Raw genomic sequence first — 206,746 nt, forward strand, 5'->3', positions numbered from 1 at the left:
TCATCACTGGATGAGAAGACTACATACTACACTTGGTGACATCACGTATGTACAATATATACGATATAAAGATAGTTTAAAGTAAATTCAAAATGTTATTTTTCACTTTTCTTTATAGCGTAGCTAATGAAGGAGCATCTGACCTACCTTTTTCAAAAAGCATGAGGAATAATGATTATGACGATTAACCCTAACTAGGCAGGGGGGGGGGGGGGAGGGGGGCCTCCGAGGCCCACCCCCCCCCCCCTCGACGTTTCGCGCGATGTATCGCTATCGCGAGAAGCTATCGCCGCGACGTTTCATGACTTTTTTCTTTCGAGTCTCCCGCATCTTTTGACACCAAATTTGCGATGCCCGGATGCGCGGTTCCGAAGTTGCGCATAAATATGCACGTGCATGTCAGACCAAAAATTGCTCAAAAACGTGAATTTGTGTACAATTTCAATGCAAACTGTGTTTACAGGCAAATTTCATAAAAGCATGATTATTTTGGGGGTTTATTTATTAAAATCAATTAATAACGCATTTTCTTGTTCGGAACAATGTCACGGACAAATTTCATCGAAAAAACAATGAAAAACATAAAGTCGAAAAAACAACGAAATACATAAGAAATTCAAAAAACAATAAAATACTTAGGAAATTTTTTCTGATTGTGCAATTTTTTTCTCTTACATTTGCTAAGGACACTAAAAAGAATGTTTACACCAAAAACGTGCCTGTTTTGAGCTTTACTTAGTGATTTATACCAAATTGTCTGATTTCATGCATCATTATGCATAAATTAGCATAATTTAGTGTAAATGAACATTTTTGAAAAATTAACTTCACGGTACTTTAGATTACATCATAGGCAATGCGTGTGCCAATTTTCGTCGCGGTCGACGGCCAAGATCCGGAGGGCCCCCCCGGCTCTATCATCTACCTAAATAGCCCGGCCTAGTTAGGGTTAAAATATGCCACTATATAAGTCGAGGGAATGCGTAATTTTCATGAAAAGAAAAGAACGAAATTTGTTGAACTCTCATAATTTTTCAACGGATCGTCCGATTTTCCTCAATTTTAGCTGATGTACTCGACTAATATTGCTGCATTCACTCAATAGACATGTATATTGGGGTGCCATTCCCCCTTTGTACATACATGATATGCTAATAGGTTTGGAAACACCCACATCACCGTTGTTTGAATCCAATAAGCAGATAAGAATATCACTCAGATGCCTCACTCCTGCTATCTTATGTTAAAAAGTTGAACTTACCTGACATTTTTGCATATTTGATTTGTTTGTAATGTTTTGTATATTGCTTGATATTGGATGACGGAATATGAAACCAACATTTATATTGGAACTGGTTCCTCCAGTGACTCTAGAAAGAGATATGCGAACCCAGCGATCAGCAACAGCTTTCGCAACACAAACCATCTCGGAGCTGGTGTGTTTAATGTGAAAGGTGACCACGTTTGAGACTTATTTCCACGTCCAGAGGGGAGATTGACGGTCCATTGAAGCGGACACTGGCTGCACACGACGATCTGGGGCCCGTTTCATAAAACTTGTTATCAGCGACAACTGCCACATTTCTATGACAAATTTGCTCTCAGCCAATCAGATGCAAGGATTTCAGTAGCTTGTCACATCTATGACAACTATGACAGTTTTATGAAAAGGGCCCCAGGACAAGAAATACAAAGCCAGTGAAAATAAATGTGAAGCCGTGTCGGCAAGCAGCATGGTTATCTGGTTTATGACATACTATACACTGAAGACTTGGTGTTGCGTACAGTTAACGACTTGTGTAGCGACTTACGTGATTGTAGCAAAAGCCGATCAGGTGACGGATTTCGGCCGGTTGTCATGGTAATTACCACCATTTTAAGTCCATTATGCAATGGGCATTCGTTGTCCTGAAAAAAGGGGAGAAACCCGTTTTTTCTTGAGTGTTTTTTCTTCTTCATCTTTCCTTTTTTTGAGCATGTTTCTATACCGCGGCTTTGAGGAGGGCGTGAAGTTTTCGGAAATCGAAGAGGGAACATCGTTGAAAGCGTCGCGTTTTATTCACCGTTTCTTACAAAACAAGGGCCTGTTAGATATCTGCGCAGAGGGTTTACATAATACATTGTAGTATGTAAGGAAAGTGCCACTTCACAGAAATCTATAACGTTTTATTGACATACCTCTTTATGGTCCTGATTGTATTGGTATGTATGTATTAATATCCAATTTTATACTTTTATTGCGTATAGAAATGAACTAGTTTTTATGCATGCATTAATGTAAAGACGGTGGTGGGAATTAGACCTAGTCTTTTAAAGCCACATGTTATGTTATATTTGACGTTACGGGAGCCTTGACCTGAGATCAAAATAAGGGTCAACTTGTAGGCCCCATGTGACAAAACCCGTACTTTGCAATTTTGATATACTATCTTACCTTTTACCTTGCTTCGCTTTGCTCAAGGCAAACATGTATAGGATCTAGGCCTATATACATGTATCTTAAAGAAAAAAAAGTATGGCGCATAACTTTGATAAGAATTCAAGGTGACATCTTATCTTCCCAATGCATACAAATTTACTTGCGTAGTTTAGGAAATAACCGTAGGCCCTATACATAATATCACGGTTTATATTGCGCGTGAAAGTACGTCCACGACACGTCCATTATTTTTGTGGCGGTAAAGGGTATCATCGTATGCACATTGGTTTACTGTACACATGCGCCAGTTGGCGATTTGATGTTGATATCAGTATACAGGGGTTCAATGAACTTCACGAATGCCCAGCTAGCTTGCCTTTGTTACAGTCGCTTCAGAGACGGGTGTACTTTTCTCTACTTCCCTACTTCAGCAAACGAATGGCATTTCTCCACTTAGCCATTCCCTTTCCACATTTCACCTAGATCATGCCTTGATCAATTGGAATAACGGCATGAATGGAATTTAATCAGCGTCAAATTCTCTGCCCAGGAAAGAAGAATGAGTGTGCAGGGAAATCCTTATGCACCGACTGGAATGTCTCCAATTTAGCGATGCATTGTCCCATTAACCAAACCTCATTCTCTTTTACTCGGAGACGCAGATCTGAATCATTCTAACAGGTTTCGAATCAAGCTCGCTATAGCTCAGTTCTGTCTTCCGTTGTCGTATTGAACCTGCGCGTGTATAGCGTTATGAACGGCAGCGAGGTATTCGTCATGTTGGTTTTGCCTTCGACACTGTTGTTCCAGCACGATGCTGTGTTCCCACTGTCGTGAGATCCGCTACGCATGTCACGACTGGCCACTATAGAAGGTGGTCGTGGAATATTTGTTTATGTGTATCACAATCTGCGCCACTGTTTAAACCGTTGTCTGAATCGTGGAGTAATTGTGGTGATCGTATCGGATCTTGAGGTCAGTTGTGGCAATCGCGATGATCGTACAAAAGTTTTGGACGGTTCAAAAATTGTCTACGATCATCGCGATAACCACGAATGACATCAAGATCTGATAAGATTTTTACGATAACCATTATTACTCCACGATTCCGACCATGATTTAATCGTGGCGCAAATTGTGATAAGCACAAACAAAAATTCCACAAGCAGCCACTAAGGCCAAGCGTGGAGTGCGCAGCCAGTCACACGACACTGGAAACCCAGGTTACCGAATGTTGGAAAGCAAAACTCCATCATCAGTTGGATCTAGGTAAAGCGCTATCCATCGCAGAGCAGTAGATGCTAATACGAGTATAGGAAGAGACAAATGTGAACAATTAGAAAAGCGCAGGAGGAGGTGGAAAAAAAAAGAAAAAGGAAGCACTATAAGAAGAAAGGAGATGACAAGCAGAAGAAAAGCAACGGAGAGAAGCGGAAGAAAGGAGAGGATGCTGCAAAGAAAACCTTAGGTTTCACTATCGAGATGGGATCCAGGTAAAGCGTTCTCCAAGGCACTTAATGCTAAAACAAGAACGGAAACAGAAGACAAATGTGAACAATAAGAAAAGCGGAGGAGGAGATGGGGGAAAAAGAGTTAGATCCCTACGAAGAAGGAAAAAAAGCAACAGAAGAAAGAGATGAGAGTTTTAGTGAGAAGTTTAAGTGAGGTGCTTGCGTAGGTGAAAGACTGAAACAAACAGGGAAATGGGTTAAAGGTGAATGAGAAAGAACAAGATGAAGACAAGTTCACAAACTGTAGAAGTTCGAAGGAAAAAAAAACCTCAGTAAGAGAGGGGATACTATACTGTTTTAAACATGAGATGAATTACTTACAATGCGGAGATATTTTCTCTATGCGTGACCAGAAGGAATTTGAAGTCCTCTTTCCCCCTTACTACATCTCTGCTGTACCGAATTTCCATTTTGGTCATGTTGGTGGTGGTTTCACCTGTCGCAAAAGCTGATACCGGGGCCCCAAACTCGTTCCCTACATCGTCCTGCCCCAGATATGGACCAGCACGGAGACCGAAGGTCGGGGATCCTTTCCTAATCCCCTCCGCCGATTCCACCCCTTCTCAAATTGACGTCAGTCCTACATCATCCTTATCCAACTAGGCGATCTCGGAGCAAATCAAAGGAGAATCGGGTCGAACCATCTTGGTGCTGTAGGTGAGCTTCCAGAAAAAAAAAATTCAATCCATTATTTTCTTGATTACCTCCGCGGAATCAGGTTGCAACCTCTTCTCCTGTGCATGCTGACCCGTCACAATTAGACGTGGGAAATTGTCAGCCATGCACGCGTGTTGATGACGGCAGGTTGTATTTTGGTGGTAAGGGAGCAAACGATGAAGACAACTAAACATGATCCACCTGTATGTATATATTATCATGGCGCCATTTCATATCACTATGCATGAAGCGAATCTTTGTGTATTGGTCCTCCTACACTTTTTAAGATGGCTTTATGTTTCCTTCCGGTAAAGTTAGAAACTTTTCTTTGGCAAATCGTCGTGTTTATGTATACATGGATTGTGGTTTCGGATATTCGCGGATTAGGTAAAATAAGGGGGGGGGGGGCTTCTCCCATAGATCTTCAGCGGGCAAGCGTGTTAAAGAATTTCATCTGTACTTTTTTTAGAAGATTTTTAACGAATAAAGAAAACAACCCCACTTAATCCTGAGACAACTGGAAGATGCCCTTAACCTTAAAAAGAAGAGAAATTTGACAGAAAGCTTAGTACTGGAAGTAAAATTGCAGTTTGGGGGAAGGGTCACTTCTTCAAAGTTAAACCAAAGACATCTTCAAACTTATGTCACTTGTGAAAGACGTTTGGGATGCTTGCCAAATAAGGTTACCACTTTCTTTCAATCATCGACTCTTACAGTTATCTTCACCCAGACTAAACATTCATCAATTTGCAATAATGTAAACATTGACACAATTCTTCTGTGTTTTATTCGGTTGCTATAAGGGGGAAGAGCTCAGCATTATATGGCACATAATTAAAACGTAAAGTTCATTTGAAATCAAGTCGCTTCGAGGAGCTCTTTTGCTTCGTGATAAGGTGCAAAAACATCTTTGAAATAAGCCTCATGGATCTTGCCGTATTTGTTAGGAATTGCTCCTATACAGTAATAACAAGTAATCCATATTTGCTATTTTCTTTTGAAATACAGAGTTCTTGTATTACTTCAAATACGACACCAAACCGTAAAAGCGCTTTCATAATATCAGAAATAAGAAACAGCTTCTACATGTTCCGGCAGAAGTTCATTAACGGTTTGTGCAATTAAATTCAGCTTCCAGCTTTCAAAAAATTGTCCATTTATACAGAAAGAAGACCAAAATAGACATTTGTGATGAAAGACTAGTCTTTTGGCAAAACGCCTACGGTTATTGCTATCTTTGCTAAAGCCGGCTCGTCGAGCAAATTACCATAATCAATGCAAGACCAACATCCCGTCGAGCTCGTATTACCCACTCCTTGTGAAAAGGGGGGAAATATCAGCTTACCTCTTCGCGCGTTTTTTTAGCTCCCGTCGTCTGATCTTGCCAAGTTTGCCGCGCCACACAGAATTCCCTGAATGATAACAGTGCTGGTAAGATTGATTGTCAGTATCCCCCGATGGCGCTTATCTGTCCGTCTGTCATTTTCTCCCCGTCGTAGGAGGCATGGTTTTCGTTTCCAGTTCGCTTTGATCGGTATGGCACGCGCAAATGACACTCACATCTTAAATGTCTGCTCCCGTGGGGAATGTGTGATTGTATTGCAGCCAAAAGTGAGATTCTAGGACAGCAACACTGAGATTTGTGCTTTGACTGTCATCAATTACATTCTTTATTCACACCATACCTTCCGTCTTATTGACCCCCGTACTCGAACTCCGCGTTCCGCTGCTTGGCACAGACGTGTCAATTCTAGGGAATTGTACGTTTAGTTTTAGCTGGAAATCAGCATACTAGTACTATCTTTATTTTGTGTACTCGCGAGAAATGGCATAATGTCGATACATCATATTGTGACCATTGGTTGAGATTGTTGTTTCTGAATTTCAAAAATCTAACTATGCGTACCCAATTATTTTCAACAAAGACTGCAGTGAGGTTTATCCTTAGATTAGAGGAGATGTGAAGTATAGTGAATGTTGACCTTTCATTTTGTCTGTGTCTGTCGATACCAACTCCAATGCCACCAAAGCGTTCAAAGACCTCTAGGTACGGTCGGGAATGACCCCGAACTCGTCAATAATTTATTGACGAGATGGTAAATCTATCAGAATTGAATCCATCACGAAGCAAGGTTTGCTCGCGAGACATTATCCCCTATCTCGCACAGCTCATCAGACAGGGCTCCAGAAAAAGAGGGCATCTCAACGGCGACTAGCATGTTGTCTGGCAGGATCGTAGGGACGCGAAGCGTCCGATTTATACGGCCCAGCCAGATGACGCGTTTTGTGATACGACGGTATCCCCTCGGGGTGCTAGGCTGAATACTTCTCCAGAAAGTCTCTGCAAAAGACCTTTCCATCTTCTTATTGCTTTATAAAAACTTTTGTATCTGTCTGACAGGTGGTCCGCACGTACACCAGGACGAGCCTTTTGTTGTTGTTGACGAGACATATCGTCTTTGATATTTCTTATGCCATAATCTCTGAAAGATCCTTTCCTAAGTTATAAATCTAGGCCTACAGATGTTAATACTGCAAATTATCAACTTGTATATCAAACCCCATTCCTTTTCAATGACCTGACATTATTTGTTTCGTTTGTTTGTCAGTAATGTAATATATAGAATTTGTATTAAGACGTTTAATCCCCTCGGAATCATACGCTGGAGGAGCAGATGCAACTTTCACAGCTAGAGAAACAGAACTGTAGAAGGAAATCAATTCGGAATCACACAATGTTTGTAATGAAAATAATAAACAAAAACTCGATCCTTTTATTATTCTCAGACCATTAATCCTTTGCCTCATACACTTTTATATGTAGATAGAATCAGTTCGGACCTTTAGAATTATGAAGAAGATATTTTAACCCTTTCTGTGTCGATGAATCTAAATGTGCACAAATTTTACACACATACCGATGAACAGAAAATACACGTTGAATACGTAAGGTTAAAGACTTATTTTCATGTAGCGCTTTGAAAGAAAACGTCTGAGGAATAGAGGCGAAGAACCGACAAAAATTAACAAGGTAATATGGTCCTCCTCCTTTATTATAACAAGGCGAAGAAGACAGATCATATTAGATTGACACGAAGTTTACATCTACCGTAGATCTCTTCCGTGGCAGATTCATGAAGCAAAATTTTGTCCTGGATAAGCAGACATTGAATAGGATAATCATGTCCTTTCTCTACACTACTTTAGACCTATTCAGGGTTCGACACTAAAATTTTTCTTTAGTGGCTTATTTAAGCCAGTGGAATCTTTACTTGAAGGAATTTGAAATTTCATTTTGAATTTTACATGCCCAATCGGGCGATCAAAAGGTTTCTTTTTTTTAATCTAGCCTGACATCATTTCTTAGTACATGGCCCCGGGCCATCGCTTATGTCTAGCCATATATGAATATACATGCATATAATATCTTCCACGGAAGGCCGATATGATCTACGGTAGATGTGAACTCTGTACGTCAAAGTATGATCTGTCTTTTATAGACATTTGTGTACATATACATGTATATATATATATATATATATATATATATATATATATATATATATGTATATATGTATATATATATATATATATATATATATACATATATATGCGTGTGTGTGTGTGTGGTTCTACATGTCATAAACCCAGAATTACGGTCTCCACAGTATCACACTTTCTCGGTCAATGTCATGCGTATTCTGATATAGAACAGAATTTTGTCCCCTTTGAATCGTTGTATTTTCAGGATCTTTTCCGCAAAACTTGCTGACGGCAGAGTCAATGTGTAAATTTACATCTTAGAAATAATTTTATCGCTGGCATTGATAATTGTTCATATCAGTGTCATTAAATAAACATATAGAAATATATAGGCATCGAGCACATTGAGCAAAATAACAGCTTTGAAAACATTCTGAAAATGTCCCATACAGAGCAGACCAAACGCACAAATTCATTTACTACTTCTTTTTTTTTTACTTCTACACTTCGATATCAATTTTGTATATAGGGATTTCCTCCTCAAGGTTACAATCATTAATTACTTTTGTCTTTATTACGAAATGCAGAGATAAGGTAATCAACTGTACGTCGCAGTGTAACAGAAAACCCACAGTCATTGTTATAAATTTTGAAACCATTCTTTTCTAGGTCAATACAACATTCCGCAGTTTATCCTTTTAATAATCCTGAGCTTAGTGTGTATTACTTTGCATGGGCACGGGAAACCCAATCCACCTAATTGTACATGATGTAGAATATGACATTTAAATCTTTAGCTCTCACCTAGGGCCCGTTTCATAAAACTTGTCATCAGTGACAACTGCCACATTTCTATGACAAATTTCCTCTCAGCCAATCAGATGCAAGGATTTCAGTAGCTTGTCACATCTATAATAACTTTTCACTGATGACAAGTTTTATGAAACGTGCCCCAGATTGATTTTAATTCATATAGATTTTATGTTTGAATATATTCAGAAAGAAAGAAATCACTGATGATGCAAACTCGAATAAGTCCTGCGGTTGATTTTCTTTCTTTCTTTTCATTCTTTCGTTCTCTCTTTTTAAGACGTCGAATCGATAGTTCCTTTCCAGTAGGCCTACATGATGCCAAATTCAAATGGTCCTCTGTGATCTGAATGGTGTTATAAGTAAACTTCTAATGGAGATATATATGGTGTCAGATTCCGTCAAGAGTAACTTGACTTTGTGAGGCGATGAAGACAATACTGCAACCATAATCTCCTTTGCTCTATTGAGTAGCCTGCATGACTCGAATCATTCGATTTTGTTTTGCTTTGTCTTGTTTTCTTGTTGTTTTTTAATTGTGTGCGTGTGAATCTGTAATAGGGTGTCTTTTTTAGTATCTGCTATAGTGATATCTTTCGTCGTGTCAGAAATAAAAGCTTGAACATTTTTCGTTAAAATATTGTGACTTTTGCCCTACATTGGCAATCCCGTCTCGGTGGATGATACCATTTCCTCGCCAACGGTATTTTGCCTTCGACTCACACGGCATTAACGTATCACGTTGCGTCTGTGACACCAGACTAAAATTTTTCCCGAAGTGATGCAAAGGGGGAGTTATATCATAAAGTCAGCAACAACAAAAAATCTTAAAACAGAAATATGATAGAGAATGATGCCACTGCACATTGAAGTTCCACCCACACACCAACGCACCCACATTTTATCCTTCTTGTGGGAATTCAAAGATGTACGCAAAGTGAAAAAAAAAAGTAGCTTGGGAGAGAGAATTGAACGAGAGAAGAGATTAAATGGTGATAAAGGATAGTGAGTGGGAAATAAATGAGGAGAAAGAGAAGAAGTTGAAGACGAAGGTGATGATAAGGGGGAAGGAAGGGGTCTGGAAGAAAGAAGAGTCAAGCCGAAGAAGAAGAAGTGGAGGGGGAGGAGATTAAAAGATGTGTATCATGGTCATTTAAAAAAAATTGATGGTAGAGACAGAATTTGATCGAAAATAAATGTCGTGATTGTTTGAAGGGGTCTACTGCTGTGAATACTACTACTACTACTACTACTACTACTACTACTACTACCGCTACCTCTCATTCCCGCGGTACCTCTTGATGGTTTGTTGAATTTCACGTTCATTTTTTAATCCGTTGCCAAAAAAAGGTACATGATGTGTCTCATACCCATTATGGGGATATCTCGGACCGGGAAATGTTAAATAGCGCAGTCAGATGTGTGCGAAATTGCATCGACTGTTGATACTGGTAGGAACGTCTTGCACTCATCTTGTTTGCAACAGCTTGAGTTATTTGGATTTTTTTTTTGGGGGGGGGGGTGTCAGCATTAAGCCATCTCATAGCTCATCCACATATTATTTTGCAGTAGTTGTGTCTATAATGTCTGTGCATACGCTCTTGCGAAATCACTTACCGAAGTGCCATTTCATTTCATTTAAAGAGAAAGTAATTTCATTCTGTCGCAGTCTGTTGTGTGTGTGAGGTATTTTTTTACATGAAATGACACTTATTGTCGTCTTGTCGTGTTATGTTCTTTGATTCGGTCTCTTTTCTCTTTTTCTTATAATTCTTTATATCGGGGGTCTTCTTTAACCGAATGTTCCTTATTGCGAAACACACAAATTTCGAATACCTAAATATTGGATAATCAAAAAATAGGGTTTATTAAGCAGAATATTCGTGCCATTACTCCGAAGGTTCGTAATTCTGAAAATGAACACAAGGTGCGTACTATAACGAACCTTCGGAATTTCGAACTTTATTTCGTTGTCGGATCAGCAAACCTTCGGAATAGCGTACCTTATTTCGTTTTAGGATTTAAAGAACCTTCGGAATAACGAACTGTAACCTTTACTTTCCACTGGTCATTCCCTTTTCGGCCAATTGGAGCTATAGTGTAAAGATGCCGTGGAACTTTGATTTCTCTGGTCGGGTATTGACCTATCATGTAAAGATATTGATGCCATGGCGTGTGGACGGAAAAGAAGCGACGCAACTTTTGAAACACGGTTCCATGAAACGTCTTAATTTCCGCAACAAAGGGCATCAAAGTATATATTTATCATGTAAAAGTTAAACGTTTTCAAGAAAATCACATTCAAAATTTCATCTGTATTCTGGTAAAGATCAACACTGAACGGAATGACAATGATTATGTTCAAGCGTCGTTGCAACTGTACGTATTTGGTTTATTGCAGTGCTGTGTCAGATCTACGTTTTAGTGAAAAAGGAAAGAATATCACTATATAGGTGTTGTTGGTTTTTTGTTTATTTGTTAGTTGGTTTGTTTGTTTTTTGGTGTGTGTGTGTGTTTGTTTTAATTGTTTGTTTGTTTGTTTGTTTGTTTTTGGGTGTGTGGTGTTTTTTTTTTACAGGATTATTTTGGTACTCACTCAAGTCCATTGCGAACCGGCGTATTATTTAGCGTCAATCTTATTTTCCTCCGAATCATCAATGGATAGCACCGTATTTAGGCACCTGCCACATGCTTTTTTTTTCCTTTTTTCTTTTTTTTTTGGGGGGGGGGTCAGATTACAATAAATCTCCTACCTCACAATGAGATTAGTGGAAACCTAGGCCACAGGAGAGTGCAGTGTTTCGAGGTTGAACGAACTCAAGGCCAGAAGGAGGGTCCGGCGAGACGATCGGCGGCATTTGATGCATTGCGTGCTCGTTATGTTCTCGCCGGCGGCGGCTGTCAACCGCATGCCCTTCACGCGCGTGTCTACACGAGCGCACGACTCGGCGGAAAGGAAGGGATAGGCGGTATAGTGCAGTATTTCGTCCTCAAGGAGAAAGCTTAAAGATCAGGTTGGTGATGTTATTTCCTAGTCCAAAATATTTCTTTTTGTTTTATGGAAATGTCATAGATTTAACGCAACACATCTCTGAGTTTGAATTTGGATAGATATTGCTTCCTACATTACTAAAGTCTTTATGAGCACTATCCCATAAAGATGCACTCTCTTCTGGCACGAAAAGGCTGTAGCCAACGACAAATTTTTGATTCGTCGTACTGAGCAGAAAAGTGCTGTATGTTATAATTATGAATGCATCTTTGTAGATAGTGGGATGGCCCGAGGTAAGCTCGTCTTGATGTTCACGTGCTTATCTTTTATTCACCGATAGATAGCATGCATAAATGAGTCACACAATAAAGAGACGTGGCTGTAATGCTATACATTGACTTTAGCGTTTTGAATTTCATATCTTAAGGAGATCGTAAGTTGCCTAAAGCCATCCACTGAGTTATCAGTCAAAGGAACAGATAGAAACAGACCATTATTATGGATGTCGTTTAACATCGCCCCACTGGGATGCAATCAAGGACGCGAAACATCGGGACACACCTGTAGGGACCTGTTACATGCAGAAATACGTCCAATCTCTGTATAAGCCGCTGCTGGCAAACAATTAGGAAACGACCATTTGTGAGCATTAGTTGTCTCGATATTTGCAATTATCGTAAATTTCGCTGACTTTAAGCCATACGTTGGAAAAAGCGTCCATCCAATCGTAAGCGAGGCAGTGAAAGAAATGTTCGAGGCAAAAGTCGCTGATGCATAATCTATGTCAGAGATAGAAATACGTGAGTACAAATAATGTCTGAGGTATTAATCTTGTGATACATCATTACACCTGTGCGTATCAAAAACGTACGTAATAAAGGGCAGTGCCCCGAATGAAAGTTATAAGAAACATTTAGATGCTATGAATTTAATGAATATCTATCACGTTGGTTATTATACACTTCCTGTGAATGACGACCAGTGATGTATCTACCTTTTGCATTTTAGCATTCTGACATTTTCGCCTGTGATAGGTCTGGTCACTTCATGGTCTATCTTTTCTGTTTGATACATCGGACATTTTTTCTGTTACATCGTCTTTTAATACAATCCACTCTCTATACCTTGGTAAGCCCATTCATCTCTCCTTCCTTTGCCCTTTTCCCTGTCCACTTCAGTCCCTTCCTGTTGTGCCTCCCACGCTTATTTATTTCTTCTATTTTTTAGAAGAGATCTGCCTTGTGTTTGTTTGTTTGTTGGTATGGGTTTTTTTGTGTGTGTGGCCTAGTTTTGCTTTTTTGCTTTTTTTAGGAGACAGCAAACTACAAGCCCTACTTTATAGCAATCCCCTCCATGTCCAATAACTTTGACTCAGTATTTGACACACATCGCACAACATTTACTGTATTTCAGTTCACAGTATTTTCCTTGATTGCATCGTTAATACTGTTTTCTGTGCCATTATGTCTATTTGACTATTTTTTTTCTCAATCATAATTTTGTTGGAAAGCGAAATGAAATACAATGAATGAAATTACATTTTGCTTGGCGCTTCGCAAACATCCTCACATGCATTTAGTTCTGCATGGTCTGCATGGTGTGCAATCACTTAAGCCTAGAACACAATATTTCATATCAAATATAACATTCATCCAATGATTATTTATTCCTGTTGCGAAAAGAAACACACGTTCTCTTCATGAGTCACTTCGGCACATTGAAGTGGTAATATCGAACGTCATTATTGCGAACCATTTTTGCAAACATTACGAGGTTCGCGAAAACCGAGAATCTCTACTCTCCTTTCAAAGGTCAAACCTGGTTGAAACAATTAAAATGGCAATTGCTTGAAACCTTCGTGTCTGTCCAAACCTGATTGGCCATAGTCTGTAAAACGAGGAATTTTCGCGTGCACTTTAATTTCGCGAATTTCGCGAGCGAAATTAAAATGCACGCGAAAGCTTTTGTATACACTACATGCATTGAATGCCAGTAGCAATTCGCGAATATATCATGCCACGAAAAAGGCTGTCGGCTCCAATTCGCGAAAATTTCATGCCGCGAATATATCATGTTTTACAGTACTCGATTCTTAGTGCAGAATACTACCGTAACCGAAGGAGGGCGCCCTTATTACTGACCCCTCCCCCTCCACTTTTCGCTTTCCTGCGTGTATAGGGGCCTACGTCAGACGCGTCGCTCAACGGCAGATCAAATTAGTTCAAGTATGTCGCAAGACGAAGGGCTGCATTATGAGAGCGATCTCGACCTGTCGGCACCGCCTCACGGGAATTTGATACGATTTACAGATAATGACCCTAATCCCGGATTCCCGTTTGAATATTTCCCGGACTAAATGAAAATAAATATGTCATGTGCGTTCCAAAGACATTACGCTTAATTGTTTACGAGGATTATGCACGGGTATTTTGAAGCGAGGTAATGCATCGGAGGCAGTTGTTTCCTTACTCTCATAATTATATGAAATATGGGTCTTGTATCGGGACTTGTAACAATAAACAAGATGAAGGAAGATAATCACAGCCACAAAATGATCTCATGAAGAAAAGGTCAAGAGCAAGAGAAAGACATGCGTCTTTCGTTATTCACTTGGAATGTTATGATAACTGTGCCACATGCTACTTCATAGCAAAATGAGTGAGATCCAAAAGAGGTGAAATTTCAGAATAATAATGTGATTGGGAGATTGATGATTGATGATGATGATGATGATGATGATGATGATGTATGTATGTGTGTGTGTGTGTGTGTGTGTGCGTGTGTGTGCGTGTGTGTGTGTGTGTGTGTGTGTGTGTGTGTGACCGTGACCTTGCTACTGCTACCTCATTTTGCCTCTTTGCTTTGGATTCTCTGCATTCACAGGCATCAGGGCCTAATCAGGGACAGGGTTTTCTTCGTGAAACGAGTTTGAGTTGTATCTTCTTGACTCACTGACATTAATATATATTTTTTCTTTATATCTTTAATGAGAAGTGTCGGTCCCAGTTTTTCAGTTTATCCATCCCTCTGGAGGTTAGCCACTTTCCGCAGGTTTGGTTAGAGCAAAATCATGCTGTAGTTGACTGTGGTCTGTGATACTGTATACTGTTTCGATATCAGCTCTGCTGCAGTACAATGTGTTCAGGACCCTGTTTCATAAAGCTGTTCGTAAAGTTACGAACGACTTACGAGCGACTGGTAATCAGTTCTGACGTGCTATACTTATCAGAATTTCCATAATTCAGCACAAGAACTGATCACCAGTCGCTCGTAAGTCTTTCGTAACTTTACGAACAGCTTTATGAAACACCCCCTGGTATGTATTCGTTTTAGCAGGGGTATCTCGTCGGGGGAACCGCCCTGCAGATATCAATGTGCAGCTTCTCTCCTTTTCAACTACAGTATTCTACAGTGTGATAAGACGTCACACATGAATTTGTAAGCTGTTCAATAAAAGAAAAAAATTGACGACCAAAATCTATTCAAATATGATGCAAGTATAAACCTGGCGAAAGAAAATATCATGAAGTAAATGCATGGGTAGTCGTCAAAGAGATTTTGGTAGTCGTAGATTCCCGTCGTTGCCTTTATGTTGCGACACTGTCCACTAAATCTCATTTACCGTATAAAGTGGGGCAACAGACCGGGATAAGAATATACCTATTTTGCCTCATTAAAGATACCGAATAGATTTTATTCATAATATAAAAATAGTCTTTTTTCGAACATGTTTCGTCGTAAAACTGTCAGCCATTAATAATCAATCGCGCTTCCTATAAATATCTCATGCGCATTATGAGCGGTGTGTGTAACGTGGGTGTGAGTGTGCGCGTACACATGAGAGTCGTGAAGACTTTTTGGAGGATTGGAGGGAAGGAGGGTATTCAGTATAGTTTGTTAACATGTAGTCATGAACTGTTGCACAATAAGCCTCGTCTTTCAGCAGATCTTAATCTTTTTGTTCATCATATTCTCATTTCATAAGGTTACCCATATACACCTATGAATATTTAGAAGTCGGTGTTATGCAACCTATGTTTGATCCAGGGGAAGTATTTAAGGATAAAGTACGATTAACGGTAAGATTGTCATAAGAATTACAAGCGAAAAGAATGTATGCTTGGTGATCGCAGTATGCTTGATGATTTGACACTAGTCCCTTAGAAGAGGTTTCATCTATTAAATTCTTAGGCGTTTGTGTTGATAATAAGTTATCATGGAAGTGTCACATAAACAATATTTGTAATGTAATTGCACGTAACATAGGAATAATGAATAGATTGAAATATTATCTTCCTTCTTCGGCTTTGATTACGCTTTATTCAAGTTTGGTATTGCCGTACTTGAATTACGGAATTCTTGCTTGGGGGAATACCTATTCGACATTGTTAGACAAACTTTTTCTTCTGCAAAAGATGGCGCTCAGAATCGTTTTTAACCTTCATATCCGAGCACATACTGACAAGCTTTTCCTTGAACACAAAATTCTGAAAATAAAAGAGTTGTACTTGTTTCAACTTGGTCAATTTATGTTTAATTACAACTGCAACCATCTACCCAAAGTATTTTATTCTTTATTTCACTGTAACAGCCACGTACATAATTATCCCACGAGACAATCTAAAGAATTTCATCTTCCCTTAGTGAGAACTGTACACACTCAAAATACATTTGTTTATACCGGACCCAGATTTTGGAATAGCTTAGATAATGATCTAAAAGAATCTGTGAAGTTAATTACATTTAAGTATAAACTAAAAAAAAATATTTGTTTTCTAAATATACCAGTTAATTCTGTTCAATGAAAAAACCCGTCATGTTTCACTTTTCCTTGAGATTTTGTAGTGTGTCCACAGACCTTTTCCATCCCTCTCCTTTTCCCTCTCCTTTTCCTTCTCTATTCTTCCGTGCTCCTTTTTCCTCGTTCTTCGTTGTCCAGTATCTGTCTGAGTGCATTTCCTCAAATTCTGTTATTTCTGTGTATTGTGTTATTGTTGTTGTTGTCGTCGTTATGTTTTCTGTGGCCGATTGCATATCTTCCTTTCCGTTTAATTTTCCTGGCACACCTGGCCCCATAGTGTCTGTGCCACAAATAGTTTATACGTTTGCATTTTAAAATCCTAGTATTGTTCATAGTATCAGCATCATGTCAATGAGTAAAATGTACAATAGTATATAGAAGAATTTAAAATGAATATGTCTTATTGGTATAACAAATTGGTGCTGTTGTTGTTTTGTTCCAGTGTTCCACGTCTTACAAGCTTGGCTTTTTTAGTGGAACACTGTTTTCCATCATTGTGATTATTTACTATTTTTGTTGCCATGGCAAAGTGCATTGTTTCCTTTTTACGACATCATTCGTGTATAATATACTTTATATTGTATTGAAAAAATCCTTTATCAGACGAGTGTAAGAGAAATTAAAAAAATTGTATCACTTTGGATTATGTCAACTTTTTCTTTTCTTTTCTTTGTGATGATGGAAATAAGTAAACTATTGAATATATATTATATCCCTCATGATAACATATCATTTAGTCATGATAGGAATGACCATTAGGCTAAACCTGAGAGAAAAAAAAATACCGTTAGAGGTCAGCGTATTTGCCAAAACAGCTTTTCGTTTTGTTTTCTTTTCGTTTTCTTCGCTTCCAAGACACTCAGATATTCTTCCCTTTCATTTGTCATTGAATGTCTATATCGCTTTTTAGATTAGCTTCTCACCATAAAGTTGTCGCTTTTTGTGGCGTGAAATATGTTGCGTGACGCTTCCCACGAGATTGTTTTGGGTCCAGCTAGGACGCTTCGGAGCTTAATCATGGAGCATTGCTATAGAGAAATAATTGATGGCTATGCCACTCTTTCGACTCGGCCAAATAAACAACTGTCTCTACCTAAACACTAGGATATTACCCATGAGATGATATCAAAGTGAGAAAGGAGGATGTAAGGCTTAGAATGGGGGTGGGGTGGAGGGAATGGAGCGAAACGGAGGGAAGTGGGGTGGGGCGGAGTGGAATGGGGCGGGGTAGAGGGAATGGGAGTGAGGCGTATGAATTGGTAGCTTGGTGGGAGAAATGGGAGTGGGCTGCTTTATAGAGGGATTGAGAGTGAGGGGAGGGAATAGGGTAGGGTGGAGGGAATGGGGGCAGGGTAGAGGGAGTGGTGGTAGGCAAGGGGGATATAATGCGCGGGATTGGGGTGAGGGGAAAGGAATGGGGTGGGGGGAATATAGGGGTTGAGAGGAGGGGAGGAGGATGGGGAGGAGGGAACGGGGCGGAGAGGAGGGAAGGGATGGAGTGGAGGGAATGATGGGGGTTGAGCGGATGAAATGGGGCGGGGTGGAGGAAATATGTTAAGCGGAGAAAATGGGGGCAGTTTTGAGGGAAATAGGAGTGAAGTGGAGGAATTCACTGGAGCGGGATGGAGGGAATAGGGTGGGGTGAGGAGAATTAAAATGGGGTGTATGGTAAAGGGAATGTCGTCGGGTTGAGGGAATGGGAATGAGGCTGAGGAAATGTAGTGGGAGGGGATTGAGGGAATGGGGTGGGGTGAAGGAAATGTGGGCGAGATGGAGGTCGGAGATCGTCGGGAGAGCTTTGGATAGCCTCGTCTGGTCATCGCCCGCGAAATCGTTAAGCAGTGGATATCTGATTTATGTCACTATTGCTTCAGAATATACACAAACTCCGAGGGTCCGAAGTTGTAAATAACGTGACGTAGATGGAAGACGAATTTCTTTATTTGCGTCATTATCACAATTTGATTGTGGTTAGATTGAGCTGTATACAATAATTTGGAGTGAAATCCAATTTATGTGTCATGTTCTTGATTAGCTCCAGTATCTGTGTCATTATTATGACGAAGCATGTTTGGATGACCTTTAGTTAATTATTAGCGTCCATCATTCATATTTCTCTCCAGACAATTATCTCGACATAATAAATGTTTGCATTTTTATCTTGTTTATGCTACTATCGTTATCATATTTTTGTATATGAATGTAACTCAAGTGAGCAGGCTGTGAATTTTATACTTACTGTCTTGCTTATCTTTTTTTTTTATGGTGTTCGGTGTGAAACCTGAGCGTTGCCCAAACGCTTCTAAGAACTGACATCAATTTCAAATATGAGTTCCATGTAACCAAATATGACAACCCATCAGGTAGCTCGATACTTTATTCATGGAGAAAACGCAAGGTTCATTATCAACTTTTTCATTGTTTTTTTTCTCTCTCCATTTTCACTCGCACACACACAAAAAAAATCGTTCCTATTTTAGCAAGAATAGTATCCGCTATTCATGAACTCACGATTTCGACGGGATCCATTCTTCAGAGTCAACGAAGTCATTACGGCACAGCAAAAGACCCAGCGTTATATCGTAACATTTTCACCGTATCACCCTAAATATCAGATGTCCTATCATTATTTTGTTCCGATACCTAAGGCGGCTTCCTGACGCATTAACCCCTTGAGTACTTTATTCATCAAACATGACATTCAACACGGCTCACGTCCTAACTGTCGACTAGGGCGATAAACCACATGGAGTATAGTGAACGGGATGCACTCTCTTCCTGGTACGCTACAGGTTAAAGGCAGCAGTCCACATTCTTATTCTGATATGGAAGTGTATTACGTATTTTTGTTATTTCATGTAGGTAAATATTTATTGTCAGGTAAACATATAGAATTCATGTCAACTTCCCCAGTCATACTTTCGTGTGGGAGTGACCTTTTTTTTTTCTCTCTCTCTCTCTCTCTTTCACGGCAACTAAAAGAAGTTCAAGAAATCGAGATGGTTGCAACGAAATTAAGGGTTTACTCTGTTCTCATTTTCAAATGCTGATCTGATTGTCACTTTGATTTCTATACTTGCCTCACTGGTTGTACGACAAATTCATTTGTGGAGATGAATTCTTGTGTGGGAGTGAAAAGATGTCTGTAAGAGGCTTTCTTCAGGCAGGACATCCATGTTTGATTTTGATAGACATGTGATATTCTAAGACTTGTTTGAACGTACTTTATAAGCGGTATCGTGATTGGGCAGTTAGTATTTCATGAGTGTATTTTTCACATCCGTGGAGCTTTGTAAGCGAGTGCTATGCATTGATTTTTTTTCAAGGTCATCGTGATGATGTCCTTTAATCAGTTGTGAAAAGATACCGAACTAACTGTCCGATCAAAATCTCACACGATTGTGGAGTCCGTATAATGTGTACTGGCTAATATAGAACAATATCTCGTGGTATCGAATGTGTGTGCAAGGCGAGTGTGTATACTTCCATTACAGAATATTGTATGTTAAGTCATAACAATGAAGAAATAAGGCAAACTCGGGGTCTTTTTTTTAGAATAATTTAATCATGTGTCATTTTGTAACCAAGAATGTAAACTCTATTTTCGTCTACTTCAAACCGAAATTAGGCTAAACGCATCCATAATTGTACTGTTTTACGAACATGACATATAATGATTTCCGCGTTAAAACACCTTAGAAAATAGGCAAAATATCTTCATCTTGCTCACAGTATTATTACGCACGACTCCGTCCACGGTACCAGGAGTAATATATGCAGCAATTATATTGTATTTAATTCAGCAATCGCTTTAAGTGTTTATATAAACATGTATAAATCTTACAGATGTTAACCTCAACGGCACATTGCTCTCCCGGATCGTCTTACTCTCGCACAACTAGGAATATTGTTAAAGAACATTTCTTCGGCATTATTTTTGTCCGTCATCCTTAATATCAAGGGACACGATTTCTTCTTCCCTTGGGTAAACTGTTATTTCAGCAAGAAATGTTTTCAAATGAAACAATGTGCGTTATTGTTGTGTCTCCCTTTAGCACATTATCTATATAAGAATGCATTTTGGGTATCTTATGAAAAACAGCATACAGCTTCACATCTTTCAGATCCCGCAGACCTCCGAAGGTGAAGAAAGGGGAATCCATTAAACCCCGCCCGCTATCATGCAAAGGATTGGCAGTGCCTAGGTAATGTTACCACAACCTAGAAGAGAAAGAATATCCATTTACTTTATATGTTTTACACAATTGGTTGCACTATTGAGGGATGGTAAATTTTTACTGCATTGAATCCAGCGAAAAAACGTGGAAACAACGTAGTGAAATTATCATATTATATTCATGTTAATAATATCATGATACTAGTTTCAAATATCGGTATTGATGATATATCACTTATATTGTCATTATCATTGAATTATCATCATTGTTATTAAATCATCATCATTATCATCATTATACATGCAATCTATTTCTGTTATCTTTGTGCGACACCATAATTGCGACAAATCATTACTCTTCATGAGCTTGTCAGCAAACGTGTGTTGCCCGAAACGGCCCACACAAGGTATCTCCATGCACACTCATCTATCATACCTCTTCTGAGATGTAGCCATGTGTTCTGTATGACAAGAGAAAGGACGGTACTTCCTCGACAGATAAAAATAAAAGTCACCAACAGACCCGACCGTGACCAGTGTATTCATAAGGACATGGCGGTTTGAACCAGCTTATAACATATCTCTTACTTGGCACATTATTTTGCCTCAGGGATGAGAAACATTTCCATTTAGCTTGAGAGAAATGTCAAAGTATGGTTGACGAAGTTCTTGGCATTTAAGAATAGTGCACTGTGGGAGAAGGTAAAGGGAAATTAGAGGGGAAAAATCCCGCAACGCTACCAACAAGAAGTAGAGGAGAGCTTTTTGGATTACGATATTGGCTGATTCATTCAGTAGCTGTACGCCACAGAGAATTGCGACTCTTCCAATCGTTTGGACTTGTCATGTTTACCCATATAGATCTCCGCGTATAGATTCGGGCGAAACTGACACGTGAACGCCAGTAATCATAGTATCTGTGCGATGGCTCCTGGTCGGAGTGACACAACCTCGTGTGGTATTTAGCAACCACTCGATTTACACGAGGGATCGCTGTGCATTTGGGGAAATGTAAAACTGCCCGCGTGAATGGAAACGCACGATCATGGACGGGTTACTGAATATATTGGCCTCAAAAAGACATGGTTCATTAAAACATCAGAGCTTCAGAAAGAGTTTGTGTGAGAAGCCAGAGAGAAACTGTATTACGCATACACACATACAACATGTTGGCAAAGAAGATACTTTTTCTGTCTTTAAAACAAAGAAGTATGCTTTTAGAAGGGATATCGGACCATCTACTGCTCTATTAATTTCGGCTATTATGATATGATATCATGAATATTTATTAGCGCGCCATGCTAAGATCATATTGTTATAGTATCTGTGGCTAGGTAGGTTGATAAAATCCGGTTTCTTGTATCGGAAGGAGGTTATACGGAATGGATATTTACTCATTTTCAAATCAAATAATCAACATAGAGAAGTGACATTTTTTAACAATCTGCACTGATTAATTAGTACAACGTCTTTGCTTTCACATCTTAAAAAAGGAAAAAACACAGTTCACAACATTCAGGAAATGAAAATGAAATAAGTAAGTGAATTCGATAAACATTCGATGAAATGTCCAGAATGCTTTTATAAACCAACAATCAGTATTACCGCATGATTAAAGCTACAGAATGATAAGAAAATGGCTTTGTATACCAGTAGTCTTCAAACCGAAGGCGCAAAACGTAAACATCATTCATATGATATTTGCATATTCATGAGTCATGACTAGTAAACCATCTCTATCTCTTGGTACATACTCATCACACTACGATAATTACGTAAATCTACCGCTATTGCGTCGTTCACACTCACATTCATCTTTGAAAAATACTTTCTGTTTTGATGCAGTCTGCATACAACATTCTATAGCGGCCTCTACTTGACACCAACCTGCCATAAATAGCTCTGTATTAAAGGAAATCTACAAGTACAAGATTGGTTTACTTCGACAATGAGTTACATCAGAGCATGTACAACAAACATTTAGTGGTATTTTACAAGAAAGACTATTGTAACAAATCTATATACATCCAACATTTAGTCCGCGATACCTCAAAATAGCTCAGTAGAATATACTTGCTGGGCTCATAGCAAAAGCGTTTCAGGAAAGGAAAATGCGCAATTTTATTTTGTAAGCCATCTGTGACTGTGTGTATAAATATAATATTGTGTCATATCTATGATAAACATCAATATGCTCATAAAAACACTAATCTTAGCGTAGATCGTGCTACTTCAAAAACACGGAGAGTTTGTCAATTCAACTGAGAGTAAGATAAGTGAGCTTAACCAATTTCGCTTGACAACAAACACCAGGTCATTTTATCATGAGGTAATCTTTCTTTGCCTAAGCTTTCCAAGTATTGCGTACAATAGTCACAACTGACGCATATTGAATCTCACCGAAGACTTTATAGTTGTATACTTGTCCTAAAGCAAGACACAGGGATTCGAAATTAGGTGTATGTGTGCGGTAACTAATAATATTGAATCAAATCGCGGATCTTGGTTGGAATAAATGTTTTATATATGAGTTGCTACATAAATTTGATACAACTGGCATTAGGAATGGTGGACAATATTTTCTGCAGTCGGATTTATAGATCATTAAATGATATAGACAAAATTTTTGTCTTTGTGTCAGTCACCATGTACAAGACCCTTAATATGATAAGTTACAACTCTCATTTTCAATAGCAAATTTGATAAATATCACTTAGGCCTACCTGCAATTTTTTGTCATTTATCACTGGCAACAAAAAGCATATCACACTGTAAACGCTTGCTGTATTATACGTAAAATTGCTGTTTAAGAGAAGATTGAGCACTAATGAGTATGACTGGAAGTAATTGGGATAAATTGTTTCGACTTTTTCCACAAAGTCGACTAATATTTCTTGTGCTGAATTCACAAACGTGTATACACAGTACGTTGTTTGAGTTATCGGAAAAAAACAGAAACAAGGATTTGAATATCAGTAATTCCTTTTCAATATCTTTCTAATGCACATCTTCGCTCATCTACGCTCCATTTTGTAGTACTTTTTAGACAAATAAGCAAATTCAGTGTATGTTTGCACATAGCTCCGAGCAATATCTCACAGTTCTCTGTTTAAATGCGTACAAATGATCAGTTTTATTGCAGTATGTCATACACGTTTGTGCAATATGTCATTGCAGTGTTCTTGAAATGAAATTGATCAGTCCAGTCCAAGTCAGTATAATCAATTGAACTGCAACTTAAAACTTACAATACGCATAAAACCGAACACATTGTCAATCCCAATCTGTCGAATATACAGTCAGTTGCAGCCGAACATGTAAAACAATTTCTATCCTATCAGCATACAGACCCCAAAGTTAGTCGCACGAATGTTTGAGGAGTGGAGTCATGGTGACGAAACGACGGCTGGAGACCAGGACTACGCTTCGCTGAAGACGGCTCACTTATACGAATTTCCGCTGAGCTAGTATTTACAGAAGAAGTGCTTAGACAATGGAACTCGTGTTTGAGCCAGTATCAAGGAGACACAACACATCAACAAAGTTCTTTACAGTACTACACTTGGACAGCTTTGAAGTAAGTTGCTATTATCGCGAGTCCCATAATTCCGTTCCACACAGAACGTCCCAGTCACTGGCATCGGGGGGAAAGGCCTACTTACACGTGATAGCTCCATTTGGAATACACGATGAAACATGTCCATTTTGAAGACGAATGGATACATAAACACACTTAACAGACGATCCTTTGGTTCTGCTAGTCTTTTTTTTTCCGTAATAAGAGTATCTATGTTTCGTTTATATAAAAAGAAAAACTCAAATCTTTCCGAGGATGGAAGAAGGAGGTTCACGGCGTGCCATCACAAGTTCGTGGGTCTGTTGGTGTCGCGACTCGATGCGAGCGAGATCTCGTCGTGCGCTATGGAATGCCGACTGCTATTCGAGCGGTGGTTGTTTAGTTGTGTGATGGGGAGAGTCGTGACGAAAGCTTGCTCGCACAACTCCGCTATCTCCTATACAAGGTTGGAGAAGGGCACGGTGGAAAAAAAAGAAAAATTACGCAATCATACTTTGATCTGGCGTAAGTTATGCTTATCACTTGTCAAACATATGGCTGACTTAATCCATGTGGGTCCTTTGTCGCCCTTTTTCTTTTCTGACATGAAAACATGATCCCGTTGTGCTCATAATGATGGAAAACGATCATTAGCAAATTATTATTCAAACAAACGCTGATTGACATTTCGTTCTGATACACTGCCTAGCAGGTATAGTGGCACGAGAAATCTCTGTGATCGACCATATCGCCGTTCCAATATAATTTTACATTTCAGACAAATTTGAAATATTATTAGTCAGATCATTATCGCGTTGAAAAAGAAAATAAAATGATAGCGTTAAAACGAAAAAAAAAAGAACAATGCACGAATGATACAAAACAGCGACGTTCATACTGACACATGACACAATGGCTGCAGTCATTCTATTCGCTCCTAACATCGTCAACTAATGGCTTAAAAAATACACGCAAACACATGAAGCGTTCCATAGATATTGAAATGACGCTCATAACTCGTAACAAGTTGAATGATCATCTCGTGCATAACAAGGCTAAGTTGCATGCCTGCGTCAATGACATGGTGTCAGTTGGAGTCATTCGATGTTGTTTGTATGAAATCAAACGAGAAATTCTTTTACAAAATTAACACATCCAATAAACTTTGCACGCTGATAGTGGTACTAATAGGCCCGAATTCACGAAGGTGGTACAATTGAAACCATGGTTTAAACCATGGACAAAAACCATGCAGCGCCAAGTGTCGCACGGAATATTTCGTTACGAAATTTGTCATTTCGTCTACAAAATGACCGTTTCGTTAACGAAGTTATCATTTCGTGGACGAAATGTTCATTTAGTTACAAAATGTTGTAATTTCGTTACAAAATAATCATTTCATCGACGAAATTACTGATTTCGTAATGAAATATTCCATGCGACACTTGGCGCTCCATGGTTTTTGTCCATGGTTTAAACCATGGTTTCATTGATTGTACCACCTTCGTGAATTCGGGCCTTTTTGTGTCCAATAGATGAAAACACTGCGCATCTCAACGTGACACCATGTCGTTATCATAAAAGAGCTAAAGCTAGCGATAAATGATGCATTAGCTGAGGCAAAAAAAAAATAAGACAAAACAAAACAAAACTGCGATTTAACCAAGCAATCTCCCACGTAACGAAGCAAATCACTGTTGCGATGAAACGATTGCAAAGATAATTATCGTGCAAAGCAGAGCGTTGTTTCATCGGGATAGGTGTCTGTGCCATCAATACCTAAATCCTAGTTACACATGGATAATGTTGTTCATTACATTCAATACTAAAGAACCATTCACAAGGAGCCACGGTGACTGAAATGCTAAACCCTAAAACCCTAATATCTGGATTTTTAGGAACGATAGTCATCTTTTATCTCTAATTTTCAGCATTTTTCTTGTGAGGAATAGACATCTGATTCTAACACTTTGTTCATTAGGACGTAAAAATTAGATATTGTGCAAGGAAACTTTAAAAAGCACTTTTATGAATCTTAAGACAAAGTAGAATATCATGTTTCAGTACACTTCTAGGAGGCGATAGGATGATACGCCAATAACAAAATGTTTTTAACCGCTCGTCTTCTTTGCCTAAAAGCTTTATCAATGAATGCCAACACGTTTGTCTGTACGTCCGCCTATTTACCTTTGCTTCTATACTTCTTTAATGTCAGTATGAGTAATCACATTATCATCCTGAACTGAGGAGGTTGGACTGTAATGGCTGACATCAATTTGAAGTCATGTTATCTTGGCCAAGGCTGTGACATAATTACTTAAATACTCTGTATCTTAGCTAACTTTCTCAAATCTACAGTCATTTTTTACGGTGTATACCGTCTCTCTCACAATTTTACTATTATACTGGCTTTACACAATCGTCCTTCCATTATTTCTACTTCTGTTTGAAAAAAATCGGGGAATTCTTCCTATGTTTCAAAGTTTTGCTATGCTAAGACCAACCTGCTAGAATCAAAGGGAGAAAGAAAAAAAACTTAACGCAGAATGCAACATCCGGTTAAATTGTATGATATCCCTTTATGTCTTCTTTACGTAATTCACTCTGCTGTCATTCCAACGTTGAAAAAGATGGTAAATGAAATTTTGCATTTGTACTGTCACATCAAAAATCTAACGAGAAAATTCATTTGGTGACCAATTGATTTTACAAATTGCCTTGTTATTTGGCTGAAAGGACTATAATAGGTAAAGATCATAGTGGTCCATATAGGATGACTAAAAATACTTAATCTCTAAAAACAAAGACGTGGCTGAAACAGACCACTTTTGTTCATATTTAATTAACCTAATACCTGCAGAGGGAAGACGTTGTACACCTCTTTAAAGTTTTTGGTTTAATCTACATTTTTCTTCTGCTCTTCTATTTTTACAGCTTTAATATCATATCTATAACATGCGTATACACATCTCATACCTGTGTCTTTCTACAGTTACACACAAACACACACACACACCCACACACACACACACACACACACACACACACAAACGCACACACACGAGCACATACGTACGTATGTGCCTACTATTTTGTATTCACATTAGATATACAATATGCAAACATGAACCGCAAATCTTCAATGCTATCAGATTTTATCAATCAATGTTTTTCTGTTAATTCAACTTCACGTTGTTTGTTGTTTTGACGGCAGTTACTGTATACCTACTTTGAACAGCGTCACCATCTTGTCCAGAAAATAAAAAAGGATGATTCGTTTTCCTTCACTGCAAGAGCGATCAAAAGGAGACCTTTGCCATCTTGATAATCAAGGCATCACCCCAGTTGTGAGAAAGAGGAAAATTTAAGTTTTTCTTCTTTTTTTTTTCTTAGCGGCAGTCTTTTTCCTTTATTTTGTTAACCTTGGAGAAATTGTCCAATATCTACATATCTTCCCATATTTTCTTCATTCTAATTTTAAAAAAAAATCAAATTTCTACAATCTAGAATCAGAAGACTCTAAGCAAAGTATGGAGTTTTGTGGCTTAGTGGGTAGGACCACAGACTGTCCATCACAAGGTCTGTGGTTCAAATCCCCTTCTTACGGTCGTTGGGGCCACTTAGCAGTAAAATCTGGATACCCTTCTTATCTTGGTTATAATCATAACCACACCCTCGACCTACCGGTGTAACTAGATTAAAAAGATAATTTAGGCCTGATAAGGGAGCAAGATAATCATATTCATTTTATTCTTGGCCAGGGTCTATAGACTCATGTTTTGTCGTTTGATTTTTTTTCACACTTCCACAACAACAATCCTAAACGTTTCCCTACTGGCATATCTGTCTCTATGGGTGTGTTCAGATGGTGTATCTGTGTTTTGTGGTCATAGGTAAGATTAAATTAAGTGTTTAGATTCAGATCCTCCGTGTAGGTAGATCCCTCGGTGAAATGAGCTTATGACAGATAAATGGGCGCAATAACAATTGGTGTCCTTTGACAAAAGGTTAATAAAAAATTATGATGAATCAAATCCGGAATTACAGTGCTTAGCTTTGATCCTACGCTTCAGCATACAATATAATACACGTGACAAATCAAAAACTTTTTTTTTTGCTCTTGATAAATCAAACTTGTTATTTCGAGGTATTCAAGCCATTTCCGCACATTCCCTCGCCCCAGAAAACTTAATCCTGTCATTTTGACCTTGATCAGATTCGGCCTATACTCCATTAAGCTTTTACCGGTACACCAGTCATTATTCTAATCTTGTGTAATTCTTCAAATGGCCCGGCCTTGTTTTGGGCGACAACCACTTGGCTTCGTCCAATTGATGTTGTGAGACCGGATACAAGTTGCCAAATAGCTAATAATATCTTTTGATTTCACTCAACCCGAATCAGTATTAGATAATATACATCAGGCTCATATGATCACCATTACATCTGCTTCTACCGCAATCATTTAATGATTCAGACATATTAATATGTGCCCCTTTCCATATAGATAGACTAAATTAAACTGGGTCTGGCCTGTAATAAAAATGTTTTTATATTTCTTTGATATGCCCTATCGGAGCGGTAGTTTTCATCTACAACAATTTAAAAAATGTCATCAACAGAGGAACGTTATGAGTTCTTATTACTATACAAACTTTATTCTTCATGGATATTAGCACAGCAGACTCCTTTCCCAATACTTTTGGCACTTAGCTTCATTATTTCCACTATCCTTTCAGTTATGGTCTTTTGCAAATGAATGAATGAAATGAATGACGATAAACATTTGGGTGACTGATTCATGTTTTGCAGGGAAGTGGGGCGTTTTCCGGTTTCCAATTTGATGCCATTTAGCTCGTCCGTCAGCAATTATAGGAATATGGCTAAGAGAAATATGATTCATCAATTCACTTTCCTCGATTAATTAGTTCAATTGATGATGCCCGTACATGCAAGCACCCCCCACAACACACACACCACATGCGTTTGAATACATACACACTTGCATTTTCATCTTTTTACATTCTCCGTCTCTGTCTCTGACTTCTTTTTACCGTTTTTTGTTCTTTTCTGCTCAGCTTAATCATATGTATCTGAAGAGTTCAAGTGGCCGTTCTCATTTCAAAACTCTCTCCCTCTCTTTCTCTATGTTTTTTATCTTGTGTTACATTTGATGCCGTGTCCTCTGTGACTTTAAATCTAGACCATGGCAATAAAACCCCTTTCATTCTGAAAATTGCCTTTAAGAACCTGGCGCATGCATGGGTTGCGCACTCACGGTCTTTTGGTAATAGAGAATCATGTTTGGGACGAGTTAATCGCATATTTTTAAATGCAAGCCTCAAGAAGAAAAGTTTGAGTATGGGACATTAGTCACGTGTTGCATGGTATAATACAGTTTTACCTCTTTTTTTTATTCATCACCCATCAGAATACTATGCGATTCTAGCACTCCATAGACCCATCAGACATGTCAGAGTCGAGTTGTCAATGGCTTAAATATTATGTGACACGTGGTCATGTTTCATTACGCTGTGATTTTATAAAAGTTGATATGATAACTGTCTTGTATCAATATGTCCTGTTTTATTTTTCAGTGGATTTCGATCTGACATGCAAAGTCCATTATAGAATGATGTGATAGAAGCTCCCTTTGCCGCATCTTATATGTTTACTGTATTGCAGCTTTCTAATGAAAGAACCCTTCTGTCACGCGATGGTAAATAGACAAACTTACATTTACAATAATTATCAATGGCTATGATATAATATGAAAATGGTGTTCGGCAATTGTTTTCTTCGTCTATTTTGCCTTTATGAATCAATATTGAATATATCATTTTAGATAAACATATTATAACAAGGTCATATATGAATATGTGAAAGACAAGACACAAAATAATGATCGACCTGAAAAAAGATAACTGTTAATGCACTGCGCACGTAATTCAATCCTTCTAACTACACTTAATAGTTCTCGTACTCTCACACAGACATGCACGCATATACAAACCCGCAAAATATTCATACGAAATCATCATTTTCATCATCATCAAAATTCATCATCATTATCATCATTATCATCATCATTCCATTCAATGTAAATACCATGATTACTAGTGTTCACATTATATATATATATATATATATATATATATATATATATATATATATATATAAAAGATAGCTACTGTGAGAAAGGAAGATGGAAATAGAAAAAGAGAGAAAGAGAGAGAGAGAATGAAAGAGAGAGGTGACGCATGAAACTTCAGACGGTATAATCAATCCCTTATGATCTCTGACGTATATGCAGCATATGAATCATATAGTACATATCTACACCTATACATGAAACATCATAATATATAATAATCATACTGCCACAAAAATGAACATGCACTGCTTCAGGTGCACATACAAATACGCGCATCCGACATGCATACACACATAAACATACCCACACACATAAAGTACGGCATGTGTATTAAGCACATGTCACTTTTCATCACTAATTCGCAACTTCCCAATTCTTATTGCTATTTTTACCGCCACCTTCGCAATTGCAGTCACCTTCTCACAACCATTATACCATTAACTTTATAGATATCGTGCTGTTGCAAGGGGATGTAAGGCCGTCTGCGTGACAGCCCTGTGTTACGTCACAACTAATTCACATCGACATGAATGCTCCAGAATCATCCTCTCTTCACAGCATGATCTACTTTAAACTAACATCGAGCTTTAGATCAGCGACGCAAATGCTGAGACGACGGTATAATGGACAAAAATTGTGTTCTGTACATGCGCGAGACAGCTGTCTCCATTATCCAATCAGGAGGAGGCGTCGTCTTAGCGTTCGCGTCGCAGAATTAAAGCTTGCTATATATTGATATAATTGAGGACGCTGTAGATCCATAGCCACAGAAAATATTGAATCCAAGAGAGAAATAGCTTGATTACATAATTACTCGGAAAAAGTGAGGATGCTAATGGCTATAAAATTGTATGACTTTTAGAATGGCATTGATGGCCCATGAAGTGGGAATTTTGCGAGAGAAAAAATGAATTGGTCTGAAGGGGATGAAGAAATAAATGAAGGCACTAGGCAAACAAATCGGAATGGCACAAGAACAGACACTTGCATCTCAGTATAGCAAGCTCGAGATTGAGCGAACTAGGCCATGTCACAAACTGTGTCTACTTTCAGTGCATCGTAGTGGAAATAATGAGTGCATGCATAATTAAGCGGCCACAGGTGAAAAAACTGACAGAAAAAACGGTTACATCGCTGCAAGCAACAGAATATACGGAAGCCAACTACAAAGCGAAACGAAATTTAACAAACACGGATGACTTAATGAATATATGCTGCAACTTACAACAACAGTATTTCGTGAAAATTATATTTTAAGTTATTTCATAAGTACAATGATATTAATAGTTGACAAAGATGGTGCGATGTGACACTATTGCTCTTTCTTGAAAACAAAAGACAACACTATGTGGCAGCTACTTTCTATTGATGATGAAGAGAATATACACAACGACTATAAAGAAGGGCTTCCCGAGTGAGTGCTCGGAGATATCCTTCCTGCTCTACCAAGTAATGAAAAAGAAAGCTGAAATGTAATTTATCATTTATGCGAATCACACTTGTTTGCCAATTGTTCATGTAATCAAAGCGTTAATAATGCTGTCAAAGTAATCTACTCGCGAGGAAATAGGGCAGAAAAATCTCGCGTTTACCACCCCCCCCCCCCGAAAGAAAAACATTCCTTAAAAGAACCTTCTTTAAAATGTTTTATGTTTTGGCCAATACTTTGCCTCTTAAGAGAACAATGAATATAAAGATCAGGCGCAGTTTACACTCACAATTGGCAAACATGTGAGAATGGGTGAGAAATTAGATAAATGCAAAGAAAAAAGCGTGTGCAGTGTGGTGAACATGGTTCTGCGAGTGCAAAGTGCTGGACAAGATACTGCAAAGACGGCTGGTGCTGGAAGAAGCTACATAAATGTTGGAATAAAAAGACAAGCGGTGAAAGACCGGACGGAATCCTTGTGGTCCTACAAGAGCGGTGGAACTACGCACATCGCCACAAAATAGAAAACGGCTGCGACTGCTCGCAGCTGTGCATGGTGACAAGCGAATGATCCTCTCTAGCAACGTAAAATAGATTTGCTAGCAATGTCTCTCGCTTTTTTCGGTTTGGTTTAAATGTTTGCTTTGTGTTGTCTGCTGTGCATTTTGTACCTACATTGCGATGAGAGATTCGTGTGCCATTCCGTTGTGTTGCGTGTACCAAGCTACCTGGTTGCCAATCGAGAGGTCGGGCTAGGACCTTTAGTGTCCCCCGCTGGTTTGCATGGAACAAGCTACGGTAGTGTGTGAAAAAGAATGGCGGCATGCAAAGCAGTGAAATCAAGGCGTATGTCATCTACGGACTGGTACTCATTCGACCCATTCCTCGATCAAAGAAAAGAACCATGAAGACAAAATAACGGAAGGATGAAGGGAAAATATTTACACGAAATGTGGGTCGTGTTTGTGAGATGATTAGTGATGATTATTGCCGACTATTGTGAAGTGCGATGGAACGAGCCTGCTTTCATCCAGGGAAGATGTTGAAGTGTTGTGTTTGCTCGCATTCTGGACTAGTCCCACATGTGCAACACAGTGTGTTGTGTTTTGGATGTAATGACCGTGAAATTAGTCGTCCATCAAGAACAAAAGTTCAATAAAGGCCTACATAAACACAAAGACAGTTGAAGATGAAGCGATTATGAGAAACTTGAATGACTGAAACAGAGACAAGCGAACAAATTATACAAGATGAAATAGATCTATGAATACAATACATTACAGGAACGATATAAATCTAGACTTATGGCTGAAATATCACATATCACTGTCCGGAAACATTGGTTTGTGTTATTGTACCTAATTAATAATCTTGCGGCTAACATATTTCAGATATCTTTGTAGCATCAATGAATCTCATAGGGTATAGTTTAAAAGCGGGACGAGAATTTAAAACAAGTCGTGAAGAAGTTGTCTAAAGGCCATACGGTATCATAATCTTTGTGAAATAATTACGTCACATTTTCTTGAGGAAACGCATCGAGAGTAATGTCAAAATATAGAATTGCACAAGCTATAATCCATATCTTTTGTTTAATTTCTTCTTCACTCTGCTTTAACTTCAAATTAAACAATTATTCTAGACATTTTGAATAAAGTTTTATTCTTATATTAAACGTACACCAAGGAATGTTCTACGATTCATAACATACAGAATAAACAACGTTAAAAGCAAGAAGTTTTGGGAATTTATAACGTAAAACATGTTACGCAAACAGTCATGAAACGTGATTTGAATAATACATGGGTGAAACATTGTAGAACTGTGAATAAAACTCAAGTAATAAAGCCCCCCAAAAAGACAGAATAAAAATTCATTACTGAAATCGGTAGAAACATGTTTACACAACAATGTAAAATGACTGGAGATATTCAAAATGCATGTAAAATGACATCGCTGGGAAAATGAACGGGAGTTGAAGAATAATAGCCTTACCTCGTATGTCTTCTGTGCTCCATTCTCGTTGCTGGCAACATTCTGGAATTTCGCTTCTTTGTAGTATTTCCTCTTCTTTAGAAAATAAAGCACCACGACGTCGCACATCACCGTCGCCTGCATGGGAATGATACGAGTTGAACAAAAATCTACAGTGTATTTAGCAATACGATCAAAACTTGATAAAAAATAACAAGTCGATGGTCCATGATAGGTCCACCTTTAATGGTTGTTGTGAGCTTGGAGTTTGTGAACTTGAGGTAACTATACTTATGAAGAGATACAGTGTACGCAAGCCAGTGTGCAATGTATAACCCATCCATGCCCTGAAGTTAACAAACCTTCTATTGTCGGGTTTTGTGTCTCTATGGTTTTCATCGTAACCATCTTGGCTTAGTTTGGGATATGTGAACGCGTTTGCAGGATGTATAAGGTTCATCACTCCTTCCCTGTAACCTTTCCAGTACATACTATCATCAAACACCTTTGATATTTACAACCAGTCTCACACAGTTCGATTACAACTTCATCGTGTCAGATAGAAAATGAAAACAAACAACAAACAAACAAGCAAAAACATCCAGCTCTGTTTATCCAAGCAAACTCAGATTGATAAAAGATGCACACACACACACACACACACACACACACACACACACACACACACACACACACACACAAAGAAATTGGCAGTTTTTGCAGACAGCAGCCACGAGTGGACTGACGCGGCCCGACAAAGTGCATCGCGAGAAAGGTGCCGCCTCCAATGCCGCAGACCTGTTAATCACAGTGGAAGAGGAAATGCACCTGCTGATGTTTTCAATAAGACATCGCGAGTGCATGCACGTGACTCACTGTTACATAGGATAGCACCAACTTGAGAACACACCTGTCTCTCATATATTGATGTATGTTTTATTTTTGTCATAAAACACACAAGTTGATTAACGCCCCTTTAGTATCATGCACCATTACACAGTATAATGGTGCTTAATAGCGTTTTCATCTGCCTCTGTTGCTACATCTCACATGTGTATCATTTGGGACGGGCCGAATGTTCAATTTGTTATGTTTCAATTATTCAATTTACACAGCAAGTCGCATCGATTCTTATGTGCTTTTAACCTGCACACGCACGCACGCACGCACGCACGCACACACACACACACACACACGCACATGCACACACACACATTACATTATAATACTATCTAATGATTGCGTGTAACAATGTTATAACAATGTGTTAGTGCGTGAAGATTCGGTTCAATTATTATCATGATAATCCTAGTGGGCGCATTTCATGAAGCGTTCGGTCAGATGTTTTTTTTTTCTGACAAACTGTTACAAGCTACTGAAATCCTTGCATTTGATTGGATGAGAGCAAGATTGTCCGACAAATACAAAACGTTTCATGAAATATCCCCGGACGTTTCTTTCAGCTCCTCGCTCACGTTTTCTTTCTCTTGTTCAAGCGTCAGTTGACGTTTCAATCTCTGAGAAAAACACTTGCCGTTCTCCCCTGTTCAAGAGTTTATAACAATGATGTTTACACAAAAAATTGAATTCAAAGCAAGCATGTCACATAAGGCAGAATGACAGCTGATTAATTTTGTGATGAGCGCGATTGAATTGTAATTGCAATCGAGCCTACGAACATGTCAACATCAGATGGATCATAAAACCTCTTAGCTCTATCAATGAGCTCGACTTGCCTTCACCTGCTCCAGGGCAAACATTAGCTCCCATTTTTGTGCGACAGGTTCTTTAATCCGCTCCTTTAGGGAAGAATGAAGACGTCAGCAACATCCAAAACCACCTCCTACGGTCGTTTCAAAGAGAAAGACCCTCAAAGCATACCATCCATCATCGAAGATGGAGCAGGATGATTCCATGAGGCATGGAAGATAGACTAATGAAGGCATATACGTTCTCTGGCTCAGCCCTGATACCGGTGATGCTAGGACGACCAAAAGGCGTTCGTCGCTTGGTAATTGCATGATTTCATTTTCCCCATTTAGGATGTAGAATAACCTCTTCCTGTGCAATTTGATCGCCTCGCTTGAAAACTAATCGTGTGCCCCATGTGTGTTTTCCCAGAGCAACAATGGCTAGTACATCATTAAAGCACTTCTTCTCAGTTTGAGTGTTCTTTTGCTCCGTATTGAACTGAAGGTTCGTGATGACGTGATGACAATATCTACCTCATCCCCAGGCCATGAACAAGAGAAATGTCAGGTAATCTGAGACAACCTCCCATCCAAGTTTCAGACAATGCCATTGACATCGGCATAGTTAGCAAACAAAGTTTACCAGTTTCCTACATTGCTCATGCTACTATACTGCGCCTCACAATATCTGACTAGAATATTGCCATTTTAGTAGTAGTAGTAGCGTTATGCTGCCATAACGTCATCGATCAGGTATATTTGCATCACGAGCTTGAAGACATTTCAAAGAACGAACATACTGGTTAAAAGGAGACATACTGTCGTGAAATACTAATTTGAAATAGACAGGTGCCTACCAAATACACGTAGATTGCATTAAAATCTCATGTCTTGAGAGAAATTTTACACCACATTAATGTCGAGTAATCGTTGTATTTCTGCGAGCAAACTATATTCTATATGCCGTTCTTCGCTCATTAATCGCCTGCAGGGGCGGATCCATGAATTCCGTAAAGAGGGGGCGCCTTTACAAAATTAAAGGGGGGCGCTCGCACCCCTCCCCCATTTTTTCCTTTTTATTTCTTTTGTTTCAACAAAAAATAAAGGGGGGCGGGGCGTGCGCCGGTTGCGGTCTTCCCTGGATCCGCCACTGCGTCTGCATGTCATCCAACTTCAATGATTTCACCCACCCTTTTCATGCATTACACTCGTTGAGATAAAAACATGGGTCATTGTGCTTACATTAGAACTGGCAGATACGTACATTACGTGTGTGAATGTGTGTCAGTGTGTGTGTGCGCGCGCGTGTACTGTATAATCTAAGTATGGCTCCATTTTCAAGGGAGAATACTAGACTACTCGAGAAACGGAATGAGGGCATATCGTTGGAACTCATAAATTAGTCCGGTACCACAGATTCCATGCCAATCAGGGAATACTTCCGCTCATCAGAACTTGCTTATCTTGTCATAACTACTGATTGCCCTTAGGGGAAGAATTGATTTACCACCAGCTGCTTGCAAGGAAAACCAAATCTTTGGGGGAAAAAAACCAAGGGCTTAAACACTCACAAAGTTTAACTTCACTTCGAGAAACTTTTGCGCACATGTACATGTAATATCAAGTCAAGCGTGAGAAGTTTGCATATGATCTTCTAGGTGTAATTCAAGAAATAAAAGAGCAGCTTCTCAAAATAATTAGCGAGACTCGAAAGTCTAGTAACCGAAGACAGGAAACACGGGAATCCCTTGTCAAACAGACGATCCGACACGGGGTGGATTTCACGGTTCTGACTAGGGGATGAGACGGGGGTAAAAACGTGAACTGGATTCCCGCCAAGAACAACGAGGTTAATGGAATCTCCGCTGGACCAGTTCCCTGATTCTCCGGTATAGAGAAAAGCGATGAGAAAAGTTGGAGGCAACCCCAAGAGAATAGCCATGTAGGTCGACCGCATCTTGGAAGTTCATTTAAGAATGTTTGCCATTGGCTGTTTGACATTGCATTGTACCTGAAATTTTATGACATGCACATGCAACTGTACTCCGTTTGCGAAATATAAGCATTGTAATTGATGACGTCGAAGAATATTTATTTGCCTGGATGAATACTTTAAGATATACAGTATGGATCCACAATGAATAACATCTCTCGCGTAATATTTTCCCATCAATAATGACTACCCCAAAAATACGGCAAGGATAAAAACTTCATGTATGTCGGAAGCTGTGTCACAAACTAACACTGCTCTAACATAAGATATTCTTCTGATTTGTTCTTCATTTCAAAACAAAGCGGGTAAATGTCATTACGTGATTAGCGCAATATGTACGTGTAATTTTTAATTCCAACCATGCATGTATGCATAACCTTATCGCAGACTTTATAAAATTGACAGTTAGTCAGCTATCCTCCGATGTAGCATGTTTTTTTATCATGCTATAACTTTCCACATGTTGAACTTGTTCGCCTTCGTGTGCATTTTTTTAAATTTTGGTCAAAGCAAACAATGTGAGTGCCATATCTTCTTCTTTTTTTGTTCTTTTGCATCTTATGTGTTTGTAATTGACACTCTAAAATGACTAAATTGATATCGATGACATATACCATGTTCAATTAACTAAGCTCAAAATACCTCGGGGATGTATAAGTGCTCTAAAACATCGAGACAAGAAAGAAAGCATATCAAATATCCAGAGAGGAAGTTTGAAGAGATAAAAAAGGAACAATATACTTTGCAAGATGCCAAATCAACTTTATTCATTAATGATGAGGACTGATTCTCATGAGAAATTCTCGGTTCGGTTGGTGTAAATAGTTGCATCTCTCTTGTGCGAGCTATTTTGTTATAAAGCCTTGTTATTCTGAAAATCTTACCTAAGGACAGAAATCTAATAATCTACGTTTAACGTCGCAGGATAGAAATGAATTTCGACCGCATTTCTCATCAGCAATATTGATTAGACAAACAAGAAAATGAAACCGCATCTGCGTCTTTGTGTTCTGTTATGATTCGACAACAGGTAAGTAATCGTTACCTTCCTAATGCTGGATGACAGAGTTGGGGGCTGCAAGTTTCAGGACAAACAAAGTACAATGTGCATAATGTATAGGCTGAATTTTTCAACTCAAGAGCAAATGATTATCCATGCAATAACATCTGAGCAAAGCAATACCTGCCCCTCCCCCCCCCGAAAAAAGGGAGAATGATAAGCTATAACATATATATATTTCGACGAGTTATTACATTATTTCTGCCACAGTTTTCAGCATTTACAGCAGAATCATAACGACATCAAAGCAATTTGGGACACAATGCTCTCTCACGTGGTCAAGTTTGAAAAGGCATGCGTGGAACCGTATCAGCATTGGCACTATTTGCTCTATCCTTTCTCGGAAGCGAGCAGATTTAATTCGGCATGAAACCTTGCTCTCTCTCTCTCTCGTTCATCTTCGCCTCCAAAGGGCATCAGTGATTAGGTGCGGATTAGATCGCTATCTCGAAACCTGATGAGCGTCTACATCAAATTTGACAGTTTAGAACTCGAGAGCTATCGCCAGTGACTTGCCGAGGCAATAACGGAGTCCCCAAGATGTACTTCGACGATTTCATAGAGACGGGTGAACACTATTAAGGACATGGTCTTTTGTCTGCCACTTATTGAAGCAGAAATTCATCGAACACACTCCGTCAGTGTCAGCGCATTTATCACCTTCATAAAGACGTTGGGAAAGGGCGCCTCATTTACTATTGTGCCTTAGAAAAATTGGAGTGGGCGTGGGCGAGGAAGTCTAACAAATCATGGACTTCCGTTTGCTAATGTTTCCTTGCATCTTATTCATGTACTTGTCCATTTTCTTCCTTTACAAATTCGGTATTTATGCGAATGATACCACATAATGTCGGAACCTTACTGAAAAATTCTAGTGCAGACTTAACATGACAAACATGATATCATAGTTTTCTGTACCACAACAGGATTCTGCAGAATTCAATTACATGAATTTCATTGCGCACGGTCCCTGCATTGAGCGTTATCGATCAATTTACACCAGCCCATCGTGTCTTCATGTCACATGAGCGAACATTTACCTTCCGTATTTGCACTTGTTGGCTTGTATTTCTGCGACTCGTGATGAACGTCGTCGTCTGTTCGAGTTGGGTAGAGGTTTCGCGCCCTTTCCTGAAGCGGCAATTTCATTGCGCGTCATCATTTTCAAGAATATAATAATGATCGGCAAACCAAAAATACGGCTCAAATATTGTCAATACCCCCGCTCTGAAAGAGGAAAACGTGTTGGTGCTCGAATGTAATGAATCGATAGGGTGCGGACACTACTTTGAAATTGAATTAGAGGATCTGATATTGGGAGATCATCCCCGCAAAAGAGGTATTTTGTGTTAAAGAAATTCAATCATTTTGCTCAACACATTTCTTTCTACAAAACAGCCCCCTTTCATAATCCTTTCTTATAGAGAAAGGCCAGACTCTATTTCTAAGTTTAACAAAAAAAAAATATTCTCAGAACACATTCTTTTTTAAATCTAACAGAATCTCCTTTTGCGTGATGACTCTGAAATACAACTGTACAATATTTAGTGCAAGGACTGAGGTGATGGTTTGCAGTAAGGATTGGCTGATAGTGGATGGCAGTAAATGGCGTCAGATACCACGTGACCTGAGGTCGTAACTTCCAGCCTGGAGGCAGCCACTTTACTTTGGGATCAATCTGTTCGTTAAGCTTGTGAATTCCCAAATCCACCTGTTATTTGACACTCGTGACGTTTCGTCGGAACACACACGGGAGGGAAAAACTATCCACGAATGGGACGCGGGAAAAGTGGGTATCGGCTTTCGCTTCCCGCAAAGCTAGCTTTGATGAAATCGATCTGGGAGAACTATTACCGACCGAAGGCGGCGGGGAATCGTTCGAGCGAATCTTCCGAAGATCACTTGACTAATGGTTTACACTGCGGGTTATAAATAGGACGGCATGTGCTCATCCTGTATGGCATTGATCTTTGATGCAAATCTCTTGGGTCAAATCAATATACATCAGGTTACTTAGACTTGTCATATATATATATATATATATATATATATATATATATATATATATGTGTGTGTGTGTGTGTGTGTGTGTGTGTGTGTGTGTGTGTGCGTGTGTGCGTGTGTGCGTGTGCGTGTGCGTAGGTGTGTGCGTGTGTGTATGTGTAAAGAGAGAAAGAGAGATACTGACAGAGAGAAAGAGAAAAAAAGATGGCAAGATAAGCGTTGTGAAAAGGTGAATGTGATAGGTTATGGTAGTCACAGCGATCATTAGATTTAGTTTAACGATAGAGTTCCTGTTAACATTTGACCGACGAATACAGGGTAATTTGATTCAATCAAACTTTATCAAAATGGTAGTTAGAGAATGTATAACACCTGAAAATGGCTATTCTGTTCGTATGGGGTTGTCTTTTTTTCTGAGGCGCCACCTAAAACGGGACCACATTACGACGTATTATGATATACGGTGGTGACACACAGCAACTATAGCGCGTGCATGTGTGTGTGTGCGAGTGCATTGATTCAGGCCGCAGGGAACTGGCGTCTAATGGCACATATATCACGTGACTTCTCTGAATGGATGGCTTTTAAACCATGTGGGAGCACCCGAGAAGCGTGGGTATGAGGTGAAGGATGTGGTCTGAAGAAACTCGCCGGTATACGCTGGGGCTAAAGGAGGGGGAGAATCGAAAAGCATGGTCATCAGATTAAATCAATACTCACACATTTAGTTAAAGGCTAAATACATTCTCGGGCTTGCCCGCATGGACATTTTAAGGGAGCTGCGACGGACGTGAAACCATCTAAGTATTACTTTCGTGTCTAGAATCTCCACTGGAAAAGAAAACTAATCAAGTCCAGTTTGCAGACAACCTTTTAGTTTTCTATAATTTGTTTTGTTTTGTTTTGCGTATGGTCATGTACTACCGTCTAAACCCATTTTGATGATATCGACAACAAGCGATACTCATGCCAACAAAAGCAAGCAATTTTGTAAACCCGTTAGAGCGAGTTAAGCTTGGCCTGTGCTGTTTGTATGTAGTGTCGACTTTATCTCTTTCATGTTAATTTGGTGAGATGCTGTTAGCACACAGCGAGAGAGAAAGAGAGAGAGAGAGAGAGAGAGGGAGAGATGGGGGAAGAAAACAGACAGCATCAACACTCACTCTACTGGTATCTGCATGGAGCCTTCCCTCACCATTCTCAATTATTGCGAATTCTAATATCTTAAACTGTGGGCATTTTTGACAGACACTGCAGTCTATCCCAGTAATTTATCTAGAGGTCAGATCAAGTGCGTCAAATAGGAGGATACTAGATTGTGTTTACGAGTGTATAGCTTAAAGGATTTGTTTATTTTCAACAACAGTCTCCACCTCCAGACAAGGACATCGCTAAAGATCGCAGTCTAAGTTGAAACGCGTGCATGGCGTCACAAGAAATTGAGCTCAAATTGCTTCTTCCTCCAAACTTTTCCCTCGGGATGTATAACTTGCGCAAAATTTTAGTCTTATCGTAATAGGACTGGGGATACTGGCATTCATTTCCTTAATTCATACATTCATTTTCTGCAAAAAAAAATCGTACGTTTCTATCATTGGAAACGGAAAGAACAATGAAATGAATGAAATATCATAATTCATGAAAATTATATGCCCTGCGAAATGTTGGTTTTGATGTATCAAGACGGACTATTAGTCATGCCCTGGGTTTGTTTGTATACAAGCAGTGACGTCAACAGCGATCTCTGTATTTCGCAGAAAACCCACAAACGGCGTCTTTTTACTGTATGTCGTTCGCCAAACCATCATTGCATTATTAGGCCTAATTTCAGAGGTAAGCGAGTGCGCCCGAGGCAGCTTCGATGCAGATGGTAATCTGACATTTTAGCAGCCGCATGGTTTCCCCGTCCACTGGTCATATCACCGTCAGTCGAGATCACGAGGGTCAAACCCTGGGCTACCCAGAATAATGACGACAAAGAGAGGGAGGCGGGGGAGGGGAATCCGAGGATGCGAATCCAGAAGTTCAAGATGCACCTTGATGTGAGAGGTGCATTCGGAAGTTGATAATGTTTATTTTGATCATACATTGTTATTTTTTCCGATGATTTTATGAATTCATAATTCTTCCTTCTTTTGCTCTTCCCTCGTTCGTTCGTTCGCATTTATTCAGCCTCTCAACTCAATCAAAATAAAAGTACATTGTTGTGAAAATTCCAAACAAAATATAACTAAATGACAAAAGAGCAACACAAAAGTGCTGTCTATACTATAACATAATCATTATTAAACATTTATGTTTGCATAATATATACAAAAAGGCAGTACATTTGATTATGTAATAAGTTGATAATTCAACTAATTTCACTAAAAAGGAATAAAGAGAAAACGGAAAACACAATAACTTATCACCTGCAGCAAGTTATAACGCATTCGACGTCTTTAGCTTCTGTGAAACCCCACTCGAAGTAATCATGCAAGAATACCAATGTATCACAATATCAATGCGATAAGAAATTTGTATGTTTTACATGGTATACTCTTACTTAGCATTCATTATCCACTTATGAATGTGGTCGTCTGAAAGACGTACATTTTAGAGAATCATATATTTTCTCGTGAATATAAAACCAGCGTGCGAGCTACGGCGTTGACCTTAAACCACAGAGCAGGAGTTAAACTATACACGTATAACGAATTGTTGTTCAATGATATAAGAATTAGATACATGTCATAATTATCTTCCTATTCATTTTATTGAAGGTCAACTTCATTGTGAAATATAATTTGCTGCTAAACATTGGTATTTAAAACACCTCACTCCAAAAGAATTCTTACAATGAATAGTGGTATCATGGAGATAAAACTTAATTATGGTCGAAACTTATATGTATGTATATATACAAATATATATATATATATATATATATATATATATATATATATCCCTAGTTGGCACCTTAGGGAGACATATTGGGGGGAAGTGTCTTCATTAGGGAGACAACTGGTCATTAAGGAGACAATTTTCGTGTCTCCATTGCGTAAATTGCCATTGAACATGTATTTTAAAATTTGCATATAAAACAAATGGAAATGTCTTCCAAATGACCCATCTCGGAGTATATATATATATATATATATATATATATATATATATACTAAATATAATATACTATAAGTGTAAGTAGATATAAATACTGAAATAAATAATTTGTCATTTAGTGTGAACTTCATTGTACTATATTTACGAGTGATGATATTCATGGCACAACGAGTGTTCATTACCTGCGGCGAATCATCAGATAGGACACTGATAAGCCAGAAAAGCAAATAAGCTTATATCACATGGATATCAGAGGACCCAAGAGCATTCGTATGAATCCACCTTGCATTTGCGGAAAATGGCAGGAGAGTAGCTGCTTTATACCTCATCGGAAAGTTATATCGAGTACGGAAACCGCTGGTGGGCTAATCACACACTTTAGCAGGAAAAGGTGGGGGGGGGAAGCAGACATGCGCACACATACACAGACGGACAGGCAGACAGACACACACACATAATATACAATTACTCACACACTTAAGAATTACACACTTAAGAATATCCTTTTAGTCGGTAGAACTTATATGACTTCAGTGATAGTGATTTCACCAACTAACGAAAGCAGTATAGTATGAACGCAAGATTATGATAGACAATCTATTTTTGCACGAAACGCATATTCAAAGACTAAATGATTAGACGTGTGCAATCATGATGTAAACGGGAATCAGAAAAATAGTTTTGTCTCTGCCGTGAAACACTTACACTAAACATTCTACGTCATTCTCATCTGAAGATACAAAATTAATTTTGATATCCCATGACAAACGCTTTTCATGCATCATGTAGGCCTACATGGAGCTACTTTTTCTCTTCACTAAAACAGATTTTCGTCCATAGTACAAACTCGTTGGAACTCACATGCTTGAAACCTGCGTGCGATGTAGTGAAAATATATACCAGAATAAGCAGGAGTTGTTCAGTCACTCCTTTGCGTACATTAATAACCCGCCTTTCATCTTGCTCTGATTCATTTATTGTCTACAGTAGCTATGAAATAAGCAAAAAATCGCTTCCCATAGAATCGCATCCCCTATCTGATTGAGACTAGATGCTACAAAATATGAATACACAATGAGTTTGTATGAGAAACAAACATGAATCCTCTCCCCAAAAACACCAACAACAGAATACTCGATGATTCAAAAGAATCCAAACAACAATGGAAGCTTAGTTTTGTAGTCAATGAGAATCTAGACATTATTTCAGCAAAACGCTCCTGGTTCGAACCCAGATGTGCCACAAAGATGTAGGGCTCACAATGTCCCCATTTACTCGTGTGTATAACATCGTGTGTCCGCCAATACTGGGGTAATAATAACACCAGTTATATACAGTGTTGTGTAAGAGCAGTGTAAATGATCCCACAGAAGAGGCTATCGTAAATGGGGTCTTTTTCGCCATATTTTTGCTTTCGTTGTTAATTGTTGAGGGAGAAAATTGAGAATGAGTGTGCGATGGAAGACCACAGCACTACTCTCTATACTGTCAAACAAAATATAATGCAAGGGGGAAATGCATCTCTATTTCAGGGAAGAATAATAGCTTCATCCATGATATCATTGTTTTCGCAAAACGTTTCATGGATACCCAACCTTCTCTGAGAGATGCTATAAAAGATATCGGTTCGGACAACTTAAACAATTGCTGATAGCAGCTGCAGCTTTTTCCTTTCTCTCTTAATCACATTTGGTGACCTGACAAGCGAAAAAGAATGCTCAAGGGTAGAGGGAGACTTTGGAAGATATTATTTCCTGGGGCGACCATGGGGTGGTCTTCTCCGACGCTGCAATGGAGCCACTGAAAAGACCTGCTGCATATTAGATCGGGGTATGTTAATGTAGAGTGGCTATTTCCCATTTGCTTTGCTTTCCCTTTTCTCATTCAGAAAAATAACTATTAAGGCTGGATCATTACCTGTTATGATAGTATGTATTGTGTGTGGTATATCGTTTTGAATGTAGGTGTTTTTGTGATATCAAATTATAGGGATCAATATGGAAAAAAAGAAGTCTCTGAAAAGATGAAAATATCAAACAAGATCGAAATGTATAATTCTAAGGATGAGTGACGGAAGAAATTCGTGCAAAATTTCGATTGAGATTATTTTACTATTCTAAATGTTCCATTCAGACAGGGGTATAATATACAGACACAAATCAGGAATACTGCACGCGGATACCCACAGCACACACACACAAACACATAAACAAACACACACACATACAAAGTAAACAAAACACACAAACCCAGCAGTCAACTGTATTCCGCAAAGGGGAGAATGCGTTGTTATGTCCTTGACATCAATATTGATTATTAGCCCTAAATCACTTCTGTGTTGACCTCACTAAAAGGGGCCAGTCTTACAGGGAAGGGATTTAGAGGGAGTGTCCGGCGATCATACTGGTCGGGGGGAAAAGCGCGTTTCCAGTCATCACCATTTCAGCGCATATCGTCCCCGCCTCGGCGTCGGCGATAACCTTTAGAATTGCCCGAAAACAAGCCTGAATGATAGACTTCATGAACGAAAGTGACGCATGGCGCTGCACCTCTCAATTTCAGCCCAAACATCCCGCTTCTTAAGACCGCATCCAATACAACCAGTAATTGTCATACAGAGAAACACACGACAATAAGCGAGAGCATAAAAAAAAAGAAGAAGAAGAAGAAAAAAGGCGGACGCTGCGAAATACAGGAGGCGCCTCGGGCTCGGATCCAATGTTTGCCGAAGCGACGAACCAAACTCTTCTATCACTCTCTTCGGAGTACAACCCTGTTTGAGTAATAGGCAATTATTACTGTGCTTTTTATCATTCCTGTCAGGCGATGGCAACAGATCTCCGGTTGTTGTCGTTGTTGTTTTTGTTTGTTTGTTTTTTTGCATGTGAATGTGTTCGGCAGTTACGTCAAACGACAAATTCTGACATTGTCTTGGACGCAAGAGGACTGCGCTATACCTTATACATAATACATACATGACATTTCTAGATAGGAATTTGTCTTGCTCATTTTTCTAGCGGATGTTTTTCTCCATTTTCATGAAAGTTTGAAGAAAAGTAGCTTTTATGTAATGTTGAACTCTCTCTCTCTCGCTATAGCAACTTTAAAAGGACACAAGCTAACGTTCATGTTTTCACGATAATGCTCCTCTTTACAATCTTATAGTTTAAGAAGCCTTCATGTCAAAGGATATTGCAAAGATAACGGACGCAACATAATTATGCATCATATTCCCTCACGCGGTCTTCGTTAGTGCCTATTGCGTAACTCTCCAGTGATTTCTTTAAATGCAACAAAACTGTCATACTGGTTAACATAGTTCTTCTCGAGTATTACTTGAGTATCTGCGTAATGTGTTAGTATAAGGAAAATGTGTTGCCATGGTAACCACTCACCTATGTATTTAAATAGACCATTTAAGGTATGAAGGTTAAATTCGGTGTATTTGGTATTAACGTCATTGCCCTCATGATATCACCTACTCTAAAGCAACACTCGGGACAGGGATATAAATCGTCTTCACTGATAATTTTAATTATCTGTGTGTTTTTTTTTCTCTGCCCACGTTTCACTACTGCTCCGCAGTTATTATATAACACCTAGTTAATTCCAAGGTCTGTAAGTCACAGACTTGAGTATTGTATCACAGTGCTTACATTACATTCCAGTGTATTCCACTGCATTTGTACCCTCCAGACATTCATCAATTTTAGCGAGTGGCGGCAGTTCCTTGTATGTCGAGTGTGTATATAGTTTATATTCATAGCTTCTACTCCTACCATTATGTAACATGTATTCCTTGTTTCGCTTATTTTTTTCGTGTGTTTGTCTAGTATTGTATTGTGAGTTCAAAATGTCGATGCGCCGCTCTCTTGCATTCCGTATATCACTTACATTTCTGCCCCTGCTTCTTCTGCACTTCTCTCTGGGTCTTTGCCTCGTACACTTGAATGTACCTTTGTTCTTACCACCAGCGGATGTTGTAATCCCATTTATTTATGATGGATAGTACGACTCAGGTTGTGAATTTTCCTTATCACTCTCTAAACAATGACGATTTTTTTGATATGTTTAATCATGGCTCGGTATCTCATGCAATGAATGAATCCGACAGTAAATGTTTCCACGCAAATTATGATTTTAATTCTCATATTAGAAGTGTAGCTTTTGGTGGAGATAATAATGAACAATATCTTAGTTCTGAATATTTTACAATTAATCAATTCAAAGCTCTAACTGAATTATCTCAAAGTTTTTCCTTGATGCAACTCAATATAAGGAGTTTGAATCGTAATTTCGATAATTTTTGCTGTTTTATGAATGACATTCATAAATCATCTTTCTCTGTAATTGGACTGAGCGAAACATGGATCAGTCCGACTTCTATCCCTACGTTCTCTCTTCCCGGTTATGACTTCATAGAAAACAGTCGTCAGCACAAGAAAGGCGGAGGAGTTGCCCTATACGTAAAGAAAGACCTTGATTACATTATTCACAGTGGATTGAACTGCATGAGTGAAGCTGTAGAATCACTCTTTATTGAAGTTAACGTGCCTTGTTCTAGGAATATACTTGTAGTAGTCATTTATCGACCCCCTAATTCTGAGATGCAAGGTTTTCTTAGTTATTTGCAATCATTACTGCAAAGTCCACTTTTCAACAATAAAGATTGTTATATCATGGGAGATTTTAACATAGATTTATCTAAGTTTCAGACATTAAACTCAGCTCAGAATTTATTAGATATTATGATGTCCTCATCCTTTTTACCCCTTATAACAAAGCCAACTCGAGTAACTGATCACTCAGCAACTCTAATTGACAACATATTTTGCAATATTAACCCCTTACCCTTTTCTGGCATTGTTTTATCAGATTTGTCCGACCATTACCCCATATTTACCCACATTCCTTATAATCGCAAACGTAATCTGAATTCCTCTGCAATGTATCTTCGAAAGATTACCCCCGATAATGTAGCTAGGTTGCAAAATGGCCTTAATGAAGTAGATTGGTCTGAGGTATATGATGCTGAGGACCCAAATAATGCTTATGATTTATTCATGAGAAAATTGAATTCACTTTTAGACGAGCATGTTCCTTTAGTTAAGAAAAATAATAGCAATTATAAAAGATCCCCGAGACTTCCGTGGATATCGAAGTCTTTGCTGCGGTCAATTAACCGAAAAAATAATTTGTATTATGCCGATAAAATTAAACACACTGAGGAATCTCGTCATAAATATATTTCATATAAGAATGTTCTCACTCAAATTTTGCGTTGTGCAAAGCGAAAATATTTCAGTGACCAGATATATTATTTTAAACATGATATCCAAAATACTTGGAAAGTTATTGATTCTGCCATTAATAGAAACAAACCAACATCCCGTATTACTACAATCAAACATAATGATCTTATTATTGTTGACCCCAGGTCTATAGCTGATGTTTTCAATCAATATTTTTCACAAATAGGAAATAGTTTTGCTAGAAAGATTCCCAAGTCCCAAAAGTTATTTGTCGATTTTTTACATACGCCCAATTCTAGCTCCTGTTTTTTTGCTCCCACTCACCGGAATGAACTAATTGATATAGTTCAGAATTTAAAGAGTAAAAAAAGTGTTGGTTATGATAATATTGATAATGTTCTTTTAAAACACATTATAAACTGCATTGTGGATCCTTTGGTTCATGTGTTTAATTTGTCTTTAAGTAATGGTGTTGTCCCCGAGGAAATGAAAGTATCTAAGGTTATTCCAATTTTTAAGAAAGGGGATAGGGAAGACATCAGTAATTATAGACCAATATCTTTGTTATCCATTATCTCTAAATTATTAGAAAAAGTTGTACATTTTAGACTCTTGGATTTTCTCAATAAGCACAAGATTATTTCAAATAATCAATTTGGTTTCCGGCAACAACACAACACATCCCATGTAGTTCTCACTTTCCTAGACAAAGTCTCCAAAGCCATTGATAATTATCATCATACTATAGGTGTGTTCCTGGACTTCTCCAAGGCCTTCGATACCATTGACCACAAAATACTCCTTTACAAATTATCTCATTATGGTATTCGTGGCATGGCCTTGGAGTGGTTCAGGAGTTACCTTACCAATCGCAAACAATTTGTTTATATTAGTGGTCACAAATCTGCTATGCATGATATCACTTGTGGTGTACCGCAAGGAAGTTTACTTGGACCACTTTTATTTGTGGTTTACATCAATGATATCATAAATTCATCAAGTATTCTTTCCTTTTTATTATTTGCTGATGATACAAATGTGTTCCTTTCTAGCTCTGATCCAGTGTATTTGATCGATACTATGAACATCGAGATAAAAAAGTTACTTTATTGGACTAGAGCTAACAAATTGTCAATTAATCTTCAAAAAACTAAATGTATGCTTTTCAGTAATTCTTTAGAAAAGTTATCTCAGAATATTTATTTAGACAATATAGCCATTGAAGAAGTTTCCTCAATTAAATTTTTAGGTTTGACTCTTGATAATAAGCTCACCTGGAATTTGCATATCGATTCAATTTGCCGCACAATTTCTAGAAATGTGGGTGTTATCAATAAAGTTAAATTCTATTTTCCGAAAAATGTTTTGTTAATGTTATATTCATCTTTGATCTTACCCTATCTGAACTATGGCATTCTCGCCTGGGGTAACACTTACTCCTCATATTTAGAAAGAATATTATTATTGCAGAAAAAAGCTCTTCGTATCATTTGTAGAGAATCGTGGAGATGTCATACTAATGACTTGTTTCATCAAAATAATATTTTAAAAATTAAGGACTTATATTGTTTGAATTTAGGTCAGTTTATGTACAAATTAATAAATCACTCCCTTCCTTTGGTGTTTGACTCTATGTTTATCCAAAATAAAACTGTACATTCATACCCCACTAGACAAACCAATGAATTCCATTTACCACTGTTTAGGACAATTTTTGCAAAGTCTATATTCTCCTTCGCTGGACCTAAACTCTGGAATTCCCTTGACAGCAGTATAAAAGAATCTCTAAATTTCAACACTTTTACTTTAAAATTAAAGAAAATGCTTATTAATTCTTATATTACTGGGGATTTGCATTCTGAAAGCTCCTAACTGATTTTTCTTGCTGCTAACGCCTTTATTTTGTTTACTTTATTTCATAACCATTATGTTATATCATTCATATGAAAACAACTTCCTGTGTCCTGCATCGACCCCCAATACTTTCCTCCTTTGCCCTTCCCTCTGTCTTCCTGTCCCTTTCTATCTCCTTTTTATCCTTTCCACGTGTATGTAAGAGAGCTGCTTTGTTACTGTGTTATATGTGTGTGCGTTTGAGTGCGTACTCGTTTTGTGTTCTGGTTCCCGTGAATTATGTTAAAATGTCTCGTGTATTACTATTATAAAGCGACTCCGAGGGGACTGCATTCTACAAGCTTGGCTTTTTAGCAGTCCCCTCCATTTCCGACCTCTTCTTTGTTATGATTCAGTCACATTTTGTCCTTGTACTTCTTCTACCAAAATATGTTTTTTGTTTCATGTAAACAAATGACGTGTATTTAAATTTCATTTGGACATGTAAAAGTTACTTTGTACTGACTTTGTGTATATGCAATGTCATATCATATGGTTTGGCCGGAAATGAAATAAAAAATGAAATGAAATGAAATGAAACGCTACCGTGATGAAATAATCAAAATTGAATCATGCTGTAGATTTAAAACAAGCAAAGCAAAAATTGTCTCACTTCCTTTTCAACACTTTCAAATAGTGCTCACGAAATTATTATATGATTTCGTCGTTAACTGATTTTTGTTATTCACCAGAACTAAATATGAGAAATGTTCTTCATGCTGCAAGCAAACTATGATTTAATGCGTTACCCATATTATAATATTCCAACAGCCCCTTCATTGTAGATATTTAAGAAACGTATGCGACAACACCAATCTCTCTTTTTTATATAACATTACACCCACTGCACTGGCTATGTAGATAGATACCATAGTATTACTTGCTTTTATGTTTGTTTGTTCTTTTCCATGTCCTTTTATGTTTTTATGTACTTACAAAACAATAGTTTGTTAACTGTGCAATATTTATCTTCGCTTTGTTTTTGTTTTTGATTGTGCACACTCATCGTAATGTATATTGACGCAGGGCTCCCTTGTAAAGCAGGCCTCTGTGGCTTGAATGGGACTAAAGTGCTTTTGAAGAGGACGGGATACACTTAATAGCCCTAATGCACCGATTACATTTTAATGACGCATGAATCCAAACACTTTTGTGGGTTTAGGAATAAGGTATTAACATGCCGTAAATGACAGAGGAGCGACAAGGGTGAAAAAGAGGGAGGGGCGTGGAGGAAAAAAAAAGTATGGTACTGGTTAACGAACAAACGAAGTTGCATAAGCTGCACTCGAGACTCATTCGATCCCTCACCTTTCCCATCCCCCACGCCCCCCCCCCCTCCCTCCTCCTCCTCTCTCTCACACACATACTCACTCTATCTTTATCTATTCCTCCGGTTCGATATTCACGTTTGTGCCTTTTAAAAGCAAACTGTGATCTCTACATGGGACATCTTGGGATTGCGTCGTATTTGCTATGAGGACGTGAAATTTGGAGAGCGTTGCGCATTGGAGTGGTCCTGCGCATACAGCGATGCAGTGTCGATGCTAGAGTCGTGGGTGGATGCCACCCTGAGAAGTCAATAAAACGTGGAATGATTGGGAGATAAGGGAGAATTTGCAAGAAAGGGAGAGCGAGGGAGAGAAAGAGAGATAGATTGGAGATTCTTTTAACGTTTAAGACAGTCTTGTTGGTATATATTTATGTATAAAAAGAGATTTTTGCATATGCCGTCACAAACATGCGACCAAATCCGTCGCAATTCCGCGTTCTTTATAAGACTCATCGCAAGATTTTCATTCTCCCTAAAATTCTTAGATGTTTGTCCTTCTTCACTCTGATATTTTTTTCTGCTCTTTTATGTAAAACATTTGTATAATACCGTCGTATGAAACTTTACCGATTTAGACAATAAGTCTCTCTTGAAATCACACTCCCCATTACAATTTACGAACTCATTGCACTGTTGCTCCCTTTCCTGCACAATAATACATTCATTCACTTCCAGTGACTGGGCCAAGAGTGATTATGAATTTGCGCAGAGCGAATGGGAAAAAAAAATGGCACTCCATGTAGCCTGAAGAAAAAAAAGATACTTCCTGTAACATGTTCAATCGCAGGATCGGACTACATCTCGTTGATACATGTCACGGCGCCGAGAGGGGAGTTCCCCCGACACACGGTGCGTCTCACGTGGCTCGAGGCCTATTTATCAAAAGCTGTTAGTTGAACAAACATGACTTCATTTCCCATCCCGGGAGAACGATATAGAAAACCTTCGCTTATCAAATATTGTCGGAGAAAAAAAGAAGAAAATAGCCATACTGGCAAATGGACGAACCTGCCTAAATTCACAATGTGAATTGGACACAAACAGCATCGGGCAGCGCGTTTCCCCCTTAAACTACTTTCTTTTCCAGTGGGGATAACAATAGGAAGCATAGTATAGAAGCATGAGTATATCCAAAAGGCACACCGACGTAAGAACACAAAGGAGAACATTAACGTCAGTGAATAAGAAGAGCGAGAGGGTGACAGTTTGACTTAGAAACTTTGCTTGGTAGATTTCACTGTATCAACTGCTAATATTGGTCTGACTTGATTTTTCGGTGAATCAGTAGTACGATCGATTTGTGTCAGCACCATCTCTGCTATAGACTACTTTATCACAATTTCTTTGTCATCACATCCGTAAGAATTTGGTAGGAATTTATGAGAATAATTTGATAGTTGTGATATGTATTATTGAATGGTGTGTCTGTCATATAGCAAACTCAAAGGCATTGGTTTTTTTTTACCTACAATTAATCGTCTAACTTTCCTTTAGCATGCTAACATGCTATCTATCATTAATGATCGTTTGAATGTCACTATTGATTAACATCATACATGAAATTATATCAACAAATTAAATCAACATTCCCAGTGAAAATTTGAGTTCTCGTCTTATTTCCTAACAGGACATCATGCTGCACGCAATAATTGTTGCTAAAAGAGTTAAAAAAAGGGGGGGTGGGGTAAGTAGCCAGACCAGTTCGGTGTTACCAGCGCACATAATATCAGCCTAAAGCAACGAATACTCGATGATTAACTATGAGTCCGTGCCAGAAAGTGCTTTGACTCTTTGAATATCCATGATGTCAAAGCCCCCTTTAGTGAGCACGAAGCATGTTTCGTTTCAGACTGTCCTGTAAAGTGTATACACGGAATTCATATGTTAAACCAATGTATACAATGGTCTTGATGGACCATTTATGTGTCACTATGTTCACGGATCCAGGAAAAAATGCTGCTCCTTCCGTGCAACAATATCAATTCTCCGAACATCATACGTCTTGGATTCCCTTTGTTTTCGAACATGATAAATTTTAGTCTATCTTTGTACTGAACTCGGACGTTGACCGATCGGTTCTGAAAGTGTGTGAAACTACGAGGAGCTCAATAAATGTTCCATCACGAACATAAGATAGTCAAACGGTCACGTCTCCCTCTGCATGATAATTCAAAAGAATGTGTTGGCGTGCACGAGAATTGTATTTGAAGGCAAATTCAGAACGGCGAGTCCCGCAATTTCTCGCGCTACAAATCGTGCCCGATATAGCGGTCGCGACTTTATTTGATTGTTTTCGACAGCCGTCGTATATGCGAAATATTTCACAGAGATTATTGCATTTCTAGGCGGCGGGGAGGCATCGTGATCTCTGTGGGACTTTGCTGTCAAGGTTTCGACGTGTGTCACAAAGAAGGAAACGTATTCTCCATGACTACAAGAAAAAAAAGTGACGAGACGTGGCGACAATTTGACACTAGTTGCTTGTTGTCCCCACAGTTTTTCCTTCGAAAGAAAAGTCTTATTATAATTATACTTGCCCCTTCTTGCTATCTATAAATTACTTATAATATGCTCCTTATGAGAATGCCAAGTCAGTTCTTCCTCTTTTCACCTCAACGTGTTTCTTTTTTTCCGTCGATTTTTCCCATTTGTGCATAATCACAAGAAACATTATCACCTTAGTCGTCTGAAGTTACTTTTGTTTTCATTTTCTGTGAGTAAACGTTTGTGCTCTCTTTTCACAGTTTCTCATTTTCCCGTTTATGTCTCAACGGAAGCTTTTTCAATTATGTTTGCAAAATTGTAACGATTTCATAAGACCCCTTCAAATAAGAAAGGAGCTATCGAAACCTAATTTTGTAAATTGCAAAAAAAAAAGAAATATACTGCTTTTTTTAAGATTTACAAAACACCTCATAGCGTATATCTCACCCTCTCCGTCACCTATGGCCAATCAATCATAATACTTTTCACTTTTTCGTGACAATACGAGTATAATGTAGTTCGCACCACAGCAGTTTTCCGCACATAGAATATAAGAAATTGTTTTTGAAGCATGTACAAGAAATGCCTCTTTGATCAAATATTGACTTTCGCAATCTCACTGACAAAGAAAAAACTTCCTGTGTGCTATTCACACGTGCAACGCTCTTTTCATGCTCAGCATAGGAAATGACCGCTGCACGTTTTGCCTTATTACCCAGATCTGATTTCAATGATTTACTAAGCAATACGACTGGCTACAGTTTTTCTTCTCAAGTATTCTTCATGCTATAGTCGATTAATCTTGCATTGTCCAGCGCGCATTTTCCGCATCTAAATACCCCAGGTACCCCCATCCGCTCGTAACCTTTGATTCCTTAGGTGATGACTAAATTACCCTGAGCGATGAGTCTGTACGCTGGTATTTGATTAGACTCCGACATTCGAGCCGTTTTCTCCTTTAAACTGGAGATATTAATCCTCTTACCTATCTAGCAAGTCATAATTAATCCACGACGTACGGGTGTCGCGCTGACAAACGGGGATAGCAGACACGAGAGGCTTGATAAATGTAATTACAGGGCGCCATCACTCATTGGGGCTGGTCAAGTATTTTTTGGTCTCTCACCCTTGTGTGTTGAAAGAAGGAACTGCAACATTGTATAGGTTTTTTACAGCCTTGTGTCACTTTTCGCGATTTTTTTTTATCCTTGAGGAAGCATCAAAAGGCTTGGACAGCCTGATTTCATCCTGATATGCTCAGGCGCTGCACTAGAGAATGACACGGTCTGGACCCCCACTCCGAACTCGAACATCGCCGGCCACACACAAGGGGGTTTCAGATCTCCCTTGATGCAGCTCACGTGACCAGCACTTCAAAGAAACAAATAAACTATGCTTACCATCTAATCAGAGACATGAGTGATCCGTGTTAAACAACAGCTTTAAGGAGCTGATCTAGACATGGATGAAATCCCTTTTTTATCCCCCTAGCTGTATACAGCTCGTGATGCTAATCGACCCCACTTTGCGGAGGAATGCTCAAATGGGCGCTACTGACAGATCTTGCACCCTCCCACATCACGTGATCAGCAGCGAACTCTCCGTGACACGGCCACTATTCTCTTCCATTCTCGTCTATATTTCTCCTTCGTGTCGGAAGGAAAGACCCTCATACTGGCTGACATCTTGCACTCGCCTTAGACACCACTGATGTAAAACTGGCTAGCCGATAACGGGATGATAAGGTTACAGTTCGTTGTTCCGAAGGTTCGCTAGTCCGAAAATGAATGAAGGTTCGTCATTCTTATAAAGTTCATTAATTCAAAAATTAATGAAAAAGGGTTCGTTGATAGGGAATGTTCGTTAGTATCCACCTTATTTCATTATCGGATACACAAACATTCGGTATAACGCCACAAATGTTCGAATTAACGAACCGTATTTCATTTTCGCACCAACGATCATTTAGGAATTGGAAATCTGTGTATTTTGGAATAACGAACATTAAGATTTACGAACCTTCGGAATAATGAACCTTCGAAATAAAGAATATCTCCCAATTATCGTGGTGACAGGGCTCCTTGGGGGTGAACAGTGTAAACACGAAAGAGACTACTCTTGAGAAAGCATTCTTAATTACCCTTTGCTTGGCTATTCCCCTAACATTTTGTCCCAGAAACATTGAAATTCCGCACTAAGTCTGTCATAGGGTAAGCAAAGTATGCGCTTCAGGATTCGCAAGAGATATAATTAAGTCGAAAAGTATTCTTTGATTTATTTTGCAGCAGTTCACTTCATCTAACATAGTATACCACAAGATGTACAAAATCTACATAAATTCTGTGACAAATGACCATAATTACACGATTTAGAGATTCATTCTGAAAACTGAAATAGAAACAGGATATTGATCCTAATAATAGAAGAGAAAGCACATATTTACCATTCATCGTCTATGTGTGTACTTCAATAAGCTTAAATGGGATATTGCATGTCAGTGTCAGAAGAACTTCATAATGTGACCATCCGAAATAGAAGAAAGTACTTATCATAAATAAAGATGGTATATTCTGAAGTACATGTATCTGTATTTGTACACAATAGATGAGTATTGTATTATGATATAGAGAAAGGTTGCAGGCGAATGAAAGAGTGAGGAATACTGCTACATTGTCCTATATTGCTACTATAGAGTCCACAGAATGAATAAGTAATATTATAAAAACAATAATTGAAAAGTATTCAACATCAATATTGTAAGATCAATAAATGAAATTGAATATGTCAATTAGATTAAATCATAGACATTGCCTATGAAGCATTTCAAAAAATTCTCGTTTTCATTAAATTGAAAGATGGTGTTGTGCTTGTTTTTATAAAATCAAGTATCTGGATAGCGATGTCTTATCTTCTTGTGAGCTAAAACAGTTTTAGGATTTGCTAGTGTATATTGTGGTAAGAACTTGCATTTTCATTAAAAAAAGGTCCTCAATTTGTAAATCTATAATCCAATGGATACAAGGCACTTTTACGCTTTGAACTTTCTTTCGCTGCAAAACAAACAAACAAAACCGCAACTGGGAAATATCGCCTTCTATCAAACCACTAACACGCTTGCACACAAGCCTCTATGTCAGTCAAATGGAAAATTTCATTGGTAGGAAGTTCAAGACTTAAGTGCGATATGTCTGGCCTTGGAAACTGCAACGATAAAATATATTGTCACCTTATGTTCGACTGAATCTTAGGTGTAGAAATTAACCCACAAACCAAACGTATAGTATTCTGATTCTTTGACTTTGTCTCCGTCTCTCTGTGAATAAGCACTGCCCTACCCCTCCCCCTTTTTTCTAAGAGACTTCAATACTCGAACACCATGGGAGTGATTTGAATCTAGAATATCACTCAGGCGAAATATTCATTTTGAGTGATAGCGTCCCACATCCAATCCACTTGCTATCTTCAATCAACCTTTCTTGCGGGCTCTCAGTGGGTGTTTCGAATACCACAAACCATTATGGTGCCATGCAGCAGCGCAACAATGTATAAGATTATGTGAATAATTTCGGGAGAAATATTGAATTCTGGATCAATCTACGCCTTTCCAAAGGGGACGTTTGGGGAAATTTCAAGTAAATTGCTCCTCCCCGTGTTAGTGAACGTATGACGTCATTGCGCTGTTATTTCACAGTAGACCCATCTTTCATATGTCATCACAGTTTTTACGGAGGGGGGGGGGGTTCAGCGGATTTACATCGAATCATAATAAAGTAATCAAATTTAACACCAAATTTCCGTATTTTGCCCCGTGAGAAATGAAAACATGTTTTTGAATTTTCGCACTCTCCCTTTTCATTGCTTATAGGCGTCCTTCGCAGCTTCAAGAAAAGATAGTAACGTTACAACTATGACTCGAATTATGTGAATCCTTTGATTGGCAAGTTGTCAAGTTAGGATGTTAAAAGGTTCCCTTGCATTTGTGAGGCACAGCCAGCCCATTTCCAATGGAGGGTATACTCCTGAAGATGCAGTAAAATCTACATTTTATCAACAAGTTTCAGAATACTTGTGCTCTCTCCCACCATCAGGTTAGATAAACAGAGAGCCAGATGGGAAAGAGACGTGCCTTGCAATCCGCCATGAAATTTGGAGAAAACATTGAGAAGACAAGGCCGCCGGAGTCGTATTTAAAACGACTGGTGTAGAAATTCGGCTATTTATACATGACAATTGTGTGTTATACCCGGATTTAATTCGGCAACGCCATGATTTTCCGGAGGGCGCACTGGCTGTTCCACGCGAGGTCTGTCTTTAGGAGCAAGTCCTTCCACAGAGAAAACGCGTACTTCTCCACATAATCATCTGGTTTGGAATCCAATTTGATATTTCGTTATAACTTTCTGTCAAATCGTCTTAATGATGCCCTATCGATACAGGATTTCTTACGTTAACCAGATATTTCAAAGTGTGTAGTCCAGCGTTATCGCCACTAATCCTATTTTTTCAAGGTGAACTAATGTATAATAGAACGATAACTGCCTTACAAGAGCGAGAATGTATAGAAAACGATGTCCGTTAAATCCCAATCTGACTTATTATCTGTATACACTGCTTCATATTTTCAGATATTTTATGATACATTCTATGCTTATGCAGTCAATCCATAATGTGTATATTATTTTTAGCCTTTTGTATTTTGCGTTGTTTTGATGTAATCTGCATCAATTTGATTGTACATTGTACTCCATTGTATTCGTATGCGTGGATACATTTAAAAATCAGTCTTTTTCGGAAATTACTTTCTACCCTGTGAATGGAAATATAAATAAAAGCAGAAGAAATGTCTACATTCCTTGGTTGCTACGTCACATATTACAAAAGATCCCTTCAGATGTATTAAAAAGAGAAATATACTGTAAATCCTTCAGCAAAGCATGAAAAATGTCTGCTCGTTCTTCATTCACTTTCTTATTTGCTCATGTCAAGAGGAGATTAATTACATGAATTTTTACCTTCCAACCAAGCACACCCTGCCAATGAATAACTAAATTACCGGCTAATAACAAACACAGAGATGCCCGGTGGCGCCTTATAAAGCCAAGTTAATATTGATATGCCTTCGAGAGGCATTTAAACGGCAGTTTATAATAACCACTTAAAGCGCCTTGAAGGAGCCTACCCTCTCACGCTAGCTAGTCCCGTCTAAGAGCACACTAAAAATCCTCTAAGATGACAAATCTAATCGGAAACGGGTGCGTCAGGCTGCGGACCAGCCTGTCATGTGGAATGGCCAAGACAGGTGAAAGTAGTCTTCAGGCCACTTGCTGTCATTTGGATACAACTCACCCAGGGAGGGGGTCGCCCCTGCACAAAACCTTTAATGTCATCCTTTTGAAAGGTATACAATTGGAAGTATTATGGCAATGATGGGATGGTCATTGTCTCTGATGTGCCGCTATATCATCTCTTCCATAGTCCCTCCCGTACTGGTATGTGCTGTAAACGGGACTGCTTATAGTACCTTCAATACACCTGGGCCCTGTTTCATAAAGCTGTTTGTACAGCAACGCATGATTTTACAAACGACTGGAATATGAAGCGCCAATATGTGTGCCCTTTTAACCATTACTTTCTAACACAATACGACTGTATATGTCAATATTTCATTTACACTGAGGCAAAAAAATATACTTTCAACTAAAAACATGTGTTAATGTAAGAAAGACCATTATCATCTGCAAGTTTCAACTTTATCTACTGAAATTGACAGTAATTAGAAAACCCACATTACTTGCCCTATTTAAGTCGTTCGTAAAGTCGTGCGTAACTTTACGAACAGCTCTATGAAACAGGACCCTAGAGATTCTGCTGTCAAAATGGGAGAAGATTCTATAAACCTTGGCAATTTCGGAACTTTGAATTGGCGCTTTGAATTGACAGCAATGGAGCTTGTAACGTTTTCTGAACACATACAAATAAAAAAAAGTAATCCCTTTCTCGATCTTGATCTCGATCTCGATCTCTCGAAATGTGTTGATTTTTTGAATGATTCCATTAATAGCGTGTGTTGAAAAGTTTCCAATCTCTACGTTAAAGTGCTTGATTTTGGAGAAAAAAAAATAAAGACATCATTCAACACGTTGATGTAAAAACTTTGTCTCCGTACATTGAATCGTGCCTTATTCATCTGCCTTCAGATGTATTCATCATACCCATTCGAAAATGCTTCCAAGATATGATGGGTAGTGTGTTGTTCTATACCAAATTAGGATGGAATTACCTTTGAAATAAGTGAATAAGTTAAAGTTCACATTTAACTTTGAACTCTGAGCGCCACGTCGGTCGTCATTTGCTTCAAAATATTCCTTTCATGTTTTGCAAGCATTCTTGCAGGTATAGTGAAAGACATTATTTTTTGTGTGTGAAAACGCGAGCGCGCAGCATAAAACATTGGATGGACACATGGATCACACTCCATACATACACAATGAGACGAAGACATGCGCAGACAACCAAGTTGGACACGTTAACACTTACACCTACACACAAAATGTACACACATGAGAACGTGTTCGCACGGTTTCACACAAGGACACTACGAAAAATACACGGACTCACTCTTGCGAATGCCATGACCTAGTAAAGGATACCGTCACGAGAGCTTTGCTTTTGAGTGTGTAATGTTACTGTACATGTGCTTGTCAAAGTATGTAACGGTACATGTACATTTTATCTGGAGAACATAATAATCAACGAACCAGAAGCAAGGATTTCGATGCGTAGTGGCAATGCGCAATGAGAGCAGATGCAGTACTCTTGAACAATAACGAGTGTAGGCCTCACTGTTCGTTATATGACACAAACACCAGACATATCAAGGCATATTACTTACTCGATTGTGAGTAAACATTAGAGCAAAATGATGAGGTACATTTGGTATGAAATGTCACAGATCTTAATTTGTCACTTACCAAGGATAGAAGTGCTACTCCGGATGCGAAGTTGAGCATGAGCGGCACGATGTCGAATTTTCCCGCCACTCCGGTAATCTTGACTTGAAAGAGGATCCCGTAGGCTTTAGTCAGGTCTCGGTACTCCGTGCCGTTGAGTCTGTAGAATTTCCCAAATCTGGGAAAAGTGAAACCTGATTCATTGGCTATTAGTGACGTAACTCGGTCCACACGTATCGAGCTTATAGTCAGCTTTTGCAAGCATTAGCCATGGTGATGTTAATATGCAATTCAAAGTGTGGTTTTTTTCTTTCTGGTAAGCAAACGCATTCCACGCCTTGCGTCCATGTTTGCCGACATTGAACAAAATGCTGGACATGCAGTCATGCTTAGCATTGCTTGATTCTTTTCGGAAGTATCGCCATTAGATCAATCAAAAGCCAATCAGGTGATTTGTGTTCAAAACAAAAAATTAAGCACAGACAATTTCTTTCGCATGATTATCTTTTTTCCCAAAATACAACACCACGGTGAGCAAGCCAATACGTGTGCATTACGTCACTACAGCCACAATATTCTATGTGATAACATTATTGATAAGTATCATTTTGTGTGCTATCATCGTCACGAAATACACGTGTCCACACGAGTAGAGAAAGGAACCTGGAAAACATTCTAGATGAAACAAAAAGACAGTGATTAGATACATTCAAACATGGAAGAACAAGAAAAGGAGTGTGTTCTAAAAGAAACAGCATTCCGGTGAATACACATTCTTCGACTAAGTTGAACACAAACATTTTGCAAGATAGAATAACACGGAAGAAAGAAAAAATGTGATTGTCTATTGTGCAGGCCAAACGTGCGCATGTCATGGGTTAGGATTTAACCTGTGTCTGCCCAGTTTAAGAGTATACTGGCGTCATTCATTACAATCATGGCAGGTTCACAACCTCTCAAAAAAGAAAAGAAATAAAAAACACTAGCTAAATATCTCGTGAAACCTTTTTTGTTTAATAGGATATATTATTTCCAGTCATAGGTGCTGAATTATGGTGACCGCTCCTTGCATGTTTAACAAACAAAAAAGCGCGATCGATGATACATTAGACCTCTTATGATAATGCATGGAGTTGTCTAATCAAAAGAAATTCAGTATGTACTCTCGCTTGTAAGGAAAAGTTTTGTTAGATTTCGTGAGAAAGAAAATCTGTAAGCAATGTCATAAGATGTCTCGCGCATAAAAAAAGAAAAAGAATAAAGAGAGCGAGAGAGTGACAGGGACAGAAAGAGGAATAAATCATGCATATTCCAAATGAAACACAAGCTAATTGGGGGCGCCCTTTTATCCCATGACTCCATTTTTGGGGGTATATTTATCCTTGACAAACACTTTAAAAATTCGATACTGGTATGTAGTATCATGGTTTGCTTGATATGCTGAGATCTGAGAGTGAAATGAGGGTAGAGGGAGGGCGAAGGGGGTTCGTCCATCTATAAAAAATGTGAATTTGCAATTGACATAGGGGCACTACCTGGCTTGTTTCCCGCCGTCAAAGATGTATCCAAACGGACCTTGGAACGCATCACTGTTTGGGGAATGATTTTTACAAGGCAATATTTAACAGTGTTTGGATAATATTATTGCGGATTGGTTTGGGAAATGGGCGCGTAAAACTATCACCAAAAACTATTACATAAATGGGTGGGGGAAAAGGAAAAACTCTACATTCGAATTTCGATTCCAAATCAAATGTACCCATTTGTATAATTTAAGTCCTATTCTGCTGCTCTTCAATAAGATTTATTGAGGCGTGGATAGGTTTTCAGTGCATCAAGCGTAGTATATGAATAAAAACACTGTTTTTATCCCTGAAATGCATTCAAATACACGGTGAGCCGAAAGTGGCTACAGCTCTGCAGATAGTACCGTCAAACATTGTTATATATTGCCTCATCAGTTAGAAGCGTACATCATATTATTATAGTATGTATATATCAATACTACCGTTCATGAAACAGCGGTGAGAGAAGAATATATTCGTACAGCTGCAAGGCTGCGGCAGAGTAATGTATCTAGTTCTCATTATTCACAGCAACAACATTTACGTTTGGATTTCCTATATCCATGCCGAGCTGAGTTTGAGTTTGAACCTCACAGTAGATGCAATACCAGGTACTTTTTTTTTGTGCACTATATAATGAAATAGATTTCTTTGGGCACTGAGTCCTATCGAAACATCAGTTTCAGTCAATTTTGAATAAAATGTAAAGTATACTGAAAGACACAAGACCATACATGAATAATGTTCACCTTATTTTAAGATAACAATTAAAATGTATATATAAATCGTGACAACGCAATAAGAAAGGTTCATGCATTTTCGTTTCTTTCTTAGTCATTCAACCGAAGTTGAATCAATCAAAGATGAAAAGGCTTGTTAGGACGTTGTCACTCGATAATGAAAACGCTTGCAGTAAAGTTAGGATGATAATGAAAGTGCTGATACTAACGAAGCAAGAGCATTGAATTTTCCAACGTATTGCCTATCAAACTTAAAATAAAGTTATAATGATACTTTAATATCCCTATAAGTCGGTGTATTGAAACAGACATTACTAGAAGGCACTTTTAGAATAAATCAGATTGATAACCACTTATGCAACATAAGAGCTTAATGAAGCTGAGAATAAAAATTAAAAATCGGTTTCTTAAGACTTCAGTATATATTCAAACTGATAATGACAAAGAGTAACTTGTGTTATCGATGTTAATATCTTTATTGTGTTAGCATGCCATGTCTTATTTCCTACTAGTTGTTAGAATAATTATAAACATTTCATTCACGAGCTTGGAATTGCTAGTGTTTAGCCTCTGTCCTGGGTTTAAGATATGAAATGTCGCAAAGTGCTTGGACAAAGAAAAAAATCAAATGAAAGAACACAAGGCTGAAAGCGTACTTGGACAAAGACCAGGAAATAGACAAAATAGGGGGGAAGATGGAACATACATTTTTTTTGGTTTAGTTTTTCACCCAATTAATGTGAAAACAAAATTGTGGTTAGGCTTCCCACACCAGACATTAGTCAAAGATAACAATATGATCACAATATGCCGGTACCACTCCACAGATGCACTGACTCACAGCACACAACGCAACGTCCGTACGGGATCGACTGAATTACACATATTTTTATCTCAGTATCTTCTCTTACATCCATTGCCATGTGATGAATAAAAAACCCATGAAGACAACTAATATGATTCTGGTTGACTCTAGAATGCATATACAGGCTGTTGCTGATCTTAATCACATAATTATGAGCTATTGTTCACATGACTTTAGATTTTGAATCACCTGATATTTCACATGGCAATGCCTGTGGCGAAGTCTTCTTAGCAACTCGAGAACTGGCGGACACAATATCTTATAAAGGCTTGCAAAGATAATGGCAACAGTTTTCATCTAAAAGCCCTCATCTCCTCACTTTCTCTCAGTCGCTCACACTCCTTCCAACCTCCTAAAAAAGAGGAACATGTAAATATCATATTACCTGAAATTAAAGCCGCCAGCGATCTTGGCGTTTTGTTCGTCGGCTCGTACAAAGCGGTAATTGGGTAAACAGAGACTGTAGCTGAGGTCCAGGTTACAGTTCCATTGAATGTCGATCGTTATTACCCCGCCCTGAAGATGAGCGGAGAAAAAGAGATCAAGTGTGAAGAGAGTGGTAAAGAAGGTTACATGGAAGACATTTCTCGCCCGCAGGAGGAGGAGGGGGAGGGGAGGGACGGGGGGGGGGGGGAAGGGGATTATGGGATGAGGAGGGATACCCCTTATTGCAAATCGGGGCTCCAGGCAGTGAGCGAGGGGAGAATCTGACAGGCGATATTCTGAGGGGAGGTGACGGGATGTTGAGAGATCGAAGGAGAGATGAAGGTAACAGGGAACGCAAGACATCATTAAAATCAGGAGTAGATATGGAAGCACTATATGAACATAATACAAGAAGCCGAATTTGTGACTTCACAGAAGTGTGGCGACGATTAGAGTTGTACGAAAGATCTAGTTTACGACTGATTTTTGCTTTGTTTGTTTTCATTCATTTCAGTCATCGTAAAAATAACAACAAAATAATGACAAATATTTAGATATGTACATTCAAGCATAAACAATGAGGTAAACTAGTACTTATAAAAGTCAAATACATATCAAATATAATTAGGACATCATTCATCAATCAATAAATAAACTGCCAAGCAGAGAAAAGTACATATATATATATATATATATATATATATATATATATATTATATATATATATATATATATATATATATATATATATATATATATATATATATATATATATAATATATATTATGACCGATGTGTTGGCTCAGTGAGTAGAGCGGCTGCCCTCACAATCGGGAGGTCGTGGGTTCAAACCCCGGCCGCGTCATACCAAAAGACGTTAAAAGATGGGAGTTGCTGCTACCTTGTTTGCCGTTCAACAGTTGAAAAGATTAGAGCAACGTCGATCTGGCGCTGCTCAGTGGCTGCCGGGCCCACGATCAATTGGGCATAAAGAATTTCCATTCTCGAACAGTAAAATTTGGAGTTTATATCCAATTATTATTATTATTATTATTATTATTATTATTATTATTATTATTATTATATATATATGTGTGTGTGTGTGTGTGTGTGTGTGTGTGTGTGTGTGTGTGTGTGTGTGGGCATGATCTTAAACACAGGACAGAAGAAAAAGATTGCTTCCGCGCTAAGCACATCACGAGCCAGACGGCAATATATTATGTGCCGTTATGTAAAGTCAGCCAATGACAAATATCGTACAAATCATATTTTTATCATCATTATTCTATGAACATGACGGGGTTGGTCAAAAGATTCAGGAAATTATAATCTTTCAGGAAACTTGTCAAGGAACGAATTGCACTTCTTCTTTCAACAAAAGAGAAGACACAGGCATGTGGTTGAAATACTTTGGCCAAGGATTCAAGAACAAGAACAGCAAACAACCTTGTTAACATAGAAAGCACAAATTAGCGAAAAGCTCAGCCACGCAATGGTTTTGATAAACAATGCCAATCCATGTGACTCCGTGACAGCTTCGGCGATTTACATTAGGAGCTTTTCATTCTTCCGCTTCCATATTGTTCCTGGCGATCACGTGACAATATCTCTCATGAGATCTCGCTCAGGCATCTTCAAGTTGGCGCCATATTTTGTGTCAGCAGATTAGAGGCCGAGAATCACTTACGGTTCATTCTGCGTTTATCAATAATGGCCACGCAGAAAAAAAAAAGTTGCCTTTCGAAACGGGATTTTTTTTTCTTACAACAAGTGGCGCCTGTATGCATGATAACAATTTATCAGGTTCAAGGTTAGATATAAATGGTCTATTGAAAACATTACAATACGGCGCAAAACATTTATGGTTTGTTTTCAGGATAGTAACCTGTAACAATTAAATATTAAAAAAAAGACAGACAGAGCAAATGATAAGATGATTGCAGCTAACTCACTTTAATCGCCATCTGTGAAAACGTCTGCCCAGCTTCTTCCAATATTGTCCCTAACCTGAAGATTGGACACAGAGGGTCGGTCTTGCGATTATACCGACACGAGCGGAGATACATCTTGTCCGCCGTGTCCAGTATATTTCTCCTAAGGTGAGGAATACAGGAGAAAATATCAGACTGTTTGTTTATAACAGCATGATGATTATAATGGCTTTATTTTGCATGGATAGCCTTTCGGGTGTTACCATGCTGTTACTCTTTTCTCGAGAACACAAAATATTTTCAAATACGATGAGGAGATATTGTAATTTTATGTAATTGATGTTGTGGCCAGGACACTTCCGGTCAAGGTAAGGGATTCCGTGGCGAGCAGCAATCCTCAGATTATAACGCTGGTTTCTGGACACACGAAAGTCACTTTAAATCATGTTTGCATTGATACTAAGTTTGACCTGAGAATATTCCATGCACATACAACCATGTGCAACAGATACAAGAATGGTAGAATAATTGTAACTCATACTTTTCTTTGTAACTACCATACTCACTTTTCAAATCTGAATTTTGGAAATGTTATTGAATTCTTGATGAGCACTGTAAAGTTCTCCGCCTCCTCCAGGATTGCTGCTTTCGATCTGTAAGAAATAAAAAGAGATGATAGTAAAAATGATATGCGTAAATGTGATGATCGGTTGCTGTTATGTTGCAAAAAAAAAATAATAATAACTTCTGAGTAGTATCTATAGACGAGCTAACAAATTATGCCATGTGTGCAGATTTATCACAATAAAAAAATAATTACAGTAGGATAGGGAACAGATATTATTACAATTTTACGAATCATTGATTGATGACCCTTCAAGATCTAATCGGCATGTTACACATGTAGAACTAACAGTGAACGCAGTCAAGATATGTATAAACTTGCAATTATAGATTTCGATCAAAAAAGGAAACGAAAACTCCCCTTGCAATAAGAAAAAAAAGTTTTAGCTGTTCTGCACAGCTAGTAAAACCGTGGTTTTCATTCTTTTCTTTTTTTGGGTCGCTGTGTTAAATAAAAACAATTTGGTTAGAAATCTAAGTCGCACATCCTGTTATAGAATCTTTTATATATGTCACCTAAACCAAGATGGCGTCTGTCTCGTCAAAAACAACAACAAAAAACCCCTCCGTCTCCGCACATTGGTGCGAAGATCCCGGGAGAATTCGATAAATCCGGCCTTCACGTGAGATTGGAGGGAGTAGAAAGCATCTCTTGAAATTGGATTCATTCTGAAAATAACATGTGGACAGTATAGCCATTCAAAAAGAGTACAGAATTCCACCCTGCAGGTGGATCGAGGTATAATGCTTTGATTCTTGCTTCTAAAAACAGGCCATCGCCTCGACACACCCTTTTTAGTGCTCTAAACAATTGATGAATTCAATTAAAATGACATTCAGAGATGCAAGTCTCGAGAGAATACTCTGCAATGGATATAATTCAAATGCTAAACATTTTCAAAAACAACGCAAAGTCTCTATACAATGACTATTTTCTTGAGGGACTGTATACTGTATAAGATGTTATTCTCGCGTACATATATATTTGCGAATGAGGAGGCCACAGACATTTTCGCGAGATATTGTTTTTGCGAATTGACACCGACGCACTTTTCGCCGAGCGCATGGCGGTATTTCGCGTGTTGTTAAATTGGCGAAAATTAGACCCTCGCGCAAATAATATACAAATGATGCACAGGACAGAGTGGATCGGTGAGAATTTGATGCGCGAGTTTAACTTTGGAACTGTTTAAACCCACGAGCGCAGCGAGTGGGTTTTAGACTGTTCCAAAGTTAAACGAGAGCATCCATTTCTCACCGATCCACGAAATTGGCATGTGCATCATTAATTTTGTGTTATGAAATGGGCCCATAAATTCATGAAATACAACCATTTTCCCCATCATGCGTCCGGTACACCTTCAACAATATACAAGACTTGAGCCATGCGTTCGGATTTTACCGGGCGCATGGCTCAGTGTGGATCAGAAAAAAAATCAAAGCATAACATTTTGACCAATCAGATTGCAGAGATTCTAAAGCCCATTTTATAACAGCTTATACAGTATTAAGTGTTATACACTTAACAGTGAATGCAGGCAGCACAATGATATGGTGCGCACTTTTAAATACTTTTGTTATCGGTCATTTATGTCATCATTATGATAAAAATGGCAAACATATATATTGGTAAACAAAAGTATAACTCGCCATGTCGAATGGCAATTTGATACCATCCCCCGGGAGAGTGGTGCTAAATCCATCGCTGACTTACGTCAACCCATGCACCATCTTTGAAATATCTATAATCCGTATCACACTCTCCATTAACCACACATCTAAAAGGCTCTGATTCAGAAATGCACTGATAATCAACACCTTCCTTTTAGTAGACACATCAGAACCTGACATTTCTCTTTCACATAATCATCTGTATTCAACAATTTTAAAGACACAGTGAAGTGCAGGGAGCTTGTGACGATAATATGTGCATAAGCATTTATCATGTAAATTTTGAGAGTATGTTAGTTGGTGTGGCGATCTAGTTGTAGATCACACATGCACATGAACGCCTTGGCCGAATTCACGAAGGTGGTACAATTGAAACCATGGTTTAAACCATGGACAATTTGTATGGAGCGCCAAGTGTCGCATGGCCTATTTCGTTACGAAATCAGTAATTTCGTCGACGAATCATTTCGTAACGAAATGACAACATTTCGTCGACAAACTGATCATCTTGTTAACGACATGAACATTTCATCAACGAAATGGTCATTTCGTCGACGAAATGACTGATTTCGTTAGGAAATAGGCCATGCGACACTTGGCGCTCCATACAAATTGTCCATGGTTTAAACCATGGTTTCAATTGCACCACCTTCGTGAATTCGGGCCTTTGTGTCACATTGTGATCTCAATCAGTCAGCGATTCTATTTCAACGAGTTACTTCAACGTCCCATGTCACCTTGTGGCATGATTTAATATTTAATCCAAATGAGTAACTAAACTGATTATTGAGTGGAAAAGCAGTATTTATTTCCTTTATTTTTTGTGTGCTCATTTATCAGACTTTTTATTCATTCTTCTAGCCTTGAATATCTCAAAGAAAGATTCGTATAGTTCTTGTCTGCTGTCTCTGGCTTTGTATAATGTGTTTTGCTTCAGGCAAATTTATTTTTGTATTCTTATCTTGTTGATAAAGAAATAAAGAATAAACACCTATACGACTCGCTATACGACTTCATTATTTTTTTTTCTTTCGCTGTCAGAACAGTTTCATCAATGCTAAGTTCATCATTTACAGTACCAATGATGTCTTGAGACTATTGTGACCATGAAAAATATAAGGAGACTGCAGCGCATCACGAGTCTCAACGATGGTGATGCCAAATATATTTTATATCCCACCTCTCAAGGGCGAGACGGAGATCTAAACAGCTTGTTTTGAAAATAGTCATGGTCATGAGCGCGTGTTTTCTCTTTTCATTTCCCAGTGTTTGCTTTCATCATTATGCTGTAGGTTGTTACGTAACAATGCCGTCTCTAACTCTATCACAAGGACATCATTTCTCGTGGACTGCTAGTAACGAAAGAAAAGGAAAACATATCGATTTGTGCGATGTCTTGATAAAGGCCTGCTTCGGATGTGACTGTAGTGTCAATATTGGACAGAGCAAACGCTCGAAGACACGAAACTAATTGAAAAGATGTCCGGCAGAATGACCTCATTACTATACCGAAGAATTGTGTGGGAAAACAACCAATTCAGCATTCAGAGACCTGGCTGCTAGTGATAGCTCACAACATAAGAAAATGGGAAAAAATAAATATAATATATCATATTCAATGTTCTTCTTGAGGAAAAAATGTAAAAATCCTGTTAAAGTGGAAAGGGGCACAGAACATAAGTGATATTCATTTTCTTGAAGCAACACAGCCCGCTTGAACATGAACTTCACAGTTGATGGAACTACTTAAAATAGCATTCACAGCTTTGCTTCATCTGGTTTGAAAGTATAACACTGTGAGGTTGCTAGGTCAGAGTGGCATTAAAGCAATCCATTTATGATGCACAGAATGATGTCCCAAGAGGACACTTTAATATCACGTGACACAAGATAACCACCAATAGGTCGATATGACAGAAAGACTCGTAGGTATTTTAAACTAGCCCGTCGGGTACGAATTTATACAATCTTGGAACGGTCCATCTAACTGGGGGCGCTTTGCAATGTAAGAGATTTATTCCACTGTCTCATGTCAGCGAAACACTGAAGCACAGTATCAAAAATGGGCTCGCAGCATAAAACTTTCCTCGGAATCTATGACCGCTCCTCGGACCGCTCGTACTTGTGCTCTGCCATGTTAACAACATAGCACGTACTTCTAAACTAGAGGAGTATGACTTATAGTTTGACATTTCGGCACGGGTAACTTCATAACAGTATGCCACCATATCGTTTGCACAGCACACACATACACACACGCTCGCACACACACACACGCTCGCACACACACACACGCTCGCACACACACACACGCTCGCACACACACACACACACACACACACACACAAACATACTCACACACACCTTTGCATTGCTGAACGAGCTCGTGATAGAGAAAAACAGAAGCGATTTTTTTTCTGCTGTGCTTGTCGTAATGTACTCATGGGGGGGGGGGGGGGGTGTTCGAACCTCCTAAACCAAGGAAGACAAAAAGGAGGGCATTGAAAGCGACGCGTTCATGACGGCAGAGTTTGAAATTGCATCAGAGTAACTTGAGGATGTTTCTTTCAAACAGGTCGAGCTTATTGGATGCCCGCCCGAACTCTATGCAAAATCATGGAACTATTCTCGACGAAATGACGATTGTATTTGTCACGAATTTTGGGTGGGAAAGCTATCCCTCCTCCTCAAGCCCTCCTGTCTCTCGCACAATGCCAAGGGAAGAGAATTTGCCTGCCTCTCCCGCCAAAAAAAAAAAAAAGAAAAAAGATTCGGGAGGGCAAACTTGGGACAAGAGGCTAGCAGATTAGTTTGCGCTATTCGACAGGAATGACTGAATGCAGCTTTGGGAGAATGGTCTGGCTTATTGCTTTGCCATGGCAACGGAAAAACGAATCAGCAGATGCGGGAAGGGAGAGTATCATTATAAGTATCCGTACAGTGTCGGAGGTTGTGGCCGTGTAATGAAGAATGTGACGATGAAATCTGCTGTCCGTAGGAAGACAGACCATAGGTTGGAACTCCATGTACTCACACAGTCTTTGTTCAGCAAACAACGTTATTTCGTTCTCGTTTATTTGTCGGCAAGTTTGGTTTCCATGTTTTTCTCTTTCTTGAATTGCGAATATGACTGCATAGATAAAGATATGGCAAGGGCGGAGCCACTTTCTAACAATAAAAGAAATTGATTATTTTTTTTCGTGGCGAAAAACTATCACAACTACTCTTAAGTTGAATCAATCTGCGCCGACAATGTTTAACTTGGATGTAGTTTACACATCTTCTAATTTCTTTGTAATTGATATATCACATGATTAGTATCCACGGCAACACGACTTTTGATAGATGAAACATTTCTCCTTTAAAAAAAAAAAAAGTGTTTCAGAATAGTGCCGTTCGAAATTCGACTATACTGTCATCTATTTTGATAGCGGAATAGCGGAAATCATCTAGACGAAAACTTTGTTTTAGAAAATTGCAATTTCTTCCCAAGTATCTTAAATATAAACTGAGATACCAAAAAACAAACAAACTAAATAAATAAGGGAAATGGGAAAAAATGGCATAATTCTTGCATGAATCATCGTGAAGTGAATTGAATCTCATGTCATGAAAGGTTTGGAAATAATGCCAGACAGAAATGTCTTTGCCAATGATCAGATGGTGCTTTGATTTGGATGTTTGTCCCCCGTATCTTCTCAGGCAGATTCCTTGGTTGGTTGGCCCTCGAATGGGGCAGGCAGATAGGTGCACTGGAAAGCCAATCACGTGCCCATTCAGCGATCACTTTGAAACTTGAGCGTCATCGCGGGCCAAATATTGCCCGCCCTGCACTAGAGATTGACTGGGAATTAATCTCATCATTTGGTTCACTTTGTCCAGATATCAATATAATATTGCAGACAAGAAACATATTTGCGCAGGGAGCGTACTGAAGATGACAGTTAAATGTTTTACTTGTCGTTGTTTTTAATCTTATGAAGAGGTTTATTGTCTTAAGGTTGGATGCGGTTTTTAATGTCCATCACAATTTCTTTGAATATGTTAAATGGATGTTGGAGAGAAAGACAGAGAAGGAACATACAGCGAATGACTTTCTTCTCCAGCTGTCTACGTAAGCGTTGCAATGTGGTGACCTTCAAATAGTACACTTTGCATTATCTGCCGCCAAAATATGAAACGAGGCTTATTGAAATAATTGCGCATCGCCAGCCCTGGAGTATGGCGATCAAAAGGCAGGTTCTGTTTTGGGGGGTTAACCTTGTGACGATAGCTCGTAGACGGCCCTCAAAAGAAGTATTGAAAAAGAATTGGCGGGGACGGAGTGAATTCACTGTAGAAGAGATTATGGATGCTGCGATAAGCCTTTCCATGCATTTCCCAAAATTTGCAGAGGTTGCGAACTTGATGGCATAACCAGTCCGAAACACAAATAAAATTGCGCGAGAGGCTGGACGCGTGAATAGGGACATGAATTTGCTCTTTGTTAGTTTCTGCCAGCCAGTCACTATATAGCCGGAAATGTATGAGAATGTTTTGGCCATTCTCCAGTCGCTCCTGAACGAAAGGTGTTGATTGGACCGAATAAATCTAAAGAAATGAAATGCTTTAGTGAATGAATCTGAGTGATTAATTGGAGATGCAATGGGCAGTGAAAGCAGATTACGAGGAGAAACATGGGGCGGCATTCGCCTAGCGGAAGTCGGCCTTGCTACAACAAACATGCAGTCTCCTCCAAGCGATAACTCGACGCTGTGACTTGGTCAAGTCGCCCCTAAAAGGCTCCTCGATCGTTAAGTGGCGATTTCTGCTCGAGTCGAGGAATTTATTGCTTCACCGACGCCCTGAGAGCATGTGACGGATTAAGAGAGTGAGACGTAAGGTGGCGAGAGATTGGTCACTCGAACCAAGGAGTTATCACTGATAACACCTTGCTCAACACCTTGCTCAAAACAGGGGGAAAAAGGAGGTGCGGCGCTGCCTCCTTTACCCTGGCTAGGACAGGAGAATTGTACATCGAAATAGAATGATGAAATAAAAATTAAAGGATTGTCATAGACCAGGTTGTACAAAAACATACATCCCTTTAAGGATCTCCAAAGTGTGGCTTTCATTCACATGGGAGTAATGATGAATGTGACCAGAACGTAGGGCTACGCAGTTAGATGTCTTTTATCTGACAATTACTGTCTAAAGGACAGCAACTTTGGCGGTTAAGTGTAACAACTAATATGGGATGTGATTGTTTGACATACTGCTGTGACAAGAAGAATACATTTTGTGTCCAGACAAATTTGACATTTCCTTCACACATGCAAAAAGACGAAGTACGAAAAATGTAATGTGTTTCTTGGAGCAGAATGCATTATGTCTGCTGACGTTGAAAAATGGATCCCTCCCGGGATGGCTGAAAGGTCAGGCAATAAACTTAATTACAATTTTCTACCGTAGAACACGATTCACTTCGAACCTTCGCTCTAAACAAACCGTTCATTATTAAACCGACTGGCCACGTTCCCCTCCCTCTTCCCCTCACCGACCGGTTTCCTGCCTCGCGCTCGCTCGATATCGTCAACCTCCCGAAAGCTCCGATGTCGGCCGATTTCCATTCATCCCATGCGCATTAGTACCGGTATTATCTTGTCCATTCTATTCCAAATCACCGCGAGCCATCCCCGTACGCTGAGGAGGTCGACCTCTCCCTTAATGTAACTAACTGCTAAATATCCAAATTTAGTCCAAAGTATATGGAGTACTCAGAAAAGTGGAATTCTTTGTCGGATATTTTGAGCCGGTGATCCATTCCGCAAGAAGAAATCGTATCCGCGACGTTGGAAAAAACAGGAAATAACCCAGTCTCGTGAAACTGTTTCTATCTGTGACCACACTGTGTGCATTCATCAAGATTTTTTTTTTAAGTTTGTGGCATGAAAGAACAAAACATTAGAGGTGTGTCTGAAATTATGCAAGAGGAATGGTAGCATGACATACAATCACTTCTTGCTATCATTGCATAAGCCTAAGGGTGTAAACATGACCATGTGTGAATAATTAAGCGAACCTATAGAGTAGACCTTTCTGTGAAGTTAAACTTTCACGAATATGGGCGTGTGGGCCTGTAATAGAAAACGTTTGTGGGTAGAAGCTTTTTTTGATCTGAATTCTCCTGCACTACTAATAAAGATGAAATATTCTTCCTATTTTCACATTAGTGTAGCTTTCATCAGCAGACATATAGTATAAATCGAGAAAGCAGATAATGAAAACAGCAGTGCTTCTAATCAAGACCTTTGTCCCGAAAGACACAGCAGAACGGTTTCCAACTTCACAAAACATGTAGTTCACTCTTGTGGTGAAACTATTTCGCATTCCCTCTGGCCTCAATTAGTGTAAGTGCCGTTCTATTGGAAATCACCAAATTTGCCCTGAAAGTGAGCGCAATTGTCAAAAACAGAGACAATACTTGCATCTTTTTTTTTTCATATGATTCGCGTAAATGTCCAAGATATTAGCTCGTGGGTATAAAAAATGAGACAAGTTCACAGTATGATCTTGAAAGATGAGTCCAGTGAATTTAGCTGAGGGTTGGTAGAACTCTACGGCACGTCATTTATTGTGCTGTCGATTCCACAATCCTGATGAGTGACAGTTTTTATCTCATTGGGGAGACTGAATGTCCAGTTCACCGGACGACGTGTTTCATAATGTTATATAGTCTTAATCCGTGACAAGAAAGCTGAAATGCGGCGTATGAGGCGTTTTCATGCGTTGTAACGCCATTTGATGAAGCAAAGGTTTGAAAAGAGATTGCCGAGGGTGCTGGTGCAACCAGAAATACGCAATTCGTGTTCGACTGTAGAAATCAATTAGCCCATGATGCAAGGCTATGTTTGACTACGCTTTGCTTACTTTTGTTTGGAAATTATCGCTTAGTTTTATTAAAATAACCCGAGAAGGAAATGGAAAATAGGATTTCGGCAGATGCTAGGATCTGGATTTGGTGATAATGATATTGAAGCAACTTGCTGATGTTGATATCATTTACATGCGCCTAAATCATGCATATATCAATTCTGCTCATAAATCCTACTGTATGTGATCTCTTCCGAATCATTCTAACGTGAAATCCTTCATTGACAGGCGGCACATGAATTAATTTGCTCACGAACGTTTGAAAATCCTGTTCATAACGAATTGTGAAGACAAGTGCTAATTGATGTAAGTTCCAAATGTGGTGGTTTTGACATCATCAAGACGTCAGCGTGATTTAGAGTGTATACACGGAGCCAACGCCGGTATGTGCACAAGTCTGGTTGGGTAAAATATTGAGACTGCAACATCGTGATGTTTATCATCCTAATGTTAGAAGATGTCAGTCTGTCCGCGGTTGCTTCCTATGTCCCTAGGCCAAGGTTTGTTGTTCTTTCATCATCACCATAATCATTCATCATATAGCATCTCTTGGGGGTTGCCATGAGATAAACAACATACCCTAACGACCAAAGATGCATTCATCAAACTCAAGCGCCTGTAGCTTCGCATCAAAGTAGCCATGCATTTCATTTTCGATATCAACTTTTCGGAGGCCATGAAGAAGATAACTTCATGTTCTAATTTATTGCACGTGCTGCCGTATAATAAACAAAATACTTGAAAAAGGAAGCTGATGTTATAAGTGTTGTGGTCCCCTTCGAGTGTCTCAAACATTGATCTGAAGTTTGTAATTTTGTGCGGCGTTATGACCGAACGCGATATGAGTAATGCTATCCTATAAAATGATAAAAATGGTTTTTATCACGGAAAATATTAGAAGATCATTGATTGGCATTCGTCGGAGTCTATTTTCGTGTAGGATATATAAGCCGTATGTAGTAATGACGGAGAATCCATATTCTATCCGTGTTCATTTTGACAAGCAAAACTTTCGGGACTTTCGGGACATAGATCTCCATCAAAAGATAAGAAAGCCGAACCATCAACATGAATAAGGGCTGATGTGGTTGGTGGCGCGGTTGATGGTTTTCAATGTAAATGTTCGCATTTTTTAAGAAGGCATTTTCAGGTGTTTTTTTTTAATTCTTTTAAATTTAACTGCGTTTGCTACGTCTGACGTTATTTCGCCAAACCTCGAGATAATTTCAAGATTTTCAGTACAGATTCAGACATTATTAGATGTTTAAAGGCAAGTGAATATCGCGTTAGGTACTGCCTTTAGATATCGGCCAGTACTCAACTTGTACTTCGTCAGTCAGTTGGTACACCTATGGAGTTGAATTTCAATCTTTCGCTCTAACCTGTCATTCCTACGCGTTGTACTCATCAGCACGACAAGCAGAATGCAAGGTATCAACTGCTATACGGATGGACAATTCGAGGATGCATTTCATACATGTTGTAGCACTGGCGACATTTTCAAGGCACACAGGGGGACTACTTACAGTGGTTGAATGTCCACTTCCACGGGGCACCACGCCCGGACTTCACACACCGTCGTTGGTTGAGCGTCTTCCGGGTTGGTTGTATTCACACACCTGCCGGTCTTGATTCCTATTGAAAACATACCAGAAAAATACCGCCATTTGATATAGCCATAACGGACTCCTTGGTTTCAATTTCATGACATCAACTGAAATAATTGATTCTCGCTGAAAAGTGACTACAGCACAGAGAGAGAGAGAGAGAGAGAGGGAGAAGAGGAGGAGGAAGAGGAAAACGTGCATTAAATATTCTATAAGTTATATATAACATGACATTGTGTGTGCATAAAATCATTTCAATCATTAACAATGTTAATGGATGTCCTTCTTCCTTCTTAGTTTTGCTGGTGTTGTTGGTGTTGTTATGTCACAAATATAATTGATAGTAAGATATCGATCTTATCAAAATGCGCCAATCACGAGTAAGCGGTGTAATCAGCAGAGGCTGAAAAATTATAGTCATCTGCATATCAAGAGATGAAATCTCTTTGTCTGCATTATAAAAGCGACGTTACGCGCACGTCCACGTGCGCTCTGAGCGCGTAGCGTTACATAAATGCCGATCACGCGTCTCCACCGGCATTTGGGTTCCGTCGATCAAGTTGGCCTACACTGCATTAATGTGCAAGTCTGGCTGAGGGAAAACTTCCGCATCCGCAAAAATCAGAATTCCTTCTCTTTTGCAAACCTCACAATTATTTTCCTCCATTTTCTTTTCTCTCGCCTGAAGAAACTGGAAGTCGAAGAAAGGACGACTAAAATGAAGAATGAACCCATATTTCTTTTCATGCCTAAGCACTCTTTATTTGCAATTAAATGCAATCTAAAATCTCATCAACTCAGTACTTGTCTAGCAAAACGCCGTCGTCATTATGAAAAGGGGGTGACGATGCAAATGCGTGAGAATAATTGAGGTGACCGATTGACGTTTTCTAGCTCCCTCAGTGGTAAACACCGGGGATTCATGACTGCAGTGTTAGAGGTGATAAGATGTACGTATTTCGCTGAGGCCTACCATAGTTGGAAATCTTGATAAGATTTCGTGCGTGTGTGTTATTTTTTTTTTATCTTATTTATTTCATTTTATTTTTTTGTTCAGACAGTAATGATATCGATGTGGAGGCGAGGAGTGTTCGGGTGCATTTTGATTTCGCGAATTTCGCGAGAGCCAAGATTCGCGAAATTAAAATGCACATGAAAGTTCTTGTCTACAATATATGCATTGAATGCCAGTGGCAATTTGCGAAAATTTAGTGTCGCGAAAAAGGCCATCGGCTCCAATTCGCGAAAATTTCATTCCGCGAATATATCATGTTTTACGGTGCGCAGATAGAGACACAGTAATAGAATTAAGTAATGGGTAAGTGTGAACATATGTTTGTATGTGCTTGTAGATGCTTGTTCATACCTGACCAGTTTTTCGGGAGAAAGAGCGAGGAGGGATGACGTGAAATTAATGGTCAAGTGTATAGGCCTACAATATGATCAGCATTTGTATCGAAGGAATTTAAAACAAATAAATTGTTACTTTTTTTACGGTTCTCCAAACGAAACTGACAATGTTTTGCTCACTTTGAATACAATATTTCTGTCATGTCTGTGGCACAGTAAAGAGAGCGTATGATAAAATTACACTTGAATTATTCTTATCGATATTTTTTCAACTATAGGCAACAGTGACGAGGACATTTTCGTAAAAAACGCTATAGAGAGTGACACCTGATTTCCTATAAAGTCAAAACTGATCTCTTGATTTATACAGTTTGAATATGATTTATAAAACTGTCATCCTCCCTCATCTTGATTATGGAGATGTTGTATGGCAGTCAGCTTCTAAAAGTTATCTTCTTTCTTGGTAAAAATTTCAAAATAGCGCTGGCAGAACTATTTTGAAGGTTAATCCATTTTCCCACGTTTTCAATCAACATGTTCACGAAAAATTAATGTGGAAATCTTTGGAATGCCGTCATAGAAAACATTTATGTATCATGGTATATAAAATATTGAATAATTCTACTCTAAATTATTTGACTGAAAACATCAAATCCAATTATGCACTACGGTCGAATCAAAATTTGAATTTACCCAAACCTAAAACAAATAGCTGCAAAAGAACATCTTTCCTTAAAGGGCTGTTTCATATTATAACATATACCGATTGAATTAAGAAATGGTACAACTTAGAGATCTTTTAAAATATTACTTAATTATTATTTCGAACAATTTACCCATGATTTGTTTTTTTTAATATTTATTATGAATATGACTATTTTCAAACCATGAATATAACCCTGGAATATCGTTCAGTGTATTTTTTTGTTTTTGTTTTTGCTTTTTAAGTGTTGTTTTAGCTTTTGTTTCTGTTTCTGTTTCCTGTTAAGATTAATGTATGTATTTTTTTTTGGGGGGGGGGTTATTGGCAAACTGTACTTTAAGGACCCCAAGGAAGAACAGTCTTATTCTGAAAATATCACTGAATTTGGGCTATTCTCCGTATTTTACTTTGATGTACATAATTTTGATATGTTTTTATATGTGCCTTTCTATACATGATCTGGAAATAAATACAAACAAACAAACAAACAAATAATGTAACAAAATTCATCTCTATGAAAACACTCATCTTATCCAATTATGTCGGCTCCTTCAAGACGTGAAAGAATACTCTACTCGAAAATGAGGACATCGGCAAGTTACATCCTATACCACAGAAGGTCAGGCATATCAGAGGCTTGCGTACAATCGACAAGAGGGTTAAAAACATGCTTCACCTAAGCTCTGAAAGTACAAAGTGGGATTTTCCTCTCGAATTCAATATTATTCGAGTTACGGCCGGAAATGGGTGGAAAGTGAGCTCGGTCACAGACATACACGATGTGGAAGTAACAGCACATGAATCGAGCAATCACTGAGGCAATTCGGCCACAATTCAAACCGCCCAAGATGGGACACGTATCGAACTTGTTTTCATGAACAGTCGTAATGAGACCGCCCTTATGGCTTGGCGCGAGTTTGGACGAATGTCGTGCCGTACCGCGCAATGACTACCTCGTTTGTTTCGTCGTCTGCTCGCTAAACATCCATCACGGGGTGGACAATTGACGCACTTCATCTATTTAACAACCAGAGTAAATAAAGTCCAGATGTGGTTTTATTGGCTGCCCAGGAAATAGGAAACGGACTCGAATGTAAACAAGAGGAGAAATCAGCCTAGCAAATTACATGACTTTAGTTACACAGTTGTGATAAAAACAAACTTTCCAAGGTCTTGAACGATGCCCTGGTGTTGAAGAAAGAGGTTAAATGGCTTGTTGGTTTGTTAGTCATGACATTTAGGGGGTTTTCCTTATTCTTTTGATGGAGGTTACCAACCACCATACTTATCGTCTACATTGTTAGGGAATTTCGCAGGACACGACTTCATTAAAACCGGTGTGATTGATTTTAATTATAAACAAGACAACGTTATATTGTTTGTGAGTGTGTGACTGTATATGGTGCTGGTATTTTAACATAACAATACAAGTACACTAACCGGAGTAATTGTAGTTTGCGTTAATAGCAACACAGTGTCATGCAGCTATTTCTGTCTACAAGCTATAATCAAATGACTTGTGTGATTTCTTCTAAACGATTATCTTTCCGTAACGTCACAAAAAAATGTAAATCCTGCAACGTACTTTCGGGAATACGGACTATCGTGTTCTACATAAAGAGATGTCAACATTAGAATTGTCAACTCCACAATGGAATGGCTTAACAATCGTGTTGTGATTGAAAGAAATGTTAAGCTATCATTGCTTGGAATCTGTCATTTTTACTCTGGATACCTAATTGAGTGCTCTGTCAACTATGCACGTACATGTATTTCTGAGAAATAATTTCTCTCCGAATCCGTTAATAAATTGGTATAAAGAATTTAATGTTCCTCTAAATCATCCATTATACAATGCTGCAAACCTTTGCACTCTTTAGAGGCTTCCTTTGGCATATTTCACCGTTCAATTCTTGAAAATTTATCAAATACAATGGTGTTCATATATAGTACAAATTTAGTTTGTTTAATAATAGTTGAAGTAGTTCTTTCTTTTGCTTCTTCTATAGCAATTTCACCAAGCACCAATACGTCCGGATGTCGAGCTGCCCAGAAACACGACACGACTCGACACGGCACGACACGGCACGACAAAGTTTCGTCAAGTCAGTAATCGAATATAGTGGGGTGGCTTAGTGACAAATATACTGATAATCGTGACACGCCGGACAAAAGTGTCATTTTTTCCTCAGACATTGGTATATATATGAGGATCAAAATTAGGGGGTGCTCCAAGAAATCCGCTAACAGAAAAAATGAGAAAATGCCCTTAATTTGTACATAACAATAATGTCTGAATTCAAAGACTATACACAGGGCATTCGCCAGGTTTCTGTACAATGCAATGCAATGTACATGGTTGCTAGTCTTAAAATTCAGACCCATAATACGACATATTATGTGCATGTTTACAGTAATACACCATTTTTACTGGTTTTCCTATGGTAACAGGTGGTTAGTCTGTGTTGCAGACCTGAGGGAGGTGTGTTGGAATAGTCCAGTTTTCTTAAGCACCTTTTCATTGAATAATTTCATATAATTTCTGGTAAAGGATTTTTTTAGTACTGTCTACCTCCTGTAGAGAAATGGCAAAGAGTGACATGTGACTCTGGCTCAGATACTTTAAATCTTGGGCAATGACTGAGCCAGGTGTAGGACTATGTCACAGTTCATTTTTTCTCCCAGAACTACTAGTTTACCAGTAGAAGAGCTGCATATTCCATTGAGAACTTAAGGTTTTGGGTATTGCCCTACATATTTCCTAACAAATTTAACCCGTTTCCTCCAAGATTGTGTGAATTCCATAGGTTTAGCGCAGGGATTACCTGGTTCCCGTAAGCAATTTTTATAGTCCGCACCTCCCCTCTTTATATGTTTCTTATTTCTTATGGGGGTTATTCAAATGTTTAAAAAAGTTAAAAGTCTGCTTTCATAGATAAAGTTGAATTTAGACAATTTGAATATTTTTAAAGATATATTGATATTTGTAATTTCACTCATAAAGACTTAAAGCGGTTTGAATATTTTTGGTCTGATAGCTATGTATAGACATGTTATTAAAAAGTAAAAGCAATGTTTGATTGGTTCACATTATCCAAAGAGGGTGGGATGTAGTTGGCTGGTGAACAAAGTCTATGGGGAAGTTTAAAAAGTTGATAGAAATAAAACAAAATCGGCATAGAGCAGAATCTAAATCACAATATGATATGACAAAATTCCCGACCCCAAAGGCGGTTGATTCTATGATGCTTTATGTCAAAATACATTCCACCCAAAAATACATGTGATTGATAGGAGGAAAAAGTATAGCACATTAAAAACAATATAGTTCAACTAACCCCATTAGTCCAGCAGCATAATGAAATGATTGTTAAGTTTTATCGCCTTGTCAATTGAAGATGATGTTACATAATGACAATTATCAAAGTCAGGTAGATCTACTAGTATATCAAGAAACCAAAAAGAAGGGGTGGGGTGGGGAGAGAAGAATGAAGTAAGTTATTAGTATCTGTAGTTTTGGTTTTCAGTATATTCATTTTAATTTCCTTAATTTCCGTTAGGTCATCATGGATTGGAGCATTTGTGTACTAGTAATCTGCCAGGAACAAACACAAGAAAAACTTAAAGGTCCTATATATACACTTTTGGGAGAGTGACTTGAAAAAAATGTTCAGGATATCACATTTTATGCATAATATGTGTAGGTCTGGGGGCATTTCATGAAGCATTTTGTCCGACAAGTTGTCGGACAAATTTGCTCTCTGCCAATCAGATGCAAGGATTTCTGTAGTTTGTAACAGTTTGTCAGAAAAATATCTGACCAAACTGCTTCATGAAATGCCCCCCTGTTGTATCACAAGACATCCTACCATATACAGTTTTTGCAATCAAAGCAAACATATAAAGAGATATCAGTATTTTTCTCATTAAAGCATAAATGCGGACGGTTTAGTCTGGAAACATGTTATCATAGAAATATTGTTCACATTTTGTGTTATTAACAATACTTAACATTGATTATACAGATTCATTTTTTTTTTTTTACAGAGGTTCTTTCTATCCGTAACTCACACTTAAGAATAATTTTCAAGCACTAATTTTGGGTTTTTGCCTTTAATTATCCACAAAAAGGAGGACTCAATGCATAAAAGGTGTATGCTTTATTTTTGGAAAATGTTGAGGAGATCAGGAAAATAATATATATTGATGTAGATTTTGGACCTGAAGGAGCAGTTGAAGCATTTTTAAGAAACAATGCCTTGTGGCATCGTTCTTATCATCAAAAATTAATAATGACAAACTCAAATGAAAATTGGAGGGGGGAAGAAAAGATGAACATAATGACATGAGACAGCTTGGTAAAGATTAAACGCTAAAATAGACAATGCAGCCTCTTTTCTCAGTTCATACTTATCCAGAGTGTGTGCTTTCTTTCCAGTACCGGTATTATTATTTAGATAGGTTAGGGGAATCCCTTTGAATTGTGTGATACATCATTTTAAAGCTTACAGTCTGCTCTTTCAGAATCTGTCCTTAAAGGACAAGTCCACCTTCATGCGCACGTGGATTCAGTGAATACAACAATATTAGTAGGACACATCACAGAAAGCTTGGAAAAAATCGTACAATCCGTTCAAAAGTTATGATTTTTTAAGGTATCTGCACAGTCGCGGCTGGATGAAAAGACTACCACAGTGTATGATGTCACATGCGCACATTCTAAGGAAAATGAAATGAGAATTTCACAAAACCATACTTTTTGAATAAAGTTCACATAGTTTCTTTGACTTGCTAGTGACGTATGTCAAGGGTAATATTATTCCCCCTGCCTTCTGAAAGAGAAGTCGAGTATCCTTTTGTAAGCGAAAATAATTTATGTTGAATTTTCTTTATTCATTCTTTATATCGTTGTACACATGTGATATTACAAGGTATAGTAGTCTTCTCATCCAGCCTCGACTGCATGAGCAGAAACTTCAAAAATTCATAACTTTAGAACGGATTGTCCAATTTTCCTCAAACTCTCACTGATGTGTTCTACTATTGTTGCTGCATTCACTCAACCCACATGCTATAAAGGTGACAAATCTTTGTCTGGCGACTTTTTTGTTGATCAATAATACCAACCCTGATGGAAATCTCTTCAAATTCATAAGTTCTGAAGTCTCCTTTAAGTTTAACCAAAATCTATATATGTAGTTGCCATGGCAACATACCACTTAACACTAATGAAAAGTATTTCAAACCTCTATACATCCCGTTGATCAGTTGTACCTATTCAAATGGAATCTCTTCCAAACTGGAAAATAGCCTCCTGTAACTAACTTCAATTAAAAACCCTAGTTTTGGGTTGCCATGGCAACGCACAAATCAACAATTATATTTGACCCCTGGTTTATACTCTTGGTACCTTCTATACAACGTTCATATCAAATTTTGTGAAAATTGAATCTTCCTACCTGGAGAAATAAACAAAAACATGATTTTTAGAAAAAGTTCATTGACCTTTGACCTTTGACCTTTGGAAATTTCACCCCAAATTCAATCAAAATATTTTACTTGTTCTCAATATTCTTCCTGCCAAGTTTTATCCAGATTGGATATTCCTGACCTGAGAAATAGCCAAAAAACCTATTTCACAAATAAAGGTCATTGACCTTTGACCTCTAACCTCCTTCCCAGCATCAATTTTCTTGGAGCACCCTATTTTTTGAGAAGGTACATCATGAAGTACCTTTGGTGAAAAAATCATGCTTTTGTCCGCCGTGTCACGATAATTTCACTAAGCCACCCCACTAATACGTCTGAAGCTGTTTTCTTGCCAGACTCGGTTCCTATACCTTCCACGAATTGTGCCAAGGTTGAATACCACAGTTCCCAACGTCAATCCCGTCATTGTCTGGCATCGCAATTAGAGAGGCGTTTTTGTGAAAAATTGACGCCATTTGAGTACTTAGCACACTTTAGCGTATTGCAATTTGAATAGACTTTGTGTGGGTGTCTGACGTTTTGAGGGCAGGAAGGTGCTTAGTGGCAAAGAGAGAGATCGATAGAGAGAAAATGAGAAAGAATGAGATTTCTAGTATGGAAACGGCGAAATAGGAGGGATACTAAGTAAAAAAGTGAGGGAGAAATAAACCTGTGTATGTGCAACCAAATAATAGTAGTGGTGGGTAAGGCCCAACACAATGAATATGAAACGTGTTTTTATGTAATCTTATTTTATTCTATTTCTGCATTATTCACAGAGTAATTCTAACGTCACAAAGACTTTTCCAAAAACAATTAGGTACACATGACACAAAAAATGCACCTACCAATCATAGAGTAAAATAGATATATTGTACAATAACAATGGGTAAATCATTAATTATACAATTTAATGATAATGAATGACTGAATTTGGTGACGGACTCTGAAAAGAATGCACTATGGTAAACTTGACATTGCAAATCTTTTCATACTATTAAAATTCATTGCCGGGGTGAGTAGAAAATGCATCAGTGCAGGTGTAAGGTAGGATGCGTGTGTGAAAGTGCAGGTTTTCGATAGCGGATTAATTGTGTAGATTTGTATGCATATAAATCCTGTGTTTGTAAACGTGCATAATGAGTGTACTGCATATGCTTGTGAGTGTAGGTTGATGTGCATGTGTACATGTATGTTGCGAGACCTTGAGATAAATGGCGCACATTCAGTCGTACGACAAAGGGATGATGCCCCTGGAGATAAATGATAATGTGCTGCAATCTTTCACCATCGCACGAAGCTGATAATAGTCTCGACAAGCAACAGGATCTCGTCTAAACACGCTTTATACATGTTGACAATGAGGGCGCACTTACGTCCTGCTTATAGTTCCATTATAATTGAAACAGAACTTTCATACACCAGCGAATACCTACCTGGAATCGGTATAAGCTTAATGAGGTCAGGACGAAGCGGAAAATTAAAGTGCGCGCAGTCTTAATGAGGTCAGGACGAAACGGAAAATTAAAGTGCGCGCAGTGCGCACGGCGTGCGCATGCATTTTACTGCATTGTGAATGGCTGAAAGCCTACGACCAGTCGTAGAAATTCAACATGTCAAATCTCTACGACTGGCGCTAAGACCCAGTCGTACGACTAGAAAATGGCAAGACTGTGACGTCACACTTCTAGTCTTGAGGTCTTAAGACCGGTTAATCGGGGCAAAATCGTGTAGTGTGCAGCGGGCTTTAGAGGCTCCAACAATTCTTGTATGAATTGTGATTAGCTCTGTATATCACAACCATTGCACGTATTTAACGACGAATATGACGCACTCAATAAAAACTAATTAATCACATACTGTATGATGATTACTTAAGTTATTTCATTTCGGGGGGGGGGGGATATTCGAGATTCCTGTAAACAACCGATCAATCATGCTACAATTATCTTCTCTGTAAGGTTATTCGTTTCATATCAAGCAGGAAATTCCAAACGATGAATCTAGATTTCGGTAACGAATCAAATATTTCGGTAACGAACCAAATCACTCTCCAAAATCTTAAAGCTAACAGACAGTTTTGTGAGAAAAGCATTCAAAAGAAAAAAAAAGGAATTTCTTATTTTCTTTGGGGGGTGGGTTACGTTTTATATCGTGAAATCAACATTGTTGCCACTGAGGAATTCTTGTTATATAACTACCACAGAATGTTCCACCTAGCTAAAAGGACCATAGATAATCCGAGATTATTTTGATGTCTAGAGAATTCTGGCAGTCTCTCGTTTTGTTTTAATCTACAAGCGATTTAGTTTTTTTATTCCGGCATGCAAGCCAGCTCACTTTGTACTTCATACATTCATAATCTCTGTGATTGAATCCATGGTCAGTAAAAAAAAAAAGGGACGCTGTTAATCTCTGATTTCAAGACATCATCTAGGGGTTGTTTTTTTTTTCTTGCTGTTGTTCCCTTCATCCGAACCGATTCTAGGCGATCTTCTTCCGTCGCAATACATTCTAAAAGGCTTTAGGCTCACCAGGGAAATTAACCTAATCGATGCGATTTACTTTAGACGATCATTCCGTCCGCGTCGGCCGCTTTAGTCGTCAGTGAAGCTTTAACATTACAAGTGACGAGGGCGTAGACTCTCCCTTATTAATTTCGCTCCATGCGCATCGCTTGATTGAACGTTTGAGCGTCGCGTAAGAAATTTTGTGACGGGCGTGTGAGGAAGGAAGTGACGTTATTGATTAGATAATAAACATCTTTTGTCATTCGCGGCAACGCTTCACGAGACGCCATACACAAATCACAATAGCATAGCACGATTGGAAAGATAAAGGATCTCTTCCGCTTTCTTAGTACTCTCTCAGCCGCAACTGCGTTTGAATGTAGTGCCACTAGGCAGGTATAAACACACGCACACACACTTACACGCAAATATACACAGACACAGTGAGGAAAATGGTCCATCGCCATTAAAAGATGAACTATGCTTAAATAATTTTTATGCGTTGTACACTTTCTCGGAGGCATGCCCCTAAATTGCGATAATGACTTGCATGGTTGAATTCTTTCTCAAAAGCGCTAGAGGATTTCTGAAGAGAAAGGTAAGAGGTTTTAGCTTGTAAGAACCATTGTTTCGAACTTCCATTGCAATTGATTGTGCACGAAAGTGGAGAAGGTCGCATACCATGTGCTTTGCTGTGAGTTCATCATACTAAATGCTCATTGGACACGCATTGAGTGTTTACATTTCAAGTTGTCTGTGCCGTTTGTATTGTAAATGTCAGCGTGCATATTTGCAGTTCATGAAATGAGAAATCGCCATAAAACAAGATAGAGAGAGGGAGTATGAAATATGTGTGGGCTACTCTGTAAATGTTTACAGTTGTGTTGTACGCGATAAGTTCATATTTTGCAATTAAATTCCTTACACAATGTAACAATAATCAAGTACTTAAATGTTCTTCTACCTACGAAGAATAAAGTTCTCGAACCATCTACAAGGCACACCAGTCCATGCGAAATAAACGCTCGACTTTAGGGAGGAGGCTCTGCGGTCAAACCCTGTGTAAGAAGTATGCAGCATCCGTTAGGATTTCACACAGTCTTAGTTCGCTGACATGGTTTTTAATATTGTATTAGACATGACATATTTTATCGCTACACACCATTTCGAATTTGCATGGCACTCCTTCCGAGTATTCGCCTTATACCGTCCATCCCACCGCGGCTCTCTGAGTAAGGTGCGAATAGGGATTATACACCAAGAAGTATATAATAACGCTCGATCACGAATGACAGTCATGAAACAGGGTTTTTATTTTTGGTAGCTTTCTTATTTTTGTATGTCTTATTAAAACCAATTCAAATGGACAAGATTTACGTGTGATTTTAAGTGACTGGGACATAACATGGCAAAATTAACAACAGCCAAAAAAGGGGGAAAACTTATTAAACGTTTGGTCAGCACAAGCTGATTCATACTTTAATTCGGCATGGTTTCTTTTTTTTTTTCTCATGGTGAACGAAACATAACCAGAAATGTCAGTGGTCATTTATATCTTCACCGGCTTTCCTTCGCATATCAAGTTGTGTGTCTTCTTTTTTTTTTCAGATGAATGACGATTATTAACAGCAAACAATACACCTAAGCACAAAATAGCAATGCGATCAATTTAAACAAGTCACTTGATTTGTTGATTCTTGTAAATAATCAAAATTAAGAAAAAATGTTGTAAGTAATGTTGTCCTATCACAAAGTTCTTTCGCCTTTAATCTCACCGCGAGAAGAAAAAAAAATAGATGCTGCTTCCCCGTGAGTGTCTTTAAGGCTACCATAGATTCAACAAGCATCGCAAGACTGCTAATGTCATCCAAGCCGAATCGAAGAGCACTTAAGACTCTGAAAGGTAACTCGCTTTTCTGAGATCGACAGTTTGCTACCCCGTATCTCGATTACGAAACATCCTTGAATCGCATTACCATATTTTGGACCAAAACATATTGACAGAGAAGGGGGAAAGGAGAGCCACTATACCGGGGGCCTTGTTTGCTTGCTGGGGATACTCGAGTCAGACCGGTACTTGTTTCAGCGGGTTGCTGGCCTAACAGCGGGACGGTTTCTGAGTAAATATTCTCAGTGAGCGGAGGACCTAATCACGACGTGGGATGGAAGTCTGGGCGTTCAATCGGCCGTGTCGTGGAGGAGGAGGGTGCGAGACAAAATTGCGCAGAGACAAGAGCGGGAGTCATGTTTTATCAAAAGTGCTGTGGAGGGGGGGGGGGGGGGAGTGGGCAAAAACATTCATATTGCTCATGATATAGGATAGAAATAAAGTGTTTTCAACCTGCAGTGGAGCACTTTGAATGTGGATTCTTGAGTTATAATCTTGCAAAAATTGTACCAAATGGAATGGAAGCGTCGACCACCCTGATGACGATTATATTTTCATGTAAGAAATGACGAGATTATGATTAAGTTATATAATTGTTATCATTTTCTACTTACCGAACAGTTCCACAGCACAAGTGAGGTCCCAGGTAAAAAAAAATATTTTCTACTTCTTCTTCTTTCCAAGAAGGGTTGCTTTTACCAAACAGATCTTACTGGAAGTAGTTTCGAGAAATTTCGTTCCCCATAAAGCTATAGATATAGGCAACTGCCATGACTGCGTTAGATTTAACACCATGCACATGTATACCGTTTTTCCCAAGATATGTCTATTGAACGTATTGCACACTTCGACCAAAAGCACATTGATTAAGTTTTGTTGATATTCTTGTAATTGAGAAGGGCATGGTATTTATACTGGTATTATATTGGCAAATTAATCAACATTCTAAAGTTACCACAAGAAAAAAGTAGAAGAAAAGGGAGAGTCCTTGTTACCTGAAAGCATTTTTCAATTAGGTTCTACTGAAGGTTTACGTCTTTTAAGCTGTCGTACTCTCGCATGAATATATTGCATATGTGTATACATGTATGTGTGTGTGTTGTGTAAGCTTCAATACAGCGGCACTGATGCCTACTTTGTTTATCTAGTGTACGTGTTCTCTATATGTCTCTATGTACGGACATTGATCCATGTTCGTGTGATACGTCGTCCCAATGTGCTGCGTCCCTGGATACATCAAGCAATCTTATCCATCCAGGGGAACTCGGTAAACATTGATGGATTATGACTTCTGCTTCACGCTGATTGAAATTCCTCACATTTCATAACCAGCGAAACCACCCTGTTTATTGCGCTGTCTATACATCAAGCCGCCTCTTTTAAAGACCTATACTATGTGAAAATCTAGATAAAACCAGTTTTGACGGGCAATCTGTACACAATTGTACACAAGCGTTCTCCATTCTCCATTCTCCATAGCCTGGTATACACATACTCCCATAGATTATTGGGTGATATTCGTTGTTTCAAAGTTTCTTTAATCCGAAAATGAAATAGGGATCATTATTCGGAAGATTTCGTTAATCCGAAACACACAAATTCCGTATCCTATAGATGTACGTTAATCCGTTACTTCGTTACTTCGAAAGTAGTCGAATATGAAATAAGGTTCGTTATTCTGAAGGGTCTTTAATCCGAAAATTGAAATTAAAGTCGTTATTCCGAAAGGTTGTTGATAAGAAAATGATTTTAAAAAAAGATGAGATGCGTGCTAACGAGCCTTCGAATTACTACCCTTTTGAATAACGGACTGTTGCCAGATTATCAGTTGATATACTTTAAAGGTACTGTTTACCATTGGGAGCAGTGATTTAAGAAGTGTTCGAGTTATCACGTTTGATGCTCAGTTGTATCACAAAACACTCTACGGCATGGAAATTTCGCAATAAAGCCTAAAAGATAAGGAGATCTCACTATTTTTATCAATGAACCACAACGTAGACGGTTTAGAAACAATTTTATGATTTATATGTTCCCATTTTGTATATTTAACAATACTTAACATTGATTATATTGATTAACATTTTTACATTGGTGGTTTCTATCACCAATTCACATTTTAGAACTATTTTGAAGCACAAAAGCTGGGATTTTGTTTCGTCTGCAAATGGCAAATAATGCCTTTAAGTATAAAGATTATCCGATTTCCTATAACACACTTGAACATGATTCTTCCTGTTAGCCACCTTTCTTTCGGTCTGTGAGGGTCACACGTTGGGAAGACAGAAATTCTGACCAAGATATACCGAGGTGATTTTTTTATTTCGACGGCTCTGATTTAAAAGGGGGGCATAATGAGAACGGCTTTGACGTTCTTTCATGTCACCCCCATCAGCTCTCTCTTTGAAAAGCGACGAGCATTTTCATTTCCGGTTGACTCTTGGGCGAGGTCGTAAACATGACCTACAAACCTGCCTGCTTTGCAGCTTCTAAAAGGAATATATCGAGGGAACAATCAGTGTGATAGTTATGTGCAGCTTGGGCTCGTCACGATGTTGCAAAGGTTGAGAGTGAATAAGACGCTTTCACGTCTCGGTATATATTAAAGGGGAAATCCAGTCCAATAGTCTGATTTAAAAAAAAAAAAGTAATATCTTACGAGTTCAACAGTAAAAATTTGACTGAAATCGGATGAAAAATAAGGAAGTTGAAATTAAGGAAGTAATTTCGATGAAAGTTGTACCGTTGAACTCGTAATATTTTACTCTTTCTTATCAGACAAACTATAGTGTGGACTGGATTTCCCCTTTAAAAACTAAACCAGGGAGTTCCATCTACGATCAATCTACATTCCATCCTGACTACCGAATGACCATCGCGATCTCGTGAAGTTGAACAAAACGTGTCTGTCTGTCTGTCTGTCACAGCGTTGACGAGTAAAATGAGCAGAAAATGGTGTTTGCACAGTCTGAAACAATCACAGAAACTGGTAATGACGTCTCAAAATTCATTCCCGCCTCAGGTTCTTATAAGTGCACATGCAGGCTTTGAACTATGGCAGTAAATACACATTATGCGCGATGTTCAGCGGTTTTTCGGACAGTGACTTGAATCTAAAAGAGAACTGCAGTTACTCATGAGAAGAATTTTCATGTGAAGCGTTTACTCATGAGAAGAATTTTCATGTGAAGCGTAGATTTTACTGATGGAGCAATTCCCTATTCACATTTGCACATTTGAAAGCCACAGTATGATTTAATTTGAAATCATTCATTTTTGTCCCTTTCATTTCTGTCTTCTGAGTTTTCTGACATCGCGCGAATCACATTCATACCATGAAAAGGACACCTCACTATCTGTAGGCAGGAGCATGCTCATTGCATATACGGTGTGACGTCATTATAAAATGGACTGAGTGTTATTTTTGAATGTGAAATGGGGCATGATGCACCATGGCGACCCTGATTCAGCAGCACGCCTCCTAGACAAACACGCTGTCGCATCCCATTCCCTCTTTACGGAGGCAGTCGTGTCTGCCTACAGACTTAATGATGTAACTGGAAACATGCCTAGATCACATCAGACCATTGCACGCTGTCAGGCTGGCTTGGGAGCCTGATTAAGTACCTCAAAGCGAAAGGCGCTGAGCAGGCAAACTTTTTTTTTGAAAAGTTAAGAAAAGAACCGAAGATGACAGAAGACAGCCAAAGACAGGATATCGATACACTGAACCCCCCCCCCCCCCCCCCCATCACCGCTTGTACTATATAACACGCAGTGAGTTTGAGTATTTAGGTACAGGGAAAACGAGCAATATCAAAATATACACTCCCAAAATACAACAATTAAAAAAGATGAAATAAGGCGTGATGTATTTCTTTCTTTTTTTTGACGAATGGATTACCATAGATATTGAGACAACAGAAAGGATATTCCAACCTATTACACCGCGGAATGCTTCTATCACTGCATAATTTGATAATGTTGTACCCAGGGTAGCCTCTTCAGTGTTTGTACTGTCCGAGCAGAGGGACATGGACATCCCAGCATCGCAAGGTACCCGTCTATGCACGCCTGGGTCAAGAGGGACATCGTGAATAGGCAAAGCGTATATAAGCACTTGACAGGAAGAGATCTCGGCAAAGTAATATTATCTTCAGATGTCGTCAGCCGACCTGTTGACAGACAAGGCCTTCATATATATATATAGGTCTATAACTTGAATTAAAGAGCAGAAGTTCTAGCGCCATAACTTTTATATCTATATGATATGTTTTATTATATGCATACATAAAAAACATGAAAGATGTAGTCCCACGTACAATGACGTACTATCATGTGTACACGTTGGACAATATCGTTGATTTATACCATAAAGAATTCACCCCGAGTTAATTGGCGCGTTATTTGTAACAATCTGCCCCTTTACTTAAATTGACATAAAACAGATGCTCTTATGTTACACTGCTGTATTCATTTCCTCTTACTTGCCTTCTGTTCTTGTCACCCAAGCCGATGGTTACCATTGCAACATTTTTTTTTTAACGGATTACCTTTTTTAATGCTATTGTGGACGTCTCGTATGTCATTCTTTTTTCTTTTTTTTGGGGGGGGGGGGGCTGATTTCATACCTTGACATTTATCGACGGGTTATACGTACTTCTTGATGCTACCACATACTTTATTGTAATAGAAAATGATCAAAATGGAACACTTTGAATGTGACCTTTTCACGCTGAAAGTGAGTCGAGGCCGTGGATCATTACCAGCTCATCTTCCTTGTATATAGGAGGTTGAGGGAGAGATCATTTTATGGTGGGGTCACTTTTCAATTTACAAGTTTTACTCAATGCCAAACAAAAGACGCAAGCGGTTCATTAATCCATGGTTAAGCCCAGACTTTCACAAAATTAGGTGACCCCAATAGCGGAGAACAGAACGGATATTGGAAACTTTCCACGGATCAGGCAGCCCGCGATTGTTTACCCATACTAATAGCTAAAACGAAAAGGGGGCAGGTAGTGATTGGACCAAACTCCTGGAATTCGAGCGAAAATTAAGAAGTGCCACTTTATCCTACAGGCGTGATTCGATCAAACTGCAGTCCAAAGTGATAATATCCCCGTAAAGACACTTTCACTTTAAAAACCAATATGGCGACAAATTTTTGATCACAACGAAGTTGCCCCAACTTCCGCCGCTGCATACTGCTGGCAATGGCGGCTGACTGATGGGAGCGAGTCGGGCAGGTCGGCATGACCATTGGCTTGTTTGTCCGCCACTTCGTGTTCGTTATCTCACTAACACTCCGTAATGGACACAGCCAACCTCGGCAGAAGGTCGGTTGTAACCTGAGTGTATCGAACGATATTATTTATTTTCAGTCGATTCAGTTGGGTAGAAACATCTCGATTCGTCTGTTACTAGTAGTTTACTACTATCTTAATCGGGAATTGGTTTACCCACTCCAGACAGCAAGTTGCCGCCAATCCAAAAATGAAAAAAAAAAATCGATTGGTTTTTTTTTTCTATTTTCGCAGCAGACTACATGATTGTGACAAGTGCTTCCCACATTTCGCGGTGATGTATCGTTCACTTTGTGACCGATAATATAGCTATCGTTTCTGTTAGTCTTCTCGAACAGTCGTCAACGATTTGGCGACGCATTTTCTCAGATCACGCCTCATTATCAAAATATCAAAATGTTGCATTGGTAAAGTATTAAAATTTTTAGCAATCTCTACTCTTACTATAGGACATTCATATAAAATTGATATTATATCTAAATCAGAATTTGAATTTCTGATAGAGTGAAGGTGTAAAGTACTTCCTACAGACACCCATTTGTATAAAGACTTGAATGATCGATCCCCTCGTTAACAATTGTGCAAAAGAAATTCCCACGTTTTGTGTTTCTTGACAATTAGCTTCACCTGGGCAAGGTTGACGGCTCGTGGTAAATGTTCGAACTTGCAAAGCTAGAATGATTACGGACAAGAAGACATGTCTTTCCGTGAACACTTAACCTGCAAAAAATAGGTTGTGCTCGGTTTACTCGAGGCAGATAGGCATTGAGATCAATAAAGAGGCAGAAATGTGGGGGGAAAAAAAGAAAACTATGGTGACATTCAGCAAAGTTTATGAAACGATGTGCGAGTGGTATTATTGATATGTTAACGACAAAAGCTACGAAAAATCGTGTCATTCAAATTCTTTAATTTAATTTTATTTTGAAAGGCATCCTCTAAAAACCCCAATACTATCACACGATAAACTATCATATCATCTGAATGAATGTCTAACGATGAAGAAGATTAGAATACATAGTATGAAAATTGAGCTATATACTCGATTTGTAAACTTAATGATTATTGGTCAGGCTAAAGAATTTTCTTAAATGTATTTCATAAATGAAATGCCCATGATGTTGTGCCTACTCTAGGAATATTTATTAGTATAACAAAACAGTTTTATCTGTGTTTATTGTCTGAAAGTGCGTTTATTCTTTATGCGCTTAGTGTAACCTTGGAATCAATATTTGTAGGAACTGGTGGCTTAAATATCCTCAAATCCGCTTGGCAAGATTGAAAATGTAAAATCCTCTTTTTGGTAGTCAGCAGTTGCTCTCCTATGCGTATTTCATTCAAATTTGGCGCCCGTGCTGACTTGGACATGCACGAGTGTTCAGTTTGCGAAGCAATATTCAACACTCTGATATATAAGAACGTTCCATCAGCACGTTTAACAAGCCTTGAACTTCTTGTAACCACGTGACTATTAGGAATTTACGCGTCGGGGTGATGGAAAATCGATGCAGGCAAGTGTGACTCTAATCAAATCGATTCGTCGAGGAGAAAGGGTGCGGGTGGAGATGAATTCAAACCAGAGGGCGCGGGGTGGGGGGGGGGGGGGATCAAACGAGAGATTCCGAACATGCGCATTACGTGCTTCTACGAAGGTTAAAATGTTAATTCAATAGATAAAAAAAAAATTTACGTATGGACTTTATTTTCTTGAAATTATAGATGTAATGTAACTCAGCATCCAATGAAGTTTCAAATGATACATCCGTATGCAATAGCGTTTATAGCCTCTAATCCTACGATCATTCAACAAAATATAAAAATATGTGCCATGAACATTACTTTCTAAATACCTATCAAACTTATTGTGCAGCGAAAATTTTTGAAATCAGAAACAAGAGAAAAATGCTGAGGTAAATCTAAGTCAAATTATTTCATTTTATTTCCTGATAATACATGAATTATTTGGTTATCAATTTCTGACATAATTTTTTGACAGCCATGCTGTTAGTACTTCATTCTACAGTCATCCAATTAAACAGGCAATGTTACATGATACGGCTATTGATCTTAATGTACAGCGCGCCACAGTCATTATTTTAATTGATTGAATTGACATTCAATTGTGCTGCAAGATAGCAAGCTCAAGTTCTCTCAAAAACGGACGCACCAACATAAGAAATTAAAACTTTTGATAGATTTTCTAAACAGGTTGCTAAACGAATTGATATTTTCTAAGAGGATAGTGCGATGTTGTTTAGATTCATTTCACAGTAATTGCTGCAACTGCGCAAATCCCACAGGTGAAACAGTAGTATCCAATGTATAGATATCATTGTTGTGAGATTGCCAAAATAGATTAGATTTCCAAAGGTTATTAACAATGTCATCACCATCTGACTCTGATTGAATATTCCATTAGAATCTCGCAAGGGAAAAGCTGTGCGGCGGAATAAACGATAACAATGAAACTAAAAAACTTTTTTTTTTTGCTTAGGCGAAATCTTATTGTTTCTGATATTGATAAACGTTATCATGAATATTTGTCTTTCGCTTTTACGTACAATTAGGTGGCTGAAACACTGAAAGCGCAAACTGATACTTTAATGTAAACCAGGTATGACGACGATGATAGTGATGAATACTAAAGTTGAAACATGACTGGAAAAGTATGATGTCGTGCCTGTGATTTTCGTGCTGGTGCTGGTGTAAGTGCTGGTGTTGGTGCTGGTGCTGGTGTTGGTGTTGGTGTTGGTAGTATAATCAATACTTGGCACCTGCGATAATCCCGAACTTGAAATAACTCTGTTTTGTAAACAGGTTGACATTAACTTCATGATGCTAACAGGTGTTTGGATTGTTGTTGAATGTCATCTGCGGTACCGACGCTATTTTATCGTTGGCGTTCGTGAGTTTTGTGGTTCATTCTTTTCTCTTATTGGGCAGTACTGGCTACTTTGGATGATTAAAACTGAAAATTCATGTGTGATTTTGCTGAAGATTTACTGTCGTTTTCTTTGGAAACCCCCGTGACACTGTAAATCTCAAGGAATATCAGATCTTACATAAATCAAGAGTCGATAATAATGTTTGGGTTTTTTTTTCTACCCCGCTGTGACCCAGAGAAGAATAACACCCATTACTCCGATCCCTTTCCCCCCCTTAACTCGATAATATAATGTGCGTTGCTTACGCTCGTGCAGTATTAGCATACCAAACGAACACGCACACTCACGATACGCCTAGTTAAATCTGTGCTTGAAAGCTTAATGGAAATCTTTGAACCTTTGAGAGGTTCGGAAATTTGTGGCATTTTATCCGCACTTCCTCACAATTTGTCCAAAATTAAGCTCTAAAGGGATATGATTGCCTCGACCTTCTGGTCATGAACGGAATGCAAAAACTTTTTTTCGTCGTCAAATTCAAGCGAGGTCCCCAAAGGATCGTTATGGTGTCAACAGAACGATAGTTGTTGTCCGTTATCTCTCAAGACCTGCACGATATCTCTAACGGCAGTCTGACAGCTGGTATAGGAGCTCGATTTAGCGTGTTTGTTGAGAGCACAAGCACAGATACCAGCACTTGCACCGATCTCGAAATCACCCTTTGTGGCTCATGGCGCAAAATAAGCTTTGAAAGTTCTCATTTCATTTTTTTTTTCTGCATCATTGGAAGTGGATATTTTCCTGTCTACCTCTTTGAAGAGACAACCGAAATCATTTTGTACTTTAGCACATTCTAGTATTCCCTAAATCATTGGCACCTTATTTGACGGCATGGTGACGAATGACATCAGCTGTTAATGTCATAGTAGTATGTTTCCTTCGTTTGCACTGTTGAGGTGAGGATATTTAAACATGGCCGATATGGTGAGGTCGAATTACTACAGCACGCCCTCACTGTCTTATTGTTCTAGACTAATTTCATGCAAATTAGCGATTCATGCACAAGACAAGTATGCTGTGTAAGTGGTGACTGATAACGCGTCCGAACGAATTAAGGTAGCCATTAGAAAAGTATTTTGCTTCGGGGATATAACATGTGTTTTCTTACCCTGTGCGCGAAAAGGCTAAATTTATGTCAGCTCTTAAAAAAAGTTCCCTCGGTGCCCCCCCCCCCACCCATCAAGGCTGAAATTGTTTCTCAAATATGGAATTAACAGAATCTTCTTCATCTTCTAGCCTTCTGAAGAAGATGGAATTTATTTCTTTGTATCTGATCGCGCTTGGATTGAAGTGTCCAACAAGACAGTATATTGCTTACAATGTATTTACGGCTATGAATTTTTCTTCTTGTTGTTGATTTCGTTGAATCACGTGATATTTCGACAAACATGCGCTGAAATGCACGCGGAATATCCTAGCATTTTGCATCACTGCCCAGTGATGCTGGAAGGGATAAGTGATGGAGATAGTAAATGCAACAGGAAAGCTGGGAAGGAAGCCGTGCTTATTATACGGACACACATTTTACATTGCCTCTTTAGTCAGATGACATGTTCATATCTTCTATAGATAGTAATTGTATCATCATCTAGTTGTGAGCACTCCGCCAACAGTCGTTTGCAAATAATCTATCTAGTGCATCGAGATTGACAGGTACCTTTAAGGACTGCTAAATCAAGCTACTATATTTAAGCGAGATTATGAATATACAAGTTTTCATTATTATGATTATTCGGTGGCCCAATTTGATTTACAGCCCTTACTGATTTCAGAGACTCACCCACGTGAGGCGGCGATGTCTCCCTATAAGAGGATGAAAATAAAATGAGAAAGAAAACTCTACGCCCGACTTTGAATCACAAACAGACAATCACACACCCACGCATATCTGTATCATATATATATATATATATATATATATATATATATACATACATATGCACTGTATATATACATTTATATGTGAATATATGTATACAATGTATATATATTACATACATTTATATATGAATCACATGTTGGTGTGTATGTATTATATATCCGGGCACTAGCATTGGTATTCTATATTTTTTCCCAACCGGTGTATCTCAAAATAATTACATATATATTGTTATAGAATAGTATATTCACGTCCGACAAGCTATGCTTTTTAGTGGATCACTATTTTCCATAATCGAATTTATTTTCCGCTCGCCCACGAAGTATTAATACAGTGTTTTCCTAAATATTGTACATGTTATATGTTGTTCTATAATATGTCTCGTATATATATTACATGAATCTTATGCAAACGTTTGAACAATATTTCATCACATGTATACTTTGTCCTATGTTTTTTGATTTTCGATGATTGGAAATAAACTATGATTGAATTGAATTGAATTGAATTGAATATATGTATCTTTCAAACATGCGCTCAGGCACATTGTATAATCATGTGTATATATCTGAGTGTGATTGTCTGTCTGTCTGTCTGGCTGGCTGTCCGTGTGTGAATGCCTGGTCTTTACTGTGAATTTACTTGAACAAAACTGAGCTGCATTCATGAAGCAAAGCATTACAGGCATGATCTTCAGACTGCTGTCTGATGGTTATGTGAAATCTTCCCGCCGATTTAAAATATCCACCTTGCAGACAGTCACAAAGGTAGGGAGTATATTTTTACTACGATCTTCGTCTCTTTGGAAGAGGCACTTCTTTGTACTATGAGAAAATGGTGTATGAGAATGGGCAAGCTTAACATCATTTCAGTGTTAGAGCACCTTCAGCAACTTCATTTCACCAACAATAGTTGTTTTTTTTTCTACCAACCCCCCCCCATGAATATATATTACACACACACACACACACACACGCGCACACACACACGCACATATATATATATATATATATATATATATCTTTCTTTTTTTTTTTTTTTTTAGAATGTACTTTTATGAGCAGCAGCGAAGCACCTGATTTGCCTAATTTGGAACTCTCCTAACTATACAGTATACGTCCCAAAAAATTACAACGGATTTCAACATTGATAACTTTCAATGTGATTAAACTTTATGAATGCTATTGCAGGGTCTAAAAATATAACATCTTACCTATATTTCGCAGAAAACCTTATTCAATTTGTTCAAGTGGTCACAGAGAAATGTGGATCGTTGTAAAACATATTATGGGTCTGTTTCGCCCAAGTTTAGCACTTCGATGCTCTTGGAACTGCACATTAATGTGTGAACACAATTGACAGAACTTGGGAGGAAGAGATTCCTGACATGCTCTACAAAGATCCCCATTTCTCTTTGACCACTGAAGCAAGTCGAATGTGGTTCGCTGTAAGATGTGGGCAATGAGTTATAGTTTCATACCCTGAAATTGTATTTCGATTGATTCACTATTTTTGAAGATATCGTTGCGGAGGGTACCGTTGTATTTTCTTCTTTTTTTGGGGGGGGGGGGGGAGACATACGGTACATGGACTCCTGAATTAGCTTGCTTTAGCACAACATATACAAAAGGAAAACAAAAAATGTCTATACATATTATGTAATAAAATATATGTTTTGCCAAAGTTTGATTTACTGGATTTTACATAATTGCCTTGAAATAAAACCCCCCCAAAAAATTTGCCTTGACTTACTTTCCTGGCTTTGATTAATTGATTTATCTGACGGGGAAGAGATACATGCGATTAAAAAGATTTATATTTGTATTAAATTCATGTAACAGTCAGCTCTTATTTGTACAGGGTTGCGAAATCCTGTTCTATGCAGACAGACCAGCCCCTTCCATGGAAAGAGAAGCCTGATGGTTAAATTAGACCAAGATATCTTTTTACTTCAGTTGCTCTGCGGTGGCGCATTTCCATTCCACCAAGGAAAACAGTCACGTTCAAACATGTTGCTCTTGTGGCTATATATCTTATTCAGAAAAAAAAAACACACACACAGTGTTAAAATGATCACGTAAATCAAGGATGTGTTTGTTTAAAGACCGGAATCAATTACCTTCAAACCTTGAAATAGATCTCTGCAAATCACATAACAGCAATGCTACATTAGGATCGTATGAAACCCGTGGACATTTTGGGCATATCGCTATGCACAAAAACGGCAGTATGATAGATCGGAAAGTCCATGAGTGAAGTTTGGGGATAAGATTTCATTTTACGATCAATGCGCCCAGCCGGGATTTGGAAAAACTACACTTTAGTATAGTTTAAACATAAAAAGCCACATGTAAGCGGACGCAAAGCAAATCGTCGCTATTGTAATATGAGTAAAGCTTCGTTTTTGTTCACTCTTAAGGATAGGTTGAAAGAAAATAAAAATCTCGTATGGATTTCCCGTATGGCCACAGGAGATATAGGTCTCCAAAGACTGAACTCCCAAGTTGGTCTGGTAATTGAAAAAAACGTGTAAGCTAAAGCGAGCCACGAAATTCAGGTTTCTCGATTCATTTCTTTAAACCGGATTTTGGGTAATGTTCTCATAATACGGCTGTTTGGCTTGGAATTCATACATTTGAAACTTGGCCAAGGATTTCTCTTGTGAGCTGGCGATGTATGCAACAAGCAAAGCGAATCTTCGGTGAAGTCAGATAGACCAGTGCATTCTGTTGAAGGGGCGAAAGTTAACATACTTTGGTCACTTACCATTACAGAGATGGTATAGTTTGGGTTGAGGTGGGGGATTCAGAGTTTGGCTTTTTGCAAGATAATTAGACATTTGAAATACAAAAGAACATACAATTCTACGAGGAATTGAAAGTTTATTGGATAAAAAACGATTTTGAAATGACCGAAATGTCCAAAATCAAAATAAAACAAAGTGTTCCAAATAAAAGGTGGATCCAACCTTTTAGTAGGATTTCTTTGTTTTTGGATATCTCAGCCATTTCAAAACCGATTTTCATCAAATAAACTTTGAATTCATCTCAGAATTGTATGCTCATTAATATCTCATAAAAGATTCCTAATCAAATCACAAAAAGTTGGAAACCTGAAGGCCCATCTCAACTAAAATTATATCATCCCTTTAAGAGTTAGGTTTACTACAAGGCTTTCCTGTGAAAGATAATCACATGCATGTGTGCTGGTATTGTGTAAAATTGTTATATAAAAAAAACACGTTCTTTTTCAGCTTGCTGGTCTTTCGGTTGTTCGTCTCACAGTTTTCTTGCTGGCAAATGTCATCTATTTGTGTGTGTGTGTGTGTGTGTGTGTGTGTGTGTGTGTTTGATCGCGCGCGAGTCAGTCAAGTACGTTTGTATTTTCTGCACCATTGCTTGAAGATATGGATACAGAGATTTTATAAACAGACCATGAATTAAACAAAATGTTGATAAACGATGAATGTTCGCTTCTTGATTAATGTCTTTATTTAAATTGGGGATTATCATAAAACTATATGTTGGTTTGTTTTCCGTGTATTTTTGCCTGCTTGCTTACACGTTTGTGGTTCATTTTTCAAATTGTCCGTATCCTAGAGAAAAAGAGGTTCACATTGCTTGTCTTGGGGTAACAGAATAGTTTAGAGGAGCTCAATGGAGTGACACTTGAGCACTCCGATTGTGTAATAAACCATGCAGTTATCGGGAAACAAAGCAGCGGTGTATATCATGAAGCACGGCAACACTAACGCTGCTTGATGCTAACGACCGATATAAATCAAATCCAACGCAGAAGTAAAGTAGCAGCGAGTCTAGGATTCGTCGCAAAGCGCACCGTACGGTTAATCTGCTCCAATGATCAACTCCGCTACAAGATTGCATGCGACCGTACAATATCATGGAACGGATTTTAAACGCAAGCCATCAATCAAAACTGTAAACGTAAATGTAAGGAAAAACCTGTTGTAACAAAGCCATAGCAATCTCAAATGTATACTAGACGTCAGTGGGAGTTTTGTGAATGACATAGGTCCTACATCATGCATGGTATAGAAATACAACCGCGTTCAATCAATTAGCGTAAAATGTTTGGCAAAGTTTATACTTTCTAGATTCCTCTTATACCCTCCTCAGCGCCTCCCATTTCTTTTGTCTTCTTCTTCTTCTCCTTCTTTATATTCGTTTCGTTTATTTCATTTCCAACAGAGAGTGACAATGTACAAACACATCACGAGAAAAGAACACATAATATGAAAATCAAAATACATGTTCTCAATACGTCGAAATATCAAACACTATGAATTAAAGGAGAAATAAATAAACATATATATGTTATTTACTGCGTACTGATATATATATATATATATATATATATCTTCTTTTTCTTTGAAATCTTGTACTTCTTTCTCTTCTTGTGATCTTCTTCTTTCCATATTTTCCTACACACTCCCTCCTCGATAAGTCATTTATTGAAGAACTTACGCGCAATGACCATGATAAAACAGGCAATTTCCTGGTAGTATTTCAGAATTTGAATAAAAACAGGAATAAAAATGTCTCTTAGGGGAGAGAAGTATATGAAGCTTTTTCGTCAAGCAGATGACATAATGTATTCCGATATTCAGATGTATTTACTGAGGTACCTTGTCGCAGGTCTTTTGTTCCTTTCGCGTATATTAACACGCGTAGGTGTTCAATCGACACAGGCAAACGCACAGATACAGACACCAATACACATACAATAATAATAAATGTAAACACACATACTAAATCCCTGTGCACACATTGTCAACTTTGTGAAAATTCGCACACTATTACAGTGTCTCAATATGGAGAGACAGTGTGTGTGTGTGTGTGTGTGTGTGTGTGGGTGTGCGTGTGTTCCAAACTTGGAAAGAAATGCAGTAATGCGCGCAAAATTGTGAACACGTGATTGACAGGTAATTAAATATGTCACAATCCAATAAGGGCTGCCATTAATTGGGATGAAAACCGATCCTGTGCTCCGGAACGTGAGAAAATAATATCATTTTTTGTTCTCTTTGCAAAATGTTGCAAGAAATATTACCGATACTACTCTTCTTAACTTAATTTTCTCAGATATTGCTTTCGAATATATATATTTTTTTAATCCAGTTGCTGTGAACAAAAACTATTTTGACCTGATAGATTTTATTGGGAACGAAGATGAGAGAAACAATAAAATGAAATTTTCATAGAAAGCTGGCTAAGAACGTCAGAATTCAAATTATTATAAAACACATAATGGCTGTAAGAAGATAAAGAGATACAGTGCGCCCTCACCGTTTCCTGTGATGATGGCATCGTCTGTTCTACAGTCGTGGTCTGATTGGCATTTTTCACGGTCGATGTCTGGATCCTGGAAAGACGACAAAGAATTGATAACAAGATGTATTATAAACATAAATCAATAAGGCAATTATGAATAAATAAATGAATGAATAGGTAGATAAATATATAGATAGAGAGAGAGATGAATATAGATAAATAGATAAATAAGTAAATAAATATTAACGCGTAGCAAAAAAGAGAGAGATAGAGGAAGAGAATCATAACTTATCATGGAATAATGTAAGATAAAGGTACAATAATGTACGTTTTTGTGTGTTTGTGTATCTAAAAAGTAAAATGCTCATCAGTTCATGTGAAAACATTGTGTAACATCCGTCGTAAAAGGCGTCTCCAACAAATCAGTTGTTTGATTCAAGTGTTGCTAAGGGAACGGTTAAATGTCTTGTATACAGTGTTTCTATAGGCTTTTGTTCTACTGTAAACATAACTTATACCGTGCTGAATAAATAACTCATTGAGAACTGATATAAAAAAAAATATATATAATCTCCCTTGGAGAAAAAAAAAATCGTATTCGACGCGATTAAGCTTGCATTCCGCATTTGCTGAATATCTTGCTGAATATGGGACACAATCGTAACTGTTACGGCAAAATGTTGTTCATCGCTCCATGACAAAAGTAAGCGCGAATAAAGTGAATGAACTCTGAAGATCTACAAGGAAATGTAAAAAAGGGGGAGCGCAAAATGTCGAGGATTGTTGAGATAGCTAGATGTAGAACCAACGAGGAGGAGGAAGTGGATGACAGCAGACTAAACAAATGTCAGGAATGCCTCATGAAATGCAGCGAGAAACTAAAAACAGAAAATTTTGAATTGATACAAATCAAATGCCCTAAATGTATGTGATTCAATTCAATTCAATCCAATCTAACTCAATTCTCAACCGATTTAGCCATTCAACAATGAAGAAAAACACACACAAGTTGATAAAAGCCACGAAATGGTTACTAATAAAAGTAAAGCTAACAAAAAAAAACCAAACAAACGGGCGAGCAAGAAGGGTGCAGAATGCGTGGGAAGTGAAAAACTGAATGTGCTTTAAAAAAAAAATGGGCGGGACTTACTTCCGGACACGCCCCTCTCGACTGCATTGGCGATAAGACCATGTTCGTCATCACAAAGAAGCCGTTCGTTTGCTAGTGAAAGAAAGTCCGATGAACTGGTGATGGTTTATCGTGACATTTCATCTTCGTCATCAATTATTGTGTTTAGAAATAGTGCAGCTCACTGTCTTTGTTATCTTCTGATTAAAGTTACATTCAGACGGTGATCCTTAATCTCGAGGATTATAAGCTAATTTCGAGGATAAGCTCCATGGGGCGTCAAGTGTCGCACGGTCGATTTCGTTACGATTATTATCCTCGAGGTCAAGGATCACTGTCTGAAAGTGACTTTAGAGATTTATGCTAACATATAGGGATTCACTCATATAAAAAGAAGGAAACCTAATGAGCTTTTAGCTATGTTAATATCATATCACTTTTATCATCTGTCGGAATCATGATGTTACCAATATGAATAAAAAAGAACATTAATTTTTAGCATACATCAAACACTTTTTGACAGTTTCATTTCATTTCATTTCATTTCATTTCATTTCATTTCATTTCATTTCATTTCATTTCATTTCGTTTCATTTCATTTCATTCATTTATTTAAGCACGGCAACATACTTCAGTCCGAAGACTGTTCTTCCGCAGGTCCGTGCGGATAAAATACATATATTTTAACGAACGTATAAATATTCTTAAAGCGTTTACTGTTAATCAATCACATACCTTAAGTACACATTCTCAGGTTTCTATCGTAGCTTGATTTTTATTGATTTTACTAAACTTTTTCAAGCCAGAAGATTTTATTTCTATCTTATACTGCATTTGTGTCTGCACTGTAGGAATTGACAAAATGTGAGTTAATATCTTGTGCCCTTTCTCTTTACCAGCACTACATATGACCAGTAAACTTGCTTTTCTTTACCTAAAATGTGTAAACACAAAATCATCAGATCCTATAACAAGAAAAGAGGACAACATTAAGCAGTTAGACCAAATTGGTGTCATAGAAATAACGATCAGACTTTCCCCAATGCTTAAATTACGAAATACAAAAGGAATATCTTTTTAGGATTTTCCAGCCATTTATCTTTATGTTACCACCGTAAAAAGACTGGTCCATTCCACAATCACCGATGTGCTGTGACCATCATTACTCCTTTTTCTTTTCCAATGAGACGTTTCATTGTTTACCTGGGCAGGTATGACGTAATCGGGGACATCCCACACTCTGTTGTAGCGCTCTGGGAAAGGTGTTCGTAGCTTGGAAGAATTGGTGATGTTTGTGTAAGCTACCCCTTTAAGCTTGGACGTTGCAGACCCTTCGACCGTGTCTATACTTTGATAGCCTTTCTGCCAAATGATTACATACCTGTAGAACATCACAGAAACGACACAACAAGAGACAAAATGATTAGAGTCAAAAATTTTGTTCCGTAACCTTGTGGGTTGCGCATTAAACGAGGAAGACAAGTATTCAATCCATGTCATGACATTTGTATGGTGTAAGTATAGACTTGTACATGTGACACAGTTTATATGCGTGTTGTTGTTTTTGTGGTTGTGTGTGTGTACGTGTGTATGCAAACACACGATACATAATCATGATGATCGTAGATTGGACAACACATGCAAAGTGTTTGCGCACTACAATAATGGTACAAGGGTCCCTTGAAATTAATCATGCATATTATCATCATCAAAATTATTGTGATATTATCATCATCATAAATAGCACCACTGTGATCAATATCATCTTTTCACAGCACTTTTGAGATTAATCCCACAAAAACGACAATGTTGATTGTTAAAATACGTAGTATGTAGACCCTCGTTTTTACCCATCCCCCATGTCCCAAATGAAAAATATTGCATAACAAATAACACAGAACACTGAGGGCGCTGCCGTTTTTCAGCAGTCAATTTACCGATCCCTTCCGACCATCTCATTGAAACATCCGGAAGAGAATGTTTAGATGCACATGCTCAACTCACATTAGCACACGTAAGCAAAAGCTGTTAACATTCGACCATAATAAAAAACACTCCAGATTATGAGCCGGCTTCGATACCATTTCACCAGTCAACAGAGGATGCGGATGTTCTTGGAAGTATCCTTGAAAGTATGACTTACATACATGCCCCCTTCACGCATCACTTGGCAAACTGCCTTTTTAATTATATCTGCGTTCATTAGACCATGGGGAAAAAAGGCATAATTTGTATATGAGTTTGACTCACTCATCCCCAACCTAAACCCTCCTTATTTACCACCTGTCTTCCACCTGTCATTGCGGATATCTCTATCTATTTAATTCCGATCAAAAAGGTGGGGTATTTCGAAACAAAAAAGAAATCATCGTTGGTTGGCTTCTCTCTCCCTCTCTTAAAGGGGCATTCTAGATGATTTTCATAATTTCACATCATGTAGTACATAAATCGACAGCTCTATGTATAGATTTGTGGAATTTATTGTGGTCCTTGAACAGAGAAACCAATAGTCTGAAATATCTTCAACAAATTACACTGGACAATGTTGATGACATAGGAGCTTCACATATTTCAGAAAAGTAGCAGTGTAATTACATTAAAATACCACTTGCTTAACAAGTTCACCTGTGTAGAATATATGCTTGCCTTCTTCTTTTGTTCTGCTTCAATGAGCCTGAACTCATGTATTCTTATGGTGAAGCTGCCATGTCATCATCCTTGTTCATTGCAATTTGTTATAGATTTTGAAACATTCTTATTCCTCACCCCAATCACCCCAATCTGAAACTCTGTACTCAGTATAGTTGTTCAAATAATAGTCTGAAAATCAACCGGAAGTCTCCTTAGGGCTCGATAGCGTGGGGAGAAAAAGGCATGGCTCGAATGAATCGATCCTTCAATCGCTGCACATCGGAGCACATTCGAAAATCACGACTGGCGCAGGCGTGCTAGAACAGAATCGCCCCGTCAGCGGATAATATTATTTCATGTACATCGAAGCGTACGCTCATCGGTAACGTTCGAGATTCTTCGGCTGTGTGTGTACCGACATACATGACATAGACACCAGTCATAAAAGCTGTACACAATTCGTTACGGGGATTCCCGAATACACGACAGTATAATCAATCCGAGTCGGGCCAGCCTTCCATTAGTGGTTACCCATGCTACCAGGCCATGCTGCCGGGTATTTTAATAACGAAGAGAGATTATTTTGTAACAGGTCCGGGGTGGTGTCTAATGTAGCTAAAAGACAAATATTTGATATTCCACCTTGAGTTAACGCCCGCTGGGTACTCGGCCCAGGCGAATTGTACGTAATCATGCTCAGGAAAATATGACTATAATGCTTGATGCATGTTTGATGTGTATTCGGCGCATTTACAATACATGAATGTAGTGAGAGTTTCATGACGTGGGGACTCCACTGCCATCTTTCGTCTTGTTGAGGATTGCGGCAAAGGTTTGCTTTGGCGACCTTTTCTTTTTTTTTTCCTTCATCTAGCTCAAAATGAAGAATGGGACGGGTGTAACGTCAATTATTGAGCTGCCGAGTTAAATATTTTAGTTGTGTTACCTTCAGATCTGGCGCAAGAATGCAGTACTAATGACAGTGTAACGAAGGGATGCTTGCACACCTCTTAAAGGTCACAAAAAGGAGCCTGTAAGCATAGTAAGACTGGAGGAGGATTCGTTTATGGCATGCGTAAAGCGATACATATTCGCCAGTGATATTTTTTTTTCTCTCTCACTCTCTCTTACTGTAATGCACGTTTTATCTCCGATCTCTCAGAAGTAGGCCGCTCTCAAGGAAAGCAGAGAAATCTTATCGAAGAAGAAAATACAAAACCGTGGCCCATCTAGATCTCTTGTTACGTGTTCTAAATCTCTGGATAAATCGGGACTATCGCGTTGATCATGCTGATGTAGCTTTCTATTCTTGTGATTGAGCATGTGTGTGTGTGTTTTTATGTTTGCGCGTTTGTGTGTTTGTGTGCGCATTAATATCTCTGTGTCTGTACTGTATCTCTGATAAATGCCGAGGGGGGGGGGGGGGGGGGGGGGGGGAGTGGTTCATAAAGTTGGAATCGAATCTCGTTTGCAAATAACAAAACGTGCTACATCTTTGGTATGATATGAACAAAGAGTCAAAATATGAGCCCCACTCGTAAGGATCGAGAAAGCTGTTAAACAGTGTCTTGCCATTCATGGCCAATGTTGATTCTGTTGTCTCTATAGGAGACTTATTGACATTTCGCGGTGTGCTTTAAACGTAATTGCATTTTATGCAGTGCGTGATGTGTGTGCGTGCGCGGGTGTGGTGTGTGTGTGTGTGCGTGTGCGTGTGCGTGTATATGTGTGTATGTGTGTGTGCGTGGGTGTGTGTGTGTCATTGCCGATGGCTTCTCCCCAAATTCTAAGGTTCATCGTGTGTCATCCCATTGCATGTGTGTTTGTCAGCTCTCTGTCGAAAATGAATGAAATGATGGAGCCCCAATTCAGACCCCAGACAAATCCATCTCACTTAGACTCCCGCGACAGTCGTAAGCTTTGAGTTATTTCCCGAGGATACCTCTCTGGAGTGTGTGTATTTCTGCCATTGTCGTTTTCTCTCCAGACATCAAGGAGTGGTAGTAAATTTTCTTGTTTATAGAAGCCCTCTTGGGGCATATTCTCAACATTTTCTTTGAAATATCTTCCAGACGGCCCTAAAAGTCCCGTCGTTTTGTGCGCCTCCCATGGCATTGGGTATTTAGATTTTTGATCTCGCATGCCTGTGCAGTGCTAGCTATGAAGAACTCAGGGAACCGAATGTGGCTATGAGCTCTGCAAGCCATTACACCCGCTCTGGCCTGTTTTTTTAAATATAATTTAAAAAGATGCCCTGTGGTTGAATAGGTGGCAAACTGTGAATGCAGCACACACCACTGCATTCAGATCAATTTCAGTCCAGTTCAGTTTTAGTTTTTATTCTTTTTATTTCTGCATTTTCCAAGAAAATCACACAGAATTGTACATGTAGGGTGTATTCCTCAAGAATGAAGTACGATAGTTTGCGAGAAGCGTTGTTAATCATAAACACTATCACGTCTAGCCAACGATGAAGAAACCGTCATCAAATTTCACTTATTATGCAGCTTGGTCAATTATGACTCTGATTTTATGCGAATTGCTTCTCATTATGCAGAGACGAAACCTAGATACGACTATCAATCATGGGACAAAAATATCCACGTGAAGATGGATTTTTTTTTGTTTTTTTTGTTTTTTTTTTTGTTTTTTTTAGCACAGAATATAAATTCAAATGGTTTGTAAATGAATGGACTTCAACGTCTCTTTTTTTTTAATCAACATCCCGAGAGACACTCTGGCGCAGGACGTCGCCTTTCGATATCCAACGATTTCGATACATCTAGGAAAAACTTGTGCCATTCCAAGACAAATGGTAAGGGTCTTTATCATCATAACATCATCAACTTCCATGACCCGAAGGCTGCCTTTACCGATGCCAGTCCCGTACATTGAAATCCCTGTTAAGTAGTACGGTACGTATCTTACTTTTTGAATCCTTTACTCGGCCGGCCATTGACTCTGACCTCGAAGCTCCCCTGAGCATTGGATGGAAGACTTGCCATGCGACAGGAATCGTAATGAAACACTCGGAGGTCACTAGTTCCTACAGCTTCTACCATTGACCATTGAAGAGTAACGTCAATGAATGGCTTTGGGCAGAACGATGAGCGTTCATGTGGATCATTCTTTTATAATAAAATTACTATAGTTTTGTTGTAGAAACCACGCGGTCAGTGGCGGCTTTCGTACAGGCGGGAGAATAAGTACCTGCTTTGCTTTTGGTTGCTTCAGTTTTGTGTAACAACATTCTATTGTACACACAGGGATATTGGTCGCTTTCATCTAAAGATTCATTTCGTGATAGATATTACAAAGCTTTAAAGAAATCATTACCGTTGATAAGGAAACAATGATGATCTTGTACACTTACACTATATTGATATAACATTGTTACACTACAAATGCGTAATTACGAAATGATCAGTGCGTTCACGTTATTCCTTTGGATAAGCAAACTTCGCAGGCAATCGAGAGATTAAAGGCGGGAAAAGACACGCACAGTTGTCACGCACAATTGGTAGACCCTGACGTCACAGCTCATGAAAATCCTTAACTAATAATTGGTCAAGAAATTGCCGACAGTTTCCTTCTTTTTTTTTGTGACAGTGATGATGTCAGAAGGCCTAATTGGGACGTTGAATCCATCACATGTCACTGTCACCGAGTCAAGAGGATGAATTGTTATGGCTGTGTAAACTTGTCGGCCGTCACTCGGATCGACAATTATTGCAAGTTCATCAAAGCCCGTCTTCTCGAGCCACCCGCTAAGACAATCAAGAAGCGAGCTTTCGTCAGCAGGGCAATAAGTGATGCTCTCTCCCCGAAGAGTCCCGGGAGACGATCGAGAGAGATGGCGCTGGGGGTTCAGGGAGAGGAGATTACGTCCCCCACGCCATAGGGTCACTGTTCTGCCTGGCAGCTTTGAGGACAAGGAGGGCGGGCTCACCTCCTTTCTCTCTGTGTGAAGTGGATCCAATCACATCTAAAGGGTTGTAGTCAAAGTTTAACTGAACGAAAGGTTTTCAAGTGACTGGTATTAACCCGACGTGTACGGATTCTCCGAGGAATGTTGAGAAAACAAAGATCTATCATCATCTCTCAGAATTAATCAAAACATTCTATTCCACAAATTTTGAACAGATAACGTTGTCCCTATCTGATCATTGTGTCTTCTGCAACTATATGTGTTGCACCCTCATTGCGCGAAAAGGACAGGATGTGTTATAGAATTATTGAACGGCTAGTGTTCTGAGAAAAAGAAATCAACTGAATCACAGCAAGCTAAAGATATCATCATCCATTTCTCAGCTTCTTTCCTCGTGGATACTGGTCATTTCTCCTCCTCCCCATCTTTCCCATCTCCCTTGTCCAGTGCCGGACTGAAAACCACCAGCCGTAAGCTGACTGATGTCTGCAAGCAACCAAACCGAGGGTTTAGACGCTGTTCCTCATCCGTGCAACACTTCACTTGAGCCCACCTCAGATCGTCCCCCCCCCCCCTCTGTCAATAGCTCTCTTTCTTCATATCCTTCACCACTTTTCTCTCCATTTCTCCTGCTTTCTTCGCCTCTCTTCATCTTAATTACTCTCTCTCTTTCTCTCTCTCTCTTTCTTTGTCCCTCCTCTTTTACCAAAGAGCCAAGCCCAAAACAGCTACATCAGTAACTTTGCTGGTCGTTGATTCGAATCCAGCCCGAGTATGTATACGCATGATTTTTGTTACAATGGCTACTACTACAACACTAATTAATTCACATGCTTATTTACATCGATTTTGGGCAATTTGTGAATTAGTTGCAATGAAAACAACTCGAAAATGAATAAAAATGAATAAAAAAAAGCATGGTTGATTTGAATAAACATGTATAACCCCTGCATGCTATAAGGATTAAAGCTAGCACTACCTGTTGCACGGAAGCTCGTGGTCTCGTGGATAAGACGCCTGTCCTGTGATCAGGAGGTTGTTGGTTCAAATCCAGCCCTAGTTGTTTGTTTCTTTTCCATCTATGAAGATGGCTGGATAGCCCATATTCAGCTGATTAGCTGGTCTATAGTGTCCAGTTGGATGTTAGGCGGGACCACTTCACCGGGTTAGACACCCTTGTCTTTCACCTCTTAGCGATGAATAAATGAAGCGGGATCTTTTACGTACACGAGTTTTGACTCTCACACACGAAACCTCCTTTTTATGTCCTATGTGAGGGACAGATTGTTTTGCCCCTAGTATTACTAGAGGGGACGGTATGATTACACAAAACATTGCTCAGTCGGACCCAGGAATCAAACCCGAGTCCTTTGGATCGTGAGGTAGACGCGCTACAGACTGAGCTAACTCACCGCCCTTGAGTATGTATACCCGTCATTTTTATCATGGCTACTTCTAAACACTGAATACTTCAGTGCTTACTTACCTCGATGTTGGGCAATTTGTCAATCAGTTGCGAAAAGGACATCAATCATGTCAACCAGTATGTTGCTGGTAGTCCCGTTTTTTCGCTCACTATTGCCGGGTGTGGAGAAGCAAATGTAATGGAAAAAGAAACTTGCTCCGGAACGACCAGAAGCAGAGGGGGTATTCCGCGTTGGAATGGAAAAGTTGATGTGAGAAGTAAAAGTAGTTGCGGGATTGGTGATCTGAGCAGATAAAGAGGTGGTAATGATTAAGTAGGAGCAAAGTAGCGTTATAGTCCCATGATAGTAGCATGTATACTCGCAGAAGCAGTGGAAGTAGTTGTCGAACTTAGAGGTGGTAGAAGTATAGTTTTACCTTATATGGAACAGTAGCGGCGGTAATATCGGTGGCAGTTGTAGACGTCCTTTATTATTAAAAGTAGCTGTCAGAATGGTGAGAGTAGATAGTAGCATAAGTTGTGATAAAAGTGGCAGCAGTAGAATGATAGCAATAGTACTGACTTGTGTTTATGGCCATGGTATAGATATAAAAGTTGTCGTGTTGAAGTCATAGTGATATTGATGGCACAGTTGTACACAGTGTGGTCTAAATGTAGTGATATTTGAAGCTAGAATAAGGAAGAACAGAGGGGAAAGTGAAAGGGGAAAACAGAATCTGAATATTTTTTTAAAATGCTAATTCCCTTCCGACTTGCCCACTTATCGTCAAGGAATGACTACTTTTATATCATTTGATATGTTGCTCATTCACAATGACCTCGAAGTTCCAGGAGTTAATGAAATTCAATCTAATTTGAGTTAATTCGATGATCATATTTCATTCTCTCTCTTTTTTCAGAAGAGGCATGTCAATATTGAAAATGTGTGGCGACAGCTTCATGCATTACTAGATGGGTGTAACTCAAATCGAAGCGCTGCAAATTGAACTGCGTCATATCAATCAATCAAATTAATAATGATACCTTCCCTAGTCGTTATCGTTTATCATTCAACGGCAAGGTTGCGGATGATTATACTAATGATGCGCAAAAATTATGTGATTAATTTCCTCATTATAGAGATTTCTGTACTCGCTGAGGCCTAGCAAGTACGGGGGAGTGATACAATAATTGGCGTCAGCCATGACACAAAACCACCTGTATGCGTTTGTTGCCAGACCACATCACACTCAACATCACTACAGCATCCCGTTGCCATGGCATTGTTTGCTAACTCCTTGTCTCCTGCTCCAAACGTTCTGCAAATTAATCTCTTCTGACATTTTTTTTTTTTTTTGCATCCATTACAGGGTCGCAATTAACACGCCGGTTTCACAACATGGTCACTTACTTTGATGTTAACGGTCATGATTCAGTCATCGTCCAATATATTCTACTCAGTTTAATATATACCTTAAAGCATCATGGCTAGTGGTTGATGGGATGCAATCATGGTAGCCATAATTCCGTCCCGCGTGCACTGCGTATATTTCAGCATCGCGGTCCAAAGTCGCATTTGAAGCAATCAAGATATCCTTCAGCTTACCAAGGTTTTCAAAGTGAAAATTTCGTTGCTTAAAGGCACTTATAGATTTAAATCTTTCGAGAATTATGGTCCTCAACTCTTATCGGGCTCATAGATAGTTCCTGTATAGGTGACTTACACGTATTTATCATTCTTCCCCGTTATCATAGATAGCGGGGGGTTTTTTTCTTCAGTTTTTAAGCTGCTAATAGGGAATACGTTTTTACGAGCATTGTGAATATCTGTAGCATATACGACTGAGAACAAAATCTGGTAAAGTAAATGCTCGAAATGATATATATATTTTTTTCTGAATACCAAAGTTCAAATATGGTTCGTGTAATGTTGAAAAGTTTTTGTACTGTACAAGATAATAATTAGATTAAAGATTGAAAAATACCCATACCTACATGTAGCACAAAACCAAAGACACCCCGCCAAAAAACAAGCAAGCAAGCAAACAAACAAACAAACAGACGACAATGGTCATGGAAGGGGAGTAAACAATGACTGCCTTTTATCTTATTTCCGTCAAGCATTAAAAGCACTGAAAAATTCCGGGATATTGAGGGGGAAAATTGAAATCAAGAATCTGAAGCGCGAGTCATTCAGGTAAAGCTCTGGCGTCTCTCTGCAGTTTTGGCAATCTTCGTAGACACGCAATGGACATATCACGATGATTTTCGTTCCGCATTATTGGATGTAAAGCTGAGCGTTATTAAGGAGCTGGCGCGTGCTCTGTCTGCGATGAGGCGTGCACAATCGCCCCGCCGTGCTGGATGACAACTGATTACGGCCTTCTCCCCGCGGCGATCCAGCCGAATGCTCCGGGCACCTATAGGTTTGGCCACATTCCACCTACTCCCCCTGATTGATTTACCCCCCTCTCCACTGCTCGCCTCGAAGACCGAAAGAGATGATACACGTTGCTAGGTAACGCTGTCTCCTTTCTTATCACCGACAGCCATCGCGGCCAAATTGTCATTCATTATTTCGAAGCAAATCCAAAGGAGCGGGAGAGCGAATGAAGAGTTGATGAAAAGCGGTTGACTCTTAACATTGTTTTGTCGTGTCGGTTTTGTGTTGGTTTTCTTTCTTGGTTTTTTTTTTTTCGTGGAATGGATGACTTGCGAGGTGTCAGAATTTTGTCCTTTTGTAATCCTTGGGTTATGGATCTCTCTACCTGTCTAATGCTCTGCTAATAAACTTGTTGAATTGGATTCAAGATCGCTATTTGCTCTCATCTTCATTCCGCGAATGTCGCCCCGAGATATGTCGGCAACGCGTGAGTGATGATCGTGAAATATCTCGACGGCAGTTAATCACATAAAAGCGTCCCATCCACAGGCATTACAAAGTCTCACTGTCTGTGACGTAGAAAGGTTTAGGCAAAGCTGAGACTTAAAGGAAGCATACCGCCAAGAGGACGATGTCATCCAAAGATGGACGAAGGACGATCGACAAAGGGGAGAAGAAGTGAAAATATCAATATCACCGATGTGATGATCAGATTGCTTGGTACACAATATAACACACTCACACATACTCACAATTTGTTTTTATAAACACACACACAAGTTACACAAAAAAACGCACACACAGCATGTACAGTGTATTAGGCACACAAAACTGCAATAGCGAGACCATTATTGAGTAGTATATGAAGTAGCTGTGGACTATAAATTTTCCTACACGATCTGTGTTTCGATCCACAGTACTGGTATTGCTAAACCAAACACCATTCTTTAGCGATAGGACTGCAGGAAAATACGTAGACTTGTATAAAAGTCAGGCTTCTCATCTCAAAAGAGAGAGAGAGAGAGAGAGAGAGAAGAAGAAGAAGAAGAAGAAGAAGAAGAAGAAGAAGAAGAAGAAGAAGAAGCCGGTTTTACTGCATAGCGAAAGGAATATATCTAGTACTGATACAGGCAGACTTTAAACCCATGCAAGGTGGCTCTCAGAAAGAGCAAGAAAACCAGAAACCGCAAAATAATCTCTTCATCAAGACTTAAGCAAAAGACAGTAAAAAGTCAAAATATCTCACACTGAATTTCTATCATGAAATTTTTAAATCTGTGTCGTTCAAAATACTTCTTCCTTTCTGTAGACGGAGAAGCTTAATCAAGAAAAAGCAGACGGATGATTGAAAAGAGGGTGATATATAGGACTTGAATAGTATCTGCCCGAGGGTTTACTAATGCAGTATCACCGGCATTGTGAAATAATGATCACGTACAATTTAAATGATGCCAGATGAATACAGTCCTTTTTTTCCTTGTAGAGAGTCTAAATGATTTAGGGCTAATGTTTGAATCTAAAGAAAGAAATGCAAAAAAAAAAAGGACGAAGCAAGTATACTAAATAAGGAGTATTGGCACACAAAAAAAATCAATAGAACATAATACGAAGGAGTAATTTCATTGCCCCCCAAAAAACTAATTTTGAACAAAAAGAGATTACTCTCCGGTCGTAGATTCGAGCAGAGAAAGCTGAAAACTCACAGCGTTTATAATATGGTGTTGCTGGCCAAAAGGTGCAGAGACTTAATGGGAATCTAGGCCAGGAATCGCTGGAAGGAATCTACCTGTACTGGGGCCAAGCGGACTCCTTTACGGTAGCATTCAGATGCCATCTTTCATTAATTGAACGTCTCAGAGTGAACAGTCGTTGTGAGCGGGATGATCATAATATTCGACCTTCTTCGCGCATTCAGACAGCACTGATTGCGCTTTTAGTGGCCTCGTTCGCAGAACTCGTTGAGCAATTTGAAAGGAAATAAAACGCTAAGGAGGATTTCAGGTGGTCAAGGATTAACCGTAATGGCCATTACGGGATTCCATTTAGGCAGTGTTGTCAGGACTAAATAAGACGCGTGTGATGGTCAAAATACTGGATGCTACGAGACAATGTATATACGCGCATGAAAGCTCACCGTGCGGAGAGTAATTTAGGAATCACTTTGGCCTCCGGTTGATAAGGAGACTTGCAATTCAAATTTCAGTGAACATAGTGCGTGAGTACCGAGTGTATATAAGAGGATGACTGCCGCTTACAGTGAAGAGAAGTGAGAAAATCCTGTGAAGAGCAACTTGAGGGTTAACATTGATGAGGGGTGGGGGATACTTAGTAAGAACGAAGGTGTTACATGTATGCCAGACGCACGGAAGCAACTATAATGGTGAACCATTCAAATTTTCCTATTCGACAGAAAAAAAATATGTCTGAGCCTAGAATGTATAGTCACCCAGCTAGCGGAATATGCCGTAAATCTAATAAAGAACGAAAACATTTGTGATACCTGCTTAAGAGGATTATGATGATAATAATCATGATGATGATAAAAAATGACAATGGACGATTATGATGAAGACAACAACAATTAATACTAATGATTGCAGCAAAAAGTAATAACTTCCAGATTATGTATAAACACTTTCCAGCTGTTAACTTGCTCTTGAAAATAGTCAGTGTATGTCTATTCATCATCGACTTTAGTAAGGACGTAAGAGATGACGCGCCGTCTGAACAGAGATTCATATTCTAATTTCAATTAAAGGCTGGCTAAGAACTCATTTGGCTGAGTGACTCCCCTCATGAATGCATCGGCCGACCGTAATGGGCGAGGCGCGCTATGATGCGAATACGCAATGTGCAGCGGAATGAAGCCAATTAGGGGGCGGGGGATTTTGAATGCTATTCGGACAATTTGAGAGAAAGAAAATGAATAACAACGTCGCTTATGCTACTAATTGATACTAATCGAAGTCATTTAAAGCAGGCATGAAGAGTGACGCCCCGTATCCGCCTAACATTAATTCGATTAAAGACTGCTAGTTTTTGAAAACGTCATCAAACGAGGAGTTAAAATTTTCGAGGCATGACTGACAAGTCCTGCATGTAATTCTTTGCATTGTTGCACCCAAGCCAAAGAGAAACTGAGTGCGGGAATTATCAGACATGCGTATTAATTCAACAACTTAGGACTCGATGTTCGAATGCATACCAACCCCACCCATTTTGTGAACTATTGATTCAGTTATCCCTCCTTGAGGGGACTTCCGGTGTGCGTTTGTTTTGAACTTTGTTTCCATACTATTATGTCGATATGTTAACCCGTTGTGCGCTCTGAGTGCCTTGTGGCACAGAAAACCCACCAACATTGTATAGACACAATCCAAAGGCTTTGGCACAGAAAGGGTTAAACAATCTGTTACGAAGAGTCTGTTATTCCACTGTTTTTCATCGATAATCTTACTTCTATTGGATCATAGCTCACAGTGTCAAAGCACTGACGGTTGAATGAATGTCAATGCACTAACGAGACAAACTCTTGATGTTCGTATAGGAAACAGGTATAATTCACCTGTCTTGTTATCGGAATTGCCAATCCATCAAGTGGAGAGAGTGCTAAACAGTGCTAAGCATTCTACAAGGAACTATAACGAGCGTGGAACATGGCGCTCCGGTGGCGTTTCCGACCTTCATCCGACACATTGCGATTACACTTTACTGGACGACATGAAACTGAGACGCTTGTGCGGCTGTAGGCGGTTCATGTATAGGAGAAGCTGCGATCCATTTGACTGGCTTTCAAAGTTCTTCCATTCGAGTGAAAACAAAAATGTGCCAGAAGTCAACCACACAAAGTTCGAAGAAATGGCAATGTGACGATACTATTCAGACTTGATATAAAGAGCACAGGGAGTTAATGCAAATAGCAGAAGCTTATACAACTGATACATGTATAGTAACCTCTCTAAATACCTTAGATTGAGATGAGGGACAAACCCAATAATGGATTGAAAATCTAAATCGAATAGATTTAGATGTCAGTCTATTTTCTCAGTCTAATTTTAGATTTGTCCCTAACCACAATCGTATACATTGATTTCTAATCTAAGGAATTTAGAGAATATTGGTTAATTTTGTCTACTAAACTTATAACAGGTGTCCCATGATAATCGCGAGCCGTCTTGGCAGAATTAGTCACGTGACATAAGACATCTAGACAGTGTAAAAGGATTTCAAATACGATGACAGCCTTTCGACCATGTAAATCTATAGTGACATGGGCACAGCCCATCCCCCTAAATTTTGCCTCGCCATCCACTGAAGTGTAGATTTAATCTCATTTTCTATTTTCGGAGATGACGGGGTAGGGGATGCTTCCCTTTATAATCGATTGCTTGTGGAATTACTTTCTAATTACAAGTTAATTGGTGCTGGCCGCTGTCGCATTACATACAGTGTTGTCACGTATAACGAACATGAAGGATAAGTGGAGGGGAAGAGTTCAAAATCCAAATTACTACCGCGTGAGTGGCGCCAAAATTTTATTAACTTTGACCGAAGATGAACAGTCGTAAATTTAAAGGTAAAAATAGTTTTCAGAAGGGTTCATATTTCGTCTTCTACCATCTAGAATTTTGCTCCCAATATATCGAAAGGCATTACTAAAACACTAACTGTCTTATCTAGCTGACGGGATTTGCGTTAATGAGAAGTCTGTGTATCCGACTTTAATTCCTGAAACGCCCTCCCCGTTCAGTAGAGAGCAGGAAGAAGCTACTAAGCTGCATATGCGATTCACTCTCGGGAGATGCATAATGGTGCTGCAATAGTTCTATAAAATTGAAATTGATTCAATCGATAAGGAAACATCACCTATAGCAACCACGATCGGGAATGCTCTGAGATTGCAAATACTTCCGGCGTAGCTTTTGGTGCAATATTTTGCATTTCCGCTGATAGGGAACAAAAATCATGTTTGTTACAATGTCATTTCACACATTTCTTATGCATAGGTCTCCATTTTAGAGCAAAAATCGACGGTTTCTGCGGTCATATGGGAACTATATGTTTTGCCTCAAAACAATACAATCACAAGATCAAAATAATGCATATCGAGTGCCCGTATTTACGAGCAGACGACGACCGCGTCTGGACACTGATTGGTTGACTGCCTAAGTGCGTGTCGGTTTCTAAGGGCTGATATCCGGTACCCGATTCCACTCCGCATCTGCAGGTCAGGATTTTCTCAATACAAAATCAACAATGAGTAATCCGGATTCTCCGAGAACCGAATCAAAGCTCCTGGTTTGTCAATACTCTTGTTCTGTTTCTGGGGAATTGATTCATTTATGTGTGTCTCCAGAAGACTGGAAAGTTTAATGCTTTTATCGATCAGCTCCTTTAATGTTTTCGCTTTGATTTGTTTCTTCGGTTAAATCGTCTTCTAAGGAGAATAACATGGCTTTCCTTCCCAACCGCTCTCCTTCGGGCAACCGAATTCTTGACATATTTTATCTTTTATTTCGCCGGAAAGGCACGTTCTGGGTTTGACATGAGGTTACACACAATCAGCAGCTGAGCGAGAGAGTGTGAGCCTATGGCACGCCGGCCATGCAAACTTTCCAATAAACCTAGATAGTCGATCAGCAAACTGACCAACACCTAGAAGGTTGTATTGCTGTATAAACATCTCGATGCAGATGAAGCGGGGTTATTACCTGTCCGATATTCTGCCGGCAGCCATCGACATAACACAGCAAGAGATTCTTATCTGCATTTCGGAGGCTCTGATTCCGAATTTTATGACGAAATGAGCTGGTTGGCAGCGAGAGTCAATTACCATAAAAGGCTTATCTTGAGCACAAAATTGCGCGCGCTGACAGTTATGGAGTTGTTCGGCGCCCCGAACAAACAAGAGTGCCCACATTGGCTTCCTGTAGCCACTTGAATGTGTATTGCTTTGTTTGTTATTGTTGATTTTTTTTTTACCTGACCACAAGGATCATTTACATAGAGGACGTACATTTTATGTGTTTACAACGGAAAATTGCGCACATATGAATCATTACGAAGTAATTCTATTTTCGCCTATTTTTTTTTTTTTGTCATACCCTCAAGTCGCGGGGGCAACTTTCATAAAAAAGATACCAGTAAGCGAATAATTGGCAAATCGTGCTTACACGGTTTATGTATATCATCATTCACTAACATCTCAGATGATGTTGCCAGCTACTATTCTTTTTTTTCTCATTATAATTTTGAACTATTATAGTCTCAATGTGGTATACAGCTTGAGTTTGATGATTGTGATTAATATCAAACATTATTTTAAATCACACACACGCACGCAAAAAAAAAACCCCAAACTGTTCGATTGTATTCATCGCATTATATTGTGTATTCATCGCATTATATTGTGTATATCGGACAACACTGCCTGATATTAAAAATAATTACCAATAATGTTGCAGCAAAATTGGAAGAGATGAATGCACTCCTGATTGAGAGATCTTCGGTGGAACGTTTTAAACAACATAAACCGTACTCTTCGCTTATCTATAGCCGATAACGTTCATATCTATTCTGTTATGGCGACAAAGAAGTCTGCAGATGGTACGAGTGTCAAAAGTACAGATAATGCCCATGGTCAAACGTGTCAAGAGCATATCAACTTCCAATCTGAAGTGACAGAGGATAACAAAACCTGGTATCTTTAGCACGAATCTTATTCCGCTTCGATGGTCTTCTTCGATGGTCTTATCAATCCGTATTTGTTTCTAATGCTCTCAGAGTGTGAGACGTTGTTTATAATCACATTTGGGTTTACAGGTTCAATGACATTTATTTCCAGCAAACATGAATTTATATAAGTGCAGGTAACATCTGGTCAATTTGAAAATTCTGGGGGCATTTCCAATCGTTACCTCCAGTTATGTAGTTGTAACCTGTCAAAGGGCTAAGCCATGGTAATGTGATGCGCGGTTCCCGTCAGAAATGAGTTTTCTTTAATAGACCTATCTGTTATAAAAGACTCACGTCGCCCATAACTGGGGCGCCCAAAATAAGGAGAAAATGATTATGATTCAACGGCTTATACAAAGAGTCAGGAGCATTGCTATGTCAAGGTGTTGCATAAATCAACTATTGTTAGGCATACTGAAGCTTCCCAGTTGTGGCTGAAATATATATTAACATAAAAAAGCACGCAAACCGAACAAGTGTATACGAATCGATTCGATACTGAATTTGTTCATAAAGCCTCCCAAATACTGCAAATCCAGAAGAAGGGATAACGCACTTCAAACTTGTGAGATTGTGTCCAAATCCAGACAAAACATACCAAACCAAACCAAACCGAAGAACAAAAGATGACTGATAAATTATGCATTAGAATTGATCGAGATTGAAAAAAAAAAACAACAAAACAAACCTCTGACGTGAAACAGCTGCTTAAATAATCATATGGTATCTTGGGTTCAAATAATGGTAGAATAATGCATCTGGAGACTGAATTATTGTATATGGGAATCGTCTGGATGCGGGCTCACATTCTTCACTCCCACTACTACCTTGCTGGAGTTAGGCCACGCCCTCATGATCTCCGCCATTTTGAAATGGCGAAATTTTGAAATCTGACAATCAGAGAATTCTGTGTTGACAGCACGGACGTTGAAACGCCCTGCTGGTTTTTCTATGCACGTCGCCACAGGATGAGGGCGGTGTCGTGTTACGGGATCAGGTGGTAAATATCCCAAGCCAATGTGTGATGGTTGACTTTTGCTGTGATATTAAACAAACTGTATACGCCAAGCACAGCTTACTTCCTTTTGAAAAATCACTCTTCCAGTTGCCATGAACTCAGAAATATCGTTTACTAATACTCTTGTACCTGAGATGGGTGTGCTGGCAACGTATAGTGTAAATTTAGTACTCCTCTGCTGACCCTTGTCGTTTGAAGTATTTTGAACATGTTGATTATTACAAAGCATGTGGCCAGACGGTTACTGTGGAGCGAATATTCAATGTAATTATAGATTCTACAGCACAGTATTGTGTCTAGTTGAGTACACTTATCATATCATATTTTGCAGTAGAACTCCTAGACATTGAGGTATTTGGTAAAATGTCATTTTAACCCATTGTATGCTGTGATCGAGTACCGATTGGCACAGAAAACCCCATAACTATGTATACCCACTGTCCAAACTCCCTGGCAAAGTGCCTTCAAAAGATTAAAGTAACTACTTGATGGCTGTTCCGCCCCTTCTCCGATGCGACAAGAAACTCAGTGAATATTGTCATGCTATTAAAGCTATTAAACTTTTATGGCTTTCATGCGCTACTAATATCAATTGCTTGACATAGCATAATATTGTCTTCAATACTTGTAGCGTTTCGGAGAGAGTGAGAGAGATTCACACGGTTCCGCTATTATGACGTCATAACTGTCTCCGGTAAAGTTGTGAAGTCCTGAATTTGAAGAATTCGCGATCTTAATAGCACAAGTTAGAGAAACAACCAGTTCACCTCTGTTAGATTCCAAAAAGCAGAGAAGATTTTCCTGCAACGTAGATTCTCATAGCATTATATTTTTCAAATATATAGATTTAGGGCCTAATTGTGTTAACCCACTCCCTAAGAAATTTTGACAATCTCAGTGTTCTCTATGCATGACCACCTGGTTTAGTATAGACAATGGTTTAAAGCTGTGATTGGACAGATTTCCATTCTCCTCTATAAAATGTCTACTTCTTTCTCCCAAGTCAGAGTCAGACCCCCTCCCCCTTTGTTCGCCGAATCACAAAAAAAAAACGGTATAAATGCTTCGTTGTCTTCATCTTTGGCGGCAAATGTCGCACAACGGTAATGATTTTCATCGGCACTATTTTAGTGGAAAGTATAGTCAACGAAGAGCTAGACGCAGGGGAGGGTTCCCGGGAGCGTTCATACGTCTTTTTTCTACTCAACAGGTGCTTCAGCTGAGGGGACGTTGAGTCGATAGTGGGAAAGACAAAAGATATTAACTGCAAAATCCCCGTATGTTACACGACATCTGGTTTGTGGCCGGATTGCAAACTAAGGCCCGATCCATATTGACGTTTGAATTTACAATCCAAGCGAGGCTGGTCAAAATGACATTTAAAACTGGCTGTGATTATCGGAAAGAGGTCACGCACATGTCTGGCAGGAATGGAGTATAATATTTGCCGTGAGATCGTAAACCTGCCTTCTTCCCTTGTAAGACAGATCAATGGTATGCAAATAGTGTGTGATTGCTCTCGCATTGCCGTTTGGTGTGGACCTTGTATAAACATCGGCTGGTTATTTGCGATGATTAACACGAGTCTGACAACATGAATCCACCCATTACCGTGTGTTCGTCAGGTCCCTCGATATAATATTTGAGATTTTAACATTACTTGATTCCAGGGCCTTGTCATATTCGGAGTCGATTGCCTTCTCCCGCTCTCCTTAAAGACACGATTTAACATCTTGGTGGATCAACTTTAAGTGGAGATTCAAAGGAAATTACAACTTGGCACTTGCGTTTATGCAAGAATCTAGGAAATGACAAAATGTAAGACTATTGCTTATTATACAGTGGGGAATGCAACAAGAGCAAAGAGAAAATTCGAACGGTGTCTGCGGTAATGACAGCACTTCGGTTGACTTTGGAAAAATTCGGCGATTTTTTTTTTTTTTTTTTTTTGCTGACGTAATAAAATGGACCAACCTGAAAACAGCAGACGACGTGCCAACAGCCATTTCTAAAACAAATATCATAGTGCATCCATTGCTACTGAAGAAGAGGTTAAACTAACTCGAATTAGACTAATTTTGAAATATTTCGAAAGAAGAGGTGGCCCAGAACGCTACTATGCTAGTGTCCAGCTTAGAAACAATCACAGGAAAGGCATATTCAAGTCTTAAAAAGGCAAGAGCCATCGTATTTTCGAGTTTGAAAAGCCCGTCTAACAATGGTGAATGTGAATGAACAGCAAAGCACCCGGCGCGGCCGTGCGGCTGAATGCATAACTCAAACAGTAGCAAGGTCATGCGAATGCTGACAAAGACTTTGGCCAAAGTTTTCGGAGCGGGCAAGTGCATGAAAAACATGGAATTTTACATTTTATTTGACAGAATATCGTTACTGTTGATATTTTTAAAGCAGATTATTCATATGACACGGAAAAGCGTTAGATTCACTTTGCATTGGTGTGGCATTCATCCCGGATAAATATCGATATAACGCTCACCTTGGAAAACACTTGCACCTTTGAATCTGTGCATTGTCTATAGTATAGTCTCGCTTGCTGAGTCCATTCAGTGACGTCACAAATATCAGGCACGTTCGGCGAGTTTCGGGAGGTTTTCGAAATAGAAAGGAGAATGGTATTCTCATTTCATGTTGTACAAATCTTTCCTTGAGGTCGGGAATCGTAATAACTGGGCCTTGCTTAAACTCTATTTTGCAATTTCATGAAATGTCATTCATGTTTAATATATTTTAATGTACACTTTAAAATACTTACCAACTTTGCTTGCTGAACTTTGACATGATGTTCAAATAGATGAAGAAAATAATCGAGCATGCTTTTTCCTTTGCTTTTATACATACTCATAAACAGATAACATCATGCTATAGCAGAAACACTTTCCAAATTGGATTTTTCTAATATTGCTGTTCATGGGGATAATCTAGCACGGTGAATTTGTTATACTTAGCCGGTTCGTTTAATTTAGGCCATTTTATAATCTTTTTGATAAAAAAATTTTGTAACTTAATTTCTACACGATATCAGAGACTCTGATAGCATGAGAAACCATGCAAGCTGCTCAGATTCTAACAAACTAGAAACGTTGTTTAATAATAGTCTTTAATCTGCGCCTATACTCGTGTTCCGCAAAATGTCTTTATTCTTCAAACGGAAAGTGCGACCACACATTCACATAAAGCTTTAAGACCCGTCATGCCGAGGAAACGATCCGTATTACCCTGAGGTAATGGCACTTCATGAAAGTGCGTTGACAATGTGTCTGTAAGAGGGAGAGGGAAGATGGGGGTATCAGGCCTACGTCTACACATTTCAAGCCCGGTAACCACGATCGTTCTGACTACCTACGCTCCATTGACACACGGGACTTCACTTTTAAAGGGAATAGAAACCCACTGTGCCTGATGCCATCTGAGTTCATGCTATGTTTCCATGGCGACGAGATTGAAATCTGGTGAATATAAATCCTATGCGTTCTCACTCGCTTGTAATAGAGGGGCGACCATGTTTTCATAGCCAGTATACAAATGGCCGGAGAGAAACATACGTGGGTGTCTTCGTCTTTGCTCTCTTCGATTCGAACACAGTCAGAGTGAACAGGAGGAATATTATAATCTATAGACGACAAAAATCATTTCCACGCTCGGAGCGTTGTCGGCATTAATGCTGCTGACCCAAACACGGAGGATATAGGAGCGCAATGCTGGATTTGTCCAAAGACGAATTCCTGATCAGCGGAGATTCGATCGGCACTTATCGATACATCCAAGAGATCGTCGGAAAGCTACTAGAAGAAAAGGAGGGGCTCAGTTAGTAGCTCCATGTTCAGTAAGAGGGCAGGAAAATACTGGATCACAGTCATCTATGACAGGTGTCGGGGGCGGCGGGATGGGGGGGGGGGGTGGTCGGCGGTGGTTGTGGGGTGCAGACACCCCCCCCCCCCCCCCCCCAACCTACACACACACACACACACACACACACATTCACATACTCTTTTGGCTCTTATATATAAAAGAGGGAAAAACGAACGATTAGGAAACCCACGACTTTCCGAGGGTTCTTCCCGTCGAAGCGGTTGACCCAACAACGAGCAATACCCTTGCCACCACCCCGGTCCTCACAGCTCCCTCCCCCCCCACACACACACACACACACACACAAACGCTAAGATTATTCTATACTTCCCTTGAATGATACTATAATTGGCGGCTTTCCATGACAACGGATAAAACTAAAGATAAATTATGAAAAAGGAGAGAATGCAAAAAAAAAACAGAATTGAAAAAAAAGGGTAGAGACTTAGTTGGGAACGCAGAGATAACTCAGAACCGAATAGAAGAATAACAGAAATATAAAAGGCTACATCATAATTGATTGGAAGACAGTAAGAGCTGCTTAACTTTAAGAGTCAGGATAAATTGTCGATAGGTTGATACAGTTTTTGCGCATTTTCATCTTGCACAGTGATTCGTGATAGTCCGCCAAAAACGTTACGAAAATAAATTGGGTCGCAGGAACCGGAGCGGCTTGGCTGTCAGCAGGTGTCTTGGCTTGTTGAAGGGATTACCTTGTGGTTGGAGGATTTCTGCTGGCCCGCCAAAAGGGGGTAAACCTCATTTGGGGGAGTCTTTCGATTGGAGTTCACTTTTAGATGGACAGAATTCGAAGAAGGTATATTATGTCGCAAAGAAATGCACTAGGTCCGAGTATCTCGTCAGCAATCATTTTAAGTATTACGATCCGTCAGTAGATTCGAGAGTGTAAGAGCAAGCAAAGCAACAGCGAATATTGGCCATGATGGCACTCATTATTTGATCATTTTCTAGACGATTTCACATATTTATCATTGAGTTTGTCGCCGCATCATCGCTCGCAAGCTCGTCAGTCTTCGTTCTGACAACGTCATTAACCCTTACTAAATTACTGCTTCCAAATGCCGTTGCCATCTAATGAGGCATAGCTGCCGGCGGAATCAAGAGAGTTAAACTGTGACAAACTGTCCCTCAAGACTACTAACTTGTTGCTTTTCGCTTTGAATGCGGACGATGCTACTTTGTGTGTGCGTGTGTATGTGTATGTGTGTGTGTGTGTGTGTGTGTGTGTGTGTGTGTGTGTGTGTGTGTGTGTGTGTGTGTGTGAGTTAATCGCTCGTGGCGACATAGATGTCTCTTGGTCAATTTCGCAATAATCCCCAGTGGTTTGTCCATAGGTCTGTCATCCTTTTCAACATAAATATCGTCAAGTATCATCTAGTGAAAATCATAACTTACATCACTCTGATAAAAAAAAGATTAGAAGTGCACAAGGAAATAAACTCTTTACGAATACATGGAATTGGCAGGATGGACATCTGAACTACCTATAGTCATTGTCATACCTTCCAAAGTTCCGTGCTCAAAGTAATCATCAGCTCATCAATAGGCTTACATAAACAATTATGTGAATTACCAACCAGTGTACCATTGCAGTAAGACAATGGGAAGCTGCTCAAACCAATTACAAAATACATATACGCATAATATATATGCATGAATATATATTTTCCCACTGATTATATATATATATATATATATATATATATATATATATATATAGCATATATTCTGATTTCTGATTTCTTTCACTATGTGCTATCCACAATGAAGCACCGCGTACGTTTCGGATAGGAACGATCTCTCGCATTATATACATATATATATATATATATATATATATATATATATATATATAATGTTGTATGGATAAATAGGTAGATAAGTAGGTAGATGGAGATAGTCATATATGTATACATATTTTCATGAAGTAGGTCACTCGGTATACCATCGTTTATTCGATTCAAAAGCCATGTCGGTAGCAACAAAGAACGATATCATGATGGTATTAACATTTGCCTATTTTCCTCTTTGCATGTCATTTCCTAAAGGAGCTGTACTGGGATGGATTGTTATGCTTTGTTCTGTTTTGTTTTGTTTCTATTTTCTTTTTGTTATTAGGATACCGGTGAGGTTCAGCCAGGGCAGTCTAACGAGTTGTCGATTGTAATGAGCATAACGTTTCGCCACCTAATCTTGAAAGCTTTTCAATCAGTGCAGGGATTCGGCTAACTAAATCAAAGGGAGACAGTGCAGCGCTCACGTAAGCACTGATGAGGGAAGAAATGAACTTTCCATCCGGGCAGGGCGACTGATGAGCCTAGCCGCGACATTGCTTCCGGGGTTTTTTGCTCTAGCAGCATTGCAGGGTCCCATGATATAGCAAAAATCCTATCACAGCCGCCCGAACGTTAATGTCGTTGGGATTTATGTGGAATATGTGCGTGTGTTTGTATGCTTTTGGGAGTCAGCAGTTTTGCGCATACAGATACATCTGTACTGAGAGAAGATTAGAAGACAGAGACAGACAGACAGACAGACAGACGGAGAGAGGAATGTGTATAATGAAAATGAAAGTGTGGTAATATGGAGTGTGTATATCTGATTGTGTGGCACGTTGTAGAACTTTTAGTAACCGAGTATACCTTGACTTTAATTAATGCTTCATATCATTTTTATACTCCGCGAAATCAAGCTTAAGACGTGGATGGGATTATGATGATAAATACCTATCCATAGGTTGCTATAAAGGGATCTAAACTATGATTCTTGTATATTATCTTTAACCTCTCTTCTTTGACAATGAAACAACAACAAAAAAGGCTCCTAGCTAAGATGCGATCGTAAAGTGCTGCCCAATGTACATCCAAATGTAACAAAGTACACCATCCAAATCAACCATCGAGCATACTGAATGCACTCGCACCGACAGCATTGGGGAAAAGGTCCCCTATAGCTCTTACCATTAAGAGTATTGGAAATGTATGAAAACGCCGCAGTACAAATCGGAGACAACACCCAGACATAACCAAACTCTCCTTTAATAAATTGCATTTCTTTTCAGTCCCTGGCTGATGCGAACCAGCCGACCTTCTGGTCTATAACCACATTCCATCACCCGACCATGGTGGGTATAAGTCGGAGTGGACACCGCACTTTTTGGGAGCTCGACGCAGTCGTAGAAAAAGCCATCGACGCTCAATAACCTCGCCTTGTTTGCGCATGTTCACGGACATACTGTATCTTCTCACGCCCTTTCGCACCCCATGTATGTGATATGCAGGAGATAGCGCATTCAAGCTTGATAGCCATGCAGGAAGTGCGGAACTGCCCCATGTGCATTTATGCACTGTGTGTAAAATGAAAATCGCATAGAATCCCCTCCATCCAAATGGATTCTCCTGTGCTAGTAGATTCAGACAACATTCTTCTTTGAAATGCATTAACGATGTCAGAACTTTAAGTTCCCTCCATCTGCAGGAGTGAAAGGCGGAAATAAAATTCTATGCAAAAAAAAAAAGATACCAAATCCGCACCTCACCTGTATCAACAAGCGAAAAAGCAGAAGAGAATTGATCAGTGTAAAAGTCCACATTACTTTCGTGTGTGTCTGTGCGTGCGTGTGTGTGTGTGTGTGTGTGTGTGTGTGTGTGCGCGCGCGTGTGTGCGTGTGTATTTACACCATGTCTTGTCTCAAAGTGCGCATAAACCTGAATGAAGGAGAGAAAGAGAGAGAGAGAGAAAAGAGACAACTTGTATGGAAGAATGAAGGCAAAAAAAGTGCACAAACTTTATATTCAAACAACAGGTGAATTCGTGTGTACTGACATCCGGTTAGCACCACTCGAATAGAAAGGTCAGGTCTGACAATACAAAAAACAAAGGAAAAAAAGCACGTGCTTACTAAAGCGAATACTCGCGCATTTCCGCTTGCTATCAAAACGAAGGAGTCAATCACAAGTACTTGTCCAAAACCTTCCCGACCAATCAATACATGTTTGAAAAAAAAAAGCAACGTTCACTTTGAACAAAACACCAAAAAGGATGTGAGCTCAAGGTCATTGTTCATTTCCGTTGACCCGCCTTTTCTACCTATCGTGATGACTATACGAGTATGAAGAATTCTATTATATTTCCGAGAAATGTGAGATAGGGGAAGCATTAGGCTTACAACGTGAACAACCGCCATGAGATAGGCGGTGTTATTTCATTTTTCAAATGACCATGAAGCTATAATCATGTTCTAATGAGTAGATAATAGCGCATCGTAAACACATGACACACCTACGGCTAATGGAAGGCGCAGACGGTCTTAATAAACTACGTCATAGTATGCGATGTGGCTTCCGTCAACCACCCATCCTCATTAAACCTATCCCGTCATACAAACTACGTCCATCATGTTGTCATAGATGGACATCATGTTCTGGTAGAGCTAGACGAGTGTGCATTATACGGAACAACATGTGTACTTTAAAGGGGGCATTCCAGACGATTTTCATAATTTCATATCATGAAGTTCCTAAATCCATACACAGTTCCATGTATAGATTTATGGAATTTATTGTGGTCCTTGAGCAGAGAAATCAATATTCTAAAAACCTGAAACAAATTACACTGAACAGTGTTGATGAGATAGGAGCCTCATATATTTCAGAAATGTAGCAATGAAATACTATTACAATACCATGTGCTTAACAAGTTCACCTGTGTAAAATTTATGCATGCTTCCTTCTTTTGTTCTGCTTCCTTTAGCCCCTACTCATGCATTCTTGTAGTGAGGCTGTCATGTCGTCATCTTTGTTCATTGTGATTTGTTATAAATTTTGAAACAATTCTAATTCTTCATCCCAATCACTATAAATTTTGAAACTCTGTACCAAGTATAACCAATAGTTGTTCATGTAAAAGTCTGAAAATCGTCCGGAGGTCTCCTTTAAATGGCACATTGTAATTCACTCATTCAGAACATGATATCCACGAGTTTTGTTTCAGTCCTGCTGAGTTGTATATGCATAATCGTAATCATAATATTATGGACCAACAACTGAATTAACTAAAGGTGAAAGATCATGATTTGTCTACAACATCGTTCTTTGCTGCTTGGTACTGCATAATAATTTGATAGCAGCATTGTAGTGCAGATTTTTTTTTTTCATTCCGGACATGGTTTAGTGGGGAAAACTGTTGACAATCACACAGGCAGGGGATAGTGAGCAAGGCAAGGATGTGGACGAGCCTTAGTAGCAGGAAATGATACTAAGCCCCGTATTTCAGCTGTCAATTTCATTTTATTTATTATTGATATTATAGATCTTTTGCATGCGGAAAAGCCAATTTGGCGAAAAACTCCGAGGACAGAAAACGACCAAATATAACACGATCGCCCTTTTCTTGAAGCCTGCCGCAAAAGAGCGAGGGTTCTGATTTGAATTGACGTGTCTGTTTGTGTCTGTTTGGATCGGTTAAAGATATCATGCTTTCACATTAATGTTCGTTTGAAGGGGACCATCCTCCCGCCTTCGTAACAATATCCCATCTGTCGTGTAGGCCGCAGTAATGGACATGGTGGAAATGCGATTATCTCCATACTTTTTCAACATAACGGTCACACTCTCAGGTTTGTGTGTCGATGGTCAATGATTACTTTTGGAAAGGTTATGAATTTGATAATGATGACAACGTAAACACGAGTTATACCAATAATAATTGAGATATTCTTTGCCCCTTTTATCTCTAAGTGTACATTCTACCCTCGAAATGAGGTCTGATCATTAATATGGCATTGTCGAAAATGGCAACATCTGACCAAACGACGCGCCTACAAATCAATACGTACTCCTTAGATAATGTTGGTCATTTCTGGCAAAATATCTAGGCCGGGTTGCTGGTGAATGGTTTTAATACATCAAAATAACATAATACATAAGACAGAAGAAATCACCATTTTCTGCTCATCCACCCTTGTACCCCTACGGAGGTAAGACGTTGTTGTATTAAGGGTCATCCCATGTTGAGTTTAAATTGATGGGGAGAAAGAGTGGTATACGCTCCGGCTTGCTGTCCGATGTAAAATACAAAAAAAAAAACCCGCAAGATTTCCTTTAAAGTCATGCACTTAAGATCTTCACAAAGTAGTAGACGTGTGCATATTCGATGTAATATTTCGCCTTGCACAAATGGAATATATACAGACAACATATATGCTTGTTGCATTATAGAGCAAATGCCTGTGTAGTGTCTGCACAATCTATCTTTGTCTCAGTCCCTGGAGTTCCTTTCACACTGAAAATATGTGAGGTCAATTTGATCGAAACAATTGCAAGTAATCAGTGATCAGCATGTTGCGTACTTTGTGAGCTTAGTGCATGCTGCAGAAGAAGTCAATGCCCGCTAAATTTTAGTGAGTGTTCCATTCAATTAAACCTGTAAGGATGATGAACGAAAGCTTGTCAGAACGGTATCTGATGAACATAGTTTCCAGATTTCTTATGCTTTTTAAATTTGTTATAAGACTTTAAGCCGGCATTCAAGCATGAATATTTCACATTTTCTCGCGACAGTTGTCATCAAATGAATATAAGTGCGAGACATTCTTCGCTCGACGTGATAATATAAAGTCAAAAAGACATGTTATTTCCCTTAGCGAGACCATTCTTTTTTTTTCTCTCGCTCTTTTTTTTAAATATTTTCTCTCCTTCATATTCTCTATTTTTTCAGTGTATAACATCTCTCTCTTTCCCCTTTTTTCATACTTTCCTTCTCTATCACTCCTTCTATATCTTCAGACCTCTTTCAATCTCTTTTCGTCTATCTATCCCTCTCTCAATGTCTCTAGCACAGTCATACTTCTTTCTCCCTCTCTCTCTCTCTCTCTCTCTTTGTACGTATTCATCTATCCATTTTTAGCTCTATCTCTCCTAGTGTCGTTATGATTTATCTATCTACCTATCTATCTATATTTATCTATATCTATCTATCTATCCATCTATCCATTCATTTATCTCTATCTACATATATATATATATATATATATATATATGTGTGTGTGTGTGTGTGTGTTTGTGTGTGTGTGTGTCTGACTGTCTGTATGTGTGTCTGTCTGTCTGTCTATCTCTTTCTCTTTCCCATACCGTCTCTATCGAGGATTGCACATTCATTTGCATTGTTGTTGTTTTTTTATTCAAGTCCTCTCGAAAAAAAAACTCGCTTGTTTGATGGACGAGACATTATTATAACACGGGTGCAGCTGAATCTCCCATATGACCGAATTGTCTACCTGCAGGCTTTGATTGTTTGCAATGTAAGCATAGTCACTTAGACAAGCAGCGAGAGAATAGACGCTTCTCAATCCAGGTGCCATGGAAACCGTCCTCCTTCAAGTGCTTCCTGCAGTTGTTCTCCCAATGGACGTTTCTGCTTGTTACGTAACAAATAATTGTTGATGCCGAGGGAACAGATATATAGAGAGAAATTTTGCAAATGAAAGCTGGATTGCGCGCCAAAAAGAAGCATTTGATTTATAGCAGGAAAAAAAGGACACTATCTCCTCTCAAATGTATATCTCACGAGAATTTATTATTCTTTCAATGCATTTTCTGACATTGTATTCTGATAACAAGATCACAGAGGCGTAGCACTATCAAAGTCCGTGATAGTTTCATTCCATCTAATTGATTTCATCCTTATTTTCATTTTCATGGTTTTACAATATGCTCGCATATTACAAAGGACAAAATTTAGTACATTCAATCTAAATCATATAAAAACACATCTTTTTTCATAAATGACTTGATATGAAAATTATACCCTCAACATCACTTATGAGACCCAAAGAATATCTGCATACGCACCATATACTTTGTAGCTTTTGTCACACTTGATTTCTCCAAATTACTCGGGCACGCCTACAAAAACTTCAAAATCAAGATCAGAGATGATTAATCATTTCACAAAATTACACGCATGACACATTCCACCTGCGTAATAAAATTTGAACTGGAATGCATAATGTCTTCGCTATTCTAAAAGCCATATGAAGTGTCGTACAGTCATGGATTATTAGGCAGGTAAATATCAAGGAAATGTTGTCAACGAATAAAACTAATGCAAACCAGAGATCCAGTTTCTGATTTTCAGGATTGATGAATAAGGATTTGAACGGCAGTATTCATGTTGAATTCGTCATTGCTTATTGATACACCTCAAGATCATGTGGGCCTACCTGTATATCTACGACGCTTTTTCTATTTTGTTAAATATATTTCTATGATTTAAATCAGCTTAGCGCCATTCTTTTTTCATACAGCCGTCGACAAACGATGTTTCAACCCATTTTTAGTAGATGCCATGACGGGTTTAGTACGTGAAAAGGGATTGATCTAAAAAAAAAGAAGCTTGCTTGGTTTGTCTCTCCTTATAGTGACGGAAGCCAAGGGCGGTGTATCATGATACACGGCATAATATGGACGACACTGCACCACGTGACTAGCCTACGAAGTGCTCGGCTATATAGAGATTTGCACTGTACACTGGGAGCTTGTGACTTTATTTGATTCGACGACGCTAAAACACTTGTGAAACTGCCTAACTTGTGTGTATGTGTGGTGTGGTGTGGTGTGTGTGTGTGTGTGTGTGAGTGTGTGTGTGTGTGTGTGTGCGTGTGTATGTCTGTGTGTATGTGAGGGAGACAGAGAGGGAAAGAGAAGGGGCGAGAGAGACGAAAAGTAAGTGAAAACCACACAAGCACATTAACCAGTCGAATCGTATGAAATTGTCAATAAAATACTTTTCATAGGCCTATGTATGATAAAAAGCTATGACTAAAACGCTCCACTCTGCCGGGGATGAGGCACATGTTTTTTTTTTTTTGTGTGTGTGTGTGTGTGTGTGCTTTTTTTTGAGAAACAAAAGACTAAAACAGGTTATTAGTTGTATCATTCATCAGGGGCCAGGGTGCGATGCTGATGTTGAACTTTAAAACCCATTTCTGAAGCAGATATAAACACAAGGTTCTGCTCAAATATAAAATGCTCTATACTTTGACCGAAGCCTAGCTGTGTGGTATAAAAGAACGCACACACGTCATGAACACAAAAATTCATCTTTCTTCTTCAAAAACAAACAGAATTTATAACATTTACATAATGTGGAAGAGAGATAGATATAAGAAAGATGAATTCCTGCGTTCGTATGAAGCTGTGTGCGTTCCTACCGCATTTCTCTACCGCACAGTATGGCTTCGGTTTCAGGATAGTTTAGTGAACATTCCATTTCCCAAACATGGGGAAAATAGTTCATCATCACACGTGGTAAACCAGGCGAGAATACATTGGCAGTCCCAGAAGGCTGTCTTCGCACGGCGCTACAATTACATGGTTGGTGTGGTAACTGAGATGCCGAGCGGAAAATCAGCCACCGAGCTCCCGCAATGAAGACGCTATACAGTATGTTAAAAAAAAATACTGTCGGATTTAAAAATGATTAAAAAATCTGAATATCTTTTCAGGGTATGAAACTATAACTTCTTACCTACGTCTTACAGAAAACCCCATTCAATTTGGTTAAGAGGTCACAGAGAAATGTTGGTCGTTGTTAAGCATGTCATAGGTCTGATTTTTCCTAGTTTAGCACTTGGATGCTCTCAGCATTTTGTAAGGTGTGAGCACCATGGACAAAACTTGGAGGAAAGGGATTCCTGACATGCTCTACAAAGATCCCAATTTCTCTGTGACCACTGAAGCAAATCGAATGGGGATTTCTGTAAGATGTAAGTAATTAGTTATAGTTTCATACCGTGAACTTGCACTTTTATTGATTCACCATTTTGAAAGTGATTATTGCAGAAAGTCCGACTGTATTTTTTTTGGGACATACGGTAGATGTTCCATTCCCCCTCTCCGTTTCTCTCTTCATTGTACATCTGCAGTCTTTTTACTCAGCATCCGTCTACCTACGTGTCCCCTGGGATAAAGCCTGTTACTTGTGGTCTGTTACTTGCGGCTTGCAAAGCCCCGAATTTCTATCAGTTTGGTAGATGAAGGGAAAATCTATCATCCGCCTCATCAAGGAGGATCATGATACATTAACTCAAATAGTGTCAAAATTTCAGTAGGGAGAAGGAATGCTCTGAAAAAGTCACCTTTAATTATTGTGACACAAAAGTTTAGTGTTTGACGTCATGTCAGACAATCTCTTTACGGTGAATTTCAGAAGGAATTGGAAGCTTAAATAGCAATTGTGAGTGAGATGAATAACCGGAGAAAAAACAGAAAGGCGAGAGAATACGCTGGTCAACCTGAATTATAACTTTGCATCTTTTCGCCGATTACAGCTATTCCATGATGAGTGACTTTCCACACCAGGCTCATCCCGATGGGCATTTTTTTTTTCATCGGTGATGTGCAACCTCCTCCCCTCCCAAATGATATTGATATACTGATTTTCTTTGGCGAATTTTTCTGTACACTTTAATTGTGTAAGCTCACCTGTTGATATAGTGTCACAATCATATTCTTCTTACCAATAGACCAATTCGGTTTGGGTACTGTCTTTAATGGCAATTTCTAAGTGGGGACTTTAAGTATGCCGAACAAAAGATAATTTATAGACTGGCATGGCAACACACCTGACTCATTGCACATCTCATTGAAAATACTTTTGTTCTTCTTTTGAAGCCCCAAAGTTATGGTCGGCAAAAGTTACAGTACTCTGAAGTCGGATTCATCTATTCTTATCTCTCAATCACTCGTTATTTTTGCCCATATATATATATATATATATATATATATATATATATATATATATATATATATATCTGTACCTAGCCCTGTAACCTAGTCCTGTACTCAGGGTGTTGGCTACGTCAGTACGTTGGACTGTCGCGACCGTGAAGCATAATCATTCAACAAGTGACCAACCTGTCAGTGTGAGAACATAATGAGTGAATTCCGCAGACCACAGCGAGGAGGGTTTTGGTTGTTTTGTTTTGTCTTTTGTAAAATAACAGGCAGATAAACGTCATTGGTAACTGTGGAACTATAAATGAGATAATAATGATATGCCTGAGCATATTACTAATACTCTTCCGAAAGCACCCTCTGCCTGGGTGTACAGAATCGCGGCGTACGTACCGGCCGGGACGGGTGTCTGCTGTGAGGTATAGTTGATGTCGTCTGTTGACGACGCTTGATCTCCCGCAATAAGAATGATTCTCGAGTGGGTGACTCCCCCCCCCCCCCCCGAATGAACTTCATTAATAGAGAGCGTGGGGTAATTGATTTTCTCAATCCACCATGCATATTTCATCGCGCTCTGGCAAGGGGGTAAGTTAGAGACAAAAAGAACAAAATGAAAAGAATGGAGAAGGAAATAAAGATAAATGACGACGAAAAAACAGGTCACAGGAATCGGACAAATTGGAGATGGAGTCTCAGGGCGCATCTCAGGCAAAATGATTTCATTTCTGTCTCCTCTTTCTTTCTCTTTCTCTCTTAATGTTAACACGCCTACGTGGTTAGGAAAGCGAGGGATGGAGATTGAAAACGAGGGAGAGAGGAAGAGGAGGAGGAGGAGAAGTTGGAGGATGGAGATAAAACTGTTGGTGGGTAGGAAGGCGTCATTAATGACCTCCGACGGAGCATCCCAACAGAGGTGTGGATGAAGCATGCAGACATATTCTCAGGGATGGTATGATAATGGGACAACTCATGGTGATCGTGACTGGGAAACGCCATTTGGGAGACTAATGTTGATGTCAGCGCTTTCTTGGATATATCATAGCAGTATCGTGTCCGATAAACCCAATTTTATAGCTCCTCCCTCTCCCTTTTTCTTTTGCCCCTTCTATCTATCTATCTATCTATCTATCTATTTATCTATCTATCTATGAATCTATCTATGAATCTATCTATCTATCTATCTATTTATCTATCTATCTATGAATCCATCTATGAATCTATCTATCTATCTATCTATCTATTTATCTATCTATCTATGAATCTATCTATCTATCTATCTATCTATCTATCTATCTATCTATCTCTATCTCGAATCCTTCTATCTTGTTCTCTCGGCATAAGCCAGGATAAAGATTCGTATGACTTTGTCAAGCCTATTTGACTTGTGACATATCTGATGTTTGGCATGACAAGGAGAGAGATACACCTCAGAATACCATGACTTTACGTTTAGTCGTCCGCACCGCTCTCATCGAAGCTGTGTTAAGCTATGAAAAATGCAAATGTGATAACTTTTTTTTTTCAAATAAGATGGGAATCACCATACGATTGATATCACACAAACATGCAGGCACGCATACACGAACAGACGCACAAAGACAAGCACACACACACTCACCCACACACACACGCACACACACACACACACACACACAAACAATCACAATTCATAATTTACGGCTTGAAGCATCAAATCCACTTGCTATATTCACATCTACCTTAGATGTAAATTCATCAAGTCGTCACGCTTCACTGGTCTTTCTCTCCAGGTTGCTCTTGCAGACTAAACATATTACGGTTACATGCATCTGGCATTAATTATTTCAATCGCATGTGTGATCCGCGATCATATTACCAAGAGAAATAAAAGCCGAAAAATGAAAAAAGCAACAACAAACAAACGAATTAGAGATATAAAATCATTGTCCCTGCTGTGTGAATTACAATATGTCTTACAATGGCTTGATATGCAAAGCAATGATTCTTTCATTTGCCCGCATAGCACGCCACTGCAGCATCCTGAATTGACTCACCGTGTTTAACTCTCAAGTTTAGTCTCTCGTACACTTGACTGTATTTGCAGTTAAAATCCCCAGTTTTTCAAAACTCTGAGGTGGCCTATTAGAATGCCCTCTCTTAGAATTGAATCATTGTATAGCCCTTGTCCATTTGAAAAAAAAATGGATGCCATTACCAGAAAATATATATGCTGGCACGTAATCAGCCTCCACGCTGACGGGTCAGGTAGAAAGTTAATTAAGGTCACCGTTGATACGGCTTACTGTCCTTACGTTCGCAGTTTCCCTGATCTTGAACAAAAATTCTGCTCATGATTTTTATTCTAGCACGGACGGTCTTACGAGCAGATGACGCTAGCAACTTAAAGCTAACAAACTCTCTGTCAATGAAAGTGCTTCAAACGTGGCTTCAAGCTTTCAAAAAGACATGAAGAAGAAGGAAAAATAATGAGATTTCAGATTTCTTTTTTTTTTGTCTTCGTTATGACCTAGCAAGAGAAATGTGTCATTATCCTTGAAAGTTCCAGATGACTGGCTTTAGGAGCAGGCGCCATCTGAGGCCATGGGATATAACCCTTTTTAGTTGGCCGGTGGATAAACGCCGCTTGTCTACTTTAATACTTCAGAAGCTGCCCCTGTCAGACGGAATCCCCGCTCGGGTCTTCATTCATCAGAGGATACTTCATTCCCGAACGTCTTGTGACAGTCGTTTATTCTAAAGCCATCTATAGTCATGGATTCAAGCCGATTGACTCCTCGTATCTTCTTATTCATTTTGTCGTTTAGTCTGATTTGCCGATCATTCATACTTCCTAATGTCCCTCTTCTCTACATGCATTCTCGTGCACGTCTTAGGAGATAAACTTTCCCTTTCTTTTTTTTTTTTGTAAATGTACATTTAATAATCAAGTCATTCTGATTTTCTATGGTTGTTTGTCCAATTTCCATTGCTGTTTCAGAAAACAAACAATATAATTGTATTTCATATTTCACTTTAAAGCTCTGTAAAGTTTTTTACGTTTTATCAATACCTGCATTTGATCTAAAAGTCTTATAAACGATATCATTTTCAGGAAAGAAGCAGGCGTATCTTTTTTTTAACTCCGTTGGCTGACGCTAATGCAAATACTTCTACTTTGTGTCTATCTGCATGTTGTTGTTTTTATAGAGATGACCTCCCGTCTTGACCATTGAAAGATGTCATGAGATTGAGAAATGACAGTCGATTTACAACTTTGATTACGTTTACAAAACGATCGAAATTCATCGAGGCAAAGAAAACAACTTCTCGATGGGTTTTTGACCTCTAAGTTGCTTTCGCTGTAAAGGAAACGCCCTGTCGCAGTAAGGATTCCTAGAAGACAGATCGTACTCCCCAGGAACGGCTCTTTAAACGAGCCATGGTATTCAGTAACCGGACAATTAATGAAGCGGCAGAAAATGCGTGCCGAGAGAAAGAAAGACATGAAGAAATGGAGAACTTTCATTCAGACAGATATTCCATTCAGGACTGGGGCAAAAAACAAAATTTGAAGAGACTGGGGAGCAACTCCAAAGTAACTGAGGCGACACCCAATTTCTCACGAACGGCACGAGCGGACGGCTCCCCCGGGAGCGTGGAGGAGCGAGGGCCAGGTAGCGAGGCTACCGTTCGTTACTCATTTATCACCCTTACGTGATACGCTTGCGGAGTGAGGCTGAGACAAAGTCTGATAAGCGGATGACGAAAATGAAAGATGTCGGCAGCCCCGCAGCTGGCTGGATAGGATGGACAAAAAAAGAAAACCAACAACTACAAAAAGAAGAGAAAACAACAATAACACCCCGCCGTATTGTGAATTCATCTTGCCATTTTACAAGGAATTTAATCACGTGATACTAAGTTTGTCATGTAGCCAGGCAGGCTGGTCAGAATGACGCTCACTGAAAGCTCGCTAAGTTCAGGCAATGCAATAGTCCTATAAATTCTAACCGCATTGAAGAGAGAGAAAAAAGGCGCGAGAAGAGTGCAGCTGGATTAACACGATATGCAGCGACGATTCCAATGTAGAGACATGAATCACTATCGATCGTTCTTGTAAGATAATGCCCAGCCACGGAGGGTCAAGGTATCGATTATACTTCCTCGTGGTCGATAGCAAGTACTGGTCAGTTCTTAACATGATCAGGTTACACGTCCAGTGATGGCAGGAATCGAGGAGTCTTACAATTCACGGACAGGAGTCATATGGTCAGTTGCGATACTACTATTGGAAAAACGCAAACAAAGGAATTCAGCTCTCTAAACTTGCTTTCTTGCAATTTATGTGTGCTTTTCCTGGTATGTGCTTCTGTATAGTTGTATGTCCTCGACACAGAATGTGAAAAGAATACACTGTGGACTAGCGATAAGTATTTAGAACCAAGTTCAATCTATTCGTCTGAATTCAACGCCACCTCCTTATTTCGGTGTGAATGACAAGGGCAGTTGTTCTGTTTCCTGAATCGCATCAACAAATTAGCGTCTGTCATTGCCTGGCATAGTGACTGCTGTGGTCAGATCATCCCAGATTCCGAAAGAATGTAACCGACAAATTACATTTTATATCGTAAATTTTCTACCATCTTGTCAACCAGTGCTACAGACGTGTAAATGTGTACTATTGGTAAAGAATACTAGGAGTACACAATATCAATCTTTTAAGTCTTATTTTCAGGTGTGGTTTTTTTTTCTGTGTGTTTGGGAGTTTCTATTCAAAGTGTAATTTAAAGGGATCGTATAGTTTTGGTTGAGACTTAACTTTAGGTTTTTATCATTTTTTGGTGAAATAGTGAGAAACCTCTCATGAATTATGAAAGAGCATGTAATTCCATGAGGACTTCAACGTTTATTTGATGAAAATTTATATTGAAATGGCTGAAATATCCAAAACAGAGTGATCCTAGTAAAGTGTGGGACCCACACTTTATCACGATCTTTTTGTTTTACTTTGTTTTTGAATGTTTCAGCCATTCCAAACCCGATTTTCATCAAATAAACTTTGAACATAGTGTTGAATATCTCTTAAAATGGTATGCTCTGTACTATTTCATAAGTGTTTTCTTGGTATCTTCCCCCCCCCCCCCAAAAAAAAAAAATAAAGCCCAATTTTCATCTCCACCAATACTGTACCATCCCTTTAAGCAAATTCAAATCTCAGCAGGAGCATGGATGGGTAGTTTGCTTTCTTTCTTCCTTTTTGGTACATTGTATTGAATCGCCATTTTGAGACAACTCTCAGGGAAGTTCAGCGTCCGTCTATTCTACATGCAACAGGAACTGTGAACCATCCGTAAGTTTTCTTGTCTGGCACATCGACCTTTTGACCTTAGACGAGCAAATTTACCAAATGACTGTCGTCATTACCCATGATTGCATTGTTGCCCACTAACGACAGGAGTAGTTCTGGTATTTTACTTTCCATGTCGTTTTAGCACCATCCATTATCCTGTTGAATTAATCTAGAACTACAAAGAGCTCGGAGCTTACAAAATGCATTTCTCATCCCTTGCCAAAAGGTTAGTATCATGATTATTGCATTTACAACTGAAGATCGCATCATTGCGCGTTTTCACGAGCCGCCTAATCAGGTTACACCTGCTGAACTTGTCGGTTTTGTCACGTCCTTTATTTGTTTGGGTTTTTTTCTGCTGTCATAATTGCTTTCGCTTAAATCGGCTCTCGATGCAAGTCACATGAACACTTCAATATTCCCTGCTTAGATGTACCGCCACATTACTGTTGGCAAATTAAAAACACTCTCTCTATCACACACATGTACACCTGATAATTTTGAGAGTTCAGTGTCGGGTGCAGCAAGCAGAAGAATGTATTGATATCTTTGTCACGCTTGCATGAACCTTCGATGTCGGTAACTGTGTATCATAAGAGTATACGTGGAGAGTAATTTAATTCTAGTTACGATTTCCGTACTATCGTGTTTGAAAAAAAAACCACAGAACTAAAGTATTAAAAAGAAATCCTACTTGGTCATCGAGTATCGAAGCTGAAGGTCTTTTCACATCATTTTCGATAAATACTCTTAACAAAAAGACATCTACTTTATAACTGGTTTAACGATTATGATCTATATATTTGGACATAATCGTCTTCGCTTAAAAACTGCTTGAACATACACGTATAGCTCCACACCTATCACACTATTAGATTGTCATATAGGTGTTTAACCTCGATTGAAGCTGACTTTAGCCCCCGGATATTATACCTTCATGTCGCAGGATAACGCTGACGTCACAATCGCAGATGGATCACTCCTTCCATCTTTGTGACGTAGTGAATTATGATATGTTTTGGTTTTTTTTTTTCTGCCCGGTATCATTCTGTCGGGGATTAAGAGGACCAACGTGCAGACAAAATCGATTCACGCCATTGCTCACAGCGGGAAAATCATTATTAGAAATGCGCATTATTGCCCCGGGCGTGAAGAGCGTGGTCGTGGAATGAAAGAACCCGATGAATTTACCACACGCTCGCATTCTGGATTGATATGTTCGCACATTTTCCCTCTCCTTTTCTGTTCTGGCATTTCAGTCCACAGTTTGTTTTAATTGTTATTGTTGCTTGCTGTGTTGTATTGAGTGGTTGTTTTTTTCGTTAATTTCCTCTTCAACGATTGTTGAAAAACTGTACACAACAGGCCGTTCCTTTTAATAGAAGAACACAGGGCGCTTGCTAGTATATAGTATAGTATAGTATAGTATAGTATAGTATAGTATAGTATAGTATGTATGTATATGTATTCCTTCCGACATGTTCAAAGTCTGAGTACTTGAATGAAAGTGTTGGAAGTGCTAAAGTTTTTATCCATTTTCGTCACTGTAGGAATTGTGACGTATGAGTAAAGCTGCCATTTTGTGAACAAGAGATCTTCCTTCAAAACATGCTTCTTTTTTGTGTGCGTGTCTTTAGAAACAACAAGATATATTACACATACATATATACATACATATGGTAAAATGGCGTCATGGGGGCAATTTCACAAGAGATGGCAAAATCAACTGATACCTTAATTCCAGTGATTTTGCAGATATAAAATTGTGACGTGATGACCACTATTTCCCCTCGCACAAAGTCTTTTTCTTTCGAAAATACTGCCCGCATTGCCATTTTGCTCATTTATGATTTTCAATTTATTCAAAGTGACGTACACTTAGGGTAAAATAACTATCTTGTAATCCTAATGTTCTCCGACCTAAGTTTTTCCTTTTTTAGTCCTTTCCCGCTTACGTTCTCCGCAATAACAAAATGAAAACACGCATATATACTTTCACACTAACAGACAAACTCACCTACTTACCAGCATACAAATCGAAAAAGTACAATATGTCCAGCAATCATAAGCTCATGGTATATAAGATAGAAAGATATAATGTTTGCGTTTCCATGAAGTTTGAGCCAAGGACACTTCTTGAAAAAATATGAGATTTCTCATCAGACATGCATTTCTGGATACAAACACCTCATTGACCCGATGCGGGACGTGTCCGCCAATCTACCAGCATGTTGTGTGGTAAAGGGTCAATGGGAATCATTCAAGCGTATAAAATGGCAGACGACGGTTCGTACTATTAAAACATGGCGGCGGTGGTGTCAACGTCGGCCTCTCATTACTCGCCCAAATGCAGTGAAAACATCGGGAGTCGCGAGCGACAAACTGTGTTTGTGAACGATGAATTATTGATCTCCTTACAGGTCGCGCGACGCCCCGTCAATACGGACGGTGTACCCGTCACGCCTGCTTTCTCTCGCAGCAACGAATCTTTGAGAGCATATATACTGGCTCAGTCGAGCATTTTGATATCCAAGAGAGATTTTACATTTTCATCACCTTGTCTGAATCGCTAACACAAATTCATTAAAAGCCTCGAGAAGGAGCATCTTTGCTATGAGCTTGTTGATGGTGTTTTACAAGGCAACAAAATGAATCTATCGTCTTACTCAGAAAATATGTAAAGTAGCATTGTAACATTGAAGCAGGCTTATCCTGTAAAACATGGATCAAATTTCATATTGATACAGTTTTGAACTCCGGAATTTCTCAGAAATTGAAGCCTTACTAAACACGTTAATCACCTTGCATACACAGGCACGCAAAAAGACAGGGAAATTGCCATGTATGACTACCGTACTTTAAAGACAGACAGGCACAATACAAAGCTTTGCAATTATCGTTTTCAAAGACACTGATCTATGAGTGCAATTAAAAGGATCTTTATAACCTGCTTATCATTATTTTTTTTAATCAAAATTATTGAATGAGATAATCCAGGGACTATTATCAGCAAGCGTTCATCAGATCAGGAATATAAGTCTGACAACATTTGACAATACGATCTTCACATGAATTCTTTTCTTTATACAATTTCATACTGACTCTGATATTCCAGCATTTGAGATGTTCCTGAGTAACACATTATCATACTGTGTATTAAGCAGCAAAACAGTCATAGTTGATGCCTCTGAAAAATCGGCTTTATGCAGACTTTATTCTGACTATAAGCAATTTTCTCTTTTAATTTCTAATGAATCTGAAAATTATGTCATTGTGGTAACGTTTGTACAATCTAAAAATTCAAATTTTAGTCCAATGTTTCAACACGGTCCATCTTCATCAATAAGACGCCACTGTCTATGCCATAAGCCTAAAAGGTCGCTGAACCCAGCAGGTATCAAATTGGCAACGCGCAGTTTACATCATTTGGTATTTTGCGCAATTTCACCCCTCTGTGAATATCTCCTAGCTCCCTGGACGTTTGCATACCCCCTTCTTCACACTCACACTGTACGCGGCTCCTGAACAAAGAAACCATCGAAGATTAATAATAGCCAAGACGCAGAGGCTCTAATAATCATAAAGCGTCGATCACCCTTACAACGCGCTGTCACACCCGCCGATGCCCCGGGGGAGTGCAGCGGTGACGGAGAGGGGGCCTGTATGCACGATCACGGTTGTTTTATCCACGCCTCTATATACTGTCGTCTTGTTTTGACATCTTCAATCTAAACCCGATATCAACGGATGCCGCCTTATTTAGGCAGCGAAATCAGCGGTTGTTTTTGAAAGAGGGACCGGAGAGAGAGGGGGAGGAGTTCCCAATTTTCTCCTTCATGCCCCATAAACTTAAAAAAATCTCTTGTGAAAGCAGACGGGTGTAGATTTGAGAGCGTCAATTTTCTATACCTGATGGGTTAATATATTTTGCCACTATAAATAAAGACTTATGAAGGAGAGGCAAGCCCTTTAACTGTGATGTACCAGTATATGCTCTTCGTGTGAGGGTGTTTGTGTGAACATGTGTGAGTGTGCGTACACGTGTTTATTGTTTTTTATTATGAGCCTTTTATGATAATGAAATGATCTGTTTTTAAATGGGACTCATTCTATGCCTTTCCACTTCAATACTTTTGCTTGAAGAGGTCGATACCTATTGGCCTGCCCTTTTGATGATCGATATGTACTCGCTTTTGTTGCTTTTTTTTGGGTGTATGTGTGTGTTTCTTTGTCTTATTTGATTGTTGTTTTTTCTCTTGTACGTTGGCCACGGTAAGAGCATCTCCACACTAAGATAACACAGTATTATAAATGAACATAAACTTCCTATACTTGATACATGCTGTAAGTGTAACTAATCTATGCACAGGAGAGTAAGTGGGTAGGACATAATGTAGTGCTGCACACATATTCATTGGAAAAAAAAATGAGAAAGTCGGAGCGAGGAGAGCTATATAGATGTCAAGGTTATCACACTCCAATATAATGACATACTATGTATACGCATGTATGCTTTAAATCTACGATTACATGTATTTAGAAGTCTCTCTCTCTCCTTATCTCTTCTTCTCCCTCTATACATGCACTAAAATGTATGTAGGCCCTATTTGTGCAGAGAGCCATAGGGAGAGATCTAACACTGGCCTGGTCTTCTTCAAAATAGGACAGCACTTAAGACGATGACAAAATAATACTAGTAGTCTGGTTAACCAGCCTTCTCATGATCACACATTCTATCCAACGTATTTGATTTTAGAACACCCGTCTTTTCATGTCGTCACTGATGCCATGCTGTTGTTTTGCTCACGTTCATATCTTCATTAGATTGCGGTCCTCTATGAAATCAAACACAATTTCGACTTCTTTAAAAAAAAAAACTGCGCAAAAAAAGGTTCGAAACCTGTATTCGTTATAAAATGATTTGCATATGACCTTTTCGAGAATGCACAGTAGCCTGTTTGTGCTTCTACAGTCTGATGCCGAAGACAGGACTGTGAAATTTTTTTTTGTTTCGTTGAATCTTTGATGACATTCCCCAAAGACATTGATAACTTGACCAAAAAGATCATATTTCAAGGTTTGCTAACACTTGTTTATCACTGCACGTAACAAATGCAACACCTGTGTGCGTGATTCCACAGGGACAGATAATGACTTATGATTATGGATTCCAAGAAGAAAGTAGCAAACAAGAAAAATGATGTCACCCGAAGACGTTGGCTACGCGTAAAGGGATATGACATTTGCTCTTTTCGAAGAATCGGCTTCAATACATCAACTCGCCCTGTGAACTGATCGTCAAGATCACAGTGAACTAGGCGGCAAAGATTGTCAAGAGAGTCATACTGTGCACACCAAACAAATGGCTATCATTATGGGTAGGTTACTATAATACATCGGTGTTCATCGAACGATCCTAACGACAATAAAAACGCGGAGAACGAGAAAGAGGAACAAACATGACGAGTGACCATGATTCATAGACCATCACCATTAAAAGAAACAGATAAGACATAAAGATGCGAATACTATACTTCATGGTGAAACATTAGATCTTTGACCTCATTGTTTTTTTTATGGTTGTTATGGTTATTGCTGATTTCGTCATTTTGCGCACAGCCCTGCGATAGACGGATCTATTCCGAAATTATACTAAAACTTTTAACAAGAAAATAGAACAAAAATAATGGTATATACTGAAAGACATTAAACGCAATAAATCTCGAGGAACAAAGTTATGTCTTGCTGTCTAAGACTCGAGAACTGTTGGTATGGCATGCAGGATATAAGACGACCGGGGAGGTGAGACTCACTCCCTGAGATGACACATGCACGAGTTTCTGCACGCACGTCAAGGACCGCAGGGAGAGTATGACACCACGAGACGAACAATAGGGGGTCGTGTCGTCATGAATTATTGTTTTTGACGGGCGTTGAGATAATTAGAATAGGATGGGCGCCCCTTGTTTCTTACATTGTGTATACTAGTACTGCAGAAAGGGGTATGTTTTACACTGCTTGAAGCCCCCCCCCCCCCCCATTGCATAAGAAAAAAAGGGCATCGGCACATTCGTCGGTGTTTAATAGAAACGATATGATTTACCTTATCCAGGCGTTCATGTGTATTTCAAATATGCCTATGCACATCCTGTGTATACAACAGAACATGCTTCCAAGAAAACAATCTTTTGAATAGGAAACGAACGTCGCTCGCTCCGATATAGGCCTAATCTGAAAATGAAATTAAGCGTCATTTGATGGATTTCCCCAGAGGCATATAAGACATATTAATGTTATCATAGAGAGGATAATAAAATTTGAAATGGAAATGAAATTACCAGTCATTTAATGGATTTCTCCTGCATTCATAAGAGAGACATATAAAATGTTGTTGCATAACGGATGATAAAATAGTAATCTCGCCAAGTTTGCTTTCATGCGCAAGAAAATAGATACTGCCATTGGTTTCTTCCTTCATGTAACAATATGCTAACATCTCGTAGGCATCTGGTAAGTCTGCTGGCGTAATAGAAGGAGACGTACTGAGTCATGCTTTCTTTCTGTTTAATGTATAAAAGTTTTGTGGTTGTTCGTCGATACACTGTTCTAATAGGAGACTCTCCACTCGTTCGGTGACAGACAAGACAACAGACCCTTTCGACCTCTGAAGCCGTAACGTCGCTTTACCTGGTTGTCAAGCCTGTTGGTCATGTGATCGGGCTCTTATCGACCCACGTGACATGAGCAGTCATGTGATACCCCATCTTTCTCTCTCTTTTTCTCTCGGTTTGTAACGTTTGCTCACGATTATCTCAATTTGTGTGCTTACGGTGTTTCCTCGAAAAGAGTTCTCAGAGATGCCGTTCCGGCGGTTTCGAGATTGTAATGTATACGCGATACCTTAAAATAGCCATCTTGAAAAGACTTCCTCGTACACGGATCAGAAAGTTGTTGAAAGAGTGGTGGATCACGTGACACCGCCTTGCGATCGCATTTCCAGATTTTGTCCAATTAGTGAGAATCAACGTTGGGTTGTAGAATAGCGACAGGTTTAAATGTTTTATTCAAAGAGAAGTCCTAAACCCCACTTGTTTCTCCTACAAGGTTTTTCGAGTTAAGTGTAGATGGCGTTTTCCTGCCCGTTTGGTGTCCGTCAGTGGTCATGTTTGCAACAAAGGTTTAACGTGTCATGATCCGTCTCTATACCCGGAAAGTTCCCCTGTAAGAAACACTGTCGCTTGGACGACAGCTGCTACTTAGCAGGAAGGAAGGAAACATCGAGTCTCGTGTCGCACCAGTGTCATGTTCTGTTCGAAATGAACTTTAACCTTCCAGTAATTCGTTGTTTCAGCCATTAAGGGCCGATAAGCGGCACGCACGCTTTTTCTGTGTAATTATTGTTCAAGAATGCTTTGAGGTAACTTTGCTAATGGATTCCCTCTTTACAGCCACTTGTTTCACCAGCACGACTTAATTTTGACTGGGCAGTGGCAGATCCAGGAATTCCGTAAAGGGGTGGGGGGATATTTTTGGTGCCATTTCCGGATTTCATCGGCTGACAAACAAGCAAAAAAATCAAAGGGGGGGGGGGGCGCGCAGTCGCTCCTTTCATTTTTCTTTGTATTTCTTCTATCCCCCTCCCCCCCCCCCCCGAATCCGGTTCGGTGTAAAAATGGCAGAGGTAAAAATGGCAGGGGTAAAAATGGCAGAGGTAAAAATGGCAGAGGTAAAAATGGCAGAGGTAAAAATGGCAGGTGTAAAAATGGCAGAGGTAAAAATGGCAGAGGTAAAAATGGCAGAGGTAAAAATGGCAGAGGCAAAAATGGCAGAGGTAAAAATGGCAGAGGTAAAAATGGCAGGGGTAAAAATGGCAGAGGTAAAAATGGCAGAGGTAAAAATGGCAGGGGTAATGTCAGAGGTAAATAATTATGTCAGTGGTAAAAATGTCAGAGGTAAAGTTGTCAGTTGTCGAAATGTCAATGGTCAAAATGCTAGAGATGAAAATGCCATTGATAAAAATTTAGTCGTTGAAATGCAAGAGGACGAGGTAAAAGTGACAGATTTTTTTTTCTTCATGTTTCTGACACCTTTCTCGCAATACGCGCTTTTCGTGCCTTCTGAAATAAAGCACGGGGGAGACCGGGGAGAGATGGGACAAGAGAAATATGGGACACTCATGTAACTTGAAAAATGCTTGGCCAGTCAACAATCCAATTATGTCAGTAAAAAGATGAGCCTCGGTACACCAGAAAATGGACATATCAACCATTATACAGCTCTACAGGTATCTTGTCAGTAAAATATCAAACTTACTTTAGATCTGGTAGGTCCTATACTATGTTAATAGGTATTTTAATATTAGTGTGCAAACTTCTGAAAATAAAATTGCTTGATAACAGACACTGGCGTAGCCAGGGGGGGGCGATGGGGGCGGTCGCCCCCCCTAAGATTTGGACCGGGGATTTTGGAGGCGGAAAAAAAAATGCGTGTATACTGTATGCATGCACATGAAGCGGGTATCCTTTGCAACCTTTCATCAAATAAGATATTTTTTTGAATATTTCACTCAAAGTGTGCACCAGATCGTTGAATTTCAATTCAAAATATGCAAAATCTCTCGTGCTTGGGAGGGGGATACCCCCTCCCAAACCCTCCCCCTCTGTGCCTCTTTCCCTAGCTTAGTACACTTTTTAGATTTGCACAAAAATTATGAATAATTCTGAGTGCACAAGACTTATCACTTATATTCCGAAAACTCAAGGTTCCCTCATGTATAAGGGGAGTTTCCCCTTTTAATCGACCCTTTCCTCCCTCAGTCCCCCCCCCCCCCCATCGGCAGTGCAGAAGGTCTTAACGCGCACGCAAAAAATGGTCAAGAGAATAAAAACGTATATGGCTGGAATGCCCTGGGAGGTACGCCCGCTCGTTATGAATACATACTCATCGACATAACAGGGTTGTCACGCTAATTTTCTTCCCTCTTGAAAGTTATGAATGCGGTTAAATTTGATTTGACCGAGTTTTGGTGGGAATTGTAATACCTGGAAAGCCGCGGCCTTGACAAGTGACCAAATTATGAGATAGAAATAGTCCCCCTTCATCTCCTGCGTCTTGCTAGATGATTCCACCTTACCTGGACAACGCGCTCTCTAAATTAAATCCATGTTGAAAATTCAATATACGTCGGTTCTCGCAGTGCTTCCGTGCCGCGTATGTAGCTACGCCTCTATTTTGATACAGAATCTCCCTCGGTTAAACAGGTCTTTTTTTTTTCATTCTCTCTCTTTCTCTCGCTCTCTTCTTCTCCATTCTTTTCCGCCCAATTCTCAAATCACGAGACAAAAGTTAAAAGTGAGTAAACGAGAGATGGAGAATGATAATGAAAGATGAAGAAAGAGAAAGGGAGAGAATGCACGTCTACTTCGACGTCTTGGAGGAAAATAGCATCCAGCAGTGGCGGATTCGGGGTGCCAGGTAAAAATGGCAGAGGTAAAAATGGCAGAGGTAAAAATGGCAGAGGTAAAAATGGCAGAGGTAAAAATGGCAGAGGTAAAAATGGCAGAGGTAAAAATGACAGAGGTAAAAATGACAGAGGTAAAAATGGCAGAGGTAAAAATGGCAGGGGTAAAAATGGCAGAGGTAAAAATGGCAGGGGTAAAAATGGCAGAGGTAAAAATGGCAGGGGTAAAAATGGCAGAGGTAAAATGTTAGAAGTAATGAGAGCGATTTCGTCAGAGATAAGCGTATGAAGAGGTTTTGAATGATAGCCTAGCCAGAGCAAACTGTATTTATCGAATTATCAAATCCAAACAGCAGATTTGAAGAATGTTTATTGAATTATGTTTTAAAAAGATTAGAGCACTCTCATTCTGAGTTTGATGCAAGTGCAGTGGTGTAATCTGTCTATTCAGAGGAATGATAAACCAGCTAAGAGCCTAGTAGGGCTATGGGAATTTTTTTTCATTATTCATTATTATTATTATTATTATTATCATTATTATTAATGTTATCTATCATTATAAGGGGGTTCCAACAATGCTGCAAAGCCCTTAAACTGTATAATCCTACGTTGTTTCGCCAAATGAAGTTATCACACACACACACACACACACACACACACACACACACACACACACGCATGAACCCACTTTTGGTATAAACATATGCTTCTATACGCAGATATACACATGTACATACTCTCACATACACACTCTTACACAAACGAATTCCGCTCACGTCCAGGCTAGTATATTGTCATTATTTTTCATCTTTTGAACTGTTTAGTGTAGATAAAGAAGTGAAGGAGACATAGTCGAAGCAAACCGCTAAATTGTCAACTGTTCTATTTGTTATTTTCTCACATTCAGGTTTCGTAGGAGCCTATTTATCTCACAAGGCCTGATCGCGACATAATGTAGAAGTAAAAATACAAAACGCAAAAAAAAAAACTACAGCAGATGTATCGGCAGACATAAGTAAGCTCTTGGAAAAAAAATTTTATTACATTGTTCAAGTATCACATGGCGCAAAAAAAAAATATCTCGAAGTTTAATGAACACTTTGTGGTCATTTTACAAACTTATGCCTATTAAAACTGGAGACGAACATTAGCAATATACTGTTCTAGTGAGAGTAAAAACCGATAGTTTGCCATTTGATTTCTTTCAATTATTGTTGAACGAATCCGCAGGCGAAAAAATGTAAATGTTTGATACCTCTCAAACTTAGCTGTTGCCCCAAAGCATGGGCGTAAATCCCGGAACACACCAGAATCAGGTCAATATCACCTTCGGATCCTAATCGGCGGTGCATCGTAAACAATCGCAAAACTCTTTTATTGCCAGCGTCGAGCTCCCTAGGATGTGATGTCATTTCTTCTCCAGCGAAATAGTCAACGTTCGACGAAGCGTTCTCGCCTGGTGGAAATTGTATTTTGGGACATCGCCTTTCTGTCGCCACACATTCAACCCTTACAATTCTCCTACCTCACATCTCACAGGCATGGTTTCTGTATATTGTTGTGGGGAGTAGCGGACGTTACGTGTGAAATGACTGATGACTCGATTTAAGATTTTTTGGTTCTTTGCTTTCCTTTTTCGACCAGGATATTCAAATAGATCACGGATAGACTTAACGACACGATGATAGCCAAGTAGAGAGAGAGAAATAAATTTAACTGGAATCAGGGACTCTGCAGTATTTTAATGGTAGAAATGCAGGTAAAAAATAATGTCATTGCGAACAAATGGAAGCTGTAAAATTAGCATAAACTAAGAAACTGTGTCCATAAAAATCTGCGGCAGGTAAATTTGTAATGTACACAGACAAATCAACGATCTATTGCTATACGGTCAGAGGAATATATCAACGTCAAGTTTGCAGAAAGTTATTGTGGTATAATATGATAAAACATTTTGGTAATGGGTGTTTTAGATTGTTTTCTGCCCTATAACATAAAGTAAAACATTGCCAGTCTCAGACATACGAAGTCATTTATAGCATTGATTAAAGCGAGTGAAGCAACATGACATCTGAGAAAGACAGTGTTTAAGAAACAGCTATCAACATCATTCATTGTCTATGTCTTTAATCAATAATACAGATAAAGCAAAACAGACAAAGATAATATTGTCAAACACTTAGTCATGTCATCTATTGTGAACTAGCACGGCTTCCTGGCTTAAAGCAAAATCATTCTGATTTTACATGCAGTGATTTACAGAGATTCTAATGGAGATCAAACAAAATCAGTCTCTAGTTTTGTTTTTCTCCTTTCGACCAACCCGACTAGTTCTTGAAATTTTATCGCGGGGATGATATAAGTAATTACTTATCTATTTAATTAATTCATTTAGATGTGTGCCATTTAAAGGCCATTCGTTTAAAAGCACGTACAAGTGATTTGGTGGTAATCTTTTGGTATCTATACAATGATCTATTTAATGATCTAACCGGGGATTCGACAATCAAATAAAGCAGATCTACCCAAGAGAGATAACAAGTTGAACACAAAGCAAGACGCATAAATACTGCATTTACCAAGAAAGGGACAATATTATCATCTCTGTATAACACTTACAAGATAAGGCTTCAAATCTAATAATCAGATGGCATTATAAAAAAATCACGCACACAGTAAACAGCTAAAGTATGAAATCAGGCTACCCCGCATTTCACTTTCCAGTATCAAATGGCGCTAACCTCTCGCATCAAACATTCACTGCTCACTATACAGTATTATGCTCGCCACTATAGCTGTCGATATCTGGCTCTGAACCGCGATAACTCTGAATAAGAGGACCCCAAGGCAGCGACGTGTGAGGACAAGGGACGAGAGTCTACGTCGCTTGATGTATTCGGACGGTTTCGACAAAATATCATGAACTTCAAGATTGTGAGGTCTCCCATGCAAAGATCGAGAGAAAAGACCTCGGGAATGAAAGTCACTTAACATTTTCTGACATTAGACGAATATCGGGCGCAGGGTTTGTTTGTTTGTTTGTTTACTTGTTTGTTTATTTTGCTCTTCCCCGATTCCAGCCCTGAGACAATAATATGATATACACGTTTTTACCAGCCACCATAGGAATATAAGTACTTTTTTTTTCTTGCCTGCATTAATTTCACTTCAGAATTTTCCACATGTCCATATGATAGTTAGTAACTGTGTTGCACAACGCTTGTAAGCAATATTTGCTCATATGTTTAGATTTCATGTCATTAAAAAAAAAGCATCGAGGGATGTTTATTAAAGTGGATTCAAAGAAAATTGCGAGATTATGAGGTTTGAGTTTTCGCGCTGTGTTGCCTAGAGGGAAAGACAAACAGACAGACAGACAGACAGACAGACAGACAGACAGAAAGTTAAGGACAAAATCTTTTAGGCCTTATATAGTGGCTGGTAAAAACATGTGTATTGTATTTGTCTCAGGCCTGGAATTGGAGAAGAGCAAAGAAAAAAAAAATCCCTGCACTTGATATTCGTCTCATGTCAAAAAAAAAATAAAAATGTTAAGTTGTCTACAACTTTCGTGAGGGGGAGACGCCAGTATTATTATAGCTATATAGATGCAATAGCAAGATACAGAAGAAGAGCCATAAAAGTACAGCTATCGCTATGCAGAGCTATCAATAATGTTGAGAAAGGAAGGACTAACGCAACATCAACAGTCTGAGCAAAATGTAATGCTATGTTCTGTGATCTTATTCTTACGATAATCTGTGCACAATGCCAATATGGAGTAATCGTCGACTTCTGTGTTCTCACTGGTTTATGGGATTATTATGTGTGTGTATGCACAATCATCAACTCACTCATATGGATATTCATATTGACTGATTGTAAAATGTTTTGTGAAAACTTGACAATTCTATACCTTCCTTGAATAACATTTATTCGATTTTGATCAAATTGTCGTTGCTGTGCTTAGAACTTTGTACGCTTTCTTATCAGGCTAACTTTTAACTGGTCCAGAATTCCCCTTCAACCAATTAGATTCGTGATTTCAGGGTCGCGTTAGTGTGTGGAAGCTGCGCTCACGGCTTTCAATGGATAGGCGGTAGAGCCAGGGCATCCACCTACACAAAAAGAACGCTAGAAGCCTTTATCTCTACCAACCAGAGACTTTCATTAGGATTTGTGTTCCTCGCGCTTTCTTCGCTCACAGCACCGACAAATTGATCGGTCTTTGCATGAATGTTGGCTTGATCTCGGAGTTGTAGTTTGAAATTGACGCCACATTTATATCAACTTTTACGCTTCATTTATAAGAACGAATTTACAATCAGGAGATCAATTCACATTTATCGTCTCAATTTTTGCGATACATTGTGTTTCCCTTATTTCATCTTATGTTCATGTTCTTGCTTCGTTCGTGTACATTCCATTCCGAATTACTAGTAAAAAAAGCTACCCGACGGTTTTCAAGATTTGAAATAAACGAAAAACCACGACAATTATGTTGATACCTAATCAAACGTAGTGTTCAAATCAAAATCAAAATCGTATCACATAATGTCTGTCGATTTGTCTTGTGTATACTTCTAACTGTCGTATGACTGTCATATAAACATGCGTCACAGATTTGGCATTACGGGTAGCAAGCGTAATTACCGACGAACTAAAAGGAATATTCATAATACGCCTCCAACAAATCACATTGCTACTTGATGTGGAAGGAGACCAAACTCAGACAGGCGACAGGTGGAACTTTCAATGGTTGCAACAATGTTTTCTCCATATTCCCGTAGGATATACAAGATGGAATTCAGTATCAGAAAATAGCATTGTCGAGACGTGCTAAGTGAAATGATTATGCATTATGCATTTTTGTAAGCAATGTGATTTTTTTTCACGCAGCCGTCAGGCATAATAATGAGTATTGATAGGGTTATTTTGAGCAAAAGCATGAAAATATTTGATCAATCCGACAAAAGGAAATGATAGAATGTGAAAACCAGTGAAATGAGAAATATGAGCGGACGTTTTGCTACTCCAAGGCGCTGTTAGGCGGGCTTTTTCGCAGCTGCGAACGTCAGATTAAATCTCTGCCCTGCTGAGACCGACGCATAGCTCATCCATAGTGATGCTGAAAATCACAGGCGTTCTGTCTCCCCATCAACGATCGAAATGTGACTTGACGACTATGTAGCTAGATTCCCAGTGGCCAATCACAAGGCTTGGCCACTGCGAAAAAAGAAGAGAGTCTTTCGAAAAGTTAAACATTAAGCGTCCCAAAATGATTAATGCCGCCAATTACTGGCAATCAATTCGACACGCGCGCGAGAATGTTTAGACAAACTATCGATTTCCCATCTTGGAGGGGGAACATAAGGACAGTTTGAGATGAAAACAGCAGCAATGAACAATAGATTGAACTGCTAAATTTGGACTGAAAAGGAAGGGCTCCTGAATAACAGACCAGTTTGATTGTGAAATGCATGCGACAAACAAGTTTTTGTTGCCGTTCATATCAACACCTGCACCTGTATCCTCGACCTTATTCTGAATTCACCTCAAGGAAACCTTAACCACCACAATACTTATAGTCTAATCCCTATGCATCATTATGTATCTCATGTTTATTGCGCCTGTTTCGATATAACAATGGCGAATGCTACAAAATATGTCGTTACTGTAGAAGATGTCAATCTAATGACAAAACATTCAGTGAAGACAATAGTGACTTAAGTATACATTCTCACTATGCAACATTATATATTTTTTTGTAGTTGCCTACATTTATTTCACTTTAGAATTTTTACAACCCTTAGTAAATCAGTGCGTTGCATAACACCTGGAAATCAATATCTGCTCATTACCACTGATTACTATGTACATGCATATTAAAAAAGGGGGGCACAGAGAGAGGCTTATCGAGGTGGAATTACATCAAATTGTGAGATGGTGAAGTTTGAGTTCCCGCGCTCTATGGATTGAAGAGAGAGAAGGTGAGTAACAAAGAAATTGAAAATTTATAGAAAACTACCCGGTGATGATAAGGAACGCGACGGAAAAATCCTTTAAGAGTTAGAAAGAGAGAAGAAACAAGTGAAAAAAGAGAATTGAAGAAAAAGACCTTCGTGCCTATTGAGAAAGAGAACGGAGAGGAGACAATATTCTAATACATCATGATGTGTGTGTATATGATAAGAACATTATAAAAAGGATAAAGCCGGGGCAACAAAAATAAAAGAATAAACGAAGCGCTGGAAGGAGAAGAATGAACAGGGGGAGGAGGGGAGGGGAGGGGGAGGGGGAAAGGGGAGACGCGCACTTTCCATCTTGAGACCCTCGTCTGTTATCGACTATTTGGACTGTCACGCCCCTTCAACCGATACAACTGTTTCCTCACGACATGTCTCCAACCCTGGTTCCAAGCCCCGCTCCTAAAGCCCCGCTCCTAGTTTGCGTGATCGGAATCATATTCCTCTGTTAAATTTGCCGACAAAACAGATGGGGAAATCGGCATATGTTACCTCTTTGTTGACATGTGCTCAGATATCCATTAAATTCTGCGAAAAACGGAAGTCGAAGTTTCCGAAAGAACTTTAAAGATCGGCATTGAGTGATACACCAATTCAAACATTAGTATCGATGTTTGATATCAATTCTACATAAAACATTGTGTGTGTCCATCCTCATACGTCCTTCTTCTTCTAGTATGCTGTTTGGCACTCGATTCCTTCACACCTTCAGTCGGGGTCATCCCACGAGACCGACACCCACAAGTAATATGGCCCACAAGTTTGACATTGAAAAAAGGTCTATGAGTCATACAGCCCACGAGCCATGCATCCCATGAGATCGACACTAGGAAAATAAGGTCCATTAGTCGGACATTAGGCACTAGACAAACGTTACATCACGGGGCTTAATGTATTGCTCTTGTGGGCCTTTTTTTTTAGCTTAGTGTCGGACTCGTGGGCCTTGTTTGCCTAGTGTCAAACTCAAGGGTCTTATTAGCCTCGTGTCGACTTCATTGGCTGTATAACTCATAGGCTCTATTACTAGTGGGTGTCGAACTCGTGACCTGCGCCCCTTCAGTCAGCGGTCTGCAATCTATGTCACTGAGGTAAAAGGATACATAGGTATATGCACACACTATAAAGGTTACATAATAATTCTGAATGAGTCATCTGATTTCGAACTAATCACTTTCCTAGCCTTTGTTGTAGAGTCAGTCTTCCATTAGGCCTAGATTTTGTTTGCTTTGTTTTGCTTCGTTGAGTTGAACATCTGAACATCTGTTGAACATCTTTTGAGTGCCCAAGCACAATTATGTTCTTTGAGATCTACAATGCACCACTGATAGGTTCAATGTTACACATAAAAACCATTACTCATTCTCAGGTGAGAAGTATAGGTCTTGCAAATAATAATCATGTTTTCGCATGAACTCATTCAGCAATTGTTGAAAGAAAGCATCTCTTGTTTGTTTGTTTTGTTTGTGTTTTGTTTTTGTCCAGACAGGTTGTTCACTTTCTCTCTCCAAGACAGGGGTCAAAAATGTTCCGAAAGGGCAGCATCGATGTTTTTCAGGTCTTCATGTCTTCTGATTTATTCATCTCTACTATTCAATTCTCGTTATCATTCTATGCGCTCTGTATTTCGGATCCCGATGTGCAAGTGCCATCTGCTCCAGATTGGGACGGTATATGCGGTCAATGGTAGTTATGGTCTGATTGGTATGCGACATTCGCGCGAGAACTGGGCGCCCCGCTCCACTTCATCTGAAACGAAAACGAAGAGTGGGCTGGACGGTGGGCCCTGGTCACCTCTTCTTGGCGTGGAGTGAAGCCCATCTGAGCACCGACAAGTCAGCATTCATCTTATAACTACAAAACGCTGAGACACATACTGTCGGGGAAATGCGCATCCTTTGAGGATACTTCAGACGACGGAAAATCGGCGCTGAAGAGCCCCGTATATAGAAATTTGTGTGGGCGATCCAAACTTAGCAACTACAGTACAGTCATAACCAACCTGCTAGAACTTAACCTTTCTAGCTCATCCGGTCTGATGTCATCAATTTTTTTTTGCGATATCATTTTCGTTGTTCCCTCCTATGTTTTCTCCCACTTTGTTATTGGCAGGTGTTGCTTCAGAGTGATTGCGATTGCCATAAAGTGTCATGTGTGGTTGAAGTCTAATGCTCGAGTGCACTTTCCTGACACCGTTTCACGAAAGGTGCAGTCATTCTCATCGGATAAAAAAAAAAGTCGGAAAAAAAAAACCAGATGACATCCTAAGTCATGTTTTGGCTCATGAATATTTGAATATCTGCTGAAGATGCGATGCATGATGGTGCACCTTAATGCTATGCAACATGAGATTAGGTGTATTTCAATAGATAACCCATTCAAAGCGACTGCTACAGCCGTTCCTTCCGCCCGCAATCAGGAACAGGCAGTCGTTGCCAGGGCAACGTTTATGATGTCAATCCCCTGCCGCCGTATCAGGCAATCCAATCGAACTTCTCTGATTCACTGGGATATAAACTTTCTTCTATGAATGCGAGGTATCCGAATTGAGTAAATATCGTCAATCCAACTTCGACCGTATGCTGCGATATTTGGAAGATTTTTTCCTTCTGTTGAATCACATGTGAACGGGTGATGTAACTTTTCGTCTCCAAAATATGAGCAAATATTTTTGATGTACCTCATCCTATACCACCCCCCCCCCCTCCTCCCATGAGAAAGAAGGCAAATGTTGATTCTGAAACCTATTCCTGGGAGAAGCTTGTGAAGGTGAAACTCTAGATTTCGCGCGTGCTCCTGGTCTCCTTCGGATTCAAGAAAAACGCTCTGTCCCCCGAACTCATCCCGTCTCATCGCGACAGTTTCTGCCTCTTGACATCCTCCAATATTTGCCAAAGTAATTTGCAGATGAATGAAAGCCAGAAATGGCCATTACCTCCATTGAAAAGAGGCTGAGACCAATCAGAGGGACTTTAAGGCTTCGGGAAAGAACGACACGAGACGCAATTCCTGCGTTCTCTCCCTCTTTTTTTAAGCTCTATTAGGCATACAGAGAGAATTATCTGACACAACGGAGCGTGTCCGTTTTCAAATTATTTATTGGCTGGTCGTGACGTATTTTAAAAGGATGCACAAGAAGACTTACTCGACAAACCTTTCAATGACTTGGAAAGTGAACGTTGATCGCAAAAGTGACATCATGTACGGAACATCAGCGCGTGAAAACAAAAAGTCAAACGACAGCAGGAAAGGAGAGGAAAAGTAGACAGAAACATTGAATATGTCAGATGTGGGGAAACGAAGGAAGAAACGAACAAAAAAAATGTCATAATTGTGACTAGAGATGGCACAGTAAACCACAAAGTCTTAAAAAAAAAGCAAGAGTAAAAGGGGAGAGAGAAAGAGAGACAGGGATAAAGAGATTATGAAGAGAAAGAGGTAAAAGTAACACATTACAGGAACAACAGCAGAAGCGTGTCTTTGTGTAGATGCTAATTTCTGGTCAAGAATACAGTACGTAACCATCGTAACAGTATACTCTATCCAGTATGCACACAAAGTCCAATATTGATACACACGTTATATACAATCATGTACGGTGTGTAATACTATGTGTGTCACTTGTTCGTGTGTGTGTGTGTGTGTGTGTGCGTGTGTGTGTGTGTGTGTGTGTGTGTGTGTGTGTGTATGTGTGTGTGTGTGTGTGCGTATGTGTGCGTGTGTGCAATGTCCTGACCATAATTCGTTTTTTAGAAAGTATTAACAGGATTTAAACGAACTGCAGATATGACTAACCATTTCCCTGTCGAGTGCCATTTCTCTCACAAACGGAATCCACTTATAAAAAGTAGAGAGAGAGAGGGAGAGAGAGAGAGGAAAAAAAGAAGAGAAGTCTGACTTGATAGATGGGGCGTGTGTAATGCGAGCTCTGAGGTGTTACTCCCCCGTACCCAGGCTCTGACAAAGAATCAGTACTAGAACGCCATCTCCACCATACTCACATGATGAATGTGTTCGCATCCGATATTAAACCGACTTATGAGTAATTGCATAGTTCATGATTACACCGTAACAGCTAGTCACTCTGTCTTGATCCAAAGTCAGCGATACCTATATACTCGATGCATGCATTTCTTGGTTTATGATCCAACGTAGATACGTCAGCAAAACAGGTAATGCATATTTTACCACGTTGGAAACAGTCTGTGCATAGTACGTGCCTCCGCGTCAAAATTATACTTTTGATGCCAAAAGTAATCATAGCGATCCATCACGAGGAACGATCAATTATTATCTATCTGTTACCATGTGCGTTTGACAAAATAAATGTGCAAATGAGCAATACTTATGTTATTAACATTTCCCAGCAGTACAGATCAAATCAAAAGGACAGAGGTGACGCCACATTTCTCTCTGCGGAATGAGTTCTATGGTTACAAGAGGGGGGGGGGGGGATTACACAAATCTGATTAGAGTGCATCGTAAAGTGCCTCCAACGTAAGCACTGAGTGTAGAGATTGCAGCCACAGTTAATGCTGAAATTCTGCCGATAAAGTTAAGAATCAACTGTTGCAAGAGCGACAATAAATAGACAAACGACTATAAATTTGCCTTTATCCACAATAATGGATATATTTGAAAATTCACTAAGCCGGAGATGTCCGTTTTGTATCCTATAAGTCTATTAATCTGATTGGCCCTCCCTATGTGCTTACCCTTTTAGATATGAAAGGGTGGGGTAGGGAGATGGTAAGTGGTTATTCTTCAGGAGTGAACTTGTAATGGGACGACTCCAGTAGGATAGTCGCGTCAATAATACAGGTAACAACAACAATGACAACAAATCTCAGTTTGAATTTCCTTATACCTAAAGGCTAAACATATTATTCCCACATGGCTAATTTTGAGAAGAAAAATCTTTTCATTTCCCCCGATGCTGAGCCACGACGTCATAGTTCAGTCAGTCGATGGAATGCTAAAGTTGAAGATAATCGTTTAACATTTCTGGGTATGAGGGCCGGGATTTCCTTTATTCAGAACATCCATTAACGTTGGCAACACCAAGAGACTATCCACCTGTAAACTAACGTAAGCAGAAACAACACAACGGGCCCCGTGTGATCAATATATAAGAGGATAGTTTGTATGTGGGACAGCCACTGGAATACATTAGGCTTCATCTCATTAAATATTGATTGGGTTGGGGGGTCCTGTGTCTTTACTGGGATTCAATTCCGGGGAAGAGGTCCCACCCCCAAAAGAAAGACGTTAATCGCAGCCATCAAGCATTGATGTGTATTAATCACAAGAGACCAGCATAAAAAGGGGGTCTGATTTTTCACGGGCCGCTGCTGGTCTGCCATCACTCTCTAGCAGCAAACTCTGCAGGTGACTGGCAGTTTCTTGGGGGAAAGCCCTGCCTGCGCTCCTCGAAAGACAAGGGTGGGAATAATCATTATAGGAATAAAAGGAGTGTCTTCACCTCCTCCTCCGCTATGGCTCTTTTATCTTACGACAACATCGATAAAGTCGGGGCGATCGCAAGGCATCATTACCAGCATGGCAGACCGTCAACCGGCTCTGGATTGAGTCTTAAAGGGATAGCATATAGTTTAGGTTGAGAGCTGATGTCTTGGACCCCGTTTCATAAAACTTGTTATCAATAACAAGTTATGATAGTTGTTATAAGCTACTGAAATCCTTGCATCTGATTGGCTGAGAGCCAATTTGTCATAGAAATGTTGCAGTTGTCATTGACGACAAGTTTTATGAAACGGGACCCAGGTTTCTAACTTATTTTGGTGAGATAATGAGAAATCTCTTATGAAATATGAACAAGCATGTAATTCCAACAGGAATTCAAAGTTTATTCGATGAAAACTGGTTTTGAAATGGCTGAGATATCCAAAACAAAGGGACCCTAAAAGGTGGGACCCACCTCCTATTAGGATCGCTTTGTTTTACTTTTTTTTTAATATCTCAGTCATTTCAAAATTGATTTTCATCAAATAAACGTTTGATTCCTCTTAGAATGGTATGGTTTATAACATCTTATAAGTGGTTTCTTAGTATCTCTACAAAAAGTTAAAAAGCCAATTCTCATTTCCACCAATACTATATACCATCCCTTTAAAGAGTGACTGGTGTGTCTAATACATGTAGGCCTTATATAACTTACATCGCTGAATTTTTGAGTGCCTCTCTTTTTGGCCAAAACGTACCGCTTGTCGGCAAAGAAATTGATAATAATAATATGAAGTGGCTGAAGACATTCCTTGCTCGACCATCCGTGTGATAATCAATGAATGCAATCAAGTATTCAAAGATTCACCCATCCAAGTATTCATTCATCCATTCATACATCAGAAGTTCATCCATCATTTTTCCATTTACACATTCAGTCATGCGGCCATTGATTGATTCAGTCATCCATCGATCCATCGATCCATCTTTCTCTGAGTTCGTTCATTCGTTCCTTCATTTTTAGTCACTCACTTCTGGGAATTTGATAGTCCCAATCTCAGCTCTTATAGTCCAACAAATCTAACATAAGCTCGCAATTACAAAAGGAAAATTAAATGTCTTGTCCTTTTTTCATGATTGAGAGATGTTGAAGTGAGTACTATAGGCTCAATGTGGACAGAATCATTACTTTGCTGCCTACTAATGACAAATTAAAATGGAGTCGCATATTGTTTCTCTCTGTCTTTCTATACCTATATACCTATCTATCTATCTACCTATCTGTCTGTCTATCTATCTATCTATCTGTCTATCTATCTATCTATCTATCTACCTATCTATCTATCTATCTATCTATCTATCTATATTTCTATTGCTATTTATCTGTATAGTGTGTAATATAATTATATTGCATACATATTTTGGCATATATTATAATATAGTAATTATAATGTAATATATCATATACATATTTGTAAATCAAATAAGTCACGTGTCAAGGACTATTCATCACTTCAAAAACACATAGACAGGACGAGTGTTTTAACTGGTCGTAAACTCTCAGTGACATGGGATATTTTCCACTGTTTGTTTACAACAACCTTATTTACGGTACGAAACACAGAGGAAGTGCTTACGAGGGAAGAATCAATTTGATAATTGTGCTCCGTTCTCCCGTGTGAGGGTGCAGTTGACTTTGAAGGTTAAAGAGAGCGCACGTCGCCGCCATTTTGTTTCACACGTGTTTTCCCCTCGGCCTAAATCGAGCGTGTGCAGGGTAAATTCTGCATCGCTACCATCACTATGAGAGCCGCTCAAGTCGTGCGTCTCCCTCTTGTCTTTGTCCCCCAGTCGTCTCTCCCGGAGTTCTTTCAGCTTTGCGGGTCAAATCAAGTGTTTCGTAGACAGGTGAATCGGAAATGCAGATCGGAGTCGCCTTTCCCGTCCGTCCGCTGTACCGTAACATGAAATGTGTCGGAGTTTAATAAGGCATGGTGAGGGCAGGTGGCTATCAGGAGTGGGAATGAGGTAAAAATGCGGCCTGCTGATAAGACAAGAGTTCGTCCATGCACAAGGATGATACTAAAACTTAGCCTTGTACAGACGACAGGAGGTCACATTTGTTTTTTTTTTCAAGATATCATTGGCTAGAGATATTGACGGAAAAAAACATTGCTAAGAGCAAACAGTAAACAGTACTCCTGGACAACTCCTTTTCTGACTACGCCTTCTTAACTGACTACGACTCCTTCACTGACTATACCATACGACTCCTTTATTGACTACGACTGCTGACTATGACTTCTTTACTGACTACGACTTCTTTTCTGACTACGACTTCTTTACTGACTACACCTTCTTGACTGACTACGACTTCTTTACTGACTACGACTTCTTTACTGACTATGACATCTTTACTGACTACGATTTCTTTACTGACTACGACTTCTTTACTGACTACGATTCCTTCACTGACTACGACTCCTTTACTAACTACGACTCCTTTACTTACTACGACTTCTTTACTGACTACGACTTCTTTTCTGACTACGACTTCTTTACTGACTACGACTTCTTTACTGACTACGACTCCTTTACTGACTACGACTTCTTTTCTGACTACGACTTCTTTACTGACTACGATTCCTTCACTGACTACGACTCCTTTACTAACTACGACTCCTTTACTTACTACGACTTCTTTACTGACTACGACTTCTTTTCTGACTACGACTTCTTTACTGACTACGACTTCTTTACTGACTACGACTCCTTTACTGACTACGACTTCTTTTCTGACTACGACTTCTGTACTGACTACGACTCCTTCACTGACTACGACTCCTTTACTGACTACGACTCCTTTACTTACTACGACTTCTTTACTGACTACGACTTCTTTTCTGACTACGACTTCTTTACTGACTACGACTCCTTCACTGACTACGACTCCTTTACTGACTACGACTTCTTTACTGACTACGACTCCTTCACTGATTACGACTCCTTTACTGACTACGACTTCTTTACTGACTACGACTCCTTCACTGATTACGACTCCTTTACTGACTACGACTCCTTCACTGATTACGACTCCTTTACTGACTACGACTTCTTTACTGACTACGACTCCTTCACTGATTACGACTCCTTTACTGACTACGCTGCCATACTTCAGAACAGCGGCCATATGTCACCAATGATGATGGAGAATCTTCATTAATTAATTCTTAGATTGGGCTGTTCAGGAAATGCAACAAAAAAAAAGAGTCAAGAAACATTATGCGTTGATGTTTGGCAACATGGCATTGATCCAGCCATAAGTAAAAGAAGGTCTGCCGGGAGTGAAACTTCTGGAAATCAGTCAGTAAAGGACAGGGCCTCTACGAGTCTATGATAATGCATGGAATCTTTGATTCCTCACATTTGGTTCTGCCGCGCTGCAATGTTTTAGTCTTAATCCTGTCCTATTAAATGTTTCACCAAATTTTGAATAGTGGAAGGAGCATGAGTATTAGGATAGCATGTCGAAGAAATGCTCGATAATCTACTATAACGCTACCCGCGATTAACTACAACGGAAATGTTACCCGGTTGTTGCACTGTTTGCCACGTGTATGCTGCGTAGTGCTGAAAGAAATGCGCATGAGTAGTTCGAGTCTTGGAAAACCCATCCACAAACAGGTTCAGGTTCATGAAATCAAAACATTGCTATACACTTTCTCTTTCTCCCTCCCCCTACCTCCCACTCACTCTCTCTCTCTCCCTCTCTCTCTCTCTCTCTCTCTCTCCCTCCCTCCTTCTATCAGTCCCTCTCTCTCTCTCTATCTATCTATCTATCTGTATATCTGTATATCCATCTAGATCTATCTATCTTTCAAGATCTAATCTCTTTGGTCACATCAAGATTACCATCGTATTAAAAGTGGAAGCAATCTTTGAAGCAGTATAAGAATGTCTATAATTATTATAGTAGATAGATACGGGGCAATGACGTCATAGTCACTTTTAAGCTACCTCTGCCCTTCAAGTTTGTTTTCATGTTGAACTTTTATCGCGGATCTATTATTCAAATTGAGGGAGATTATTCCCTTGTAGGGAAGACTAAAAAATTGAGCACGGGTGGTAGGCTAATGGCAGAGAAGGCCATAATCTTCAATATGTAGACGTAAAGGGAAGTACTAACTCGAGAAATGATGTGTCAAAGATGAAGTGAGTACATGCATTGATCTGAGCGGTCTTTTTCAAAGTCGTATTTTTTTTTATAAGAAGCCTTCGATTTTTGTGTTATGACGTCATCATCTTCCTTGTATTCGAGGTTTTGACCAGCTTAAGTACGCTCCCCCACACAAATGCCATCTATTGAGGTACCCTTGTCGTATTGTCAGTCATAATGATATGAAAACTGAAGCACTCATCTCTACCTCTCACATGGAAGTTACGTAGGAGGTTGAAGGAACCATGGCAGTTGCTCAGTAGATGAAAACACGAACACGACGGATGCTCAGTAACAATTGTGTGAAGTTACTGGTTCGAGTTATCTGGCTACAGCGATCGTGCCCCTTAATAGGTAAGGCAATTTATTCTCTTTGCCCAACCCCTCGGATGGGACTATACGCTATCGGGTGAACGTCACGAGTTCAACGCACACGAATCATACAGCCCACGAGTCATATAGCCCATAAGTCATACAGCCCACGAGCCATACAGCCCATGAGTTCGATACAACAGTGAACACGGCCCACAAGACCGACACATTTATTTCAATGTCGAACTCCTGTTTTTTTCTCTCTCTTTTTGGCCTGGAGTCAAACTCATGGGCTTTGTGACTCGTGGGCTGTATGACTAGTGGGTGTAGGTCTCGTGGGTTGGCCCCGCGCCATTGGTCCCGTCTTAGCTCGATGATAAACATATTATATAAGCATTTCCTTCATGCCGACGGACTTCAACCATACATTGTACGTGGTTTGTCAAATCTAAGGTTAACTAATTGGAGCCACGATTAAAAACATAGCAGGGTTTGACTCCACAGATCACTGGTAAGCTTGGTGACGTTTTAACTGACCATCAAGCTCGCGTTCTCGAAGGATCTTTCATCATGGTCTAAACTCGAGAGTCGAAACTCTGCTGTTGGAAATATGGACCCCACTCGAACGTGACAAACCCCTTTAACTCATCACGCCAACTCAAACGAAGGAAGACTCACAGCCGTCGGGTTGTCACAAGACGATCATCAGTTTCCGAAGTCGCGAGCTTGAGCGAGGTTTGAAGTCGATGAAATCGTGTTACCCGCGGGGTGTTTGTCTAACACAGAAAGATGCACTTCTGTTTTTAGGAGAGTGGAGTGAAAGCCACGCGGTTTGTCAGAAGCTACAGAAAGCAAATTTCAATGTGTCTTCACTGGAGAAGGAGATACCTCAAAGCAAATTCCTGGAACCACTCCCATTATGTATTAACGTACATTGTTTCGAGACACAATGTCTAAAGACGACCTACATTATACAGCTTCCCCTCATTTTAGCTCTTAAATCGAATTATTCAAATTCATGAAATTCTTCAGTCGAGATGTTTTCATTGCAACTGATTGACAAATTAAACCATTTATAAATTATAAGGATTAGAACCAACAATTGCTGTCGTTCGGAAGCTCGGTGGTCTAGTGGAGATGACGCCTGTCCGGAGATCAGGAGGTCGTAGGTTCGAATCATGCTCTTGTACGTACGCCCATGATTTTTTATCATGGCTACTACTAAAACTCTAATCAATTCAGTGCTTATTTACGTCGATGTTGGGCAATTTGTCAATCAGTTGCAATTAAATCAAATTGTTAAATCATTCTTACCCTCTTAGAAAAGTATTGATTAGAGTTGTAATGACATACGTACAGCCTGAAAATATTTGTGGTTTATTGTGAAATTAGCAACGAGGTTGCGATTATCAGGCATTGCTCGTGATTTAGAAAGTAACGCTTTTCAAATTTATGGACGTCGTACAAAAGTTTACATGAGTTAGTTACTCGTGCCATACACCTGCTCCGTTCGAGTCATGTTCTAACAGCTAGATCTGGTTACGTGCATAATTCCTCTTTGCTCAGAAATTTTCTGACTGTATGATGTGCAAACTTCAGAGTCGCTATGGATACCGCTGTGGATGAAATCAAACATAACTTGTTAGCATCTCCAGACAGTCTTCGTTACGGAAGCGAAGAACCCCACATGCGCAATATCGCTTAAATCTATGTAAAAATATCAAGACAAACTAACAAAGTAGAATAACACATAAAGTCGTTAACGTAGGCAATTAAGTCATTATCGACGATTATTTGATTCCTATTATGAACATGAATGTTCATCCTATAACAATTTAACTGCTGAAGCAAAAAACCAAACAACACCAAATACCCAGATTTGACACACCAACATCTCTGTATGCTAGACATACAACGGCGGCAAACCGGCCACACACAACATAATGGAATCATTAAACAGTTCGCGCAGCAACTGAGTTTCCATTTGTGGGACGAGAATGCCATCTGCAAGTCGCAATCAAATCGTGATTAGCGCTAAGCTTGGGCACCAAGACCACCTCGGGAAGCATCGCGGGATGCAGACATGGCAAAGTGGGTCGTTTTCCACAAATTGGGACCTTTTCTCTTCTCCATTTTTCGTTAATATGATAGTGTCATGACGTTTTGGACTTCATGCAGAATTGAATTCTACGGTGATTTCAGTGCCACTCATGTCTCTTATTCAGTCCTGGTGAATTTACCATAGTCAAGTATGAAAAAAAACACCTTGCATTTTGCAGCAGTTTTAACAGCAGTAAGCATCCTTCGGGACAGTTCTAGTCATTCTTATGACATCAGGATTGTTTCATTAATATTTTGTTTTAAAAGATAGCACTGAAGATGTGCAAAGCAAATCTCAACTTCTTACGACTCTGCGCAAACGTTTTCAGTTTGTGCATATCTTATATCCATTCACATTAGTAACGTACCGTCGCAACGTACTGCTCTTTCGGAAGAAGATACAAGTCCACAAAAATGTGATTTCCTATTAATGCACAAAACGTATTTTGTCATCTACGTTACACGTCAGGGACATTTCATGTCTCAAAATTTCTCTAAGTGGGATGAGTGTTTCGGCTCAAAGCTTGACATCCAAGTAGAACATGCTGAGTCCAACCCTAACAGCTTGAGTAACGCAGATTTGGTTCACGTGTCCTTTGCTTCCTTCCTTTTTGCCCATCAAGTAGGGCAGTGTGATGGGTATACACCATCACCTTTAAACGAAAGTGAGCGTGACGAAAAGTACAATTCTTGCGTACAGAGGGACATCAAGGAAAGGACCTGACCCGGCCTCACCCCCACTCGGCCTCATCGAAATCGGCACACATTTATAAACAGGTAATTAATCCATGGCAGGCGCAATGCTGCCGTAATGCGCTCTTAATATCAGAGGGCGAGCAGGGGAAGGATAGAAGAAGGAGAGGATGAGAAACCCTCGGAGGAAGAGGAGTCCTAATTTGTGAATATTTCATCAAGCGTCATGCAGGCAGCTAGGGCAGTGAGAAGTGGATGTCGGCTTCCCATTCACTGGACTGTGGAGAGGCATGCATAAATAAAAACACAAACACAAACAGTCACCACACACAACACCCCCGGGATGGAATTATACGAGCTACAAGGGATGGTCGAGGGAGAGATTTCTTATCGGAATTGTTTTTGCGACAAATGAAAACAACAACAAGAAAAAAAATGATGGTGTTTGTCTGATACATTGACCCATGAAGTGGATGTCACATTCACCAATGCACGACTGTTTAGATCGTCATTTGGTTAAACACAGAATTAAAGAAGAAGCAAAATTGCTTCATTTGGGATTCATTCCGCTGTACCGAGCTTTCTTCCTTTCTGTGATGTATGTTTTTTCCCTGAATATACAGTATTTGTTATTTCTTTTTCCATAAATACATTTGTTGTTTCATTCAGTTACCAATTATATCTGTCCGTATATCGATATTATTTAGAAATCGACACTAAGAAGAAGATAGAAGCTTTAGGTTACATATGTATTAAGCCAAGCAAATTTGAAACATGTGTGGTCAGAATGAGGTAGGTGGGCGCTGACTGGATCATGAATATTTAAGTCTAGATTCGTCGGTCAAGACAAACACGCAGGTAGATTTTGTTACTATACTATTTCAATGACTTATAGAAGATAACAAGGTCTCAGTCGTCGCGCAGGTTTAAAGGTCCAGTTTACCTTCGGGAGCAGTGATTTTAAAAATGTTTAAGATATCACATTTGATGCGTATGTGTAGATTTGTTGCATCACAAAACATCCTACCATGTAAATTTTCGCGACACAGCCTAAAATATAAGGAGATATCAGTAGTTTTCTCAATAAACCATAACTGTAGACGGTTTAGTCTGGAAGCATTCTTATTATAACTATAGTTCACATTTTGTGTATTTAACAATACTTGACATCGATTATACGGATTCAAATTTTCACAGTGGTTGTTTCTATCCCCAACTCACATTCTAGAACTACTTTAAAGCATTAATGCTGGGTTTTTGTTTCATCTGCAAATGGTAAATTATGCCTTTAATAGAATATCTCCTTTAGATATCAAACTATTATTTATTCGTCAATGGAGGAGCATCAAAAGAGTAATTTTTCTGCTGATTTTCGATGACAGTCATAATTAGATCAACCCACCTGTAATGTTAACCCTTTGTGTTCTTTGAGCACTGATTGGCACACCCCCTCCCCTCCGACCTCCATAGCATTGCACACACTGTCAAAAAATCCCTGTCGCTGAAAAGGTTAAACACAGCGCTTCAATAAGTTTTGATATCCCATTTCAATTACCTTACACTGCCATTTTTTAATGAAATGACATTCCTGGGGACCGTTTCGTGAAACTTTTTGTCAGTGATTTACACTGACAAATGTTAAAAGCTACTGAAATCCTTGCGTCTGATTGGCTGATAGCAAATTTGTCGGTGAAAACCTCCGACGAACTCGATGATGAAACGCCCCCCTGGTCAACTTGTCTTCAACCTTCCTGAGAAAGACACAAACCACTATCAGTGGTAAATACGTCAAGAATAAAGGATAAAGACTAAATAGTTTCAAGTGGGGAGATACTCTCTTTTATCTTTCTTTTCAATAAATGTTTTACGTACAGGACTGTACTCTCTTAGGTCATCTGTAAAATAAAAAGAAGATGCTGTAGACGGCAACAATGAAGGGGTATACCAGGAACTGGAGCGATAATTTCTGGTCGACAGCTAATTTCTTTTGCCAAAGGAAAAATGTCATAAAATTGTCTGGTTGGACACAATGTCTCCGCAGAAATAGACATTTGTATGTGCAACGTAGTTTATCAATTATGTGCCTTTAGTTTCGTTGAATGAATTGAGAGACTTAATTAGGATATATCAAAGTCCTGAATTTAGAGACAACATTCTGTATATCAAGAACCCTGAATGTGTCCCAAAGATGGCAGGAAAAAAGGAAACTATTGACTGTTTCTACATTGTCATTCGAACAACAGAGTATACAACTTTATGTGCGAATACGAAATTAACTGACTCTTACTCCTAAACCATGTAAACTTGAGACTATAGATGTATGCAAAAAAGAAGTAGGACAGAAAACATGATCTCTCTCGCACGGGCTGGACAAATTGATTGACATGAATGCCCTACGACAACGACATGACTGGTATGGCGACAAGCTGACTCACGATGTAAGGCAATCTAAGGGGGAACTCCTGAAACCATTAAAACAAAAGGGTGCAGTGGATTGGTTTATGGATTCTCTTAAAAAAGGTCATGAGCTCAACTCCCGCAAGGTTTGAATATTCCTGGACATGGTGCTTTATCCGCATTGCCTCTCTCGACCCAGGTGTATAAGTGGTTACAGTTCGTTATTCCGAAGGTTCGTCATTCCGAAGGTTCGTTAATCCGAAAATGACATTAGGTTCGTAATTCCTCAAGTTCGTTTAGTACGCCCACTTTTCCCCCTTACATTATTTTCGGATAAACAAACCTAATTTCATTTTCGGAATAAGGGACCGTTGGAATAACGCCACTATGATTATGCTCGGATTAACGAACCCTATTTCATTTTCGGATTAACGAAAAGCTAGCTGTACGGAATTTGTGTTTTTCGGGAAAAACCCAAATCTTCGGAATAACGAACGTCACCCAAATAAAGTAGGTGTCTGGGAATTCTTAGGTAATAACGCTGGTAGGGACGTATTGAAGAGTAGTGCAAACACAGCAGAGGCTACCCTTGGTGAATAAGATCATACCATCACGTTATTACCATGCTGGTCTCAAGCAATTTCAGGGAATTATCCGGTGAGAATACGATCCGCCAGCATTTTAGAAGGGCAAGTACTCCATCCTAACCAACTAAAACATGGCTTGTCATCACATGCCGATTTATGCCAATCAGACAAATGCAGTTGACGTGGTTGTGCCCGGGAGATCATGCTGATCTACGAAGAATTAATCACAGAAAATATTGTGCTCTTGTTTGCCTTGGCGGACCGAATCTCTCATTTCTCTTCTTGGCACATTGCCAACGATAGAGTCGGCTGAAGACTGTTTCAGTGGGGAATATTGTCAGTGCAGATACTGCAAGCAAAAGGCCTAGCCGACCGAGAAGTTCGCCAACAGCTTCGGACAATGATCGAGTGTCAGGGTAAAGATGCATGCAGAAGCGACTGTCATGGTAAGTCCCATTTATATTAGTTGCTGACGGTTGTTGTTTTTTTTTCAAACTTCACTTCAAGTTGCTGAAGTGGTGTGGACCAGTGAGCCATATCAATATGAATCTGATGCTGTTGAGCTGCTTTATCACACACATTATTGCTCTATCAGGACCTGTTTGAATTATTGATGTCAAATGCAAGATCATTGATGCATGAAATGATCGTTTTGATCTGTAAAGTCGGGCAGAAAGAGGGCGGCCTATTATCATTATTTGCTCATTGCCGCGTAGAAAAATATGATGTCCCCAGTACAGTCATGTTGACACTGGGGATGCGCTCAAGATGTGTAAGGTGCCTTGTGCTGTTTTTTTTTTTTTAAGCGTGGCGTGGCGGACGACACGAAGCGAATGGCGACAAGGAGCCGTAAATAGGCGCCTGTCCCTCGCCGGAGATGACCTTCACAGCTTTGCGGCCCTGGCCATCTCATTGCCAAGGCTTCTTGATCTATACAGTATAAAAATCGATATTACAATGGAGTGCGAGTGACCAGGCCAGACCATCAGCTTGTGAGGGAGTACTGAGTATACCAGAATCACTGGTAGAGGGACGGAATTCAGGGGGATATCGATTTCTTACAGGTTTGACCGTTAACTTCGTGACTATATTCCATTACATATTCATATTTATGTGGGGATTTTTTCCTGGTGGGAGAACACGTTCCGAGACCATTACTGTCTTAAGCACAAGAACCACATTCTTCTTGTCTTTTCCTCTGCCTTTTTGTTCGTTGTCACAGTATATCTGCATATCTTGGTGAACTAATCATGTTGGTACATTGTGCGTACATCGTTACTGCTTCTTAAACTTGTAGTAAAATACATGACCTTCAATAGTATCATTATTTTTTTTTCTCCTCATTTCGTGTATCATTTTGCCTCCACTTCTGCTCCTGCTGTACGAATTTGAAACTCTTTATCTCTTCTGACACCAAGTCAAATTCTCATTTCTGCCTCTTCGGTCTTTACCCAAGTAGGCCTACTTTTTAAAGTTTGCCCTGGTCGCTTTCACACCCCCCCCCCCCCTTCCCGAAGGTAATCTTAAGGTCACCGGTGAGAGAAAGGGGAAGACAATGATTCAATAACACTTATAATAACAATGATGATGATAATGAATCAAAATGATTATTTCATAGACTATACTAAATGCAAGCTAATGCTTCCGCCTGGTTTATCAAGAGCTAAGCCGTCTAACGGTATGCGCCATCAAACGCGGCGTTGCTGTTGCTAAAACAGCATCACGAAGGCGCCCAAAAATGATGTTCGGAAACTCCAAAGTCAATTAAGTTAAGTAGTTAAAAGGAGGCATAATTGTTTGATCGTCATGCCACTGATGAAGAGATATCCGGCTGTGGTGCAGCCAGTCATTTTGTCTTCATTGCCCCTCCCGTGTCGTGTAATGACGAGTTCTATTAGTCGGCCGACTGCTGTGCAACCAGGCTCCAGAGCGAGATGGGCCGCTGGAGGGTGGATCATTTCATCAGTTAACCCTTTACGCTTCGTGAGAATCTTATCTCTGCACATTTCACCCCATGCTGTAGTGGTTACTTGCGAGTAACGGGTTAAATGGGCCATTCCTGATACCCAGCACCCTTGTATGATGACCAGTAATTTACCTATTTTATTGACTAAACCACGGAACAAATGGCTGTACTTAGGGCATGTACTTAAACAGGTTCCATCCCGTACTCCTTACATTACTGCGATGAAAGTGGCTTCATTATGGTAAATATGGACTCGATCACAGACTAATCAGCCAAAGCAGAATGAACTAACGATGTAGCAAGTTAACTATTTCTCATTGCCTTTACTTAGAAACCTTTTTCGGCGACAGTAGTACAAATGGCAAAATTAATTGGCGCAACACGTATGCATGACGAACTTATTTACACCAATAGACAACCTCTTTGAATATTGTTGCGTATTTTGTTTTTCTTTCAAGAGCACGGTCAGGCAGTTTCGAGGTCGCAGCACTTTCATCAAAGAGTAAGACTACACATTTGCTGGCTTTCATGTCAGTGTCATTCCTCAGTCACTCGGTATAACAATGTCAATACACGAGATGAATAAAATTCGATATCTCCCTGACAAATTTACTGTCAAAATATGTTTTCTTGCTGTGGTAAACTGGTCAGAGCGTAAAGAAAGAGAGAGAAAAAATCCACATGAGTGGACTTGACGTTCTGCTCATTTTCATGGTCGCTGCATTTTGTTTTCAATAGTTTATCAATAAAATTGTCTGTAGTGGCGGCAGCTTTGAATGCTTGAATTGACGAAACGAAGAGCACACATCATATCACCCTTCATCAAGCTGCATGCCACTATACCTCTCGTGGTTCATTCTCCGGAAGTATACTCCAAAGCTGCATGCACGCACTGCGTGTGAATACGGGGCGAGCAGCCATGGATTTTGAGCTTTATCAGAAGTTTAGAAAGAGAAACCCGCTTCGCCTCCAGTGGAGTACCGGTGATCATAAAAGAAGTGCCAACCACTTCGTTCTCATGTCAACAATGTACATGGGTAGCTAAATTTGAGCGAGTCGGGTGTTCGAGAGTGGGTATACGAAACAGGTACACAGACGGTTAAAAGGACACTAAAACAGACAGACAGACAGACAGACAGACTAGAACAACAAAAAATGATGACAGAGAAAAAGCATTTCAACATGTAGGTGTCAAGCCGAAGATATGACGATATGAGTAACATGAAGTGCAGAAGAGAGAAAGAAAAGCAACAAATGATAAAATGGAAAGAGATTGAGAAAGAGAAGGAGATCGAGAAAGGGAAAGAGAAACGATACATGGAACAGCAGTATTGAAGACAGATATACATGGGAAAAAAAAGATACAGCGAGAGTGTTAGGAAGGAGTACAAATCATGTATACAGAAAGATGAATATATATACTTCAAGTGCAAAAAGAGCCACGAAACATTTTACAAGGTGGAAAAATAGTAAACACTAACACCTCTTGATTAGTTGGGCGTTGATAAAATGATTGAGTTGTGATGAATATTTCGAAATAGATAGAAATGAGCGGTGACAGCAGTTTTTTTTTAATATTAGTGGTTGTGGGTGGAGTCCACCACTACAGTATAAGGCAACATTGTATTGTCCAGAAAAGTAGCAAGTTCTTAACCATGAACGCTGTGACTCATTGTACCCTTAAATGGAGTAATTGACGTTATGTAAAGGAAAACACGTTAACAACCACCCACGGATAATATAAAATTTAAGCAAGTGTACCGACACTGGCAACAAAAAGGCTGAACAACGTCGTTGTTGCTTTTCAACTTTCACCCACATCTTCGAGAAATGTGGGCGAAACCAAATAAGGAGGTGCTTGCCTACTACCTCCTTTGCAAAACTCGGCAGGTCAGGGCTCTCTATTTGATGTCAGTGCTATAAGGCTGCTTGTCACTGAAAGCGTTAGATAATCATTACGTGATAGAGATGGAAATTATTTTTCCGACAATAGAGTTTTGATTATAGTGTTTTGTTTTGTTTTTGTAAGGGGTATACTCCCAAAGTCTCGTTTTTCTGTTATTTTGAATAGTGTAATTTGTTATCGACAGTCATCAATTGGACAAAATGAGATTTACATTGACGAATCGATTGTAACAGCCGACAAAACCATAATACGTTCTTCCTACCAGGTTTAGGTTTACTCCCATTCCTCCATTTGAAATTGTCACATAATTAATCTCACTCAATATCAATGCCATGTGACAGACACGCTAAGTGAGGAATGGTTGTGACAGAAGCGAAACTTGAGCCCTGATTGATACAAACCTATCGTCTCCTCCTCGTGTTGATTTCGTAATAGGTATTTCTTATTAACAAAGCTACTGATATTTTGTGCCTCGTACACTGTAAAATTTCTTTATCATTCTGTAAATTGACACCTGCTCTAGGATTTTTTTTTGTTATTCAATTACCGACTGATGTATTGATCTGCTTTGCAGAAATCAATATGAATTTCTTCGCAAGATGGCGATGCTTTCGAAAGGAATTCGAAGACGAGAATTAGCAATACAGACTGTATTATTGTCACTACAGAATATCCAGCCTCTACCCCTCTTTCTCTCTCCTCCTGTGTCTACTTAGAGAGAAACAAAAAAATCCAGAGTATCATTGCAGCGTAAGGCACTGCTTCCAAAGAGTGCCTGACTATTGAATAAAGTGGGCCTATGAAACTACACAAATGTGTTCCCTTGTAGTCGTGCATTTTATGCCTGCAGCAAAAAACAAACAAACAAACAAACAAAGCAAAAAACAAACAAACACAAGAACAAAAAAGAAAAAACTGTGTGTAGCTTCTGCATCCCATACTACATAATGTGGGACAGAATAAATGTAGACTCTGGCTGCTTAGCTGCAATTGTGGTATATCTGATGAACGTGCATGCTGTTATCTACAAATTAAGCACTGCAGTTTACGTCTTATACTTCTTGTAGGACACAATTAGATGTTTACGATTGATATTTGGTTCGAGATGATGTTCGATGAAAAATTCAAACGGTGAGAGATTTTAATCCTGACAACCATCGTTACTGTTTTTTTTTTATTTGTTAGTAATTCACAAAGGACTACGATACAAAACAGTCCTTTCAAGTAATTGGTCTGGCTTTAAAATGTGAGGTGGCATGGGGAAATAAACCTGCACCAGTTCTAGAATCCTAAAAATGACATTGTCATGCGACACAGTTGTGATGCTCCCGTTTATTATCAATATTAAAGAAATTTGTGTCTGACTTGTGTTGGACTCATACAAGCAAGGGGACAAAACATCACTTAGAAACAGCATGTCCTTGCACAATATAGTTCTCGAAATTAGAACTCCAGATCTGCAGAGCTGAGCTTTCAAAACGATGAGAGGTGATGTAATAATGTTAAAGCCAAACGTGTTTGCTGACGAATGATGATTCAAGGTAAGATTGCAAGACTCAGTGACTTCCCATCACAACTGTTGGTCAGTTAATCGGACACATACTAGTAATCAATATTGGACACGTCGTGTGCGTTCATCCTGAAATTAATGAAATATACACAAACACACGCGCGCGCGCGCACTCACACTCACACATACACAAACACGCACATACATACAAATATACATAATAATACAAATCAAACGAACAAAAGGACCACAAGGGGAAGAGCTATTTGAATTCGCATGGAAATCTACTTTTGTCAGAGAGATTTCGACCTCTCATTCACACCATTAACCTTCGTCGAGTCTTTCTCGCTGATCCGTTTTACGTAACGTCTATCTTCTCAAAGAACCACTCACGCTATAATATGGTGTCCATGCACAGATTACCTTGGTCTTTCCTAGACAGCATTGTCAAGCACTTTCCCAAAGGTTCAATTACAGTCTGATTTTAACTTTTGCACCTTTCTCAAAGTATAGCTCGTCTCAACAGCGGGATCGCGAAGACCTCCGATTATCTATTCCATCATGCAGCGAATGACAATGACAAATTAATTTAATGATAATTGCAATAAATTGCGGTCAGGAGAAATCATATCATAATTATGCTCCTCATGATCTCGTTTGAGACTTAGAGATTCTCCTCGGCTCATTGTTTTTACATTCCTTTCTAAAGCTCTATATTCTTTACGGATTCTCTTCCCACACACTCTGAAAAAAAAGTTCAGAAAATCGATTTGATATGATCAAATACCTGACGTCACATAAACAACACAGAATGTATAATAGAGCCTACAATACAAGCGTTTCACAGTCACATGACCACAGCACCTCTTTTTATTTTTCAAAATTGACCACGTAATGAGATCTTAAATGATGAACCAACATTTTCATTGCCCTAATATTTCAGAAGGCTTGATAACTTCCACTCGTCATTTACTGATTTTGTCAGGCGTGTGTTACATCGTCCATTTAAGATAACTTCTTATTTTCCTCTGCAGTAAATTATTTGAAAACACAAGGATCAAACAAATTCTCTTCTTTTCTCTTATAATTTATCATGATCGGTCAATTAGAAATTGACTAGACAATTTGTGAGAAATCTGTCTGTCTGTCTATCTGTCTTTTTACCTTTCTTCTTCTCTTATTTTTTCTGTCTCTCTTCCTCTTCCTCTGATTCTATCTTCTACTCCTAAAATTGTCATAATGTAGTGAGTTTAAGTTTGATGAAATGACAGTTCAAAATCTCTCCTCGTGGTCACAGAATTTATTTCATCCCCAGTACAATCCCGTCGCAAGCCTTGACCATTTCAAGAGGTCGTTAATTCGAAGGAAGAATATAACTTTCCTGGTCATTCATATCTTTATAGTACTTTGTATTTGCCCTTACTTTCAGTCATTGGTATGCAATCCTTCTTTTTTTTCCGAAATTGTGATCGTACGTGGTCCCACGTTTTCACACTGTCTCTCGTGTATTTTGACAAAGAAAGTATTGAGAATATTGGGGTTGAAAGCTTATCTTTAGATGCTTCACAAATTTGAAAGTCTCCCATTTTAGTTTTTGCAATTCTTCTCATTATACACTGTAGTGTCAAAAAACAGCAGCAACAACAACATCATTTTAGAAACGGTGTTATATGTACGTATATTATCCTGATAAATACAGCATGATTTTAAAAACTTATTTATGCTGGAGAGTTTCTGCATTGACTTCAATATCATTTGACAGATCAATCAACGAAGTTTAACTTTTGCATATTCCACTTAAGCCAACATATGCGACACATAATGTATCTAAAGACTTACTAGATCATGCTCATGCAGATTTGGCTGCACAAATCCAATTGGAATCATGTCGAGAATGCAGCGAAATGTCAACGATATCGTCATGGCAGAATTCCAAGCCCCAAAAGACGGCAGCCTCGTGAGAATATGGAAAAGGAGTTAACTCCACACAGCCGAAGATTAAACAAAAATGAAGAAAAAAAGAGAAAAATATATCCTCGCGCTCGAGCTGTTGCAGTCACCAACATGATTTTGTATTTATTCTTTTTATTTTATTTTTTTTTCACATACACAGCAACTACATGATAGCGGTTCCTATTTTGACGAGAAATAATTTGGCAAATTGCATCTGTGCCGGCATCTGGGCCGGCTTCTGGGGTATGGGAAAATATAGTTACTTTTACCGTTATCATATTATATGTTTCGTCACATCATGAAAATCTATAGGGAGGACATGTAAACGACAACTAGACATTCTCCTAGTCATGGCATTTCAAATCAATTTTTATCAAGAGTTGATTGTCGAATCACTGTCTGAGGAACTATTTTAAGATCGTATACGAATATTGATAGCACCGTGCCATAAGCAACTGTCAAAGTGTGTATATGTGTTGGGGGTTTTATATACGTATCCCCTCTTCACTGATTTTAACCTCCAACCTCGGCAGAGACAATGATGGTCCGCCATTTTATCAAACATGGCAGTCTGTACACTGCGATATGACAGGTCCAATAAATTTTCATCCATTCAACCGATCACTTTGCCAGGACGAATTACGGAGCGGGATTGTGTACGGAGCAACGAACTACCGCCCATCAGTCCGCCCCAGGCAGGGAGCGCGGTGCAAGGGAAGTGCGCAATCAGAACGCTGCGAATCTGCACAACCGTATGAACTATAGGCACTGTGATGATTGCCTTCCACATGAATGATTATAACGTTAAATCCCCATCGCATAATGAGAAGTGATTACATCTTGATTGCGTTTGTGCGGTTATGTAAAAAGGCACGCGTGAACGAACCTGGGCTGTTCTTGAAGGAGTCCATGCTCAAATTGTTTCCTGTAAAACAGAATAACAGCAGCAAAAAAAAAGTTCTGGTTGTAAATTTCTATGCATGTTTCACTTCGTCAGGTAGAGAAATTCTTCCTGGAGAAGATGTGGCAAATAACATCGCTGGCTAAGAATGCAACACGTGGTCTCCTTGCCGTATGGTGCTCTATGATAGTCTGCAGAGAGACGGACCGAAGAAGACAAAATTCAAGACTCTCATTTCCCGTTTTTTTTTCCTCGCCGTTATGCAGTTTTCCTAGACCAGCATGCTCACGCTTTGTGCTTTAAAAATATTAGATTAGTTGTGTCTTTTTTTCTAACGTAAAAAGGTACTTAGTAATTGTAAATACGTTGTTTACGTCCTTTAACCTGTCTCTTGACGCATATAGGCGCGTGACGGTGTGCTAGGAGGAGCTGGCTTTGTGTGAACAAAAAGCGGTTGTCACACAGTTTACCGAGGAACAGATGGCTTCGACACGATGAAATACTAAAAGGTAGAGACGCCAGTTCGATATCATGGACACCAAGAAGTAAATGTGAATGTGTGAGGAGTGCCTGGGGGACAATGACTGGTGCATTTATAGAATGTCACTCAGTGGAATCAAGTGTTGGTTTCCGTCTGGAGCTGACAATAGCATCGATTCACTGGCAGGAAGTCGCACTTAGACAGTCTCGGAATCTCAAATATGAAATATTGTTTATGTTAAACCAGCTGCATATCTCTCTCTCCTCTCTCTCTCTCTCTCTCTTTATCTATCTGTCCATCTACCTCCCTACCTACATATATATTATCTGTTTGTCCGTCTATCTAGCTATATATATATCTACCTACCTATCTAACTATCTATGTATTTATCTATCTATCTATCTATTTTATCTATCTATATCTACCTATCTACCTATCTCGATCTCTATCTCTATCTATTCTATCTATCTCTATCTATCTATCTATCTATCTATCTATATATCTATCTGTCTGTCTGTCTGTCTGTCTGTGTATCTATCTGTCTCTATGTATCTATCTTTCTATTTCCCTCACATATGCATGTCTTCACACTTTCTGGTGTATGCCTGCATACATCTATAAATGTACATTGATCTTAAGCATCAAACGATGTTGAAAAAAAAAGAATATAGAAACTGACATGGATTTCATTGTGTGCTTATGAGCTGAGGCTATCTGTAGAGGCGCTACACATCACTTTATAAATTCCCTGAGGTTGTTCATGTATGATGCATAAGAAGTGCCACATTGAGATACAAGAGTTCATTAGTATGCAATAGTTTCTGTAGCTTCGCCTCATTGGTGCTCGACATTGAAAACCAAGGATACTCTTGTGAGCTAATCTGTTTCGAGGTATATGATCCAGGGAACTGGTGACCAAGGAAAACAAACATCAACTCACTAAGCTGTCCAAGTTTGTAAGTGACACCCGAAGAATTCGGGAACATAATAAGAACCATATCGAAAATTGCTATTCTTACCTCGTTTGCCATTTACAATGCACGCATCGAACCCTCTTGGACAAAACCGGCATATCTCCAGCCTGCAACTGAAGGTTCTTCGTGTTTGTAAATAGTTCTACGTACACATACATACATAAACACCCACAAAATGATACACACACCCATAATCACACACACACACACACACACACACACACACACACACACACACACCACGCACACTCATCTCACACACTCACACATGATTATAAACACACAAAACGCATACACATACACACACGAGCGGGCCCATGTGCGGACCAATGCAGGCCCTATATGCACATGGCTTTTTGGCGAGCATTGTAAATTGATCATTATAGGTCAATGATATTGATTATCATCAATAATACGTACCCCCCTCGTATTGCACACTTTGTGCTTCATATTAGTATAATATTCTGTAATAAATGTATTTTATATCTGTAATGAATAATGAATGGATTTTGTATTGTATAGGTAGGGTGATAAGATTACGTATTTTAAATTCTGATGAATTATTTTTGGGATCTATATTGTTAGAGATAATTAGTTAAGTGATGTTTTGTTTAAACATTTATTGTATGTAGGGAAGTTTTCATGACTGGATTTTTTTTATGTTGATTTTTTTGTATTTTGTATTTTGTATCCTTTTTTTAGTATGGTTTAGAGTTGGGGTACAGTGTTTTTCCCTTGTGATGAACACTATCATTGTATTTTTTCAACTGAAACAAAGACTTGTATTATTTTGCGTATAACATAAAATGTTACTTTATTATTGTATCATTTGATATCATTTGTAAGTTGTGTGTATACGATTGTGATAATAACCTAATTCATACTGTGTTGTGTTTTGTTGGAAAAAGGAGAATGAAATAAAATGAAATGAAATGAAATGAAATTGTAACGACGCTTCGGCCGCGACGAAGTAGATATTAGGTAGGGCCGTGTATGTATGGTGTATGTTTATTATAATTGTAACGACGCTTCGGTTGCGGCGAAGTAGAGATTAGGGCCGTGGTGTGTGTTTGTTGTTGCTGTTCAGTTGTTGATATCATCGTCGTTGTTGCGTGTTTGTTTGTTTGTTTGTTTGTTTGTTTGTTTGTTTGTTTGTTTGTTCGGTCGGTCGGTCGATCGATCGGTGGAGGCGAAGTTGCGATACAGTGAGATAAGGACGGCGGTCCCGGGGACTGAGTTATGGCGGGAGTTCACTGTATGAGATATACAAGTAGAGTTTATATTTTACGAGTGTTTTATAGTATAATATTAACTGTAATAAGTGTATTTTTGAATTACACCAGGGAGGTGAGAGGAATATTATGCATACCATATACTATGTTTATACACAGTAATCATTTACGGGCCGGTTATGTTCATTTTGATTTTCCCCTTTTGTATTGTTGAATATGTGTATCTATAGGATTTATATGATATATATGTATATGTATTTATATGTATATTTCTTCCGGGGCTTTTTTTATATAACATCGGATGTGAAATTATTATGATTATATTGGATGGATTTCATGCAATTTATTGGTAGTGAATTTCTGTAGATTCGTATAATTGAAAGATTGATTAGATTTTTTTTTTTTTTTTTTTTTGGTTAGGTTATATGTATATTGATATGAGTTCATTTTTTATCTTTTTGTTTTCTTTTCGTCCTGAAACAGCTGTTCAAATGTATTACGTTTGTGTGTAAATGTACGGACATGTATATATTTGTGTAACTGTCAACTGTGGTGTGATGGACAGGGTCCATTGTATTTCTTTCCTTGTACTTACTTGCCTGTGGGCAGGTAGTAACCTAGGATTGTTTATCACATGCTTTCATTTGCAAAGGGAGATGTTATATATATATAGGCCTACTAACATTGAGGTGCGGGAAAACTACAGCTGGCATTAATATTATGATAATTCACATCGCCAACACATTCACCTAAAACACGCACACACACACACACACACACACACACACACACATGCACACACACACTCACTCACTCACTCACAAACACAGTAAAGTTTAGTCTGTCCATCTGTCTGTCACTATACAGTCGCTGTGTACCTGATATAATTATGTATGCCTCGGCCAATGTTGTCTTAACATGCTAATTATAACGTTGAAGCTGCGATGTAGGCTATTTAATAGCTGACATTTTAGATCCATACAGTGATTGATCGAAGCAGAAAATGCCTATTTAGCATCGCTTGAGGTTCACCTAGTTTTCATGCCATCATATTCTGATTTTTTTTTCTCTAAATCACTGCACCACATCAGAAATTTGGACTCTTTTTTCTTGCATTTGCTGTATATAGATCTTGCGCGTAAAGCGTGGGTTAATCAGAAAGGAGTTTTACACTTTCGTCTACAATCAATCTGAATAAATTCATGACAGGCTGTCTTGTATACGCCGTTTCGCGATAGCTCATGCGCACTTTTCGGAAAATGTGTTTTACAAGATATATGGAATACATCAAGCTCAAACGAAGAATGAACTTGGAAAAACCATGTGACCAGAAAGGCTATAGTCAATTAACACTTGGGAAATATCCATTTCACTGCATTGACATGAATGCATAACAAGCCTATTGTATTATCATTGCAAAATAATATCAATACTTCACTTAAGATTTTGTTGCTGTCAGGTGGATGTGTTGGCAAGCACTATCTATAGGGATTACATGAATAATCATCTCATCACAGATGCTTATCTCGGTGAATTTAATCCCCCAAAAAAGAGAAAAGAAAATAAAGCTTGAATTGAGTGAGATGAAATTAAATTGAATTGTCGCCAGTTCCTTAAAAGGAAAAAAAAAAACAAATATTCATGAATTTGAATATTTTGATAAAGTAAACAGTTCTATTGCTGGGAATTGCCTAAGCGCAAGTATGATGGCACAGTGTAACAATATTATTTCGATTTCTCTATGATTAAAAGGCATTATGTATGTCATGACAAATAGATTGCATTCAACCCCCCCCCCCAAAAAAAAAAAAAAACATTGGCCTTCATTATAGTTGCTATTTTTTTTTTCAATTTAATTCAATTAAAGTAAATTTATTAAGAATTTTCTGCATTGACTATATATCAACAAATGAAATACAGTCATTTCTTTTTATTTTCAAGACAACAAAACATACGGTGTGTACATCCGAACATAATTGAGATATGCATGTACAGATTGGAGAAAAGAATAAGAAAACACGTCAATTGGGAACCACTCGGGATATAGTGAATCAAAATGACTGAATTATGGCACATGTATTGGGAGTGTGAATGCAGAAGACTGTCGTCAAATACTGTAAGCATAATTATAGCTTGAAGATACGACACATTGTAATTTGGGGGATGGGAGGAGGGGGTATGGAGGAGGAGGGGGACGGAGTAAAAGTGAATCACGAGGAGCAAATTCTCAACAAGTAATCTATACTTAATAGCTTTAAACGTAAGAAGCTTTTACACCTAGCTTAAGAACTGGTTAAGGTATGCGGCTTAGCTGTATTGTCAGAATATGGCAGCATTATCTCGCATTACGTGTATTTAACTGGTTCCCTACGAGGTTCTCAAATTCCGATGGACTTCTTGCAAGACCTATATACCACATTACTGTATAGGCAGTTTTCCGAAAGTTTTCCGAAATGACAGAAATTGCTAGAAATATACATGAAAGGTGAAAAAACAGACTTCAGAAGGAAAGATTGCTTCATTTCTTTCTTTCTATCTTTCATTTGGTTGTCAAGTGACAAAATGTATCGAATCACAAAGGATGATATTGCTCACCATAAATGCAATCGAGTATATGAAATATTTATAAGCTGACATGTATGCAAATACATGTGATACACATATTACATGTATGTGTGTAAATTATAATACGTAATGTATAATATAAGTGGTGTGTGGTGAGTGTGTGTGGGTGTGTGGGTGTGTGCGTGTGTGTGTGTGTGTTTGTGTGTGTGTGTGTGCTTGTGTACCCACACATACAGTCACCATTTTGAATAATAATTACCGTAGCAGGGGATTCTTCATAATTGTCCCTATAAGTACAAAATACTTTCAAGGGGCCTCCGAACATTTTCTTTTTTTTTTGGGGGGGGGGGGGGAGGGATGGGGTTTCAAGGGTCAAAGGGAAGAATCTTCATTAAGATCTTCCGATGGAACTCTATAAATGGAATGGGGTTTATGATCTCTCTTTTTTCTTTTTCTTTTTTTTTCCTCTATTTTTGCTTAAATGTCTAATGATTAGCTGGTCTCTTTCTGTGTAGTACTTCTTACTTTAACGTGATTTAAAATAAATCTGGCATAAATATGTTGTCGAGGAATTGGCCGGTGCACTGTATGTATGAAAATCTATAACTTTTTTCCAGCTGTCGACATCGTAAGGCGACATATATCACCTGTTTCTATAGGCATACTCAATGCTTTTTCACACTTGGAATCCAGTTCGAATACATGAATTGTTCCTTTGTCGATTTTGGGGACCGTAGTGATTGGCACGAACTAAAGAGGGTTTCTTATTTGGTACAGTGATTATGGTCATTCCCTCCTTTTCACTTGTACCCTTTTCTTGGGCGTATAATTCATCTGCTCTCGAGTCTTGTACGGAGAGCCGAGCGTCGATGCTGGTATAAGGAGGCTTCCAGTATGATTGACAGCAAGATAATAAATCATAGTCTGACGTCATTAATGCGAAATTATCATGGACCCTTTGTCACGAGTCACAATTTTAACCAAAATAGTCAACCCTATACTTCGAACAGATTCACAATCACGAATCGTTGTCTGTGATCTTGGGCCCAGAATCCTCTATATCGAAAATGAGCTTTTCGATCATTTCGGAGGTTAACGATTAGCAGTCGTATAGGGATGTCTCGTCTCGTGAGGTGTGAACAGCTATTGTGAATTGAGAACAGCTGTGAACAGTTGTCGCTGGTTGTGAATAGCTACTATATAGTATACCAAAAGCTGTTGCGATAGCTATTGTGCATTGCAATTATTGGAGAGCGCTTCAGGAAATTAAGCCCAGATCTAGCCCCTTACTAGTATATTCTTGGTACAAAACAATCGATAGCCCACCATGCGCCATGCGCAATAACAGCAGTTGCAACTCCATAGAGTTTGATGACATCAAACCACGTTTTGATAAAACGTTAGTTTGACCTAGCTTTACGGATTGGTGTGAAGCTCCTCCACCTGTCGAGGAATATCAAAACGTGAGGAGACCCAGAGTATACATCGCGAAATAATTTTCTTCCACTATGATCTTGCATCTTTCTGGTCTACATGCACGAATCAATAAAGAAATCGCAAATGTCATCTGACAGAACTAAGTGTGTAAATACTTCAGTGATTTCCCATACAATTTGACACAAACACGGACAGAAGTCCAGAACATTGACCATATAATCCAAGATTATCAAAGCATCTGCTCATTTCAAGAAGAGAACACAGTACGACTATTTCGATTCGCTTTACACAGATAAGCAAGAAAAAGGTCACTTACCCGAAGGCGTATAGCACAATGCCCATTTGAACTAGTCTGTTGATGGCGCCAACCTTTTTACTCTTTATCTGGACCATTTTAGGCGTGTCATAGTCAAAGAAAGTATCTGACATGGACGTCAGGAGAGCTGAAAATTTGGTGCTGGAACCCATTTTCGACATTGGTATTTGTTTCCCTGGACCTCAGAAACAGAATCAAAAATTTGGTTGACACCGAAGAGATATTCTCAGGTCAAGACGTCGGTATTTTGTTTTCTTTAGAAGTCCACAAGAATTCCTTGTTCGAGGGAGGCTTTATGAAGACGTCCAAGATAATTTTGCGTGAGAGATTTGATTCGATGAGATGCTAGCTGCGTAACAAAAATGACGTGAAGATGTAGGCGACTGCTTCTTCTTTCTGCTCGTCTTTGATAAATCCTTCTTGTTTTTTTCTCTCGAGAAAAGTTCAGCGATGGCATCCAAGAACCATTGTTCTAAATCATGATGATAACAATGATTAATTCATTCACTCAAAACTTTCAGGAACTGAAGGTTTAAAATGTGAACATTTCAGTCAGGTCTACCTAGAGACAAAGATATTAATTTGACAGTTGCAGAGTCTACCGCCACACCAGGTGAATGTTCTCAAAATGCTCGACTTGATAATAAAGGTCGCTTATTGTAGAGAGAACAAAACCATTTTGTTGACGACCACCAATGCCATGTAAGTACGCTGACCCTCTGGTAGACATCGAACCGGGGCCTAATGACTATTTTGTCAAATATTCATAAAGTTATTGACGCAGAACTGATAGAGGGCACACGTGTTACAGTTTCGTCTTTGTCAAGTCGGAAATTGGAGCTAGTTCTTCAGCCTAGAAGCGTTGGTGCCCACGCACGAATCGCTCACCTGGACTTCTCCACTCCTTACCCGTTCCTGCTTCGCACGATCCGCCCGGGGAGAGCTAGCCCATGCATACTTAAAGTATACATTACCCACGGAACACACGGGTCGATGTATGGAATGGGATAACGCGTGGAATCCCTCAGCTAGTCATACGAGTATCCTCACACAAACCGATAGTTTTCGATCATTCCCGATTTTAGATGGATAGTCACGTAATGGACGAAGAAATAGCCGTGCCAATGAAGACTCTGTTACACCATACCCATGAATCTTTCATGTAATAATCCGATTCGGTTGCGATTCGGAGGGGCAACACCAAGGATGAAGTGATAGTTAAAACAACATCAACACAAAAAGGCAAACAAGAAGTTCTTTGCAGCACCCTAATAATATCTAGATCTGCGTTTTGAGGGAGACAAGAGTCCGCAGTGAACGATGTTCGTGACGCTATTTAAGTCTTGCAATGTTAATCCACATAGATCAATGGATGTTCATGTAGAGCGTATCATGAATAGGTTCCCGATTTAATCAAGCGAAGCAGTGCTACCTTTTCCTCCAGTTGAAGCCTTCGACAAATGACTTTATATCAGATCAATGGGAGAGGAATACAGGTGGGTGAGCTATGAATATTGCGCCAACTCACACGCCATCACAAAATTCATTTTGCTCAAAGAATGTCACTTTCAAAGATATGCCAATGAGGAAGCGACAAATGGTTTGCTAATGAACAGAAGTGGTGACGATGAGGGCATCCAATTCGATTTTGTTTCCTATAAAAGCTAATGGCACGTGAACTCCCTCAAAGCGAACCTATTGCCCGTTTTAGCGTCATGATTCAACCTCCCATAGTATTTGCTCGGTGAAAAATTAATAAACTGCCGAAGGAAGTAGCGCGCCTGCTGCGACCGTGAACGTCCCGACTCGGAGAGACCGTTCCTCATGTACGGCTGCCTGATTCCAGTGCTGGAAAAAAATGAAATGGCGAGCCTACTCAGTGCCTCCTTGATCCGCGAGGCTCTGGTGAAGAAATGTAGGCCGAAGAACGGGCGTAAACTCGCGAACGAGGACGGACTCAAAGCTTTGAAAAGAAAAAAAAAAGAGGCCTATGAGTTGGTGACGTGGTATTCCTCGTCTCTTCGACTGGGCGACTCATTACTTATTTGTGATGGCGGCAGGTATGCTGTGATTGGTCGCCGAGTGCGGTATAGACGTCTTAAGAACGGAGAAGCAAAGTTTGGGGCGTGCGCGCGCAAATGCCGTTAGTTTACGTCAGCGTAAGACGTAAGCGAAATGGTGGTGTCCAGTGGAAGTCGATGATTTGTAATAACCGAGTCAGGGACATGGCTGCCGATCTTGCATACTTCAGTCACAAAGAGATTAATGCGCGTCGCTGTGGAAGAGCGGTCTTGTTGTAATGAATTGACTTTTCTTTCTCGTCTTCTGGTAGTATATTTCGTTTGGCGGGTATCTTCCCATTTCTTTCTGTCCGACGGGAACACATCGTTGGATCATTGATTGAATGCAGACATCGCAAAATTAGATTTTGAAATTTCTTTTAGATTCTCTTTTATTTGAAAGTTGAATGAAGAGTGACCTTTCATGGTCATGTCGACAAGTCATTATTGTTAAGGAAATAATCACTTCTTGCGGTCGTGAATTTAACGAGACCAATTTTCCCCAGGTAATCATTCGATATCGTGGTATCATCACTACTGTTATTTGGACTTCATGACATGATAAGGAACACATGGAAGAGACACTTTGTATTTTCTCCTAAGTCTTTTCAAGGATTTCATCAGTTAACTTGACCATCGATGTACTCCCATGGGTAAAGATTTACAGCAATCGACAACAATACTTGAAAGTCGTGATATCTTTTAGGGACTCTCATAGTCTATAGACACTACATGACCTCTGTTGAACGTATTAGATATGAATTTCGATATGTCTATCGTAATCATCGTTGACCGCAAATATAAAAAAGAAGGGAAACATCTTTTCCGACTATTGCTCGGTGGATTCAAAAGGCCAGAGTAGTTGGCGATACATCAAGAGCTTGGAAAACTACATAAGATATACATTTTACGCCAATTGGAAAATAGTTTCTATTTTCTTTTTGCTGGTTTTATCAAAATAGCAAAACGAATCAAATCAGTTCTTGTCTAATAAACAGTCGACAGCTTACAGCGACCAATGCCGTTGGGTTTTGAATATCTATTATGTCAATTTGAAGCGGCAGACATGACAATGGTATTTAAGAAGAAATAGGCACATTATAATGTGACCCTGAATCACAGCAGAAATCTTGTATGATAGAAAAGAAAATACTGCTTTGCAATCATACCTAAAAAGGTTAATGGCAAGATCAGAGAAAGGGCTCGGGTGCGCGTATTGTTTGAGTGAAAACAGTTCTGTCCTATTCTTTACGTAAATGAAGAATGAAAGGGTTTATCAGACCCAGCCACGACTTCTTTACCTCGAGTCTTGCCACTAATGACTCTGAATTAGTTTGACGAGAAGAAATAGAAAGCGAGGCAAATACAGAAGAAGGTGACGAAAATACGACTCTTCCCGTTCATTTTTTTTTTTTTTGGTCCTCTGTCTTCGTTGTGCATGCAATCAACAGGCGAGTTTTCATTAGCCCCTCCCCATATTCTACCAGATTTCTTACCATCAACTCGAGTTCTTTGAGATGGGCAAAGTTGAGATGGGAAGAGACACGGAAAGAGCGGCGGGGGAAATTGAAAAAGCGGGCAAGATGCGGGCAGGGAGGGTTGTGTTCCGGGCACCACTTGATTGGGAACACGAGTGGTGACTGTTGGGCGGGAAGCGAAGCAAAGGAACACAGTGCCGAGTTTTGTGATCACGGAAGGCGAGAGGTAATGAGTTTGGATGGCGGAGAAATTAGCACAAATAGGAACAGAAGAAAGGCAACAGGCAGGAGAAGAAGAAGAGCAGGGCACGTGTGGCGACCATGGGGAACCGAATATCGTTCTTCCAAATGCCTGCTGGCGTGCGTGATTTAGCTTACAGCCGCGCATCGCAATGTTTCCGATTTATATTTCGCATCGACGAGCTTCTGAAAACAACGAAAGGTATGATTGATTGTCCGTAAGTAATTCAGCCCAGCAGTACAAGAAATATCGGGTTTAATAATGATTATGATAAGGTGGTTGTTTCTTTCGTAAATGTCAGGCTATCTTCAGTATTCATAACGTATTCAACGGAGAAGTTGTCAGCCAGGATTAATGTTTATCAGCATTTTGAATAAAGTCTTAGAAGATATCCCTTGCACAAACAATAACAGCGTTAAATACACACACACACACACACACACACACACACACACACACACACACACACACACACACACACACACACACACACACACACACACACACAAAGTTCGGGTGCAGGCATAGCTAACAGCAAAATTCGTTTCTCATGTTGTGTTTATTTGTCACATTCATAAGCCTTGGAATTACCGCAGTACTGCCAAACTATATTGGAACATAACCATTGTTCATCCTAATGTAAAACAATATTTTGTAAAAGAGTGGCAAATATGCTTCTTACGGAACGATTTCGTCTTTTGTGGTATAGCAAGCAGCGAACTAGGGTAACGTTTTGCGGAATAAATCACTGTAATTAATACATTCCTCCACGTCTACAAGGCGATAAGGTGCTGTGTGAGATACAAATGAATAGAAGGAATTTACTTGGAGTGGAGAATTGTTCGTGACTCTGACTGAATTCCATAAAGGACATTTTGTACATGTCTCGGCTCTGCTGTTAGGATGGAAAGTAGATAAGACACATTTCGCGCGGGCCGTGAACGTACGAATAGTAATGGTTCAACAATGTGGAGTACTCATTCAAGTTATAATGTCCTCATGAATTGTAACATTCAAAGCTGATTATTTCGTGCTGACATCACGTTATAAACAAAGATCTGGGCGACGAGGTAATGCAAGGCGCGAAAAGAACATTACAATGAATCTAAGATCTGCACACTTTCAAAACTCCAACAACTATGAAATAAGGCATTAAGAAGATACATTCCGAACGTGACATCCTGGGGGGCATTTCATGAAGCGTTTTGGTCGGATATTTTTCTGACAAACTGTTACAAGCTACTAAAATCCTTGCATCTGATTGGCTGAGAGCAAAATTGTCGGACAACTTTGTCCGACAAATTGCTTCATGATATGCCCCCCTGATATGACATTCCGTTTGAAGCAGTGACAGCAGAACAATGACAATCACACATCAAATTCGCCGTATGTTAACTCTAGATGGCGCTCTTTCACATCCGTGATACGGATCCATTGGAATCAGTTTGGCAATGCCTTTCTCAACGGGGGAAACACATATCTCAGCATTTTAAAGACATGGAGTAAGACGCTCTCCCTATCAGGTTCTTAACATCCAAACCTTAAGATTTTAATGTCATGTTTGATTAACCTCTTTTATTTTAAAAATCTCAGGTGCTGAGAAACTCAAAGTCTATGAAAGGGACAAAAAAAAAAGATCAAGGAGTAAAACCTATAACTAAAAAAAGAGAAAAGAATATGAATAAGACTGGAAAAAAAAAGAAATCAGCGTAATCCAATGTTATTCTCAGTACTGTAATTCTCATTTCATTTTGTTTTCAAAGTCAAAGCTTCTTTTTCATGAAAGTTATCTTTTGAAAACATTGGTATTTTCAAGCAGTTGATATGATCCTTTACCCCCCCCCCCCATAACAGCAGCAACAGCAACAAAAATTGCAACTCATTGACAAATTGCCCTACATCGACGTAAATCATGAGGTCGTACGTTCGAATCCTGCTCGAGTACGTATACGCCCATGATTTTTGTTTTTGTTTTTTTATCATGGCTGCTACTAAACATCGATCAATTCAGTGCTTATTCACGTCAATGTAGGGCAATTTGTCAATGAGTTGCACTGAAAACATCTCGGCGGAAGAATTTCATGAATTTGTATAACAACAAAAATGTTCTGCGGCCCTTACCTCACTAAACTCTGCACAATTTGAGACTATGGTCACCTTGTGACTCTTCATCTTCTTTCTCTCCCTCTCTCTCTCCCTCTCCCTATCTCACTCACGTAAGCATGCAAACGAAAACATCACGCTGATTTAGTTTATTATTTAATGCCCGTATCTTTACTTAAAATGTTCATGAGGTTGTAGTTTGTGTTTATTTTGTGACTGTTCTTCTATCTATCGAGCGGAACAATCAGTTATTAGTAAAACCAAGTCTATCAGTAGGCCTATACGACAGAATCAAATCTTATCGTATAAGCACGGAGACGATCTTATGACGTATTTTGTTTATGACAATCATAATACAGATGATGTATTAGTAAGTCCACAATAAATGCCATTCCACGCTGTAAGACTTAACCTCGCTTTGTGTTCATTACATTCAACCCCATCGGGACATTTAATTTGATAAATTATGGGAAAATGATAAATCTTTTTTTCCCCTTTTTTAACGATGATAACTGCAGAAGTGACTGCTATCCTGACGTTATCTGAATTTGATATGACTTTAGAAACCGAATTGTACCGTTATATAATTATTCAAACATTATGAAAGCATTACAACATACGATATACTCTGTTGTTGTTGTTTTTTACAGAATGCATAACTTCACAACAAGAATAAGAACACAAAAAGACAAAGCATTTGTTCACGAAAGAAATTTCAGATCATCTAAAATCTGCAGCTTTCGCTGACTTAAAACCGAAAAGAAAATGATTAATGGAAAACTATAAGCGGTAAGCCTCTCTTGTACCTCTGATCCCAGATAATTATGAATCGCAGCTCGTAAACAAAGTCACGCACGTCGTGTTCCTTTTTTCCTTTCTGAGTGACTTACCAGTACATCGTCTAGTAGGATGGATATAATTAAATCTCTCCGGTCAATTTATCGATTTGACCGAGATAAAAGAAAGGCAATGCAAGAAAACGGGGCCAAGTGTTCAATTATGGTGATTGCCCGAAATATACGGGGCCGGCAAGACCAGCCGGGCAATAAAACTCTTAATCGTCCGTAAGATGGCTCCAAGGCATGGCTACGACACTGTGCGGGGGAGGGGGGCTCTTCTGACCTCCTTAACTCTTCCGTTACCAGTGGTAGTTTTGATATCTCAAATGTCATCGGCATATTTAAAGGGATGGCTCAGTATTGGTTGAGGTGAGGATTAAAAGTCTTTAAATCAAGATACTTAGAAACCATTCCATGAAATGTTTAGGAGCATACAATTCTAAGAGAAATTCAAAGTTTATTTGATGAAAATCGGTTTTGAAATGGCCGAGATATCCAAGCCATCGTAATAAAAAGTGGGTCCCACCTTTTTTTAGGATTGCTTTGTTTTGGATATCGTGGCCATTTCAAAACCGATTTTCATCAAATAAACTTTGAATTCCTCTGAGAATTATATGCTCTTTCATGATTTATCAAGATTTCCCGTTATCTCAAAAAATTATCATTAAAAAAATTGAAAACCTGAAGCCCCATACTCACCCGAAACTGCACCACCCCCTTAAGTTGTGGTACTGAAAGGTTTTATGTGGCAAAATTTTGCTCATGTACTTGATGGGACCATTATTTTCTCATGTTATTTGTGGGTGTTCTATCACTTACGCTTTCCTAGTTACTATAAGGTGGAAGGCACCAACGCAAAACATGATTGCCATTGAAGAAAAACAATGATAGACAATCTACTCCGTTAGTCCGTTTTTATTTCGTTGAAAGTTTTGAAGATACTGTATATGCATATGTATCTAGACAGAACTTGTTTACTGAGGTTCAACTTAGATATCTTCTATCTCATAGCGATGTTGCACAGCACGATAATAATACCATGAAGATTGAGTAAGCCATCTCTTCAATAGCATATTTCGTGAAGCGATATTTAGGAAAAGACGTCATTCGGATGCAGTATTTTGCTTGGCCATATCACACACACACGCACACACACACGCACACACATACACACACATATACACGTATATAGAAATCCCTTTTTTTTACTAGCCCTCTAACATATAATATAAGGTAATTGTAACATACATGTATTATCATGTTCCCTTCCAGTCTATGTCCCATTTTGCTAGTTATGAAAAGATCAAAACAAAAAAAGTTTGTGATTTTAGCGATTATTGCTGAATCACAACACACACACTCACACACACATACATACATACGAACGCGAACAATGACAAAACGTACCCAATCTCTGAAGATGTTTGACATTTAATGTTCAATAATTATATCTACTATACATGCTTGAACATGGAAAAGAGTATAATTTTTATACTGATAGGTACAGTTGGCATCATAATCCTTTGTAGGGCGATTCAAAACTGTTACATGCTTTATGACAACATTAAGATTCTATCCATGCCATTACATCAGCAAAACAAACTTCTCAGTTAAACAAGAACAACTTCACGTTGTAACATGACAATATTCCAGAAAGCAGAGAATTGTACATTACCCTGTGTCTGTCCGCTAATTATTTACATATTTGCAAACACAAAATAGTGATAAGTACTCTTACAGAATATGACATTTGAGGTACAACTTACTGTACAAGATCTGTAGTAATTTGAATACCAGTACCTGAGTTGAGAACGCCAATTTGATGAAAACAAAAGTGAATTCAAAATTAAGATTTTGTCGATCATACTGATGAGATTGACAATGATGATGACTTTGTATCTCTTGTTGACAGTAATTCTTTTTTTTTACACACTTTATCGAGATTCCAGACGTGATAATTCCTATATACCTTTAAAGCGTTTGTAATTTATGAAGTCTTGCAACTTTCGTTGACTTAGATACATCCAGAAAGTTTTTTTTTCTTGAAAACGATATTCTTTCTGGAAATGCAGAATAATGTTGTGAATTCATGCATAAGAAATCACGCCGTCACAAATCCAGAAAGTTAGAAATTGTAACCATGTCAGACCTTAATGATCCATCTCACTGTCTAAAGCACGGATACAGTACTCAAGTATCGTTTCCTCTTTGGTTTCTCCAACAGAAGGTTTCCTCTAGTCGTCCGCGATGCTGTATTACACAAAATCAGATGTTCGTTTTTCAAGTTTTTTTTTTTCATTCTGCGTTATATAATCCAGATCACAACCTGTTTAATTTACCCTGCTGCCACGTAATATCGACATCCTGGCTGCGAATACATGAAGGTGGTAAACTGCTCCCATCAGCTGGCATTGGCCCCCTTCGATGAAGTTGAACGAGAAACACCCCGTCTCCTTGCTGCAACGCCGCCCCGCACGAAATGGGGTTCTTGACGGAGCTCAGCGCCAGGAAGGGAGGACCCAGGTTGCCACAGATCAGCAGGTGTGTTTGTGACGTAGGTCTGGGCGAAAGACCTACCCACATGTCCACTTGCCGGGCACTTTGTAGAAGAATGTGTGGATTTAAGTATTAATGATTCAAATTCATGTGAACTTTCTGCAAACAATACCTTATCAGGAACTGCTTCCCTGTCCAGGAACCAACAGAAAAAACAAACTGTCCACGCAAGGAAGAAAAGCGTTTTCGTCTCAACCCGGGTCAACATCACACGTGTAGGTACCAATCAGTCGATTTCATCTAATAAAGGTGTGTTTTTCTGCTGTTTCTTTCTGCCTTTTGTCCCTTTTCTTTACTTTTTCTTTGTTGTGTTGCTTGCATGAGCAACTGCAATGGATGACTCGAAGTTAGTTCAATCGTACATATATTCTGTCTTTTTTTCCGTTTATATAAAATCACACGCTCACAGTTAAAAAAGTAACGATGGAGAGCTAAGTTTCCGTTTTAAATTGATGTAAATACTAAAAAAAAGAATTAAAGATAAAACAAAATCACCCACGATTTCAACATGCTATAAAAAATTCTATCATGTACAAAATTTAATCAGCTTAAAAGCTTTCTCTATCTCTCACTCTCTTGCTTAATATCATATGTAGTTATTAGTTTCATCATTGTTATCACTATTATTATTAGGCCCTATTATTATTGCTGTTACACGTATCATCATTATCATCATTATCATTATCATTATCATTTTATTATCATCATTATCATTGTGTACATTCAGTGAAAGAGAGAGGGAGAGGAAGAGCTTCGATATAAATCATATTATATTAGTTTTTGTCCCAAAATGCCTTCCGGCATCATCCCACTTACTCTCGCAGATAGCAACCCTGGAGGCTGATGGCTTCTCCTGTCGCCAGCTCTCGACCGGTGACTCGACACTCATGGACGCTGGGTTCAGTTTGTGCGCGGGACTTGGTCGGGTCGGGATTCCCGCTGGCCCAGTCTTTGTAAAGAAGGATTGACAGAAGGTTGGAAGTTGTAGGAAAGAAAACGTCGAAATTTTATCTTTGTGATTTTATAGCTACAAGAAGGAAATTCGACATTTTTTTTAACATAACAATCATTTTTCCTTCAGAAAAGACTGGGATTATGGATATTTTGTGAATAATCCGTGTAAAGCATGTTTGCAGATACGGGAAACCTAAACGGACTTCGCATGTAACGTTTTTCGAAGCCAAGAAGTTGACCAGACTTTGGAGAGAGAACAGTTAGCCGTCTGCATTTTTTTTGTGTGTTAGAATAAAGCAACAACTACAACTCTTGCCATTCCCTAGTTAGGCACAGACAACTGAAGTTCGAGATCTATTTATTCACATTAGGATGTATCGCCTTGGAGTCGGAAAGCTTGAGGGTGGAGAACTTCAATCGTTGATAAGTACTTGAATCCTTCCTGTTGTGTCAATAAGCCAGTTCGTAGTTCCACCTCGACCATGAGCAGAAAATATTCATTGTTTTACCAACATGGTTGCTAGTTTTTAGATTCACTGAGATAAGCATCTGTCGTATTATAAATATTATACGACAGATATTATATCATATTTTATTCATAAAATTCTTTATAAATCGTGCTTGCCAGCATATCTAACTCACAGTAAGCCTGGTATACTTGGCAATTACGAAAAAAAAAAGTTTGTTAATGCATTCAATGCAAAACATTGAAATGGATGCTTCTCCGACGGTTGGTTGTCAAAACTATTCTTGTCACCTGGTCTATTCAAGTTAAATTCTTTGTTTGAACGCAATTCTATATATAAAAAAAAAAAATTGTTTGTTACGTCGTGCAAGCTTATATTCGCATTATGTCACACTAAAGATGAGTGAAATGCCTCACACAAGTGAGAAAAAGGAAAGAATAGAAGGATACTTCGTACCAATTTGGATACTTCGTATCAATGTGCAAGTAAGATGATTTGATGAACTGGCTTATTGGATCTCAATGAGTATACTGCAGGTAAAATTCGGTCTGAAGAAAATGGCTGGAGAGAGAATCATGAGGGAGAGAGACTTACTCTGGTAGGCCAAGTTCTCGTTCTCGCTGTAGCACCTAAATGTGGTACTGCTGTCTGTGTCGGAACATCCGATCCAGGCCTTAAAGTTTGTCTCCCTGGTCCAGCAAGTCGATGTAAAACAAAGTCCGCATCAACCACTCTTCCTGAAGTGAAGATGGAACGAAGAGGTAGGCGGCCCCCACCGATAGCCTGGCATGTATTGCGAGCCACGGTCCACTTCATGATGGCAACCTGCTTGACAGTAGCTTGTAAACAGCGTTCGGAGTCAATTGACTCATGCGACCAACCAGATGGACAGGTATATGTGACTAGATGGAGTGAAATTGATAAATGGCTAAATGCATGAATGGATGAATAAGTGGACAAATAGATACATAATCAAAAGGAAAGAAATTATTTCTAAGGGACCACAACCGAGACGATACCATCAGTGTCAACCTGAGTGCCCTGTATACGTATGATGACGTAATGGAGAAACCATTGTATAAACATGCATGTAGGTCTAACGCTTTTAGCGGTCTAGTGTAAAGGAGAAAAGGTTTGTGATGGGGTAGTTGGGATTCAGTGCCTCTAAGGCAGATGAGCAATCTGATATGATGTCTTCATTTCATTGAATAATCATTCTATACTGTATTAAGTGTGATTGTTTATGTTAAGGCCCTTTAAGAATATGAGGACAGGTGCATTCCATCCTGTGTGCAGAAGGCGCCAACAAAGGACACACGTCAAACTCTTTTGTGGATGCAAGCACCAATTTTACACCCCCGTGTTGAAAAGAAACACTGAAGACAAAAATGTTTTGCTCAAGGCATATGATATAGCCAGGCGTTGAACCAGAGTCGTCTGCTATACCAGATGCACCAAGCTGTAAGGTAGGAAGTGCACCGTCTCTCGTAAATTACCCTTTCGCGTCATGTTCCAGCGTGAGTATTGAAATAGAGACAGTAATGCGTCGAATATAATGGTAGAAAGCTCTGCGAAAACGCACTTAGAATTTGAAAAGGGATAAAATTTTCCATATTTCATTAATTTTCATAAATCATTCGCGTTATCATTCAAATCGACAGAGGCGAGCATTTTCATCACATCACAAGTCTTTCATTGTTTGTCATCGACTTGTACATAATCTATAAATGTCTTATCTTATCATTATTAACATGAAATCAATAAGAACAAGTTGTATCTTTGGGAGCATATCATGCTTATCTTGTAGTAATCCAGCATAAACATAGTTTTGTTTATCATTTGTTAATCTGCGTGTAAAACCAATGGTAGAGTTGTGAGTTGGTGACGTCATCGTCTCTTCTAATCTGCCAGTGTCTTTGTGAAATCATCGCTATTCAGTAAAAACATACAATGCAAATTTGAAAGCCAATGAATTTCTCTCATAATATCCGACACTATCTACAAGTGCATTTATCATTCTATTCGTCTGATTTCACTTCATAAGTTCGTCAGCTTGGATATGGCGTATCATAGAACGTCAACAACTCCTCACATTATCCCCTTTGAAATGATCAGCAATCGGAAACGAAATCTGAAACATGTGTCTGAACAACTTTCAGGAGTTATTTTATTTCATTTCATCTTATCTTATCTTATTTTATTTCATTTCATTTCATTTATTTTATTTTATTTTATCTTATTTTATCTTATTTTATTTTATATTATTTTATATTATTTTATTTTATTTTATTTTATTTTATTTTATTTTATTTTATTTTATTTTATTTTATTTTGTTTTATTTTATTTTATTTTATTTTATTTTATTCTATTCTATTCTATTCTATTCTATTTATTGGTTCCTGCATGATCGTTGTACATGCGAAGACATGTACATATACATACATAATATACATGTAAGTTTTTGTACAAAGTGGTTTTGTCTTCACTGATTTTACAGAGTGTAACAAAACGTATCAGCTACACAATAAATACGATACAATGATAGAAGATAGAAGAAAGGGAAAAAGGAATGAAGAGGTCTGTTTGCTTTACTTAAGGTTTACACAAAGTTATATCACCTGGATTCTAGTTTGCAGACTCATCCATCAGTTCTTCACCATCTTTTTTTAATTTGAGTTGACTCATAGCCTCCTCTGTTTCGTTTTGTTTGTCTTGGTTTTTGTGCTGTAGTATAAGTTCATCTGAAGCGTAGAATCGTCATTCCATCTCTTTTGAAATGCTTGAATTACGATAATATTCGTTGCTACCATAAACGTCTGATACTAATTCATATTTAACTGACCTTATGCCATGACATGTAATATTGAGACGAGTGTTGTATACATTGTATCATTCCATTCATGCACGTGCCTGCAAAAAGCCGGAATCTTACATTACTATAATGTGTGTGTGTGTGGGGGGGGGGGGGGGGGGGTATGCTAATACACACCTGGCGAGTGACACAAAACATCAATAATAATCATAGAATTCAACAGCTGTTAGCAAGTGATTGACTCCTTATACTTTTTACAATAATATAAGAACTATTGAGCTTGTTTTTAGGTAACTGCTGTGACACGCCAATAATGAAGCTGCAAGAATATAGTGGCATAATCATGTTTTACACCAATTTTTAATGGTGACAATAATGCTAGGAAAGGAGAGAAATGCATGGCGTGTGGGGTGTGATACGACTGATAAAATCATTTTGAGACGTTCACTCATCAGTGCTGGCCTTTTCTATCGATTCGACTGCAACGGATGACACAATGTTAGAAGCATGGCGCTCGATCCCGCCCAACGGAGAGACATCTTTAAAATCCCAACCATACTCACTTGTTCCCCCGCAGACATTCGGAGCAATGAGAGCCACGACACCAAGAAGGAGCTTCGAAGACAGACTCGTGGCTCTCGAAGGCGACATCGTGTCTGTCGACAACTGAGAGGCGACTTTCCAAGAATCCACTTCCAAAATTACCAAAACGCTGTCCCCGCTATCTTCCGCTGTCACGCGCTCGAAATAATGTTGTCCTTTTTTTCTGGAAGATGCTCTCTGTTGGAAGAGCTGGCAGCTCAGCCAAAATCTGTCTTACAAAATTAGCACGCCTTTGAAGATCAACTCCTTTCTGCTTTGGAAGAGTTCATGCGTTAACATTTCTGCCAAAAGGGAGTACCAGATGTATGCTCAGCCCAAAATGACTGAAATATTGAGAGAAAAAAGACGTTCGAACCGAACACCGCACTGGATATTCAGGAAACGGCTCACTTCATAGGCTAAAGTTATGCCATACCGTGGATGGGTGATTCGGTTAACTTCTGATACATTTGCACATATTCCGACGACTTTAGAGTCCAACAAGACTTTCAGCTTTTAATTGAATTCAAACGCACAGTTTTCATTATGAGAAGCTTTGAAAAGTTTTGTCTCTATACACTGCGTCATTTATAGATCAGAGCATCATAAGATAATTCACGTGGTGCAGCGGTCCATATCTCTTCCCGAATCACTTAGCCAACACAATGTGAGAAGGAATGCAGAAAATAATATGAGGCCTCGAATTCCCAATCTCATATACAACATCAAGTCCACATGTTAAGCCAAAATATCGATAGAATCGGTATTAAACATAATTATGGCCTGCATCATTGAAAAGTCTCTGAACGTAAAATCGCAAGGGTGAAAAACATGGAAATACCGCCAGGGAAGAAAGTGATTAAACAGTGAGCGAATTTGGCACCAAAGTCAAGCTGTGGTGTGCTCCTTCTCCGGTACACAGAGCAGAACCAAAGGAAAAGAATAACGAACAAGAGCGGAAATTTGATACGATGACGGAAGTGCATGGGAACGCCGCTCGTATCTATACCTGCCCGGTAATGAACAATGAGAGTCAGAGAATAGGGAAGAGAGGGAGAGAGAGCAAGAAATGAACGGTGACGTCTCTTCGGTCTGTTCAATTATTGTCGTATGTTAGCCGAGTGGTGGCGCGTGCCTATAAATGCGATTTTTCAATAGTCGAAACAATATTTGGTAGGCGCTTTAAATAAAATGTGGTAATGGAAATTATTTAATGAGCCATTGACGTGGACTCAAAGAAAGCACAATGGAGGTAGGCCTATTATAGGCCCCATCGTCATTAGTCAAGCTGCTGAATGCTTTTCTAATAATAATCATTAACATTTAATGATACGCGCTATTTTTTTTTCTCGAATCTATGCTAAGACAGTTAGATACGAAAAAAAAAATCACACCATGTGCATCTCTCTTTGCTGAGAAACGTATTGATCAGGTTTCCAGTGTTATGTAGGTATTTTCCCTCAAAGAGACAGTAGTCCCTGTTTTACAGTCAACCTCGCCGCACTGAAAAAAAGTAACAGAAATAAAATCTGTTAAGTCGAAGGACAGACTAGTACACAAACATGTGTTAATTAT

The 206,746-nt window shown here is 39.1% G+C and overlaps 1 protein-coding gene across 1 annotated transcript; it reads right to left on the minus strand.

Moving 5' to 3' along the window:
* Positions 1-24,706: 24,706 nt before the first annotated feature.
* On the minus strand, positions 24,707-192,910 carry LOC139741416 (P2X purinoceptor 4-like). Its single transcript, XM_071652001.1, has 12 exons — positions 191,079-192,910; positions 107,734-107,911; positions 106,552-106,623; positions 105,417-105,492; positions 77,983-78,091; positions 67,816-67,902; positions 67,271-67,412; positions 65,278-65,408; positions 61,744-61,882; positions 33,985-34,101; positions 32,665-32,782; positions 24,707-24,863 (listed from the first exon to the last, which is right to left on the minus strand). Exons 1-11 carry the CDS (start codon positions 191,237-191,239, stop codon positions 32,714-32,716), a joined length of 1,281 nt encoding a protein of 426 aa, XP_071508102.1. The 5' UTR covers positions 191,240-192,910; the 3' UTR covers positions 24,707-24,863; positions 32,665-32,713.
* Between the last annotated feature and the right edge of the window lie 13,836 nt (positions 192,911-206,746).

This window comes from Diadema antillarum, unplaced genomic scaffold, assembly GCF_040938485.1.
Source record: "Diadema antillarum isolate AM-2024a unplaced genomic scaffold, OU_Dant_1.0 seq00000927_RagTag, whole genome shotgun sequence".
Taxonomy (NCBI): domain Eukaryota; kingdom Metazoa; phylum Echinodermata; class Echinoidea; order Diadematoida; family Diadematidae; genus Diadema; species Diadema antillarum.

Coding starts and splice junctions, on each gene's coding strand:
- LOC139741416 (XM_071652001.1), bottom strand. CDS start 191,239: ATGTCGAAAATGGGTTCCAGCACCAAATTTTCAGCTCTCCTGACGTCC. Junction 65,409..67,270: donor TTTCACAGATGGCGATTAAA/GTGAGTTAGCTG, acceptor GCTCATCTTCAG/GGCGGGGTAATAACGATCGA. Junction 61,883..65,277: donor GCTGGCGGCTTTAATTTCAG/GTAATATGATAT, acceptor GAAATTCTACAG/ACTCAACGGCACGGAGTACC.